The sequence below is a fragment of the Oncorhynchus mykiss genome, chromosome 14, assembly GCF_013265735.2.
Source record: "Oncorhynchus mykiss isolate Arlee chromosome 14, USDA_OmykA_1.1, whole genome shotgun sequence".
NCBI lineage: Eukaryota > Metazoa > Chordata > Actinopteri > Salmoniformes > Salmonidae > Oncorhynchus > Oncorhynchus mykiss.
The window spans coordinates 7650882-7886933 of NC_048578.1; the positions used below are offsets into that span (position 1 = coordinate 7650882).

The window sequence follows — 236052 nt, forward strand, 5'->3', positions numbered from 1 at the left end:
AATCCCTCACTCCGTTTTCAGGGTTGTCAGTTCTTTTTTTTTTGCAGTGAGATGAAGGGTTGGAGTCACTCAGGGCCTTTTTTTAAACATTCCTTCTCTCAAAACCAGTCCTAGTTTTCATCATAATGTTGTGTGGGACTAAATTGGCTCCTATTTATCTTTGTGGATGGCATATAAGTAGATCACAGTCGTGTAGAAGAGAGACCAGAGACCCCTGTTAGTATAGCAGTCTATTGCTAGTAGTGCTCGAGGTCTGTTAGTTCTGCCACAATGCATATCCATATTCATTAACTGGAGCGATTCACTACTCTACAGACCAAACGCTGCTGGCTACTCTTTCCCCCCTTCCCCTCGCTTGTATGTTTGTTTGTGTTACTGAGAGAGTTGAAATAACACAAAATGCAGAAATTAAGAAGGCTAGGACCCCTTTGTGAATTCTCTGGGGAGAGTTGAGATGCTATTCCCACGCGTGCAGACCAGGATGTCTGTGATTCTATATGTTTGTCTGGTGTTGTTCTGGAACACAGGGTGTGCTGGGTCAGTGCAGCTGAAGTTTGTCTTGACAGTGTACCTGTGATCGGAGGAGGGTTCAGGGGAATCATCTCATCTCATTGACGTAGACACCAAGAGAGAGAAAAGGTTTGTGTGTGTGTGTGTGTGTGTGTGTGTGTGTGTGTGTGTGTGTGTGTGTGTGTGTGTGTGCGTGTGTGTGTTTGTGTGTGTGTGTGTGTGTGTGTGTGTGAGAGAGAGAGAGAGAACTCTGACAGTCCATTGTCAGACGGAAGGAACCCCGCCCATCCTGCCTTCCTGGTCCCCCACTGTTTCCACCCTCCACCTCTGTACAATGAGATTATCATAAGACTGTTGCCATGGAGACATGGCCCCTATTTGTGGTAACCATAGAAACCTCCTATTCTGCAGAGAGAGAGATCGAGAGAGAGGGGAGAGTGAGAGAGAGGGTTGTTTTGGCAGGCGGCATTAACATGTGAACCCTTGAACTCTCTTCACCGCCAGCTCCCTCCCTTCTCCAAGATGCAGAATGGAAGAGGGAGTGAAAGAGACAGAGGCAGAGAGATAAAATGAGAGAGGAGGGTGAGAGATGAGCAACAAACATTATTGCATGCAGCTCAAAAACTCCGATGAGAGGCAGCAGAGAAAAGAGACGTGAAAAGAGACAAGAGCTCTCAGATCTTTCAAAGCTTCCTGCTAGATAAACGGCCATTAATCACTCAGCTATAAATGTGCTGGAGGAACACTTAAGTGCTCCAAACCCCATAATTAACACTGTGGAAATCAGGGAACCAAGTCAATGGATCACAGTCTAATTGGAATATTTTTAGAATTCTAAATTAGCACTTTAGATCGTTAGTCCATGGTCTAGACCAAAAGTTGGTCCACATTGGGGTGGCAAAGGTTTGATGGTATTAAAATGGTTCCCCACAAGCCCCTGATCAAATGTACTATATATAATGTATGGTAACGTCTCTCCAAAAAAAGTATATTTCTATATTTTTCACACCATTATATGTCTTGCTGTATGAGATATACAGTACCAGTCAAAATTTCGGACGCACCAACTCATTCAAAGGTTTTTCTTTATTTTTACTATTTTCTACATTGTAGAATAGTAGTGAAGACATCACAACTATGAAATAACACATATGGAATCATGTAGTAACCAAAAAAGTGTTGAACAAATCTAAATCTATTTTATATTTGAGATTCTTCAAAGTAGCCACCCTTTGCCATGATGACAGCTTTGCACACTCTTGGCATTCTCTCAACCAGCTTCATGAGGTAGTCACCTGGAATGCATTTCAATTAACAGGTGTGCCTTGTTAAAAGTTCATTTGTAGAATTTCTTTCATTCTTAATGCGTTTGAGAAAATCAGTTGTGTTGTGACCAGGTACGGTAAGTATACAGAAGATAGCCCTATTTGGTAAAAGACCAAGTCCATATTATGGCAAGAATATCTCAAAGAAGCAAAGAATAAGTACCTCATTGCTTTAACGGTACCGCAGATTGCAGCCCAAATAAATACCTCACAGAGTTCAAGTAACAGACACATCTCAACATCAACTGTTCAGAGGAGACTGCGTATATCTGGTCTTCATGGTCAAATTGCTGCAAAGAAACTACTACAAAAAGACACCAATAAGAAGAAGAGACTTGCTTGGGCCAAGCAATTGACATTAGACCAGTGGAAATCTGTCCTTTGTTCTGATGAGTCCAAATGTGCGATTTTTGGTTACAACTGCCGTGTCTTTGTGAGAAGCAGAGTAGGTGAACCAATTATCTCCGCATGTGTGGTTCCTACCATGAAGCATGGAGGAGGAGGTGTGATGGTGTGGGGGTGCTTTGCTTGTGACACTGTCAGTGATTTATTTGGAATTCAAGGCACACTTAGCCAGCATGGCTACCATAGCATTCTGCAGTGATACGCCATCCCATCTGTTTTGCGCTTGATGGGACTATCATTTGTTTTTCAACAGGACAGTGACCCAACACACTTCCAGACTGTGTAAGGGCTATTTTACCAAGAAGGAGAGTGATTGAGTGTTGCATCAGATGACCTGGACCCACAATCAACTGATCTCAACCCAATTTAGTTGGTTTGGGAAGAGTTGGACCGCAGAGTGAAGGAAAAGCAACCAAGTGCTCAGCATATGTGGGAAATTCTTCAAGACTGTTGGAAAAGCATTCCAGGTGAAGTTGGTTGAGAGAATTTCAAGAATGTGCAACGCTGTCTTCAAGGCAAAGGGAGGCTACTTTGAAGATTCTAAAATATATTTTGATTTGTTTAACACTTTTTTGGTTACTACTAGAGGTCGACCGATTAATCGAAATGGCCGATTAATTAGGGCCGATTTCAAGTTTTCATAACAATCGGAAATTGGTATTATTTTTTTTATACCTTAATTTAACTAGGCAAGTCAGTTAAGAACACGTTCTTATTTTCAATGGCGGCCTGGGAACGGTGGGTTAACTGCCTTGTTCAGGGGCAGAAGGACAGATTTTCACTTTGTCAGCTCAGGGGATTCAATCTTGCAACCTTACAGTTAGCTAGTCCAACGCTCTAACCACCTGCCTCTCATTGCACTCCATGAGGAGCCTGCCTGTTACACGAATGCAGTAGAAGCCAAGGTACGTTGCTAGATAGCATTAAACTTATCTTATAAAAAACAATAAATCAATCATAATCACTAGTTATAACTACACATGGTTGATGATATTACTAGTTTATCTAGCGTTTCCTGCGTTGCATATAATCGATGCAACGCTGGGGGATGATTTAACAAAACCGCATTTGCGAAAAAAGCACAATCGTTGGATGACTGTACCTAACCATAAACACCAATGCCTTTCTTAAAATCCATACACAGACATATATATTTTTAAACCTGCATATTTAGCTAAAATAAATCCAGTTTAGCAGGCAATATTAACCAGGTGAAATTGTGTTATTTCTCTTGCGTTCATTGCACGCAGAGTCAGGGTATATGCAACAGTTTGGGCAGCCTGGCTCATTGCGAACTAATTTGCCAGAATTGTATGTAATTATGACATAGCATTGAAGGTTGTGCAATGTAACAGGAATATTTAGACTGATGGATTCCACCCGTTAGATAAAATACAGAACGGTTCCGTATTTCACTGAAATAATAAACGTTTTATTTTCAAAATGATAGTTTCCGGATGCGACCATATTAACCACCAAAGGCTCGTATTTCTGTGTGTTATTATGTTAGAATTTAGTCTATGATTTGATAGAGCAGTCTGACTGAGCGATGGTAGGCAGCAGCAGGCTCGTAAGCATTCATTCAAACAGCACTTTCTGCATTTTGCCAGCAACTCTTCGCAAGCACAGTGCTGTTTATGACTTCAAGCCTATCAGTCTAATGGCTGGTGTAACCGATGTGAAATGGCTAGCTAGTTAGCTGGGTGTGCGCTAACAGTGTTTCAAACGTCACTCACTCTGAGACTTGGAGTAGTTATTCCCCTTGCTCTGCAAGGGCCGCGGCTTTTGTGGAGCGATAGGTAATGCTGCTTCGAGTGTTGCTGTTGTAGATGTGTTCCTGGTTCGATCCCAGGTAGGGGCGAGGAGAGGGACAGAAGCTATACTGTTACACTGGCAATACTATAGTGCCTATAAGAACATCCAATAGTCAAAGGTATATGAAATACAAATGGTATAGAGAGAAATAGTCCTATAAATACTATATTAACTACAACCTAAAACCTCTTACCTTGGAATATTGAAGACTCATGTTAAAAGGAACCACCAGCTTTCATATGTTCTCATGTTCTGAGCAAGGAACTTAAACGTTTTCTTTTTTACATGGCACATATTGCACTTTTACTTCTCCAAATTGATTTTTATTGATGTATTGTATTAAGTTCAAATAAGTGTTAATTCAGTATTGTTGTGATTGTCATTATTACAAATATATATTTTTTAATCGTCCGATTAATCGGTATCGGCTTATTTGGTCCTCCAATAATCGGTATCGGCGTTGAAAAATCATAATCGGCCGACCTTGTAGTTACTACATGATTCCATAGGTGTTATTTCATAATTTTGATGTCTTCACTATTATTCTACAATGTAGAAAATAGTAAAAATAAAGAAAAACCCTTGAATATGTAGGTGTGTCCAAACTCTTGACTGGTAGTGTATATGTCCACAGGCTGATAAAGGAATGTTGAGACATGTTGGAATGTTCACAGGTTGATAAAGGAATGTTGAGACATGTTGGAATGTTCACAGGCTGATAAAGGAATGTTGAGACATGTTGGAATGTTCACAGGTTGATAAAGGAATGTTGAGACATGTTGGAATGTTCACAGGCTGATAAAGGAATGTTGAGACATGTTGGAATGTTCACAGGTTGATAAAGGAATGTTTAGACATGTTGGAATGTTCACAGGCTGATAAAGGAATGTTGAGACATGTTGGAATGTTCACAGGTTGATAAAGGAATGTTTAGACATGTTGGAATGTTCACAGGCTGATAAAGGAATGTTGAGACATGTTGGAATGTTCACAGGCTGATAAAGTAATGTTGAGACAAGTTGGAATGTTCACAGGCTGATAAAGTAATATTGAGGCATGTTGGAATGTTCACAGGCTGATAAAGGAATGTTGAGACAAGTTGGAATGTTCACAGGCTGATAAAGTAATGTTGAGACAAGTTGGAATGTTCACAGGCTGATAAAGTAATGTTGAGACAAGTTGGAATGTTCACAGGCTGATAAAGTAATGTTGAGACATGTTGGAATGTTCACATGCCCATTGAAAGTATCAAACAACAGTGGAACATTATTTTGAGTGGATCTCATCTTAAAACCTATGCTACAGTGCATTCGGAAAGTATTCAGACCCCTTGACTTTTTTCACATTTTGTTACGTTACAGCCTCATTCAAAAATGTATTACATTTCCGACCCCCCCCCCCCCCCCCCCCCTCATCAATCTACACACAGTACCCCATAATGAAGAAGCAAAATCAAGATTTTAGTATAAAAAATATAAACTGAAATATTAAATTTACATAATTATTCAGACCCTTTACTCAGTACTTTGTTGAAGCACCTTTGGCAGCGATTGCAGCCTTGAGTATTCTTGTGTATGACGCTACAAACTTGACACACCTGTATTTGGGGAGTTTTTCCCATTCTTCTCTGCAGATCCTCTCAAGCTCTGTCACGTTGGATGGGGAGCGTTGCTGCACAGCTATTTTCAGGTCTCTCCAGAGATGTATGATCAGGATCAACTTCGGGCTCTGGCTGGGCCACTCAAGGACATTCAGAGACTTGTTTCGAAGCCACTCCTGCGTTGTGGTGGCTGTGTGCTTAGGGTTGTTTTCCTGTTTGAAGGTGAACCTTCGCCCCAGTCTTAGGTGCTGAGAGCTCTGGAGCAGGTTTTCATCAAGGATCTATCTGTACTTTACTCCGTTCATCTTTCCCTCGATCCTGACTAGTTCCCCTGTCCCTGCTGATGAAAAACATCCCCACAGCATAATCCTGCCACCACCATGCTTCACCGTAAGGTTGGTGTCAGGTTTCCTCCAGGTGTGACGCTTGGATTCAGGCCAAAGAGTTCAATCTTGGTGTCATCAGACCAGAGAATCTTGTTTCTCATGGTCTGAGAGTCCTTTTGGTGCCTTTTGGCCAACTCTAAGCAGGCTGTCATGTGCCTTTTACTGAGGAGTGGCTTCTGTTTGGCCACTATACCATAAATGCCTGATTGGTAGAGTGCTGCAGAAATGGTTGTCCTTCTGGAAGGTTCTCCCATCTCCACAGAGGAACTCTGGAGCTCTGTCAGAGTGACCATCGGGATCTTGTTCACCTCCCTGACCAAGGCCCTTCTTCCCGGATTGCTCAGTTTGGCCGGGTGGACAGCTCTAGGAAGAGTCTTGGTGGTTCCAAACTTTTTCCATTTAAGAATGATGGAGGCCACTGTGTTCTTGGGGACCTTCAATGCTGCAGAAATGTTTTGGTACCCTTCCCCGGATATGCACCTCAACACAGTCCTGTCTCGGAGCTCTATAGACAATGCCTTCGCCTTCATGGCATGGTTTTTGCTCTGAAATGCACTGACTGTTTGGACCTTATATAGACAGGTGTGTGCCTTCCCAAATCAAGTTCAATCAATTGAATTTACCACAGACTCCAGTCAAGTTGTAGAAACATCTCAAGGATTCCAATGGAAACAGGACGGCACCTAAGCTCAATTATGAGTTTCATTGCAAAGGGTCTGACTACTTACATAAATAAGGTATTTCAGTTTTTTATTTGTAATAAATTTGCTAAAATTTCAACAACAAAAAAAGTGTTGCTTTGTCTTTATGGGGAACTGTGTGTAGACTGATGAGCAAAAACATTTATTTAATCCATTTTAGAATAAGGCTGTAACGTGACAAAATGTTGAAAAAGTCCAGGGGTCTGAATACTTTCCGAATGCACTGTATGCCATACTTTGTTCATCATTTTCTGTTGTCCTCATTGTACCACACATTTGAAGCCTTTATTGGTCTTATAACACCAACTATTTATTGTCTTGTCTTTACTATCATTAAATTGAAGACTTAGTTTTTATCAAAGGTTCTCTGTAATTAGTATTACACGATCAAACTGATTAATCATGTAACTGTAATTAACTAGGAAGTCGGGGCACCAAGGAAAATATTCATGTTACAAAAGTTATCATTTCCTAAAATAACTTTTCAGATATTTTCATATCTGATCCATAGTCTTCTGATTAATTAATTATTTACTTTACCTCACGTTAGTCTCATTCTAAATGTCGTAAATGGTTGGTTATCTGCACGAACCCAGTCTTCACTATGAGTCATCCATACATCAATTGTCTTAAATCCTTTATTTATTACTAACTAAGTAATTCACAGAAATATATAAACAAAACAACAAAGTAAATATGGTTACAAGAAATGATACGAGAATGTGCCCTAGTGGGCTAAACCGGCATGGCGGCTTGTTAGACAAAAGGGGAAGTGGGGGTCGACTAAGAACTCACTAGAGAGTTAACAATTGAAATGCTAATCCTTTACACATGAACGCTCACTCATTCGGGAACAAATGCAATCAATATATATATATTTACACTCAGTGTGTCGTCTTGATCGCTGTTGAAAAGTTTGTTTCTTTTGTAGAATTGTCCGTCTGTCTCTCTCTCTGTCGTGGTTATAATGGTTAGTTCAGAGTGACATTCATTCATGTTGTGTGAATGAATGTTGAATGGATGTTTCGGCGGTTGTCGTTCTTTGCGTTCAATGATACCGAATTCATAGCTGCAGACTAGTAATTAATGTCAAAGACTTGTTCTTATTCTGTCGGCATCGATAGTCTAAGAGTTTAACCACGTGGTATGGTTAAAATATTCAGCAATGGTCTGCAACCTTTGTACTCCCGTGATTGAGAGAAACATGGTCTAGTGAGAATTTCTCAAAATTGGGGTTTTATTCAGAATTGCAGAAAAGGGGCTGTCCCAGGATGCCTGGCCCTAACTGGGCTCATGGGCGGTCCTCTGATTTAGTTCAACTCGAAAGGGAATTGGAGTTTCCTTCATTAAACAGTCCACAATTACATTACACAATTTTACAAACAGTATCATACTCACTCATTCATCTTATGCAACAATTAGATGTAAACCTCATATCTGAGGCTATTATATAAACAGCGTTATGGTAATGTGGCCACACCGTCTCCCATGAGCTTCCCCAAGTTGTGACAAACGGACCAGTTCGTAGCTGGATTCTTCACCGATCTTTTATACCTTCTCCGGTAGGTAAACGTTGTTCGGACCTCAAGTTCTGTGAGGTGGAAGAAATTCCTTTGTTCTCTATGAAACTTCACTCTCTCTCTATACTGTCCTCTCCTCAGGAATTTACGACCTCTCTCTGACCACAGCAGCCTAGTTGAAGGAGGCAAGGGGGAGGCTTGGAGAAGGGGATGGGCTTGCTGTACCCAAAGAGGGCAACGTCATGACATTATTCAGTTATGAATTGCGGCCAACTTGATGTCTGCTGGGACTGATTATAGGCAAAATGGGTCTCCTTGTTCTGTGTGAAATTATAATATATACACAGGGCTCCTCTAAGGACCTGATAAAGATGTATATCACTGTGGTATTACAGTAGTACAGCAGTATTGTTTAAATGCTTTTCTTGTGATTTAACTTAAACTTTTCCACTGTGCTCTATAAACCATTTACCAAATCCTAGGTGTCTCTTTGGTGGACCAAAATGTGTTCACTATATGCACTGATCTCTATGGTCAAATTATTTGACCTCTTTGTATTTAGTCAATCAACAATTAATTCAAGTATAATTGATTCAACGTTTGATATAAAAGCAGGTGTTCTTCAGGACAAACTGTGACTGTGGCAGTCACAGAGGACAATAGGAGGAGCCAGGTCACTCAGCCAGTCTCTCTCATCTCCTTTGGGACTGAGCCTTTCTGACTGGGTGCCACAGCAGAGACAGGTGTGTGTGTGTGTGTGTGTGTGTGTGTGTGTGTGTGTGTGTGTGTGTGTGTGTGTGTGTGTGTGTGTGTGTGTGTGTGTGTGTGTGTGTGTGTGTGTGTGTGTGTGTGTGTGTGTGTGTGTGTGTGTGTGAGAATGCCTGCCTATTCTCCACAGACTGATGCAGACCAATGTCTGCTCTTTTTCTCTCACTCTCTCTCTTCAACTTGAAGAGAAACACTCTAGCCGTGTCTCTCACCCCTCCCCCCTCTCTCACTCTCCCTAGCAACAAGGTCCAACAGCAAATATACACTGTAAAAATTTACCCACAGACTTCGTACATATTTCAAAAGAAAATCAACGATTTTTACTTAAAATAATATGTTTCTGGTTTTACTTCCATTTTTGAATATAGTACTTCATGTAAATGTGTTGGAAAAGACTGGCATTTGCAAATAAAAATCCAAGGGAACATTTCAACGGGCGCAATCCTTTTTTTGTAACTTGGAATGTAGTTTGAATCTCTCTACACATTATTGTCGACGAAATGTCAAAAATATTTGTGGAAAACGTTAAATAACATTATTCAAGTACGAAAAGCCTTTAGCCAGTTATATTGCCAGAGTACGTTACATATTTGCACGTTGATAAGCGAACTAGTTAACGGCCGTGATGTCTGTATTAGTTAGCTAGTGGTGGGCAGGCTACTAGCTAGTAAGCTAGCAGTACATTTACTCGCCTCGGGGCTGTTTTTAACATTTTGCCATTTTTGTGTAACTTTTATATTAACCGAAATAGCTATGTAACATATTAGCTACCTAGCTTCTCAAACAAAAAACATCTTCTGCAAACATTACAGTAGAACTGAACACATGGTGCTCCTGCAATTTAATGTTTGCCTGCAAGGCAAGCTACCCAGGCAGAGACGGGTAACTACACCTAGTTATCTAGCAACACCTGTCCTTGCAGAAACCTTCTTGCTGTGCTCGTGTTCGCAACACGTTCAAAGGCAGCACTGAAAACATTGACCTTGTGCAGTCAATATCTATCTAATCTATATAATAATCTAGTCAATATCTAACAGCCAAACTAGCTGAATGAAATAACTGGGCTGGCTAGTAAGATAGATAACAAGCAGCTCTTCCAAGTCAGCTTGGATTGCTATGTTTTTTTTTTTTTTTGTAGTTAGCTTGCTATCTAAAGCTGAAGTCATTCGATTTTTAATTTTCCTGACATTGTTATAGATTTTAATACAACTCTTCTTTATGTATAGGTATTCAGACGTTCCTGAGTACCGGACAGACCATATTTTCCAGAATACATTGGAAAGGTACGTCAGTATATTCAAATGTCTGTGTGTTTTCATTGTAACTCACATAAGTGCTTGTAGGGCCCCATGATTTCTGCAATGCAAATGCAATGCGAATCCAGAAATTTAAACAGAATACACGGTACCCCTCGGACAGGACACACAGGATATTTTTATTACAGTACCCCAACATTAGTGTGAATAATAGGTATTAGATGTATCCTGTATTTTTAAATCAACTAAATGGATTGAACACGTTAGGCAACAAAAAGTTAACACGGAATTCTGGAAAATAAAACAGCATTTGGGACAAATAGAACAAGGATTTCATAGGGTCCTATTAGTGTTTTACTCAATGTGTTGTCGCCCAGGCAGGTATAGACAATGTGTGTCTTCCTTATTTTAGAATGAGATAGTTTATGGGGGCAGCAGGTAACCTAGTGGTTAGAGTGCTGTGCCGGTAACCGAAAGGTTGCTGGATCGAATCCCCGAGCTGACAAGGTCAAAATCTGTCGTTCTGCCCCTGAACAAGGAAGTTAACCCATTGTTCCTCTGTAGGCTGTCACTGTAAATAACAATTTGTTCTTAACTGACTTGCCTAGTTAAATAAAAGTTACACAAGTAATAATATATGTTTGTGCTGATGTATACACACAAACAAAATGAATGGATTATATCTTAATTCCGTAGGGATCAGGCGGCACATGCAATGTAAGAGCTGCAGTTTTGCTGCTTTCAAGTACAAATACGTGACAACCACAACATTGTGAGTGTCAAAATGGCAAAGACCTTCTAATATCGAAGACAAGATGTCATTCAGGCCCTTCCTGTGAGGACTTCAAAGAAAGATGGTCAGCCCCTTTTAAGCCCAACCAGGTACAAAATATAGCTGAACGAAAATAGTAAATGTAGGTCCATTTTTTAAATATTCATTTAAATATGTTCTGTTACCTTGACCTAATATTCTAATCTACAATTATACATGCAGTAAAGATTAGTCTGAACATTCTCACTCTGCACATGCCTTGGGAGGAGTTTCCCAACAGCATTCTGTCTCTCAGATCATCTGTTGTCCTTATCTGTTCAGAAGATGTTTTCTCTCTCTCTCTCTCTCTCTCTCTGATTAAGGAATGGTTCAGAAGAATTGCAACTGTTGCTCTGGAACACCTTCACAATAGTATATAGGTTATGCTGTATGTATTTAGTTGCCAGTATAAAATGCAAATATTTGTATAACATCACATTACAGTGCGACACCATCCAGGAAAGAAGAGACAGTGTGATCCGTGCCCTGATCATATACCTCGGCGAGAGGGTTGAAGACCTTATTACAGAACACAAGGTAAAGGTTTTTATTTTTGTATCCTTATTTATCTCTAAATGAGGTATCTTCCTTTGTTTCCCTCTCTTCCTCAAGTGGCACAGTTAACGTAATAGCCTTGCCTGTTATTTCTTAATTGTTTCACTCAGGATGCTAACGACACCGTGATCCGAGAGGACCTCGTTCAGCATGTGATGAAGGTGTTCACTGTGAAGGATCTGCACCAGAATATAGGGCATGGGATCTGCATCGAAGGAGCAGAGGTCCTGGCTGGTATTTGTGGTGTTACACAGTCACGTACCTTGTATATGGGCCTCATCAATGACTTGAATCTAAGGTACCCCAAAGAACTTAAATATACCTTTGAGGTGTTCCAAAAAGTATTCTTGGAACTTGGTGATCTCAGGACCTTCCCACGGGTCCAAGCTCTAAAGATGAAGTTACTTGTTTTCAGAGATGTCTAAAGATATCTATGAGAACTCTCAAAGGGCCACTCACCAACTGTGGTCTAAACCCTACTCAGTAAGCTGAAAGGCTAGTTGCTAGGTGGTATAAGAGACATTGTAAATTCCTGTTTAAAAAACAGCTTTGTTTTAAAACGTACTCCATATGCACTTGTGGATTTCTGAGATGATTTGTAGTCAGGTGCAAGATATCTGGATGTAACTTTAGGAGGCAAGGTGGAGTTATACCCAGAATGCTTATACCAGTCAAAATAATATTGAATGAGGTTGTATTTGAGCTAAAGTTCATATTGTGCTTTGTGTAAAGTCTATTAAGATAAATCCTTCATTTACGTTTCTGTTAAAACATCGCTATGTTGTTAAGGGGCACACAGAACACCAGAGAATACTAGCCAAACTCTACAATGATATCACCTAAACGTTATGCAGTTGTGAAGATCTGAACATATTCGTAGTCAGGTGCAAGCTTTCTGGATGTAACTTTACCTAAGGAGGCAAGGTGGATTTATACGCAGAATGATTAAAGATGACAAAGTAATGAGCTCTCCACAAATGCTTAAGGAGTAGGGTATACGAGGCAATTGATGTTTGAAGAAAACCTTTATTCAAAATGAAGGTGTTGAAGTTTGAAGTTGAACACTGTTGTTTCTTTTTGCATATTCCCTTGTATAGAAATACCGTTTTTAGTCAATTTTCCCAAGTCTATTGAGGTAACTATTTGCCTCAGCTTTTTAAGTATATTTGTGAGTGTATATTTGAGTAGTAAGATTAAATACATTTTACGAACCTGAGTACCATAAGTAACTGAGCAAAATCATTTGTCGAAAAGACATAGAATATCAATTACGATACGGACTAAATTCAGCGAATTAACCTTACAATGTTAGTTCTGTAACTGATTACATTAAGTATATCAAACTTATAACATTAGTTCTGGGACTTGAAGGACTTAAGCAGGTCAAACTAAAAAAAAAATGTTCTGAATGTGATAAAATTAAGTTGAATGAAAGGAATTATTGAGATCCTGTTAGTTGTTTGCACTTAATTTATTTGAGTTTGTGATGCACTAAAAGCGAAGTATATTATACTTAAATGATCCTCCTTTTTGGATTTACTTAAAAGGCTGATGCACATAGTTACCAAAAAAATGTTCAAGTAAAAGGGGCACAATATTTTTTACAGTGTACTGATTGCAACTGTGCTGTTAATGCAAAGAGGGAGAAGGTGTGTGTGTGTGTGTATGTGTGTGTGTGTGTGTGTGTGTGAGAGAGAATGCCTGTTTCCAAGCAAGCTCCAAGGCGACAACGTCAGTCTCATTTTATGAAAGAAAATTTTTATTTAGTGATTTATAAACAAAACACATTACCACTGTATCCATTTAGGTCAAATAAAAAAAAACAGAAAGAAATTAAATGTCACTACTTCACCGTCACAGTAGATGAGCAGGTGTACAAAAAAGGTTTCACAACAGATCTGCACTGATCAGTAGGCCAGGACAGCGCCACCATTGTTCACCATCATACGCTGATAAAAGAATGACAGCGTGAACGCTCACTAAACACAAGCATACACTACATATACAATTTTTACATAGGAATTGTCTTCTTTTTTCGTGTTTATTTTTTTCGTTTTTTTCTGTTGAAAGGGAAGAGATAGCTCATCACAGGATCATACATATTTCAGTTACAATATTACAGCGTTAGTTAGATCATCATGTCAAAGCCGGACACAAAACGTTTTTTTTTTGTTGTTGTTGCTTGTTCTCAAAAACGAAAATCTTATTTCCATAAAACAAAATTAACAGAGTTGAGATCAAGGGCATCACACAACAGCATTTACAAATATCGAAAAGGTTTAGTTAACGTCATACAACACCACTGTCTTGTGGAGTGCGGAGGGTGTAATATGTAGAAGATGCATGACAGAGACGGTACATACACATATCTCCTGTGGGAGTCAAAGTAAAATTATAATACGAAACAATAAAATCATAGCCATCTATTTCTATATATATATATATATTGTATCTCTATATTGTTTGAGTTTCCTTTGAGACGAACATGCAGCAGCCGCTTTAGTGGAGTGACGTCATATTGAGCCGCAAAACCTGGAGGGGGGGGTGGCGTTGCAACAACATACAGGCAGGGGAACGGGGAACCAATCGAAGCAGGGGTGATTACAAAACCTCCTGAGAGGGGATTGATGGGATAGAGCTGTGGGGTGGGAATCCTTAGATGCCCTTATTTATTCATTAATAATGTAATAATTAGCAGTATACACTGCATTTATTAATGCACAGGCCACATATATAAAAAGCAAGTCTAACTCTACATTTATTGTGTACATAAAAGCCAATGGATGACCTACTGTTTTGATTCACCAATCATAATCAATCAATTTTGAGATAAACGTGTACCCAGGAACATGGAGGATAAGCCTCGATCTCAGAACCATGTCCCAGACATCCACCCCATCCCTGTCCCCATCCCACCTCGTCCCCTCTCGCCAGTGACCACAAACAGGAATGAACAGTGTAGTATTCACAAGTTAAAAGAACTCAACCGTTTTGCACTTGGAGACAGCTGGCGTTATAGAACTCAGAATAATGGACACCCGGTCCCGACTGGGTTCTTCAGGCCTCTTCCACATTACTCCATGCTGTTCCCAGCACACCACAATGTTCAGCCTTCCCAGTTCACCCTGAAAGAACATGGGGCTAGAGGGGGAGTCCACGGCCAGAGAAAAGAGAAAGGCCGAGGGCAAGGGGGGTGGGACAAGCAGAAGCGCTGCAGATCAGTTAAAGCTAACTAAACAGAGTAGGAAATCGAGGGTCTTCTCCAAGAACAAATAGAAAGTGAAAAAGTTTCACAAATTCATCATCATCATCATGTGAAGAAGCAGTCTGTGGTTGGTGTAAGGGTGGGGATGAGAATCTGTGTGGGCAGGGGCAGGTAGTGGAAAGGGCGGGTTGGGGATGTGGAGGATGGGGGATCAGGTTGGATATCAGGTAAGTGATGGTTGCTACCAAACATTCAGAGCAGAAAGCCTCAGGCTTTTGCTGAGTGGCAGGGGGAGAGTAGAAGAGATCATCTTTAGCTAGAGACGCTCCTGCTATTCTACAAGGCTCCAACGGAGCTCAGATCAACAAGCTGGATCACAGGCCAACTCAACTGGACTCTTCTCTCTTTCGTTCTCAGGAGACTCTGAAGAGTGTTCCTCCTTTCTCTCCATCCCTCGTTCTATCTGTTTGCATTGGGCGAGAGAAGGATCTCGTCGTCCCAAAAGAGAGTAGTGAGCGAACCCATCAGGAGTAACTGCAGGGGATGCTGCTGTGCCAACCCTGAGAGAGTAGATCTACTGTACACATGTGTACTGCTTAGGAAAAAGCTTGCGTTCTGTATTAAACACAATGTTGTTTTGTTGGCTGCTCCTGTATTTTTTGTATTTTTTATTTTTGACCTCTCTCCAGTTCTCAGGTGTTCTCAGTGTCCGGGTTGTTACAGCGAGTGTGTGTCAGCGTGTTTTGTCATTGACAGCCATGTTTTCCTTGCCGTCACAGGGAACACTGACAGCAAGAGAGCGCGATAGGAAGCCGCGGCAGCAGTGCCGTGTTAGCCTTTAGCCTCAGCAACTCTCTCCCGTGCTATTTACAAGTGTGAGTGTCCAGCTCTTAAATCACCAACATTTAACTCGTCTTCTGTCGTGTAGTCTTCAGTTTACTTTCTTCTCGTCATTTCCTTTTTATTTTTTGCTCTCTTTCCGAGGCTGGCACAGAGCTGTTTTCTTCTGGCTGTTGGATTTTCTTTTCCTCTCAAAGAGAGAGAATTATACAACATGGTGGGAAGGGGTGAGACAGAGGTGCCAACGTATCCGTGGGTGGGAGGGTGAAAAGCAGAGGGTGAGGGGAGACAGTGGCTCTCGTCCCCTCGCTGAGAAGAGTAGGGAGGGAATCGTTTGGCTCAAGGTGTATAGGCTCCTGGGGGCATGGTGGAACATTTATCCATCTGTTTTTTTTCTTCTCATCAAGGCATGATTAATCAATTACCCCAGTAAGAGATTTTTGAGGCGACAGTAATCTACAATAATCTTGGTAAAGCCCGATTTTTACCAGAGAGATTTGGGCTATTATCTTTGTTGCAGGGGTGGGTATAGAGCAGACTGCAGCAGACTTTGTCTGCCTGTCTGTGTTACTGAGCCAGAGATTATGAAGTAGAATTGGGAATCTCTTTTCACCTGTGGTCTAAAATAATTGTATTTTTGTTTCCCGGTGGACTTTGGTTGGTACCTCTGTTTCAACAGCTCCCCTTCCTTCTCTTCCTCCTCCTCCTCCTCCTCCTCCTCCTCTACTCATCGTCATCCTTCCCCTTATCCTTCTTATCCTTCTTCTCCTTCTTCTTCTTCTTCTTCTTCTTGGCCTCCTCCTTCTTTCCGAAGCTGATGAAGTCGCTCTTGTCGTCCTCTCCTCCCTGCTGGCGGATAGAGATGATGGCGGGCGATCCAGGGATGATGAAGGCTTCGGGGGGGACCTCGCCGGGCTTCAGGTGCTGGGGGGGTCCACCGGGACCACCGGCGCCGTAACGGAAGTGCCAGCTGTTACTGTCCACTCCGGCTCCCATGGGTGGGGACACCTCTCCACCCTCAGCATCTAGAGACAGAGACAGAGAACCACGAAGGGTTATTAATGTTGTACTGGAATCATCTCTCTCACAACCATTGTCATCAATATTGTCTATATAGAGGGGTTGTAAGATGGTTGTAAACCACAATGTCATTGGTACAACTGTCAATGTTGTCATTGGTGTCATAGTCTTGGACACTTTCTTGAAAAGACTTGGAAACCTCTGCCGTGTCAGACTCTTCCCACATAGCATCCATTGGTGATGCCCCCATAGCACACAGTCAACACCATGCTGAAGCGTCACCCACAGGAGTTCTCTGATCACCCTGACTCCCATTGTGATGTCACTAATCGGTCACTAATCCACAGAAACAGCCATAACACCAGTCAAAAGGAAGGGGTGGCGACTCAGAATGCAAGCTTTCAAACGGTCCACTGATAAGCAGCACAGAATCAAAGTGTCCATTCTGTCGCCCCTCGCCACGGCTAGGGCCCCCGGTCGGCGCTGTGGGACAAGACATGAAGCGCTCCATCACACAGGGAGAGGCGGGGAAAGGTCAGGGAATAAAGACATGGCATTTAAACGGAAAGTCAACAAGCCGTTTACACGCTGAGCGTTAGTTCTGGGAGATGACTGCGCTTTCAACTTCCATCACAGATCGCCACTGAAGCGCTAAGAATAAAAAAGGTAAATGGAGATAGTGTCTGTTCAATAGAAGTGTTTACCTTATGTGTGTGTGTGTGTGTGCGTGTGCGTGTGTCTGAGTAAGTAGCCCAAACAACGGCGACCTAAACCATCTCAAACGCTCAGCATTTTAAGTGGTCTCCAGTTAGTTAAAGAGTCTGTACTCAGTACTTTGAGAAAGGCAGGTGTGAAACAACCTCGATAAACTGTCCGCTCTCCCTCAGTCTCTCGACACACATCAGGACTCACTGCAGCAGAGCAGAGTAGAGCGACACCTGGCTCAGCTCTCAGCTCTCCCCTCCCAACCCGACCCCATCAATCTGCCCAAGGAGAGAGAACGCATAAACAACACCCTTAAAGGGGTAGGGGCGCTCACATAAATAACTCCTCATTAAAGGGGATGGGGAAGGTGATGGCAGAGGTGCCCGGTCAGTCAAACAGCCTGCTCACTGTGACTCTGCGTTCAAAAGGCGTGTGTGGGTTGAAGAGCCGGAGTGCATGTAACAGAGCTCACACCCCACCCTGACAACCCAGGGATCCCGAGGGGACTGTTCTAACTACTCAGTCCCATTACACACACAAACCGACGCACATACACACTCCACCAGCAAAACACACCCCACACCACTTTGCCTCATTCCTCACAGCTATGACCTAGTTGCGATACTTCCTTCACATATTACACTTTTTATTTGTCTCTCTTGTTTTTGACTTCCCTCTAAAGGGGAGTTTAACAAAACAGAGTTCATCCAAGCAGAAGGAACAGTGTCTGGAAGAGGGAGGACTGGCCTCATATAACACCCAGGGTATGGAAGGCCATCTCCCCAGTCCCTGTCCTCAACAACCTTGCCTCTATTGGAGAGTTAGGAGGACAAGCTATGGTAGTACTTTCAGCTCAAATTCCCATTAACATAGTCCCATCTGTCAAGAAAAAGCTAAAGGCATCCTGAATACACAAACATATACAGGGGGGGAAAAACGAAAGGAAAAAAAAAAAACGTTTTTAAGTATGAAGCACCCCATGGGAAAGAGACCCATCATTTGGTACAGGGCAAGAGTTCAGTAAGTCGGTTGTGATCAGCCAGTACATGTCTCATTCAGCAGGTAGTGATTGAAGTGGCCAGGGGGAGCCATTGTTACACGGCTTCAAGGAACAAGAATAGCGGCACAAATGTAGTCTGCCTCAATAACAACCAAGCAGAGCTCAGAACGACAAGACGGAGCTAGATCACTGATCTATTCTAGCGCCACACTACTCCTCTCTTCTCCCGCTTCCTCTCTCAATTCAAAAGGAACCAAAATAGTTTTTTTGTTTGTTGCCAAAAACATTTCCTCTGGCAATTAGTGACCATTAAAAAACTGATAAAAACGATGGAATATGCAGATTTTTATGAAGCTCCCCACGCTTTCTCTCCCGTTCCCCTATCACCTCTTCTCCTCTCCTTCCTTCCCTTCCTTCCTCCGCCTCCGTTCCCTAACTGACTCCTCTCTCTTTTCCTCCCTCTCTATTTTTCTCCCCCCCCCCACCCTTTTTCCTTACCCGACTTTGCTCTCTCCTCTCCATCTCTCTCCCTCCCCTCTCTTTGCGGCCCTATTTCCCTCCCAGCCTCTCTCCTCCTACTCCCCCCTCTGTACTGGCCCGGGCTCTCTGCTGGAGCTGCTCAGAGTGATGGATTCTGGGAGTAAATCCAGGCTGGGCGTCAGGAGAGTGTGATGTCCCCTGCACTGCACACACTCCTAATCTCTCTTATGGAGTCAAACACTGCAGCAAGCCTTTCTGGATGATGGGACGCCGTCCTATTCCCCCTCTCATAGATACAGATGCTACGTCCCAATCCTTTACCCTTCTGCCCTAAAGTGTGCACTTATTCACTTCCCTTCGTGGACTTAAAAGGAAATGAGTGGTGTAAGAATATGGCCACATCTGTCTCTAGCCAATGCTAGAAGGTAGAGAATTGGGACGCAGGGGAAAGATTATAGCGAATATCCTCATTACCAGCGGCCATTTTGCCTACTCTGTAAGAGGGCACAGATTGGCCGATTGAAACAGACACAGAGTTCCAGCAGTCACATAGTCTTCCTTTTAACTTCCTATTCAAGCCAGGAGTGCTATCTGACCTCCGCTGATGTGACATCAGCGCCGTGAGATAGAGTCGGACACACGTACATTGACTTTTTAAAAACATTTTAGCCATTTATCAGACGCTCTTATCCACAGCACTTGCCGTTAGTGCATCCATCTTAAGATAGCTAGCTGAGACAACCACCCATCACAGGCCTAGTAAGTACACTTTCCCTCAATAAAGTAGCTATCAGCAAAGGGGGGAGTCAAATGGAAGTGTTGGTTCAGGATTTTTTATTTTCAGACAGAGGATGAGGATAAGAGGGAGAGAGGAGTAGGAGACAGATACAATCTTTCTCTCTCTCTCTCTCTCTGACATGGAGACAGTGGGAGAGTCTGTATCAATCTTGGGTTACTGCCCTTATCTGACTCCCAGCCAACATTGTGATCTGATTCTGCTCTTTAAAAGGGATAAATGATAAAAGAGAGGAGGAATGAGAGGGGAAAGGGAAAGACAGCAATCATAGAAAGTGGTAGGGTATTTACTCTAAAATGCATTTGCTCAGCTATGCTGTCCCTGGGTAATTTCCTGTCTAAAACAATGCAGGCAGATAAAGAGATACCCGTGCCCCTGATGCAAACATAAAGTCATAAACAGATAGGACCCCAGAGAGTGATGAGTCACTGCAGGGCCGGCTCCAGCCCTTTGGGGGCCCTAAGCTAGAGTTGATTTTAAAGTTAATTTTGCCATGGAGCGTAGAGAAAAGGTTGCAGGTTTATAACTCATTTTATGCAAGTTGTTTTTTAGTTGCCATGGGGCGGAGAGAAAAATGAGCAATTTTACAGCACGTTCCACACATTTTGCAATGACTTATGCCATGTTAAAATTATATCTGAGTGACAATGGCTAAAAAAAAAATCTATGGGGGGCCGTCAATGGAGGTCATGACCCCTGGGCAAATGCCCTTCATGTCCGGTCGGTAATACGGCCATGATTACTCAAGGTTTTGGTAGTTGGCAAGACTAATTTACCAATCGAAAAATGTTTAGTGAGTGACAGTTGAGTGACTGTCATTGAATGACAAAAGAAGAACTGCTGATGCACAACCAAAGTAAATGAAGACCGCAACTGAGTTCCACAAAGTGGGATTACAATTAATGTAATTGTCATTCTTTTTGTGAACAATCGACACAAAATACTCTGTAAATGTCAAAGTGAAAAGATAATAATATATATAGATTAATAAAAAAAATAATACAAGTAATAACTAAAATGTAGTCTTACATAAATATTCAGCTACTTTGAGAGCGATTACAGCTGTACGTCTTTCAGGGAGGTCTCTAAAGGTTTGGTTTGCACAACTGGATTGCACAATATTTTTCCCATTATTCTTTTCAAAAATCTTCAAGCTCTGTCATGATGTTGCGGATCGTGGCTAGATTCCAGTAAAAACTGTAACTTGGAACATTCACAGGAACATTCACTGTCTTTTTGGTAAGCAAATCCAGTATAGATTTGGCCTTGTGTTGTTGGTTGTGGTCCTCTCCCAGTCTCTGGTGTAAATCAAACTGAAGCAGGTTCTCCTCTAGGATTTTGCCTGTACTTAGCTCCTTCCCGTTTGTTTTTATCCTAAAAAACTCCACAGTATTTGCCGATGACAAGCATACCCATAACATGATGCATCCACAACTATGCTTGAAAATAAGAAGACAGTTACCTAGTGATGTGTTGTGTTGGATTTGCCCCAAACATAACGCTTTGCATTTAAGACAAAAAAGTGTTTTCATTTGCCGTGTTTTGTTGCAGTATTACTTTAGTTCCTTGCTGCAAACAAGATGCACGTTTGGGAATATTTGTGTTCTGTATATTTGTATTCTTCTTTTCATGCTGTCATTTAGAACATGATTGTGATCTACCACAATGTTGTTGCTCTATCCTCAGTTTTCTCCCATCACAGCCATTGAACTCTCTAGCTGTTTTAAAATCGCAAATGGCATCATGGTGACATCTCTGAGGAGTTTCATTCCTGTCCTGCAGTCCGGTTTAATGTGTCTGGGTGGTTGAATACAATAATTATTAACTTGACCATGATTAAAGAGATATTCATGGTCTGATTTGTTATTGTTAGCCATCTACCAAACACGGCCCTGCTTTATGAGACGTTGGAAAAGCTCTCTGTAGTAGTCTTTGTAGTTGAATGTGCGCTTGAAATGCAATGCTTGACTGAGGGGTCTTACAGATGTTGTATGGATGGGGGACAGAGGAAGGGTGAGTCATTCAAAAATCATGTCAACCACTAATATTTCACACAGAGTGAGTCCATGTAACTTATTATGTGATTTGTTAAGTCAAATTTGATCACAGAACTAATTTAGGCTTGCCTAAACATATGGGGCTGAATACTTTTGCAACGACTCTATTTTAGTTATTTAATTTGTATTAATCTGTTTCCTTCCACTTTGACATGACAGAGTATTTTGTATAGATTGTAAAAAAATTAAATACAAATAAAACCACTTTTTAACACACAAAAATGTGAATAAATCCAAGAGGGCTGAATAGTTTTGCAAGGCACTGTATACTGTATATTCTTATGCCCGCAGCCGACCCTGAGTCACTGTGATGGAAATCAGACAGATGCAGCAGGACCTGATAGGGCCGGGAAGAGGAGAGAAGCAGCATCACACCGGGTCAAAGACATTACAGCTGGGTAGAAGAGCCTTTTGATTGTCTGTGACATATCATGACCGAGTCAAAAGCCCCATGACTGAGTCCAGAGCCGGGCGGCCCTATACACTCACTACGCAAGTTGTGTAGGGCCCCGCAAATTACACAAGGGCCCCGCCTTCCCCTTGTGTCAAAGCAGGTGTCAATGTTTACAACTTCGATGAGAGGATGAAGCGGAACTATCCTTCTGGTCATGAAAAAGAGAGGAAAAACACCATGAGAGTGAATTGCGGGAACAGCAATCAGGTAAACTTGTGTTCTCTCCCCTCCGAGTTGATGTCAGCAAATAACAGTAACGTTAAGTTGATGTGCAAGCTTGCAGTGCATCTCTCTCTAGTCTGACTGTCTTGCTAACCTAGCTGGGCAGTGCATCTGTTGGTCTGTCTGTGCCTTGCTTGCTTGCCAGCCACTTCCAGGGCTGTGTTCTGTGACTTTTGCCTGACAAAAGTGAGAGTGAAATACAACTATTCATTACGTTTGATAAACGCCAACGGGCAACAGGGTTTATAAACTGCAGCTCGGAAAAGATAACAGCGTTGCGCGTGCACAAAATGAAACTCGCACTTTCCAGCAGCAACCTCTGTGGGGACCAGTCCAAACAACATATGGGCGTGATGACACACCTCAGACACACACAATTTTAAACAAGACAATGATTATCTAGTCTCTCAGTCAAGGTTTAGTTACAACTCTGGACTAATGCAAGATGGAAAGCAATGGATTGACTGTCACGTTCGGACCTTTGTTATTTTATTATGTCTTTGTTTTAGTATGGACAGGGCGTGAGTTGGGTGGGTTGTCTATGTTCCTTTTTCTATTGATTTGGGATTGCTGTGTTCGGCCTGGTATGGTTCTCAATCTGAGGCAGCTGTAATCGTTGTCCCTGATTGAGAATCATACTTAGGGAGCCTGGTTTCACTTTTGAGTTGTGGGTGTTTGTTTTCCGTGTCAGTGTTTGGTCCACACGGTACTGTTTCGGTTTAGTTATTTGACGTTGTCGTTTATTATTTTTGTTTCAGTGTTCACGTTTCTTATTAAAAACCAAGATGAACACTTACCACGCTGCGCATTGGTCCTCCGATATTTCCTACTACTCCTCCTCGTCAAAGGAGACAACCGTTACATTGACATTGACTATTGATTTATATATTACATTTAAAATGTTGATTAGCTGGGCATACTGGGCAATATGGATGTACATCTCTCAGTAAATAATAACCATCAGGTATTCAGCCAAGCCATAGTATAAATAATGTTTAAAATGTGAAAATGTATAATTTGGAAATCTGGGGGAGACCGTTTGAATGGGCCTGATGCAGCTGATGAAATTAATAATAGTATTGTTATCTATAATTTATAAGTGTTATGCTTAAGTTTGTCAGTAGAGGAGATGCTGGATCATCAGCCAGTACAAGCACAGACTCAGTTGATCCACATCCAGCCTCAGCCAGTACTAACACAGACCCAGTACAGCCGGGCTTCAGCAAATACTAACACAGACCCAGTACTGGCAGCTTCAGCAAGTACTAACACAGACCCAGGTGAAGTACAGGCAGCCTCAGCCAGTATTAGCACAACCAGAGGTGTACAGCCAGTATCAGATACAAGCAGCTAAGACCCTAATAGAACAGTTGCTGCTCCACCAAATGACCCAGCAGATTGGCCCCCAGTCTTAACAGACTGTATGAGGACTGAGTTGGTGCACAGAGGTCCATTCAAACCAGGACTGGATTGTTCTGAGCTGGCTTTCACACTCAATCAAAAACAAGGCTGTGTATTGTTTTTGCTGTGAGCTCTTTTCTACAAAAGACTACAAAACAATAAAGGAAGGCGTGAATGAGTGGTCAAATATCAACGCCATTCTGAAATCCTACGAGGGTAGTCCTGAGCACACCAACGATATGACTAAGTGGAGAGAACTTGATCTGCGCCTAAGTCGGGGACAGACTCTTGACCAGATTAAAAAATGACAATTTGTGGAGGCCGAAAGAAAGAGATGGCGGGATGTCCTTACACGTTTCATAGGTATCACCCAGTCCCTGGCTGAAAGAAACCTAGCATGCTGTCCGTTCATCAGACAAACTCTTCCAACCAGATAATAAAAACTTCCTAAAAGAGGTTGTATCACTGGAAGAATTTGACCCCCTTCTCAGAAAAACTAAAGATGGAGCGACACATGCTCATTACCTTGGGAAGCGCACACAGAATGAGCTGATACAGATTGTGAGCGGCAAGACTCTGGAAGCAATAGTGACTCAAGTAAGAGACTCAAAGTACTTTTCCATTATCTTGGACTGTACACCTGACATTAGTCACCAGGAGCCAATGTCCATTATTCTGAAAAGCGTGGTTTTAAAGGGAAAGCCAGAGCTCAAGGAGCACTTACTCTGCTTCGTGAATGTTGAGGTTACAACAGATTTGAATCTGTCCACCACTGTTATCTTAGATAAAGCTGAACGAGCTGAAGATTTCATATGAAGATTGCAGAGGGCAAGCTTATGATAATGGGGCCAACATGAAGGTTAAGCACCAAGGAGTACAAGCCAGACTGCTCCAAAAAAAATCCCAGAGCCTGCTCGTCCCATGCGGAGCACACACTCTAAACCTTGTCATTGCAGATGCTGCCAAATCTTTAAAAGCTGCAGTTGAGTTTTTTGGGCGTGTGCAAAAGCTCTTCACCATCTTTTCAGATGGCACACAAAGACGGGGTGTTTTAAAGAAACACGTGAACATAACCGTGAAGTCATGGAGTGACACAAGATGGGAGAGTAGGCTCCAAACTGTTCATGCAATCAGGTATCAGGCTTCTGAGGTTCGGGAGGCATTACTGGAAGCCAGACAGATGATCAACGATCCTGTGGCCAAAGTGGAGGCACAAGCACTTGCAGAGGAAGTTGGGTCCCACTGCTTCTTGGTTTGCTGTGTCGTATGGTGTGAGATACTGACAATGACAAACGAGGTGAACATGCTCCTCCAATCCGCCTCAATGCAGTTGGATATCGCAATGAATTTAACCTCAAATGCAAAGGCCTCCCTCACTACATACGGGGAAACTGGATTCTCTGAGGCCCAGACAACAGCCAAAAAGCATTTGTGAAGAAATTAATGTGGAGGCTGTTCTGAAAGAGAGGAGACTGAGAATCAGCAAGAAGCATTTCAGCTATAAGACTCCCAATGAACCAGTGACTGATGCACTGAAAAACCTTGAAGTCGACTCTGCTGTGACGTCCATGGACGAGAGATTTGAAACACTCAACCGGTCGAAAACCAAATATGGAGTGCTGCTGAACTTCAGTGCTGCCTCTCAGATGTCCAGTGAATCTTTAAAGGTTCACTGTATGGAAGTTGAAAACACTCAAACCTTCAGAGACGACTGTGACACCAGTGGAATGGATCTGGCACACGAGATTCAGAATGTACCTGATCTGCCATCAGGTAAGATGACTGCCTTTGAGCTGCTCTCCTTTCTCTGTGAGAAACACCCGGAGGAACTCTATATCCTAACCTTTTGGACGGCCCTAAGAATTGCAGTCACCCTACCAGCAACAGTAGCATCGGCAGGGGAGGAGCTTTTCAAAATGAAAGCTCCTCAAAAGCTACCTGAGGTCTTCCATGTCACAGGGACGTGTGTGAAGGGTCTGGCCATCATGAGCATGTATCATGACGTGGGGGAAACACAAGTCCTATGATGACATCATTGGTGGCTTTGACTCAAGAAAGTGCAGAAGAGGAATGTTTTGATGGTAAGATTTTAATTCAAACATTCAAATGTTTACGCACTTAGTAACATTTAAGATTGCACGGCAGAAGTGCATTTGTGTAAATGACTGCTTAACTTCTTAACTAACCATGTGACATACTTTCTCAATTTCTTCCAGACAGTCCAGATAGACTGGTGCCCATGCTGATGCTGAAAATGCCCAGGCTGTAGAGGGAACCACAGTTAAACACACAGCTGTATAGGTTTTATTGGACTATTTTAAGACATATAGCTGCAGCCATAGCCCATAGGCTTATGTTTACATTGTACAGACAAAGCTAATTGTATAATATTGTGAGAACTGGACTAATTACCAGGCAGCAGAGCCAAAGCTCAGTGTTATATTTTATTATTTCTACATTTTATATTTTCTACAATTTCTTATTTATGTTCATGTTAATATTCACTATTCTGTTCTGTATAGGTCTACTTATTCTTAGAGAGACGGATGGAGCAAACTGTTTTAAAGGAGGGAGGGGCACTGGGTGTCAGGTGTGACTATGTGCCAATGGCAAATGGTTTACATGGCTCACGGGCCCCTTAGCAGAATTTTGCTTAGGGCCCCAGGGAGGTCAGGACCGGCTCTGACTGGGTCTGACTGCATGTCAAAATCCTGGTCAGAATGAATCGCTCCCACCTCTTCTTCTTAAACTTTCTAAATCCATTAATGCTTCCTTGTCTATATATTTCGATGCACACTGCTTTATGCCCTCAAGACAACAAGTGGGAACCCCCACTTTTCCTCCTCTTTGTTTTAATTGAGCCATGACAATCAAACAGGAACAGCAAATCTGTCTGTGCTCCAATCATCTTTTTCCCCTCCCTCCCAGCATCTCTCCATCCCTCTCTGACCTTCTTTCTCTACTCCCCTTTCGTTCCCTCTACCCATTCCACTCTCCCTTCTCCCCCCCCTTCACTCCCTCTCTTCCTCTCTCTCACCTATCAGGATGGCAACAAAGGCACCTGCCACGACCAGCACAGAACCACACACAACCATAACCTCTAAATCAAATCCCTTGATTGGTGTACACTTTTTCTCCATTCCTAGCAAGCACAGCTGATTAATCAAATTACATTCTAAACTGATGATCATGAGTAGGTGATTATTGGAGTCAGGCGTGTTAGCTGGGGCAAAAATGTGACACCAATCAGGCCCTCGAGGACTGGAATTTCCTTGTTCTAGATGGTAGCGGGTGAATAGTCCCGTGGTTCGGGTGGCTGAGGTCCTTAATGATCTTCTTGGCCTTCCTGTGAAACCGAGTGCTGTAGATGTCCAGGAGGGCAGACAGTGTGCCCCCAGTGATTGCGTTGGCCTGACCACACCACCCTCTAGAGAGCCCTGCGGTTGCGGACGGTGCAATTGCCGTACCAGGCGGTGCTACTACTCGACAGGATGCTCTCAATGGTGCATCTGCAGAAGTTTGTGAGGGTCTTAGTGGCCAAGCATTTGCACCTTCTTCACAATGCTGTCTGTGTGGGTGGACCATTTTAGGTTGTCAGTGATGTGCACGCAGAGGAACTTGAAGCTTTTGACCCTCTCCACTGTGGCCCTGTCAATGTTGATCGGGGCGTGCTCCCTCTGCTGTCTCCTGAAGTCCACAATTAGCCAATCGTTATGTTGATGTCAAGAGAGAGGTTATTTTCCTGGCACCACTCCACCAGGTCTCTCACCTCCTCCCTGTAGGATATATCGTCGTTGTTGGCAATCAGGCCTACCACTGTTGTGTTGTCAGCAAACTTGATGATTGAGTTGGAGACTCAGGCAGTCATTGGTGAACAGGGAGTACAGGAGGGGCCTAAGCACTGTCTGATTTGTCAATGGCTGTTGCATTGGAAAAATCTCTCTCTCTCTTACTTGCCTCCCTTACTCACCCTTCCTCCAGCTCGAAGTCTCTCATTTCTTCTGACCTTTCATCTAATCTAGCGTGAAACCTGGTCCAGCAAATACCCGTCCCCTTCCAGTGATTGATAGAGCGTTAATTATGCCCATCACTGTTATGGCAACGTTATTATGATTGGAAATTAAACAGCTTGTCAATCACTGATCATTAAGAGGCACATTAGTGTTGTGAAGGATTCATTTTACACTGGGATGACCACAGCATAACACCCTCTCTGTATATGTGTATCTCTCTCTGCTGTGTTTCTACATTTCTGAGTCTCTTCCTCTTCCTCTCTGTCTTTACCAAAGATCAGAATCGTAGCCCGACACACTCCAAGTATTTCAGAACTCTTACGTAATCGTTCTCTCAGAAACAAATATCCAAAGCAATACACTCCTCTAATGTAGCCTAACTCTCTGTCTCTCTTTCTCCGTCTGTCCGTCTCTCTCCATCTGTCTGTCTGTCTCTCTCTCTCCGTCTCTCTCTCCGTCTGTCCGTCTCTCTCCATCTGTCTGTCTGTCTCTCTCTCTCCGTCTCTCTCTCCATCTGTCTGTCTCTCTGTCTGACTGTCTCTCTCAGTCGGTCTGTCTGTCTCTCTGACTGTCTCTCTCCGTCTCTCTCTCCGTCTCTCTCTCTGTCTGTCTGTCTCTCTGACTCTCTCTCTCCGTCTCTCTCTCTGTCTGTCTGTCTCTCTGTCTGACTGTCTCTCTCAGTCGGTCTGTCTGTCTCTCTGACTGTCTCTCTCCGTCTGTCTCTCTCTCTCTCTCTCTCTCTCCATCTCTCTCGCCGTCTGTCTGTCTCTCCGTCTGACTGTCTGTCTCTCTCTGAATGTCTCTCTCCGACTGTCTCCCTCTCTCTCTGTCTGTCTCTCCGTCTGTTTGTCTCTCCATCTGTCTGTCTCTCCGTCTCTCTCTCCGTCTCTCTCTCCGTCTCTCTCTCCGTCTCTCTCTCCGTCTCTCTGCTGACCAAGGTTTTCACAGTGACTTAAATCATCCAGGAGCTCCACGATCCATCGGCCGCTTGAGCAGAAGCGCAGTGGAGCGCAGTGCAGGCTGACATAATGAAGGAAGGAGGAGGAGGAGAGAGGACGAGGAGGAGGAGAGAGAAGAAGAGGAGAGAGAGGAAGTACAGGGATGCGGGTATGAAATGCGATCCACCCAGAAAGGTAGAAAAACTGCTACTAAAAATCCTGAAGATAATGGGTTGTTGTGATAGCAAATCAAATTATTTGTATTGGTCACATTCACATATGTAGCAGATTGTTATTGCGGGTGTAGTGAAACGCAATGGTCCCAGCTCTCGTGGCTGGGACCACACCCTTCTTTATCAAAACACCTGCGCTCCGTGTGTGTGTGCATACGTGTACATGCGTGAGTGTGTGTGTGAGTGTGTATTATGAGGACTGAAACCCTAAGCGATACTGCTGTCTCTTCAAAACCTAATTGTTATTCATGCATCTGTATTTTTCTGCCTGTGCCTGGGTAGTGACAGGAGTATATGTGTGTCTGCATGAATCACCATATATTCCCCTGACTGATAACGGCAACATGAAGGAGCAAGTGTACTTGTGTGTATAAAAATAAACTATGGCGACTGGTTGTGTGTGTTGTTTTTTTTTTAAACGAGAAATTACAGTATCTGTTGGTGACAGTGATTGTGTGTTTCTCTTCACCGTGTGTATGTGCGTATGTGTGCGCACCTTGAAGTGTGATGCCCAGACGGATCATGTGACAGATGGTGGAGACAAGCTCTCCCAAGAGACCGTCCTCAACAGCCTCACAAAGAGGTGCCACTGCCAACTCTCTCTCTGTGTGTGTGTGTGTGTGTGTGTCTCATCTAAATGAGAGCAGTGCTTCTAATGAGGATGATATAGTCATTAATAGTGACATGACTGTTAGCAGACTATTAGAAACAGATTTATTCTAAGTGAAGCAGAGAGAGCGAGAGAGAGAGAGAGAGAGAGAGAGAAAGGGTGAGAAAGAGAGTGGGAGTGAGATAGAGAGAAAAAGAGTAAGAGAGAGAGAGGGGGGGGCAGGAGAGAGGGAGGGTGAGAAAATGAGGGTGAGAGAGGACAAAAGAAACAGAGGCAGAAAATGAAATGGTCAGAAATTAAACAAAAAAGGAGGACAGACAGAGATAGACAGAAGTCAGCTAAGATCGGAAGGAAGGAGGTGGAGGAGAGGAGGAATAAAAGGAAGAGGGGAGGCATTTTTGGATGAGCAGAGAGGAACAACTTGGTCTAGGCTTCCCCTCCTGAGTTGGCTCTCCGCCCCAGGCAGGTTCCAGAGAGTTCTATCCAGCAGACCTACTCACATAACAATACTACCACCACAGATTCTCTGCTTGAGCAGCTGAACGCAGAAACCTCAACTCTCCATCTCTGCATTCAACTAATGAGAATTATACGCCTCCACCCTCCCCTAGTCTAACCCAACAACGTGTTGTGGTCACAGGATGGACCACCTGCCGTGGAGCTTATTTCCGGAGGAGGGCAGGGCACACCCTTTTCTCTCCTTCTTTCACCCTTCCTCCCCCTCTCTTGCCCTTTCTACCTCTTCTCCCTCATCTGCTGTCCTCCGTTTTGCCTCGTCAGGTGCAAGCTGCTGTTGACTCCTGTCCGCCCTCATCAAATCAGGCTTGTGTGTGTGTGTGTGAGTGTGTGTGTGTGTGTGTGTGTGTGTGTCCCTGTCATCAAATAGAGCAGTGATGCATAAAGACCTGACCTGCAATAAACCTGCCTCCACCTCTGCAGTACAGCACGGCCCTGTGTATGTAGGTCAGTCTCCCTCTCTAACTCTCTCCTTCCCTCTCTCCTTCCCTCTCTCCTTGTTTCCCCTCGCCATGCCCTCCTCAGACCATTTCTAGCTAACACAACCTCTTCCTCCTTTCTATCCAACGCTTGTTTTTTATTTGACCAGCAGCCACCTCGCTATTTCTCTCTATTCACCTGCGTTGCTTCAACCTCACAGCCCACTCAGGTCCACATCTCCATCTCTCTCTCTCTCTCTCCCTCCGTAACGCTCTTCTTACACCCTCTCTCTGCTCTCTTCATCTCTTTGCTCTCTTCATCTCTCTCTCTCGCTCTCTCTCGACACTCAGTTCAGGGCTATGAATGGTTGCCGTGGAAACTGCATCCTCGAGTGAAGCGGTAGGACTTGGGCGTCACAGCGACAGTGCTGAGATGGAGAATAATGCTGTGAGCTTTCTCTCTCCCTCATTTTCTCTCGCTCTCCGAGTCAACCACTCTCCCCTAGCAACACACTCTCCCCTAGCAACAGCAGCCCTCCATCCCTCTCTCCCTCCCCCTCTCCCTCTCTCCCCTTTTCACTCTCTGCCTCTGTCTCTTTTTTCCAACTCATTGTCACACTTTCCCCCCTACCTCCCAGTCCCCCCCATCCCTCTCTTCCCTCTCTCCCTCTCTTCCCTCTCACTGCTCTCCATTTCTCCTCTCCTTCCTTTCGCTCTCTGGCTCTGCATTTCTCCCTCTCCTTCTCTTTTCTTCCCTCTACCAATTTCTCCCCAGGGGATTGTTCAGATCCAGCACAGCCCTCTGTGAATCCCTGTGCGTGCCCCTGCTTTAGAAACATAGCCGTGAAATGGCGGGGTGGATGGAAGCAGAGAGGAGAGGAGAGAGTGATAGAGTTAGGCAGCATGCAGAATCCTGATTTCATTAATGTGAGTCTGTTAATCTGGGCGTAGGCTGGACTCCATCTGTCATACCAGGAGCTGCACACAAAGCAGGGAGCGAACACACACACACACACACACACACACACACACACACATACACACATACACACACACACTCTTTCTCATACATAAAAATACATACACAAACTCCTAAACAGACACACATATCCGCAGTAAACTACCCTGATGGAAACACTGGGGAAGGAACAGGGGCGTAGTCTCCAGCTGTGGCTCTTTGTCTCACAACGAACAGAAAGCAAATAGACTCTGTCAGACGACACACACAACCCCACCCTGCAGTTGTAACAATCGACACAACACCTATCCTCTCTCACGCTGCAACAATGCATTAAAGTGACTTCAGGTCCTAAACCTGCAGAAAGCCGACAGGCAACGACTGACGCGCTGATCATTAGACCAGGAGATGACTCATTCAATGAGTGCCATCATACCGGCTGACTGGACAGATCCAGCTGTGTCCCTGTCTACATCTTCACCGTTACAACCTCCTGACATTTTTTCAAATCTGCTCAATTGAATCATTCTACATCCTAAAATTTGCCATTAGACTTTTTTTGGACTCCACCCCCATTATTCCAAACCCCCAACGTTCCTGCCCAGACGGCACTGCTTCATTTAGCATCCAACTCCCCCCCCATTAAAAATCCATCCAACCCCTTACTCTGTCGATCCCAGTATACACCCTCCCCATCCTGTCACCCCTTTCCACAACCCCTTAGCCAACTCCAGCCAACCCGACCCATGAAGACTAGCATCTCCACCCATTCGGTTTCCCTCCACTCACCACCTCCCTGCTCAAGGCTGCAACTCCTCAGTCTGGGCAAGAAATCGATTGCTAAGCGGGAAAGGCAGAGTGTGTGTGTGAGAGAGAGCGAGAGAGAGAGAGAGAGAGAGAGAGAGAGAGAGAGAGAGAGAGAGAGACAGAGAGAGAGACAAAGAGAGAGAGAGAGAGAGAGAGAGAGAAGACTGTGTGTGTGGGCAGTTAGTCAGGCTGTCTATAATGGACAGAGAGCCGGGTCATTCTCTGCATACCTTAGTTACAACAAATCACCTTTCTATCTACTCAGTAAATTGCACTGTCATCCTTCTCTTCCTGTGTCCATCCATCTCTCTCCCACTCCTTTCTATCTCTCTGTATCCTCCACAATGTCTTCACGTTCCACTCCTCTCTCATTACTCGCCCCTCATTCAATCTCTACTTCCCCCTCACTCCCTCCCTCCCTCCCCCCTCCCTGGACCCTGCTACATAACACATTCCTGCTGAGTTCCTCTCCACCCAAACACGTCTGTTCTGGAAGGTACTGACCTTGAGTCAGATGTTAATGCTTCTTGTGCGGTTATAATGAGTATGCTAATGAGGTAGAGAGCATCCAAGAGCAGCCAAGAGCAGGAAGCTACGGACCGTTTCATCATCCGAGAAGTACAAAAGTGACAAGAACAGTCACCAGGGTTACGAGACGTGGGGGGCGAATGTGATTTTTGTAAAAAAAAAAGGCAAGTTTACATTGCATCACATTGGGGTGTGTATGGGAGAGCGAAAGAGCGAGATAGAGAGGAAGAATGTAATCAGAGTAGTATTCATAGTTAATATGGGTCTGTGTTGATGTCTCAGTCTCAGCTCTCTAAGCCTCTGTAGACAACCTCTCTCTCTCTCTCTCTCTCTCTCTCTCTCTCTCTCTCTCTCTCTCTCTCTCTCTCTCTCTCTCTCTCTCTCTCTCTCTCTCTCTCTCTCTCTCTCTCTCTCTCTCTCTCTCTCTCTCTCTCTCTCTCTCTCTCTCTCTCTCTCTCTCTCTCTCTCTCTCTCTCTCTCTCTCTCTCTCTCTCTCTCTCTCTCTCTCTCTCTCTCTCTCTCTCTCTCTCTCTCTCTCTCTCTCTCTCTCTCTCTCTCACACAGATACCAATCTCCACCCACAGAACAGTGTCATTTCATGTCTGAGTGGATAAGGGCAGTGAGCAGGAGTCAGGGCGATGGAGAACCTGGTCTCTCCCTTTGGTTATGTCGTAGTTGGTCTGGATAACACTGTGCCAGTCAAAGTCGGAGGTAGTCTGAGTTAGTCTGCGTTGGCCTAAACTGGTCTGGATTGTCCTTGGGTGGGTCTGGCTTAGCTAGTCTGGGTTGGTTTTTGATAGTCTTGAGTTGTTCTGCATTGGCCTGGGTTTCTCAGGGTCTTAGTCTGATTGTATTCTGCTTTGGTCTGGTCTGGTCAGGGTCAGAGCGGTTCAGTGTGTGGTGTAGTGGCCTGGCTCTTACCTCCGGCGGCGCTAGACACGGTCGGCCAGTTCTGGACCAGAACCCCCTGCGCTCCCTGCATCACCGACGACTCCTCCATGTGCACTGAGCTGGAACACAACACACACACTCTGAGGTTACACACTGGAGAAACATCCCAACGCACACATTTTCAGAGGTTACAGAGTCTAGAGAAATATAACACACACACACACACACACACACACACACACACACACACACACACACACAGTCTGATGGTACAGTATATATTGAGAGAGTTTTCTCTCATAAATACACACACAAACACACCCTTTCACTCTCAAACACATCACACACACGTTGTTTTCTGGGTGAACTCCATTATTTCCTCTATCACAGGGCCATAGGCAGCAGCAGCTATAAGCTTCTGTGGACCCAGTCGTCTCTCGCTCCACAAGTTTCCTATAATACAGAGCGTTACTAAATTAAGCCATGGTAGGAAACCACAGTGTGTGTGTATGTGTGTGTGTGTGTGTGTGTGTGTGTGTGTGTGTACACAGTCAGTAGCAGGGGTCTCAGGAGGGGGGTCAGACCAATTCCATCTCAGGAACTCAAATGGGCCCTTGGATTAGGATTAAACAGTAGTCACCCTGCATATTCACACCGCTCCTTGGATTAGGGATTACAGATGGGTGCTCTAACATTTTCCCAACCACCCCAGGGATTTCAGCAACCCTCCTAACTAAAATGTATTGAGCTCTGGGGTGTTAAATCAGCGACAGGCTGCTGCCAAAATACAGCAAATAAACAGAACCTTAAACGCATGCACGCACGCACGCACGCACACACACACACACACACACACACACACACACACACACACACGCCATAAATGTAAGGTATGAGATTCCACTAAATCTTAATGTCCTCTATTCAAACTATGGTTAAATGTTTTAATCATGAAAAGGGTTCAGGTCCGTTTCATGTCGCTTTTGAAATAATCTGCATGTTCCACTATCATTTATCCAATAAGGGCAGCACCTTTTACCATAGTGAGATGCAGAGCAGGGTTTTAATTGAGGATTAGAAAAACACTCTCTATCTAGACTTTCTCTTTATTGTGTTAGCAGATGTTACATCAAATCAAATGTATTCTTAATGTCCTTTTTTACACCGGCAGAAACCCAGCCTAAAACCCAGGAAAGCGAGCAATGCAGATGTAGAAGCACAGTGGCTTGGGAAAGCTCCCTAGAAAGGCAGAAACCTAGGAAGAAACCTTAAGAGGAACCAGGGGCGACTGAAACCCGCAGGCAGAGCTAACAATGCGCAGAGCGCTGTGTGTGTGCGCGCGTGTACATGCTAAATGCAAACAGTCTCCCGATATCAACCCGTCAATGTGGTTTTAAGGAGGTGCTCTCCCTCTTTCAATCCTCCTGCATTGCTACTATTCCATGCTTAATCCCTCTCTTCTCTCCTTCCCTTTGACCCTGCCTGGAAAACTGGGTCTCGCAAAGTTTAGTCTCACAGAGGTCAGATGAGAAGAGAACCATTCCCCCACTTCAGCTGGAGTCCCTTTGTCTGTATCTCTCTCCTCGCTGTATTTCTCTCTCTGGCCCACACACACATACTTGAAAGTGCCCAATATGCGATTGAACACTCGATCCTATACCACAATATACTGCAAAATGTCAAAGGTGGAACACAAGGACATTTTCTCCATAGGGTAAAAGTGAAGCTCTTGAAATAAATGATAGTTGAACATTTAAGAGAGACAGGAGGAAGGGAAAGCGTGTGGGAGGAGGCAGCAGTATTGCCACCATTTTAGTTGCACTTCTTCTCCAGGCTCTTCACACACTGTCTGGCCGTCCGCGTGCACACGTGTGCATGTGCGTGTATGTGTGCGGGTGTATGTGTGAGCGTGTTCACCCCCAAGGTCAGGCAATCACAGCTCAGTCCCTATCCTCTCCTCGCTCTTCTGCCATCTGATTCACCCTCTGTCCCCCTCACCCATTCTCTCTTTATTCATTTCTCCCTTCCCCCTCTCCCTCCCTTTCTTTCTTTGCAATTTTTCACGCCTCCGTCATCTCTATTCCATCAGCTGTATTGAAATGTGTGTGTGTTGTGTGTGTGTAAAGGTCCTCCTGTCTTTTTGTAGTGGTATAAGGAGATGAATAGAGATTTGGCAGGGTGGCCATTTTAAGTGCTGTGTAGAGCTGGAGTCATCCAGATTCACTGATCAATTATTAATGGGGAACACTGGATCGAAAGCATGTTCCTACAGCTAATGCCTGTATCTGTTTCTCTCTTGTTGTCAGTGACGTGTAGTCATGGATGCCAAGGGAAGCCAGGCTTCCCCCCAAAAATGACCAAGAAAAAAAAAGAAACAAAATAATGTATCTTTCTTCTCTTTGTGTTTCATAATTTTCCTTCAATTCACAAGAGGTTGAATGTATCTCACCGGAGAAAGCAAAACAGCGCCACTCTCTCTCTGTATGTGTAGGCCATCTCTGTGATGCTGTCTGTTCACAAACAGTACGACATTGTTGCCGCCTGTAGCACTGAATGCAGGGAAGCCAGCGAGCATTTGGCCTCCCTTGATATATATATATTTTTTAAAATAATAGCCAATCATCGCTGAGCTAAACTGAGCTAGTGTCAAGGGAAGACCGTTTTGATTTGGCTTCTTTCTCATCACATCACATCAAGAGAAATCCGTAATTGACAGAAACAACTTGAATTGTTACGTCTTGTTGTGTTGCTGTCCTCCGGTGGCTAGCTAGCTAGCTAAAATGGTCCTGTTCTGAATTTAGCAATGGATGGATAGGGATTTGGACATGTGGTTTTACTTAATTTCCCCTGCTAGCCAATGATTATAACGGTGATTTTGATCCAACCATATATTCATATTGTGCCCCTGGACTGAGAGGATGGAAGTTCAATATGTAGCTAGATGTAGAAGGCTAATGTTAACTAGCTAACGTTGCCCATGAAAGGAAGTTAGGCTAGCGAGCAAGCATTTTAGCCAGGTAGCCTAGGACAAACAAAAAAAAAAGCTTGTACTATATGATAAAGTGATAGACCGTTTAGTCAACATGAAAGAGGAGGGTGTAGGGTGAGCCAACATGTTTTTTCTACTTGCACACACACACGCACACACACACAAATCAGATCCAAGGACAGCCACATCATATTTATCTTACGTTGATTGGACTACATTGGTTTCTTTATTTGTCACTGTATTAGACCAAGCATAGGTGATTTGATGATGAAACGTTGAAGATGAAATGGGGCTGGAATAGTGGAGGCATCTCCTGTTTTCTTTGTGACTTGCGGTAACTCTCTGTGGTTCTAAAATCAATAGTTGTTTAGTGGTCTGAAAATGTCAGAAACATTACCTTGCTTGACCATGCTGTAGGTCATGTAACTGATAGTTACATGCAATATGTTTTCTGGACTTCACAGGACAGAGGTTGTACTCTGGCTTTGTAACGAAATAAAGGTGTGGTTAAATTGATTCTGCCAATGGGGCTTCTTATTGTCTCAGCCTTTAGGCCTATATACATCATGATGTCAAGGCTTATGAACTAACAGGTTATAGAGCAAACAATGCAATTATCACAACACATAGGTTGTAATATGGCTTTTTCCCCCTGGTTTGGCTTCCCCGGTGATTTTACACACGCACCGCTTTTGCTCATTGTCCCACTTTCTCCTTGTGTCCATGTAAATGTCTCTTTGTCTTTCTGAAAGACAATCAGCCTGCTTGTCTGTCTGTCTGGCTGATGGTTAGTTCATCCCATCACTTCTCAGTCCCCCCCTGCTGCTCCCCCATGGACTTTCCCAAACGGACTCTTACCCTGTCCCCACAGTTGTAAATGTGCATAGAATTATTATCTTTATTATGTCTCATTCACTTAAAACAACTGTATCTTCCTTTTTTATTTAACCTGCTCTGTTGGAGCCGAGAGCATAAGATTATCACTGTACCCTGCAAATACCATGTAATTATCTATCTATCTATAGTTTCTCCCATTCTTCTCTGCAGATCCTTTCAAACTTTGTCAGGTTGGATGGGGAGCGTCGCTGCACAGCTATTTTACGCTCTCCAGAGATGTTTGATCGGGTTCAAGTCCGGGCTCTGGCTGGGCCACTCAAGGACATTCTGAGACTTGTCCTGAAGCCACTCCTGCGTTGGCTTGGCTATGTGCTTAGGGGCATTGTCCTGTTGTAAGGTGAACCTTCACCCCAGTCTGAAGTGCTGAGCGCTCTGGAGCAGGTTTTCATCAATAATCTCTCTGTACTTTGCTCTGTTCATCTTTCTCTCGATCCTGAATAGTCTCCCAGTCCATGACACTGAAAAACATCCCACAGCATGATGCTGCCACCACCATGCTTCACTGTAGGGATGGTGTCAGGTTTCCTCCAGACACTTGGCATTCTGGCCAAAGATTTTCAATCTTGGTTTCATCAGACCAGAGAATCTTGTTTCTCATGGTCTGAGAGTCCTTTAGGTGCCTTTTGGAAAACTCCAAGCAGGTTTCTCATGTGCCTTTTACTGAGGAGTGGCTTCTATCTGGCCACACTACCACAAAGGCCTGATTGGTGGAGTGCTGTAGAGATGGTTATCCTTCTGGAAGGTTCTCCAATCTCCACAGAGGAACTCTGGAGCTCTGTCAGAGTGACCATTGGGTTCTTGGTCACTTCCCTGACCAAGGTCCTTCTCTCCCGATTGCTCAATTTGGCCGACCGGCCAGCTCTAGGAAGAGTCCTGGTGGTTACAAACTTCTTCCATTTGTTGCAGAAATGTTTTGGTATCCTTTCCCAAATCCCAAATCTGTGCCTCGACATAATCCTGTCTCAGAGCTCTGCAGACAATTCCTTCGACCTCATGGCTTGGTTTTAGCTCTGAAATGCACTGTCAACTGTGGGACCATATACAGACAGCCGCCCCTCACAAACACTCACTTTCCAAATCATGTCCAATCAACTGAATTTACCACTGGTTCTCCAAGTTGTAGAAAGATCTCAAGGATGATCAATGGAAACAGGATGCACCTGACCTCAATTTCAAGTCTCATAGCAAAGTGTCTGAATACTTATGTAAATAAGGTATTTCTATTTTTTTATTTACATTTTTAACATTTTAAAGTTTCGTGGTATCCAATTGTTAGTAGTTACTATCTTGTCTCACCGCTACAACTCCCGTACGGGCTCGGGAGAGACGAAGGTCGAAAGCCATGCGTCCTCCGAAACACAACCCAACCAAGCCGCACTGCGCATCCAACCCGGAAGCCAGCCGCACCAATGTGTCGGAGGAAACACCGTGCACCTGGCGACCTGGTTAGCGCGCACTGCGCCCGGCCCTCCACAGGAGTCGCCAGTGCGCGACGAGACAAGGATATCCCTACTGGCCAAACCCTCCCTAACCCAGACGACGCTGGGCCAATTGTGCGTTGCCCCACGGACCTCCTGGTCGCGGCCGGCTGCGACAGAGCCTGGGCTCGAACCCAGAGTCTCTGGTAGCACAGCTAGCACTGCAATGCAGTGCCCTAGACCACTGCGCCACCCGGGAAGCCCATGTTTTTTTTATTTTTAATAAAATTGGCAAACATTTCTCTCTCTCTCTTTGCCTGTCATTATTACAACCAGTGCAGTAAAAATGAACCCATAGACACGCTAGCCTCTAGCTTAGCGGGGTTCATAATTACAGAGAGATATATTTAGGGCTGTAAAACTAACTAGGTCAAAATCATTACTCAAGTGCATTGCTGTTTGGGGTATACACTCAAAATGTCTCAAAATGTTTCAAACAAACTGTAATCTCAGTAGAGTATAAATAGATCAGTCAACAGCTCAGATTTAGGGAGGGAGGGGAAGAGAGAGGAGGAGGGATGGATAAAGGGCTCCATGCTAAAGTGACAAGAGCGATTTAATGTATTAGAATGATTTGCTCAAGCACATTAACTCTCATTAAACCCTGCTGTAATTATGAGGGAATCTGTGTAACACCAATGACACTCAGATGTTAAACTTGTATTAAACTTGTATTAATCTGACACACACACACACACACGAGACAGACACAATAAACAATAAATGATAAGCCATAAAACAATGACAAATACACACACTGACCCTGATGAACCATGTCTCTGGACAGACAGACAGACAGACGTTGTATACAGGGAGCTGTGAAAGCGTTGTCCATTCTGTCATCTCTCATGTCCCTCATCACTGCCGCAGTGCTGTCTGTCATGGCCGGAGGGATAGACCTCTATGTGTGTGTGTGTGTGTGTGTGTGTGTGTGTGTGTGTGTGTGTGTGTGTGTGTGTGTGTGTGTGTGTGTGTGTGTGTATATATATGTGTGAGTGTTTGTGAGGGGCGGTGGCAGATGACCTACTTCTGTTTTTCCCCGATGGAGGGACTGGTCCGCCAGTCATCCTCAGTTCATGAGATCGGAACTGCAGCAGAGCAGTGTGTGTGTGTGTGTGTGTGTGTGTGTGTGTGTGTGTGTGTGTGTGTGTACTATGAGATTACCTGGCCGCAGTGCAGTGCATTTGGTGATGTGGTTCGCCTGGCTACCCCTGGCTCATTAAGGCTGGCTCTGCTCGTTAACTTAGCCCCTCCCTCTCATTAGCATGCTCCTCGTTTGGGTCAAGCCCAGACAATCCCAGGGCAGCTAGTGGCCCAATGGCTCATGGGTAATGTGATCCCTGTGTTGTGTTGCGCATTCCCAATGCCATATTTCTGCCTAACTGCCCTCCCCTCCATCTCTCTCTCCATCCCCCCTCTGTCCCTCTCTCTCTCCATCCCTCCGTCTGTCCCCTCAGTCTCTCACTGACCCCCTGATTACCCCTCGCTCTCTATCTACTACTGTCTAACAACCAAGCTAATAGAATACTGCAGAACAGATGCTATATAAATAGGATAATATTTGGTTTAATAGTAATGTATTTTGGTATTTTGGTATTTTATTAGGATCCCCATTAGCTGTTGCAAAAGCAGCAGGTACTCTTCCTGGGGTCCTCACAAAACATGAAATAACATCAAAGACAGAACTACATACATATATATTTTTACAGGCACACGTAGCCTACATATCAATGAATACAAACAAACTATCTGGTCAAATAGGGGAGAGGCTTTGTGCCGCGAGGTGTTGCTTTATCTTAGTTTTGAAACCAGGTTTTCTGTTTATTTGAGCAATACGAGATGGAAGGAAGTTCCATGCAATAAGGGCTCTATATAATACTGTACGCTTTCTTGAATTTGTTCTGGTTTTGGGGACTGTGAAAAGACCCCTGGTGGCATGTCTGGTGGGATAAGTGTGTGTCTGATCTGTGTGCAAATTGACTATACAAACAATTTGGGATTTTCAACACATTAATGTTTCTTATAAAAAGAAGAAGTGACAGAGTCAGTCTCTCCTCAACTCCTAGCTATTTATATCAGCCCTCTGATTACAATGAAGAGCCAAACGTGTCGCTCTGTTCTGGGCCGGCTGCAGCTTAACTAGGTCTTTCCTTGCAGCACTGGACCACACGACTGGACAACAATCAAGATTAGACAAAACTAGAGCCTGCGGAACTTGCTTTTTTTTTGGAGTGTGGCTGACTCCGAAGGAAATTCTTCTGCTATAGTGTTTGGCATCCATTTGAATTAAACAAGCAGCAATGTGAGTAGTACGTATAATGGAGGGGAATGGGTAAAGTAAACATAGGATTTATGAGGGTTTAAAAGGAATGGAATGCTGGTGAATTGTGAATCTTGGAGTAACATTCTAATGGACAGTGACCACCTTTTGAGGTATGGTAAAAGGTGATATGTGCTTACCTCTGCATCCCAGCCCTAAGTGAAGCAGAGTAACGCCAGTCTGAATTGGGCACCTTGGGCTGCAAAAGAGACAGAGAGAGAAATGGATTGGAGTCTTAGGTACTGAAAGAGATCACACAGGAAAAACCCAATATCTTCTCATGAATAAGTCATGGCGTGAACTAGAAGTACATGCACACACATATATGCACAAACACTCATCATGAAGGCAACAGCTTGCCTCTGCCTGTGGAGAGAAATGAGTGACGAGTTACGCTGGACCTCCCCTGCTCCCCTCCCTCTTCCCCTCTTCCCCTCTTCCCTGTCCTCTGTGAGAGTGACGACTTTGAGAGATATGCCTGTTCAGTGCCCAGACCAGGCCGGACCCCCGACCCTGCCTCTCTGCCACAGTCCCTCAGGCCACCCCCTTCCTGGGTCAAACAACTCAGCTTCAGGGGATACGCTCCGTAACAATGGCGACCCGACGGAATTCTAACATCACTGTTTTTGTCTAAGGGCTCCATCAGAGCTGTCCACCTCTCCACCCTTCCTCTTTCTCCCTCGCTTTCTATCACTCTTTCGCTCAGAATGTCCTTCTTACTATTTTAATATTTGATTTATTTGTATTTTTTGTATTAGGAGTGGTTTAAGGATCTGGAAAAAATGCTGGCCCCAATCTACCGCCCTCATTCATCTCAGTGCTCTCCTGTCTCTATCTCCTCCATTTTATATCCAGCTGTCGCTCCGTCTCTTTCATTTTATTCTCCTTTCCCCCTCTGATCAAAACCTTGTGTGTCACTGTCACAGTATCAGCCTGAGCTGGTCCGACAGGCCTCACCATGGTAACCACATGGATCCCCCCCACCCCATCTCTCCTCATCTCCTTCTGTTTCAGGTCACAGGTGGAGGAGGAGAGGTGAGGCGAGGGGGAGGCGATATCAGCTTTACCCCCTGAGGCCTGCACCTGGACAGAGAATAAATGTGACATCCCCATCACAACAGAGCCGTGAGAGAGGCGTGTGAAACGGCCATAACCTCTGTCTGCAGGCTCTGTCACTAGTGACATCATCAGGTGAACTCGGAATACCAGCCAACACTTGGGGATGTATCCAAGTGGATAACATGCTTTTAAAAAAGTCTTACTGTAAAAAGTGAATGGAAATGTATTTGTGTCACATAGTGAAACCATATGATATGAGACTCATTGTAATGTTCTGAAAAAGAGACGATCACAGTATGGGCCTGGGATCAGATTACCCATTCCTAACCTTAACCATTACGGGGCAACAACACCAAAAAAACACATCTGATCCTAGATCAGTGGTAGGAACAAGCTCTACCTTCTTCCCAGTGGTGACCCATTTCCTGTGCTGTCCACAGGACAGATGTTAACTTCCTGGAGATGGGGGGAAAAAAAATTGGCCGTAGTCTCTCAACGCAGCACATTCATCACCCTGAAATCCAATATGTGGCCCAAATGAGGAAAAACCTGGTGTTCCTCCAGGAGTCAGACATTCCATCACATCAACTACATCCACAGGGAAACAGATGGCTCAACGCGCCACAGCAACACAAGAACACACTCATCAGCACTGCAGCAGGGACACAGTATAAAAATTTGTGTTGAAGTTGCGTCAAATCCATAAAGAAGTACACCTTATGGAGCAGTGACAAACTCTAAAGCTAAAATAGACTTTGTTGGCGTAAACAAGGATGGAATTAGGCTTCACACCTGAACAGCCTACACATTTTAACACTCCAAAGCCTTTAACACTCCACACTCCAACTCTCATAAACAAGAGAGACTTAAACACTCCACACTCCAACTCTCATAAACAAGAGGGACTTAAACACTCCACACTGTAACTCTCATAAACAAGAGAGACTTAAACACTCCACACTCCAACTCTCATAAACAAGAGGGACTTAAACACTCCACACTGTAACTCTCATAAACAAGAGAGACTTAAACACTCCACACTCCAACTCTCATAAACAAGAGGGACTTAAACACTCCACACTGTAACTCTCATAAACAAGAGGGACTTAAACACTCCACACTCCAACTCTCATAAACAAGAGAGACTTAACACTCCACACTGTAACTCTCATAAACAAGAGAGACTTAAAAACTCCACACTGTAACTCTCATAAACAAGAGGGACTTAAACACTCCACACTCCAACTCTCATAAACAAGAGAGACTTAACACTCCACACTGTAACTCTCATAAACAAGAGAGACTTAAACACTCCACACTCCAACTCTCATAAACAAGAGGGACTTAAACACTCCACACTCCAACTCTCATAAACAAGAGGGACTTAAACACTCCACACTGTAACTCTCATAAACAAGAGAGACTTAACACTCCACACTGTAACTCTCATAAACAAGAGAGACTTAACACTCCACACTGTAACTCTCATAAACAAGAGAGACTTAACACTCCACAGTGTAACTCTCATAAACAAGAGAGACTTAACACTCCACAGTGTAACGCTCATAAACAAGAGAGACAGACTTCATCCCAAAAAATAGGGTAGTTTCCATAGAAATAAAAAACGCCATCACTAAGCAGTTGCCCTGGAGTACCTGTTTGGGGGAGTGGTCTGGCCGTCCTTACGGTGTGTGTGTGTGTGTGTGTGTGTGTACATTAGAACAGACTCCCACTAACACCGTAGGTTAGAGAGGAGCATCTGGACCCTAAAACACGTCTGCAGTCTGATGCAGCCCTACACACAGACAGGCTCTGAGTCTATCAGCAATACACACAGGACGTAGCGCGATGACGGAGAGTTGATATTGTGAATTTGAATTTGGTTTCTGTATCTGAGAGAGAGAGAGAGAGAGAGAGAGAGAGAGAAATCAAGACAGAATGTTTTTATCCCTATGGGTTTCTTGTGCACTCCCTTCCTCCCTGCCTCGCTGCGTGAACACAAATGAGGGACTTAATAAGGCCCTGGTTTTTTTCTTTCTTTCTCTCTCTGCCTCTGAGTGGACACCCCTCGCATGGATACAGCGCTCGCACCTCCACCATGGAACGCCTTGGTCCAATCACCTTGCTTTCCCCGTCCTCGTGGAACCCGATCAATCCCACCGTGGTATCAGGAAACACATCGCCGACAGTTAATTACCTTAATTATTAGGGAAACCACCAGGGAGAGAGGAGCAATTACCTGAACATTGTTTTATTTCACCCTTTTCATCCTCTTTCACTCCCCGACCTCATTATTTCACCCTTTTTCAACCCCTTTTACTCCCCCTACCTCATTTCTTCTTCATTCATTTTTATTGTGCATAATTTCAGCCAGTCGTTTTGAAAATAGAGCTCATGAGCAAATAAACGATCCCCGAAAATGTTTAGCAATTGTGCAAAACGTATTCCATTTTGTATATGCTACGTCCTGAATTTGTTTCTTGCGAAATAACAATGCTTAAATTCTTGCGATTCGTATGATATGTCACGAATTCCAATTCGTAAATTAAGCTACACATGTGTATTAAAGTGCACAAGATCCCAATCCATCTCTTTGAAGGCTTAAATGTTGTCTTAATTTAAAATGAGCCCTGTCGACAACGTACATATTTCTTTTGTCATAATTGTCCCTTTCTCTACTGTGTTTTTCTACGACAACCATGCAGTCAGAACAGTTTCCTATGGCAACAGTCACCAGATTCCACTATACACGTGGAATGAACCACTCCATTAATGATGTAAAGCCACCAGACACATAGCTACGAATAGTTTGATTCTGTTTTCCACTGCTTCTCAAACGATGCCAAGTGAATGAGAAAACTCAGTGACCTAAAGATGGGAACATTAATCCAGAGCAGAGTCTGTCTACCTCCCTCAAATTCCATTGCTAACCCACTAAACCAAACTCAGGGTTTGCCCTGAGCGTGACTGACCCGTGGGGATTGTAATGGAGTAAGACCCATGACTATTTACGTTGGAGAGAGCAACACTAATGCCCAGACTATCTCTCTGTTCAGAGAGACCACACCAGACTAGTCTTTGCCCATTGAACCAGAACTAGAGGACCAATCAGATTGGCCTAGTGCGACCTCACCCAGTCAATCACAATAACCCTTTACACACTAAACCTAACATTCCAATCGAGTTTACAAAAGTCTATTCAACTGTACAGACATGTTCTAGAATAAAGCGATCAAAGCAATCCCACCGTCCGTTTCGAAAACCATCGAACACATATCATTTCCAAAACAATATCATCGCAAATAACCATGATATGTTGCAGGTGTCTCTCGAGTGTCGTACTACTGCCACAGGTTGTAGCAGTACGGCACACAACAGAGAGAAGAAGGTGGAGTGAGCTATGGAGAGAGAGATGTTTTCCCTGAATACGAGTATTTCTGTAACAGCTCCCTAAACGACCACGGATGAGCGAGGCGCATAAACATCTGATAGCTGCCGTTTGTTTCTGATGATTCAGGCTCTCTAAAGAGGCTCTGAGCACCACACACACACACACACACACACACAACACACACAACACACACACACACAACACACACACAACACACAACACACACACACAACACGGAGACAAGAGCGTATCCACCCACCAACACAAACATGCACACAAGCACACAGCTCCCACAAAGAAGCTCTGAGCTTGCCTGCACCCTGCACAGCTAAAATCTAAACACATTCACAAAGTGCTCGAGAAATTAGAGAACATATTTTCCGACACTGCATGCATGTACGTAGTGTACAGACAGAGCTCACAACAGAGCATTACACAGCAAAAACACCTTTACTACTGCAACACAATGCAATCAGTTCAGGTAACCCAGGTAACCCAGGTTACCCAAGTAACCTTTTGACAAAAATAAACAAAGGATAAAAAAAAAGAACTGGGAGGGGCACTGTGATTTTCAGGTGTTCGATTCTCAAGGCCTGTGACACAAGAGCGTATAAATGATTTAGGTGATTTCAAACTTGACCATATCTGCACAAAATATATATTAAAAAAGAGCATATTAAGAGTTTACTATTGCATAAACACAACAAAAAAAGATGAAAACTCCTCTACACCCCTCCCTGCATGAAAATTGTAAATGCCAAACACTGTTCCACAAAACACTGCCTAGGGGAAAACCCAAATAATACATCTCCCCAAAAAAAACAACGCATGAAGCGGCTTTCCAGTCAGTTGGGATGTGTTGTTGGGATCAGATGACAGGACACACAGAGACACGCACACACCTGTATGGCAGTTGCGTCTGGCATGCTGAGCCTGCGCACAAACATCTGGCTCTGTCCACTCTGGCTGGTGACGTATCCCCCGGAGCCCCAGGTGCCACTGTGGGGCCGGCCTGTGTTATAGAACATAAAGGTGTCGCTCCCCGACGTGGCCGTCATACATGTCTTATAGCAGTACGTTTTGGTCATGGAGCCGTTCCCCCGCACCTCAATGTAGTGAGGCTCCACTTTCAGGTCTCTCCGCAGAGCAACGTTGTTGTTGGGTTGACCCTGACCCCCTCCTCCACCTCCCCCACCACCTCCACCTCGACCCAATGACCCTCCACCTCCGCCGGCCGAGGTGCCCCCCTCGGGGACTCTCTTCTGGGACACACAGCATGGGGAGCAGGAACCGGGCTGGGTGCAGTAGGCGTGGCAGCGGACGATGGCCAGCACCACAATGGTGACCAGGAACACAAAGGTGGTGGCGCTCAGGGCCACGATCAGGTAGAGGGTCACGTTGGAGAACAGTAGTGGGCTGTGAGGCCTGATGATACGTTTGGGGTCGGGGGTCAGCTTGGGCGGCAGCTCCATGACGTGCACGTTGATGGTGGCGGTGGAGGAGAGCGGCGGGAGGCCATGGTCGCGGACCAGCACGGTGAGTAGGAAGGAGGTGGAGTTGTCCTCGCTGATGCGCCGCGTGGTGCGGATCTCCCCTGTGTGCTCGTGAACTTTAAACAGGTCCAGCTCGGAGGTGATCTGCTCCAGGGCGTACACCAGCCAGGCGTTCTGACCAGCGTCCCCGTCCCACGCCACCACCTTGGTCACCAGAGCCCCCGCCTCCGCATTCTTCATCAGCGTCTCAGTGGTCCGCGTCCCATTGGCTGGAGGATGGACTATCCTGGGGGAGTGGTCGTTCTGGTCCATGATGTAAACATAGACGGTTGCCACGCGGCTGAGGGGCGGCACGCCACCATCCTGGGCTTTCACCTGGAAGTGGAACTCTCTGAGCTTCTCAAAGTCGAAGGCTCGCAGGGCATAGGCCTCGCCCGTGTCGGGTTTGATGCTGACGTAGCTCGCCACGGGGATGCCGTGGTTGTTGTCATTGAGGACGGTGTAGGTGATGCGAGCGTTCTCCCCGGCGTCAGCGTCCAGAGCCTTCACCACGCACATTGAGGCCCCGGGCGCGTTGTTCTCCGTCATGTACACCGTGTAGGACGTCTGCTCGAAGCGAGGAGGGTTGTCATTGACATCCGCCACGTCAACTTTAATGGTCATGTGTGCGGAGAGGGCCGGGGTCCCTCCGTCAATGGCGGTTACCGTGACATTGTAGGTGGAGATGGCTTCCCGGTCTAGGAAGGCGGAGGTGACCAAGGTGTAGTGGTTCCGGAAGGACTTGATCTTAAAGGGGAGGCCAGGTTGGATCTCCAGGGTCACCTGTTTGTTCTGTGCGGAGTCCCGGTCATTAACGCTGATCAAGGCCACCACCGTGTCTGCCCGAGCGTCCTCACGGACTGGACTGGACAGAGAGGACAGCACGATCTCTGGGATATTGTCATTCACATCCAAAACCTCTACAACCACTTTACAGTGGACGGCCACTGCAGAAGGGCCCCTGTCCATAGCTTGTATGTACATCTCATAGGAGTTAGTCTCCTCATAGTCTATGTTGTTCTTCACTCGGATCTCTCCTGTATCTGTATCCATGGAGAACATTTGTCTCACCCTCTCTGGGGTGTAACTGCTGAAAGAGTAAAACACCTCCCCGTTTGTGCCTTCATCCGGGTCTGTGGCGTTTAACTTTATCACCAGAGCACCCTTGGGCGAGTTCTCCAACAGTTTCACTTTGTACACGGAGTTGTCGAACGCGGGCACATTGTCGTTGGAATCTAGGACATGAACGTTGATTTTGGCTGTGCCCGTTCGCGCAGGGGTGCCTCCGTCGACAGCAGTCAGTATGAACTGATGAGACGGTGTATGCTCGCGGTCAAATGGCTTTTTGAGCACGAGCTCGATTTGCTTGCTGTTTGCCACGGGCTTGTTGGAGTCCAGCGCGAGGTGCTCGTTGTTGCTGAGCCGATAGAGCCGAACCGAATTTGAGCCATCGTCTGCATCCTGCGCGCCTTCGATGGGGAACCGGGACCCCGTTATAGCGGACTCCGAGATCTCCAGCTGGTACTCGTCCCGGGGGAACTGTGGCGAGTTGTCATTCGCATCCAGAATCTCCACCTCCACGTTGTGCACCTCGAGCGGGTTCTCAACCACCACCTCTAGGTTGAGGGAACATGTGCCGCTGAATTCACACAGCGTCTCTCGGTCGATGCGGTCACTCACCGACAGCTTGCCGTTTTTATGATTTATGTTGAAATATCTCCTTGCGCTGTCCGATGTGATTCGGATGCGTCGGGAAGAGAGCTTTCGCAGGTCCAGACCCAAATCTCGAACAATGTCTCCGACCACAGCCCCATTCTCCAGCTCCTCCGGAATGGTGTATCGTATTTGTGCATTTGTAAGGCCACTGAGTAGAAAAATTACCAAATAAAAAGTAAAAGGCACATTCTGCGTTATGCTGCAACAGCATCGCGCCGCCACAGCCATCGCAAGCAGGCAGGATCCGCAGACGGATTAGAGAAAGCTTTCCGCCTTTTTAGCTTGCCGTGCGTCCCCACCCGCCACATTAAAAACTGGGGAAGAGTCCGTGCGTTACCCCCTACTATGTGCAGGACGACCAAAGCATCCTCTCCTGTACATGTGCTTGCTTAAAAGGACGTTTTTCCGTTACATCCATGTTTTCCTTTGTCTGTTTGGTTACTGCTTTTTTTCTCTCTTCTCTCTCCTCCGCGCGGCTGACTCTTGTTTCCCTCTCACGGGTGCTGCCTATCGCTTTCTCCCTCTCTCTATCTCTCCTCTCTCTCCTTCCCCCTCCCTCTCTCTGTGCGATGGTGTCTGTGGGCAGCGGGGGAGGGGCGAGTCTTGCTCTCAAACGGTGCTGGCTACATTTCAGCACCTCCGATTGAAAACAGCGTCAAATAAAAATAAAAATGCCATTCACACCTCGGGAATACGAATACTGATATGTATCATTATTTTCAACAGTCGATCGTTTTTGACATTTCTTAAGAGAATGTATTTGAGCAGACTAGTAGTTTTTTTTATCCGAGGGAGAGCGAGCGAGTGCCACCGCCCTTTTCATTGTGTGCTGGGATACATTGACGATCTCTTTTCTCAGTACGCCCAAGCGATTACTTCTCTCTCTTCATTGATCCAAACGAGCAATTACGCCAAAGCTCGAAGAAAAATCGATGAAATAGAAATAAAATGAGTAACGGATATTTAATCGAATAAAATAAGCTACGGAAATAAGGTTAATGAACCCCTTAATTAAAATATATAAATATAACTTTTTCATTGTATTTGTTCAGCAATTATCATCATACAATGTATCGTTTAACTGTAAGTATAAGCACAGCAGCTTTGGAAACATTTACGCTACATCCTCCCAGTAAAGAGGGGATCTGTCCTTGAAATGCGTCGATGGATTCAACAGGGCAGTGCAAATCGAGTTAGGGCTGAGCATTAAAAGATGGAGTTATCAACACACACTCTCAGGGAAAAAAAAGTGTTATTTTTGGTTCTACATAGGTTACCTATAACGTTTCGGTTCCCTGGATGAGATTAAAGAACATGTCAGATTCCTAAAAAAGGTGCTACATACAATACATATATAAAAGTATGTGGACACCCCTTCAAATTAGTGGATTCGGCAATTTTAGCCACACCCCTTGCTGACAGGTGTAAAAAAAAAAATGAGCACACCGTCATGCAATCTCCATAGACAAACATTGGCAGTAGAATGGCCTTACTGAAGAGCTCAGTGACTTTCAACATGGCACAGTCTTAGGATGCCACCGTTACAACAAGTCAGTTTGTCAAATATCTGCCCTGCTAGAGCTGCCCTGGTCAACTGTAGGTGCTGTTATTGTGAAGTGGAAACATCCAGGAGCAACAACAGCTCTGCCGCAAAGTGGTAGGTCACACAAGCTCACAGAACGGGACCGTTGAGTGCTGAAACGCATGGCGCGTAAACATCATCTGTCCTCAGTTGCGTCACTTACCACCGAATTTCAAACTGCCTCTGGAAGCAACATTAGCACAATAACTGTTTGTCGGGAGATCCATGAAATGGATTTCCATGGCCAAGCAACGCACACAAGCCTAAGATCACCATGCCAAGCGTCGTCTGGAGTGGTGTAAAGCTTGCCACCATTGGACTCTGGAGCAGTGGAAACGCGTTCTCTGGAGTGATGAATCACACATCACCATCTGGCAGTCTGACGGACGAATCTGGGTTTGGCGGATGCCAGGAGAACGCTACCTGCCCCAATGCATAGTGCCAACTGTAAAGTTTGGTGGAGGAGGAATAATGGTCTGGGGCTGTTTTTCATGATTTGGGCCAGGCCTCTTAGTTCCAGTGAAGGGAAATCTTAAAGCTACAGCATACAATGACATTCGAGACGATTTTGTGCTTCCAAGTTTGTGGCAGCAGTTTGGGGAAAAGCCTTTCCTGTTTTAGCATGACAAAGGCCCAGCGCACAAAGCGAGGTCCATACAGAAATGGTTTGTCGAGATTGGTGTCAAAGAATTTGCCTGGCCTGCACTGAGCCCTGACCTCAACCCCATTAAACACCTTTGGGATGAATTGGAACGTCTAATCGCCCAACATCATAGCCCGACCTCACTAATGCTCTTGTGGCTGAATGGAAAAAAGTCCCTGCAGCAATGTTCCAACATCTGGTGAAAAGCTTTCCCAGAAGAGTGGAGGATGTTATAGCAGCAAATGCCCATGATTTTGCATTGAGATGTTTAATGCGCAGGTGTCCACATATGTTTGATCATCTAGTGCATTCAGTGCATTCGGAAAGTATTCAGGCCCCTTGGATTTTTACTCAATTTGTTATGTTATGTCCTTATTCTAAAATGGATTTAATAAACAATTTTGACAAAATGCAAAACAGGTTTTTAGAGTTTCATAGCAAATGTATTCAAAAGAGAAAAACAGATAAACTGATTTACACAAGTACTCAAACCCTTTGCTATGAGAATCCATATTGAGCTCAGGTGCATCCTGTTTCCATTGATCATCCTTGAGATGTTTCTACAACTTGATTGTAGTTCACCTGTGGTCAATTAAATTGATTGGACATGATTTGTAAAGGCACACACCTGTTTATATAAGGTTCCACAGTTGACAGTTCATGTCAGAGCAAAAACCAAGCCATGAGGTCAAAGGAATTGTACATAGAGCTCCGACACAGGATTGTGTCGAGGCACAGATCTAAACATTCTGCAGCATTGAACATCCCCAAGAACAGTGGCCTCCATCATTCTTAAATGGAAGAAGTTTGTAACCACCAAGACTCTTCCTAAGAGAGCAATTGAGGGACAAGGGCCTTGGTCAGGGAGGTGACCAAGAACCCGATGGTAACTCTGACAAAGTTCCAGAGATGGGAGAATCTTCCAGAAGGACAACCATCCACCATGCAGCACTCCCCAATCAGGCATTTATGGTGGAGTGGCCAGATGGAAGCCACTCCTCAGTAAAAGGCACATGGCAGTACGCTTGGAATTTGCCAAAAGGCACCTAAAGGATTCTCAGACAATGAGAAACAAGAATCTCTGGTCTGATGACACCAAGATTGAACTCTTTGGCCTGAATGCCAAGCGTAACATCTGGAGGAAACCAGGCACCATCCCTACTGTGAAGCATGGTGGAGGCAGCATCATGCTGTGGGGGTGTTTTTCAGCGGCAGGGACTGGGAGACTAGTCAGGATCGAGGCAAAGATGAATGGAGCAAAGTACAGAGAGATCCTTGATGAAAACCTGCTCCAGAGCACCCAGGACCTCAGACTGGGGTGAAGGCACACCATCCAACCTTACAGAGCTTGAGAGGATCTGCAGAGAAGAATAGGAGAAACTCCCCAAATATAGGTGTGCCAAGCTTGTAGCGTCATACCCAAGAAGACTCGAGGCTGTAATTGCTGCCAAAGGTGTTTCAACAAAGTACTGAGTAAAGGCTCTGAATACGTATGTAAATGTGATATTTCTTGTTTTTGTGTTGTCATTATTGGGTATTGTGTGTAGATTGATGAGGGGAAAAAACAATATAATCAATTTTGGAATAAGGCTGTAACTTAACTAAATGTAGAAAAAGTCAAGGGGTCTGAATACTTTATGAATGCAATGTATACCCAGTGAAGGCAATGATCCTTGAGGGTTATATCCTTATAGCCTACCCCAAAGTATAATGGGGATTTTAGAAAACAACAGCTAACACAAGATAACCCAGTCACATCAAACTCTGAACTGACAGGTATTCCGTTTTCATTTGTTTCAGCTGTTTTGCATTGACTTTTATATCCATATTAATGATGCTGCTGCTGCATGATTTCGCCTGGTCAGAAAAATGTCTAGTTGACGTCCGACATCCTTACCTCTCTATGGCAGCGGAAAGATCGAATTCCTGTTTTGCAACATCGTTGCTGAGGTCTGAGTGGCAAACATACCTGTGCTGTTGCAAACTAAATGTTAGCTAGAAACAACAGGAAATAATGTGCTTAATAAAAGCATGCACTCGTAGGTAAAAAAAAAAAACTAATTTTTTTAAATATATAACCTTCTGGTCAATTCAAAATTTGACAGTCCTGCATGACGACGCTTGAGGACGGTGTTTGAACCAACTTGCAAGTAGCCCAACGTTACCAATTTTCAATGAATTAAGGTAAGCAAAGTTGATTATTTTATTCAAATATATGAAGCCAGAGTCATATGATAAACTATAGGCTAGATAAATAAAGTTTAAACATTATATCAAAAGGATTCTACATACAACATTTAGGGGTTCCATATATGAAGCAAGCGATTGAACCCCTTTTGGTTCTATGAGGAACCTTTTATTCTAAGAGTGCAGAGACAATAGAACGAGCAAAACAACACAGAACTGAATAAATAAAAGCTGTATCCTAACTAAGAATGCGTTATAGGATTTTGCTCAATGCCTTTTCGCCTTCGTTCTCCTCTACTCTATTTGAACTCGTTCAGCAGCTCTCAAAGCAAAGTGAGCCGTGTCCAGCGCTCTGTCGCTGTCCACGAGCCCTAGAGCTGAAAGACAATTCAGACGTCATTGGCTGCTCGCGATCTCCTCTCACTTATTGCCGGGAGAGTGACAGCTGGGTTGATCATACAGTATATTAAAATTACAGGGGTACTTGGCTGCCGCTCCAGTTTCACATCATATTCCTCGCAGTACACAGGATCCCCCCAGCCCCCACCCCCCAATATGTCGTCATATGAAGCATGTTCACTTCGGGTGAGCGGGCGAAACGAACCAGGTCATCAACAAGATGCTCGAGACTTGCCTCTCCGCCAATCTGTCAAAACAAGCTAGCTAACATGTCCTCTCCTGTCAGACCCAAATAGCTGAAATAGTATAGAGCGCGTGCAAATTGCAGATGTAGAAAGCGTGGGCACGAATAATTTAGACGAATTTCCATCACTTGACTAGTTACTCTGCATTTCCTTTCGACAGTCTCACCTTCCCCAAACACCTAGCTAAGATATATCCTATTACAAATAAACTAATTTAATCTTCCACCTGGCGTAAAAGACCAAAATAATTTTGCTGTTTTTCACAAAACCCTATTCTAGAATCCATCTGAGTGCTGGGAACGATTTCACACACAAATAGACTAACTCCTGTCCGTTTTAGAGATAGCTTTGGGGGCAGTTTACAACAAGCAATAGTAATTTAATAGCCTGGCAGGCATGAATATACACACACTACCGTGGTTCCTGGCGACTTGTTACACTTTCTTTAAAAGTGGACCTCAAGTTTATAGACGATCGTGACGTATGTTAATTTATTAAAAATCATGCGCCACCGCCGCTTCTAAATGACCACACTGGAGAAATTGTCTGGCTATATTAGACGACATTGTAGTAAGTGTAGAATGCATATAATTCCACAGCCATTGGTAGGCCGACATCTACGGTTGCGTTAGGGTTAAACTGGTTCCTAATTTAAATTCGACTCAATATCTCAAACACCTCAAACATCTGGCCATGGGCCCGAGGTGGCTCACTGCGCAAGTCTGACCGCAGGTGGTCTGGTAGTGGAGTAAAATGCCCACATCTTCCCGCTCAGACTTTCCTCCTAATTAGTACAGTCTGAACCCATGTACCCCTATTAGAATCCAATTTAAAATCAGATTCAATTCAATTAAGAGGGGCCTCTTACTCCTAACGCAATCAGTACGACAAAGTGAGGGGGAGGATGTCTCGACACTGCCTAATTTATTTTCTATACCAAAGGCACACAGCCGTTCATAATGAATTGAATCCCGGCTCTCGTCTCATCTTCGATCCTTTTACCTCTTGAAGAGCTCTCAAAAGTTGGATAACACTCAGACAGGCACCAGTTTGCTAGACAATCGGCTTTTATAACAGTCCAATTGACTGAGCCATACATTGAGTGCAGTGCCATTCAAAGCACCACTGGGACATACACCCCATTGCGACCTAAACGCAGGGGAGGCTCCACTGGGTGGCAAATCCTCAACCTGGTCTCAGAGCATTTCATATTATTCTGTATGTAAATCCGAGACACTCCATTTAGTACAATATGCTACGTTTTGGCATGTATTCATTTGTGGCTGTCCATCACCTATTTCACATGATATGTTACGATGAGAAAAAAACGAAGAAACCGCACGCTGCTCTGCTATAATCACTGCCCTTTATTAAGCTTTACATATCGGCCTCAAGGCCTATGATACGTTACAACCTACAACTCATATTATATGTTCTGAATTTGCAAAGCGTACAATATTATACGGATTTGCAAAAACTTCCGTATGTTGCGAATTTGGAAAACGTATGACGAATTCTAGCTAGGTGGCTAATGTTAGCTAGCTGGCTAATGTTAGCTAGGCTAGGGGTTAGGGATACGTTTAGGAGTTAGGTTAAAGGTAATGGTTAGGGTTAAGGGAATGGTTAGCTAACATTCTAAGTAGTTGCAAAGTAGCTAAAAACTACTAAGTGGTTGAAAAGTTGCTAATTAGTGAAAATGTTCAAGTTTCCGTGATCAGATTCGAACTCCCAACCTTTGGCTTGCGAGTCTGTCTTATGTAACCATACCAAACACAACATATCATACTAATTTGATTCAGAGGGGTTGGGTTAAATGCGGAAAACACATTTCAGTTGAAGGCATTCAGTTGTACAACTGACTAGATATCCGCTTTTCCCCCTTTAATTTGATGTCCCGGATTTACATTTACTATGTTACGTCTAGTCTATGACACCAGGCTGATATGCCAGGTGTGCTCTTGTGATCTGAGGAAGGGGGAGAAGGGGGGGGGGGGGGGGGGGGGGGATGTAATAATCTAATATTTAGCAGTTCAAATCAAAAAATGCATTCTGATTGGGCACCTAGTCATGCAATGTCATAAGGTAACACCTTCATTACCTTGTTTAGGAAGCTCATTGGATCCCACTCAGGGCGGGGTCAAATTATGCAGACATCTACACCTAATAATAAGCTAGCTAGTATCCAGTAGCTTCAGTATCACAACAAGCACCTGCACATCCGTTACCCCAGCCACTAGCAACTGACGAGCTGTTGCATCGAACCAAACATGAACCAGTGGAAGCAGAGTGTATTGTTGTTCGCACATTCTTACAAAGTGAAATCACAACCACAGGCAGCAACAACAAATGGAGCTCACTCAGTGTTCTTCAAAGATACGGCGGGCCATTGTCAGCACGTCGACTGTGCTGTTGGCACGGAAACATGGATTTAAAATACTCCTACAGGCACGTCACCCTGGAGCCAGCCTGATTAACATTTGGGACATCTACAGCAATGTGCGAAAATCCCTGCTCCACCCTGAAGAACGTATTCAGTAAACACAGACACAGCATGTTACATCAGATCAACAAAAAGCCTTTGCTTGTCCAGCTGGCATTTGAGAAGGACCTGACAAGTACATTTCGCCAGGAAAGGAAAATGGAATCAGAAATGTCACAAGGTTCAAAACAGCATGGAGGAGGCTGCAAGACTTCCCTGGCCATCGTGCCAGAATTATTCATTCAATGGTTTTCCGTCATTTAATTAAGACCACTGGTTATTTGGCATATATTTTTATGTAATGTATAGTTTAGGCCTTTGCTTTTTACTTCAAAGTATATTTTAGATTTATCTGTGATTCTTAATGTCATTGCTTGCTTTTACGGGTCCAATTGATATATACTGTATATACAGCGCCTTCGGAAAGTTTTCAGACCCCTTGACTTTTTCCACATTGTGTTACGTTACAGCCTTATTCTGAAATGGATTAAATTGTTTTTATCCCCTCATAAATCTACACCGAATACCGCATAATAGGTTTTTAGAATGTTTGCTAATTTATTCAAAATAACAAACAGAACTAGTACATTTACATAAGTATTCAGACCCTTTACTCAGTACTTCGTTGAAACCCCTTTGGCAGCGATTACAGCAGCCTCGAGTCTTCTTCTCTGCAGATCCTACTTTCAGGTCTCTTCAGAGATGTTCGATCGGGTTCAAGTCCGGGCTCTGGCTGGGCCTTTCAAGGACATTCAGAGACTTGTCCCGAAGCAACTCCTGCGTTGTCTTGGCTGTGTGCTTAGGGTCGTTGTCCTGTTGGAAGGTGAACCTTCGCCCCAGTCTGAGGTCCTGAGCGCTCTGGAGCTGGTTTTCATCAAGGATCTCTCTGTACTTTGCTCTGTTCATCTTTGCCTTGATCCTGACTAGTCTCCCAGTCCATGCCGCTGAAAAACATCCCCAAAGCATGATGCTGCCACCACCATGCTTCACAGTAGGGAGAATGCCAGGATTCCTCCAAGCGTAACGCTTGGCATTCAGGCCAAATAGTTCAATCTTTCATCAGACCAGAGAATCTTGTTTCTCATGGTCTGAGAGCCTTTAGGTTCCTTTTGGCAAACTCCAAGCAGGGGCTGTCATGTGCCGTTTACTGAGGAGTGGCTTCCGTCTGGCCACTCCACCATAAAGGCCTGATTGGTTGAGTGCTGCAGAGATGGTTGTCCTTCTGGGAGGTTCTCCCATCTCCACAGAGGAACTGTAGAGGTCTGTCAGAGGGACCATTGGGTTCTTGTTCACCTCCCTGACCAAGGCCCTTTTCCCCCAATTGCTCAGTTTGGCCAGGCTTGGTGGTTACAAACTTCTTTCATTTAAGAATGATGGAGGCCACTGTGTTCTTTGGGACCTTCAATGCTGCAGACATGTTTTGGTACCCTTCCAAATCTGTGCCTCGACACCGACAGGTGCTCTAAGGACAATTCCTTCGACCTCATGGCCTGGTTTTTGCTCTGACATGCTCTGAAAACTGTGGGACCTTATATAGACAGGTGTGTGCCTTTCCAAATCATGTCCAATCAATTAAATGCACCACAGGTGGACTCCAAGTTGTAGAAACATCTCAAGGACGATCAATGGAAACAGGATGAACCTGAGCTCAATTTTGAGTCTCATAGCAAAGGGTCTAAATAATTATGTACATTTGTTTTTAATTTTTAATACATTTTCAAAAAAAATCTAAAAACCTGTTTTCACTTTGTCATTATGGGGTATTGTATGTAGAGTGATGAGTATATATATATTTTTAATCAATTTTAGAATAAGACTGTAATGTAACAAAATGTGGAAAAAGTCAAGAGGTTTGAATACTTTCAGAAGGCACTCTATACAGGTTTGCGTTATTTGATGGGTATAGGGACAATGACCAATGTAACTTATTAGTTGTGCTCCAAGGTGAGCCTTTGTGCGGGGTGCGGTGCTCCTGTTGTCTGGCTGTCCACTCCAGTGGTGCTGAAATTGGCAGTGCATTTAGGGGTATGCTTTAATCGCGCTGACTGCCTGCTGTCCATGGTCCTGAGTCGACGGTTACGGAGTGTGCTGTTTTAACCTCCCTTGGGTAGGGGGCAGTATTTTCACGTCCGGATGAACGCTTGCTCAAAGTAAACTGCCTGTTACTCAGGCCCAGAAGCTAGGATATGCATATAATTGGTAGATTTGGATAGAAAACACTCTAAAGTTTCTAAAACTGTTAAGATTATGCCTGTGAGTACATCAGAACTGATATGGCAGGCGAACCGCGAGGACAAACCATCCCAACAAAAATAAAAATTCAGCCTACCACTGTTTTCAATGGCTGTCACTTTTATTATAAGGCGAAATCCTCCCAAATTGCAGTTCCTAGGGCTTCCACTAGATGTCAACAGTCTTTAGAAAGATTTTCATGCTGGTTTTTGGAAAAATGATCCAGAAATTGTAGTTTTCTAGCTGTCTCCCATTTTGGCTGTAGTGTTTTCAAGCGCGTGGAAGAGAGTGCATTCTTTGGTATTTTTCTCCGGGAAAGACAATAACGATTCTCCGTCTTATATTTTATTGTTTATTTACGTATTAGGGTACCTAAGGTTTGATTATAAACGTTGTTTGACTTGTTTGGAAAAGTTTATTAGTAACGTTTGTGATTCATTTTGTATGCATTTTGATGGAGGGAAACTGGGTGGATTATTGAATGAAGTGTGCCAGTTAAACTGAGTTTTTATGGATATAAAGAAGGACATTATCGAACATAAAGTCCATTTGTGATGTATCTGGGACCTTTTGGGGTGCCAACAGAAGAAGATCATCAAAGGTAAGGCATTTATTATATCTCTATTTCTGAATTTCGTGGAGCACCTGCCTGGTTGAAATATGTTTTTCATGCTTTTGTATGCGGGGCGCTGTCCTCAGATAATCGCATGGTTTGCTTTCGCCGTAAAGCCTCTTTGAAATCTGACACAATGGCTAGATTAACAAGAAGTTAAGCTTTATTTTGATGTATTATACTTGTGATTTTATGAAAAATAAATATTTATGATTCTGTAGTTTGAATTTCGCGCTCTGCAATTTCACCGGACGTCCCACCTGGCCATAATGAGCGCACCTTGGGCTACCATTCTTTCTGGGGCTTCTCTTCAACATAGCTTGCTTTCTTGTGTGCAAAATGACAGTGCATATGGTTGCATTTCAGATAGGCCTCCATTTTTGTAAATGTTGTATGTTGCAGTAGTTGGACCAATACCTTGTCTAGTTTACATTGTCTAGTTTTAACATTCACTCTGTTGTGATTCATTAAATTACACATTAGTTGTGTGATAGGTTACTATGACACAACTAATGTTAGCCTACTAGCCTACTTTTTCGCTCCCTCCCTGCTCTTTTGCTATAGTGTGTGTGTGTGTGTGTGTGTGTGTGTGTGTTGCTCTCAGGAATGAGCATTTCATCTTGTTCGCGGCAGATTCAAATTGACTATAGAATATGCACTTATTTTGATTTAGTTTTTAGCTTTTCTGAAACTCTCCCACACAGAAAACATTGAGCACCTGGAGAGGTGGTGGCTTGGTTACGGTCATTGCAGAGTGCCACAAATTCAACAGAAATGTAGCCTTTACTTCTAGTTATTGAAGTTTAAGCTACGAAGCCTGTAAGAATCTTCGACAGTGTCGAGCGGATCTGTGCGTGTTGGTAGGAGCAAATTGCGCCGATTGCTCACGCGTAGGGCCTCGTTTCAGATACATTTTTGTACATTTGAAAAGTAGTAAAACCAATCTACTGTACCTTGTGTTATCAGGGCTCTAAAGCAGTACTTGTTGTATGGATTTAAAATGACCCCTCAGACATGTCATCCTGGAGCCAGGCTTGCCTAAACAGTAATGTTATTGAATGCTGATCTCATCCTATTGATTTATTTAATCAAAAAGGGAAACTACTAGCATAGCCTGGAGCTCATTTACTTTTAAAAAATGACTCAAACTAAATGTAGTTTTCATCAATTACAAAATTGGCTCAGCCAGTGGTCATTCATTGGTGTATATGTCTATCTCTGGGTAAATCCCACAGTAAACATAGTCGGAGTTATAGGCCTATATCAGTATGGTAGACTGAGCATCAAGTTGTTGTTCTGTGTTTATTTGGGACTGTGTGACCTCAGAGAGCACTAGTGCCAGTCTGATTCACCCAGGCACGCAACACGCCCACACAACCCTCCCCTCTCCTGGTGCGGCTCCAGCTCTCCTCCACTGAACCCTCTGCCCACGGCAATGACATGCGCTGGCAGCCCGCAAGACGAGCGCTGAGCAGTGAGTCACTCCGATGCTACAAGTAGATGGATAGATAGCTGAGCGACTCTTCTTCACACTCCAAGCGAGGCTGAGGGGGTGGCGAACTGGGGAGCTGGAGAGATGCAACGGAAGAGAACAGAGATGGAGGTGCAACGGGACTTGAGTTAGGTTTGATGGACCGAGAGGGAAGTTTTTTCATTGGACAGAGTTTGAAATGTTATTTTCTATTTTACACATCCGCTCTCCTTTCTTTTTTTCCAATGACCAATTTAACTGAGCTGTGGAGATGACACAGCGGGGCTCTCGTGTCGGTCCGTACTCGTGAGTCTCAGAAGCATGCGAGCTGCAGCGCTACCCCTGACATTCAGAAGATTCTCCCAGCGAGGCGCCCAAGCTCCATGTTTACGGCAATTTGAGACAGCGATGAAAAGAGGCAACCGTTATCTCGTCAATTACACACACCGCGGGATTTACATCTGACCTTTTCCACCTCGCTCTGTTGTCTGCCTCTCTCTCTATCGTGTTCTGCTCTTCTCTCATTCTCTGTCTATTGGGCTGATGGTACATGGGCAGGTAACTGACATCTCTCTCACTGTACCTGTTAGAATCCACCCATCTGTTCCGCCGTTAATTGCACGCCACAGATCTGTGCATTATTTCATTTGCACTCAAGGGGCTCGAGATTAAGTATCTAAATTCCTCCTCTGCTAGACAAACAGATGTCTGTCTCGCCAGAACAAACACAGTACATGTCCCAATTCTCTTCAATGGCTCCCTCTCTCTGCTCTTGTCCTTTCACCACTGACTGAAGGGTGAAATCATCTATTCTGCCTCTCTGTCTCCCTCTATCCCATCTCTCTCCTCACCAACCACTACTGTCTCTTTCCTCTCTTCCTGCAATCCTCCCCTACTCGTCTCACTCTCATCACCCCCTCTCTTACCCTCTACCAACTGCCTCATACTCTCCCCTCTCAGTGCCTCTATCCTTCTTCTCTCCTGTTTCACCTCTCCACCCACCCTCCCTCCCTCCTTCCTTCCTCTCTGGTCCAGCTGTGCTGTGTGTCTGTGACATCCGTTGCTCCAGCTGGGAGAGCTGTGGCCCAGGGCCACCAGAATGTCTGAAGTGGAAACACGGGAGCTAATGTCTCTGCTGCTGCTGCCTCTCCCTCTCCACTGTCATGTCCTCTCTTAAAACCACCCCAGAAAGAGAAGGAGAGCGGGACAGAGAGAGGGAGGGGAGAGACGAGAAACAGAGGGGGACTGACAGGAGGAGTGATGGAGCAGTGACTGGGAGAGTGAAAAAGGTGCAGAGCTCTGAGGGCACTTCCTGTGCCCTCTTTTTGGAGCTAGACGAGACATAATATTAATAACCCTCTCCATCCATTATGCAAGATGGCGGACATATTAATAACAGGCTCTCCAGTAACACTCTCTCTATTGAGACACATGAATTGTCCCGGTTTAAAAGCCATTCGTCCAGCCCCCCTCAGCATCTGTTATGCCATGTGGAAGCCCTCTGTTTCTGAGTCAGATGTCCCAGCTGGAGGAGAGCTCGTCAAAGAGATGGGTCATGGACAGTACTGGGTGAATCAAGCCTCAGTCGCTCTGTCACACACACACATGCACACACACAAAGGGACTGGGACCAGCACTGACTCTAGCCCTGGGCGAAGAGACTGAATGAGCATCTGGGCTCTGAGAGTGTCTCGTCTCTTTGTTATCGTCAGCTGCTGTCTCGTCTGGTGTTCTCAGGGCAAGGAGTGATGACCTCATACATGCCCCCCACCCCCTCCCCCGCGCCACACAAGATGGAGTCAGAGCTTTGAACCACCTACTGTTCATCGTGAAGAGACACAAAAATTATGTGTAGTTACACTGTGCCTCTACGTAACTACAGGATTTAGACCTCTTATACAGAACTACTGCATGGCACAAATCTTGCCACCATATTACACTGCTAAAATAGGGTACAGCACACAAAACGGCCACCTGGTTTTCTAGGACTCTTGCATTTAGGAAATCCATTCAAAATAATCATGAAAATACAAAAAAGTTCTCTCTCTCGCTTTTTTTCTCTGTCTGTCTCTCGTTCTCTCAACAAATGAAAATGCCTGCAGGCTGTTGTGTAGGAGGACAGCAATCACAGCGTCTGTGTTGCCAGGAGAAAAGGCCATAGTGATGAAAAATCTGCATCTAACAGGCAGGAAATGACAAAACATCTATTTCCTCAGAGAGAATGATATATGTAGGCTAAAAGGAGGAGAGGCTGACAAACCACGAAAGGAAACACACTGATCATCACCATTATCACAAATGATACTTTACTCTTATTTTTCCTAATGTGAAGAGAACAAATCCTGACCATTTAGGCGAAGAGAGAGCCCATTGCATCAGGCTGCACCACTTATTGGAGGGATGTGATAAATGATGGAGATTCATCCATTTCAATTGCTAACTACAATATCTGCCATATTGTGTGGAACAGGAGGGTTGAGAGATTTGTTTTTCTGGAACTAAGCGTTTTAAGATTTGTGCCACAGAGCGAGAGAGAGAGAAAAAAAATCTAAGGGGCGGTGTTCCGTCTCAGTGCCAAGAGCACTGCAGTTTGCAGCCAGGACAGGATGAGAGAGGGAGAAACAGTAATACTGGGACCTCTATTGGTGTAAGAGGATACTGCAAGGACAGACTCAGCATGGTCTCCACAATGTGTGTGTGTGTGTGTGTGTGTGTCTCTCAATCCGCAGCTCTCCTCCTTTCCTCTCCTCCCGCGTCTGACAGTGTGGCTGTGAAGGACAGTGCCAGGCCCCCTCCAGAGGAGAGAGAAGGAAACTAAAAGATGCTGACGAGAGAATCTGTTTCCAATGACAACACCCTCAGCCTGCAATACATGTCTGCAACAAGGCATTACAAATCACACAAGCCAGATCTCACAGATCAGATCCACAGACGATGCAATCTCAACCATACTGCACACTGCCTTAACCCATCTGGACAAGAGGAATACCTATGTGAGAATGCTGTTCATCGACTACAGCTCGGCATTCAACACCATAGTACCCTCCAAGCTCGTCATCAAGCTCGAGACCCTGGGTCTCGACCCCGCCCTGTGCAACTGGGTACTGGACTTCCTGACGGGCCGCCCCCAGGTGGTGAGGGTAGGCAACAACATCTCCACCCCGCTGATCCTCAACACTGGGGCCCCACAAGGGTGCGTTCTGAGCCCTCTCCTGTACTCCCTGTTCACCCACGACTGCGTTGCCACGCACGCCTCCAACTCAATCATCAAGTTTGCGGACGACACAACAGTGGTAGCCTTGATTACCAACAACGACGAGACGGCCTACAGGGAGGAGGTGAGGGCCCTCGGAGTGTGGTGTCAGGAAAATAACCTCACACTTAACGTCAACAAAACTAAGGAGATGATTGTGGACTTCAGGAAACAGCAGAGGGAACACCCCCCTATCCACATCGATGGAACAGTAGTGGAGAGGGTAGCAAGTTTTAAGTTCCTCGGCATACACATCACAGACAAACTCAATTGGTCCACTCACACAGACAGCATCGTGAAGAAGGCGCAGCAGCGCCTCTTCAACCTCAGGAGGCTGAAGAAATTCGGCTTGTCACCAAAAGCACTCACAAACTTCTACAGATGCACAATCGAGAGCATCCTGGCGGGCTGTATCACCGCCTGGTACGGCAACTGCTCCGCCCACAACCGTAAGGCTCTCCAGAGGGTAGTGAGGTCTGCACAACGCATCACCGGGGGCAAACTACCTGCCCTCCAGGACACCTACACCACCCGATGTTACAGGAAGGCCATAAAGATCATCAAGGACATCAACCACCCGAGCCACTGCCTGTTCACCCCGCTATCATCCAGAAGGCGAGGTCAGTACAGGTGCATCAAAGCTGGGACCGAGAGACTGAAAAACAGCTTCTATCTCAAGGCCATCAGACTGTTAAACAGCCACCACTAACATTGAGTGGCTGCTGCCAACACACTGACACTGACACTGACTCAACTCCAGCCACTTTAATAATGGGAATTGATGGGAAATGATGTAAATATATCACTAGCCACTTTAAACAATGCTACCTTATATAATGTTACTTACCCTACATTATTCATCTCATATGCATACGTATATACTGTACTCTATATCATCGACTGCATCTTATGTAATACATTATCACTAGCCACTTTAACTATGCCACTTTGTTTACATACTCACCTCATGTATATACTGTACTCGATACCATCTACTGTATCCTGCCTATGCTGCTCTGTACCATCACTCATTCATATATCCTTATGTACATATTCTTTATCCCCTTGCACTGTGTATAAGACAGTAGTTTTGGTATTGTTAGTTAGATTACTTGTTGGTTATTACTGCATTGTCGGAACTAGAAGCACAAGCATTTCGCTACACTCGCATTAACATCTGCTAACCATGTGTATGTGACAAATAAAATTTGATTTGATTTGATTTAGATTGATCAGAGCACTCTGTGGTAAACGTGATCAACCACACCCGTAAGCACAAAAAAACAGATATAACTAACAGATAACACATCTGGTATTTCTGTCAGGTAGCCCAGCGGTTAAGAGCATTGGGCCAATAAACGCAAGGTCGCTGGTTTGAATCCCCAAGCGGGCAAGGTGGGAAAATCTGCAATCCTGCCTTTGAGCAAGGCAGTTAACCCCCCGGCAACAACTGCTCCCAGTGCGCCGGTGACGTGGATGTTGATTAAGGCATCCCCCAGCACCTCTCTTATTCACCGGTTTCTAGTTAAATGCGGAAGACACATATCGGTTGATTGCATTCAGTTGTGCAACTGAAGGGTATACCCCTTTCCCTGTTAATGAATCCAGAACCGAACCATGTTATCGTAAAGACCTTCCAGCAGACAGAGATCAAAGGCTACCGTGCGGCAAAACTCTTAACTGCATTTTGTTTCACGTCCGATTAATAACATGCTGACACTCTAGCGGCATCAGCGCTAACTTTGTAAAACCAATGTATTATGAAAGACCGCACACCTTTCTACCGAGAATCTCCATCTAAAGACTCATAGATCGAAGGGCCTGTTTGAAAGGGGTGCGCAGGTTTACCCCTGCGTGTTTAACTGGTTCATAACATGCTTTAGAACCTATTCAATCTCAGATATAACATCTTGGTTTCAGTAGAGATGATGACCCCTTCCCATGTATGTAGGATGAGGTGGAGAGGCTGTTCTGCCTGCGTTTGGTTGTGCCTTCCCAAGTGTACCTCCCTTTCAGCATAAAGGGTTGGATGGAGAGACTGTGCTGGGTGCGTTTGGTTATGCCTTCCCCAGTGTATCTTCCTTTCTGTGTAATGGGCATGACAGTACGAAAGTGGAAATAAATCTCTCCTCCGGGGTCCTGGAGGGGTTAAACAGGGTGTGGGCTGTCCCCGTTCTGCCTGAACATAAAATTAAACAGATTCATGTTGTGGTAAACAAAGCTATCTGAGACAGCAGGCAGGCGCCCGATCCCTCTATCCCTCCACTCAGGACCCCTGGCTTAGTAGCCACACTGGATGGACGGGGGTGGATGGATATGGAAGAACCCTGTGGTTCTGAACATGACAAAGCTAATCTATAGACTGCAACAACAGCCTAATGCCATAGTGTGTGTGTGTGTGTGTGTGTGTGTGTGTGTGTTCAGTCTTTATCTGTGACCAATTCTCAGCCCCTTGTATTTCCACTTAACTGCAAGACACATGTAGTTGTTTAATTTGTTTTCGTCTGCCTCATCCAGGCTCTCTCCTTCTCTCCCTTTCACATGATTTCACATTCACACTCGCTGTTCTAATCTGTCACCTTTTTGCTGTCTTCATCTCCCTCCCTCTTTCTCTCAATCCATTATTCTCTCTGTATTCTCACACCTTTCTCCCTCACTCTGCCTTTCCACTCTCTCTTTTAACATCTTTGTGGGGTGGATTGGGGTGGATTTACATTTGCAGTTCTCACTCTCTCTCTGAGAAACAGACTGGTGCACGTCAGCAATGAGGATCATCTCCATGGCAACCTCCATGGCAACCTCAGCTGAGCTCCCTTCCCCTTGCCAAGAGCCACACCCAGGAGGGAGGAAACCAGGAAGTGACGTGTTCACACCCGAGTGTCCATGCGTGCATGTCTGTGTGCTAAACAAAGGACGCTGGAACAAAGCCAGGACATAGAGCAGGTGTCTCAAGGTGCCGCATTGTTATTAGCCCAATCATGTCAACCATGATGCAACCAAAATCTGAACCAGAGAGCTGGGGGTAAGGGTGTTTTTTTGGGTAACAATAGTTGACCCCATCTGGATGGTTACTGAACCGAAATGACTTACAGTAGGTGAATGAATGCCCCCTGCTGTAGAAATACAATCCAGTAAAATTGTGAAGCACTTAGCTGGCTACCTCACCAGGGATAATGTACTTAGATAATCAATAATGTAATTCTTTTTGCAACACTGGGGCCAGCAGAGCAGAGGGAGAGGCTTTTAGCCAACACACACTTAACACACAGCCAATGTAATAAACACGTTATTGAATAACACACACTCAGCTAAATACAGGACTACACACACTGCTGCTCCCACAAAGAAATTCATACACCAAGTGCAATATTGTTTAATACACCAACATGAATCTGTTGATATTAGGAAATTACACACACTCAAATAAACACACGTACACAGAGAACACACAGACAAACACCCACCCACACACAGACATGGTGGTGACCTGAGAGCTGGAGGGATAAGCCCTGTGACCTCATTCCCCTAACCCTTTGTCCCGCCTCCCTGATTTAGCTGTGATTGACAGCTGAGTTGCTGCCGGTAACGTCAGCCCCGCCCAGCCCAGGCTGCAGCTCGCCGAGACGCCAAGGCTCTGAGAGATCCTTTCTGCTGCAGAGCAGAGCGGAAAATTACCACAGCCTCTCTCTCACACACACACACACACACATACACACACACACCCACCCACCCACCCACAGAGCTGCAGCCTACAGAGCGCATTCTGAACCACTCGAATGCAAAGAGACAGCCTCAGGCATTGTTACTGGAGCCACACCGGGCCAAACGCAGCACAGAGAGAGAGAGTGTGGCGACATAGAGAATATATTTTGTGCGACTCTCAGACACCTAGTAAGCACATACTGACTCGCATTGAGCTCAGAGGGCACTGCAATCTTCCAGACACACACTGACCCACTTACACATGCATTGCAATATTCAGAACCCCCTGTGTGATCATAGAGAGCCCCCCAAAGCAGACCACATAGATAAGACCACATTCTGAACCAACCAAAGGATCATACAGTGGCTCTGAGCTGGTATTTTATTTAGTTGTTTTTACTGACCGACCACTCACACGAAAAATAGGTCAGTGTATTATGAAAGAGTATTAAAGAACGTATTATCAAAGAAAAGTACACCATAGAGCTTTATGCGATACAGAGACCAAGGGGGACAGAGCTACATTGAGGCCTAGACTATACAATATTTACAAAGCCCACTTGAATGCCACTGGTTACAAACAGCACCACTTTAAATGGCCAAAAGAATGCTCAATCCGCATGAGCAGATAGCGTTTGCTGTTGATAGACACAGTCTGTGTAGTCCAACAAAAAGGGGCCGAGCAGCTTACACGCTGAGCGGATCGAGCCGCCCTGACACACTTAGCGCATGTTAATGAAAATGGGAAGAATCCTGTTTACAGCATGCTCAGGCTGATAGCATGCGTGTCTGGGGAGACCTGCTGCTAATTCACCATTACTCCTCTCAGCTGCTACCCCGCACACACACAGACACACACACACATGAAAACAAGGTTGGTGGACTGAAGGAGGGAGGGTAGACGGAAGGAGGGTGGGAGAGGGTGATAGGGAGACAAAGAGATAGATAGGAATTGATATCGAGCGGAACACTGAGGCTGAGAAAATGGAAGGAAAATGTTGTATAGAGAGCGAAATAAGGGGAGAGAGAATCAGAGGGATGGAACAAGGCCTGTGGGCTGAGGGGAAAGGTAGGACGGGGAGGGGCAAAGAGGGCATTGAAGGGTGGGAAAGCAAGAGAAACAGTGAGACTGGAGGAAAGAGAAATTATGAATTAGAAAAGGGAACATAGACCGAGAAAGACAGGCAGGGATAGTGGCTGAGGGAAAGGGGCAGAGGGTTTGAGGGAAATCGATTAAAGGTTGGGAATGCAATAGGAGCAGAGAGACCATGAGATTGAGAGAAATGCACAGTGAGTCAGGGAAATGTACAAAGCAACAGCAGGCGTGAGAAACAGAGGGGATAGATAAAAAAGGATAAGGGAGAGAATGAAAGAGAAGGATTACTCATGCACTCCGATGTGAAAGAAAAGGTTGTTACAGCGGTAATCCTCCAAGCTGAGGGAACAGCAGAATAAAAGGCACGAGAGTGAGAGAGAGGCCTATCCTGTCATCCACACACCTCCTGGGGACTCAAAAAGATAGGCAGGCCCCTGCTTGTGCCAAGCCAGCTCACTCACACACAGGAACACAGACTCCTCCATTTACACTCAATTTAAATGACTGTCTGTTTGCTTCAATTTATATTTCACTGAAACTCGGTGGTGGTTTGTAAAAGATTCAACAACATGCAATCACCATCAATGAATCGATCTTGTGGATGCAAGAGAGAGAGAGAGACTACGGACTTAGAATAATGCGCTAAATAGTAATATTCTAAACATGGGGGTAAGTGTTGACATTATATAAATAGAAAATGGAAATAAAACTACATCCTATGAAAGAAAGTATTGGTTGTTGCACAATCATGAAGAAAAAAAACAGAATCCATCAAAGAAACAACAACAGCTGACGTTCTGATTCTGCTGCCATTAAAAAGCTCACAATTTGCCTTTTTTCAATTAGGCTGCAACTCTATCATCCGTTGAAACAACACATTTTTGGATCATTGAATCAAATACAAAAGTAACTCGGAACACATTTCCACAGCGTCATAGAGAGGCATTCGAACGTCACAGATGTTAACTAGTTCAGCACCATGGACGGCAACACTCACTCTATCAAGACATGAGGCTACACGCTCATTGAAAATAAGCAAAGGTGACAACTCTAGAGTTAAGGGTTGTTTTCTAAAGTAAGAGAAACTTTGAAAACAAGAAGTTTAAAGGAGCAATAACGGTATAATTCAATAGAATAAAATGCCCGTTCATGTATAGCCTAGATCTTACCTTCTCTTTGTTGGGTAATGTCTGAGTCCTGTCAAACGTGTCATTTCCATTAATACTGATCAGTTCTGCATCTGCAGGTGGATACGGCGCGGGGAAAACCACTACGTCACTCTTCAGTGTGTCTGAGCTGAAACACACGTCATACTGCTGAGTAGATTTAGAGTAAGACCAGCTCCCGTCAGGGTGTGTGGTGATCATTGGGGCGCTGTACCTTTTGAAACTGTCGTCTGTCCGTAAGCATTTTACAGCTATTAAACTGATCAGGCTCAGTAAAAATATCACTGACACCGAGGCAATGGCGATCAGCAAATACAGGTTTAAATCAGAGAAGCTCTCCTCCTTTCTTGGTACATTTCTGTATTGAGTCTGGATTTCACCTGTACTTTCAACCACCACTATATCAATAGACACAGTCGCTGACAGTGAGGGTTCTCCGTTATCAGAAACCAACACGACCAACGGGTGAGTTTTCAGGTCATTGTCACTCATTCGCCTCTTAGTCCTTAGTTCCCCGGTGCTGGTTCCGATTCGGAAGAGGTTGGTTCCCTTGGGCTCAGAGATGTGATAAGAAAGCAGCGCATTGTAACCAGAGTCGGAGTCTACAGCCCTGATCTTGGCCACAAAGTAGCCCGCTTCAGCAGAATAGGGAATGTTCTCCGTGTTAACGGAGCCGTGCTCAGAATAGGGCGCGAGAATCCCAGGACTGTTGTCATTCTCATCCAGAATAAAAACGTTCACAGTCACGTTGCTGCTGAGAGGAGGAACACCAGAGTCTGTGGCCTGAACTTTAAACTGGAAAGTTTTCGTCTCTTCATAGTTAAAAGTCTGCAGGCTGACTATATCTCCTGTATCTGAGTTTATATTTACAGAAGATGATACGAAAACACGTGTATCTAATGAAGAATAAGTTACTTTTGCATTTTCATCTGAGTCTGGGTCAAAAGCAGACGTCGTACAAATGACGTCTCCTACCTTACTGTTTTCTTTCACATAAACATTAATCACGGGGTCTGAGAAGCGAGGAGCGTTATCATTCACATCAGAAACGTGTACAGTAATAACGCTGGTGCTGGAGAGAGGCGGGATCCCTTCATCCGTAGCTGCGATGGTGACATTATACTCAGAAACACCCTCTCTGTCAAGAGGCCCATCTACTACTAAAGAATAATGATTATTATAAGAGCTCTTTATCGTAAATGGTACGGAGTCTAATATTTTAACCTGTACAGCGCCATTTTTGCCTGCGTCATTGTCAATTATTGTTATCAGGCCAACCATTGTCCCTAATGACGCATCCTCTCTTACAACGTCAACTAAAGACGTGACAGATATCTCTGGTGGATTGTCATTCACGTCGGTAATTTCAACCAGCACTTTACAGTGAGATGCTCTTGGCTTGTGGGCTTTGTCTTTTGCTTGGACACGGATTTCAAAAGCGTTGTTGGTCTCGTGATCAACCACGCCTTTCACGGTGATTTCTCCAGTAACTGAATTAATTGCGAATGCATCAATGCTATTGTCATTGTTTTGGTTGATAAAACTATACACTATTTCTCCGTTTAGCCCCTCGTCTGAATCTTTCGCTTGAACCATAATCACGGAGCTACCTGGAGGCTTATTCTCAGAAATACGAGCTTTGTAGAGGGGCTTTGAGAAAATAGGAATATTGTCGTTAACATCCTCTACATTTATTATAATTAGTGATGTCCCAGATCGTGGAGGTTTTCCTCCATCTACAGCGGTCAGTGTGAGCTGGATCACAGGCTGTTTCTCTCGGTCTAAAGCTTTCTGCAGCACTAACTCAGCAGACACACTCTGCTCTCCGCCGTTCTGTACATCCAGGGAAAAGTGTTCATTCGGGCTCAGCTTGTAGCTCTTTACCGAGTTAGCTCCTATGTCTGCGTCGTAGGCGCTGTCCAAAGGAAATCGCTCACCTGGAAATGCAGACTCCGATACATTCAAATAGGTTTTAGGAGACCTAAACGATGGCGAGTTATCATTTATATCCAAAACATTCACCTCAAGGCGGTACAGGTTCAATGGCGAATTCACAATGGCTTCTAGCGTTAAGGAACACTTCGTGCTCCGAGTACAGAGCTCGTCTCTGTCTATTCTCTCCCTCACGGACAAAATTCCAGTCTTTGTATTTACATCGAAATATCTCTTATTGAGTCCCGAAATCTCAAACCCACGATATTGAAGGTCCTGCACGTTAAGATGCAAATCCTTCGCGAAATGTCCGACAACAGTGCCCGGGTTAGATTCCTCCGATATGGAATAGACAATCTGTGCTGATGCGATACTCCAAAGATGGGACAACGGCAGAAGGTAGTACATCCACGGATGAAAAATAAACGCTTGGTGAGTCATTGTGACAGTATTCTGCTTACTAAACCTCCAGCTACCAAAAGCAACTGTCGTCCGCATAGCTGCGTAATTTCTTGAAATCCAAAACAGACCCAGACGAGATCCACGATGTTCTGCTGCTCGGGCAAACAAAGCGTTTTTTTCGACACCGAACAATGCCCCTGTAAAGGGAGGAGCCTCAAACAACGAGCGAGGATTTACACTGTGTGAGCAGATAGCGACACCGCGTGGATATCGACAGAGAAAACGGAACAACTCGGCTATAGATTTCTGTGGAAGTGAAGACAAAAATCAGCAATCCCCCAAAACACATAAAGTGACCATACAAGCTACGGATCATGACCATAATATATGTTAATATCCGATGATATTGGTGAGTTCTACAGTATTTTAAATGTGAGGAGGTAAAAACTACTCAATTTCAGTCGGCCTAGTTAACATAGACACCAGAACGCAAATGTTCAGCCATTTCATCAGACAAACTTCTCGCAAACGGACGTGATGCGTTTCAGCACCATGGAGAGCGAGACCGCTCTCGCTTTAACCATCCAGGCAAATAGCAAGCAAATGTTACAACTGGTACAAATGTTACAACTGGTACAACTTGTAACACAATGTTACAACTTCAGAACGTAAAATAAAACCGATCATTCAAACGAGTAACAAAACAACGTCATTATAACCAGCATAAGCAAAACAATGCAGAATACTTGGTAGGCCTAAACAAAGGGAGAAAAACAGATTTAAGTTTTAACTGACCTATAACTCTTACCTTGTCTTTGTTGGGTAATGTTTGAGTCCTGTCAAACGTGTCATTTCCATTAATACTGATCAGTTCTGCATCTGCAGGTGGATACGGTGCGGGAAAAACCACCACGTCACTCTTCAGTGTGTCTGAGCTGAAACACACGTCATACTGCTGAGTAGATTTCGAGTAAGACCAGCTCCCGTCGGGGTGTGTGGTGATCATTGGGGCGCTGTGCATGCTCAAACTGTCGTCATTCATGAAGCATTTTACAGCTATTAAACTGATGAGGCTCAGTAAAAATATCACTGACACGGAGGCAATGGCGATGAGCAGATACAGGTTTAAATCAGAGACACTCTCCTCTGTTCTCGGCACATTTCTGAATTGAGTCTGAATTTCAATGGTACTTTCAACCACCACTACATCAATAGACACAGTCGCTGACAGTGAGGGTTCTCCATGATCAGAAACCAACACCACCAACGGGTGAGCTTTCAGGTCATTGTCACTCATTCGCCTCTTAGTCCTTAGCTCCCCTGTGCTGGTTCCGATTCGGAAGAGGTTGGTTCCCTTGGGCTCAGAGATGTGATAAGAAAGCAGCGCATTGTAGCCAGAGTCGGAGTCTACAGCCCTGATCTTGGCCACAAAGTAGCCCGCTTCAGCAGAATAGGGAATGTTCTCAGAGTTAACGGAGCCGTGATCAGAATAGGGCGCGAGAATCCCAGGACTGTTGTCATTCTCATCCAGAATAAAAACGTTCACAGTCACGTTGCTGCTGAGAGGTGGAACACCAGAGTCTGTGGCCTGAACTTTAAACTGGAAAGTTTGTATCTCCTCATAGTTACAAGACTGCAAGCTGACCATATCTCCGGTATCCGAGTTGATATTTACAAATGATGATATTGAAACACTTTTATCTAATAATGAATACGTCACTTTTGCATTTTCATCTGAATCTGGATCAAAAGCAGACATCGTATGAATGACGTCACCTACCGGACGGTTCTCTTTAACATAAACATTAATAATTGGTTCTGAGAAGCGAGGAGCGTTGTCATTGACATCAGAAACGCGCACAGTAATAACGCTGGTGCTGGAGAGAGGCGGGGTCCCTTCGTCCGTAGCGATGATGGTGACATTATACTGAGAAACACTCTCTCTGTCAAGAGGCCCATCTACAACTAAGGAATAATAGTTTTTATAGTTCGACTTTAATTTAAAAGGAACAGCCTCAACAAGATTACAGTTAGTTAGGCCATTTTTCCCTCCGTCTTTATCTATCACTGTCACCAAGGCGACTACCGTGCCTATTTCACTATCCTCTTTCACTGGGCTCATTAATGATGTCACTGATATTTCAGGAGCATTGTCATTAACATCAACAACCTCAACTAATACTTTACAATAACCACTGCGAGGTGAGGAGCCTTGGTCAGTTGCTTGTACACGTATTTCATATGCTGCGTTTTTCTCCTGATCCAAATGTCCTTTGACAGTCATTTCACCTGTATCTGAATTCAGGGCAAACATATCAGCAGGATTCAGATTCCCACGCTCAATGAATGAATACACAAGTTTACTGTTTAGTCCTTCGTCTAAATCAGTAGCACTGAGTTTTAAGACTGTAGTCCCAAAAGGTATATTCTCAGGCACACTGACCTTATACAGCGGCTTGCTAAATGAGGGTGAATTATCATTAGAATCTATGACATTTACAACAATAGGCAGCGTTCCGGATTGTGGAGGTTTTCCTCCATCTACAGCGGTCAGTGTGATCCGGATAACGGGCTGTTTCTCTCGGTCTAAAGCTTTCTGCAGGACTAACTCAGCAGACACACTCTGCTCTCCACCGTTCTGTACATCCAGGGAGAAGTGTTCATTTGGGCTCAGCTTGTAGCTCTTCACCGAGTTACTGCCCGTATCTGCGTCATTCGCTATTGGCAGTGGGTATCGCTCACCGGGGTATGAAGATTCAGATATGTTAAAAGTAGCAACCTTTTTAATGAATGACGGAGAATTGTCATTGATGTCTAAAATATTCACCTCGATGCGGTGGAGAAGCATAGGATGGCTCAATATGGCCTCCATATTTAGAGAGCACTTTACCGTACTCGGACAGAGCTCCTCTCTGTCTATTCTCTCGTTAACTAACAGTAATCCTGTTTTCAGATTCGCATCAAAATACCTCTTACTATGTCCCGATACAATCCTTAGACCCCTTGACTCCAGTTCGTGTACATTAATGTTTAAATCCTTAGCGAGATTCCCCACAAACGTGCCTTTGTCCACCTCCTCTGAAACGGAGTAAGAGATCTGCGCTGCAGACCAGTCAAATAAACAAAGCAACGCGACGCACTGAATCCAAACGCTTTCTCTTTGTCTTCGACAACCCATGGTTGCTTTTTCAAAATGAATTAATCCAACAGAATATATTCACATTTCCACGAAACCTAAAAACCGGTAAAATGTTTTTAAAAATCCACCCAGCCCATTCCGTCTCACCACCATTCGAGTGTTTCACATCACAAAGCTCTCGAGACTGGTGACTCTATTCTCTTTTTCTTTCAGAGAGGAGGAGTCATGGAATATCAGTGACTTCATTTACTTCTGTGGTCTATAGTGACACCGTGTGCCACTTGCATTTCACTTGTTGTTGGAATACTGTGATGACCTCAAGTCGACAATATCACACTGGACATTTACTCACCGAAAGGCCCACGTGTTAAAAAGGACAAATGTGCTGTCACATGCAAAACACAGCGAACGTAGCTACATGCAAGTAAAGTAACCTCACATAAAGAAATACATCTTCACATGGTCGTGTTCTGATAACAACGACAGAAGCTAAAGCAATCAAAGAGGAGTAGCGCGGACTAAAACTCAAGGCAATTGACACGGAAAGCTCAAGGGTCTACCATTCTATTTGACCTTTATTGAACTAGTCAAGTCAGTTAAGAAGAAATTCTTACTTTCAATCACGGCCTAGAAACAGTGGGTTAACTGCCTTGTTGAGGGGCAGAACGAAAGAGTTTTACCTTGTTAGCTCGGGGATTCGATCTTTCAACCTTTTGGTTATTAATTAGTCCAACGCTCTAACCACTAGGCTACCTAATGCTCTCGAGACTGCAAATACACAATACTCATGAACAAATGTCCACGTTGCATCTATTCCATTACACCAGTGAAAGGTAGCAATAATGCGTTACACACTAATCATTCGATATTAAACTGATTATGGCAGTCGGGAGATTATGCAATCGTCATGTAAAGACGTATCTTAATGAGTGCAATGTCAAAATCGGAAGTAAGCATGCGCCGATTAATACACCTGGTTTCCTGAGCGATCTTTCGATTTATTAGGACAGGTAAACACCTGAATTGGCGTTCCAGCTGTGTGTTTGATCTGCGCATGTGCTAGCACCAGCTGAGCGAGCCTCCCAATTTATCTAGAGTGAAGTGAGTTCAGACCAACTGAATGTACGCTTCTTAGAGGTAGTTTTAACATACCAACTTTATGTCTGAACTCAGAATCAAATAGGCTTCCCAAAAATAACATGTTAGCTGTGGTATAACGTTTATTTTGATTGACGATTTTCTGCACGTATCAGAGTGCCACCAGCTGGCCTAATTTCAAATGTGTTCACGGAAGCAAGATTATTAGGGAAATCGTTATTCTTGCAAAGCATATAAACGTTTTTATCAAACTAATATATTAATCTGACTATACACAATAATAGCATTATTATGTGCATGTAAACGCATTCAATGTTAAATGAACACTGCCCCTAATCAGAGCACAAACGGTTTCAGTGCCATGGACTGTGCTAGGAGTTCCCCACTTGCTGAACATAGACCTTTGAAAGGGAAAGCCACGGTAGACATGGCTCAAGAACTCACCTTGAGGGTGACAAAGTCATAATCAATTGTGTAGCCTAATATCAATGTAGCCTCATTTTTATTTTTGCTCAACCTTTATTTTCTAGGCAAGTCAGTTGAGAACAAATTCTTATTTACAATGACGGCCTACTCCGACCAAACCCTAAACTTGACGACGCTTGGCTAATTGTGTGCCGCCCTATGGTACTCCCAATCACGTCCGGTCGTGATACAGCTTAAAATCGAACAAGGGTCTGTAGTGACGCCTCTAGCACTAAGATGCAGTGCCTTAGACCGGTGCGCCACTCGGGAGATATAAGCTGTATGTGAATACGTTACTTCCTATTTACTCACAATATCCTATACACACATTACACTTTGCTGGGGACTGACACATTTACACATTTGAGAAGTGCAACATTTCTGTAGCCTATAGCATCATAGAAAGCCAATCACAAGTCACAAAGCATTGCAGGCTTGGCACGTATCTTTAGCTTCGAAGTTTAGAGCGCCTTCAGAACCATGGACAGCAACGCCCACTTCATGAACCACACGCGCAGTAAAAAAACAATGCCAATGTGAAAACTTTGGAGAGGATGGCTGTTTTCAAAGTAAGAGCGACTTTGAAAACAATATTATTTGACTGCGAGTTCAAAGGAGTAAAACATATATAATTCAATATGAAATGTAAAGGCCGGTTTATGTAGAGAGCTTACCTTCTCTTTGTTGGGTAATGTCTGAGTCCTGTCAAACGTGTCATTTCCATTAATACTGATCAGTTCTGCATCTGCAGGTGGATACGGTGCGGGGAAAACCACTACGTCACTCTTCAGTGTGTCTGAACTGAAACACACGTCATACTGCTGAGTAGATTTAGAGTAAGACCAGCTCCCGTCAGGGTGTGTGGTGATCATTGGGGCGCTGTACCTTCTGAAACTGTCGTCTGTCCTGTGGCATTTTACAGCTATTAAACTGATCAGGCTCAATAAAAATATCACTGATACCGAGGCAATGGCGATCAGCAAATACAGGTTTAAATCAGAGAAGCTCTCCTCCGTTCTCGGTACATTTTTTAATTGAGTCTGGATTTCACCTGTACTTTCAACCACCACTATATCAATAGACACAGTCGCTGACAGTGAGGGTTCTCCATGATCAGAAACCAACACGACCAACGGGTGGGTTTTCAGGTCATTGTCACTCATTCGCCTCTTAGTCCTTAGTTCCCCGGTGCTGGTTCCGATTCGGAAGAGGTTGGTTCCCTTGGGCTCAGAGATGTGATAAGAAAGCAGCGCATTGTAGCCAGAGTCGGAGTCTACAGCCCTGATCTTGGCCACAAAGTAGCCCGCTTCAGCAGAATAGGGAATGTTCTCAGTGTTAACGGAGCCGTGATCAGAATAGGGCGCGAGAATCCCAGGACTGTTGTCATTCTCATCCAGAATAAAAACGTTCACAGTCACGTTGCTGCTGAGAGGAGGAACACCAGAGTCTGAGGCCTGAACTTTAAACTGGAAAGTTTTTATCTCCTCGTAGTTAAAAGACTGCATGCTGACTATATCTCCTGTATCTGAGTTTATATTTACAGCTGATGATATTGAAACACTTTTATCTAATAATGAATATGTCACTTTTGCATTTTCATCTGAATCTGGATCAAAAGCAGACGTCGTATAAATGACGTCACCTCCCGGACTGTTCTCTTTCACATAAACATTAATAATTGGTTCTGAGAAGCGAGGAGCGTTGTCATTCACATCAGAAACGTCTACAGTAATAACGCTGGTGCTGGAGAGAGGCGGGGTCCCGTCATCCGTAGCTGTGATGGTGACATTGTACTGAGCAGTGCTCTCCCTATCAAGAGGCCCGTCTACCACTAAAGAAAAATCGTTTTTGTAGTTCGACTTTAGTTTGAAAGGGACAGAGCCTACAAGTTTACAGTTGGTGAGGCCATTTTGACCTCCATCTTTATCATTTACTGTAACCAAGGCGACCACAGACATTAACTGAGCATCCTCTCTCACTGGGCTCATAAGTGACGTCACTGATATTTCAGGGGTATTGTCATTGACATCAATAACTTCCACTAACACTTTACCATGGGCACTGCGAGGAGAGTGCCCACGATCTGACACCTGCACACGAATTTCGTATGCAGCGTTTTCCTCATAATCTAACTTCCCCTTAACTTTAATTTCACCTGTGTCTGAATTTATGGAAAATATATCGGCAGGGTTAAAATGTCCCCGTTCAATGAAAGAATAAACAAGATCACCATTTACCCCCTCATCTAAATCAGTGGCGGTGATTGTTAATATAGATGACGCAAAGGCAACGTTTTCAGAAACACATGCCTTGTAAAGGGATTGGCTAAATACTGGCGTATTGTCATTTACATCCATTACGTTAACAATAATCTGTAACATTCCGGATCTTGGAGGATTTCCACCATCTAGAGCGGTCAGGGTGAGCTGGATCACAGGCTGTTTCTCTCGGTCTAACGCTTTCTGCAGCACTAACTCAGCAGACACACTCTGCTCTCCACCGTTCTGTACATCCAGGGAGAAGTGTTCATTCGGGCTCAGCTTGTAGCTCTTTACCGAGTTACTGCCCGTGTCTGCGTCATTAGCTACCGGTAGAAGGAATCTCTCACCAGGATATGAGGATTCTGAAATATTTAATAATTTCACGGTTTCACGAAAAGATGGTGCATTGTCATTTATGTCAAAGATATTCACCTCTATACGGTGGAGCTGCGTAGGATGGCTCAATATGGCCTGTATGTTTAGCGAACACTTTAGAGTATTCGGACAAAGCTCCTCTCTGTCTAGCCTCTCCTGAACATATAGAATTCCTGTTTTCAAATTCGCCTCGAAATACCTCTTAGGCCTACCGTGTCCCGATACAATCCTTAGACCCCTCGACTCCAGTTCGTGTACATTAAGGTTTAAATCCTTAGCGAGATTCCCCACAAACGTGCCTTTGTCCACCTCCTCTGAAACGGAGTAAGAGATCTGCGCTGCAGACCAGTCAAATAAACAAAGCAACGCGACGCACTGAATCCAAACGATTTCTCTTTGTCGTTGACTACCCATCGCTGCGTGTATTTTTTTTTTATCCCAGTAGAAAAGTCACATATCCATTAATTTCCCAAAAGCCTATTGGAGAGATCCTGTACACAGCCAAGTCCTCTCCATCTCACCACCGTTCGAGATTTTCTGATCGCACAGCTCTCGGGAGTGGTGACGCTTTTCTCTTTCTTATTAAGAGAGGAGGAGTCATAGAATATCAGCGACGACATTCATTTCTGTGGTCTATAGCGACACCGTGTGTTACTGTTATACATTGCCTGTATTACTCATGTAAAATAAGATCGTATAGTACATATTTCACTTACGTTAGAATACTGAGAATACTCGTGTTGGACATTTACTACCCGAAATGCCTAGCTATGTATTTAAAAGGACAAACGTTCTGATCAATGCAAAACACAGGAAAGTAGCTAAAGAAAATTAAACCACATATAGTAAAATACATGTTCACACAGTAATGTTCTGATAACAATGACAGAAGTCATACTAAAGACTCACACGGGATATTGCTATGCTAAGCTCAAGTGGTTAACATCGTGACGCTCTCAAGACTGCAAAGAAACACTCCTCAAACGTGAATTCCCAAATTGAATCTCTTCCATTACACCAGTGACAAGTTTTACCTAAAAAAAACAGTGTCCCAATCATCAGAGATCAAAAAATGGTTTGAACCCCATGGACAGCATTCGGTAAGATTTTACCGCTTACTGAACATAGATAGACATTTGGAAACAAATATAGGTCTACGCGGTTGAAATTGACAAATATACGATAGTATACACCTTTAGGCGTTCAATGTCGATGATAATTATGTAGCCTATATCATCAATATGCAATATGATGCATACTTACATTTTCCATATGTTCCACCTTGTTTTCTCTCAATACTCTACGTATACAAATGCTAGGGTGAGAAAATTGCACAAATTCGTGAAGATTAAACACTATTGAGAAGTGTCATTGTCATGTACTGTCATGTTGTCTTGTCTCTGTCCTTTCCCTTCACCCTGTCTCCCTCTGCTGGTCGTGTCAGGTTACCTTTTCTCCCCCGCTTTCCCCCAGCTGTCCCTTGTCTCCTCTAACTACCCATTCACCCCGTTCCCCACCTGTTCCCTTTTTCCCTCTGATTAGGTCCCTATATCTCTCTCTGTTTCTGCTCCTGTCCTTGTCGGATTCTTGTTTGTTTGTTTGTGTCATTCATGCCTGAACCAGACCATCGTCGTGTTCCTGTAACCTTGTCCTGTCCTGTCGGAATCTGCCTGTCCGTCTGAGCCTACGTTTTGTTTTGTAATTAAAGATACTCTGTTTTGTTAATTCGCTTTTGGGTCCTCATTCACGCACCGTAACAGAAGAATCCGACCAAGAATGGACCCAGCGACTTCGGATCCTCTCCACTCAGCCGTCGAGATCCAGGGAGCGATGCTAGGCAGACACGAGCAGGAATTGTCTGCTGCTCGACATGCCGTTGAGACCCTGGCCACCCAAGTCTCCAACCTCACAGAACAGGTTCACCATCTCCGCCTCGATCCACCGGCCACTTCCCCGGAGCCCAGAATCAATAACCCGCCGTGTTACTCTGGGGAGCCCACTGAATGCCGCTCGTTCCTCACCCAGTGTGATATTGTGTTTTCTCTCCAGCCCAACACTTACGCCAGGAGCACTGCTCGTGTCGCCTACGTCATATCTCTCCTTACTGGACGGGCTCGTGAGTGGGGCACGGCAATCTGGGAGGCAAGGGCTGAGTGTACTAACCAGTATCAGGACTTTAAGGAGGAGATGATACGGGTTTTTGATCGATCTGTTTTTGGGGAGGAGGCTTCCAGGGCCCTGTCTTCCCTATGTCAAGGCAATCGATCCATAACAGACTACTCTATTGAGTTTCGCACTCTTGCTGCCTCCAGTGGCTGGAACGAGCCGGCTTTGCTCGCTCGTCTTCTGGAGGGTCTCCGCGCAGAGGTAAAGGATGAGATTCTCTCCCGGGAGGTTCCTTCCAGCGTGGATTCCTTGATTGAACTCGCTATTCGCATTGAGCGACGGGTTGATCTTCGTCACCGAGCTCGTGGAAAGGAGCTCGCGTTCTCCGTTGCCCCCCTCTCCGCATCACTACCATCTTCCTCTGCCGGCTCGGGAGCTGAGCCTATGCAGCTGGGAGGTATCCGCATCTCGACTAAGGAGAGGGAACGGAGAATCACCAACCGCCTCTGTCTCTATTGCGGTTCTGCTGGTCATTTTGTCACTTCATGTCCAGTAAAAGCCAGAGCTCATCAGTAAGCGGAGGGCTACTGGTGAGCGCTACTACTCCTGTCTCTCCTTCAAGATCCTGCACTACCTTGTCGGTCCATCTACGCTGGACCGGTTCGTCAGCTTCCTGCAGTGCCTTAATAGACTCTGGGGCGGAGGGCTGTTTTATGGACGAGACCTGGGCTCGGGAACATGACATTCCTCTCAGACAGTTAAGGGAGTCCACGGCCTTGTTCGCCCTGGATGGTAGTCCTCTCCCCAGGATTCAGCGTGAGACGCTACCTTTAACCCTCACTGTTTCTGGTAATCATAGCGAAACCATTTCTTTTTTGATTTTTCGTTCACCTTTTACACCTGTTGTTTTGGGCCATCCCTGGCTAGTTTGTCATAATCCTTCCATTAATTGGTCTAGTAATTCTATCCTCTCCTGGAACGTCTCTTGTCATGTGAAATGTTTAATGTCTGCTATCCCTCCTGTTTCCTCTGTTTCTTCTTCACAGGAGGAGCCTGGTGATTTGACAGGGGTGCCGGAGGAATATCACGATCTGCGCACGGTGTTCAGTCGGTCCAGGGCCACCTCTCTTCCTCCACACCGGTCGTATGATTGTAGTATTGATCTCCTTCCGGGAACCACTCCCCCCCGGGGTAGACTATACTCTCTGTCGGCTCCCGAACGTAAGGCTCTCGAGGATTATTTGTCTGTAGCTCTTGACGCCGGTACCATAGTCCCCTCCTCCTCTCCCGCCGGAGCGGGGTTTTTTTTTTGTCAAGAAGAAGGACGGGTCTCTGCGCCCCTGCATAGATTATCGAGGGCTGAATGACATAACAGTTAAGAATCGTTATCCGCTTCCTCTTATGTCTTCAGCCTTCGAGATCCTGCAGGGAGCCAGGTTTTTCACTAAGTTGGACCTTCGTAACGCTTACCATCTCGTGCGCATCAGGGAGGGGGACGAGTGGAAGACGGCGTTTAACACTCCGTTAGGGCACTTTGAATACCGGGTTCTTCCTTTCGGCCTCGCTAACGCTCCAGCTGTCTTTCAGGCATTAGTCAATGATGTCCTGAGAGACATGCTGAACATCTTTGTTTTCGTTTACCTTGACGATATCCTGATTTTTTCACCGTCACTCCAGATTCATCTTCAGCACGTTCGACGTGTCCTCCAGCGCCTTTTAGAGAATTGTCTTTTTGTGAAGGCTGAGAAGTGCACTTTTCATGCCTCCTCCGTCACATTTCTCGGTTCTGTTATTTCCGCTGAAGGCATTAAGATGGATCCCGCTAAGGTCCAAGCTGTCATTGATTGGCCCGCTCCTAAGTCACGCGTCGAGCTGCAGCGCTTTCTCGGCTTCGCGAACTTCTATCGTCGTTTCATCCGAAATTTCGGTCAGGTGGCAGCTCCTCTCACAGCCCTTACTTCTGTCAAGACGTGCTTTAAGTGGTCCGTTTCCGCCCAGGGAGCTTTTGATCTCCTCAAGAATCGTTTTACATCCGCTCCTATCCTTGTTACACCTGACGTCTCTAGACAGTTCGTTGTCGAGGTTGACGCGTCAGAGGTGGGCGTGGGAGCCATTCTTTCTCAGCGCTCCCTCTCTGACGACAAGGTCCACCCATGCGCGTATTTTTCTCATCGCCTGTCCCCGTCGGAACGTAACTATGATGTGGGAAACCGCGAACTGCTCGCCATCCGGTTAGCCCTAGGCGAATGGCGACAGTGGTTGGAGGGGGCGACCGTTCCTTTTGTCGTTTGGACTGACCATAGGAACCTTGAGTACATCCGTTCTGCCAAACGACTTAATGCGCGTCAGGCGCGTTGGGCGCTGTTTTTCGCTCGTTTCGAGTTCGTGATTTCTTATCGTCCGGGCTCTAAGAACACCAAGCCTGATGCTTTATCTCGTCTCTTCAGTTCTTCAGTAGCCTCCACTGACCCCGAGGGGATTCTCCCTGAGGGGCGTGTTGTCGGGTTGACTGTCTGGGGAATTGAGAGGCAGGTAAAGCAAGCGCTCACTCACACTCCGTCGCCGCGCGCTTGTCCTAGGAACCTTCTTTTCGTTCCCGTTCCTACTCGTCTGGCCGTTCTTCAGTGGGCTCACTCTGCCAAGTTAGCCGGCCACCCTGGCGTTCGGGGTACGCTTGCTTCCATTCGCCAGCGTTTTTGGTGGCCCACCCGGGAGCATGACACGCGTCGTTTCGTGGCTGCTTGTTCGGTCTGCGCGCAGACTAAGTCCGGTAACTCCCCTCCTGCCGGCCGTCTCAGGCCGCTTCCCATTCCCTCTCGACCGTGGTCTCACATCGCCTTAGATTTTGTCACCGGACTGCCTTCGTCAGCGGGGAAGACTGTTATTCTTACGGTTGTCGATAGGTTCTCTAAGGCGGCTCATTTCATTCCCCTTGCTAAGCTTCCTTCTGCTAAAGAGACGGCACAAATCATCATCGAGAATGTTTTCAGAATTCATGGCCTTCCGTCAGACGTCGTTTCGGACAGAGGTCCGCAATTCACGTCTCAATTTTGGAGGGAGTTTTGCCGTTTGATTGGGGCTTCCGTCAGTCTCTCTTCCGGCTTTCACCCCCAGTCTAACGGTCAAGCAGAACGGGCCAATCAGACTATTGGTCGCATCTTACGCAGTCTTTCTTTTCGCAACCCTGCGTCTTGGTCAGAACAGCTCCCCTGGGCAGAATACGCCCACAACTCGCTTCCTTCGTCTGCAACCGGGCTATCTCCTTTTCAGAGTAGCCTCGGGTACCAGCCTCCGCTGTTCTCATCTCAGTTCGCCGAGTCCAGCGTCCCCTCCGCTCAGGCTTTTGTCCAACGTTGCGAGCGCACCTGGAGGAGGGTCAGGTCTGCACTTTGCCGTTATAGGACGCAGACTGTGAGGGCTGCTAATAAGCGTAGAACTAAGAGTCCTAGATATTGTCGCGGTCAGAGAGTTTGGCTCTCCACTCAGAACCTTCCCCTTAAGACGGCGTCTCGCAAGTTGACCCCGCGGTTCATTGGTCCGTTCCGTATTTCTCGGGTCATTAATCCTGTCGCAGTTCGACTTCTTCTTCCGCGATACCTTCGTCGCGTCCACCCGGTCTTCCATGTCTCTTGTGTTAAGCCCGTTCTTCGCGCCCCCGCTCGTCTTCCCCCCCCCCCCCCCCCATCCTTGTCGAGGGCGCACCCATCTACAGGGTCCGCAGGATTTTGGACATGCGTCCTCGGGGCCGTGGTCACCAGTACCTTGTTGATTGGGAGGGGTACGGTCCGGAGGAGAGGAGTTGGGTTCCCTCTCGGGACGTGCTGGACCGTGCGCTGATCGAGGATTTCCTCCGTTGCCGCCAGGTTTCCTCCTCGAGTGCGCCAGGAGGCGCTCGGTGAGTGGGGGGGTACTGTCATGTACTGTCATGTTGTCTTGTCTCTGTCCTTTCCCTTCACCCTGTCTCCCTCTGCTGGTCGTGTCAGGTTACCTTTTCTCCCCCGCTTTCCCCCAGCTGTCCCTTGTCTCCTCTAACTACCCATTCACCCCGTTCCCCACCTGTTCCCTTTTTCCCTCTGATTAGGTCCCTATATCTCTCTCTGTTTCTGCTCCTGTCCTTGTCGGATTCTTGTTTGTTTGTTTGTGTCATTCATGCCTGAACCAGACCATCGTCGTGTTCCTGTAACCTTGTCCTGTCCTGTCGGAATCTGCCTGTCCGTCTGAGCCTACGTTTTGTTTTGTAATTAAAGATACTCTGTTTTGTTAATTCGCTTTTGGGTCCTCATTCACGCACCGTAACAGTCATGGGCAGCCATTCATTCATACGTCAGAGAGCATTCAACGCTTCGCGCGAATCTTAATTTCAGAAGATTAGCACACCTTTAGAACCAGGGACAGCAAATCTCGCTTTATGAAGCCAGGAGGCCAAAGGCATAGTGCGAAACAAATCAAATGTGATAACTCTGAAGTGGAAGGCTCTTTTCAAGCTAAGAGGGACCTTGAAAACAGTTATCTTTAACTATGGGGAGTTCAAAGGAGTAATTTATGAAGCAATATTTCAATAGACAAATAGGCTCGTTTATGTAGAGATCTTACCTTCTCTTTGTTGGGTAATGTCTGAGTCCTGTCAAACGTGTCATTTCCATTAATACTGATCAGTTCTGCATCTGCAGGTGGATACGGCGCGGGGAAAACCACTACGTCACTCTTCAGTGTGTCGGAACTGAAACACACGTCATACTGCTGAGTAGATTTAGAGTAAGACCAGCTCCCGTCAGGGTGTGTGGTGATCATTGGGGCGCTGTACCTTCTGAAACTGTCGTCTGTCTTGTGGCATTTTACAGCTATTAAAATTATGAGGCTCAATAAAAATATGAATGACACCGAGGAAGTGGCGATCAGCAAATACAGGTTTAAATCAGAGAAGCTCTCCTCCTTTCTCGGCACGTTTTTGAAATGAGTCTGGATTTCACCTGTACTTTCAACCACCACTACATCAATAGACACAGTCGCTGACAGTGATGGTTCTCCACTATCAGAAACCAACACCACCAACGGGTGAGCTTTCAGGTCATTGTCACTCATTCGCCTCTTAGTCCTTAGCTCCCCTGTGCTGGTTCCGATTCGGAAGAGGTTGGTTCCCTTGGGCTCAGAGATGTGATAAGAAAGCAGCGCATTGTAGCCAGAGTCGGAGTCTACAGCCCTGATCTTGGCCACAAAGTAGCCCGCTTCAGCAGAATAAGGAATGTTCTCAGAGTTAACTGAGCCGTGATCAGAATAGGGCGCTAGAATCCCAGGACTGTTGTCATTCTCATCCAGAATAAAAACGTTCACAGTCACGTTGCTGCTGAGAGGAGGAACACCAGAGTCTGTGGCCTGAACTTTAAACTGGAAAGTTTGTATCTCCTCATAGTTAAAAGACTGCAAGCTGACCATATCTCCGGTATCTGAATTTACATTTACAGATGATGATATTGAAACACTTGTGTCTAATAATGAATAAGTCATCTTTGCATTTCCATCTGAATCTGGATCAAAAGCAGACATCGTATAAATGACGTCACCTACCGGACTGTTCTCTTTGACATAAACATGAATCACGGGTTCTGAGAAGCGAGGAGCATTGTCATTCACATCAGCAACGTGTACAGTAATAACGCTGGTGCTGGAGAGAGGCGGGGTCCCTCCATCCGTAACTGTGACAGTGACATTGTACTGAGAAACACTCTCTCTGTCAAGAGGCCCATCTACCACTAACGAATAATAGTTTTTATAGTTCGACTTTAGTTTAAAAGGAACAGAGCCAACAAGTTTACAGTTAGTGAGGCCGTTTTTCCCTCCATCTTTATCTATCACAGTTACCAAGGCGACCACTGTCCCCATTTCACTATCCTCTTTCACTGGGCTCATAAGTGACGTCACCGAGACTTCAGGGGCATTGTCGTTGACATCAATAACTTCTACCAACACTTTAGAATAACCACTGCGGGGTGAGGGACCTTGGTCAGTTGCTTGCACCCGGATTTCATACGCAGCATTTGCCTCATGATCCAAATTCGCCTTTACAGTCATTTCCCCAGTGTCTGGATTTAGGGCAAACATATCAGCAGGATTCAGATTCCCACGCTCAACGAATGAATACACAAGTTCACTATGTAGTCCTTCGTCTAAATCAGTAGCACTAAGTGTTAAGACTGTAGTCCCAAAAGGTATATTCTCAGGCACACTGACCTTATACAGCGGCTTGCTAAATGAGGGTGAATTATCATTAGAATCTATGACATTTACAACAATAGGCAGCGTTCCGGATTGTGGAGGTTTTCCTCCATCTACAGCGGTCAGTGTGAGCTGGATCACAGGCTGTTTCTCTCGGTCTAAAGCTTTCTGCAGCACCAACTCAGCAGACACACTCTGGTCTCCGCCGTTCTGTACATCCAGGGAGAAGTGTTCATTCGGGCTCAGCTTGTAGCTCTTCACCGAGTTACTGCCCGTATCTGCGTCATTCGCTATTGGCAGTGGGTATCGCTCGCCGGGGTATGAAGATTCAGTTATGTTAAAAGTAGCAACCTTTTTAATGAATGACGGAGAATTGTCATTGATGTCTAATATATTCACCTCGATGCGATGGAGAAACATAGGATGGCTCAATATGGCCTCCATATTTAGAGAGCACTTTACCGTACTCGGACAAAGCTCCTCTCTGTCTATTCTCTCGTTAACGAACAGTACTCCTGTTTTCAGATTCGCATCAAAATACCGCTTACTATGTCCCGATACAATCCTTAGACCCCTTGACTCCAGGTCCTGTACATTAAGGTTTAAATCCTTGGCGAGATTCCCCACAAACGTGCCTTTGTCCACCTCCTCTGAAACGGAGTAAGAGATCTGCGCTGCAGACCAGTCAAATAAACAAAGCAACGCGACGCAATGAATCCAAACGCTTTCTCTTTGTCTTTGACAACCCATCGCTGTTTGTACAAAGTAAATGAATCCAATAGAAAATATTCACATATCAATGAAACCTAAAAAATAAAAATAAATCAGTTAGAGAGATTCTGTACACAACCCCGCCCTCTCAGTCTCACCACCATTCGAGTGTCTCTTGACAAAGGCGCTCGGACTAGTGACTCTATTCTCTTTTTCATTCAGAGAGGAGGAGTCATAGAATATCAAATTCTGTGGTCTATAGCGACATCGTGTGTTGTTTATAGCCTATATTACTCATGTAATATAAGAGTGTATATTATTTGACTAGTTAGAATACGGAGGTAAACTCCAGTGGACTGTCTCGTGTTGGACATCCGCTACACGAAATGCCTATGTCTTTAAAGGACAAGCGTTCTGTTCAATGCAAAACACGGGAAGGTAGTTCACGAAAGGTCAACCCAATATAATGAAACAAATTCTCAGATGGTCATGTTCAGATCACATTGACAGAAGCTAGAACAATCAAGGAGTAAAGGACCGAAGGGATATCGACATACAAAGCTCAAGGGGTTAACAGTGTGATGCGCTATAGACTGCAAAGTGAGAAAAACGTTGCATCCATTCCATTACACCAGTAACAAGCATTCATCTAAAGAGAACACTGCTCCCATTAGCGGAGAGCAAAAACGGTTTCAGCACCATGGAAAGCACGCGGTAGGCTTTCACCGCTTACTGAAAATAGTCTGTTGGAAACAAATGCGGTTGACATGGATACACAATAGGCATATGTACCTTTAGGCTGATAATGTCAATAGCGGTTGTGTAGCCTATATCATCAATCTCAAAAATGATGCATCTGTATATTTCCCATACGTTGAATACGTTCCTGTCTTTTTTCTCACTCTACCCTACATACTTACGACTTTGCTGGGGTTAGGCACATTTGAACGCTCAGCTCTGAAGTTTAGCGCACTTTCAGAACCATGGACAGCAACACTCCCTTTATGAAGCCAGGAGGCCATTCACACAGTGAAAAACAAAGCCAAGATAAAAACTCTTGAGTGGATGGATGTTTTCAACGTAATAGCAACTTTGAAAGCAATATTCTTTGACTGAGAGTTCAGAGGAGTATACAAAGATGCTTCTACATAAGATGTATAGGTTAGTTTATGTAGAAATCTCACCTTGTCTTTGTTGGGTAATGTTTGAGTCCTGTTCAACGTGTCATTTCCATTAATACTGATCAGTTCTGCATCTGCAGGTGGATACGGCGCAGGGAAAACCACTACGTCACTCTTCAGTGTGTCGGAACTGAAACACACGTCATACTGCTGAGTAGATTTAGAGTAAGACCAGCTCCCGTCAGGGTGTGTGGTGATCATTGGGGCGCTGTACCTTCTGAAACTGTCGTCTGTCCTGTAGCATTCTACAGCAATTAAACTAATGACGCTCAATAAAAATATCACTGACACCGAGGCAATGGCGATCAGCAAATACAGGTTTAAATCGGAAAAGCTCTCGTCCTTTCTTGGTACGTTTGTGAATTGAGTCTGGATTTCAATGGTACTTTCAACCACCACTACATCAATAGACACAGTCGCTGACAGTGAGGGTTCTCCGTTATCAGAAACCATCACGACCAATGGGTGTGTTTTCAGGTCACTGTCACTCATTCGCCTCTTAGTCCTTAGTTCCCCGGTGCTGGTTCCGATTCGGAAGAGGTTGGTTCCCTTGGGCTCAGAGATGTGATAAGAAAGCAGCGCATTGTAGCCAGAGTCGGAGTCTACAGCCCTGATCTTGGCCACAAAGTAGCCTGCTTCAGCAGAATAGGGAATGTTCTCAGAGTTAACGGAGCCGTGATCAGAATAGGGCGCGAGAATCCCAGGACTGTTGTCATTCTCATCCAGAATAAAAACGTTCACAGTCACGTTGCTGCTGAGAGGAGGAACACCGGAGTCTGAGGCCTGAACTTTAAACTGGAAAGTTTTTATCTCCTCGTAGTTAAAAGACTGTAGACTGACTATATCTCCTGTATCTGAGTTTATATTTACAGATGATGATATTGAAACACTTTTATCTAATAATGAATACGTCATCTTTGCATATTTATCTGAATCAGGATCAAAAGCAGACATCATATAAATGACGTCGCCTATCGGACTGTTCTCTTTAACATAAACGTTAATCACGGGTTCTGAGAAGCGAGGAGCGTTGTCATTCACATCAGAAACGTGTACAGTAATAACGCTGGTGCTGGAGAGAGGCGGAGTCCCTTCATCCGTAGCTACGATGGTGACATTGTACTGAGTAGCACTCTCTCTGTCAAGAGGCCCATCAACCACTAATGAATAATCGTTTTTATAATTCAATTTCAATTTAAAGGGCACTGGACCAACAAGTTTACTGTTAGTGAGGCCATTTTTACCACCATCTTTATCTGTGACTGTCACCAAGGCGACCACTGTCCCTATCTCAGCATCCTCTTTCACGGGGCTCGCGAGTGACGTCACATAAATTTCTGGGAAATTGTCATTCAAATCAATAACTTCCACTAACAGTTTCCCGTGTGCACTACGGGGTGATGAGCCTTGGTCTGTCGCCTGCACACGAATTTCATATGCAGGACTTTCCTCGTAATCCACATTTCCCTTAACTGTGATTTCTCCAGTGTCTGAATTTATATCAAACATATCAGAGGGGTTCACATTACCACGTTTGATAAAGGAATATACAACTTTACCGTTGACTCCCTCATCTACATCTGTGGCATTTAGCTGAATCACCTTAGTTCCGAACGGAACATTTTCTTTAACGCGAACCTTGTACAGCGGCTGACTGAACGTGGGTGAATTATCATTGGCATCAATTACGTTCACTACTATCAACAATGTCCCAGATCGTGGAGGTTTTCCTCCATCTACAGCGGTCAGTGTGAGCTGGATCACAGGCTGTTTCTCTCGGTCTAAAGCTTTCTGCAGCACTAACTCAGCAGACACACTCTGCTCTCCGCCGTTCTGTACATCCAGGGAGAAGTGTTCATTCGGGCTCAGCTTGTAGCTCTTTACCGAGTTACTGCCGGTATCTGAATCGATTGCTATCGGTAAAAGATATCGCTCGTCTGTGGATGATGATTCAGAAATGTTGAATGAATATAATTTTTCAAGGAAAGATGGTGCATTGTCATTAACGTCTAAAATATTCACCTCAATGCGGTGGAGCTGCGTAGGATGGCTCAATATGGCCTGTATGTTTACCGAACACTTTATCACATTCGAACAAAGCTCCTCTCGGTCTATCCTCTCGTTAATGTACAGAACCCCTGTTTTTAAATTGGCATCGAAATACCGCTTACTCTGTCCCGATACAATCCTTAAACCCCTTGACTCCAGGTCCTGTACATTAAGGTTTAAATCCTTAGCGAGATTCCCCACAAACGTGCCTTTGTCCACCTCCTCTGAAACGGAGTAAGAGATCTGCGCTGCAGACCAGCCAAATAAACAAAGCAACGCGACGCACTGAATCCAAACACTTTCTCTTTGTCTTCGACGATCCATCGCTGCTTGTACGAAACGTATTATCCCAGAAATAGAAGTGACATGTCCATTGAAACCACAAAAATCCGTAAAGTAAGAGATCCACACGACCCAGCCCTCTTCCTCTCACCACCATTAGAGTGTTTCTCTTGACAAAGCGCTTCGGACACGTGACGGTGGGGTTTTTTTTTGTCAGAGAGGAGGAGTCATATAATATAAGTGACCACTCTCCCATTCCTGGTCTATAGCGACACCATGTGTTACTTGTTTGATTTAATTCAACATTTTATACCACATCATTAACTTACTGTGATAGTAGCAAGCAAATAGCAAACATGACTGTGTACGTATCATGTGGCCAATGTTGTATCAACTATGAATCAACCACATGTTAGAGTCCAGTTTGAATACAGGTGCTCAGGTTGGGACGCGAAAAACGGCAAACACTGGGGAACAATTAACATGAGTATCAATAGTCATTTAACGTCGTGGTGATAAAGGTAAAGGTTAGTAATGAGGACAGCTGTCGAAGAGTCAAAAAAACAAATACAGGAGGCCCTATTGATCGCCCATATCGAAAACTGCCAGATTGAATGTTCCTGGGGAAGACAAAGCAGAGAGCTAAAAAAAAAATACATTTCAAACCAACTTTCTACATCACTTGAAAATGTCCATTCCACTTTCAACGATTAAAATTATCGACCCGAAAAGGCCTCTGCCCCTCGAAACCAAATAACGCTAACTGTTTCAACACTACGGAGAGCGTCTGTGTTTTCAAAGCAACGTTCTTTTGCACATTTCTTCTCAATTTATTCCCAGAAATATTCTTATACGATACCAAAATCTCAATTTTCCATGCAAACATTTGTATGACAACTCTGAAACCGTTTGATAAATGTCTGTCATTATCCCAAAAACTGCAATAACAAAGCTGGAGTTTAAAAGACATTTACACATTCGTGACGGATATTACTCTTACCTTGTCTTTGTTGGGTAACGTTTGAGTGCTGTTAAACGTGTCATTTCCATTAATACTGATCAGTTCTGCATCTGCAGGTGGATACGGTGTCGGGAAAACCACTACGTCACTCTTCAGTGTGTCTGAGCTGAAACACACGTCATACTGCTGAGTAGATTTAGAGTAAGACCAGCTCCCGTCGGGGTGTGTGGTGATCATTGGGGCGCTGTACCTTCTGAAACTGTCGTCTGTCCTGTGGCATTTTACAGCTATTAAACTGATCAGGCTCAATAAAAATATCACTGACACCGAGGCAGTGGCGATCAGCAAATACAGGTTTAAATCAGAGAAGCTCTCCTCCGTTCTCGGTACATTTTTGAATTGAGTCTGGATTTCACCTGTACTTTCAACCACCACTACATCAATAGACACAGTCGCTGACAGTGAGGGTTCTCCATGATCAGAAACCAACACGACCAACGGGTGGGTTTTCAGGTCATTGTCACTCATTCGCCTCTTAGTCCTTAGTTCCCCGGTGCTGGTTCCGATTCGGAAGAGGTTGGTTCCCTTGGGCTCAGAGATGTGATAAGAAAGCAGCGCATTGTAACCAGAGTCGGAGTCTACTGCCCTGATCTTGGCCACAAAGTAGCCCGCTTCAGCAGAATAGGGAATGTTCTCACTGTTAACGGAACCGTGATCAGAATAGGGCGCGAGAATCCCAGGACTGTTGTCATTCTCATCCAGAATAAAAACGTTCACAGTCACGTTGCTGCTGAGAGGAGGAACACCAGAGTCTGTGGCCTGAACTTTAAACTGGAAAGTTTTTATCTCCTCGTAGTTAAAAGACTGCAGACTGACTATATATCCTGCATCTGAGTTTATATTTACAGATGATGATATTGGAACACTTTTATCTAATAATGAATACGTAATCTTTGCATTTTCATCTGAATCAGGATCAAAAGCAGACATCGTATAAATGACGTCACCTACCGGACTGTTCTCTTTAACATAAACATTAATAATTGGTTCTGAGAAGCGAGGAGCGTTATCATTCACATCAGAAACGTCTACAGTAATAACTCTGGTGCTGGAGAGAGGCGGGGTCCCTTCATCCTTAGCTGTGATGGTGACATTATACTGAGTAGCACTCTCCCTGTCCAGATGCCCGTCTACCACTAGCGAATAATCGTTTTTGTGGTTCGACATCAGTTTGAAAGGAACAGACCCAAAAACTTTACTGTTACTGAAGCCATTTTTACCTCCATCTTTATCTGTAACTGTCACCAAGGCAACCACGGTCCCTATATCAGCATCCTCTTTTACTGGGTTCATTAATGACGTCACAGATATTTCGGGAGCATTGTCATTGATATCAATAACTTCAACCAACACTTTAGAATAACCACTGCGTGCCGAGGGGCCTTGGTCCGTCGCTTGCACACGTAACTCATGTGCTGCATTTCCCTCGTGATCTAAATTCGCCTTTACAGTAATCTCACCACTTTGTGAGTCTATGGAGAACATGTCTGCATAGTTCACATTTCCACGCTTCATAAAGCTATATAAAATGTCAGCGTTTGGACCCTCGTCTAAATCTGTAGCCTCTAACTTCAATAGTTGTGTCCCTAACGATACATTTTCATTAACACGGACCTTGTAGAGTGATTTGCTAAATGTTGGCGAGTTATCATTGACATCTATTACGTGAACAATGACTTGTGACGTCCCAGATCTGGGAGGTTTTCCTCCATCTACAGCGGTCAGTGTGAGCTGAATAACGGGCTGTTTCTCTCGGTCTAAAGCTTTCTGCAGCACTAACTCAGCAGACACACTCTGCTCTCCGCCGTTCTGTACATCCAGGGAAAAGTGTTCATTCGGGCTCAGCTTGTAGCTCTTTACCGAGTTACTGCCGGTATCTGCGTCATTCGCTATCGGTAGAGGGTATCTCTCACCGGGTGAAGAAGATTCTGAAATGTTAAATGTATGATACCGTTCAAGGAATGACGGTGCATTGTCATTTACGTCAATAATATTTACTTCAATGCGATGAAGAAACACAGGATGGCTCAATATGGCCTGTATATTTAGAGAGCACTTTACCGTATTCGGACAAAGCTCTTCTCTGTCTATTCTCTGGTTAACGAACAGTACTCCTGTTTTCAGATTAGCCTCGAAATACCTCTTACTCTGCCCGGAAACAATCTTTAGACCCCTCGACTCAATTTCCTGTATATTGAGGTTTAAATCCTTAGCGAGATTCCCCACAAACGTGCCTTTGTCCACCTCCTCTGAAACGGAGTAAGAGATCTGCGCTGCAGACCAGTCAAATAAACAAAGCAACGCGACGCACTGAATCCAAATGCCTTCTCTTTGTCTTCGACAACCCATCGCTGCGTGTACAAAACAAATTAATCCATAAGTCAAAATCGCATATCCATTAAAACCACAAAACGATCCGTTATATGTATATCAGAGATCCAATACAGCCCACCCGTCTCCGTCTAATGGTGTTTCTCTTCACAAAGCTTTCGGGACTGGTGACACTTTTCTTTTTTCATTCTGAAAGGAGGAGTCTTAGTTTGTCAATGATGTATCTTCCGTTCGTGGTCTATAGTGACACCGTGTGTTGCTTTTATACATTACTCGTTTAAAATGAAGAGTTTTCTCTGATGTGTTAGAATAGGCCTACAGATATAACTTCAAATAATCAAACTCGTGTTCGTAATTCACTCAGCGAAAGGTGCATGTATGTAAAAGAACGAACGTTTTTGCTCAAATGAAACGCACAGGGAAAGGAGCCAAAAAGTCTAGCCACGTTGAACAATAAACTATGTGTTGATTATATTCTGATATCGATGGCAGAAGCTATAAAAATCTAGGACGAGTAGCAGAGCATTGATACGGATAGCTCAAGGATTATCGACATTGTAATGCTGTCAAGGACGCAAAGACAACTCTGAAAAGCGAAATACCACGGTTTGCAGACTTTCAATTTAACCAGTGACAATTATCGGTCTAAAAACATCACTGGACATTGTAAGCACAAAGCACAAACGATTTCAGCCCCATATACAGCAGCCAAAACTATTTCACCGCTTGGTGAACATAGTCATTTGGAAACAAGTATTCACGGTAGCCTATAAATCGTTGATACATTATGCATCCGTAGGCTGAAAGTGGGGACACGTTATATCAATCTGAAACCTGCCATGGTGTAAGCATATCTGCATATTTCCCAATGCCACATATCTCTGTCTGTTTTCGCACTACACAAAACACATTTAAACTGGAAGTGCAGACACATGTAAACATCTGCGGAGGAGAGTTCCTCTTACCTTCTCTTTGCTGGGTAATGTTTGAGTCCTGTCAAACGTGTCATTTCCATTAATACTGATCAGTTCTGCATCTGCAGGTGGATACGGCGCGGGGAAAACCACTACGTCACTCTTCAGTGTGTCTGAACTGAAACACACGTCATACTGCTGAGTAGATTTAGAGTAAGACCAGCTCCCGTCAGGGTGTGTGGTGATCATTGGGGCGCTGTACCTTCTGAAACTGTCGTCTGTCCTGTGGCATTTTACAGCTATTAAACTGATCAGGCTCAATAAAAATATCACTGACACCGAGGCAATGGCGATCAGCAAATACAGGTTTAAATCAGAGAAGCTCTCCTCCTTTCTTGGTATGTTTCTGGATTCAGTCTGGATTTCACCTGTACTTTCAACCACCACTACATCAATAGACACAGTCGCTGACAGTGAGGGTTCTCCGTTATCAGAAACCAACACGACCAACGGGTGAGTTTTCAGATCATTGTCACTCATTCGCCTCTTAGTCCTTAGCTCCCCGGTGCTGGTTCCGATTCGGAAGAGGTTGGTTCCCTTGGGCTCAGAGATGTGATAAGAAAGCAGCGCATTGTAGCCAGAGTCGGAGTCTACAGCCCTGATCTTGGCCACAAAGTAGCCCGCTTCAGCAGAATAGGGAATGTTCTCAGAGTTAACGGAGCCGTGATCAGAATAGGGCGCGAGAATCACAGGACTGTTGTCATTCTCATCCAGAATAAAAACGTTCACAGTCACGTTGCTGCTGAGAGGTGGAACACCAGAGTCTGTGGCCTGAACTTTAAACTGGAAGGTTTTTATCTCTTCATAGTTAAACGACTGCAGGCTGACTAGAACTCCTGTATCTGAGTTTATATTTACAGATGATGATATTGAAACACTTTTATCTAATAATGAATACGTCACTTTTGCATTTTCATCTGAATCTGGATCAAAAGCAGATATTGTTTTAATGACGTCACCTACCGGACTGTTCTCTTTGACATAGACATTAATAACGGGTTCTGAGAAGCGAGGAGCGTTGTCATTCACATCAGAAACCTGTACAGTAACAACGCTGGTGCTGGAGAGAGGCGGGGTCCCGTCATCCGTAGCTGTGATGGTGACATTATACTGAGCAGCCCTCTCTCTGTCAAGAGGCCCGTCGACCACTAACGAATAATAGTTCTTGTAGTTCGACTTTAGTTTAAAATGAACAGACCCTACAAGTTCACAGTTAGTGAGGCCATTTTGACCTCCATCGTTATCAGTTACTGTCACCAAGGCGACCACTGTCCCCATCTCGGCATCCTCTTTCACTGGACTCATGAGTGACGTCACTAAGATTTCTGGGGCATTGTCATTGACATCAATAACATCAACTAACACTTTACCATGTGCACTGCGAGGTGAATGCCCTCGGTCCATCGCCTGAACTCGAATTTCAAATGCAGGACTATCTTCATGATCCAAATTTCCTTTGACTGTAATTTCACCCGTGTCTGAATTGATGGCGAACATGTTTGAGGGGTCCAGATTTCCACGTTTTAAGAAAGAATACACTATCTCACCATTTACGCTCTCGTCTAAATCTGTTGCAGTGAGAGTTAATATATTTGTCCCAAAAGGGGCATTTTCATGAACACGAACTTTATAAAGCGGCTTAGAAAATACTGGAGAATTGTCATTAACATCAATTACGTTCACTACTATCAGCAATGTCCCAGATCGTGGAAGTTTTCCACCATCTACAGCGGTCAGTGTGAGCTGGATCACGGGCTGTTTCTCTCGGTCTAACGCTTTCTGCAGTACTAACTCAGCAGACACACTCTGCTCTCCACCGCTCTGTACATCCAGGGAGAAGTGTTCATTCGGGCTCAGCTTGTAGCTCTTTACCGAGTTAGCTCCTATGTCTGCGTCATTTGCTATTGGTAGCATATATCGCTCGCCCGGCGTTGAAGACTCAGAGATGTTAAATGTGTGGGATTTTTCAACAAAAGATGGTGTGTTATCATTAATATCTAAAATATTAACCTCAATTCGATGCAGAAGCACAGGATGGCTTAATATGGCTTCCATATTCAAAGAGCACTTCATCGTATTCGGACAAAGCTCCTCTCGGTCTATTCTCTCGTTAACGTAAAGAATCCCTGTTTTTAAATCCGCCTCAAAATACATCTTACTATTTCCGGAAACAATCCTTAGACCCCTGGACTCCAGTTCGTGTACATTAAGGTTCAAATCCTTAGCGAGATTCCCCACAAACGTGCCTTTGTCCACCTCCTCTGAAACGGAGTAAGAGATCTGCGCTGCAGACCAGTCTAATAAACAAAGCAACGCGACGCACTGAATCCAAAAGCTTTCCCTTTGTCTTCGACGATCCATCGCTGCATGTATAAAAACAACTGAATCCAATAAGTAAGGGTCATGTATCCATCAAAACCCGAAGTATTCCGTTAAATGTCGGACATTCTGTACACAGCTCAGCCCTCTCCGTCTCATCACCACGACCGTTTCTCTTCACAACGCCCCTCCGACAGTGACGCTATTCTGTATTTTCCTTCAGAGGAGGAGTATAAAAACACATTTGACTTCGCTGCTTTCCGTGGTCTATAGTGACACCCTGTGTTACGTGTTCGATTTCATGTCATTTTATATAATACATAGTTGACCTATTGTGATAGTAGTGAGCAAAGTAGCAAAGATCACTGTGTATAACCAGCGACCAATGTCGTCTCAAATCTGAATCAACTACATGATAGAGTCAACCACACCGTAGAGTTGAACTCGAATACACTTCATGACAAGTGCAAAATATGAAATGTTAAAGATGGGAACATTTAAAATGAGTTATTATTATAGTCAGTTAGAAATAGTGGTAATACAGTTTAGATACAAGGACAACTGTCGTTATTTGATCGCCCATAGAAACTGATAGATAGAATGTTAACGGGGGAGACAATTCTAGGCAGAGAGGCAGAGAGATGAAACATTTGAAATAAAAATCAACTCTCTACCACTTGAATGAATCCATTCCACTTTCAACGATGATGAGCATTGATTCGAAAAGGCCTCTGCCCCTCGAAACCAAAGAACACTAACCGTTTCAGCACCACGGACAGCGTCTGTACTTTCACAGCGATGTGATTTTCCACATTGTTTTATTTAAAAAAATATATTTAACCTTTATTTAACTAGGCAAGCTAGTTAATAAGAATTATTATTTACAATGACAATCTACCCTGCCAAACCCTAATCCGGACGACGTTGGGGCAATTGTGCGCCGCCCTATGGGACTCCCAATCACGGCCGGTTGTGATACAGCCTTGAAATATTGTTCCCGCAATGTATGTCAATATATATTCTCACAAGATATCAAAAACAAAATTGACCATGCAAACACGTGGAGGCCTATAACTCTGAAGCCATGATACAACTACATTTGACAAATGTCTGTAATTTTGCCAAAAACTGCTATAACAAACTGTGCTGGGGGTTTAAAACATTGTCACATTCGTGAAGCATATTAATCTTACCTTGTCTTTGTTGGGTAATGTTTGAGTCTTGTTAAATGTGTAATTTCCATTAATACTGATCAGTTCTTCATCTGGATACGGCGCAGGAAAAACCACTACGTCACTCTTCAGTGTGTCTGAGTTGAAACACACGTCATACTGCTGAGTAGATTTAGAGTAAGACCAGCTCCCGTCAGGGTGTGTGGTGATCATAGGGGCGCTGTACCTTTTGAAACTGTCGTCTGTCCTGTGGCATTTTACAGCTGTTAAACTGATGAGGCTCAGTAAAAATATCACTGACACCGAGGCAATGGCGATCAGCAAATACAGGTTTAAATCAGATAAGCTCTCCTCCTTTCTTGGTACGTTTCTGGATTGAGTCTGGATTTCACCTGTACTTTCAACCACCACTATATCAATAGACACAGTCGCTGACAGTGAGGGTTCTCCATTATCAGAAACCAACACGACCAACGGGTGGGTTTTCAAGTCATTGTCACTCATTCTCCTCTTAGTCCTTAGTTCCCCGGTGCTGGTTCCGATTCGGAAGAGGTTGGTTCCCTTGGGCTCAGAGATGTGATAAGAAAGCAGCGCATTGTAACCAGAGTCGGAGTCTACAGCCCTGATCTTGGCCACAAAGTAGCCCGCTTCAGCAGAATAGGGAATGTTCTCAGTGTTAACGGAGCCGTGATCAGAATAGGGCGCGAGAATCCCAGGACTGTTGTCATTCTCATCCAGAATAAAAACGTTCACAGTCACGTTGCTACTGAGAGGAGGAACACCAGAGTCTGTGGCCTGAACTTTAAAACTGAATGTTTGTATCTCCTCATAGTTAAAAGACTGCAGGCTGACTATATCTCCTGTTTCTGTGTTTATATTGACCATTGTAGACAGCGGTAGTGAGTTGCTGTTAATCTCTAATGAGTAGGTCACATGACTATTTTCACTGGCGTCAGCATCAACTGCAGACACTGTTTTAATTACATCTCCTATCGGACTGTTTTCTTTCACATAAACGTTAATCACGGGGTCTGAGAAGCGAGGAGCATTGTCATTCACATCAGCAACGTGTACAGTAATAACGCTGGTGCTGGAGAGAGGCGGGGTCCCTTCATCCGTAGCTGTGATGGTGACATTATAATGAGAAGCGGTCTCTCTATCAAGAGGCCCATCTACAACTAACGAATAATAGTTTTTATAGTTTGTCTCCAATTTAAAGGGGACTTTATTCTCAACTTCACAATGTACAACCCCGTTTTTGCCACCATCTTTATCTAGGACTGACACGAGAGAAATGGCAGTGCCAACCTTAGCGTTCTCCTTCAATCTGTCTAAGAGTGACGTAACAGTGATCTCAGGGGCATTGTCGTTGAGGTCCACCACTTCTACCAATACTTTACAGTGTGCTGCCATCGGGGGCTGGCCTCTGTCGCTTGCCTCTACCCGGATCTCGAACGCCTTTCTTTCCTCAAAGTCAATATTGCTTTTTACTGTTATAACGCCAGAGTTGGGGTCGATATCGAATATATCTAGAATACGGTCTTGATCTTTATTCCTAAGAGAGTAGACAATCTCACTATTTGTACCTTCATCAGCATCAGTCGCGTTCACAGTGAATACCGTTGTTCCTATGAGCACATTCTCGGAAATTTGAGTCTTATACAAAGAGCTAGTAAATACCGGAAGGTTATCATTAATATCTAAAACATTAACAATAATCTGTGACGTACCAGACCTCTGTGGATTTCCTCCATCTACAGCGGTCAGTGTGAGCTTTATCACAGGCTGTTTCTCTCGATCTAAAGCTTTCTGCAGCACTAACTCAGCAGACACACTACCTCCTCCATTGTGTATGTCAAGAGAGAAGTATTCATTAGGACTAAGCTTGTATGTGCTTACAGCATTCTTACCAACATCCAAATCAGAAGCCTCTGATAAAGTGAATTTAACTCCAGGTAAAGTGTTCTCAGCTACGTTTATAGTTTGTGATTTCGCACTAAACGACGGAGCGTTATCATTAACATCTACAATATTCAGCTCTAAACGGTAAAGCTTCAACGGATTGTTGATAACCGCCTCTACGATGACTGTACATTTCAGATCCTCTGCACAAAGCTCCTCTCTGTCTATTCTTTCATTCACATAGAGAACACCAGTCTTTAGATTTACCTCGAAATACTTTCGCTTGGACCCGGTGACAATCTGAAACATACGCGACTCCAAATCCTGGACATTGAGGTTTAAATCCTTAGCGATATTTCCCACGGAAGTCCCCGGGTTTACCTCCTCTGAGACGGAGAAGGAGAGCTGCCCAGACACCGCTTCCCAGTAACACTCGAGGAGCACAATAACAAAATACGTCACAATAGATATCCTTCTATTCAGTAAAGACATAATTCCATCGAAAGTGAGCTGATCATAGACCCGAAGAGACAATCAAAGCATCGAAAAATATACGTAACAAATTCAGCTTATTTTTTACACTTATGTGTACTCCGCTTCGACCAGTCTCCCTCTCGTCCTGCATCTCTTTGTAACAAAGCCCCGAGAAATCACTTCTCCCTCTGAAACTGGGAGGGGCCTCGAGACCAAATATAATATCTCAATGCCACGGTCAACAGTGACGCCAAGTGGTAAATGTACGAGCTTCAGAAAATCACATAAAATTACATGACACTCAGACAGACACAAGCTAAGCATGATGACTATACAATTCTGAACAAAAATATAAACGCAACATGCAACAATTTCAAAGATGTTACTGATTTACAGTTCATATCAGGAAATCAGTCAATTGAAATAAATTCATTAAGACCTAATCTATGGATTTCACATGACAGGGGTGCAGCCTGCAGCCATGGAGAGCATAGGCCCACTCACTTCGCAGCCAAGCCCACACACTGGGGAGCTAGGCCCAGCCAAAAAACCTCCTCAACCCCCACCACCACACACAACCCAGACGACCCTGCAAGTGAAGAAGCCAGAAGTGGAGGTCCTGTGAGGGCGTGGATACATGCAGTTATATGGTTGTGAGGCCGGTTGGACCTACTGCCAAATTCTCTAAAGTGACATTGAAGGCAGCTTATGGTAGAGAAATTAACATTTAATTCTCTGAAGACAGATGTGGTGGACATTCCTGTTTTCAGCATACCAATTGCAAGTTCCCTCACAACTTAAGATGTATGTGGCATTGTGCTGTGTGACAAAATTGCACATTTTAAAGTGGCCGTTTGTTGTCCCCAGCACAAGGTGCACCTATGTAATGATAATGCCGTTTAATCAGCTTCTTGTAATGCCACACGTGTCAGGTGGATCGATTATCTTGACAATGGAGAAATGCTTACTAACAAGGATGTAAACAAATTTGTGCACAACATTTTTGAGAAATAAGATTTTTGTGCATATGGAACATTACTGGGATCTTTTGTTTCAGCTCATGAAACATGAGACCAACACTTTACCTGTTGCGTTTATATTTTTGTTCAGTGCATATCTGTGCTCTTGTGTAAGTTTTGTTTACTATAGCAATGTCTGCTAAACATACAAAAGCAAGCAAAAACCTCCTTTGGCTAAGAAACCTGGCAAAAGAGGACAGGACAAAAACGGGTGGGTTTCAGCACCATGGACAGCGGACACATGATCCTCTAGATAGGGAGCGGATAGTGAACATTTTTGCAACTTGTTGAAGCAGTAAGATCTCAATTATTTAACTGATTATTCAAAAACGCTATCATAGATATACAATGGGAAGCACGCCAAAGCATACACATGTTTGGCAAAGGGATGGATGGAAACTGATTTCTGTGTGAAATAAAACTAAAAACGAAAATGTATTTCTTAAAGAGCAAACGACAACACCATCAAAATACCTTAAAAAGCACAACAAAGCAGAGTAAATGCTCAGTAAATGACAGGAGAACAGAATATTTATGTGCTAATTGAAAACATGATGTCTTACCTTGTCTTTGTTGGGTAATGTCTGAGTCCTGTCAAACGTGTCATTTCCATTAATACTGATCAGTTCTGCATCTGCAGGTGGATACGGTGCGGGAAAAACCACAACGTCACTCTTCATTGTGTCTGAGCTGAAACACACGTCATACTGCTGAGTAGATTTAGAGTAAGACCAGCTCCCGTCGGGGTGTGTGGTGATCATTGGGGCGCTGTACCTTTTGAAACTGTCGTCTGTCCGTAAGCATTTTACAGCTATTAAACTGATGAGGCTCAGTAAAAATATCACTGACACCGAAGCAATGGCGATCAGCAAATACAAGTTTAAATCAGAGAAGCTCTCGTCCTTTCTTGGTACGTTTCTGTATTGAGTCTGGATTTCACCTGTACTTTCAACCACCACTACATCAATAGACACAGTCGCTGACAGTGAGGGTTCTCCGTTATCAGAAACCAATACGACCAACGGGTGTGTTTTCAAGTCATTGTCACTCATTCTCCTCTTAGTCCTTAGTTCCCCGGTGCTGGTTCCGATTCGGAAGAGGTTGGTTCCCTTGGGCTCAGAGATGTGATAAGAAAGCAGCGCATTGTAACCAGAGTCGGAGTCTACTGCCCTTATCTTGGCCACAAAGTAGCCCGCTTCAGTAGAATAGGGAATGTTCTCAGTGTTAACGGAGCCGTGCTCAGAATAGGGCGCGAGAATCCCAGGACTGTTGTCATTCTCATCCAGAATAAAAACGTTCACAGTCACGTTGCTGCTGAGAGGAGGAACACCAGAGTCTGTGGCCTGAACTTTAAACTGGAAAGTTTTTATCTCCTCATAGTTAAAAGACTGCAGGCTGACTATATCTCCAGTGACTGAGTTTATATTGACCATTGTAGACAGCTGCACTGAGTTGCTGTTACTCTCTAAAAATGAGTAGGTCACATGACTATTTTCATTGACGTCAGCATCAACTGCAGACACCGTTTTAATTACATCTCCTACCGGACTGTTCTCTTTAACATAAACATTAATCACGGGTTCTGAGAAGCGAGGAGCGTTGTCATTCACATCAGAAACGTGCACAGTAATAACGCTGGTGCTGAAGAGAGGCGGGGTCCCATCATCCGTAGCTGTGATGGTGACATTGTACTGAGAAGCCCTCTCTCTGTCAAGATGCCCATCGACCACTAAAGAGTAATAATTTTTATAGTTCATCTCTAATTTAAAGGGGACTTTATTCTTAACCTCGCAATGTACCAACCCATTTTTGCCACCATCTTTATCGAGGACTGACACGAGTGCAACTGCAGTGCCAACCTTAGCGTCCTCTTTCACTGTGTCTATGAGTGACGTCACAGTGATCTCAGGGGCATTGTCGTTGAGGTCCACCACTTCTACCAATATTTTACAATGAGATGCCATCGGGGGCTGCCCTCTGTCACTCGCCTGGGCACGGATCTCAAATGCAGTATGTTCTTCATAGTCAATATTACCTTTAACTGTAATTGTCCCCGTTTTTGGCTCAATATCGAACATCTGGAGGATATGATCCTTCTCATTTTTGCTGATAGAATAAACAAGGTGACTATTCGTACCCTCATCAAAGTCTGTCGCATTTAAAGTTATGACAGTCGTTCCTATTGGTGCATTTTCAATCATACGTGTCTTGTACAAAGACGTGGTGAAAACTGGAGCGTTATCATTTATATCCAGAACATGAACTATTACTTCCAATGTACCTGACCTTGCTGGATTTCCACCATCTAAAGCGGTCAGTGTGAGCTGGATCACAGGCTGTTTCTCTCGGTCTAAAGCTTTCTGCAATACTAACTCAGCAGACACACTCTCACCCCCTTTGTGCACCGCTAAGGAAAAATGCTGGCTAGGGCCCAGTTTGTATGTATTGAGAGCATTCTTTCCAACATCTACATCAGATGCGTCTAACAACGGAAATCGTACCCCTGGAAAAGTGTTTTCAGCAATGTCTATAGTTTGTGATTTCGCTCGGAAAGATGGAGCATTATCATTAACATCTAAAATATTAATTTCTACACGGTAGAGTTTCAACGGATTGTTGATAACGGCCTCTACACTGACTGTACATTTAGGAGCATTTGCACAGAGCTCCTCCCTGTCGATTCTCTCATTCACATAGAGAACACCAGTCTTTAGATTTACCTCGAAATACTTTCTCTTGGACCCAGTGATAATCTGAAACATACGCGACTCCAAATCCTGGACATTGAGGTTTAGATCCTTTGCGATATTTCCCACGGAAGTCCCCGGGTTTACCTCCTCTGAGACGGAGTAGGAGAGCTGCCCGGACACCGCTTCCCAGTAACACTCCAGCAGCACAAGCACTAAATACGTCACAAAAGATCTCCTTCTATTCGGTAAAGACATATTTCCATCGAAGGTGAGCTAAGCATAGATCCAAAGATACGAATATTTGTCAAACAATCAAAGCTTCGCGAAATATGTTTCCAATCCAGAATTTTTACACGGTAAACATTGATGTTGCCTCCGAACAGTCTCGGTCTCTTTCTCTCACTCACCCTGCGTCTCTTTGTAACAAAGCCCCGAGAAATGTTCTCACCCTCTGAAACTGGGAGGGGCCTCGAGACACCAAAAACAATATCTCATTGCCACGGTCAACAGTGACGCCAAGTGGGGCATTTACGCAACAATGTATGAGCTTAGATTATCAAATTACATTACATTTCAGAAAACCCTGACACAAGCCAAGGCTGGTGATCATAATATCTCATTACAAGTGTAAGTTAATATGAGTAGCTCTAATAAATGTACTAAGCGCAATCACCTCATTAGCTCAAACACCAAGCAAAATACCATTATCCGTTTCAGCACCATGGACAGCACACGGACGTTTATATTTACATCGGGTAAAGAACACACCATTTTTACAACTTACATAGGCAGTTAAACGTACATTAAAGAGCAAACGACAACACCATCAAAATACCTTAAAAAGCACAACAAAGCAGAGTAAATGCTCAGTAAATGACAGGAGAACAGAATAATTATGTGCTAATTGAAAACATGATGTCTTACCTTGTCTTTGCTGGGTAATGTTTGAGTCCTGTTAAACGTGTCATTTCCATTAATACTGATCAGTTCTGCATCTGCAGGTGGATACGGTGCGGGGAAAACCACTACGTCACTCTTCAGTGTGTCTGAGCTGAAACACACGTCATACTGCTGAGTAGATTTAGAGTAAGACCAGCTCCCGTCAGGGTGTGTGGTGATCATTGGGGCGCTGTACCTTTTGAAACTGTCGTCTGTCCTGAAGCATTTTACAGCTATTAAACTGATCAGGCTCAATAAAAATACCACTGATACCGAGGCAATGGCGATCAGCAAATACAGGTTTAAATCAGAGAAGCTCTCCTCCTTTCTCGGTACGTTTCTGTATTGAGTCTGGATTTCACCTGTACTTTCAACCACCACTACATCAATAGACACAGTCGCTGACAGTGAGGGTTCTCCATTATCAGAAACCAACACGACCAACGGGTGAGTTTTCAGGTCATTGTCACTCATTCTCCTCTTAGTCCTTAGTTCCCCGGTGCTGGTTCCGATTCGGAAGAGGTTGGTTCCCTTGGGCTCAGAGATGTGATAAGAAAGCAGCGCATTGTAACCAGAGTCGGAGTCTACAGCCCTGATCTTGGCCACAAAGTAGCCCGCTTCAGCAGAATAGGGAATGTTCTCAGAGTTAACGGAGCCGTGATTAGAATAGGGCGCGAGAATCCCAGGACTGTTGTCATTCTCATCCAGAATAAAAACGTTCACAGTCACGTTGCTGCTGAGAGGAGGAACACCAGAGTCTGTGGCCTGAACTTTAAACTGGAAAGTTTTTATCTCCTCGTAGTTAAAAGACTGCAGGCTGACTATATCTCCATTAACTGAGTTTATATTGACCATTGTAGACAGCAGCACTGAGTTATTTTTACTCTCTAAGAATGAGTAGGTCACATGACTATTTTCATTGACGTCAGCATCAACTGCAGACACGGTTTTAATTACATCTCCTACCGGACTGTTCTCTTTAACATAAACATTAATCACGGGTTCTGAGAAGCGAGGAGCATTGTCATTCACATCAGCAACGTGTACAGTAATAACGCTGGTGCTGGAGAGAGGCGGGGTCCCTTCATCCGTAGCTGCGATGGTAACATTGTAATGAGACGCGCTCTCTCTGTCTAGAGGACCATTTACTACTAATGAAAAATAGTTTTTATAGTTGGTCTCCAATTTAAAAGGGACTTTATTCTTAACCTCACAATGTACCAACCCATTTTTGCCCCCGTCTTTGTCGAGGACTGACACGAGAGCAATTGCCGTGCCCACCTTAGCGTCCTCTTTTACTGTGTCTAAGAGTGACGTTACTGATATCTCAGGGGCATTATCGTTTATGTCTAGTACTTCAATCAACAATTTGGAGTGAGATGTCATCGGAGAGTTGGCCCCATCATTTGCTTGAAGACGGATTTCAAAAGCTTTGTTTTCTTCAAAATCTATTTGTCTTTTGTTTGTAACAGTCCCAGTTTTTGTGTCTACTACAAAAATATCAGCAAAGTTGCCTTTTCCAAACTCGCTAAATGAAAAAAACACTTCACCATTTGGTCCTGCATCTAAATCAGTAGCATTCAGTGTTATTATAGAGTTTCCAATCGGTACGTTTTCATAAACACTGGCTTTGTACAGCGATTTACTGAAAACAGGTGGGTTGTCGTTTATGTCTAACACATTAACTATAACAGCCATACTACCAGACTTCGGTGGATTTCCGCCATCTACAGCGGTCAGTGTGAGCTGGATCACAGGCTGTTTCTCTCGGTCTAAAGCTTTCTGCAGCACTAACTCAGCAGACACACTCTCTCCTCCTTTGTGTGTAGCTAGAGAAAAATATTCATTGTGACTAAGCTTGTATGTACTAACGGTATTCTTACCAACATCCGCATCATGAGAGGATTTTAGGGGGAATTTAGCACCGGTTAGTGTGTTTTCTGTTATATTGATATGTTGGGACCTCGTAGGAAAAGACGGGGAATTATCATTAACATCTATAATATTTATTTCTATTCGATAAAGCTTCAACGGATTGCTGATAACAGCCTCTACACGGACTGTACATGTTAGATCCTCCGCACAGAGCTCCTCTCTGTCGATTCTCTCATTCACATAGAGAACACCAGTCTTTAGATTTACCTCGAAATACTTTCTCTTGGACCCGGTGACAATCTGAAACATACGCGACTCCAACTCCAGGACATTAAGGTTTAGATCCTTGGCGATATTTCCCACGGAAGTCCCCGGGGTTACCTCCTCTGAGACGGAGTAGGAGAGCTGCCCGGACACCGCTTCCCAGTAACACTCCAGCAGCACAAGCACCAAATACGTCACAATAGAGCTCCTTCTATTCGGTAAAGACATAATTCCATCGAATGTGAGCCGAGCATAGATCAAAAGAGATGAGTATCCTTCAATCAATCAAAGCATAAAACAATACATTAATCAAATCTAATTTCTACACGGTAAACACCATGTCGCCTCCGACAGCAGTATCTCTCTCGTTCTTCCTCTCTTTGTAACAAAGCCCCGATAAATCTCCTCACCCTCTGATGCTGGGAGGAGCCTAGAGACTCACATATAAAATCTCAAAGCCACGGTCAATAGTGACGCCACGTGGCACCGGAACGAATTTACAATAATTATTCAGAAAATCACATTATTCTACGACACAAAGGCAAAACCTGTGCATTTGAACAATAATATATCCGATAACTTAATTTAAGTTCTGCACTACATGTCAGGGTCTACAAAATACAGGCCTACAAAACGACAAAAAAGCTATTCGCTCAAGTAAACAACCAATGTTTGAGCACGATGGCTTTCAGCACCATGGACAGAGCACCAAAGTTTGAATTTACAGCGGGTAAAAACCAAGCCGTATTTAAAACTTGTAAAGTAATTAAGAAGTCCGTTATTTCACTGAACATTCAGATGAGACGGTGAAGTAAATGTCAACGTCATCAAAACATTGAGAAGCATGAAACAAGGAAAACATGTTCAGTAAAGAATAGAAAAGTATTACTATGTTTAGAAAAAAACGGTATTTCTTACCTTCTCTTTGTTGGGTAATGTCTGATTCCTGTTAAACGTTTCGTTGCCGTTAATACTGATAAGTTCTGCATCTGCAGGTGGATACGGTGCGGGGAAAACCACTACGTCACTCTTCAGTGTGTCTGAGTTGAAACACACGTCATACTGCTGAGTAGATTTGGAGTAAGACCAGCTCCCGTCAGGGTGTGTGGTGATCATTGGGGCGCTGTACCTTTTGAAACTGTCGTCTGTCCTGTGGCATTTTACAGCTATTAAACTGATCAGGCTCAATAAAAATATCACTGACACCGAGGCAATGGCGATCAGCAAATACAGGTTTAAATCAGAGAAGCTCTCCTCCTTTCTTGGTACGTTTCTGTATTGAGTCTGGATTTCACCTGTACTTTCAACCACCACTACATCAATAGACACAGTCGCTGACAGTGAGGGTTCTCCGTTATCAGAAACCAACACGACCAACGGGTGAGTTTTCAGGTCATTGTCACTCATTCGCCTCTTAGTCCTTAGTTCCCCGGTGCTGGTTCCGATTCGGAAGAGGTTGGTTCCCTTGGGCTCAGAGATGTGATAAGAAAGCAGCGCATTGTAGCCAGAGTCGGAGTCTACAGCCCTGATCTTGGCCACAAAGTAGCCCGCTTCAGCAGAATAGGGAATGTTCTCACTGTTAACGGAGCCGTGATCAGAATAGGGCGCGAGAATCCCAGGACTGTTGTCATTCTCATCCAGAATAAAAACGTTCACAGTCACGTTGCTGCTGAGAGGAGGAACACCAGAGTCTGAGGCCTGAACTTTAAAATTGAAAGTTTTTATCTCCTCGTAGTTAAAAGACTGCAGGCTGACTATATCTCCGGTATCTGAATTTATATTGACCATTGTAGACAGCGGTAGTGAGTTGTTGTTCATCTCTAAGAATGAGTAGGTCACATGACTATTTTCACTGACGTCAGCATCAACTGCAGACACTGTTTTGATTAGCTCGCCTATCGGACTGTTCTCTTTAACATAAACGTTAATCACGGGGTCTGAGAAGCGAGGAGCATTGTCATTCACATCAGCAACGTGTACAGTAATAACGTTGGTGCTGGAGAGAGGCGGGGTCCCTTCATCCGTAGCTGTGATGGTGACATTATACTGAGAAGCGGTCTCTCTATCAAGAGGCCCATCTACAACTAACGAATAATAGTTTTTATAGTTGGTCTCCAATTTAAAAGGGACCTTATTCTTAACCTCACAACGGACAACTCCATTTTTTCCACCATCTTTATCGAGGACTGACACGAGAGCAATTGCAGTGCCAACCTTGGCGTCCTCCTTCACTGTGTCTAAGAGTGACGTCACAGTGATCTCAGGGGCATTGTCGTTGAGGTCCACCACTTCCACCAACACTTTACAGTGCGCTGCCATCGGGGGCTGGCCTCTGTCACTCGCCTGGGCACGGATCTCAAACGCAGGTATTTCCTCGAAGTCAATATTCCCTTTAACTGTAATGATACCTGTTTTAGAGTCTATTTGAAATATATCTAAGAAATGGTCCTGTTCCTTGCTCCTAAGAGAGTACACAATTTCACTATTTGTACCTTCATCGACATCGGTGGCATTTAAGGTGATGATCGTTGTGCCAAGGGGCACATTTTCCAAAATTCGGGTCTTGTATAATGAATTACTAAAAACTGGAGCGTTATCATTGTTATCCAAAACATGAACAATAATCTGTGACGTACCAGACTTCGGAGGGTTTCCTCCATCGACAGCGGTCAGTGTGAGCTTTATCACAGGCTGTTTCTCTCGGTCTAAAGCTTTCTGCAGCACTAACTCAGCAGACACACTACCTCCCCCTTTGTGTGTATCAAGCGAGAAGTATTCATTCGGACTAAGCTTGTATGTGCTTACAGCATTCTTACCCACATCAGCATCAGAGGCCTCCGACAGAGCGAATCTAAGTCCAGGTAATGTGCTCTCAGCAATGTCTAATGTTTGAGAATGTATTCTAAAAGACGGATCATTATCATTAACGTCTAAAATGTTAATTTCTAGACGGTAAAGCATCAACGGATTGTTTATAACGGCCTCTACGCTGACTGTACATTTCGAAGACTTCGCACAGAGCTCCTCTCTGTCTATTCTCTCATTCACATAGAGAACACCAGTCTTTAGATTTACCTCGAAATACTTTCTCTTGGACCCGGTGATAATCTGAAACATTCGCGACTCCAACTCCAGGACATTGAGGTTTAGATCCTTAGCGATATTTCCCACGGAAGTCCCCGGGTTTACCTCCTCTGAGACGGAGTAGGAGAGCTGCCCGGACACCGCTTCCCAGTAACACTCCAGCAGCACAAGCACTAAATACGTCACAATAGAGCTCCTTCTATTCGACAAAGACATCATTTTATCGGACGTGAGCCGAGCATAGATCCAAACAAACGATTATGCGTCAATTAATCCAAGCATCGAAAAAGAATGTTTAAAATCCAGCTGAATATTTTTACGGTAAACGCTGATGTGGCTTCCGACCACTCCGTTTCTCTCTCGTCCTGGGTCTCTTTGTAACAAAGCCCTGAAAAGTCTTCCCACCCTCTGAATCTGGGAGGGGCCTCGAGACTCGAATATAATATCTTAATGCCATGGTCAATAGTGACGCCAGGTGGTGAATGCACAAGCATACACCAACTCCGATTATCACAATGACACCCATCCAAACACAATATAAGCATGACGACGACACATTTATGTGCTATTTCATATGAAAATGTCTGCTAAAATGTCTGCTAATTATAGCAAAAAAACGTATTCACAACACAACTTCAAATAACTGGCAAAATCACGCAGCCGAAGACTTTGATGATTTTCAGCACCATGGACAGCACCCGTGTGCTTCACTTCACAGCACGAGAACAGTAAAACATTTGAACTTTTACAGGCAGCAAGATCTCTATTATTTCATTGAACATTCAAATGAGAAAGAAAGGTCAACGTCATACAAAGACATTAAGAAGTACAAAAAAGACAGAAAGAAAGTATAATTGAAGGATATGAGACTAATTGATTTCTGGGTTAAGTGAAAACTATGTTCCTTACCTCGTCCTTGTTGGGTAATGTTTGAGTCCTGTTAAACGTGTCATTTCCATTAATACTGATCAGTTCTGCATCTGCAGGCGGAAATGGTGGGGGAAAAACCACTACGTCACTCTTCAGTGTGTCTGAGCTGAAACACACGTCATACTGCTGAGTAGATTTAGAGTAGGACCAGCTCCCGTCAGGGTGTGTGGTGATCATTGGGGCGCTGTACCTTTTAAAACTGTCCTCTGTCCGTAAGCATTTTACAGCTATTAAACTGAACAGGCTCAATAAAAATATCACTGACACCGAGGCAATGGCGATCAGCAAATACAAGTTTAAATCAGAGAAGCTCTCCTCCTTTCTTGATACGTTTCTGGATTCAGTCTGGATTTCACCTGTACTTTCAACCACCACTACATCAATAGATACAGTCGCTGACAGTGAGGGTTCTCCATTATCAGAAACCAACACGACCAACGGGTGAGTTTTCAGGTCATTGTCACTCATTCGCCTCTTAGTCCTTAGTTCCCCGGTGCTGGTTCCGATTCGGAAGAGGTTGGTTCCTTTGGGCTCAGAGATGTGATAAGAAAGCAGCGCATTGTAGCCAGAGTCTGAGTCTACAGCCCTGATCTTGGCCACAAAGTAGCCCGCTTCAGCAGAATAGGGAATGTTCTCAGTGTTAACGGAGCCGTGATCAGAATAGGGCGCGAGAATCCCAGGACTGTTGTCATTCTCATCCAAAATAAAAACGTTCACAGTCACGTTGCTGCTGAGAGGAGGAACACCAGAGTCTGAGGCCTGAACTTTAAACTGAAAAGTTTTTATCTCCTCATAGTTAAAAGACTGCAGACTGACTATATCTCCTGTCACTGAGTTTATATTGACCATTGTCGACAGCGGTACTGAGCTGCTTTTACTCTCTAAGAATGAGTAGGTCACATGACTATTTTCATTGACGTCAGCATCAACTGCAGACACTGTTGTGATTATCCCACCTACCGGACTGTTCTCTTTCACATAAACATTAATCACGGGTTCTGAGAAGCGAGGAGCGTTGTCATTCACGTCATAAAGGTTAACAGTAATAACACGGGTGCTGGAGAGAGGCGGGGTCCCTTCATCCGTAGCTGTGATGGTGACATTATAATGAGAATCACTCTCTCTGTCAAGAGGCCCATCTACAACTAACGAATAATAGTTGTTATAGTTTGTCTCCAATTTAAAAGGGACCTTATTCTTAACCTCACAACGGACAACTCCATTTTTTCCACCATCTTTATCGAGGACTGACACGAGAGCAATTGCAGTGCCAACCTTGGCGTCCTCCTTCACTGTGTCTAAGAGTGACGTCACAGTGATCTCAGGGGCATTGTCGTTGAGGTCCACCACTTCTACCAACACTTTACAGTGTGCTGCCATCGGGGGCTGCCCTCTGTCACTCGCCTGGGCACGGATCTCAAAGGCAGGGTGTTCCTCAAAATCTATATTGCCTTTAATTGTTAAAGTCCCTGTATTTGGGTCAAGATGGAAAACATCTAGTACATGGTCCTGATCTTCTTTGTTCAGAGTATATACAATGTCACTGTTCGTTCCTTCATCTGGGTCTGTCGCGTTAAGAGTTAATAATGTTGTCCCAAGCGGCACATTTTCCAAAATTCGAGTCTTATACAACGATTTTGTAAACACCGGGGTGTTGTCATTATTATCCAGCACATTAATTATTATGTCTGAAGTACCAGACTTCGGAGGATTTCCTCCATCTACAGCGGTCAGTGTGAGCTGGATCACAGGCTGTTTCTCTCGGTCTAAAGCTTTCTGCAGCACTAACTCAGCAGACACACTATCTCCTTTATGCACCACTAAGGAAAAATATTCATTAGAACTAAGCTTGTATGTATTGATACCGTTCTTCCCCACATCAGCATCGTAGGCCGATAGTATGGGGAATCTAACCCCAGACAATGCGTTCTCTGCAATGTCTTTACTTTGTGATTTAGCACTGAAAGATGGGGCATTATCATTAACATCTAAAATGTTAATTTCTATACGGTAGAGTTTCAACGGATTGTTGATAATAGCTTCTACACTGACAGTACATTTCGGAGCCTTCGCACAGAGCTCTTCTCTGTCTATTCTCTCATTCACATAGAGAACACCAGTTTTTAGATTTACCTCGAAATACTTTCCCTTGGACCCGGTGACAATCTGAAACATACGCGACTCCAAATCCAGGATATTGAGGTTTAGATCCTTAGCGATATTTCCCACGGAAGTCCCCGGGTTTACCTCCTCTGAGACGGAGTAGGAGAGCTGCCCGGACACCGCTTCCCAGTAACACTCGAGCAGCACAAGCACTAAATACGTCACAACATATCTCCTATTCGGTAAAGACATAATTCCATCGAACGTGCGCCAAGCATAGATCCAAAGATACGAATATCTGTCAAACAATCAAAGGTTCGAGAAATATGTTTCCAATCCAGAATTTGTACACGGTAAACACTGATGTGGCTTCCGACCAGTCTCTGTCTCTCTCTCTCTCATCCTGCGTCTCTTTGTAACAAAGCCCCGAGAAATGTCCTCACCCTGTGAAACGGGGAGGGGCCTCAAGACACAAAATACAATATCTCAATGCCACAGTCAACAGTGACGCCACGTGGGGAATGTATGAGCTTACACTAACTCCGTTTTTATTTTTTTGCCTACACGCCATGACACACAAACACTAAATCTGAATGAAGAACATAATATCTGAGCACATGTAGGCCATGTTCTTCTTCATATGAAAAGTTGTAAATGGAGTAAAGGCAAAAAAAAGCGCACCCACGACATTAATTCAAACAACTGGCAAAAACAGGAAGTGAAAGACCGTAATATGTTTCAGCACCTTGGACAGAGCACGTATGTTTTTCTTGACAGCGAGCGAAAAGCAAGGAGTTTATTTCAACTTGTGAAGGCAGTAAGATGTTCTCTATTTCATACAAATAATTTCAATGAGACAGCGAATCAAATGACTGCATCATCCAAACACAATGAGAAGCACATCAAAGCAAATGTGTATTTTAAGGATAGGAGAAAAACACATTTCTGGTACAACTGAAAACGTAATTTCTTACCTTCTCTTTGTTGGGAAATGTTTGAGTCCTGTCAAACGTGTCATTTCCATTAATACTGATCAGTTCTGCATCTGCAGGTGGATACGGTGCGGGAAAAACCACTACGTCACTCTTCAGTGTGTCTGAGCTGAAACACACGTCATACTGCTGAGTAGATTTAGAGTAAGACCAGCTCCCGTCAGGGTGTGTGGTGATCATTGGGGCGCTGTACCTTTTGAAACTGTCGTCTGTCCTGTGGCATTTTACAGCTATTAAACTGATGAGGCTCAATAAAAATATCACTGACACCGAGGCAATGGCGATCAGCAAATACAAGTTTACATCAGAGACGCTCTCCTCCTTTCTTGGTACATTTCTGTATTGAGTCTGGATTTCACCTGTACTTTCAACCACCACTACATCAATAGACACAGTCGCTGACAGTGAGGGTTCTCCATTATCAGAAACCAACACCACCAACGGGTGAGCTTTCAGGTCATTGTCACTCATTCGCCTCTTAGTCCTTAGCTCCCCTGTGCTGGTTCCGATTCGGAAGAGGTTGGTTCCCTTGGGCTCAGAGATGTGATAAGAAAGCAGCGCATTGTAACCAGAGTCGGAGTCTACAGCCCTGATCTTGGCCACAAAGTAGCCCGCTTCAGCAGAATAGGGAATGTTCTCAGAGTTAACGGAGCCGTGATCAGAATAGGGCGCGAGAATCCCAGGACTGTTGTCATTCTCATCCAGAATAAAGACGTTCACAGTCACGTTGCTGTTGAGCGGGGGAACACCAGAGTCTGTGGCCTGAACTTTAAACTGGAAAGTTTGTATCTCCTCATAGTTAAAAGACTGCAGGCTGACTATATCTCCTGTATCTGAGTTTATATTGACCATTGTAGACAGCTGCACTGAGTTGCTGTTACTCTCTAAGAATGAGTAGGTCACATGGGCATTTTCATTGACGTCAACATCAACTGCAGACACTGTTGTGATTATCTCTCCTATTTGACTGTTCTCTTTCACATAAACATTAATCACGTCTTCTGAGAAGCGAGGAGCATTGTCATTCACATCAGAAACGTGCACAGTAATAACGCTGGTGCTGAAGAGAGGCGGGGTCCCATCATCCGTAGCTATTATGTTGACATTGTAATGAGAATCACTCTCTCTGTCAAGATGCCCATCGACCACTAAAGAATAATAATTTTTATAGTTTGTTTCTAACTTAAAAGGGACCTCGTTCTCAACCGTACAATGCACCACTCCGTTTTTGCCACCATCTTTATCGAGAATAGACACGAGAGCAATGGCAGTGCCCTTCTTCGCATCCTCCTTCACTGTGTGTAAGAGTGACGTCACAGTGATCTCAGGGGCATTGTCGTTGAGGTCCACCACATCTACCAGTATTTTACAATGAGATGCCATCGGGGGCTGGCCTCTGTCACTCGCCTGGGCACGGATCTCAAAGGCAGGGTGTTCCTCAAAATCAATTTCGCCTTGAACTGTTATTGTCCCTGTATTTGGGTCAATGTAGAAAACATCTAAAACATGGTCCTGATCTTTTTTGCTCAGAGAATATATTATCTCGCTGTTCGTTCCTTCATCGGCGTCTGTCGCGTTAAGAGTTAATAATGTTGTCCCAATCGGCACATTTTCCAAAATTAGAGTCTTATACAACGATTTTGTAAACACCGGTGTGTTGTCATTAATATCCAGCACATTAATTATTATGTCTGAAGTACAAGACTTCGGAGGATTTCCCCCATCTACAGCGGTCAGGGTGAGCTGGATCACAGGCTGTTTCTCTCGGTCTAAAGCTTTCTGCAGCACTAACTCAGCAGACACACTACCTCCTCCTTTATGAACCGCTAAGGAAAAATGTTCATTAGAACTAAGCTTGTATGTATTGATACCGTTCTTCCCCACATCAGCATCGTAGGCCGATAGTATGGGGAATTTAACCCCAGGCAATACGTTCTCTGCAATGTCTATACTTTGTGATTTAGCAGTGAAAGTCGGTGCATTATCATTAACATCTAAAATATGAATTTCTACACGGTAGAGCTTCAACGGATTGCTGATAACGGCCTCTATACTGACTATACATTTCGGAACCTTCGCACAGAGCTCCTCTCTATTTATTCTCTCATTCACATAGATAACACCAGTCTTTAGATTTACCGCGAAATACTTTCTCTTGGATCCGGTGACAATCTGAAACATACGAGACTCCAGATCCGGGACATTGAGGTTTAGATCCTTAGCGATATTTCCCACGGAAGTCCCCGGGTTTACCTCCTCTGAGACGGAGTAGGAGAGCTGCCCGGACACCGCTTCCCAGTAACACTCCAGCAGCACAAGCACTAAATACGTCACAATAGAGCTCCTTCTATTTGGTAAAGACATATTTCCATCGAAGGTGTGCCAAGCATAGATCCAAAGAGATGAAATTATGTTTAAAAAAAAAACAAGGTTTTGAATAAGGTATTTGTCAAATCCGACTACATTTGTAGACGGTATAAACAGACTGATCTATTCTCCGACTAGTCTCTCTCACGCCCTGTGTCTCTTTGTAACAAAGCCACAAAATATCTCCTCACCCTCTGAAACCGGGAGGGACCAAGATAGGTGAACATTTCTCACACTAACGGTCAACAGTGACGACAAGTGGTGAAAAAGGCAACATTCAAGTGCCTTCAAAACCCAGCGGATAGAGTGTATAATGCAAGTTCCAGAAAGCACGAATCCAATAATCAAATCTGAACAAATAACAACCATGAACGTGAATATCTGGAAGTGAAGTGTATTTTTTCAGGCGATATTGAATAGCTTACAGCACCAGTAGCCCATACAGTTGCCATGACGCCCTATTGGCAGACTAAGTAGAGCTCCTATCAATACATTATGTACACATTTTGTTATTTTGAAGTGTTGTTTTTAATCAGCTGTTTTGTTTTTGATAACATTGAGTCTTTATTGAATATATATATATATATATATATATATATATATATATATATATATATATACAGTACCAGTCAAAAGTTTGAACACACCAATTCATTCAAGAGTTTTTCTTTATTTTTACATTGTAGAATAATAGTGAAGAGATCAAAACTATGAAATAACACATGTGGAGTCATGTAGTAACCAAAAAAGTGTTAAATAAATCAAAATGTATTTTATATCTGAGATTCTTCAAAGTAGCCACTTGATGACAGCTTTGCACACTCTTGGCATTCTCTCAACCAGCTTCATGAGATAGACACTTGCATTTCACCGGCATTTCAATTAACTTCTTGAGTGTAGGGGGCAGGATTTTCATTTTTGGCTAAAAAACGTACCCATTTGAAACTGCCTATTTCTCAGGCCCAGAAACTAGAATATGCATATAATTGTCAGATTAGGATATAAAACACTCTAAAGTTTCCAAAACTGTCAAAACATTGTCTTTGAGTATAACAGAACTGATATTGCTGGCGAAAACCTGAGGAAAATCAAACCAGGAAGTGCTGTTTTTCCTGAAAGCTCTCTGTTCCATTGGATGCCTTGCCTCCATTTAAAGGGATATCAAACAGATTCCTTTTCCTATGGATTCCTCAAGGTGTCAACAGTTTTTAGACATAGTTTCAGGCTTTTATTTTGAAAAATGAGCGAGAAAGATAACATCGCGTCAGTGGATAGCTGGGTGTTCGCAGAGTTTTGCTTGCGCAACTGAGTGGGGCAGCCATTGTCTCTGCTGCAGAGGATACGTTCATTAGAGATAACTGCACCTCAGATTGCAGCCCAAATAACTGCTTCACAGAGTTCAAGTAACAGACACATCTCATCATTAACTGTATAGAGGAGACTGTGTTAATCATGCCTTCATGATTGAATTGCTGTAAAGAAACCACTACAAAAGGACACCAATAAGTAAAATATACTTTTTTTGTGGCAAGAAACACAAGCAATGGATATTAGAAAGGTGGAAATCTGTCCTTTGGTCTGATGAGTCCAAATTTGAGATTTTTGCACCGTGTCTTTGTGAGATGCAGAGTAGGTGAACGAATGATCTCCGCATGTTTGGTTCCCACCGTGAAGCATGGAGGAGGAGGTGTGGTGGCGTGGGGGTGCTTTTCTGGTGACACTGTCAGTGATTTATTTAGAATTCAAGGCACATTTGGCTACCAGTATGGCTACCACAGCATTCTGCAGCAATATGCCAGCCCATCTGGTTTTCACTTAGTGGGACAATAATTTGTTTTTCAACAGGACAATGACCCAAAACACACCTCCAGACTGTGTAAGGGCTATTTGACCAAGGAGAGTGATAGAGTGCTGCATTAGATGACCTGGCCTCCACAATCACCCAACCTCAACCCAACTGAGACAGTTTGGGATGAGTTGGACCGTGGAGCGAAGGAAAAGCAGCCAACAAGTGATCAGCATATGTGGCAACTCCTTCAAGACTGTTGGAAAAGCATTCCTCATGAAGCTGGTTGAGAGAATGCCAAGAGTGTGCAAAGCTGTCATCAAGACAAAGGGTGGCTACTTTGAAGAATCTCAAATATAAAATATATTTTGATTTGTCTAACACTTTTTTGGTTACTACATGACTCCATATGTGTTATTTCATCGTTTTGAGTTCTTCACTATTATTCTACAATATAGAAAATAGTAAAAATAAAGAAAAACCCTGGAATGAGATGGTGTGTCCAAACATTTGACAGGCACAGTATATTTTCACCCACAGATTGATTGGCAGGTCAACTCTTTTTGGCTTGGCTGCGGCTACTGTTTTTGTTTGAATGATGCATCTGGACACAGTACCAGCATTTTTTGGTTCACCTGGCTGCTAGCTCCTCCTCTTTTGAGAACATTATTTGACCAGTCGCTTGGCTTGAGAGGAATGGGAGATGTAGTGGAAGAATGCAGTGCTGAAGCAGAGGGCTCATAGTGAGGAGGACTGGCTACTATTCTGAACTGTATGTGGTGAGCTCTCTGATGCCTAGAGCTGCTGAGGCATCACCCAAGTGGGTGCCAGACATTGTGAAGGAGAAGGCCAGTGGCTACACAACTCAGGCTGGTTCCCAGAGTAGCACTCTACATGATTGTCACCAGACAATCAATCTACATCAACCATATCCCTGATCACCTTCCTCTGATCAAGCCATGAACTGTCTCTCTCCATCTTTGGAGGATACATGCCCTCAAAGACTTGACCTCTATCGGTTGACCTAGCTAGCTTTTGCTAGGCTACTCATAATGTGTATTTATTCTTATTTTTATTTGTTTTACCTTTGAAGCACTTTGAGAACTTTTTCTGTTATGAAAAGCACTATAGAAGTGTAATAAATAGTCATACTACTACTACTAATAATAATAATAATTAAAAACTCAGCCAAGCTGCATGGAAAAACAAAAGTCAGGATGTGTGAGTGTGTGTGCATATGACACACACACATTGACCCCTGACCCAAACACACTGAACTTACATACTACTCTATCTAACAAACAGAAACACAGCTAAAAACCTATGGGCCCGATTCCGACCGGAGTTAAGCGTGTGTAAATGGAACATAACTCCCTCTTTACGCACTTTTCACTCTCCGCATATTCTAACCTTGAACTTAGATTAGATTAGTGTGATGTTCACCCACTATTCGTTTTGGGTGGAGATGGAATAAATGAAGGCGTGGCGGAGGTGTGTCTACAGCTACACCGTCTTCTGACCTTGACTTCATTCCCTCATAATTCCACCACCTTTACACGTGAGGAAACCATGCGTAAGGTCAAGCGAACCTGCCGGTTCCAAGTAGAAAAAGCGCCTACTTGATTTCTTCCGGGGAAAAAAAATATCGCCATTCTCCACACACTGTAATGTACAACTTGAATAAGAGCTATTGATAAGAGCTTGGAAAATAAGTAATCCGTTTGGATAAAGGAATTGTAGACATAAATGATGCTTGTTTTACTCGCAAATGACTTAATTATAGGCTGCCCTGAACTTTTCTGTTTCCTATTTCTATCACGTTAAATATTAGCCACTATCAGTGTCGACCTTCAGTAGGCCTAATAACAGCAAGTATTACACTGCCACTTTACTGTCAGTTCTCTTCAGTTGGTATGGCCTACATTATCATTCCATTGAATCACATTGCTTCGTTGACCTTCCTTTGCTTCCTCTAAACGCCGTCACAGCCATGGGGTTGTTGCTGAGCTTCATTAGTAACAGTTCGATAACATAGAACAAAATACATGTAGGCTAATTAAATTACTATGGGGCGGAGCGCAGAATAAGCCCTAACAGTTTGAACCATACGTATGGCGCAATACATGGCTGTGTCATCATATAGTTCCATGTTTAGTGCAGATAATAAAGGAGGGTATAGACTACTATTGTACACTATTATCCCTATTATATATTCTATGTACACTAATCTTGCAACATTACCATGGGTTAAAGAATTGAATGTGGCAATTTTCAGAGTGAATCAAAATGGCTAAGATAAATGTACTGAAACCACGACTGAATGTTGGCCAGCAAGTGGGAGGGTTTCCGCCATTTTAATTACACTCCTTCAGCACGCACAAGGGAACCACACCTGCAACGCCTGTTACACTCCCTCATAAGGTATATCTGAATACCAACTACTGAGATGGACGTAGGACAGTCAGAATCGACTACTTACACACAGCTGAACTACACTCTCCAACAAATGGAATTTAACGCAGAAGAGGTGCTTTCATATCCGCACTTTCAGACGCACAGCGGGGCGACCAATAGTTGGCCCTAAAAAAATTATAATGAGTACTTTGTAGCACCTCACCAGGGAAAAGGGATTTCATACAGATGTAGGATCTTACTGTGATCGCCATGTTGCAGGATAACTTTCCTGTTGCGGCTGGGTTAATTTCCTGCCGTGGCAAACTGGCGCAAATTTAGGATCTTACATCTGTATTCAAATCTATGCCGTGCTTAGTGACCTATCGACATTAAAGCCCTCTCTTGTGCTTTTTATCCCAACAAAAATAGGATAAATGAATGGAAATAATATAGCATTGCTTTTCAAGAAATCACTAATAACTAATGATGTTTTCGATCCACACACTACAGTAAACTAAGTGCTAGCTGACCCATGTTCGGCCACAAATAGATGGCATTGGAGGCTTATATCCATCTCTGGCATTGACCCCTCCTGAGTGGAGTGTAGCATCAGGCCTTAAAAAGAGCATGCTCAGTAGGGTTGTGCCGTGGGAGATTGATTACTCCTCTGAGGTATGAAATATGCTGATGTCACAGACCAACCACATCACTTCCTCTCCCAGTGCTGGCTACTGCTGGGCTGGGTTGGTAGAGGATCCGCAGAGGGGTCAATGAAGTAATTAGCATTAGAGACACGAATGCACACACACACACGCAAACTGTGGTTTGCGCACGCACGCACGCACACACACACACACACATATGATACTCTGTGATACTCTGTTCATTGATGCAGGGCCGGTTGTGCTCCCCTCTCCTACAGATTTCTGGGTATTTTGGTAGATTTTTCTGGTGTTACCCTGCATCTCCACGGAGACAGCGGTTATGAGCTTACGGACGTTGGGCTGTTTGTAATCCCAGGATTAGGCCCTGTGTGCCTCCTGTTCCATTTCCATTCAGTGGGAAACATGATCTGAAATATTAATAATCATCAGATTCTGAGTCATAATCGTCTTCCCCCTATGCCCAATAACAATAATAGCTTTGCAGGTCTCTGACCAGAGGATTTCTAGGTCACAATAGGAGTGATGAGAGCAAAAACATAACAGTGTAGGGTTATATGCACAGGAATGAATACTATTTGCACGTACCTATGCACTCTCTCTTACACAAACACACACACACACACACAACAGACACACCACCTGCTCTCCTAGACAGCGCAGAATCCACCGATTTGGGTCAAAGGTTATGGGTCAAAGTCTACTGACCATCCTGTTGAACCCTGACCCACTCTGGCTGAGCTAAAGACAAAAATCACTACACTATCCAACAAACACACAGCTAAAACCAAACTGAACTGCTTACACACAGCAGAACTACACTCTCTAACAAACACACAGCTAAAACCAAACTGAACTGCTTACACACAGCAGAACTACACTCTCTAACAAACACACAGCTAAAACCAAACTGAACTGCTTACACACAGCAGAACAACACTCTCTAACAAACACACAGCTAAAACCAAACTGAACTGCTTACACACAGCAGAACTACACTCTCTAACAAACACACAGCTAAAACCAAACTGAACTGCTTACACACGGCAGAACTACACTCTCTAACAAACACACAGCTAAAACCAAACTGAACTGCTTACACACAGCGGAACTACACTCTCACAAATACACAGCTAAAACCAAACTGAACTGCTTACACACGGCAGAACTACACTCTCTAACAAACACACAGCTAAAACCAAACTGAACTGCTTACACACGGCAGAACTACACTCTCTAACAAACACACAGCTAAAACCAAACTGAACTGCTTACACACAGCAGAACTACACTCTCTAACAAACACACAGCTAAAACCAAACTGAACTGCTTACACACGGCAGAACTACACTCTCTAACAAACACACAGCTAAAACCAAACTGAACTGCTTACACACAGCGGAACTACACTCTCTCACAAACACACAGCTAAAACCAAACTGAACTGCTTACACACAGCTGAACTGCACTCTAACAAATGAAACTCAAAGAAGAAGAGCTGCTCTCATATCCCACTTTCAGATGCACAGAGGGAACAAACAATAGCATGTCCTGAAAGCCAATAATGAGCACGTATTATGAAGTTCTAGTGGTTTACCAGGGAAAACGGGTTTTATATTCATATCTACACAGCACTTAGAGATCTATCTGTCTGTCTTGTAGTTTAAACACCATTCCAGCAAAATGATGCTAAATGGCAAGCTGCACACACTATCATTGCTCTTGAAGAAGTGACAAATGTAACTAATGATGTTTCGATTAACCCACTATGGTAAACGAAATGCTAGCTGACCCATATCCAGTCATATCCACCGATAGATGGCCTTGGAGGCCCGTATCCATCTCTGCCATTGAGCCACCCTGAGTGCAGTGTCAGGTCCTCAACAGAGCATGCTCAGTAGGGTTGTGCCATGTGAGATTGATTGCTCCTCCGAGGTGTGAAATATGCTGATGTCACAGACCAACCACATCACTTCCTCTCCCAGTGCTGGCTACTGCTGGGCTGGGCCGGTTAGAGTATCCGCAAAGGGGTCAATGAAGTAATTAGCAATAAAGACACACACACACACACACACACACACACACACACTATTAAAAACTGAGGCGTGCACACAAGCAAAAACACAAACACTCCTAAACTAATACGACAGAGTTTCTAAACCCAGAGGCGCAACATCGCAAGACTTCTGGGAAAAGCTTGCGAAACAGACCAAACAGACCAGGCCGGGGTTTGGGATTTGAGAAGTCAATGAGAGAAACAAAAAAAGACTTCCTTAGTCACTCATTTTCTCTAAATCTAAAGGCACAACCTAGATTCGGGTCAATGTCTGAAGTAGCTGAACGTGTTGTTACTCCAACCTCGTGAAAGTAATAAACTGACACGTTTAAATTGTCATCCAGAACAACCTTATATCGAAGGAGTGCTTTTTGATTTGACGGCCTGCACATACGCAGTTTGGCACTTATGTGTTTCTAAGCATGAGCTTAGCTAGCCAACGTCGCCATGACATCATCTACAAGTCTGACCGGGGATTTCCACTGGAGAAGCAGTTTTAGCCTATTTTCATACTCTACTGTCTTTGCTAATACACACATACATGGGTACAAGAAACCAATGACATTGAAACTCTGCTTCATGGAATCACCCAAACTATTAATCACATTTCATTCCTAATTCCTCATTACACTTCCTTTGATGAGATCTCACATTTGCGGAGGGTATGATAATTGAATGCGCTTCTACATTATTAATAACTAGTAAACAGTTGGTAAATGAAGAGACATAATGTTTGCGTTCCAGAATGTAGACAAGTGGTGCATGTCGAATCTAGTGGTTAACTCTGCCTCTTTCTGTCTCTCTATCTTATTAACCAGGAGGGGGCAGAGAGAGATAAAGCTAGAGGGTCGGTATGAGGGGAGGTTTGGGGGGGGGAGTTAATGAGTGTGTGCCTGTGCATCTTGACATTGGGGCGTGTCTGGGAGGAGAAGGGGGATGAGTAGCCTATTAATGTTGATTTTCTTTTGTGAACAAAAAACCCTCTGTTTCATACTGCTGAGTGTATGGGCGTGCACTTCTCTTCCTTTGGATGTTTGTGCTTGAGTGTGTATGGTGGTGTGTGCATTTGTGTGTGATAGAGTGTGTCTGTAAGCACATAAAGGTGGGATGGGGGAGGGTTGTAAGCAGAACACACTCACAGGCGAGTTCCCCCCCTCCCCCTCTCTTCCGCTCTCCTTCTGCACAGCTCTCTGGTCTCCATGGCAACCACATCTCACCATGAGGGGGCACACACACTCAAATACACACGCACATACGCACGTACACGTACGCACACACACACACACACACACACACACACACACACACACACACACACACACACACACACACACACACACACACACACACACACACACACACACACACACACACACACACACACACACACACACACGGCTGAAGGCTTATTTTCAGGGCAGAGAAGAGGATGAATGAAAATACAATTCCTTCTGGATCTCCTCCTTTTTACACAGCTCTCCTTTTCAGAGTGATCTGCTATCTGCTTCTGTTCATATTCACACTGCCCTGTCATCTCTGAGCACAAAGCATACTCGCCACGACGTCACACCCGAACAAGAACAATCACACATACACACTCAAAGATACCGCATACAAAATACTGCACACACACACACACACACACACACACACACACACACACACACACACACACACACACACACACCACACACCACACACACACACACTCACGCACACACACACACACACACACACACACACACACACACACACACACAGCTGCAGCTGGCCTGCTCATGCATAGGTAATGTAGCTCCGCAGCAGCATATTCGCTGTGGCAGCAGAAGCTAGCAGCTCCCTTCACCACCCCAACACCCCATCAGAGAGGCTGACCTGCTCACTCCGCCTGCCCAGCCCCCTGCACCCTCACTGAGCCAAGGCCCCAGAGACGCCCCACCATACAGTAACCATATCCCTTTATGAGGACAGATACTGATACAGACACACAATACTTTGTCTGTTTATTTCTCTCCAGGTTATCACAGTATGTAGCAACAGCATCTACATGATATATAAATACAGCCAGGTCCAAATTTATTGGCACCCTTAAAAAAATAAGACTCAGAAAATACGGAGCTATACTTTACACAAAAAAAAAATAGAAATTATATTATTTTATACTAATAGAATTGCTCTGAGAAATATATTTTGTTTAATGAAAAATATTTTTTTTCTTTCGAAAAGATAAGATAAATTCATGCCACCCCTGTTTTCAATAACTTTCAATCCCTCACCTTGCGTGGATAATGTCACTGTACAATGTTTTCTGAGATTGGAGAACACATTGGGTGGGATCTTAGACCATTCATAGATACAGAATCTTTCCAGATCCTTGATATCTTTCATCTGCACTTATGGACTGCCCTCTTCAATTCAAACCACAGGTTTTCAAAGGGGTTCTTGTCCAGAGACAGATGGCCATAGCAAAATGTAGATTTTTTTTTAGTCAATTAACAATTTCTTTGTGCATTTTGATATGTGCTTGGGGTTACTTTCTTACTGAAAAATCCACTTGCAGCCAAGTTTCAGCCTCCTGGCAGAGGCAACCAGGTATTCTGGCTAAAATGTCCTGGTACTGGGTGAAGTTCATGATGCCTTAGGAAGGGCCCCAGAAACAGTGGAAGCAAAATAGACCCATAACATCAAAGCTCCACCACTATATTTTACAGTAAGTATGGGAGCTCTATTTTATGTCGTCCAACAAATCGAGAGCTTGGGACTTGGTTTGATCTGATTTCCTACTTTGAATAATACTTTTAAGATAAATTGGGCTAAACATTTCTTAAAGAATCCAACTTCAATTTGGAATTTCATCCTTCCTTATATCTTCTCCCGTTTTGGTGGCCTCAATTTCCTGCAAAATGATCTGCGTTTCATAGACAAGTATTCTTAGCGTTGTCGTTAATATATAAACATAATTTTTCCCCGCATAGGTATTTCATTTGGAACAATAAGGACATTTTGTATAGAAACAAGTCTTTATTTTTTAAGAACTGTCACGACTTCCGCCTTGGTCGGTCCCTCTCCTTGTACGGGCGGCGTTCGGCGGTAGACGTCACCGGTCCTCTAGCCGTCGCAGGTCCACCTTTCATTTTCCATTTGTTTTGTCTTTGAAATTCCCAGCCACGCATGAATCGACGAGCGCCTTATGCTGGAAATGCGGGGAAAGCTCAGGAAAAGGGACATGCAAAAACAGGTGTGGGATTCTGTAAAGGAGCGAGTAACTGTCTGCAGGGAAGTCAGGCGCAGGAGAGCAGAAATGGGTAGCAAACGGAGCCCTTTAATGAGGCGAACAAAACACGGTACTCAGAAAACTAAACACACACACGGGTTACAATAACCCGGCGCTAACCAGCCTGGAGTACACATACATTTACAGTACATATCACAATTCCACCCACAGACATGGGGGGAAACAGGGGGTGATATGCAAGACGAGTAATGAGGGAATGCAAACCAGGTGCGCGGGAAAACAAGACAAACAAAAGGAACATGAAAGGTGGATCGGCGATGGCTAGAAGACCGGTGACGTCGACAGCCGAACGTCGCCCGAACAACGGAGAGGGACCGACCTCAGCGGAAGTCGTGACAGAACTGGTTCAATAATCATATCCTACTGGTGAGTCAACTTTTTAATGCAGAAGGATTGTTACTCAATTATGAGTAAATGTTTTATCTCGTTACAATGTCCCTGTAACACCTAGAGAGTTCGCCATAGTCTTTGATGCTATTCCATTATGAACTCTCATGTTATTTAGAGGTGTAGCAAGACCTCACCTTCTTGACCTACCCTCCTTAATCCAGTTGACTCTCCAATAGGGAAAATAGGTTTCTCTTTGCTCCATCAGGACAAATCGAATCAAAATGTATTTGTCACATACACATGGTTAGCAGATGTTAATGCGAGTGTAGCGAAAAGCTGTACGTGCTTTATTTCAAAGGGATATTGTATCCATTCCTTATGTCACAATTTACTGGAATACATTGGTCGCTAATATCTATTGGGAAAAAGTCTGGCTATTACCACACAAATACCTGCTTGTTAACAAGGTCAAAGAGGTCTCTTTCAGAATGATCCATAAGTATGACCCTGCGAATCATTACAGGAAGAAACTCAAAAAAGACATGAACATTGACTGTACTTTTTGTGATGAGCATCCAGAAACAGTTTCACGTTTATTTTGGCATTTGTCTGCATGTAAAACAATTATGGAAAGATATTCACAGTTTTATCATTGTTCATATTCTTGATGACTTTTGTTTGTTTATGGGAGAATGGGCTGCTCGGTTTCCTTAACTACAACAAAGATAAAGAAGAACAATTTCACCTCATAAATCTAATCGTTCTGAAAAGGCAACATTTCACATTCATAAATGTAAATTCAGTCATAAAAAAAACCCTCTTCCGTGTTTTCTATAAGGAATTCGAGCAGTACATTATGACCGTTCAACATTCTTCTAATAAGAAAGCTGTTAAAACAACCAATACATGTGTGTTTCTTTTAAGGTCTTTGTATAATCTGTCATTTGTTGTACCCCCCTAGCATATGTTATCATTGTCTATCTGTATACTTCTTGTATGTATACAGATTATTCAACATGTAAAAAAAAATAAGACGATTGAAAAAAAAAAATGGGTTCCATCTGCAAAAAGCTGCTTGTGAGGTCATTGACTTTGAAGTTCTGAACCCTCATTGGTTTGAATGGTGTCACCATGAACAACATGAATTGGGGTATTTAGAGTACTATATAGCTAGAGAACAATGAACAGAACAAGGCTATGTCAATAAGTCAAGTTTGACAAAAATGCAGATTTAACCTTACTAGTCCCAAGCTCTCAAAAAATGCAAACTTCTGGAGTTCGCTAAACCGCATTGGCACTTGGTGGATTGGAACCAGTTCTATGGTCAGATAACATGAAAATAGAGCTCTTTGGCCACGCACACTAGTGGTAGGTTTGGCTTTGGAAAAAGGAAGCATATGTCGAAAACAACCGCATTCCTACTGTAAAATATGGTGGTGTTTTTAGATGTTATGGAGCTATTTTGTTTCCACTGTAGGGCTGGGAATTTGTTTTGATCATGGAAATTAACGTGCTGAAAGTGCTGAAAACATGTTGGCTCAGTTTTTAAAAAGAAGATGGAGAACAAGCTATAGGATGAAAAATACCGGGCGTTTTGGCTCAGGTGCAGCCGACTAGCACTGGCTAAAGCTACCCAGCAAAATAAAAGCATTGCTTTTTATTTATTTTTGTACAGATCGATACTTGGAGTCAACACATCACTACAATATTCTCCAAAATAATATTGCGATATGTAACTGTTTCGATTTCTTCCCCCATCACTATTCCACTGGTCCTAGGGTCCATGTTAAAGTCAACAGCATCATGAACTTTTCCCAGAACCGGGATATTTTAGCCCAAAACCTGGATGCCTCTGCCAGGAGGCTGAAACTTGGCTGCAAGTGGATCTTCCAGCAAGACAAAGAACCAAGCACACATCAAAATCCACAAAGATATGGTTCATTTACCACAAAATCAACATTTTGCTATGGCCATCTTAGTCTCCGGACTTGAACCCCATTGAAAACCTGCGGGTTGAATTGAAGAACACAGTCCATAAGTGCAGGTGAAGAATATCAAGGATCTGGAGGAAGGATCTCGGATCCCTCCCAATGTGTTCAACTCATAAAACATTCTTGAAAATGTCTCAGTGCTGTTATCCTTTCAAGGTGAAGTACTGAAAGGTATTGAAAACCAATATTTTTGATACCTATCTTTTTTAAAGAAACAATTATTACTTCTTTTTTTTCTCTGACCAATTGTATTAGTACAAAATAATATTTTCACATTTTTTTGGACCATTAATATAGCTCATTATTTGTATTATGTATTTTATACAGTATTTTTTCCTCACCTTTATGAAAGGTGCCAAAAATGTTGGCCCTGACTGTAAATGCTGCCTTGCTGTCTTTAGTACTATGCCTCGGTTATGGACAGTATTTTTTCTAACAGAAGAAATAGCCTTTCTGTACCAGATAGTGACCCATCTTCCCCAGCTCTATTCCTTCTCTATGTATCCCATGCCTGCTGTAAGAGCAGAGCAGCAGAGATACAGCGTTCTGTGGGCTTCTGTAACAGAGCGACTATGCAGAACCGTGTTATAACAATGCTATTAGCAGAACCCCACCCCACTGCAGCATCACGCTAATGACGACGATACAGTGATACAGTGGCAAGGGTTGAGAGAGGGGGCAGGAAGGGAGGGAGAGAGAGAGAGGGAGTCGAGTGAGAGAATGGGACAGAAAGGGGGAGGGAGAAGTACAGTAGAAGGAGAGAGGGGAAGGGACGCAATGGAGAGAGAATGAGAGAGGCGAAGGGGCGCAAGGATGAGAGAATGAGAGAGGGGAAGGGGCACAAGGGAGAGAGAATGAGAGAGGGGAAGGGGCGCAAGGGTGAGAGAATGAGAGAGGGGAAGGGGCGCAAGGGTGAGAGAATGAGAGAGGGGAAGGGGTGCATGGGTGAGAGAATGAGAGGGGGGAAGGGGAGCAAGGGAGAGAGAATGAGAGAGGGGAAGGGGCGCAAGGGTGAGAGAATGAGAAGGAAGGGGCGCAAGGGTGAAAGAATGAGAGACAGGAAGGGGCGCAAGGGTGAAAGAATGAGAGGGAAGGGGCGCAAGGGTGAAAGAATGAGAGGGAAGGGGCGCAAGGGTGAAAGAATGAGAGAGGGGAAGGGGCGCAAGGGTGAGAGAATGAGAGGGAAGGGGCGCAAAGGTGAGAGAATGAGAGAGGGGAAGGGGCGCAAGGGTGAGAGAATGAGAGGGAAGGGGCGCAAGGGTGAAAGAATGAGAGAGGGGAAGGGGCGCAAGGGTGAGAGAATGAGAGAGGGGAAGGGGCGCAAGGGAGAGAGAATGAGAGAGGGGAAGGGGCGCAAGGGTGAGAGAATGAGAGAGGGGAAGGGGCGCAAGGGTGAGAGAATGAGAGAGGGGAAGGGGCGCAAGGGTGAGAGAATGAGAAAGGGGAAGGGGCGCAAGGGTGAGAGAATGAGAGAGGGGAAGGGGCGCAAGGGTGAGAGAATGAGAAAGGGGAAGGGGCGCAAGGGTGAAAGAATGAGTTAGGTGGAGAGAAAACAACAGAGGGAGAAAGGGGGAAGAGAGCAGAAATGGGGAGAGGAAGGGAGAGGAAGAGGGGATGGAGAAATGTGAACAGTGAGAAATGAGTAAGGATGTACAGTACACTTCCTGTATGAGGGGAAGTCATGCAGACTAAACCAATAACTCTTGTAATATTGCAGGGCCAATTGCCTGTTCCTATAATATATTTTTCATACCCACGAATTATTCACAGAGATAGATTGGAGGAGTTCTTAAACCTCACGCACACACTCACCACACGCCCGTGTGCAAACACACACACACGATAGCATAACTACACACATTTATCCACTCTGAGAGATGAATTGCTCCCAGTATTTAATCCAACTAGCATTTAATAATTTATTTCCAAATCTGCTCTGCTCTCCCCTCGTTTCTGGAGTAAGTAGGACAGGGATGGGACCAGAGGCACAGGAAGAGGAACAAGAGAAAAACCAGGACATGGCGCTCACACAAACACCCCGCTGATATAGCTGCAGACAGGTAACCAAAGTCAACACTCACTAACATGGAAACCAATGACACAATGCCCGCAATGCCTCAGAATCACATAATTAGCTTCTGCACTGTGACAGCAAAATAACTGGAATGAGAACTAGCATCATACCATGGCTGAAATTTCATTGGTGTCGATCTACGTATGTGAATTGGTGTCGATCTACGTTCATGGCTTATGTAAAATTGATAGAAAGACATGAAAGTAATATTATAGCTATCATATTCATATCACAATAACCGTGCAGAAGGAAACGTGACCTCTCGGGAAAAGACCAGGCACACTATCATTAGTAAAAAAAACGGACAACAGTGTGGTATTGTAGCTGCAGAGCTGAACCTAATTGGAATTCAGCATGCGTGCAAGTGTCTGGGTTACTAGTTTAGCTGCAGGGAGAAAAGTATGTGGAGGATTTGATACACAAACAAGCCAACATAATAACCCTCTCACAGGCAGGAGTGAGGCTGAGTGCTTGGACTAGATACGCGCTGACTTGGGAATGGGAAAGTGTGTGTGTTTGTGTGTGTGTGTGTGTGTGTGTGTGTGTGTGTGTGTGTGTGTGTGTCCGTCCCAGCTAGAAAATGTGGTTCCTTGGAAGTTGTGCGAACGTAAGTTTTTGGTTTCCCATTGGTTCTGGGAACAAAGCCACACGTTTCCTGACCGTTAAAACTGAGCATTTAGCCAGTTCTGGGAAGGTTCTTTTTTCTTTAGGTTGCAGGTAGTTTCTGAAAACCCTTCTCTATTGTTCGCTGAAAGTCTTCCTGGCAGGTTTTATTAATGTTTAGAACAGAAATTACAGGCCATTTGAAGATAATTAAATAACCTCCTGAGAACATGTTTCAATAACACTGCTAGCTTAGGGTAACTGTTTAGAACACTAAGCCCAGACAGGAAGTTCATTTGATTAGGCATTAATCATGCAAACTCATTTCCATTTCAGTGTTGTGTGGCAGATTTGAATCTACAGTCTTCTGCTCTCTATCCATGGAATTAGTCCACTGGCCCAGCAGGATGGAGCTGCCATGGCATGTTTTTTTAAAACTCATATACAAAGCTGTAAAGGTTTTTGTCCATTCAAATGGACCCCATTTCAAAGGAAACAACCACTCATTAAGATCAGGTGTGGCCAATTAGTGGACGCGGCCAACACACCTGAACACACTACACAGCATAGAGGATAGAGAGAGTTTTGTTAATGCTGAGAAGGGAATGTATATGCTTTAACTTAACACTTTGAACCCTGCGATTGATTTCTTAACCTTTGCGTGAGTTCCAAATATCTCTAACAGTCACCGCAGCGTGACAACTGAACGTTGTCAATAAGTGTTCTAGTCCCACCGGTCTGAGCGCACGCTGCAGGGGCCACTGTAGAGTTATTACACCTGTGTGTCAGTACGGGCTAAATCTTCTGAGAACATTACTTTAAATAGAACCATGAGAAAACCGCCAGAAAACACTATGCTGAAGTCCTGGAATTCCCACAGAAGAACGTTGTTTCTTAAGGTTCTCTGGACAAGTTGAGAGCATGACTTTAAATAGAACCACGGGGAAACCTGTAGGAAACGTTATGGGGAGGTTGCGTGCAAAATAAGCACAACCACGCTCTCACCAAGCTCCACGCAGCATGCGGTTCTCAGAACGTTATGTGTTAGCTGGGGTGTGTGCGCGTGTTGTGCGCGTGCTTGCGTGCATGTCTGTGTGAGTGTGTGTGTGTGTATGTGTGGCTAATATAAGTTGAGTTATTGCATAAAACGACTACATTTAATCCAACAAATGGATTGCTTTAGCAATATAAAGGCCAGGAAACCAACCATGCCATTTAAACCAAGGCTATGGTTGGCTGTTTGATTGGATATCCACACAATAGGTATCGGCAGTAATCACTCTGATAGGCTGTCCAAACCTCTACCACGCCTATAACAGGCTCTTTGATTGGCTCTCGGAGTGGCTGGGGACACAGGCGGTGTCCGATAGATGTATAGTCCCCTTGGGACCACCTCCAGCGGGGTAAGAGCTCCACAGTATAATAGATTCACCCCCCCCCCCCCTCCGGTGACGCACATGCTGCCTCTCTCCTATTCCCCGCAGCCCTCCCTCATTGCCCCATTCTGACGAGCACTACCATGCACCCAGGACGGGGACCCCACAAGGACGACCTATTACGTACACACAATGTCAGTGACACTATTGCCAGGGGCACACTGTTACACACTTATAGGGAGACGCTGAGAGAGACTGAGACAACATGTATAGCTACGTAACACATTGAGACACGTATATTCAGGGATTTTACTATACCGTTAGTTTTCTGGGTTGTGTGTGTGAGAGAGACTGGGGGCGACTTCGAGGATCCTGCCTTAATGTTTCACTTCTCATCTGTATCCAAAAGAGAAACACAACAAACATTTGTAGCGCACAAATATTATGATCCTCCAACCCCCATCTGTTAGGTTTGCAGGGAAAAATAGAAACATGCCCGTATGGCCAAGAACGCAGTCATGCTTAAACTTGGTGAAATTCACAAAGCATTTAATAAATGTTACACATGCACACATATGAGTATAAGTGAAGGAATATGGCCTGGGCCCCACTATCTATATCTAAATGAATAGAAACACAGAAACACATTGGCAATAGATATCAATAGAGCTCAGAGCGTGTGCGCGCGCACACACACACACACAGACACACACACACACACACACACTCACACACACACACACACTCACACACACACACACACACACACACACACAGATATTTAGTTCAGCCTTTGACCAGGAGAGGGAGATTTTTCCTTCAGTTCCTTTGTTCTCCCTGGATCCTGGCTCTCTACTAGAGATGAGATGAACTGATTCGCCACACATGACACAAACACTCCCACACACCCCCGCAAAACCACATATTGCTTGATAAATACATGCACCCGAATCACAGCCACTCAGACACACACCACATAAACAATAACCGTGGTTCAGTTATTAAATGTGTTTGGGATGCTGCCGTGCATATGTCTTTCTCCCCTGCGGAAATGAAAAAGGAAATCTCCCGCCGTGTAAGAAACGAGAGATAGAGTACACAGCTGTGTGCCTGCCTAATATCACCAAGCAAGCGCTCAGCTAGATACACATCAACACAATGACTCGCTGCAGACACAGAGCAAATCTGCATTTGCACAGCAATCGAAAGCCCTGGGCACACCGTGTTTCTCAAAGAGGCAACCCTAATCAACTACACTACGACATTGTCCCCCTCTCAATAGATAGATAGATATAGGAGAAGGCACTAAGGTCTAAATGTATTGTGTAATACCAGTCTCCTTCATATGGAACAGGATATATTCAAGCAGTGTTCACTACTGAGTGTGCAGTGCAGTGAGTTCAGTGCAGGTGGCCCCTTGGTGCAAGAGGCCTCAACGCACGTATTTAAATAAGACTGAATAATGCAGTGGAACTCTGGTCCGCAGAGTGAGACACTTTGGAAGCAGTTTGAAAGAGTTCCTCAGCCTGCTCCCCTTTCCAGAACTCATCCGTTCGCAAAGCCTCCGTTTTCTCTGTAGTTCTTAGAAAACATGAAGCATCATCTTCCACTTTCAACATCAAAACATAGTCACCTAAATGCATCATCAACAAGCAAATGAAAAAAAAAGGACATGCTTCCCACTTCAGATGAACCGAGTTAAGTGTGTGTGTGTGTGTTACCCTTTCATTGGTAGCCCTGTGTGGAGGTTACATGTCCACCATTTATTACAGCTCCTTAGAGGTACTAAAAACCCTGTTAACCCGTGCCGTTTTCTCTAGTTATTCCTGCCATTTGCAATCTACTGTATCATTCGCGTAGACTGTAAAGGCGGGGGGGGACGAAGAGTAGGAGGGGAGTACATAACGAGAGAAAGAGTGACAGCGCTGTAAAAAAAAAGTTTAAAATTTGGAAAAATCCCTCAAAAACAGAAAAATATAGGGAGAAAGAGAAGACTAGTAAAAGACGGTGAGAGGAGGAGAGGAGTAGAGGAGGAAGGCGGGCGGCAGTCACCGGCTCCTGAGACTGAGAATGACTGGCGTCTCTGCTTGTTCTCGCTCCTCTGCTTTTATACATCCACTGCGACATGAAGATCATTCCCTATAATCGCATTGCGCAAGCACCAAAGTGGAATCGTCACTTAGACACGGTTTTAACGGCCGCCCTAATCCTGGAAAACTGGGAACACTGACAGCGCGGGCAGAATGGAGGTATTCACGAAACGGGATTTGGAGGAATTTGGGAGCGTTGTGCGTTTGTAGCAAGAGCTAGACAAGGTCAGATGAAGGACACATGGGGCCACAGACACTTTGCTTCAGAACTATGGAATTATGTTAGAGGGGACTGGAAAGTGAATGGGGATTAGATAGTTGGGTGTAAACAGGAGATTAACAAAGCAACTGCAGGACCACGCTACTCTCTCCTACAATCACAACCAGCCAAGAAGGGAAACAGAATTACATCACATGTTATGTTTGGGTGCTTTTTTTTTGGTCTTTGTGTGATTGTTTGGAAATAATATTTTCTTTTGACACACAACTCCTATTAGAGTCCAACTTTGGTCTCGTTATCCAGTGTGATGCATTGTGGATAATATGGTGTCTGGCCTACTTTATCAGAGTAGCTGATCTAGTGTGATGACGCATGGGGATCTCTGAACCATCAACCCTCCATCATTACTAGCTATGACACGCTGCTGAAATCTAAACCATCCATCCCGGTCTCATCAGAATGCTTTATGAAACATGGAGCATGACTGATAGGATAGCCTGCAGACTGGCGCTGAGAGGGTTCAGTGTACCTCACATGTACGTGACCCTACAGACGCACGCACACGCATGTACACAGGCATACATGCGCACACACACACACGCGCGCGCGCACGCACACACACACACACACACACACACACACACACACACACACACACACACACACACAATGCAAGCATGACACGCACACACTCAGGTCCAAAGTTTTTGGCACCCTCGATTAAGATGAGCGGGAAAAAAGACTGTCAAAAATAAATTATTCAAATACTGAGCTATATAGGTGTCAAAAAAAACGGAAATGATATTATTTTATATTAATACAATTGCTCAGAGAAAGAGATTTTGTGAAACAAGTCATATTTTTTTCTCAAAAAGATAGGGCTCAAATGTATTGCCACCCCTTTTTCAATCCCTTTCAATACCTCTCCTGAGGATAATGACACAGAGACTTTTACTAAAACATTTAATGAGATTGATGAACACATTGGGTGGGATCTTAGACCATTCCTCCATAAAGAATATTTCCAGATCCTTGATATCCTTCGTCTGCACTTATGGACAGCCCTCCTCAAATCACAACAAGATGCTGTTCAGAGATAGATGGGAGGGGGTGAATGGAGCTGACGGGCGGGACTAAAAACAACAAGAGAACTAATGTCAAATCTACTGTGTCCGTAAATATATATATATACTGTAGTTTCAGAACTTTTGTGAAACAACACAGTAAAAAACATATGGCAAAAAAACTAAACGGGATGGTCTTCAGAGATAGATGGGAGGGTTGAGGGTAGCTGAGGGGTGGGATTAAAAACAAAACTGGATGGTCTTCAGAGATAGATGGGAGGGTTGAGGGTAGCTGAGGGGTGGGATTAAAAACAAAACGGGATGGTCTTCAGAGATAGATGGGAGGGGTTGAGGGTAGCTGAGGGGTGAGATTAATAACAAAACTGGATGGTCTTCAGAGATAGATGGGAGGGTTGAGGGTAGCTGAGGGGTGGGATTAAAAACAAAGCGGGATGGTCTTCAGAGATAGATGGGAGGGGTTGAGGGTAGCTGAGGGGTGGGATTAAAAACAAAACGGGATGGTCTTCAGAGATAGATGGGAGGGGTTGAGGGTAGCTGAGGGGTGGGATTAATAACAAAACTGGATGGTCTTCAGAGGTAGATGGGAGGGTTGAGGGTAGCTGAGGGGTGGGATTAAAAACAAAACGGGATGGTCTTCAGAGATAGATGGGATGGGTTGAGGGTAGCTGAGGGGTGGGATTAATAACAAAACTGGATGGTCTTCAGAGATAGATGGGAGGGTTGAGGGTAGCTGAGGGGTGGGATTAATAACAAAACGGGATGGTCTTCAGAGATAGATGGGAGGGTTGAGGGTAGCTGAGGAGTGGGATTAATAACAAAACGGGATGGTCTTCAGAGATAGATGGGAGGGTTGAGGGTAGCTGAGGGGTGGGATTAATAACAAAACGGGATGGTCTTCAGAGATAGATGGGAGGGGTTGAGGGTAGCTGAGGGGTGGGATTAATAACAAAACGGGATGGTCTTCAGAGATAGATGGGAGGGGTTGAGGGTAGCTGAGGGGTGGGATTAATAACAAAACGGGATGGTCTTCAGAGATAGATGGGAGGGGTTGAGGGTAGCTGAGGGGTGGGATTAATAACATAACGGGATGGTCTTCAGAGATAGATGGGAGGGTGTAGGGTAGCTGAGGGGTGGGATTAATAACAAAACGGTATGGTCTTCAGAGATAGATGGGAGGGTTGAGGGTAGCTGAGGGGTGGGATTAATAACAAAACGGGATGGTCTTCAGAGATAGATGGGAGGGTTGAGGGTAGCTAAGGGGTGGGATTAATAACAAAACGGGATGGTCTTCAGAGATAGATGGGAGGGTTGAGGGTAGCTGAGGGGTGGGATTAATAACAAAACGGGATGGTCTTCAGAGATAGATGGGAGGGTTGAGGGTAGCTGAGGGGTGAGATTCAAAACAAAAGCTGGAAGTAGAAGCCTAAGTGTTGTTGTCCATTAGTTTACTCTAATTAGGTGAGGGTGGTAGGGTTAGGGGAAAATAATGAAGGAAAATAGATTTTAAATAAATCTATCTATATATACACTACCGTTTCAACGTCAACAGTGAAGAGGCGACTCCGGGATGCTGGCCTTCTAGGCAGAGTTGCAAAGAAAAAGCCATATCTCAGACTGGCCAATAAAAAGAAAAGATTAAGATGGGCAAAGGAACACAGACACTGGACAGAGGAACTCTGCCTAAAAGGCCAGCGTCCCGGAGTCGCCTCTTCACTGTTGACGTTGAGACTGGTGTTTTGCGGGTACTATTTAATGAAGCTGACATTTGAGGACTTTTGAGGCGTCTGTTTCTCAAACTAGACACTCTAATGTACTTGACCTCTTGCTCAGTTGAGCATGGGGCCTCCCACTCCTCTTTCTATTCTGGTTAGAGACAGTTTTGCGCTGTTCTGTAAGGGAGTAACACACACCGAGACACCAGACCAGCTCGCTAGCAGAGAGACAAGCTAGCTGCAAACAGGTCAGTGTGGGACAAATGGGTGGACCACCTTCCCCTCTTTTACAACTCTGGGCCCAATGTTACTGTTAATGAGCAGCTTATGCCATTTAGGGGCCGCTGCATCTTCAGGCAGTACATACCGTCTAAACCGGCAAAATATGGAATCAAGATCTGGGCTGCCTGTGATGCTGCTTCATCATATGTTTGGAACTTGCAGGTGTATACGGGGAAGCCAGATGGAGGAGCCCCTGAGAAGAACCAAGGGATGTGAGTTGTCCTGGAAGTGACACAGGGACTCTGTGGCCACAACATCACGTGCAATAACTTTTTTACTTCACACAAGCTGGGAGAGGAGCTCCACAATTTAGACAATTTAGACAAGCTGGGACAGGAGCTCCTCAATTTAGACAATTTAGACAAGCTGGGACAGGAGCTCCTCAATTTAGACAAGCTGGGACAGGAGCTCCTCAATTTAGACGATTTAGACAAGCTGGGACAGGAGCTCCTCAATTTAGACAAGCTGGTGACTGGCTACAATGGCAAAAAAAGAACCCTACGCTGGCCACTTGTGATATTCTTCAACATCTTGGACATCTCTGTGGACAACGTCTTTGTCATCTGGATGGCGTTGAACCCCGATTGGAACAGAGGGAAGCTCCAGAGGAGATGGCTCTTTCTCTTGGAGCTGGGTAAGGAATTGGTAAGACCTCAAAACCAGAGGAGGCAACATATCCCAAGCACCCCAGCTTTTGCAGCCATCGTAAGGATGATTCAGGAGGAGGATGCTGGTTCCCCATCCGCCCGGCCCACATAACCTACAACTCCAATACCAGAAGTGTGAGTGATGTTTTTGCATGTCTGTGTGTCTGACTCTCTTACCTTGCTTGGCCTGCTGCAACTATATACGTGAGTGAGTGAGTGAGTGAGTGAGTGAGTGAGTGAGTGAGTGAGTGAGTGAGTGAGTGAGTGAGTGAGTGAGTGAGTGAGATGCTAATAAAATTTCTGAACTAAGTGTTATCATCATTCTAGAAGAAGCGCTGCAATGTGTGTGGACCCAAGAAGGACAGGAAGACACAGATGCATCAAGTGCAAGAAATACATTTGCAACCCACAGACAGTGAAACTGTCCCTCATGTTGTATGTAGACCGGCCTTAATTTGAATTTGTGTTCAGTGTGTCCTTCCAATTTGTTCTGTTCAAAGCAATCAACATTACTAGTGGTGAAAACTTTGTTTCATTTATATTTGTTCAAGATAAACATGATTTATTCCACCCATGTCTTGATTCTAATTGATTTCTGTTTACAAAAATCACATTTAATTTGTTTTAAATTGCATAGCGCTTTAAATGATAAATGTGATCTACATTAGCAGAGGTAAATGGCAAATATTAACCATGTATTGCTTGTAATTGAAATAAGTCAACATATATTAATTAAGTAATTTTACGTAAATTGTTATGGCTGTATTGTTTTAAAAAAACAAATAATGTTGTGGGTCCATCAGACCTGCAAAAATTGGTTGAAAACCCAAAACATGAACACCACACAAGGGTTAACAAGGGCCCCGGGACCAGTGGAAGCAAAATAGCCCCATAACATCAAAGATCCAGCACCATATTCTACAGTAACTATGGTATGGGGTTCTGTTCTACATATGCCTCTTTCTTTCGAAGCAAAGCCCACCACTGATATCCGTGGCCAAAGAGCTCTATTTTCCTCAACGATCTGGAAAGATTCTGTATGGAGGCATGGTCTAGGATCCCTTCTCCAATCTCATCATTTTAGAAAAAGGCTCCGTGCCTTTATCCTCGCAAGGTGAGGTATTAAAAAGTATTGAAAACAGGGGTGTCTCACATAAAGTATTGTCTAAAAACCTACCCAGAATCACATAGTCAAAAACCACATACTGTCACAAACAATCAACTACTACTCAGTTAGAACTTTGTCAGAATGACACAAAGAGTGCAGAAAACTCACCGCACAGATACAGTACAAGATTTCAGCATCAGTGCCTAAAAAGCAACTAAGACAAACTGTGAAACGGGAGCCCTTTCCCTCTCATTGTTCCTGTCACAGCCACACACACAGGTGAGAGGGACTGGCACACTGAAATATGCAGCACTGCTGACAGCCCCAGTTACCCAAAGAGAGAACAGAGGTTGGAGTGAGGAGAGGACAGAGGAACAGAGAGAGAGAGTAGAGAGGAGAGGACAGTCCCCACAGACAGACAGACAGACAGACAGACAGACAGACAGACAGACAGACAATGCACTCTTAGAAAAAAAAGGTCTAGAGCCTAAAGGGGTTGTTCGGCTGACCCCATAGGAGAACCATTTGAAGAAACTTTCTTGGTTCCAACTAAAACCATTTTAGTCCCAGGTAGAACCCTTTTTAGTTCCATGTAGAACCTTTTCCCCAGAGGGTTCTACAAGGAACCCAAAAGAGTTATCTTATTGAGACAGCCGAAGAACCCTTTTGGAACCCTTTTTTATCAAGAGTGTGGGGTGAAGACTGTCCCTATAGACAAAGAGACAGACTGACTGAGACTACAAAGAGGAAAGGAAAGGAGAGAGGAAAGAAAAGGAAGGGAAGGGAAAGGAAAGGAAAGGAAAGGATAGGAGAGGAAAGGAGAGGAAAGAAAGAAAAGAAAATTAAAGGAAAACGGAGAGGAATGCAGATAGCAGAAGAATAAGAGGTGGGGGGAAATTATAAAACATTTATGAAGTAATAAAAAAACAGATAGAATATAGGGGAGGAGCCATCCAATACAGCAAGAACAGGAAGACAGAGAAAGAGGAAAGTTTCAGACATTTTACATCCGACTGCACTCACACTAAGAGACAGAAGGGGGCACAAGAGAGAGAGAACGAACAAGGGAGAAATTGGCTGTGTGGGAGGAGGTCGAGATAGCAAGATCCGCTGTGTGTGAAAAAGAAGGCAAAATGGAGAGAGAGAGGGAGAGAGAGAGAGGGAGTGAAAGAAAGAAAGATGGAAAAAAGAAGGACAGAGGAAGAGGGAACCAGAAAGACAAGCTAAGAAACGAGTGATGGAGAGGGGAGGGAGATGGAGAGGGGAGGGGGAAAGATGGAGGGAGAGAGTGAGAGATTGAGGTAGAAGGGGTAGAGAGCTGTCTCAGCCATTCAGTCTAATAGTGTAATACTCATCCACAACACTCACATCCCACTGTTTAATTCATACAGGACAGCCCAGTAAATAAGATGGCGGGAAATATAAGAGAGGAGAGTACTGACTGACAGGAGCAGAGGCAGGGGAAGCTGTAACCTGCACGCACACAAAGACACACACATGTAGACACACATACTATACACTAAAGAAGAGTGGATAAATATGTTTGACAGGCAAAGCCTGAGCAGGTCTGCCTCCCTGTGCAGGAGATGGTTGTCTCATTGACTTTAAGCTATTATAATACCATTATTCACCAAAATTCCCAAATCTCAAAAAAATCTCCTCTATGGCAGATGGTCTCCCTAAAAAAAAAAAAAAAGACGGACAGACAGACAGACAAATAAAAAGCTATAAAATGCTCAAAATGTGTCAAAGAAAGATTTCCAGCAAGGCTGGTACCCTTAAAAGGATACAGTTAGATAAAAGAAGCAAACACAGGAATGTCTTCCTCCCATTAACCTGTGAATATAGCGTTCTGCATTGCAATTATCTGTACAGGCAATTGGAGTAGAGAGAGAATGGCGGTGAGTCATCGGAGACCTGGCCCATTCTCGCATATCAGAGAGTGCTGGTTTTAGAAATTCACATGTCATGCTGTCATGCATAACCCCAGCCTGAAACACCTATTTGTGTCTGTGTGTGTGTGTGTGTGTGTGTGTGTGTGTGTGTGTGTGTGTGTGTGTGTGTGTGTGTGTGTGTGTGTGTGTGTGTGTGTGTGTGTGTGTGCGTGTGGAGGGAGTTTAGACCTGTGTACAGTATATGTGTGTAGCCTATGTGTGGGTGAACATACAGGACGTTGGTCCACATGGGACATTTTACACACAACTGAATGCGCTCATAACAGGCCCAGCATTACCCAGGTTATGGGGCAAATGGCACCAGGGGAGTCAGAACCCTGCAGATGGGGACACTGCTCTCTGCTCTCTCCAACAGCCATAAAAACACTCTCAATTCAATCTTCCATACATGAATAAAGTAAACATTGGATGGATTCATCAGTGAAGTTTGCAGCAACTGTGGCCACATTCAATTGTAGGCTTCCAACATCTACTCAGCCTGCATTGCGAGTGCATGATTACACTGTGTGGGGTCATGAAGCTTAGGAGGGCGGAGTTCAAGATAATTAAACATGTTGCAATGTTGGACAACCATTTTCAGGTTCTTGAAAGAGAGACCACGGTAATATTGCAACAAATACAATCACTTTCCTTTTCTTCAACCATCATTCTGCAAGTGGACATTCAACAAAGTGTGTTTACGTTGTATAACTCTGTACTGTGTGGCTCTTCTGGCTCAGTGACTTGGATGCAACCTCCAAGTGACCTCAAGCCAGCTCATGCCAGACCCAGGATCAGCAGCTGCGGTTTGGGCTAAGAGTAAAGAATACTGTAATTTTAGCTAAGAGTAAAGATTACTGTAATATTAGCTAAGAGTATAGACTACTGCAATATGAGCCAAGAAAAGACGGCTGTAATATTAGCTAAGAGTAAAGAATACAGTAATATTAGATAAGAGTAACGACGCCTGTAATATTAGCTAAGAGCACAGCTAAGAGTACGAATGCTGTAATAATCGCTAATCTTAAAGACTACTCTAATATTAGGTAAGAGAAATGACTACTGCAATATTAGATAAGAGTTCATACTACTGTAAGATTAGCTAAGAGTAAAGACTGATGTAATATCAGCTAAGAGGAATGACTGATGTAATATCAGCTAAGAGGAATGACTGATGTAATATCAGCTAAGAGGAATGACTACTGAAATATTAGCTAAAAGTATAGACTACTGTAATACTAGCTAAGTGTAACGACTACTGCAATATTAGGTAAGAGTAACGACTACTGTGATATTCGCTAAGAGAAATGACTACTGTAATATTAGGTAAGAGTAACGACTACTGTAATATTAGCTAAAAGTATAGACTACTGCAAAATTAGCCAAGTAAAGACGGCTGTAATATTAGCTAAGAGTAAAGAATACAGTAATATTAGATAAGAGTAACGACTAATGTAATATTAGCTAGAAGTATAGACAACTGTAATAGTAGATAAGCGTAACGACTACTGTAATATTAGCTAAGAGTAAAGAATACTGTAATATTAGATAAGAGTAACAACTGATGTAACATTAGCTAAAAGTAACGACTACTGTAATCTTAGCTAAGAGTAATGAAGACTGTAATGTTACCTAAAGGTACACCTAAGAGTAACGACTACTGTGATATTCGCTAAGAGTATAGACTACTGTAATATTAGCTAAGAGTAACGAGTACTGTAATAATAGCAAAGAGTAAAGACTAATGTGATTTTAGCTATGAGGAACGACTACTGTAATATTAGCAAATAGTTTATACAACTGTAATTTTAGCTGAGAGTATAGACAACTGTAATATAAGCAAAGAGTATATTCTACTGAAACATTAGATAAGAGTAAAGACTGCTGTAATATTAGCTAAGAGTAACAACTACTGTCATATACTAGCAAAGAGTAAAGACTACTGTAATATTAGCTAAGAGTAACTAGTACTGTAATAATAGCAAAGAGTAAAGGCTAATGTGATTTTAGCTATGAGGAACGACTACTGTAATATTAGCAAATAGTTTATACAACTGTAATTTTATCTGAGAGTATAGACAACTGTAATATAAGCTAAGAGTATATTCTACTGAAACATTAGATAAGAGTAAAGACTGCTGTAATATTAGCTAAGAGTAACAACTACTGTAGTATTAGCCAAGAGTAATACATAATGTAATATTAGCAAAGAGTAACGATTACTGTAATATTAGCTAAGAGTAAAGACTACTGTAATATTAGCTAAGAGTAATGACTACTGTAATAATAGCAAAGAGTAAAGACATCTGTGATTTTAGCTAAGAGTAACGACTACTGTAAAATTAGCTAAGAGTTTATACAACTGTAAAATTGGCTAAGAGTAAAGACTGCTGTAATATTAACTAAGAGTAAACACAAATTGTAATTTTAGCTAAGAGTATTGAACACTGTAACAATTACTGAGAGTAAAGATTACTGTAATATAAGCTAAGAGTAAAGACTACTGTAATATTAGCTAAGAGTAAAGACTACTGTAATATTAGCTTAGAGTAAAGACATCTGTGATTTTAGCTAAGAGTAACGACTACTGTAATAATAGAACAGAGTAAAGACTACTGTAATATTAGCTAAGAATAAATACTACTGTAACATTTGGTAAGAGTAATGACTACTGCAATGTTAGCTTAGAGAATATACTACTGTAATATTAGCTAAAAGTATAGACTACTGTAATCCTTGCTAAGAGTAATAAAGACTGTAAGAGTACAGCTAAGAGTAATGACTACTGTAATATTAGCTTAGAGAATTTACTACTGTAATATTAGCTAAAAGTATACACTACTGTAATCCTTGCTAAGAGTAATAAAGACTGTAAGAGTACAGCTAAGAGTAATGACTACGGTAGTATTAGCTAATAGCAAAGAATGCTGTCATGTGAGCTAAGAATTAGAACTACTGTAATATTAGCTAAGTGTATAGACTACTGTAATATTTGCTAAACGTAACGACTACTGTAATATTAGCTAAGAGTATATACAACTGTAATATTAGCTAAGAGTAAAGACTGCTGTAATATTAGCTAAGCGTAACGAATATTGTAATTCTAGCTAAGAGTATATACTACTGTAATATTAGGTAAGAGTAACGGCTACTGTAATATTAGCTAAGAGTATATTCTACTGTAATATTAGCTAAGAATAAAGACTGCTGTAATATTTGCTAAGACAAACGACTACTGTAATAATAGTAGAGCAAGGACATCTGTGATTTTAGCTAAGAGTAATGACTACAGTAATATTAGCTAAGAGTTTATACAACTGTAAAATTGGCTAAGAGTAAAGACTGTTGTAATATTAGCTAAGAGTAACGAATATTGTAATTTTAGCTAAGAGTAAAGACCACTGTAACAATTACTGAGAGCAAAGAATACTCTAATATTAGCTAAGAGTAAAGACTACGGTAATATTAGCTAAGAGTAAAGACTACTGTAATATTAGCTAAGAGCAGACTACAGTAATAGTAGAACAGAGTAAAGACTACTGTGATTTTAACTAAGAGTAACGACTTCTGTAGTATTAGCTAAGAGTAATAAATACTGTAATATTAGCTTAGAGTAAAGACTAATGTAATATTAGCTAAGAGTAAAGACTAATGTAATATTAGCGAAGAGTAACGACTACTGTAATAATAGATCAGATTAAAGACTACTGTGATTTTTGCCAAGAGGAACGACTGACTACCTTAATATTAGCTAAGATAATATTTTACTGTCAAATTAGCTAAGTAAAAACTGATGTAATATTAGAAAAACGTAAAGAATAATAATAATAATATTAGCTAAGAGTAACGAATATTGTAATTTTCGCTAAGAGTATAGACAACTGTAACAATTCCTGAGAGTAAAGACTGCTGTAATATTAGCTAAGAGTATAGACCACCATAATTATTACTGAGAGTAAAGACTACTGAAATATTAGCTAAGTGTAACGAGTACTGTAATATTAGCTACTAGTAAAGACTGCTGTAATATTAGCAATGATTAATGACTACTGTAGTATTAGCTAAGAGTAAAAACTACTGTAATAATAGCAAGGATTAAAGACTTCTGTTATTATAGCTAAGAGAAACGACTACTGTAATATTAGATAAGAGTTTATACAACTTCAATATTAGCTGAGAGTATAGACAACTGTAATATTTGCTAAGCGTGAAGACTGCTGTAATATTAGCTAAGAGTAACAGATAATGTAATGTTAGCTAAGAATATAGACCACTGTAACAATTACTGAGAGTAAAGACTACTGTAATATTAGCTTAGAGTAAAGACTGCTGTAATATTAGCTAAGAGTAAAGACTACTGTAATATTAGCTAAGAGTAAATACTACTGTAAAATTTGGTAAGAGTAATGACTACTGCAATGTTAGCTTAGAGAATATACTACTGTAATATTAGCTAAAAGTATACACTACTGTAATCCTTGCTGAGAGTAATAAAAACTGTAAGAGTACAGCTAAGAGTAATGACTTCTGCAATATTAGAAAATAGTATGGACAACCGTAATATTAGCTAAGAGTAACGACTACTGTAATTGTAGCTAATAGTATAGAACACTGCAACATTAGCTGAGAGTAAAGACCAATGTAATAATACCTAAGAGTAAAGACTACTGCAATATTAGCTAAAAGTATAGACTACTGTAATATTAGCTACGAGTAAAAACTGCTGTAATATTAGCTAAGAGTACTGACTACTGTACTATTAGCTAAGAGTTTATACAACTTCAATATTAGTTGAGAATATAGACAACTGTAATATTTACTAAGCATAAACACTGCTGTAATATTAGCTAAGAATAACGAATATTGTAATGTTAGCTAAGAATATAGACCACTATAACAATTACTGAGAGTAAAGACTACTGTAATATTAGCTAAGAGTAACGAGTACTGTAATAATAGCAAAGAGTAAAGACTAATGTGATTTTAGCTATGAGGAACGACTACTGTAATATTAGCAAATAGTTTATACAACTGTAATTTTAGCTGAGAGTATAGACAACTGTAATATAAGCTAAGAGTATATTCTACTGAAACATTAGATATGAGTAAAGACTGCTGTAGTATTAGCTAAGAGTAATAAATCATGTAATATTAGCAAAGAGTAACGACTACTGTAATATTAGCTAAAAGTAAAGACTACAGTAATATTAGCTAAGAGTAATGACTACTGTAATAATAGCAAAGAGTAAAGACATCTGTGATTTTAGCTAAGAGTAACGACTACTGTAAAATTAGCTAAGAGTATATACAACTGTAAAATTGGCTAAGAGTAAAGACTGCTGTAATATTAGCTAAGAGTAAACGAAAATTGTAATTTTAGCTAAGAGTATTGAACAGAGAAAAGATTACTGTAATATAAGCTAAGAGTAATATTAGCAATGATTAATGACTACTGTAGTATTAGCTAAGAGTAAAAACTACAGTAATAATGGCAAGGATTAAAGACTTCTGTTATTATAGCTAAGAGAAATGACTACTGTATTATTAGATAAGAGTTTATACAACTTCAATATTAGCTGAGAGTATAGACAACTGTAATATTTGCTAAGCGTAAAGACTGCTGTAATATTAGCTAAGAGTAACGGATATTGTAATGTTAGCTAAGAATATAGACCACTAACAATTACTGAGAGTAAAGACTACTGTAATATTACCTAAGAGTAAAGATTGCTGTAATATTAGCTTAGAGTAAAGACTACTGTAATATTAGCTAAGAGTAAATACTAATGTAAAATTTGGTAAGAGTAATGACTACTGCAATGTTAGCTTAGAGAATATACTACTGTAATATTAGCTAAAAGTATAGACTACTGTAATCCTTGCTAAGAGTAATAAAGACTAAGAGTACAGCTAAGAGTAACAACTACTGTAATATTAGCTTAGAGAATATACAACTGTAATATTAGCTAAAAGTATACACTACTGTAATCCTTGCTAAGAGTAATAAAGACTGTAAGAGTACAGCTAAGAGTAATGACTACGGTAGTATTAGCTAATAGCAAAGAATGCCGTCATGTGAGCTAAGAATTAGAACTACTGTAATATTAGCTAAGTGTATAGACTACTGTAATATTAGCTAAAGGTAACGACTACTGTAATATTAGCTAAGAGTAATTACTACTGTAATATTAGCTAACAGTAAAGACTACTGTAATATTAGCTAAGAGTATAGACTACTGTAATATTAGCTAAGAGTAAAGACTACTGTAAAAGTAGCTAATAGTAACGACAACTGTAATATTGACTAAGAGTATAGACTACTGTAATATTAACTAAGAGTAAAGGCTGCTACTGCAAATCTGCGCTCACATTCCAGTCCCATATGAGCTCAAAATAGACAGCTCCCTCTCCGGCCACTAGGCCACCAGTCTGCTCGTCATGGTGCACACCTGTCGCCATTGTAACGCGTAATTGCGCATTATGACACTCACCTGGACTCCATCACCTCCTTGATTACCTGCCCTATATTTGTCACTCCATTTGGTTCCTTCCCCAGTCATCATTGTATCTGTATCTGTATCATGTCGGTGTTTGTTTCATGTATTTATTAAATGTATTCACTCCCTGAACTTGCTTCCCGACTCTCAGCGCACATCGTTACACATTGCTCCCTTGGTATAGGAACAGTTGTGGAATACATACTCTAGAGATCTGAATATTATTATACAGTACTAATATAGGTACGGTACTATATACACAAGCATTTGTATATTTACAGTGCATTTGGAAAGTATTCAGACCCCTTCACTTTTTCCAGATTTTGTGACGTTAGTCTTATTCTAAAATGTATTAAATTAATGTTTTTCCTCATCAATCTACCTACACACAATAACCCATAATGACAAAGCAAAAATACGTTTTTACGAATTTTAGCAAATGTATAAAAGATTTAAAACAGAAATACCTTATTTACATTAATACATTCACATTCAATACATTAATACATTCACATTCACATTCATACATGCAGCATTACTATTCTTGTAGACAAATAGAGGGAACATACGAGTCCTGAGGAGCCTCCTCTGACCCTGACCCTGATTCTTGATTCCGCTGCAGTGGAGAGACAGGCAGGCATGACTGTGGCAGGGCAAACATACAGAACCCACACACATTACCATGCACCCAAACCACTGAGACTTAATGAAACCAGAGGTTATATCAGAGAGAAGAGTGGAGGAGAGACGGTCAGTGGAGTGGATGAAAGGAGAAACAGACACAATGCTGATGAATAAGAGAGATGAGAGCAAGGGAGATTGTGAGAGAGATAATGATGGAGTGAGAAAATAGGTAAAAAAGAGAGACAGACAGGGTGAGAGGCAGAGAGATATATAGAGAGAGAGTGGCAGAGGGAGACTAAGAGTGAAGGCTTTTAGAGTAGACTAACCTCTGGGTGTTGGCTAACTGCTAACTGTAGAGAGATAACAGGGTCAGGGGTCACATGACCGATACACAAATAGAACTGACATGACCTTCACAGCGGAACCAAACAGAACTGATATTACCCTTCACAGTGGAACCTACCAGGGTCGACCCACTTAGAACCAGAACTAACTGGACCGGACCTACCCACCCTGAACTAAAGCAACTTGGTATAAAAAAAATGTATAACTGCTCCTTGGGCATAATGTAATTACTGAGATAATAAACAGACTCCTTTATTGATACTTAGCTTGAATGCTTTTCCTTGTTGAGTCAGTGTAAATTCCATGTCAATGCATGTCCTCACATGTTGAGTCATATAAAGCTACAGCTCTATTCTCTCTGTGATTACAACAATGAAGGACTCTGTAGTCAATACTAGTCGCCCATCTCTGCCATGGCACAACTTCTACATGTGCATTCCTTGCTGTTTGGGGTTTTAGGCTGGGTTTCTGTACAGCACTTTGTGACATTAACTGATGTATAAAGGGCTCTATAAATACATTTGATTGATGATTGATTGTATACTGTGTGTTTACAGTAGAGAAGAACACACACACACAAACACAGTGGGTCTGTGGGCCAACACCTCAGCTCTGCCGCAGTGTCCAACGAGGCCTGCTGACGTCAACACTAATACAGCCTGCTAGTTCATAGACACCCACATCACCTGGATAGGACCACAAAGTGCTGAATCTCACAGTACTCAGCCAGGGTGTGCTCAGGACTCACTGTTTTCTAGGCCTGGCCTAACTCCAGTCCAGGCACACTCACAGCACCATTGCCAAACTGAACGCAAAGTCTTCACAATAGCACCACAGCCACACTGAAATAAGTCTTATGTTATTAATAACTGTGGTGAATAAACTTTGTTGAATAATACGTTGTGTGATTACCAATGAGCTCAACAGACTGTGACAGAGAAAGAGAGGGGGAAGAGAGAAAATAATACAGAGAAAAGAGAATGATGCCACAGCAGATGAGATAAGTATCTTGCAGAGACACGTCGTGCAGAATTCACTGATACGTGAGAAGTACAGTGGAATAAGCAGTCCTGATTCCAGTACTGGGCAGCTCCACTGTGTAACCAGATTCACTCAAACCTCTCCCCTCCTCTCCTGTCCTTATCTGCCCAGAAGGATCAGGGGGAAGGCTAGGGAGAGTCAATATTTCTGGGTGCTGAATGTGTGTTCATTTGGCATGAGGGGCGGTTGCATAACTAACCCTCTGTCTCTGTGTGTGTGTGGGGCAGTGGGTTGTCTCAGAGGCACTGTCATTAGTTTGATAGTCATTCTGCGCAGCACCAAAGGAACCTGAATAGCTGAGGGAGTGACGTTGATGAGCCTGTGTCATCTGTGCGTGTGTGTGTGTCCCTGTGGATGCATGGTGTGAGTGCTTGTCTATAAATTGGATTACCTTAACCATTTTAAATGAATTTGTGTGTGTGTGTGTGTGTGTGTGTGTGTGTGTGTGTGTGTGTGTGTGTGTGTGTGTGTCTGTGTGTGTGTCTGTGTGTGTGTGTGTGTGTGTGTGTGAACAACATAGGATGGGTGCGCTTTTGCGGTACACTGCTCTGGGTGGCTGTGTGTGTAAATGAGATTACCATCACAGCTTTGACCTGGATGTGAGTGACACTGAGTCCTAACAAAGAAACGGTGAACAAAATGTGTGCCTTACTGACACACAACAGCTTCCAGCACATACAGAACAACATCCCCATCCACAACCACAACCCCACAGGCATGGCAGAGAGAGATGAGGAGGGAGAGGGAAGGGAGCGGGGATATGGGGGAAGGGAGAGAGAGAGAGAGAGAGAGAGAGAGAGAGAGAGAGAGAGAGAGAGAGAGAGAGAGAGAGAGAGAGAGAGAGAGAGAGAGGGAGGGGCAGGAGGATGGAGGGAGAGAAACAGCACATGGGGATGGAGGTGTAGGAAGAGATGTTTAGAAAGACGATAGAGAGAGTGGTAGTGAGAGAGGAGAGAGGTGGAGAAGGAAGACGTTGAGACAGGGGGGAGAAGGGAACTTGACAGAAATGGGGAGCAGGAACAATGAGCGGGGTAAGGGATGAGGGGAAATTGGAGTGAATGGGAGAGTACAGAAAAGAGAGGAGGGAGCAAATGGGCAGCCAGGTCACCTGTGATACAAGTCAGTATTTGACATCCATCCATGTCTGAGGACGTCAGGAGAATATGTGGAAACCGGCCACTGTTAACTTCAAGTAGGTTTCAGTTTTGCCAGGGCGTTGTGGACAGGGATGGGAGATAGGTGTAAGCATCTGCCATCTAATTCGGAAGGTTGCAAGTTCGAATCCAGCGATCGAGAGTTAACCCTAACCTTAAAAATTCAGAGTTAACACCTAAACTTAAACACTTTGAAATGTGACGTTTGCAACAACTTCTACATGTAATGTTTGAGAAACATGGATGAACGTCTAATTCTGACATGAGTCTGTGGGAGCTAGTTGCAAATGGGATAGGCCACGGTCTGAAAACCAAAGAAAATTGTAGAAGGAACAGAGAAAGAGGGACAGAGAGAAAGTACAAGTGAGGGGTTGAGCGAGAGAAAAGGGAATGGAAACAGAAGGGAGCTTCGGGAGAAGGTAGTGTGTGTGCAGCCATCTAAAATAAGGCCAATTCTCTGCCTGCTGAATTGAGGTACAATACCGCTTAAAAGCTTTAGCGGCTGGCTGTAATACTCCTCCCTGCTTCTGCTACACTCTCTCCCTATGACACAGACCACACTCTCACAGGGAGAACACTCTCACACAATTAACCAAGACAACCGACACACTGACACACCACAAAGGTGCATTACAGTGTGAGCATTCTTGATCTTAGACACTCGGCATACTAACACAATTACAGACTAAGCAAGCACACACAAAGAGACACTGAGGCAAAGCTATACCACGGCTCCAAAAATACAATGTATGAATGAAGTACTGTGCACATTGTACTAGGATGAAGTAGGCTACACGCTCAGACACATCAACCAACATACTGTTGTGAATTTAGCAAGGTTGTTTGCATGTTTCACAATCACAACCTTCTGTTCCAAAAGGGAATGTGCCAACCACAGTCCCAATAGATTAACTTACACGTCATGATAGACACCAATAGCTACACCACACACACTATGGATGGAGGGAGCAAATGTGGCCCAGTGAAACCATGTATATTCACAACAACAAAAAAACATGTGACCCGTTGAAGTCATGACAGCACTTGTTGGCTAAATGAGACACACACTCCCATCTGCTGTCCTAGCATGGCTTGGCACTGCCACTGTGTATGCACTGACACACACACACACACACACACACAGGCTAATCACCAAACTGGGCATTAGGCATTGGACATTGAACAGAAACACTGAAGGGGATATCATCACCGTTTACAAATGGGAAGGCTGCTATCAAATCTTCATGGAGCATTCTCATTATTGCTACTGTCCATTTCACACACCACTGACCCACCCATTTCAGGCTTTTGAGTACTGATATCTCACTGTCTTTCTCCGTCTTCTGCATTGTTTCACATTCCTCTCAATCATTCTATATGAGTATTAGTGCCACTGAATAGTAATGATCTATTGTACTGCACTGCCATCTTGGTTCCAATTACACTCACTCTTATTACTAGCCTATGGAATTATCGAAGTATGAAATCTGAAGTGACCTAGTTGAGTAAAAATAGAAAATTGCCATAATGCAATATATTTAATAATGTGTTGATCTATTTTCACATGTACTGTTGCTTTTCTGTTGACACCATCTGTTGACCAAATATTACAATGAGGAATTCGCTAACATAATCCGTGTTTCAATCAAAACTAAACCCATTTTCATTAAATACTGTGAGATGGTAGAAGAGGAACCATACAAAAGACACGACGTCCCCTCCCCCTCACATCCTTCTCCCTTTCCCTCACCCCTGTTGCTGAGACCACTGCACTGCACGGGAGACTCTCCAACATGCGGTGGAAAACCAGCGAATACAGAGAGGTAATTCTGCCAGTGCGTTGCTAGGGAAACAGCATCATCGCCTAAAATCTGCCTCATTCAGCCACACTCATAGCGGATGAAACACAAGCTATCTGTTAGCCAATAACATGAGGCCGTTTGTGAAAATCAAAACAAGGGCACCGGAGCTAACCTTTATTACGTCAACCGCGCAGCCGCAGCATTAGAACACAAACGGAGGGGGAACTGGAAAGGAACATGTAAATAATGAATGGCAGTTCCCTAGCGAAGCCAAGCAGCGCACTTTCACACCACCCGACTGGCTAGGCGACGGGTGTCAGCGTGTGCAAGAGACAGGCAACTCTTTCTCTCTCAGCCACACGCGGCTCGCATAATCAACCACTAGTTACCATGGTGCACAGGCCTTCAGACACAGGCATGCAAGCAAACACCACTTTCTCTTATTAGGCTACATGCTCTAACCTGCATTTGTCAAAGAGGTAGGCATACACATGAACAATGAACATAAGACAACGCATCTTCTGTTTAGTTGACATCCTTAAAGGGCACGGGTAGAATGTTAGAAACGAGAACAATTTGACTGGCTGAAATGTAGTCCTATGTGACAGTGTCGTGGCTTTAAGGTTGCATTCAATCGCCAATAGACTGTCTTTCTGATGGGGTGTAGCTCCAAATAAGGATTATGAAAAGTCTCTAACTGCTGAAATTGATTCCTTCACGGACACAACACAAGCCCAACAGGGAAACACGGTAACAAGGCCCTGTAAATACAAGGCTGAAGTTGCCCCTAAGATCAGCGTTGCATTTGACTTCCTAATGGTTAAGATATGGATGGTTTAGGATTAGCTGGTTCTACACAGTAAATTTATCTGAGTAAAACTGGTCCCAGTCTAAATAGAGTAAAACTTACTCGTTGCAGAGTTATTTCTACAAACTGTAATTTACTCTATTTAGCTTTATGGAAACAACTCTGCCAATTCACTGAATATATGCAATTGAATATTATCAGTCAAGAGTAGCATTTGTACAACTAAACGTCAATAAGTCAGAAGTCAGTATTTAACAAAGCACTTTATTCTTAAATGTAAGACATTTGCAATACATACATCAAAATACTGATGATAATAAAATAAAATTGTGGACTGAAATGAAATGTTGGCCTCTGTTCACTTTAATACATGTACATAGAAAAGCTCAATATTGCAATTCAATACATCTAACAATGACATGGAGGATTTTGTGAAACTAGCATCTCAGATATCAAAAACACTGATGATCAAATAAAATTGTGGCCTCTGTAAAATTACATGTTGGCATCTGTCCCTCCTTTAAAAGTAAATCAAAAAGCCAATATTGCAATACAATACATCTTGGTTTTAAAGAGCTTACTGTGCAGTTTTTAGAGTCACGGGAAACAGTATGAGACAATAAACAAAGTTGAATCACCACAACTGTAAGACATCTGTATATCAAATGCTTTGTGACAGAAAAGCTCCTTAACATCCACTACATAAGGTCCCTCTGTTGCACACCAACTCTATCTGCATTAAAATGCTCATGAAGACATTTATAGGGCAAAAGTAACCAACAGTAATCACTCATCTTTAACAACAATATGGTGGATTTTCTGAAAAACTGTCATCTCACAATTAACTTTAAGACAAACAACTAAACTACACATATTTCCATGGTGTTTGGTCCATTTAACATTTAAAACCGTGGTGTCAATTGGTACCCGAAGAGTCTCAGCCATCTTACAGCCCCAGTCCACGACATTTAAAGATAACATTTTACCTGGACTAATCATGACTCTGTTGGTGTCAAATGTCTACCAACTGTATGCTGTTTGACTTGTGTTCTTTTTGCCAATGTTTGTTACATTTAAGCTTTTTAATTTTATTTTAAAGGAATTATGCTTTGCTTCATTTTCATTTTGCGCATGCACCAGCTATGTAAAATTGGTCAAATTTCAAGCATACATGTGGGGTAATGCACCATAAAATTATGCTTCGGTAGCAGCCTCTTTTTTGGAAACAATTGCTTGAATAACCTGTGGTGTTCTGCGATTAAACGTTTCAAAAAAATTGTAACACCCTTTGATATCATTGGAGATATCACTGAAGCAACAGCAACAGTAAATACCAGTGTAGATCATTCGGACAAACTAAGTCTCCAAGTAAACACCAGGACTGGATAGCATTTAACCCCAAGTCATTAGAGTCCTCTCCTAACTTCACTGCAGGAGGTTTGTTGTTTTGCTCCATGTAACCACAGTTAAAGCTCTTTATTCTCCTGTCTATTTCATTTGATGTTGTGTACTTGTCTATCAAGTGCAGTACTAGCAGTTTCATTTCATATTGTGCCACTCCCTCCAAGATATCATGGATAATATCGAGAGAGAAGATGTCACGTGTATTGAAGTACGGCAAGGAGTTTAGAACGCAAGAACGTTTAACACCCATCACATAGGGAAGACTGGGATTTGTCGCCTTTTTTTGGGCAGTGTTCTGCATGAAGTGCTCGAGTTCGCATAACTATCTTGGGTGAATCTTCATCAAATTCAGTCTGAAAGTCGTCTGTCTCAGCAAGACAAAAGCGACATCAATATCTGGCAATGAATGATTCGACAAAACAAAATAAACAGTGAAGACCAAGGTTGTCACCTGTGACTTGGACAATAGTTCCATACACTGGTTGATCATACAAGGGAACCATAATTCCATCCCTCTCAAGTATTTTAATATCCTGCACAATTGGATCAAGTATTTTAGAAAAGCCATGTTTTAATGTCTTGGGCATGAAATAAAGCAACCAAATTACTATTAAGCAGAAATGATTTGAACTTTGGAGAAAAATTACATAAGTTGAAATAGATTGCTCCTAATTTATTTTGTTTTCCCTGTTTTGATCCAAGAGGATTTACAGTTTCAAAACCATCACAGAGAAGCTGTATCTGAATTGCTTCTGTTTTGAAAATAGAGCATGGCTCTTGGAACAGATCTCCATCACATAAGTCATAAAGTTCTCTTGAACTGGAATCAGGCTGCATCATCTCCTTTATATTTGGGTGTTTGTAAATAAACGAATGTTTTCAAAATTGGGATGTAAACAAATATATCAATGACAATCATTTGATCGTAGCCTCCCGTAGTCCGATTGCATTGTGTATCAGATCTTGTACCAAGAACGTATTCACTGGGTCTACCCTTCCCCACTTTTCTGTAAAATACTGCCTTCTCTTACTTTCAGAATTTAATACACCAAAGGGATTTTACATTTTTTCAAAACACTGATCAATTTTACACTCAATGTCACTTTTAATAGGCTCCTGTATAGACAGACTTCTTCCCAGATCCTTTAGCTTGAATATGAATATCATCAACTATCTCTTCATTGGAAATTACCAAAGAGCTAATGGTTGTTTCACCTACACTTGCCACTTTAAGTTCAGCTATGGTTGCAGCGCAGCTGTCTACAAGACTCTTATTGGCAAGGACTGAGTCAGAAGGGGAACTTGATGGCAGGTCATCAAAATGACTTACTGCTACATATTCAGGAGCCTTCACCGTGATCAGAACAAGGTTCATGTGCTTTATAAAGATCCTTTCTAAACCCAGAAAAAGTGCCATAAACTTGTGAACTACCAGCCTGACCGCATTTAAGACCAAGTGTCTTTCCTTGACAAAGTCTGTGGACCAACTTCAAGTGTTTTGTCAAGGAATTGGCATTTGCCTGTGGGCTTTTGCAAGCAAAACACAACATTTTAGATGAATGATATGAAAACATTTGTGTGAAAGGAAAAAGGTTATTTCCCATGCTGCGTTTTAACCCTTTGCAACTTCAAAACTTTTAGTAACTCAATGCAGCATCCGAGCCCTCAACTCTGCAACCCTAGGATTAACCTTGGTGGTATCAACATCAATTTCATAAATTGTGGTTTGCAAAAGTTGTACACATTTACCAGATCCTGATTGTACAAGGTACCAAAGACAAACATGAGCTTTGAAAAGCTCATCAAAACAGGCAATAGAGTCTGGTGACTTACAAGGTATTACATGTTTGTCAATCACAATGAGTACTTGTGAATCCCACTCCTCTGGGAACCCACAGCAAGCAGATAGGGTTGAAGGCTTTCCATGACGGTCTCCAGATGCCCCTTAGTGTGCTATTAAAATGAGTCACGGTTCGCAAACAGTTTGTGAAAATGTAAATTACAGCTACACATGATCTTACCATGACTTGTCCATAATCTTAAAAGTAGTTATTAGGATTAGGAATGGGGACAGAACAGTCAACTGTAATGACACCGTGATAAACTTCAATGTGTTCACTGGTGTGTCTGGTTGAGATTTTTCCTGGTCTCTTGCAGCCATGAGGTGACGGTGGCAGAAGGTGGACAAGGACCAAAATGGAGGACATGTCACTGTCCCATCCTGAAAGTACACATTTTCACTGAAAGTTACATCATCCCATTTGCTTTCAAAAACAATGCTCCCTTCCATTAGTATAATCATTTATTCCAGCATACCATTCAGCATTTTGAACCAGGTCGCCTGTCTGTGTGAGGCCACTGCTTTGGTCAATGACTTTCTCCTTGTAGAGAGTAGGCCACTTCTCCAGGAACTTTGCAGAGGTTGCATCACCAAACATCAGACTAAAATCTTGCTCAATCCGCAGACAAGATGGAACAAGTCAAGACAGAACAGTAAACATTATGGTGTGGCACTATCGTCATGTAATATATCACAGTCCTAATCAGACTGTCGTAGAACAGAAAACAATTGTCCTGACAGTTTTAAGGCAAGGCAGTCGAAGATCCACATACCATTGCTGCTATGTCTTGGAATCTTGGAAACGCTGTGAATATTTCAGAGGACTTCACTGGCTCATGAACCATATTTTGACAATAGGCGAACATCTTCTCCTTTACAATTGTTTCATCAGCTGTATGCTTCAGCTGTATGTTAGACTCCTTCAGAGAGGAAAACTGTCCATCAGCTTTTGGACCACCTGTAACATGGTGAAACGTTTACAGATTACTGGGTTTGTCTGCTCTATACAAGTATACAATATTGTGTCATAAGATGTAAAAAAACAAGGCTCGGAAACTCTGCAAAGATGGCCATGCATGCAGTTATGTCACCAGATGAAAAGTAGGATTTATTTGACTCAGAAACAGAATTAATACTAAGAAATACTAAAAGAGTAAGAGACTAAGAAACCCTTGCTTATACAGATGTTCAGATACAATTATTCTCTGGTCATGTGTCATGAATGAGACTAACTACAATCACTTACACGTCAGTGACTGATGCATGGTCTTCTGTCGTCCCTCTGATGCTTCCCTTTGCACAAATTTCAGTCTCCATGCTAGATATCCACTCCCATCTTCTGCACTGTAATAATGCTCCTAAAGTGAAGTATAATTCAGTTTGAGGGAGCAGGTTAAAATCTCTTCATATTCATCCTTAAAACTACAGATGTGCCCATAGATGAAGATCAACAGGTCTGACCCTCGCAGTGCAGAACATAACTGGGCTTTTATACCACCAGAGTTGAGCTTAGGAGAGATGGCAGAGATGGTGGGCATACAGACATGTTAACAGATCTATAGTTTAAATAAAAACATCACCCAACAGTAAAACAATGTAAATATTGCCATTCTGGAAAAATTGTAAGGTTTAAGAGTCCCAGAGAGTTAAAAAAGGTTAGACTTTGTTTTTAATGTACTTACATAACCAAATTTGCTCCTAGGATCAGCCAGGTATGGGAACAAAGCAATGATGCCCTTTGCGTAGTCCTCTAACACGCCTTGAAGGACTTGTCCTAGACACACACACTTTACTGTTTGAGATCCAAACAAAAGTATTGTGTAAATCACAACTCTGCTAAAAATTGTGTTAGGTGGTAAGGTATGTAATGAGTATATGACATATACCCATGTTCACTTGTCATTTGAGCAACTAATATCTTGGTCATATCGCGTCTTCTGCTATCTGTTAGGCTTTTTGTCCGAGCACACTCATTCATGATCCTCTCTCCTCCAGGTTTGTTGTTCAGAATGTCTTCAATCATCTAAGTCGGAGTAATTTCAAAAAGGAACACATTAACACTTTTAAAACAGCAATGAAATAGCAAGTTTAATAAAACACACCATGATCACGCTCTCACAACTTTCATTGATGTCATTTATCACTCAATCTTCAAGTTTGGCATTTGTTTAAACTGGTCATTTGCAGTACTTACATGAGATAGACGATTATCCTCAGCTGTCTTTCTTGTAGCAGGACTCTGCTGCAATATAATGGTGTCATCGGAGTCCCCCCCATTGTATCCACTGTATTTTGATAAGGAGCTGCTTGCAGAAGAGCTCAACGAATCTAGCAATCATGTTAACATTTAACTGGTGTGATTAACACTGTAATTATAACACAATTTAGGTGGAAACATACATTATTATGATTAGACGACTTTTGTTAATGACAAGCGGAATGCAAAAACGTAACATTTTGAATTGATTAGGCCCACTACTGTTCTAAACGGGGTGGGAGAGGTGAGCACAGAAACAAAGACATTTTAAAATATCAAAATGAGAAAAGAAATCAGCAGAGAAATCTGCTTGTCTCACATATTCAGAACATGTGTTAGGCTAGCTAGGAGTGTATGGATGAATGTGAAGCACTAAGCTAATAAGCAACTACCCATCAGGATTTGGGTCTTGCGGTAAACAAATCTCCAGCACACCAAGGTCTTGCTTCTTTAGAAGAAACTCAAACACCTCCTCATCAACTTCAGTCTCCGATTCATCATAGACTTTTAAGTCCAAGGTTGGAATGTCAAATTTATTGGCAACTGTGATGACAAAATATAGTTGCACAACCTTATTGATTAAATATGTTGTGTATTTTTTTGAGAAAAAACAGAACAGAAGACAGAAATCAAGAGGTCATCTTTACGTGAACATCGTAACCCCAAAACTGACTTCATGCGCCTTTCCTCGTCTTTCCACGTCAATTCCAATTATATGCCATCTACAGCCACGTACTGAATTATTATAACAGCAGTCTGAGTACTATTGCAATACGCCACAGATAGCTATCAACACATATTGTGGCAGCATACAAATGTTAGTATCACTTATTCTTTAAAACCATTAATGACAGGCAAAGACAATGAGCGCGGCTACAGATGAGCATAATTAGACAACTCCCAAAACATAAATCAATCTTTGACTGATCTGTGATTTGGGGAGGTGCTTGTTTGCTTTGTATTCATTATCAGCAAGGAAATTGGCAATCAATTTGACAGTAAATATAAAGTAAGTATATTTAAAGTGTAAGTATGTTGTTCCATTGGATATTGTGTGAAATGTGAAACTTTTCACTCACCTCAATCCAAAAAGGATTTGATGGTCAGTTGCAACTCATAACAAATGTACTTCTGACAATCCCTGTACTTCACTCGTACAGCCTGCATCCTTGATGACAAGAAAACAGGTTAATTTAAATTGCATTAAGACAAATATGCACAAATTACAAGAGAGCAGTGCTCTGTTTAGAGTAAAACATGTGTTGCATCGACCTGCCTGACGCTAAATACTGTCTACTAACTACTAACAGCTTTCTTTTCAGAGTGAAACGCACGTGTCTTACCGACCAAACAGCAGCTAAAAATTGTCTAACTCTAGAGTTCAGAGTAAAACGCGGGTGTTGCACGGACCAAACTGAGCTAAAACTGTCCATCAGCTCTGTTCAGAGTAAAATGCAGGTGTCACACCGACCAAACTGCAGCTAAAAACTGTCTAATCGCTCTAAACTTGAGTGAAACACACATGTAACACAGACCAACTGTCGCTAAATGTCAGAGCAGTGCTCTGTTTAGAGTAAATCACGTGTTGCATCGACCTGCATGACGCTAAATACTGTCTAATAACAACTAACAGCTCGCTTTTCAGAGTAAAACACATGTTGCACCGACTAACCTGCTGGCCGATACTTCGTCAGTAAAGTCCGCTAGCTACAGATAATAGCTAATACCGCTCTGTTGAAAATGTAAAACAGGTGATGCACCGATCCACTGGGCGTACATACTGTCCATAAACCACTAAAAGTGGTGTAACTTAATGTTGCTGTAGATAGCTATCTAATTATCTCTAGCTAGATGCCCACATTAGTATCTTACTACGCAAATAGTGCGGCAACAGAGAGCCTACACTACAATGCTAGCTAGCTAGCTATAATGATGCTCAACAGTTTGAATTTGCACACAAAGTTAACCAGTAACAGTGAACTTACCTGGAACTCTGATTAAGTTCAGAAGTGAAGAAATGCTGTGGTTCAGTGAATGACTACGGATGTTCGGCGGATCCACGCCCTCCATCGGTCCACTCTTTCCTTTCACGAGACACTTGCAAATGGACAAATGGCGGGAAATCTAAATTTAACCAACATTAGTGGGCGTGGTCATGCGGTTTTACTCCAATAGAATTTCATCTTTATTTTAGCTCCCAGTCCAGCTGCTGCTGGTAATAACTCGACTCTAACATGATTTCATTTTCACTACTTGAGAGGAAAATCACTTTACCTCCAGAAAAAACACTCCAGTTTTTACTGTGTAGATCTGCAGTGAGGGCCAGGCTCCTACTGGAGCTGTACCTCTGGTTCACTAATCTACGAATCACATATACAGTATTTCATGCTAACTTGTTTGTATGCTTGATAGATTGGATAATCAATACATTGCCAAGCTCAGGCTGACCCTCCTGAATGAGCAGATTGTAGCGACCATGTCATCTTTGCCGCTCCAGAGGCGAGTTCAACAAGGCTTATGTTTGCAGCGAACTTGTTGCCAGAGTAACATCGATGATTTGAATTAATATTCTAAAATGTTACCCTGAAACATCAAACAGCTACTTTTTGTAAGGATTTTACACTGAAAATGACTAAGCTATTCCTACTAAAAAATATTAGAAAGTCCACATAGCCACATTATTATTTTTAGCAGCAGTTTAGACCCGAACAGACACTTATGTTCGCCACACAATATCTCCAAAGACTGTTCGCTAACCTTAACAAAACAAATGAAATATGTTCGCCAACGTGTGCGAACTATTTCCGTTGTTGAATGCAGCTCCAGTGTAAGTGACGTCTAACCAGAGAATCAACCCACCATACGACCAATAGAAAAGGTATTGATAGTTATTTGATTGGTTGAATCAGATGTGTCAACTGGACCTATTCCATCTTCAGTATTTTCACATTTCAGCACCATGTAATCTCATGTAAGGGTATGACTGTCATGTCCCAATAACGTAACAGGCCTATCTCTATCCACTCAACTACACAAGTCATGTAAGAAGTTCAACTAATTGAGGCATACACAACAGTACAAAAAAGGCAACATTAAGACCCTCATATACTCAGTGTTGAACTCCCTTAGCCCAATACACATCTTACCTCTCCAGAAGCGCTTCTGTGTTCAGGTAGCACTAGAGTATTCCCATTGCTGCCCGGGACTATTGTAGAACCTATACTCATTCTGGGTCCAACTAACATGTACCGTTTGTCTCCAGATCTGTACTGGATGCTGTGGCACAGTGTCCCGTCGTAATTCACATCTTGTAAATACTTGGAGGAATAGTCTGTGGGTTTGGAGCACTGCATTGCAATCAACACGATGATACTGATGAGAAAAAGCGTTGAAACTGACCCCAAAGTAATGATCAAATAAAATGTAACGCTGTTCTCCTCCTCGTCTTTTACTGAACTTTTAACATCAGAAGCTGCAAACGCCTCTTTGGGCTCCACAACGTTGATAATCACAGTAGCTGTTGCTGACAGTGAAACGTTCCCATTGTCTTTTACCAGTATGACCAGTTTATGCTCAGCCTCGTCTGTCTCTGTGAATGACCGAAGTGTCCTTATCTGTCCCGTATAGCGGTCCAAAGCAAAGAGACTGTGGTCAGTAACTTCCTGCAGTGAAAATAATAACCAGCCGTTATATCCTATATCAGCGTCATAGGCTCTCACTTTAGTCACCAAATGGCCTGCGTTCACATTGCGGGGAATCTCCTCCACACCTTCAGCAGAACCGTTAGCGCTGACTGGATACAAGATCACTGGAGGGTTGTCGTTCTGATCCAGAATGAACACGTTCACTGTGACGTTGCTGCTTAGTAACGGAGTTCCAGAGTCTGTAGCTACAACTTGGAATTGGAATGTTTTGAGGGTTTCAAAGTCAAAGCTTTTTAGCGCCAAAATGTTTCCATTTTCTGAATTAATGTTGAGAAAAGATCCCCATTTAATCTCGTCACCACCGTCTCTCAGAATATGATATGAAATAAACGCGTTTTCATTTATGTCAAGATCTGACGCACTCACCGAAAATACTGAGGCACCTGGGTCGTTATTTTCAGTGACATAGAAAGTATAGGGACTCAGTGAAAACTCTGGACAGTTATCATTCACATCTGATACAACAACCCTTACAGTTTTTACAGATGACATGGACGGCTGGCCTGCGTCTGTAGCAAATATTGTTAGATCGTATTCAGATTGTTTCTCTCTATCCAGTGGGGACTTGGTTATTACAGAGTACATGTTATCTTGTAAAGACGGCATTAGTTTGAAAGGTATATCTTCCAATACAGAACATGTAACTTTCCCATTGAGACCAGAGTCCAAATCATTAACACTGATTAGTGCTACAGTCGTTCCGGGCTTGGAATCTTCGGGGATTGCCTTAGAAAATAATGTCACCTCTATCTCAGGTGCATTATCGTTGAAGTCAACTATTTTAATTTTTACACTCTTGTCCGTTGTCAGGGGAACGGGTCCTTGATCTGATGCCTGTATATCAATCAGATAACTATCTTTTTCCTCAAAGTCTATTTGTCCTGTCACAGTTATTTCACCGGTTACGGTGTCTAAATTAAAGAGTTTCCTTAACCTGCTGTTGACGTCGTTGCCAAATGAATAAATTATATCCCCGTTCAGACCACTGTCTAAATCGGTGGCATTTACCCGTATCACCATTGTTCCCAAAGGAGCGTTTTCAGTTAACCTTACAGTATATTCATCTTTAGTGAACACCGGGGTATTGTCGTTAACATCCAATACATCAACAGATATTGCAAGAGTTCCAGATCTAGGAGGTTTTCCACCGTCAATGGCAGTGAGGAGGAGTTTGTGGCTCCTTACTGCTTCTCTGTCTAGTGGTTTATGTAAAACCAGAAACGGCATTTTGCCATCCTCACCTCGGTCTTTAACTTCTAAACGAAAATGGTCATTGTGACTCAGTTTATATTGTTGAACGGAGAATGGATCTCTATCTGGGTCGCGCGCAGCTTGTAGCTGAAATCTCGCCCCCGGTGACGCTGACTCAAAAATCTCTAAACGTTTCTCTTTCTCCGCAAAGCTGGGAGAATGGTCGTTAACGTCTACCACCTCTACAGCAACATAATGGATCTCCAGCGGGTTTTCTAGAACGGTTTTCAGGTTGATTAAACACACGCTGCTCCTTTCACACACCTCCTCTCGGTCTATTTTTCGGTTCATATACAAGATGCCGTCATTCTGGTTTACCTGGAAAAGGGGGTCGGTCGAGCCAGACACGATTCGAAATCTCCTATCCTTCAAGGTGCTCAGTTCTATTCCCAAATCCTTAGCTACATTCCCCACGACAGTTCCTTCCGTAAGCTCTTCAGAGATGGAGTATCTTATCTGAGCAGAAGCTCCGCTCCAAAAGAGAACCAAAGCAACCATGAACGCGACCCACTGGCATCGCTCCTGCAATGCCCCGCGTCCTCTTTGTTCCATGTTTTATGGTTTAAAAAAATCCCGAGCACTTCCACTATGCCTCTAATGGTAAACTAATCTTATCCATCGCAGTCCCAAATATGATCACAGCTCGTTAACTTACAGTATGTTGGCGATGAAAGGTTTTAAATTACAATGTATCCTCGATGCTCACGGCTGAATTCTGCTACTGACGAAATAGCAAACCAGCTCTAAAGGGCGGACTCAAAAGTATGGCCAATAGATTTTTTTCATAAGCACTATTTTACTTGCGCACTGACACCATGCGTTTCCACCTCACATTGCAGGATTTCGTAGGGTAATTATACCCTTTACGAACCATTACTACCCCAATACCGAGTGCTATTTCGAAACAGAAACGTGCAAAAAATACAACAATATTAAAAACCATTGTTCTGGTTAGGCAAAGATGAGACATGAATGGAAAAGATCTTTATGAGAAGTCAGGGTGTGTGTGTTGACGTTTAGAAAATGCTGCTAATATAGCCTTAGTGAATCTATAAATGATCGTTAACCATTCCAGGAGAATTTTGCCAAAACGAAGATGCAGAATGAACTCTGCAATGTTTCAGCACCATGGACAGCGAAACCACAAAGTGCAGTGACTTCAGAAGAGAAAAAAACGTAGGACAGGACCCTCTTGAAGTAAAACGAATATTGCTAATACACCCATTATTGTCATAACACAGACAAGTGCATGTTCTGTTGTCACCTACAATACTGGCAATCATATTTGACACTCCATAAGCTATACGCATACATTCAACCCCTTAGGCACAGATCCTGTAAGCATCAGGAATATCACTTAGAAAATACCGAAAACCAAATAGTTGCTACTCATGGCAAAGTGGTCAACATCTTACCTCTCCAGAAGCTCTTCTGTGTTCGGGTATCACTAGAGTATTTCCATTGCTGCCCGGGACTATTGTAGAACCTATACTCATTCTGGGTCCAACTAACATGTACCGTTTGTCTCCGGATCTGTACTGGATGCTGTGGCACAGTGTCCCGTCGTAATTTGTATCTTGTAAATACTTGGGCGAATAGTCTGTGGTTTTGGAGCACTGCATTGCAATCAATATGATGATACTGATGAGAAAAAGCGTTGAAACTGACCCCAAAGTAACGATCAAATAAAATGTAACGCTGTTCTCCTCCTCGTCTTTTACTGAACTTTTAACATCAGAAGCTGCAAACGCCTCTTTGGGCTCCACAACGTTGATAATCACAGTAGCTGTTGCTGACAGTGAAACGTTCCCATTGTCTTTTACCAGTATGACCAGTTTATGCTCAGCCTCGTCTGTCTCTGTGAATGACCGAAGTGTCCTTATCTGTCCCGTATAGCGGTCCAAAGCAAAGAGACTGTGGTCAGTAACTTCCTGCAGTGAAAATAATAACCAGCCGTTATATCCTATATCAGCGTCATAGGCTCTCACTTTAGTCACCAAATGGCCTGCGTTCACATTGCGGGGAATCTCCTCCACACCTTCAGCGGAACCGTTAGGGCTGACTGGATACAAGATCACTGGAGCGTTGTCGTTCTGATCCAGAATGAACACGTTCACTGTGACGTTAGTGCTTAGGGACGGAGTTCCAGAGTCTGTAGCTACAACTTGGAATTGGAATGTTTTTAACCTTTCAAAGTCAAAGCTTTTTAGAGCCAAAATGTTCCCATTTTCCAAGTTTATGTTTAGAAAAGATGCCCATTTGTTCTCCTCGACACTGTCTCTCGGAATATGATATGAAATCAGAGCGTTTTCATTTATGTCACGATCTGAGGCACTCACTGAAAATACTGAGCCTCCTGGGTCGTTATTCTCAGTGACATAGAAAGTATAAGGACTCAGTGAAAATTCTGGACTGTTATCATTTACATCTGATACAACAATAATAATAGTCTTTACAGATGACAAGGAAGGCTGGCCTTCGTCTTTGGCAACTATTGTAAAATCGTATTGAGATACTTCCTCTCTATCCAGCGGTGACTTGGTGACTACAGAGTACATGTTGTCCTGTAAAGACGGCATTAGTTTGAAAGGGACGTCCTCACGTATAGAACAGATAACTTTCCCATTGAGACCAGAGTCTAAATCATTAACACTTATAAGAGCGACAGTGGTTCCGGATCTGGAATATTCGGGGATTGGCTTAGAAAAGGATGTCACCTCTATTTCAGGTGCATTATCGTTGAGGTCAACAATTTTTATTTTTACGCTTTTGTAAGTTGTCAAGGGAACGGCTCCCCTGTCTGAGGCCTGTATATCAATTTCATAGCGATCTTTAACCTCAAAGTCTATCAGTCCTTTCACAATTACTTCACCAGTATTAGTGTCAACATCAAATAGATTACGTAAGTTACTATTTACATTATTACCAAAAGAGTAAATAACCTCACCGTTCAAATCATCATCTATATCCGTAGCGTTTACTTGTACAACTGTCGTGCCAACAGGGGCATTTTCATTCAACATTACAGAGTATGACTCTTCGTTGAAAACTGGCATATTATCATTTACATCTAAAACGTCGACAATTATGTTGATAGTACCAGATCTAGGAGGTATACCTCCATCAATAGCTGTGAGCAGAAATCTATGGGTCCTCGTTGATTCTTTATCTAGCGGTTTCTGTAGATTTAGAATAGGAATTTTACCATCTTCATCTCTGTCCATAACCTCTAAACGGAAATGATCATTGTGGCTGAGTTTATACTGTTGAACAGAATATATTCCACCGTCTGGGTCGCGCGCTGTTTGTAGCTGAAATCGTGCTCCCGGCAATGCGGACTCAGATATCTCTAACCGTTTCTCTTTATCTGGAAAGCTGGGAGAATGGTCGTTAACGTCTAACACCTCCACCGCGACATAATGAATCTCCAGCGGGTTTTCTAGAACGGTTTTAAGGTTGATCAAACACACGCTGCTTCGTTCACACACCTCCTCTCTGTCTATTTTTCGGTTCACGTACAAGATGCCGTCATTCTGGTTTACCTGGAAAAGGGGCTCGGTCGAACCAGACACGATTCGAAATCCCCTTTCCGTTAAGGTGCTTAGCTCTATACCTAGATCCTTAGCTATATTCCCAACGACAGTTCCTTCCTTAAGCTCTTCAGAGATGGAGTATTTTATTTGAGCTGAAGCCCCGCTCCAAAAGAAAATCAAAGCAACTAATAAGACGACCCACTGCCGTCCCCCCAGACATGCCCCGCATCCTCTCTGTTCCATGTTTTCAAGTTAAATAACAATAATCCACAGCACTTCCGCTATTCCTTCATGGTGACAGTTGCCTATCCATTATATAAACAATTATTACCAAAGCTCATTATCCAATAGTGTTTTCAGAATATACAATTGACATGTTATTCTCCCCACGAAGCTCACGACTGCGTTCCTCCTCCAGCGACGGAATAAGCTACGAAACCAGCACGGGGCGGACTCAAAAGCATGACGAGATTATTTATTTTAGTAGCGTTTTTCTAGTTGGGTACTGACACCATGCGATTCTACCTCAAATTACACTATTCTTGAAGCTTACTAATGGAATCTTGACTAGATAAATAAACGTGACTGCAAAAGTTGTACTGTCTAAAATTCAGCATACATATAACAAACCATTGTCTTCAGGCGACCATAGAGCAAAATGTTGCCTACTCACGTATGCAACAACAGCGAAACAAGGAAATACGAATGAAGAAGAAGAAAAAGAAAATATCCACGTAAACGAGCATGTATTATATTATATATGTTATTACTTTTTGGCAAACTTTTACCAGTCAACAGCACGTTGAACTAAACATTGTTTCATCACCACAAACATGGGCAGCGACCATCAGAGCAATGGCTCTATCATCGAAACTGGGAGATCATGTTGCAGCAAACAAATCTCTTGCTCAGTAAAAAAAAGTACTTCACACATTACCACATAACCCTTTTTGGTCGATGAAATATCAGCCTGGGAGGCATTCAAAGAAAATTGCATTTTAAAATGCGAGGTCATTTTCAACTTCTTACCTCTCCAGAAGCTCTCCTCTGGTGGTTGGGTAGCACTAGAGTGTTTCCATTGCTGCCAGGGACAATAGTAGAACCTATACTCATTCTGGGTCGAACTAACATGTACCGATTGTCTCCGGATCTGTACTGGATGCTGTGGCACAGTGTCCCGTCGTTATTCGTATCTTGTAAATACTTGGAGGAATAGTCTGTGGTTTTGGAGCACTGCATTATAATCAACACGAGGATGCTGATGAGAAAAAGCGTTGAAACTGACCCCAAAGTAATGATCAAATAAAATGTAACGCTGTTCTCCTCCTCGTCTTTTACTGAACTTTTCACATCAGAAGCTGCAAACGCCTCTTTGGGCTCCACAACCTTGATAATCACAGTAGCTGTTGCTGACAGTGAAACGTTCCCATTGTCTTTTACCAGTATGACCAGTTTATGCTCAGCCTCGTCTGTCTCTGTGAATGACCGAAGTGTCCGTATCTGTCCCGTATAGCGGTCCAAAGCAAAGAGACTGTGGTCAGTAACTTCCTGCAGTGAAAATAATAACCATCCGTTGTATCCTATATCAGCGTCATAGGCTCTTACTTTAGTCACCAAATGGCCTGCGTTCCCATTGCGGGGAATCTCCTGCACACCTTCAGCAGAACCGTTAGGGCTGACTGGATACAAGATCACTGGAGCGTTGTCGTTCTGATCCACAATGAACACATTCACTGTGACGTTTCTGCTTTGTGATGGAGTTCCAGAGTCTGTAGCTACAACTTGGAATTGGAAAGTTTTTAAAGTTTCAAAGTCAAAGCTTTTTAGCGCCAATATATTCCCATTTTCAGAATTAATACTAAGAAAAGATGCCCATTTGTTCTGCTCACCACTGTCTCTCAGAATATTATATGAAATATGTGCGTTTTCATTTATGTCAAGATCTGAGGCACTCACCGAAAATACTGAGCCTCCTGGGTCGTTATTTTCAGTGACATAAACAATATAGGGACTCAGTGAAAACTCTGGACTGTTATCATTCACATCTGATACAACAACGCTGATAGTCTTTATAGATGACAAGGAAGGCTGGCCTTCGTCTTTGGCAACTATTGTTAGATCATATTCAGATTGTTTCTCTCTGTCCAGTCGGGACTTGGTGATTACAGAGAACATGTTATCTTGTAAAGACGGCATTAGTTTGAAAGGTAAATCTTCAAGTACTGAGCAAATAACTTTCCCATTGAGACCAGAGTCCAAATCATTAACACTGATTAGTGCGACTGTGGTTCCGGGTTTAGAGTCCTCGGGTATTGCATTCGAAAAGGATGTCACCTCAATCTCAGGCGCATTGTCGTTGACGTCAACAATCTTTACTATGACGCTTTTGTCGGTTGTGAGGGGAGCAAGTCCTAGGTCTGATGCTTGTATATCAATCTCATATATATTATTTTCCTCATAATCTATCACACTTTTGACTGTTATTTCACCAGTAATCGAATCCAAAATAAAAAGCTCCCGTACCTTTCTATCTACTTCATTACCAAATGAATATCTAACTTCACCGTTGGCACCTTCGTCTAAATCGGTTGCGTTTACCTGAATGACAGTTGCCCCGACAGGAACATTTTCACTAAGCCTTACAGAGTACACGTCTTTAGTAAAAATGGGGGAATTGTCATTAACATCCAATACCTCAATCTTTATTTCGCTGGTGCCAGACCTCACTGGTTTTCCTCCATCCAAGGCTGCAAATAATAACACATGGTTCTTAGTAACTTCCCTGTCTAACTGCTTCAGTAAAATTAAAAACGGTATTTTACGGTCTTCACCTCTATCTTTAACTTCTATACGAAAATGGTCATTGTCACTGAGTTTATATTGTTGAACGGAGAATTGGCCACTGTCTGAGTCGCGCGCTGCTTGTAACTGAAATCGCGCTCCCGGTAATGCAGATTCTGAAATCTCTAACCGTTTCTCTTTCTCTGAAAAGCTGGGAGAATGGTCGTTAACATCTAACACCTCCACCGCGACATAATGGATCTCCAGCGGGTTTTCTAGAACGGTTTTCAGGTTGATTAAACACACGCTGCTCCGTTCACACACCTCCTCTCTGTCTATTTTTCGATTCACATACAAGATGCCATTATTCTGATTTAACTGGAAAATGGGCTCGGTCGAGCCAGACACGATTCGAAATCCCCTTTCTTTCAACGTGCTCAGTTCTATTCCCAAATCCTTAGCTATATTCCCCACTACAGTTCCTTCCTTAAGCTCTTCAGAGATGGAGTATCTTATCTGAGCAGAAGCTCCGCTCCAAAAGAGAACCAAAGCAACCACGTAGGTGACCCACTGCCGTCGCTCCAGCCATGCCCAGCATCCTCTTTGTTCCATGTTTTCAAGATAAATAGCAAAAATCCACAGCACTTCCACTATTCCTTCATTGGTGACTGTTGGCTATCCATTACATCCAGAATATGATTAATACTCATTATTCGATAGTGGTTTAATAATGTCAATGTTATATCTTATTCGCTTCACGATGATGCACAACTGTATTTCTCCAGCGACTGAATAAAAGCTACCAAACCAGCAAAAGGGCGGACTCACAAGTATGACGAGAGGAACTCTACCAGGAGCGTTATTCTAGTTGGGTGCTGACACCATGCGATTCAACCTCACATTACACTGTAATTCAATCGTATTACGGCTATTTGGACGTATCGGAGGAAACGTTAGGTTACAGCATAACTTGTGTGAATATAGAAAGTCAGGATACACGTAATCTCATTCCCAGAACCCTCCGAGGAAATGCGTAAAAGCCTGGGGACGAGGTTGGGCTAGACATCACAAACCATTATGGAAAACGCCTGTTTATGAGAACATAAAACAACACTCAAGTATGCAACGAGTGTCCAATAGGACATAGTGTTGAGAAAGATTTATACAATGAAAGAGGCCAACCTTCACCTGGCAAACAGCGCGTTGAACTTCACAGCGTTTCAGCACCACTGTCATTGACAGCGACCAGGCCCGAGAGCAGTGGATGCGAATGAACTGCCAAGGTACTTCCATGAACGAAGTTGAGGCATAGTGTTATACATCCAATAACCCTCTGACTACTTGATAGGCCTACACTATGCAATTATAATCAAGACAATTTACAAGCTCGGGAACACTATGAGAAAATGGTCGGTAATTATGGAAACGTATTTAATGTCTTACCTCTCCAGAAGCTCTTCTGTGTTCGGGTAACACTAGAGTATTTCCATTGCTGCCCGGGGCTATGGTAGAACCTATACTCATTCTGGGTCCAACTAACATGTACCGATTGTCTCCGGATCTGTACTGGATGCTGTGGCATAGTGTCCCGTCGTAATTCGCATCTTGTACATACGTGGAGGAATAGTCTGTGGTTTTGGAGCACTGCATTACAATCAACACGATGATGCTAATGAGAAAAAGCGTTGAAACTGACCCCAGAGTAATGGTCAAATAAAATGTAACGCTGTTCTCCTCCTCGTCTTTTACTGAACTTTTAACATCAGAAGCTGCAAACGCCTCTTTGGGCTCCACAACCTTGATAATCACAGTAGCTGTTGCTGACAGTGAAACGTTCCCATTGTCTTTTACAAGTATGGCCAGTTTATGCTCAGCCTCGTCTGTCTCTGTGAATGACCGAAGTGTCCGTATCTGTCCCGTATAGCGGTCCAAAGCAAAGAGACTGTGGTCAGTAACTTCCTGCAGTGAAAATAATAACCATCCGTTGTATCCTATATCAGCGTCATAGGCTCTCACTTTAGTCACCAAATGGCCTGCCTTCACATTGCGGGGAATCTCTTCCACACCTTCAGCGGAACCGTTAGTGCTGACTGGATACAAGATCACTGGAGCGTTGTCGTTCTGATCCAGAATGTACACGTTTATTGTGACGCTGCTGTTTTGTGACGGAGTTCCAGAGTCTGTAGCTACAACTTGGAAATTGAATGTTTTTAAAGTTTCAAAGTCAAAGCTTTTTAGCGCCAAAATGTTCCCAGTTTCAGAATTAATATTAAGAAATGATGCCCAATTGTTCCCCTCACCACTGTCTCTCAGAATATGATATGAAATAAGAGCATTTTCATTTATGTCATGATCTAAGGCACTCACGGAAAATAGTGAGGCGCCTGGGTAGTTATTTTCACTGACATAGAAATTATAGGGACTCAGTGAAAACTCTGGACTGTTATCATTCACATCTGACACAACAACGCTGACAGTCTTTATAGATGACAAGGAAGGCTGTCCTGCGTCTTTGGCAACTATTGTGACGTCATAATGAGCCTGTTTCTCTCTATCCAGCGGTGACTTGGTGACTACAGAGTACATGTTGTCCTGTAAAGACGGCATTAGTTTGAAAGGGACGTCCTCAGTTATAGAACAGATCACTTTGCCATTGAGACCAGAGTCTAAATCATTAACACTAATTAGAGCTACAGTGGTTCCGGGTCTAGAATCCTCAGCGATTGCGTTAGAAAACGATGTAATTTCGATCTCAGGCGCGTTGTCGTTGACGTCAATTATCTTTACTAATACACTTTTCTCTGTTGTCAGGGGAACGGGTCCTTGATCTGATGCCTGTATATCAATCAGATAGCTATCTTTTTCCTCAAAATTGATTGGTCCTTTAACAGTTATTTCACCCGTTAAGGTGTCTAAATCAAAAAGTTTATTCAGCTTGCTCTTCACATTGCCAAATGAGTAAATTATATCCCCGTTTACACCACCATCTAGATCGGTGGCGTTTACCTGAATAACCGTTGTGCCTAAGGGAGAGTTTTCATTTAACATGACAGAGTACACATCTTTAGTGAACACCGGGGTGTTGTCATTAACATCCAATACATCTACAGTTATTTCAATTGTTCCAGATCTCGGTGGTTTTCCACCATCAATAGCAGTGAGGAGTAATTTATGGCTTCTTACTGCTTCTCTATCTAGTGGCTTCTGTAAAACCAAAAACGGCATTTTGCCATCTTCACCTCGGTCTTTCACCTCAACACGGAAATGGTCATTGTGACTAAGTTTATATTGTTGAATGGAGAATGGACCTCCATCAGGGTCATGCGCAGCTAGTAGCTGAAATCTCGCCCCCGGTAACACGGACTCTGAAATATCTAACCGTTTCTCTTTCTCTGGAAAGCTGGGAGAATGGTCGTTCACATCTAACACCTCCACCGCGATATAATGGATCTCCAGCGGGTTCTCTAGAACGGTTTTCAGGTTGATCAAACAAACGCTTCTCCGTTCGCACACCTCCTCTCGGTCTATTTGTCGATTTACATACAAGATGCCGTCATTCCTGTTTACCTGGAAAAGGGGCTCGGTGGAGCCAGAAACGATTCGAAATCCCCTATCCTTCAAGGTGTTTAGATCTATTCCCAAATCCTTAGCTACATTCCCCACGACAGTTCCTTCCTTGAGCTCTTCTGAGGTGGAGTATCTTATTTGAGCAGAAGCCCCGCTCCAAAAGAGAACCAAAGCAACCATGATGGCGACCCACTGCCGTTGCTCCAGCCATGCCCCGCATCCTCTTTGTTCCATGTTCTCTAGATAAATAACAATAATCCACAACACTTTCACTATTCCTCCATTGGTTACCCTTGTCTATCCATTATATTAGCCGAATACCAAAACTATAAAGCTAACACTAGTTTTATTCATGTACATTTCAGGTCTTATTCTGTCCACGATGCTGGACGACTGTAACCTCCAGCGACTGAATAAACTACCAAACCAGCAAAGGGGAGGGTTCAAACTATGACGAGAAGATATCTACCAGGGATATTACTCTAGGTGGTTACTGACACCATGTGATTCCACTTCAAATTACACTATCGTTTAAAACTTTAAATTGTATTTATCCTATATTGAACGCTATCTTGACACAATACATACGAGAGAAAACGTTACTCCAACGTCGTATGGCTATGGGAAACATGGATACACTTGAAATCAAATCATAATGGTATTTACAATAACTAACTAATTATTCAAGAATGCAACAAGTCTCCACAAGTATATACGATCGAGAAAGATTCATACAGAGTAAGATGAAGGCTTTTGGGTGATGCGTTAACTTTACGTGAGATTATGACTTCATCGCTTTATGGCAAATATACTGTACAATGCACAACGTTTTAGCACCACTACCATGGACAGCGACCATCACGAAGAGGCTGTGAATTAGTTCAGGTGGGAGATAAGGTTATTGCATACAACCCTCTAACTAAAAAACAACATTCTTGACACACTCACAGGATCATTTTGGTCAATTAAGTATTGGCCTGAAATGTTCATGTTAATGTCATTGGTCAATGCTTGGCACAATACATTTGTGGGATACGTTTTTTTTCTTCCATTTCTTACCTCTCCAGAAGCTCTCCTCCTATGGTCAGGTAGAACTAGAGTATTCCCATTGCTACCCGGGACAATAGTAGAACCTATACTCATTCTGGGTCCAACTAACATGTACCGATTGTCTCCGGATCTGTACTGGATGCTGTGGCACAGTGTCCCGTCGTAATTCGCATCTTGTAAATGCTTGGAGGAATAGTCTGTGGGTTTGGAGCACTGCATTACAATCAACACGATGATACTGATGAGAAAAAGTGTTGAAACTGACCCCAAAGTAATGATCAAATAAAATGTAACGCTGTTCTCCTCCTCGTCTTTTACTGAACTTTTAACATCAGAAGCTGCAAACGCCTCTTTGGGCTCCACAACCTTGATAATCACAGTAGCTGTTGCTGACAGTGAAACGTTCCCATTGTCTTTTACCAGTATGACCAGTTTATGCTCAGCCTCGTCTGTCTCTGTGAATGACCGAAGTGTCCGTATCTGTCCTGTATAGCGGTCCAAAGCAAAGAGACTGTGGTCAGTAACTTCCTGCAGTGAAAATAATAACCAGCCGTTATATCCGATATCAGCGTCATAGGTTCTCACTTTAGTCACCAAATGGCCTGCGTTCACATTACGGGGAATCTCCTCCACACCTTCAGCAGAACCGTTAGCGCTGACTGGATACAAGATCACTGGAGCGTTGTCGTTCTGATCCAGAATGAACACGTTTATTGTGACGTTGCTGCATTGTGACGGAGTTCCAGAGTCTGTAGCTACAACTTGGAATTGGAATGTTTTTAAAGTTTCAAAGTCAAAACTTTTTAGCGCCAGTATGTTCCCATTTTCAGAATTTATGTTTAGAAAAGACGCCCATTTGTTCTCGTCGCCACTGTCTCTCAGAATATGATATGAAATAAGAGCGTTTTCATTTATGTCAGGATCTGACGCACTCACGGAAAATATTGAGGCACCTGGGTCGTTATTCTCAGTGACATAAACAGTATAGGGACTCAGTGAAAACTCTGGACTGTTATCATTCACATCTGACACAACAACGCTGATAGTCTTTACAGATGACAAGGACGGTTCCCCTGCGTCTTTGGCTACTATTGTTAGATCATATTCAGACTGTTTCTCCCTATCTAGTGGTGACTTGGTGACTACAGAGTACATGTTGTCCTGTAATGACGGCGTTAGAGTGAACGGGACGCCCTCACTTATAGAACACATAACTTTTCCATTGAGACCAGAGTCCAAGTCATTTACACTGATTAGCGCGACTGTGGTTCCGGGTCTAGAATCTTCGGGGATTGCGTTAGAAAATGATGTCACCTCTATCTCAGGTGCGTTGTCGTTCAGGTCAACAATATTTACAATGACACTTTTGTCCGTTTTAAAAGGAGCAGGTCCCTTATCAGATGCCTGAATATCAATGTCATAGCTGTCTTCTATCTCAAAATCGATCCCTCCTTTTACAGTTATTTCACCGGTGTTGATATTCACATCGAAAAGCTCACGTAATTTCCTATTCACATTATTACCGAAGGAGTAAACTATCTCACCATTTGAACCTTCGTCTAAATCCGTAGCATTTACCTGTACAACGTTTGAGCCAATTGGAGAATTTTCGTTCAGTTTTGCAGTGTATGACTCTTTAGTGAAAACAGGCATATTATCATTTACATCTAAAACGTCCACAATTATTTCTATAGTCCCAGACCTTGGAGGTTTTCCGCCATCAATGGCAGTAAGTAGTAATTTATAGCTCCCTGTAGTCTCTCTATCTAGCGGCTTCAGTAGATTCAAAACAGGAGTTTTCGCATCCTTGCCTCGGTCCTTAACTTCCAGACGAAAATGCTCATTATGACTGAGTTTATATTGTTGAACAGAGTATTGCCCGCTATCTGGATCGAGTGCAGCTTGTAGCTGAAATCTCACGCCTGGTAACACGGACTCTGAAATCTCTAATCGTTTCTCTGTGTCGGGAAATCTGGGAGAATGGTCGTTCACATCTAACACCTCCACCGAGACATAATGGATCTCCAGCGGGTTCTCTAGAACGGTTTTCAGGTTGATCATACACACATTGCTCCGTTCGCATACCTCCTCTCGGTCTATTTTTCGATTCACATACAAGATGCCAGTATTCTGATTTACCTGGAAAAGGGGCTCGGTCGAGCCAGACACGATTCGAAATCCCCTATCCTTCAAGGTGCTCAGATCTATTCCCAAATCCTTAGCTACATTCCCCACTACAGTTCCTTCCTTAAGCTCTTCAGCGATGGAGTATCTTATCTGAGCAGAAGCTCCGCTCCAAAAGAGAACCAAAGCAACCATGAAGGCGACCCCGCATCCTCTTTGTTCCATGTTTTCTATAAACAATAATCCACACCACTTCCGTTAATCCTCTATTGATAAGACATTTCTATCATTACATTCCGAGTAGGATCACTGCTCATTATCCAATAGTGTTTTAAGAATGTCAATTTTAGATATTATTCTCTCCTCGATGCTGCATGACTGCTCCTCGCAGAGCGATTGAACAAGCAACGAAACCAGCAAGGGGGAGGACTGAAAAGCATGAAGACAATCATATCTGTAAGGAGCATTTTTGTAGTTGGGTACTGACACCATGCGACTCTACCTCACATTGCACTATCGTTCAAGTGTATTCATGTTTCCATTTCAATATTGAATGTTGTCTTGACACATAACACATATCAGAGAATAGGTCACTGCAACAGATGCATGGATAAATAAAATCAGGATAACCATGACAAACCATATCTTCAGAAGAGCAACTAAAACGTTCCTCATGAATGCAACAAGTGTCCCACAAGGAATAAGGAAGATTATTTTTTTTAAAAAGAGGATAGCTACTTCACTTGTGTTTGTATGTTATACCTTTTTGGCAAAAATATGCAAGGGCAAAAGGGTGTTGAACAGCAAAACATTTCAGCACCACTATCGTGGAAAGCGACCAGCTGGGAGTGGCAGGCTAATGCGCTGGTATATGAGCCCGCTACTTCTGGTGTGAGATCATATGACAGCCAACACATCTCTTACTGACAAAAACATAATTGACAAATTCACACTACCATTTAGGTAAATTAAAACAATTACCTGAAATACTTCCAAAAGCAATGAGAAAAGTCCAAATAATGTTAGAACTCACGCATATCCCACTCGTTGAATCCACCCACGTACAGTGCCTTGCGAAAGTATTCGGCCCCCTTGAACTTTGCGACCTTTTGCCACATTTCAGGCTTCAAACATAAAGATATAAAACTGTATTTTTTTGTGTGAAGAATCAACAACAAGTGGGACACAATCATGAAGTGGAACGACATTTATTGGATATTTCAAACTTTTTTAACAAATCAAAAACTGAAAAATTGGCCGTGCAAAATTATTCAGCCCCTTTACTTTCAGTGCAGCAAACTCTCTCCAGAAGTTCAGTGAGGATCTCTGAATGATCCAATGTTGACCTAAATGACTAATGATGATAAATACAATCCACCTGTGTGTAATCAAGTCTCCGTATAAATGCACCTGCACTGTGATAGTCTCAGAGGTCCGTTAAAAGCGCAGAGAGCATCATGAAGAACAAGGAACACACCAGGCAGGTCCGAGATACTGTTGTGAAGAAGTTTAAAGCCGGATTTGGATACAAAAATATTTCCCAAGCTTTAAACATCCCAAGGAGCACTGTGCAAGCGATAATATTGAAATGGAAGGAGTATCAGACCACTGCAAATCTACCAAGACCTGGCCGTCCCTCTAAACTTTCAGCTCATACAAGGAGAAGACTGATCAGAGATGCAGCCAAGAGGCCCATGATCACTCTGGATGAACTGCAGAGATCTACAGCTGAGGTGGGAGACTCTGTCCATAGGACAACAATCAGTCGTATATTGCACAAATCTGGCCTTTATGGAAGAGTGGCAAGAAGAAAGCCATTTCTTAAAGATATCCATAAAAAGTGTCGTTTAAAGTTTGCCACAAGCCACCTGGGAGACACACCAAACATGTGGAAGAAGGTGCTCTGGTCAGATGAAACCAAAATTAAACTTTTTGGCCACAATGCAAAACGTTATGTTTGGCGTAAAAGCAACACCCTGAACACACCATCCCCACTGTCAAACATGGTGGTGGCAGCATCATGGTTTGGGCCTGCTTTTCTTCAGCAGGGACAGGGAAGATGGTTAAAATTGATGGGAAGATGGATGGAGCCAAATACAGGACCATTCTGGAAGAAAACCTGATGGAGTCTGCAAAAGACCTGAGACTGGGACGGAGATTTGTCTTCCAAAAAGACAATGATCCAAAACATAAAGCAAAATCTACAATGGAATGGTTCAAAAATAAACATATCCAGGTGTTAGAATGGCCAAGTCAAAGTCCAGACCTGAATCCAATCGAGAATCTGTGGAAAGAACTGAAAACTGCTGTTCACAAATGCTCTCCATCCAACCTCACTGAGCTCGAGCTGTTTTGCAAGGAGGAATGGGAAAAAATGTCAGTCTCTCGATGTGCAAAACTGATAGAGACATACCCCAAGCGACTTACAGCTGTAATCGCAGCAAAAGGTGGCGCTACAAAGTATTAACTTAAGGGGGCTGAATAATTTTGCACGCCCAATTTTTCAGTTTTTGATTTGTTAAAAAAGTTTGAAATATCCAATAAATGTCGTTCCACTTCATGATTGTGTCCCACTTGTTGTTGATTCTTCACACAAAAAATACAGTTTTATATCTTTATGTTTGAAGCCTGAAATGTGGCAAAAGGTCGCAAAGTTCAAGGGGGCCGAATACTTTCGCAAGGCACTGTATATTCAATGGCATTACGTTGAACCAAAGTGGAATAGAATTTGAATTAACGTCCCTGCCCAGTAGGATGTAACGGGGGTCAGCGTGCTGCTAACAAATTAGTTTCCTCTACCTTTCGACTGCTCATACTGTGCTCGAACCAGTGGTCCTCTGCTTCGCAACACACGTGACAAATCTTATTAACAACGTTCCAACGGGTTACTGTACCAATTGGATGGCTCTGTAAGGAACATTTCAAGCTAGCTGTGGAGTGAGCTTACGGTACGTGCTTAACTCTGTAACACATACTGTACACTATCAGCACAAGACCACGTGAATTGTCAACACTGGGTAGAGGAGAATTAAGAATGAAATGTTAGTTTTCAACTTCTTACCTCTCCAGAAGCTCTTCTCCTGTGTTCAGGTAGAACTAGAGTATTCCCATTGCTGCCCGGGACTATTGTAGAACCTATACTCATTCTGGGTCCAACTAGCATGTACCGTTTGTCTCCGGATCTGTACTGGATGCTGTGGCACAGTGTCCCGTCGTTATTCACATCTTGTAAATACTTGGAGGAATAGTCTGTGGCTTTGGAGCACTGCATTACAATCAACACGATGATGCTGATGAGAAAAAGTGTTGAAACTGACCCCAAAGTAATGATCAAATAAAATGTAACGCTGTTCTCCTCCTCGTCTTTTACTGAACTTTTAACATCAGAAGCTGCAAACGCCTCTTTGGGCTCCACAACCTTGATAATCACAGTAGCTGTTGCTGACAGTGAAACGTTCCCATTGTCTTTTACCAGTATGACCAGTTTATGCTCAGCCTCGTCTGTCTCTGTGAATGACCGAAGTGTCCTTATCTGTCCCGTATAGCGGTCCAAAGCAAAGAGACTGTGGTCAGTAACCTCCTGCAGTGAAAATAATAACCATCCGTTATATCCTATATCAGCGTCATAGGCTCTCACTTTAGTCACCAAATGGCCTGCGTTCACATTGCGGGGAATCTCCTCCACACCTTCAGCAGAACCGTTAGCGCTGACTGGATTCAAGATCACTGGAGCGTTGTCGTTCTGATCCAGAATGAACACGTTCACTGTGACGTTGGTGCTTAGTAACGGAGTTCCAGAGTCTGTAGCTACAACTTGGAAATGGAATGTTTTTAAAGTTTCAAAGTCAAAACTTTTTAGCGCCAAAATGTTCCCATTTTCCGAATTCATGTTGAGAAAGGACGCCCATTTGTTTTCCTCGCCACCATCTCTCAATACATGATATGAAACAAGTGCGTTTTCATTCATGTCAGGATCTGACGCACTCACGGAAAATACTGAGGCGCCGGGGATGTTATTCTCAGTGACATAGAAAGCATAGGGACTCAGTGAAAACTCTGGACTGTTATCATTCACATCTGACACAACAACGCTGATAGTCTTTATAGATGACAAGGACGGTTCCCCTGCGTCTTTGGCTACTATTGTTAGATCATATTCAGTCTCTTTCTCCCTATCTAGTGGTGACTTGGTGACTACAGAATACATGTTATCTTGTAAAGAGGGAATTAGTATGAAAGGTACATCTTCAATTAGCGAGCAAAGAACTTTGCCATTGAGACCAGAGTCCAAATCATTAACACTGATCAGTGCTACAGTAGTTCCGGGTTTGGAATCCTCGGGGATTGCGTTAGAGAAAGATGTCACTTCAATCTCCGGTGCATTGTCATTAACGTCAATTACATTGATAATAATAGTTTTGTCAGTTGTCAAAGGAGCTGTCCCCTTGTCTGATGCCTGAATATCAATCTCAAAGCTGTTATTTTCCTCGAAATTAATAACACCCTTTACAATTATTTCCCCGGTAATGCAGTCTAAATCAAAACGTTTCCGTACTCTACCGCCCACGTCGTTGGCGAAAGAATACATTATTTCGCCATTTGAACCTTCGTCCAAATCAGTCGCGTTCATCTGTATGACTGTTGTGCCTAAAGGGGCATTTTCATTCAGCGTTACAGAGTATACCTCCTTAGTAAAGACAGGGGTGTTATCGTTTATGTCTAATACATCTACAGTTATTCTCATGTCTCCAGATCTAGGAGGTTTACCTCCATCAATAGCCGTGAGCAATAATCTATGGCTCCGTATGGCCTCTCTATCTAACGCCTTCTGTAAAATCAAAGTAGGGGTTTTGCGGTCCTCACCTCGATCTTTAACTTCCAAACGAAAATGATCATTGGGGCTGAGTTTATACTGCTGAATAGAATACATGCCTCCATCTCGATCATGAGCAGCATTAAGCTGAAATCGAGCCCCAGGTACCGCAGATTCTGAAATATCTAACCGTTTCTCTTTCTCGGGAAAGATGGGAGAATGGTCGTTAACATCTAACACCTCCACAGCAACATAATGGATCTCCAGCGGGTTCTCTAGAACGGTTTTCAGGTTGATTAAACACACGCTGCTCCGTTCGCACACCTCCTCTCTGTCTATTTTTCGGTTCACATACAAGATGCCATCATTCTGGTTTACCTGGAAAAGGGGATCAGTCGAGCCAGATACGATTCGAAATCCCCTTTCCTTCAATGTGCTTAGCTCTATACCCCAATCCTTAGCTATATTCCCAACGACAGTTCCTTCCTTAAGCTCTTCAGAGATGGAGTATCTTATCTGTGCAGAACCTCCGCTCCAAAAGAGAACCAAAGCAACCATGAACACAACCCATTGCCGTCCCTCCAGCCATGCCCCGCATCCTCTTTGTTCCATGTTTTCAAGATAAATAACAATAATCCACAGCACTTCCACTATTCCTTCATGGTGACAGTTGTCTATCCATTATATTCGGATAGGACCAAAGCTCGTTATCAAGAGTGTTTTCAGAATATATCATTGAAATCTTATTCTCCCTACGAAGCTCACGACTGTGTTCATCCAGCGACTGAATAAGATACGAAACGAACAAGGGGGCGGCCTCAAAAGTATGTCTACCCGGAGCGTTATTCTAGTTGTGTACTGACACCATGCGATTCTATCTCAGAGTGCACTTTCGTTCAAGCTTATTCATGGTATATAGTAAAAATACAAATCGCATAAAACCTTACTGAAAAAGTTGTGTGGATTAAGAAAGTCGGAATGCAGAGGTCGACAAACCATGATGCATAGCCTGGGACACCATTTACTGGAGTGTGTAACAAGCGTCCCACCCCGACTGAAGTAAATATTGAGATATATTTATAGAAATGAAGAGCATATCTACTTGACATGCATGTAGGTGTATATGTCATCACTTTTTTGCAGACCTTCACCAGACACACATCGCGTTGAAATCAACAGCATTTCAGCACTATTGTAGTGGACTATGACCAGTGGTTTGTACCGATTTACAAGTTCTCTCTCTGAAAAATTTAATTCATTTCATCTGAATTGTCATTAGGTTCCATGACTTTGTCCACACAGGGCATCTGAACACACAAAATACATTTTGGATGATTTTTATAACATTTTGGGTGTTTTCTTTAACTTTTGTAAACCTGTGGTGTTCCCGGGAAAAATTACATTAGAATGTAATGGGTGAGACTACAATTAGTGTATAAAATTGAGTTCAGGCACATGCCCATTCATCAGATGGACACACTTCCTCTCCCAGACCCCCACATGCATGTGTGTTTGAGCAGACACACACACACACACACACACACACACACACACACACCTCACTCCCCTTCTTGTCTTCCATGGCAACCCCCACGGGAACCTTTCCCCAATAGAATCTTTCCCCCACGGGAACCACACCCGTTGGCATTCTCACAAACAATCGCAACATTGTTTCAATAATATATAGAACTTTTAATATATAGAACAGAACTTATAATATATAGAACTTTTCTCGCAGTTCTGGTATATAAAGCTTTTTTGAGGCCTTTCTCACAATTCATTCTGTGGCAGCACAATGACCAAATGATATACTGTATGTGAGGCTCTTGATCATATCCTTGATCATGACACTGGTGAGGAGGAGAGAGACCTTGTTAAACTTTGACACGAAGTAGTCTGTGATAAATAGTACAATATGTTTCATCTGAGTATTTGTTATAGTCAAAATAATCCATACATTATTTTATTTTTTTTACTAAAAAATGAGTTGTATGAACTCAGGTCAAAGAGGCCTACAGGCCATAAATCGCAAAAAGAAGTTGAAACCTTGTAATGTTCACAAGAACTTAAATTGATAAAAAGATCGAACACAACATTAGGTAATAGTATATGTATTATTATGGATTTGTAATCATCAATAATGGGGCGGTCATTTTGGCCCGGGTACACAGACTTAATTAACATGAAACGAACACAACTGGAGGGTTAAGCTATTGCTGCAAATGAGCCGGCTAGCAACTTTCATGAGTGATGTTGTGAAATCATGTTTCATCTAATATGCTAACCCACAACCATAAACACTACTGGTCAAAACACCTACTCATTCAAGGGTTTTTATTTATTTAGACTATTTTCTACATTGTAGAACAATAGTGAAGACATCAAAACTATTAAATAACATAAATGGAATCATGTAGTAACCAAAAAAGTGTTAAACAAATCAAAATATATTTTACATTTTAGATTCTTCAAAGTAGTCACCCTCTGCCTTGATGACAGCTTTGCACACTCTTGGCATTCTCTCAATCAGCTTCACCTGGAATGCTTTTAAAACAGTCTTGAAGGAGTTCCCACATATGCTAGAACGGCCTCCATATTAGCGCCCATACAGAACTTTATTCTTAAAATGTTGGTGATGTAACAATGACCCGCTGTAAACATGCAAAACAATGCAGCGAATTTAACAGATTTTTTTAAAATTAGCATTTGGGATAACGTGTATCCAAGTTTTTACTGTGTTATAGTGTCAACAAATTGCGTATCTGCTTTCAGTAGACATCTCCATAGGTTTTGAAAACTATCAGAAATAAAAAGCACAGCGCGGAAGTGTCAATTATCACTTAGCAACGTTAATCAATGTTGTAAAGAGGTCAATTGAACTCGACCAAAACAATGGAATTGCCACGGATGTCACACCCTGATCTGTTTCACCTGTCTTGTGCTTGTCTCCACCTCCCACCAGGAGTCTCCCATTTGTTCCCATTATCGTCTGTCTTTTTATACCAGTGGTTTCTGTTTGTCTGGTGCCAGTTGGTCTTGCCTCGTCAAGCCTACCTGCATGTTTTTCCGTACTCCTGTTTTTCTAGTCCCCGTTTTCTTGTCCTCCCGGTTCCGACCTTTTCTGCCTGCCCTGCCCTTGAGCTTGCCTGCCGTCCTGTACCCATCTGACTCTGACCTAGTTTACAAACTTCTGCCTGTCCTCAACCTGCCTCTTGCCGGCCCCTTGTCTATTAATAAATATCAGAGACTCTAACCATCTTTCTCCTGCGTCTGCATTTGTGTCTCGTCCTGTGTTGTTATAATGGAAACGTTTGGGGAATTGCCATGGTCACCAACTTATACAAACAGTAGTTAGCATTTAGCAGTCACTTCTTCTAAACCTGAAAAGGGACAACTTATAAATGTTGTGCAGTGAAAACAGCCAAATATATCCATATCAGACTTAAGTAACCACATTGTGGGCCTGTTACAACACATCAATCATGATGGATTTGAGGAATATCTACTTTGTTAGATCAGATTTGTTGAATGTGTGCCAATCTCGTCAATGGAAAGGTCTGCATTCCATAGACTCCTTTACCGCATCTATGGAGGAGAAAGTGGCGCTCTCGGAACGTTCAATCGTATTGGCCTAACTCTCTCTATATAGGGCTCTAGGACAACCCTCTTAATCGACAACATAACATTTGCAGGCCACTATCAGCCTGAAAACATCATCCTGGCACGTTTTTACAAAAAGGTCAACTGTCAGGGCAGCTGAAGTTGTTCTCAATACATTGCAGTCAATGGGAAAAGATGAATGTCCCAGGGTTTATGTTTTTCTCAGTACATTGCAGTCAATGGGAAAATATGAGTGTCCCAGGGTTGATGTTTTTCTCAGTACATTGCAGTCAATGGGAAAATATGAGTGTCCCAGGGTTGATGTTTTTCTCAGTACATTGCAGTCAATGGGAAAATATGAGTGTCCCAGGGTTGATGTTTTTCTCAGTACATTGCAGTCAATAGGAAAAGATGAGTGTCTCAGTACATTGCAGTCAATGGGAAAAGATGTGTCACAAGGTTGACATTTTTCTGAGTACATTTCCGTCAATTGGAAAAGATGAGTGTCCCAGGATTTATGTTTTTCTCTTTATATTGCCGTCAGTTGGAAAAGACGAGTGTCCAGGGTTTATGTGTTTCTCAATTCATTGCAGTCAATGGGAAAAGATGAGTCTCACAGAGTTGACATTCAATAGAAAAAGATGCCACAGTTGACATTTATGCTAATACATTGCAGTCAATGGGAAAAGATGAGTGTCACAGGCTTGACGTTTATGTCAACACATAGCAGTCAATGGGAAAAGATAAGCCTCAACCAATTTAATCGTATGTGTCACGACTTCCGCCGAGGTCGGTCCCTCTACTTGTTCGGGCGGTGTTCGGCGGTCGACGTCACCGGTCTTCTAGCCATCGTTGAACCATCTTTCTTTTTCCATTGCTTTTGTCTTCATTTTCTACACACCTGGTTTTCATTATCCAATTACATGTTCATGTATTTAACCCTCTGTTTCCCCCATGTTTGTTGTGCCTGATTATTTCTATGTTCAGTTCGGTTCATGATGGCTGTTTTTTCGATGGGTGCTGTGTTCACCCGTGCGTAATATTTACCGTTGGTTATTGGTCAAGTGTATTTGTTTACCTTGTGCCTTTGTTTTATTGAGTAAAGTACATTGCTCACTCATTTTGCTCTCCTGCGCCTGACTTCATGCACCAGCTACACTCACCTTCTGACAGTATGTCAATAAGACATAAGAAAGTGACTTAATTCGGCGTGAAGGTTATGAAGGGTTAAAAAGGGTTTAATCTTCCCAAATTGTACATATTTGTGACCGGGGGACTGTCATGACCCAACATATGAAATTTCAAGTCTATCGATCCAAAATCATTTTTTTACCTCAATTGTACACAATGATCTTGCAGTTGAGATGTAATGAGATAAACATCAATCCTGTGAACCTCATTATTTACATTGACTGCAACGTATTGAGAAAAACATTTACCTTTTTATTAAAAAACGTTCCAGGATGACGTGTTCCTGTGATATCATGTTGCCATAAAAATATATATATATGTTTATTTTACCAGGTAAGTTGACTGAGAACACATTATCATTGGCAGCAACGGTAAAGGCCATATTGGAAATTTAGCCGCCACACCGGGGTTAGTACTCTTACGATAAGAGCCATGGGCTCTTTAGTGACCACAATGAGTCATTTGACACATATATACACTATGAAATAATAACATATACAATTTCCAAGCTCAGGGAGAGCACCATCAAACGGTTAATATTTAGAATCGTATTTAACTTCTTACCTCTCCAGAAGCTCTCCTCCTGTGTTCGGGTATCACTAGAGTATTCCCATTGCTGCCCGGGACTATTGTAGAACCTATGCTCATTCTGGGTCCAACTAACATGTACCGTTTGTCTCCGGATCTGTACTGAATGCTGTGGCACAGTGTCCCGTCGTTATTCACATCTTGTAAATACTTGGAGGAATAGTCTGTGGGTTTGGAGCACTGCATTACAATCAACACGATGATGCTGATGAGAAAAAGTGTTGAAACTGACCCCAAAGTAATGGTCAAATAAAATGTAACGCTGTTCTCCTCTTCGTATTTTACTGAACTTTTAACATCAGAAGCTGCAAACGCCTCTTTGGGCTCCACAACGTTGATAATCACAGTAGCTGTTGCTGACAGTGAAACGTTCCCGTTGTCTTTTACCAGTATGACCAGTTTATGCTCAGCCTCGTCTGTCTCTGTGAATGACCGAAGTGTCCTTATCTGTCCCGTATAGCGGTCCAAAGCAAAGAGACTGTGGTCAGTAACTTCCTGCAGTGAAAATAATAACCATCCGTTATATCCTATATCAGCGTCATAGGCTCTCACTTTAGTCACCAAATGGCCTGCGTTCACATTGCGGGGAATCTCCTCCACACCTTCAGCAGAACCGTTAGCGCTGACTGGATACAAGATCACTGGAGCGTTGTCGTTCTGATCCAGAATGAACACGTTGACTGTGACGTTGCTGCATTGTGACGGAGTTCCAGAGTCTGTAGCTACAACTTGGAATTGAAATGTTTTTAAAGTTTCAAAGTCAAAGCTTTTTAACGCCAGTATATTCCCATTTTCATGATTTATGTTTAGAAAAGATACCAATTTGTTCATTTCGCCACCGTCTCTGATAATATGATATGAAATAAGAGCGTTTTCATTTATGTCACGATCTGAGGCAGTCACTGAAAATACTGAGCCTCCTGGGTCGTTATTCTCCGTGACATAGAAAGTGTAGGGACTCAGTGAAAACTCTGGACTGTTATCATTCACATCTGATACAACAACGCGGATAGTCTTTATAGATGACAAGGACGGTTCCCCTGCGTCTTTGGCTACTATTGTTAGATCATATTCAGACTGTTTCTCCCTATCTAGTGGTGACTTGGTGACTACAGAGTACATGTTGTCCTGTAATGACGGCGTTAGAGTGAACGGGACGCCCTCACTTATAGAAGACAGAACTTTGCCATTGAGACCAGAGTCCAGGTCATTAACATTGATTAGTGCTACAGTAGTTCCGGGTCTAGAATTCTCGGGGATTGCGTTAGCAAATGATGTCACCTCTATCTCAGGTGCATTGTCATTAACGTCAACTATTTTGATTATAACACTTTTTTCAGTTGTCAATGCAGCTGTCCCCTTGTCTGATGCCTGAATATCAATTTCATATATTTTATTTTCTTCATAATCTATAACTCCTGTTACAATTATTTCACCAGTTTTCGGGTCTAAATCGAAACGTTTCCGGACCTTCCCTTGCACGTCATTGGCAAAATAATAGGTCACTTCACCATTAGAACCCTCGTCCAAATCAGTGGCATTAACCTGTATCACGGTGGTGCCTAAAGGAGCGTTTTCATTCAGCAATACTGAGTATAGCTCCTTTGTAAAGACTGGGGCGTTATCGTTAACATCTGATACGTCTACAGTTATTCTAATTTCTCCAGACCTAGGAGGTTTCCCACCGTCAAGGGCTGTGAGAATTAGCTTATGGCTTTTTAAAGCCTCCCTATCCAGTGTTTTTTGTAAAACCAAAATAGGTGTTTTGCGGTCATCACCTCTATCTTTAACTTCCAAACGGAAATGATCATTCTGACTGAGTTTATATTGTTGAACTGAATATTGGCCACTGTCTGGGTCGTCTGCAGCGTGCAGCTGAAATCGCGTCCCCTGCAACGCAGATTCTGACATCTCTAACCGTTTCTCTTTCTCTGGAAAGCTGGGAGAATGGTCGTTAACATCTAACACCTCCACCGCGACATAATGAATCTCCAGCGGGTTCTCTAGAACGGTTTTCAAATTGATTAAACACACATTGCTGCGTTCGCACACCTCCTCTCTGTCTATTTTTCGGTTCACATACAATATGCCGTCATTCTGGTTTACCTGGAAAAGGGACTCGGTCGAGCCAGACACGATTCGAAATCCCCTATCTTTCAAGGCGCTCAGATCAATTCCCAAATCCTTAACTATGTCCCCTACGACAGTTCCTTCCTTAAGCTCTTCAGAGATGGAGTATCTTATCTGAGCTGAAGCCCCGCTCCAAAAGAGAACCAAAGCAACCATGAACACAACCCATTGCCGTCCCTCCAGCCATGCCCCGCATCCTCTTTGTTCCATGTTTTCAAGATAAATAACAATAATCCACAGCACTTCCACTATTCCTTCACTGGTGACAATTGGCTATTCATTATATAAACAAACATGACAAAAGCTCATTATCCAATAGTGTTTTCAGAATATATAATTGAAATCTTATTCTCCCCACGAAGCTCATGACTGTGTTCATCCAGCGACTGAATAAGATACGAAACCAACAAGGGGGCGGACTCAAAAGTGTGACGAGAGGATGTCTACCCGGAGCGGTATTCTAGTTGTGTACTGACACCATGTGATTATACCTCACATTACACTATAGTTTAAATGTATTAATAGTATTTTGTCACAGTAAATATTGAACAGAAAATCTTACTCAAGAAGTTGTGTGGATTAAGAAAGTAAGGATACGATTACCTGGGATCTGCGTACCATGATGCATAGCCAGGGACACCGTTTACTGACGTATTCAACAAGTGTCCCACCCAGACAGAAATAAAGATTGAGAAATATTTGTATGAATAAAGAGGATAGCTACTTGACGTGCATGTACACCACAATCACATGTTGGCAAACATTCACCAAACAAACAGCGCATTGTAATAAATAGCCGTTCAGCACCACAGCCGCGGACAGCGACAAGTACTGCAAGCGTGTGGCTGAGAATGAGCTGGAAAGCTACTTCGATTAGCGATTTTATGAGATCATGTTTCATCCAATAGGCTAACCCTTTTACTAGACAACATCATTTCTGACACATGTATACACTATAAAATTATTATATAGGAAGATTCCAAGCTCAAGCAAAATATATGCAAACGGTTAGTATTTAGAAAAATATTTAACTTCTTACCTCTCCAGAAGCTCTCCTCCTGTGTTCGGGTAACACTAGAGTATTTCCATTGCTGCCCGGGACAATAGTAGAACCTATACTCATTCTGGGTCCAACTAACATGTACCGATTGTCTCCGGATCTGTACTGGATGCTGTGGCACAGTGTCCCGTCGTTATTCACATCTTGCAAATACTTGGAGGAATAGTCTGTGGCTTTGGAGCACTGCATTATAATCAACACGATGATACTGATGAGAAAAAGTGTTGAAACTGACCCCAAAGTAATGATCAAATAAAATGTAACGCTATTCTCCTCTTCGTATTTTACTGAACTTTTAACATCAGAAGCAGCAAACGCCTCTTTGGGCTCCACAACCTTGATAATAACAGTAGCTGTTGCTGAGAGTGAAACGTTCCCATTGTCTTTTACAAGTATGACCAGTTTATGATCAGCCTCGTCTGTCTCTGTGAATGACCGAAGTGTCCTTATCTGTCCTGTATAGCGGTCCAAAGCAAAGAGACTGTGGTCAGTTACTTCCTGCAGTGAAAATAATAACCAGCCGTTATATCCTATATCAGCGTCATAGGCTCTCACTTTAGTCACCAAATGGCCTGCGTTCACATTGCGGGGAATCTCCTCCACACCTTCAGCAGAACCGTTAGCGCTGACTGGATACAAGATCACTGGAGCGTTGTCGTTCTGATCGAGAATGAACACGTTCACTGTGACGTTGCTGCTTAGTAACGGAGTTCCAGAGTCTGTAGCTACAACTTGGAATTTGAATGTTTTGGTAGCTTCAAAGTCAAAGCTTTTTAGCGCGTAAATGTTACCATCAGAATTAATATTTAGGTAGGATACAATAGGAGTGTCACCATCGCCTTTCCAAATGTGATAAGACACACGAGCGTTGTCATCCTGATCTCTATCTGATGTACTCAATGAAAACAACGACTCACCTGGAGCATTGTTTTCTGGTACATAGAAAGTATATGGACTCTGGGAAAAGACCGGACTGTTGTCGTTGATGTCTGAGATCTGGACCGTGACAGCTTTGTGGGAAGACAATGATGGGTCTCCTTTATCCGTAGCAGTTATAGTCACTGTATACATAGGCTCCGACTCTCTGTCCAATCCACTTTTAGTAATCAAAGTATACATATTTTTCTGAAAAGACGGTTTTAATTCGAAAGGGATGTTGTCCGAGAGTGTACATATAACCAAGCCGTTTTCACCAGAGTCCATGTCAGACACACTGATTAGAGCTACAGCTGTACCGGGTCGTGCGTCCTCTGGGACTTGACCTGACAGAGACGTAACGTCCATCTCAGGTGCGTTGTCATTTACATCTTTCACGTTGATAACGACACTGCAGTGACCTGTCAATGTGACTTGGCCCTTGTCAGATGCCTGCACGTCAATTTCGTAAACGCTCTGCTCTTCAAAGTCTACTAACCCCTTGATTGTAATTTCCCCTGTAACCGCATCTATCTCGAAATAATCGAACGCTTTGTTTTTAAGACTGTTATCAAATGTGTATATAACCTGTCCGTTTGCGCCATCATCTAGATCCGTGGCGTGCAGCCTCAAAACAGAGGTACCCAAGGGAGTATTTTCATCTAAAGTTACCGTATACACCTGTCGTTCAAAGACTGGTGCATTGTCATTGACGTCAATGACAGTTATTGTAATATTAACTGTGCCAGATCTCACTGGCTTACCTCCATCAAACGCAGTCAAAACTAACATCATTTCAAGCTTCTGCTCTCGGTCTAGCGGCTTTTTCAAAATCAAGAAAGGGATTTTATCCTCTCCACGAGTTTTAACATCTAAGTCGAAGTGATCGTTAGGACTGAGAGTGTACTTGCGGAGACTATTCACTCCAACATCAGGGTCACGCGCAGCGTCCAGAGGAAAGCGCGTTCCCTGCGATACAAGATTCTCTGCTATTTCCAAGAGCTTTACCTTTTCTGGGAAATTAGGAGAATGATCATTTATGTCTGTAATTTCTACCTCAACATAATGTATTTCCATTGGATTTTCTGCTATGGTTTTTAGATTGAGTAAACACACAATGCTTTTCTCACACAGCTCCTCCCTGTCAATGTTTCTGTCCACATACAACACTCCATTGTCTTGGTTTATCTGCAAAAAACCTTCCTTAGAGCCCGATACAATTCGAAACCTTCGTTCCGTCAGTTTATCCACACTGAACCCCAAATCCTTTGCTACGTCTCCCACATAAGTACCTTCTTTCGACTCCTCCGCGATAGAATAGCGTATTTGACAATAAGCTCCACGGCAAAAGCACAACGAAAATACAAACAACAGCATCGCCCGGAGAGGCGCCGCTCTTCTCTGTCCGTCTACCATTTTGACAAGTCCTGCTATTCTGGAACCATTATAGTCCGCTTTATCCAGAAAAAAAATCAAGATGACAAGGTTATCCACAAAACATATCCAAGCAACCTTTCATGTGGCGGGTATTCTCCCTTCCAGAAAGCCAGTGCCCGTTTCACTAGACTCATGTGATTTTAAATGTGCCAACACGACAAAGAGAGGGAGGGATTTAAACAAAGTACCTGTTTCTAACACTGAAGAGCAGCGACACCATGCGCGCAACATCACCACGCGCAAGTACTCAAACTAAAACATAAACATGTGACATGTCAAACAGCACTTTGAGCTGTATGGTGTTTCAGCACCACTGTTATGGACAGCGATCACTTACAAGATCAGTGATAAGCCGCTGATTTCAATGAGATACCCTATGAGAGGAGTAGGGTTGTTAATGCACTAAGGTAAAGTTGGTTTAATATTCACACATTCGGACGTTCAACAGACGTTCAACAGACATTCATCAGACATTCGTGAAAAGCCATTTAAAAATGTAAAATCAATAACTAATTCACTGTTTGACACAGAAACATCAAACTAGATATGATTTATTCTATAAATGGCTAGCATACTTTTACAATCGTTTTTTTTAGGAAAAATTCCAGTTTTGATTTTATATAAATAAATAACATCTATAAGATGCCGTTTAAAGCTGTATAAATCAAAACGGTTTCGCTGATTATGACAGAAACATCAAACTATGTATGATTTATTCTATAAATATCTAGAAGAGTTGTGCAACCTTTGTATTGAGCAGAAATCCCAGTTTTGACTTGATAGAAACGCATAAAATCTCAAATATTGCATTTAAAGATGAAGAAATCAAGAACTAACTGAGTGATTGTCACAGAAAAAAGTTAAAATATGCATTTATTTGCAATAACTTCAAAAGAAATGTTCATTTGAAGTGCAATTTGTTCTATGGAGTTAGACCATGTTTATAATCTTAAAGTGTATGCCAAATCAATGTTTGCATTTTTAGTGCAACAGTTCCACATTTTAAAGGCACAACAGTCATTTCTTTATACCTCTCTTATTTAACAGCAAAGAGGCCCCTTCCAATCATTTTCTATTTTGGCTTTGTTCAAGTCCTTCTTTGTCATCCCCAGACAAGCTGATTGGTACCATCTCTGGCCCACAGAGCATTCTATCTGCAGTATTAAAAATATAAAACAGTGTTATGTTAATTTACATGTAAATTACAGTTCTGGAATACCCAAATTCTGTTACATGCTTTTGCAATGAGAAACATTATCAAATTGAATTGGATTTTTGTACAATTGCTAAATTGACTTTAAATGATATGCATTTGACCACAACCCTGATAGAAGCACACATAACTGGTGATACTCATCCAAATTCTTACTCAAAACAAAGGTTGTAAAAGTATGCTAGACATTTATATAATACATCATACCTAGTTTAATGTCTTTGTGACAAACAGTGAATTAGTTATTGATTTATACCGCTTTTAATGGCACATTTTAGATTTTATGTATCTCCATCAACTCAAAATTGAATATTTGATTAAAAACAAAGGATGTAAATGCTAGACATGTATGTTTCTGTGACAATCAATGAATTAGTTATTGATTTTTACCATGGCTTTTGGCGAATGTCTATTGAATGTCTGATGAATGTTTGTTGAATAACTGTTGAATGTCCGAATGTGTGAATATAAAACCAACTTTACCTCGGTTGTTAATGCCACCTGTGAGAGGAGTAGGGTTGTTAGTGCCACAACCATACTCCGCCCGAAAGAATATATTAGACCTTCTCAAATAAAATGCAGTTCAGACGGAATTTACAAACCGAACAGGACAATAAACTATGCAAGTGCTATGCAGTTACAAAACGTATAGTTCTTACCTCTCCAGAAGCTCTGCTAATGCGTTCGCGCAGCACTAGAGGGTTCCCATTGCTGCCCGGGACAGTAGTATAATCTTTAATCCAACAAAAAATCCACAGTACGCCTCTACAGTATTATCAACGACTCTTACCCATTACATTCCAAAATATGATCACTGCTCATTATTCTAAAAAACAACACAATTTTAGCTGCATTCAATTGTGTTCTAAATCTCTCCTCATAGCTCGCGACCTTTGTCTGCTAGATGCGAAATTACAAACCAACCAAGCGGGGGAATCAAAGGTGTGACGTGGAGATTTCTTTCAATAGTATAATTCTAGTTAAAGCACTGACACCGTGCGATTCTACCACACATTGTATGGTGGTGCACAGCACATTGGCTATTCCAGCACCCGTAACAGTTTAGGCACAAACATACAGAGACAAACAATCATTCATTTAAATTGTGTGTAGGGGTATGTGAATAGAGGCTAATAGAGGCTCGTAGTATCTACCAGCAACTGATAGAGAATTACAAAAATGTAAAAATAAAGCAAATTGCATAGATTCAATGTTATATTTTCTTTTGAAGAGCCGCAATGCAACAGCGTTTCTGCACCACGCAAATGGACAGCGACACATCACGAGTGCATTACTCTGCATTGCAGAAACACACAACTCTAAGGCGATGCAACTTTGAGATCACACTTTAATTGATTTAGGATGCCCCACACATCATATTCTGTAACAAATTGGTGGTATTAAAAGGACACGTAGAGAACGACAAAAAACGAATGCAACACAATTCCCTTCAAACTGTCGTGGATAACAGAACGAAAACGAATACACCTGAACAAACCCCTAAATAGCAAAGCAAGTTCCAAAATACCCACGTTCATGTGCTTGTATTGAGACAATGAAGGTATGCACTGTACAGTACAGGCTACATAGTTTATGAGGACCATACACGATGTGTAACTTGAATAATAACTTGGTAATCTCCTCACCTCTCCAGAAGCTCTCATCATGTGTTCGGGAAGAACTAGAGTATTCCCATTGCTGCCCGGGACAATAGTAGAACCTATACTCATTCTGGGTCCAACTAACATGTACCGTTTGTCTCCGGATCTGTACTGAATGCTGTGGCACAGTGTCCCGTCGTAATTCACATCTTGTAAATGCTTGGAGGAATAGTCTGTGGGTTTGGAGCACTGCATTACAATCAACACGATGATACTGATGAGAAAAAGTGCTGAAACTGACCCCAAAGTAATGATCAAATAAAATGTAACGCTGTTCTCCTCCTCGTCTTTTACTGAACTTTTAACATCAGAAGCTGCAAAAGCCTCTTTGGGCTCCACAACCTTGATAATCACAGTAGCTGTTGCTGACAGTGAAACGTTCCCATTGTCTTTTACCAGTATGACCAGTTTATGTTCAGCCTCGTCTGTCTCTGTGAATGACCGAAGTGTCCTTATCTGTCCTGTATAGCGGTCCAAAGCAAAGAGACTGTGGTCAGTAACTTCTTGCAGCGAAAATAATAACCATCCGTTATATCCTATATCAGCGTCATAGGCTCTCACTTTAGTCACCAAATGGCCTGCGTTCACATTGCGGGGAATCTCCTCCACACCTTCAGCGGAACTGTTACCGCTGACTGGATACAATATCACTGGAACGTTGTCGTTCTGATCCAGAATGAACACGTTTATTGTGACGTTGCTGCTTTGTGACGGAGTTCCAGAGTCTGTAGCTACAACTTGAAAATTGAATGTTTTTAAAGTTTCAAAGTCAAAGCTTTTTAGCGCCAATATGTTCCCATTTTCAGAATTAATATTAAGAAAATATGCCCATTTGTTCTCATCGTCGATGCCTCTTGGAATATGATATGAAATCAGTGCGTTTTCATTTATGTCGCGATCTGAGGCACTCACTGAAAATACTGAGCCTCCTGGGTCGTTATTCTCAAGGACATAGAAAGTATAGGGGCTCAGTGAAAACTCTGGACTGTTATCATTCACATCTGATACAACAACGCTGATAGTCGTTACAGATGACAAGAAAGGCTGGCCTGAGTCTTTAGCTAAAATTATAACGTCATAATGAGCCTGTTTCTCTCTATCCAGCTGTGACTTGGTGACGACAGAATATATGTTATCCTGTAAAGACGGCATTAGTTTAAAAGGGACGTCCTCGTCATTTATAGAGCAGATCACTTTCCCATTGAGACCAGAGTCCATATCATTAACACTGATTACTGCGACAGTAGTTCCGGGTTTACAATCCTCGGGAATGGCGCTGGAAAAGGACGTCACCTCTATCTCGGGTTCATTGTCGTTAACGTCAATTATCTTTATGATCACACTTTTGTCTGTTGTTAGTGGAGCAGCTCCTTGATCGGACGCTTGTATGTCGATCTCATAGCTATCTTGTATCTCAAAATCGATTTGCCCTCGAACCGTTATTTGACCCGTTTTGGCATCTAAATCAAAAATCTTCTGTATGTTGCTGTTTACGTCATTACCGAATAAGTATATTACATGTCCGTTGACACCGTCATCTAAATCAGTGGCGTTCACCTGAATAACTGTTGTGCCTAAGGGAGAGTTTTCATTCAACATGACAGAGTACACATCTTTAGTGAATAGAGGTGTGTTGTCATTAACATCCAATACATCTACAGTTATTTCAATTGTTCCAGATCTCGGGGGATTTCCACCATCAATGGCAGTGAGGAGTAATTTATGGCTTCTTACGGCTTCTCTATCTAGTTGCTTTTGTAAAATCAAAAACGGCATCTTACCATCTTTACCTCGGTCTCTGACCTCAACACGGAAATGTTCACTGTGGCTGAATTTATATTGTTGAACAGAGAATTGGCCACCATCCCAGTCGCGCGCAGCTGGGAGCTGAAATCGCGCTCCCGGTAATGCAGATTCTGAAATCTCTAAACGTTTTTCTTTCTCTGGAAAACTGGGAGAATGGTCGTTAACGTCTACCACCTCTACAGCAACATAATGGATCTCCAGCGGGTTCTCTAGAACGGTTTTCAGGTTTATTAAACACACGCTGCTCCGTTCACACACCTCCTCTCGGTCTATTTTTCGATTCACATACAAGATGCCGTCATGCCTGTTTACCTGGAAAAGGGGCTCGGTGGAGCCAGAAACTATTCGAAATCCCCTTTCAGTCAAGGTACTCAGATCTATTCCCAAATCCTTAGCTATATTCCCCACGACAGTTCCTTCCTTAAGCTCTTCAGAGATGGAGTATTTTATCTGAGCTGAAGCCCCGCTCCAAAAGAAAATCAAAGCAACTAATAAGACGACCCACTGCCGTCCCTCCAGCCATGCCCCGCATCCTCTTTGTTCCATGTTTTCAAGATCAATAACAATAATCCACAGCACTTCCACTATTCCTTCACTGGTGACAGTTGTCTATCCAATACATAAACAAATATGTCCAAAGCTCATTATCCAATAGTGTTTTCAGAATGCAAACTTGAGGTTTTATTCTTCTCATTAAGATCACGACTGTGCTCCTCCAGCGACTGAATAAGATACGAAACCAACAAGGGGGCGGACTCAAAAGTGTGACGAGAGGATGTCTACCCGGAGCATTATTCTAGTTGTGTACTGACACCATGTGATTATACCTCACATTACACTATAGTTTAAATGTATTAGTAGTATTTTGTCACAGTAAATATCGAACAGAAAATCTTACTCAAGAAGTTGTGTGGATTAAGAAAGTAAGGATACGGTTACCTGGGATCTGCGTACCATGATGCATAGCCAGGGACACCGTTTACTGACGTATTCAACAAGTGTCCCACCCAGACAGGAATAAAGATTGAGAAATATTTGTTTAAATAAAGAGGATAGCTACTTGAGGTGCATGTATACCACAATCACATGTTGGCAAAACTTCCCCAGACAACACCACAGCCGTGGACAGCGATAAGCACTGAAAGCATGTGGTTGCGAAAGAGCCGGCAAACTACTTCGATGAAGCGATGTTATGAGATCCTGTTTCATCCAATATACTTACCCTTTAACTAAACAACATTTTATCTGACACATTTATACACCATTAAATAATATTATAGGCAGATTCCAATGTCAGGGACAGCACCAGCAAACTATTAGTAAATAGAAACGTATTTAACTTCTTACCTCTCCAGAAGCCCTTCTCCTGTGTTCAGGTAACACTAGAGTATTCCCATTGCTGCCCGGGACTATTGTAGAACCTATACTCATTCTGGGTCCAACTAGCATGTACCGATTGTCTCCAGATCTGTACTGGATGCTGTGGCACAGTGTCCCGTCGTAATTCACATCTTGTAAATACTTGGAGGAATAGTCTGTGGCTTTGGAGCACTGCATTACAATCAACACGATGATACTGATGAGAAAAAGCATTATAACTGACCCCAAACTTATGATCAAATAAAATGTAATGCTGTTCTCCTCCTCGTATTTTACTGCGCTTTTAACATCAGAAGCAGCAAACGCCTCTTTGGGCTCCACAGCGTTAATATTCACAGTAGCTGTTGCTGAGAGTGAAACGTTCCCGTTGTCTTTTACCAGTATGACCAGTTTATGCTCAGTCTCTTCTGTATCTGTGAATGACCGAAGTGTCCTTATCTGTCCTGTATAGCGGTCCAAAGCAAAGAGACTGTGGTCAGTAACTTCCTGCAGTGAAAATAATAACCAGCCGTTATATCCTATATCAGCGTCATAGGCTCTCACTTTAGTCACCAAATGGCCTGCGTTCACATTGCGGGGAATCTCCTCCACACCTTCAGCGGAACCGTTAGTGCTGACTGGATACAAGATCACTGGAGCGTTGTCGTTCTGATCGAGAATGAACACGTTCACTGTGACGTTACTGCTTAGTGACGGAGTTCCAGAGTCTGTAGCTACAACTTGAAATTGGAATGTTTTGGTAGCTTCAAAGTCAAAGCTTTTTAGCGCGTAAATGTTACCATCAGAATTAATATTTAGGTAGGATACAATAGGAGTGTCACCATCGCCTTTCCAAATGTGATAAGACACACGAGCGTTGTCATCCTGATCTCTATCTGATGTACTCAATGAAAACAACGACTCGCCTGGAGCATTGTTTTCTGGTACATAGAAAGTATATGGACTCTTGGAAAAGACCGGACTGTTGTCGTTGACGTCTGAGATCTGGACCGTGACAGTTTTGTGGGAAGACAATGATGGGTCTCCTTTATCCGTAGCAGTTATAGTCACTGTATACATAGGCTCCGACTCTCTGTCCAATCCACTTTTAGTAATCAAAGTATACATATTTTTCTGAAAAGACGGTTTTAATTCGAAAGGGATGTTGTCCGAGAGTGTACATATAACCAAGCCGTTTTCACCAGAGTCCATGTCAGACACACTGATTAGAGCTACAGCTGTACCGGGTCGTGCGTCCTCTGGGACTTGACCTGACAGAGACGTAACGTCCATCTCAGGTGCGTTGTCATTTACATCTTTCACGTTGATAACGACACTGCAGTGACCTGTCAATGTGACTTGGCCCTTGTCAGATGCCTGCACGTCAATTTCGTAAACGCTCTGCTCTTCAAAGTCTACTAACCCCTTGATTGTAATTTCCCCTGTAACCGCATCTATCTCGAAATAATCGAACGCTTTGTTTTTAAGACTGTTATCAAATGTGTATATAACCTGTCCGTTTGCGCCATCATCTAGATCCGTGGCGTGCAGCCTCAAAACAGAGGTACCCAAGGGAGCATTTTCATCTAATGTTAATGTATACACCTGTCGGTCGTAAACGGGAACATTATCATTCATATCGATAACTTTTACGGTTATATTGACAGAGCCAGATCTTTCTGGTTTACCCCCATCAAACGCAGTCAAGGTTAACAATATTTCAGACATCTGTTCTCGGTCTAGCGGCTTTTTCAATATCAAAAAGGGGATTTTATCCTCGCCGCGAGTTTTAACTTCTAATTCAAAGTTCTCGTTTGTACTGAGAGTGTACTTACGGAGACTGTTCGCTCCAACATCAGGGTCACGCGCAGCGTCCAGAGGAAAGCGCGTCCCCTGGAGCATAACGCTCTCGGATATTTCCAAATGTTTCACCTTTTCCGGGAATTTGGGAGAATGATCATTAATATCTGTAATTTCTACCTCAACATAGTGTATTTCCAACGGATTCTCGGCCACGGTTTTTAGGTTTATCAAGCACACAATGCTTTTCTCACACAGCTCCTCCCTGTCGATGGTTCTGTCCACATACAACACTCCATTGTCTTGGTTTATCTGCAAAAAACCTTCCTTGGAGCCCGATACAATCCGAATCCTTCGTTCCGTCAGTTTATCCACACTGAACCCCAAATCCTTTGCTACGTCTCCCACATAAGTACCTTCTTTCGACTCCTCCGCGATAGAATAGCGTATTTGACAATAAGCTCCACGGCAAAAGCACAACGAAAATACAAACAACAGCATCGCCCGGAGAGGCGCCGCTCTTCTCTGTCCGTCTACCATTTTGAAAACTTATGTTATTTTGGAGCATTTACATTCCGTTTATCCAGAAAAATCAAGGTGACAAGATTATCCACCAAACATATCCAAGCAACCTTTCATGTGGTGGGTATTGTCCCTTCCAGAAAGCCAGTGCCCGTTTCACTAGACTCATATGATTTGCAATGAGCCAACAGGACAAAGAGAGGGAGGGATAGAAACCAAATGCATGTTTCTAACACTGAAGAGCGGCGACACCGTGTGCACAACATTTGCAACAACTCAAACAGCACGTTGAACTGTGCAGTGTTTCAGCACCACTGTCGTGGACAGCGATCACTTACAAAAGCAGTGATGCGCTAACCCTATGAGAAACACTCCTAGAGTACGGTTCTTAATGCCACATCCATACTCCGACCGAAGCAACATATTAGACAGACCAAAATAGAATGCAATTCATTCGGAACATACAAACAGACGAGCTATGCAGTTACAAAACTATAGTTCTTACCTCTCCAGAAGCTCTGCTCACGTGTTCGGGTAGAACTAGAGTATTTCCATTGCTGCCCGGGACAATAGTAGAACCTATACTCATTCTGGGTCCAACTAACATGTACCGTTTGTCTCCGGATCTGTACTGGATGCTGTGGCACAGTGTCCCGTCGTAATTCACATCTTGTAAATACTTGGAGGAATAGTCTGTGGCTTTGGAGCACTGCATTACAATCAACACGATGATGCTGATGAGAAAAAGCGTTGAAACTGACCCCAAAGTAATGATCAAATAAAATGTAACGCTGTTCTCCTCCTCGTCTTTTACTGAACTTTTAACATCAGAAGCTGCAAAAGCCTCTTTGGGCTCCACAACCTTGATAATCACAGTAGATGTTGCTGAGAGTGAAACGTTCCCGTTGTCTTTTACCAGTATGACCAGTTTATGCTCAGTCTCGTCTGTCTCTGTGAATGACCGAAGTGTCCTTATCTGTCCTGTATAGCGGTCCAAAGCAAAGAGACTGTGGTCAGTAACTTCCTGCAGTGAAAATAATAACCAGCCGTTATATCCTATATCAGCGTCATAGGCTCTCACTTTAGTCACCAAATGGCCTGCGTTCACATTGCGGGGAATCTCCTCTACACCTTCAGCGGAACCGTTAGTGCTGACTGGATACAAGATCACTGGAGCGTTGTCGTTCTGATCCAGAATGAACACGTTGACTGTGACGTTAGTGCTTAGTGACGGAGTTCCAGAGTCTGTAGCTACAACTTGAAAATTGAATGTTTTAAGTGTTTCAAAGTCAAAGCTTGTTAGCGCGGAAATATCTCCATTGTCAGAATTGATATTCAGAAAAGATGCCATATCAATCTGTGTCCCTTCTCTAACTATGTGATATGAAATCGCAGCATTTTCATTCAAGTCTTTATCAGAAGCGCTTACATAGAATATGGACGCACCAGGGACGTTATTTTCCGCTAAGTACAGCTCAATATGTTTTGGGGAGAATTCTGGGCTGTTATCGTTCACATCTGATATCTGGACGCTCAGAGTTTTGAATGTGGACAGAGGAGGATGACCACAGTCAGTGGCTGTTATTGTGATGTCATAATGGGACACGAGTTCTCGATCTAAGCGCCCCTTTGTGACGATAGAATACACATTCTCCTGAAATGAAGGTTTTAATTCAAATGGTATTTCTTCAGATATACTAGCAATAACTTTACCATTAATACCGGAATCTTTATCTGTTACACTGATGAGAGAAATAACAGTTCCTGGTTTAGCATCTTCAGACACCGTGTTCGAGAGGGAAGTCACATCTATGTCTGGTTGGTTATCATTAGCATCTCCTATTTTAATAATAACTCTACAATCAACACTTGTTGGAGGTTGTCCCTTATCAGACGCCTGTACATTTAACCTGTAAACCTCGTTTTCTTCAAAATCCACCTGGCCTTTGACTTGAATTTCACCAGTTACATGATCTAATTCAAAGATTTCATGTATTTTACGCTTTAAAGTTCTGCCTAGTGTGTATTCCACTACTCCATTTTGGCCATCGTCAGCATCTGTGGCGTTTACTCTGATGACAATAGTTCCATTTAGAGCGTTTTCAGGCAATGTTACAGAATATTCGTCTTGAGTGCAGATGGGACGGTTGTCATTTACATCAAGAACTCTAACAGTGATATTCAAGGTGCCTGACTTAGGTGGATTCCCTCCGTCTAGCGCTGCAAGTAATAGCATATGTTTGGTGTTTTGCTCTCTATCCAATGGCTTCTGCAAAATTAAAAATGGTATTTTGTCACCTTCCCCACTATCAATTAACTGTAATTCAAAATGTGCATTTTGACCTAACTTGTACGAATGAACAGAATTGAGTCCAACGTCTACGTCTCGCGCAGTCTGGAGTTCGAATCGCGCACCTGGAAATGTATTTTCCGGCATTTCTAGATGCTGATCTTTTTCAGGGAATACAGGAGAGTGATCATTTATATCCGTTATTTCTACGCTGACGTAGTGTATTTCAAGCGGATTTTCAACTACGAATTTGAGGTTTATCAAGCAAGCATTATTGCCATCACAGAGTACCTCTCTGTCGATATTTTTATGAACATACAAGACGCCATTGTTCTGATTTACGTGGAAAAGAGCGTCCTTAGATCCAGAAACAATACGAAACCGTCTCTCCACCAAAGTACTGACGTCAAGACCCAAATCCTTAGCAACATTTCCAACAACGGATCCCTCTTTCACCTCCTCTGGAATAGAGTACCTTATCTGTGCTGAAACCTTCTCTCCCAAGCAGAGCAGCAAAGAGAAATTCAGAACAACCCAGCAGTACTCCCATCTGCGCCTTTGTCCTCCGTCTCCCATTGTAAAAAGAACCAAACACGATCCCCAAATGTACAATCCTTATGATCGGACGGTCAACTCGTTATGATCCATACTCAAACACATTCTTCAGCAAGAAAACAATACAGAATCATCTCTGTTCAGCATAGCACGTCTTGTTCTGATGTCCGCACCACTCTCACTGTATGCGTAGAACAAACCAGCCCAGGGATGGGCAAGGCCTATTCTACAAAATACCACAACGTCAGTCTCCTTGTGTTACACTGACACCCTGCGTACCTAGGTTCTGGTTACCACATCTACGTGAAGATTTATTAACTGTTAAGAGATTCCATGTGAAGATATGCAAAAACACTGCCACTTATACTTGTAGTACCAGCTAAACAATGTGAAAGGATGAATGGGAAAAAACAATGGTATTGCCTCGCTAAGACCGAAGTGTATAGGGCAAAAAGAACAAACATATTTAGGCAACCGTAGTGGATGACTTCACCAACGTAAAACCCCCCGACTAGAATTCAGCACAACTACAGTGGACAGCTATTTCTTCCCCGGATATTTTCAAATAACCTTCCCCATTACGCACGGACAAAACATTCCAATAAACATGAGAGCCATTTCAACAAATGACTCATCTTTACTGATATAAGGTAGGACAGAACAAAAAAAACAGACAATATATAATACTTGTGAAAGCTTGAAAGAGCAACTCTTAAAACAGCTCTTACCTCTCCAGAAGCTCTCCTCCTATGGTCAGGTAGCACTAGAGTATTTCCATTGCTGCCCGGGACAATAGTAGAACCTATACTCATTCTGGGTCCAACTAACATGTACCGATTGTCTCCGGATCTGTACTGGATGCTGTGACACAGTGTCCCGTCGTTATTCACATCTTGTAAATACTTGGAGGAATAGTCTGTGGGTTTGGAGCACTGCATTACAATCAACACGATGATACTGATGAGAAAAAGCGTTGAAACTGACCCCAAAGTAATGATCAAATAAAATGTAACGCTGTTCTCCTCGTCGTCTTTTACTGAACTTTTAACATCAGAAGCTACAAAACCCTCTTTGGGCTCCACAACCTTGATAATCACAGTAGCTGTTGCTGACAGTGAAACGTTCCCATTGTCTTTTACCAGTATGACCAGTTTATGCTCAGCCTCGTCTGTCTCTGTGAATGACCGAAGTGTCCTTATCTGTCCCGTATAGCGGTCCAAAGCAAAGAGACTGTGGTCAGTAACTTCCTGCAGTGAAAATAATAACCAGCCGTTATATCCTATATCAGCGTCATAGGCTCTCACTTTAGTCACCAAATGGCCTGCGTTCACATTGCGGGGAATCTCCTCCACACCTTCAGCGGAACCGTTAGTGCTGACTGGATACAAGATCACTGGAGCGTTGTCGTTCTGATCCAGAATGTACACGTTGACTGTGACGTTACTGCTTAGCGGCGGAGTTCCAGAGTCTGTAGCTGCAACTTGAAATTGGAAAGTTTTGAGAATTTCAAAGTCAAAGCTTTTTAGAGCTGAAATATGTCCGTTTTCAGAATTGATGTTCAGAAAAGAAGCCATATCATTTTGTGTCCTTTCACCTCTAACAATGTGATATGAAATCACAGCATTTTCATTCAAGTCTTTATCAGACGCGTTTACAGAGAATATCGATGCACCAGGGACGTTATTTTCCACTAAGTACAGCTGAAGAGGGGTTTGGGAGAATTCTGGACTGTTGTCGTTCACATCTGATATCTGTACACTCAGAGTTTTGAATGTGGACAGAGGAGGCTGACCAAAATCAGTAGCTGTTATAGTGACGTCATAATGAGAAAAAAGTTCTCGATTTAAACGCCCCTTTGTGACAAAGGAATAGACATTCTCCTTAAATGACGGTTTTAATTCAAAAGGGATATTCTCCGATATTTTCAGTAGGACTTTACCGTTGTTACCAGAGTCTTTATCCGTTAAACTAATTAGAGATATGACCGTTCCAGGCTTCGAATCCTCAGATATCATGCTAGACAATGACGTCACCCCTATTTCTGGTTTATTATCATTTACATCCGTTATCGTGATGACAACTCTACAGTCAACTGATAATGGGGGTTGTCCTTTATCAGAGGCTTGCACCGTTAGTTTGTAAAACTCATTCTCTTCAAAGTCTACTGGACCTATGGCACGAATTTCACCAGTAAGACTGTTCAAATGAAACGTGTCATGAACTTTGCGCTTAATGTTTCGACCAAGTGCATATTCAATTTCGCCATTTTGTCCCTCATCTGTATCAGTGGCGTTTATGGTTAATACAGGTATTCCAATGGGTGCATTTTCCTGGATTGTTACAGTGTAAAGATCTTTCCCACAAATGGGACGATTGTCGTTTGTATCAAGAATAGTTACTGTGACGTTTATGGTACCTGATCTTGGGGGGTTGCCTCCATCTATAGCTGTCAAAATGAACCAAAGCATTGCATTTTGTTCTCTGTCAATGGCCTTCCTTATGATTAAAAATGGAACTTTGTCTTCGTCCCCATTATCAATTAACTCCAATTCAAAATGATCATTACTACTTAACTTGTAAATGCGCACAGAATTCAAACCTACATCTGCATCACGTGCAGTCTGGAGTTCAAAGCGTGTCCCAGGAAGGGTATTTTCTGCTATGTCTAAATGTAGATATCTCTCAGCAAAACTAGGCGAGTGGTCATTTACATCCGTTATTTCTATACCCACATAATGGACTTCTAAGGGGTTTTCAACAACGACTTTTAAGTCTATCGAACACACGCCATTGCCATCACAGAGCTCCTCTCGATCGATATTCTTACAAACGTACAAGACGCCATTGTTCTGATTTGCCTGGAAAAGAGCTTCATCAGATTCAGAAACAATACGAAACCGTCTCTCTACCAAAGTACTGACGTCAAGACCCAAATCCTTAGCAACATTTCCAACAACGGATCCCTCTTTCACCTCCTCTGGAATAGAGTACCTTATCTGTGCTGAAACCTTCTCTCCGAAGCACAGCAGAAGAGAGAAACGCACAGCAACCCACCAGTACTCCCATCTGCGCCTTTGTCTTCCATCTCCCATCGTTAGACAGAAAAGTAAGCACAATCCTCAATGAAAAGATACAATCCTAATGATCAGATGACCAACTCATAATAACCCATAACGAAATTAAATGTTTCAGCACAGAATAATAATAAAATTATTCTCTGACTATCATAGCACGTCCTGTTCTGATGTCCGCACAGCTCTCTCTGCATTTGGGGACAAAACAACCCAGAGAGGGGCAAGGCCTAATATACAAAACACCAGACAGTCAGTCATTCTCCTTGTGTGACACCGACACCATGCGGACCGAGCTACTTCCTTCCACGAGTGCACAAGACTCTAGAATGATTGTACATTACAGTATTAGCATCAGCAAAAGTACCTGCACGATATCATTGACACTCGTGGAGAAAAGGTTGAGAGAGAGTAAAGGGACCTGGAACAAGACTAATATGTTCATGGGAAGCATGAATGTAGACGACTGAGAAAGTAGATACAACGCTATTCAAATCAAACAATGCGCTTGTAATTAAACAGCGCCAGGGTGGACAGCTACCGCATCAGAGTTCAGTTCTAAATTATGCACAGAAATGTCGTACAACAACAGAATCACGTACAACAATGAGTTTTATTGGGACCTGGTTTTGGCAAGTCACACATTAAAAAAAGAGATCAGAATATCTAAACAATAAAACATTTATAATGTTAAACAAGAGCATATCTGCCAACGACACAAATAGGATGTTAAGCACCGATTCAGCACCATCGGGGTGGACAGCAACTCCATCGTCAGTCATAAAGTCTTTAATTTAAGCACTGGAGACATTCAAATCACAATCTATATTCGTTCAAAATTAAATGCATAGAAACCGCTCTTACCTCTCCAGAAGCTCTTCTGTGTTCGGGTATCACTAGAGTATTCCCATTGCTGCCCGGGACTATTGTAGAACCTATACTCATTCTGGGTCCAACTAACATGTACCGTTTGTCTCCGGATCTGTACTGGATGCTGTGGCACAGTGTCCCGTCGTAATTCACATCTTGTAAATACTTGGAGGAATAGTCTGTCGCTTTGGAGCACTGCATTACAATCAACACGATGATGCTGATGAGAAAAAGTGTTGAAACTGACCCCAAAGTAATGATCAAATAAAATGTAACGCTGTTCTCCTCCTCGTCTTTTACTGAACTTTTAACATCAGAAGCTGCAAAAGCCTCTTTGGGCTCCACAACCTTGATAATCACAGTAGATGTTGCTGACAGTGAAACGTTCCCGTTGTCTTTTACCAGTATAACCAGTTTATGCTCAGCTTCGTCTGTCTCTGTGAATGACCGAAGTGTCCTTATCTGTCCTGTATAGCGGTCCAAAGCAAAGAGACTGTGGTCAGTAACTTCCTGCAGTGAAAATAATAACCAGCCGTTGTATCCTATATCAGCGTCATAGGCTCTCACTTTAGTCACCAAATGGCCTGCGTTCACATTGCGGGGAATCTCCTCCACACCTTCAGCGGAACCGTTAGTGCTGACTGGATACAAGATCACTGGAGCGTTGTCGTTCTGATCCAGAATGAACACGTTGACTGTGACGTTAGTGCTTAGTGACGGAGTTCCAGAGTCTGTAGCTACAACTTGGAATTGGAAAGCTTTCAGAGTTTCAAAGTCAAATATTTTCAGTGCGGAGATATGGCCATTATCAGAATTTATATTCAGGAAAGATGCCATATCATTCTGCGTCCCTTCTCCTCTAACTATGTGATATGAAATCGCAGCGTTTTCATTCAAGTCTTTATCACAAGCGCTTACAGAGAATATGGACGCACCAGGGGCGTTATTTTCCACTAAGTACAGCTCAAGGGGGTTTTGGGAGAATTCTGGGCTGTTATCGTTCACATCTGATATCTGGACGCTCAGAGTTTTGAATGTGGACAGAGGAGGCTGACCACAGTCAGTGGCAGTTATTGTGATGTCATAATGGGACACGAGTTCTCTGTCTAAACGTCCCTTTGTGACTATAGAAAACACATTGTCCTTAAATGAAGGTTTTAATTCAAATGGCACGTTGTCTGTTATTGTAGATATGACATTACCATTAATCCCAGAATCTTTATCTGTCACACTAACTAGAGAAATAACAGTTCCTGGTTTTGAATCTTCAGCTATTGTATTGGAGAGGGATGTTACATCAATCTCTGGTTTATTATCGTTCACATCTACTACCTTTATAATAACTCTACAGTCAACAGTCAGAGGGGGCTGGCCTTTATCAGACGCCTGTACATTTAATCGGTAAACCTCATTTTCCTCAAAGTCAACTTCACCTTTCACTTTAATCTCACCAGTAATGCTGTCCAACTGGAAAATGTCATACACTTTACGTTTCACTGCTCTTCCCAGAGAGTATTCTATCGCTCCATTTAAACCGGCATCAGCATCAGACGCATTAACAGTGGTAACAATTGTGCCAATTGGGGAGTTCTCCTTTAAAGAAACTGAATATATGTCTTGATTAAAAACAGGTCGATTATCATTGGTGTCTAGAACTATGACAGTTATATTAAGTAAACCTGACTTCGGTGGATTACCTCCATCGACTGCAGTCAACAATAATTCATGCGTGCGATTTTGCTCTCTGTCAAGTGGCTTACTTAAAACTAAAAACAGAAGTTTATCCTCCTCCCCATTGTCTTTCACTTCTAAATCAAAATGATCATTCTGGCTCAACCTGTACACACGGACAGCATTGCTTTCAATGTCTAAGTCACGCGCTGTCTGGAGTTCAAAGCGTGCCCCCATGAGGGTGTTCTCCGCTATTTGCAAATGTACGTCTTTTTCAGCAAAACTGGGCGAGTGGTCATTAACATCCGTTATTTCTACCCCGATGTAGTGAATTTCTAGAGGATTTTCAACAACGATTTTCAGGTCCATCAAGCAAGCGCCATTGCCACCACAGAGCTCCTCTCTGTCCATATTTTTATGAACATACAAGACGCCATTGTTCTGATTTACCTGGAAAAGAGCGTCCTTAGATCCAGAAACAATGCGAAACCGTCTCTCCGCCAAAGTACTGACGTCAAGACCCAAATCCTTAGCAACATTTCCAACAACGGATCCCTCTTTCACCTCCTCTGGAATAGAGTACCTTATCTGTGCTGAAACCTTCTCTCCGAAGCACAGCAGAAGAGAGAAACGCAGAGCAACCCACCAGTACTCCCATCTGCGCCTTTGTCCTCTGTCTCCCATCGTTAAACACACAACAAAACACGATCCTCAACGAAAGAAATACAATCCTACCGCTCAGATTACAAACTCGAAATGATCCATACCGATACCTCAGCACCAAAAACGAACACAGTAATTATCTGTCCAGCAGAACAAGTCCTGCTCGTATGTTCGCACTGCTATCGTCTGTGTGGAACAAAACAGCGCAGAGAGGGGCAGGGCCTGACCTATAAAAACAGTATCCTAGTACTACACCGACACCATGTGGTTCGGTATTCGGTTTTCCATGACCATATGAACTTGTAGTTATTGTCTGTTTTCCAGTTGCCATGACTACGCAGAAGCAATGAAGGGATGAGAACATGTAAAAATAGGAGAGAGAGAGATGGACTTGTAGACTTAAGCGAAGATAAATACAGCAAATGAGCTGGTGATCGAGCAACACCGAAGTGGACAGCGACCGCTTCAACAACCTCACTTCTATTAAGCACCTTAAAGACATTCCAACGAACCAGAAACAAATATACAATCGAATGACCAAAAATATACTTTCGTACAGGATATTTCAAATGTTGAAATTCTTAGAAACCGCTCTTACCTCTCCAGAAGCTCTCCTTCTGTGTTCGGGTAACACTAGAGTATTCCCATTGCTGCCCGGGACTATTGTAGAACCTATACTCATTCTGGGTCCAACTAACATGTACCGTTTGTCTCCGGATCTGTACTGGATGCTGTGGCACAGTGTCCCGTCGTAATTCACATCTTGTAAATACTTGGAGGAATAGTCTGTGGGTTTGGAGCACTGCATTGCAATCAACACGATGATACTGATGAGAAAAAGTGTTGAAACTGACCCCAAAGTAATGATCAAATAAAATGTAACGCTGTTCTCCTCGTCGTCTTTTACTGAACTTTTAACATCAGAAGCTGCAAAAGCCTCTTTGGGCTCCACAACCTTGATAATCACAGTAGCTGTTGCTGAGAGTGAATCGTTCCCATTGTCTTTTACCAGTATGTCCAGTTTATGCTCAGCCTCGTCTGTTTCTGTGAATGACCGAAGTGTCCTTATCTGTCCTGTATAGCGGTCCAAAGCAAAGAGGCTGTGGTCAGTAACTTCCTGCAGTGAAAATAATAACCAGCCGTTATATCCTATATCAGCGTCATAGGCTCTCACTTTAGTCACCAAATGGCCTGCGTTCACATTGCGGGGAATCTCCTCCACACCTTCAGCAGAACCGTTAGCGCTGACTGGATACAAGATCACTGGAGCGTTGTCGTTCTGATCCAGAATGAAAACGTTTATTGTGACGTTTCTGCTTAGAGGCGGAGTCCCAGAGTCTGTAGCTACAACTTGGAATTGGAACGTTTTGAGGGTTTCGAAATTAAAACTTTTGAGCGCGGAAATATGTCCATTATCCGAATTGATGTTGAGGAAAGATGCCATATCATTCAGTGTTCCTTCACCTCTAACTATGTGATATGAAATCGCAGCATTTTCATTTAAGTCTTCATCAGTGGCGCTTACAGAGAATATCGATGCACCAGGAGCGTTATTTTCCACTAAGTACAGCTCAAGGGGGTTTTGGGAGAATTCTGGACTGTTGTCGTTCACATCTGATATCTGGACGCTCAGAGTTTTGAATGTAGACAGAGGAGGCTGACCACAGTCAGTGGCAGTTATTGTGATGTCATAAACAGACACTAGCTCTCGATCTAAACGGTGTTTGGTCACTAAGGAATACATATTATCTTCATATGACGGTTTTAACTCAAACGGTACATTGTTGGAGATGCTACACAAAACTTTACCATTAATACCTGAGTCTTTATCTGTCACACTAATGAGCGAAATAACTGTTCCGGGTTTTGAATCTTCTGAAACGACATTGGACAGTGATGTCACCTCTACTTCTGGTTGGTTATCATTAACATCAATTATCTTTATAATTGCTCTGCATTCCACAGTTAAGGGAGGTTGTCCTTTGTCTGAAGCCTGTACATCTAGTTTATAAACTTCTGTGTCCTCGAAGTCCACCTCACCTTTGACTTTAATTTCTCCAGTTAGGCTATCCAGTTCAAAAATATCATATACTTTACGCTTTAGGTTTCTGCCTAAAGTATACTCCAACTCACCGTTTGAACCCTCATCTAGATCAGTGGCATTTACCCTAACAACCACAGTACCAAGTGCGGCATTTTCCCGTAGTCTCGCTGAATAGGTGTCTTGACTACAAACAGGACGGTTATCATTCGAATCAAGCACATTAATAGTGACGTTGACCGTCCCTGATCTTTGTGGACTACCTCCATCAACTGCAGTAACAAGTAATCTGTGTTTGGTTTTGAGCTCCCTATCCAAAGCTTTTTTCAAGACTAAGAAAGGTATTTTGTCTTCATCGTCTCTAATCTCAATTTCAAAATGATCGCTCTGACTTAATTTATACAAACGGACAGAGTTTAACGCTATATCTGGATCCCGTGCAGCCTGGATTTGGAATCGCGTCCCTAGCATGGTCTGTTCCGCTATTTCCAAATACTGCTCATTTCCAGGAAAAATAGGAGAGTTATCATTGACGTCGGTGATTTCTACACCTACATAATGAATTTCTAAAGGGTTTTCAACAACCATTTTCAGGTTTATCAAACATGCAATATTGCCATCACAGAGCTCCTCTCTGTCGATTTTGTTATGAACATACAAAACGCCATTGTTCTGATTTACCTGGAAAAGAGCGTCCTTAGATCCAGAAACAATACGAAACCGTCTCTCCACCAAAGTACTGACGTCAAGACCCAAATCCTTTGCAACATTTCCAACAACAGATCCCTCTTTCACCTCCTCTGGAATAGAGTACCTTATCTGTGCTGAAACCTTCTCCCCCAAACACAACAGAAGAGAGAAACGCACAGCAACCCACCAGTACTCCCATCTGCGCCTTTGTCTTCCATCTCCCATCGTTAGACAGAAAAGTAAGCACAATCCTCAATGAAAAAGCACAATCCTAATGATCAGATGACCAACTCATGATGATCCATAACGGAATGCAATGTTTCAGCACAGAAAAAGAATACAATTATTATCTGACTATCATAGCACGTTCTGTTCTGATGTCCGCACAGCTCTCTATGCATTTGGGAACAATACAACCCAGAGAGGGGCAGGGCCTAATATACAAAACACTAGACAGTCAGTCATTCTCCTTGTGTGACACCGACACCATGCGGACCGAACTACTCCTTACCACGAGTACACAAGGCTCTAGAATGATTGTACATTACTGTATTAGCATCAGCAAAAGTACCAGCGCAATATTATAGTTACAGGCGTGGGATGAGGAAAGGTTGTGGGGGACTACATGGAAAGGGATTAGGAATAAATGGATTGGATGACTACATATGTAACAGACAGATATAGTAAATACCTCGATTGCAAGGAAAAGCAATTAACTTTGTAAATCAGCACCACAAGAGTGGACAGCAACCGCATGAACGAGTTCATTTCTCCATTACGCACAGAAAATCAGTTTGTAGACAGGTGAATTACACTAATGAGTCTTCTTTGGGCCTGGTCTATCACTATCCACCTATTTGAGAGAGGTCATCATAACTCATGCATATATAACCCAAAAACAAAGCAAGACATTAAGCACGAATTCAGCACAACCAGGGTCGACAGCAACCGCTTCATCATCAGTCACACATTTCATTACGCACGATAAATTCTTAAAAATATCCACCAATATGCTTTCAAAATGTAATGCTTAGAAACAGCTCTTACCTCTCCAGAAGCTCTCCTCCTGTGTTCAGGTAACACTAGAGTATTCCCATTGCTGCCCGGGACTATTGTAGAACCTATACTCATTCTGGGTCCAACTAACATGTACCGTTTGTCTCCGGATCTGTACTGGATGCTGTGGCACAGTGTCCCGTCGTAATTCACATCTTGTAAATACTTGGAGGAATAGTCTGTGGGTTTTGAGCACTGCATTACAATCAATACGATGATGCTGACGAGAAAAAGTGCTGAAACTGACCCCAAAGTAATGATCAAATAAAATGTAACGCTGTTCTCCTCCTCGTCTTTTACTGAACGTTTAACATCAGAAGCTGCAAAAGCCTCTTTGGGCTCCACAACTTTGATAATCACAGTAGCTGTTGCTGACAGTGAAACGTTCCCGTTGTCTTTTACCAGTATGACCAGTTTATGCTCAGCTTCGTCTGTCTCTGTGAATGACCGAAGTGTCCTTATCTGTCCTGTATAGCGGTCCAAAGCAAAGAGACTGTGGTCAGTAACTTCCTGCAGTGAAAATAATAACCATCCGTTATATCCTATATCAGCGTCATAGGCTCTCACTTTAGTCACCAAATGGCCTGCGTTCACATTGCGGGGAATCTCTTCCACACCTTCAGCAGAACCGTTAGCGCTGACTGGATTCAAGATCACTGGAGCGTTGTCGTTCTGATCCAGAATGAACACGTTCACTGTGACGTTGTTGCTTAGTAACGGAGTTCCAGAGTCTGTAGCTACAACTTGGAATTTGAACTTTTTGAGGATTTCGAAGTCAAAGCTTTTCAGCGCGGAAATATGACCATTATCAGGATTTATATTCAGAAAAGATGCCATATCATTCTGCGTCCCTTCTCCTCTAACTATGTGATATGAAATCGCAGCGTTTTCATTCAAGTCTTTATCACAAGCGCTTACAGAGAATATGGACGCACCAGGGGCGTTATTTTCCACTAAGTACAACTCAAGGGGGTTTTGGGAGAATTTTGGACTGTTATCGTTCACATCTGATATCTGGACGCTCAGAGTTTTGAATGTGGACAGAGGAGGCTGACCACAGTCAATGGCAGTTATTGTGATGTCATAATGGGACACGAATTCTCTGTCTAAACGTCCCTTTGTGACTATAGAATACACGTTATCCTTATATGAGGGTTTTAATTCAAATGGCACGTTTTCAGTTATACTGGAAATAACTTTTCCGTTAATACCAGAGTCTTGATCTGTCACACTGATGAGAGATATAACAGTTCCAGGTTTAGAATCTTCAGACACGGTATTAGAGAGTGATGTAACCTCTATTTGTGGTCTGTTGTCGTTCACGTCTTGTATCTTTACAATAACTCTGCAATCAGTTGTCAGTGGAGGCTGGCCCTTATCAGAAGCCTGTACATTTAGACTGTACATCTCATTTTCTTCAAAATCTACCGGGCCTTTCACCTTAATTGCGCCAGTAATCCTATCCAATAGGAAAATATCATGTACTCTCCGCTTTAAATTTCTACCGAGAGTATATTCCACCACGCCATTTGACCCATGGTCTGCATCGGTTGCATTCACTCTAACTACAAACCTACCGATATTAGCATTTTCTTGAAATGTAACTGAATAGACGTCCTGACTACATACAGGCTGATTATCATTTGCGTCAAGAACTGTGACAGTGATGTTTAGAGTACCTGTTCCAGGTGGATTCCCCCCATCCAATGCTGTCAATAGTAATGAATGTTTGGTCTCCTGTTCCCTGTCCAATGCTTTCTGTAAAATTAAAAACGGGATTGTATCCCCTTCCCCACTATCTCTCAGTTCTAAATCGAAATGTTCATTTGGATTTAACTTATAGGAACGTATAGAATTAATTCCGGAGTCGAAATCACGCGCAGGCTGGAGTTCAAATCGAGCTCCTGCAGGTTTATTTTCAGCTATCTCTATGTGTAGATTTTTCTCAGAGAAACTTGGCGAGTGGTCATTTACGTCCGTTATCTCTAAACCTACATAGTGGACTTCAAGCGGGTTTTCAACAACGATTTTCAGGTCTATCGCGCAAGCTACCTTGCCGTTGCAAATCGCTTCTCTGTCGATATTCTTGTGAACATACAATACGCCATTGTTCTGATTTACCTGGAAAAGAGCGTCCTTAGATCCAGAAACAATGCGAAACCGTCTCTCCACCAAAGTACTGATGTCGAGACCCAAATCCTTTGCAACATTTCCAACAACGGATCCCTCTTTCACCTCCTCTGGAATAGAGTACCTTATCTGTGCTGAAACCTTCTCCCCCAAACACAACAGAAGAGTGAAACGCACAGCAACCCACCAGTACTCCCATCTGCGCCTTTGTCCTCCTCCTCCCATCGTTAGACAGAAAAGTAAGCACAATCCTCAATGATAAAATACAATCCTAATGATCAGATGACCAACTCGTTCTCATCCATGTGAAGTTCAATGCGTCAGCACCGAAATAAAATACGATTATCCCTAACATACACGTCTTGTTCTGACGTCTGCACCACTCTCTCTGTATGTGTGGAACAAAACAGACCAGAGAAGGGAAGGGCCTAATCTACAAAGCACCAGTAACCTTGTGTTACACTGACACCATGTGGTCCGGGATTCTGGTATCGACAACAACTAGATAGGCACCGAGAGAGTTGTTATCAACTTACGTTTTGCATCCAAACCAACAAAAACACCAACTCCAGTAAATAATCTTTAAGAAGGTCTAGTATGAAGATGAAGGTGCGTAGATGTGAGCAGAAGAGATAGAGACTGGATTGAAGAACTACAGCAGAAGAACATGTAATAAACCTGAGGTACAGTAGTTAGCCTAGCAGTATAATGCTCTCCCCATATAAACTAATCGGTGCTGAACTACTAAACTGGTAGTTCAGCACCATGGCCAGCATCCGCTGCTGCAAAGAGGTTGCGTTAGCCACGGACAAAACATGCCAATACATATATTTTGAGGTGCAATGGTTTAGAGACAGCTCTTACCTCTCCAGAAGCTCTCCTCCTGTGTTCGGGTAACACTAGAGTATTTCCATTGCTACCCGGGACAATAGTAGAACCTATACTCATTCTGGGTCCAACTAACATGTACCGATTGTCTCCGGATCTGTACTGGATGCTGTGGCACAGTGTCCCGTCGTAATTCACATCTTGTAAATACTTGGAGGAATAGTCTGTGGTTTTGGAGCACTGCATTATAATCAACACGAGGATGCTGATGAGAAAAAGCGTTGAAACTGACCCCAAAGTAATGATCAAATAAAATGTAACGCTGTTCTCCTCGTCGTCTTTTACTGAACTTTTAACATCAGAAGCTGCAAAAGCCTCTTTGGGCTCCACAACCTTGATAATCACAGTAGCTGTTGCTGACAGTGAAACGTTCCCATTGTCTTTTACCAGTATGACCAGTTTATGCTCAGCCTCGTCTGTCTCTGTGAATGACCGAAGTGTCCGTATCTGTCCTGTATAGCGGTCCAAAGCAAAGAGACTGTGGTCAGTAACTTCCTGCAGTGAAAATAATAACCAGCCGTTATATCCTATATCAGCGTCATAGGCTCTCACTTTAGTCACCAAATGGCCTGCGTTCACATTGCGGGGAATCTCCTCCACACCTTCAGCGGAACCGTTAGTGCTGACTGGATACAAGATCACTGGAGCGTTGTCGTTCTGATCCAGAATGAACACGTTGACTGTGACGTTCGTGCTTTGTGACGGAGTTCCAGAGTCTGTAGCTACAACTTGGAATTTGAATGTTTTTAAAGTTTCAAAGTCAAAGCTTTTGAGCGCGGAAATATGTCCATTATCAGAATTGATATTTAAAAAAGAAGCCATATAATTCTGCGTCCCTTCTCCTCTAACTATGTGATATGAAATCGCAGCGTTTTCATTCAAGTCTTTATCACAAGCGCTTACAGAGAATATCGATGCACCAGGGGCGTTATTTTCCACTAAGTACAGCTCAAGGGGGTTTTGGGAGAATTCTGGGCTGTTATCATTTACATCTGATATCTGGACGCTCAGAGTTTTGAATGTGGACAGAGGAGGCTGACCACAGTCAGTGGCAGTTATTGTGATGTCATAATGGGACACGAGTTCACGATCCAAACGTTGTCTGGTCACTAAAGAATACATATTATCTTGGTATGAGGGCTTTAATTCGAAAGGTACATCGTCTGAAAGACTGCATACAATTTTACAATTAATACCAGAGTCTTTATCTGTCACACTAATTAGAGAAATAATAGTTCCTGGTTTTGAATCTTCTGACAACATACTAGAGAGGGATGTCACCTCTATTTCGGGTTTATTGTCGTTTAAATCGAGTATCTTTATAATGACTCTACAATCCGTACTCATTGGGGGCTGCCCTTTATCAGTGGCATGGACGTCTAGTTTATATGTGTCAATGTCCTCGAAGTCAACGTAACCTTTAACACGAATTGCACCTGTAGCTTTATCTAAACTAAATACATCATATATCTTGGGAAGAAGTTCACTACCAAATAAATATTCGACGTCACCATTGGAACCGTCGTCCAAATCTGTTGCCTTAAGGTTGAGTACAATAGTTCCGGGTTGGACATTTTCAGGCAATGTGACCGAGTATACCTCATGACTAAATACAGGATTGTTGTCATTCGAATCGAGAACAGTGATAGTGACATTAAGAGTCCCTGACCTCTGTGGACTTCCACCATCGACTGCAGTTAAAACTAGTCTATGTTCAGATTGTTTCTCTCTATCCAAGGGTTTTTGTAAAACTAAGAAGGGAATTTTATCTTCTCCTCTTTCTCTTATTTGCAAATCAAAATGTTCATTGTGACTCAATTTATAGACACGTACTGCATTAACGCCAACATCAGGATCACGCGCGGCTGGTAACTGGAGTCGCTTGCCAGAAAGGGTAGATTCCGAAATATCAACTAGTTTGTCTTTCTCTTGAAAATTGGGCGAGTTATCATTAACATCCGTGATTTCTATTCCGGCGTAATGTATTTCCAACGGATTTTCAACAACCATTTTCAGGTTTATCAAACATGCAATATTGCCATCACAGAGCTCCTCTCTGTCGATATTCTTATGAACATACAAGACTCCATTGTTCTGATTTACCTGGAAAATATCTTCTTTAGTTCCAGAAACGATACGAAACCGTCTCTCCACCAAAGTACTCACGTCGAGACCCAAATCCTTAGCAACATTTCCAACAACGGATCCCTCTTTCACCTCCTCTGGAATAGAGTACCTTATCTGTGCTGAAACCTTCTCTCCGAAGCACAGCAGAAGAGAGAAACGCAGAACAACCCACCAGTACTCCCATCTGCGCCTTTGTCCTCCATATTCCATCGTTAAATAGAAAAAAATAAGCACGATCAATAATGAAAGAATGCAATCCTGAGGATCAGATGGACAACTCGTAATGATCCATACAGCATCTAATGTTTAGGCAGCGAATAATAATAAAACATCTGATTATCACAGCACGTCTTGTTCCAATCTCCGCAATACTCTCTCTGTATGTGTGGAACAAAACAGACCAGAGATGGGGACTAGTCTACAAAGTACCAGACATTCTCCTTGTGTTACACTGACACCACGTGGTCCGGGATTCTGGTAATCACAACAACTACATAACCCCCGAGAGTTGTTATCATTGTTTACGTTTTGGATCCAAATCCCCCACAAAATAACATTCCAGCACAAATTAACCATTAAAGAACGAGTAAAGGTGAAGATGGAAGATGGATAGATATGGGAGGTGGAGGAAGAAACGGAATTGAAGGAGTACACAGCAAAAGAACAGAGGAACCGCCCTTGCTGTCTCTGCCTGGCCGGTTCCCCTCTTTCCACTGGGATTCTATGCCTCTAACCCTATTACAGGTGCTGAGTCGATGGCTTACTGGTGCTCTTTCATGCCGTCCCTAGGAGGGGTGCGTCACTTGAGTGGGTTGAGTCACTGACGTGATCTTCCTGCCTGGGTTGGCGCCCCCCCTTGGGTTGTGCCGTGGCGGAGATCTTTGTGGGCTATACTCGGCCTTGTCTCAGGATGGTAAGTTGGTGGTTGAAGATATGCCTCTAGTGGTGTGGGGACTATCTGGAGTATTTCTCCTGTCTTATCCGGTGTCCTGTGTGAATTTAAGTATGCTCTCTCTAATTCTTTATTTCTCTCTCTCTGTGGACCATGTCTCAGGACTACCTGGCATAATGACTCCTTGCTGTCCCCAGTCCACCTAGCCGTGCTGCTGCTCCAGTTTCAACTGTTCAGCCTGCGGCTATGGAATCCTGATCTGTTCACCGGACGTGCTACCTGTCCCAGACCTGCAGTTTTCAACTCTCTAGAGACAGCAGGAGTGGTAGAGATACTCTTAATGATCAGCTATGAAAAGCCAACTTACATTTACTCCTGAGGTGCTGACTTGCTGCAACCTCGACAACTACTGTGATTATTATTATTTGACCATGCTGGTCATTTATGAACATTTGAACATCTTGGCCATGTTCTGTTATAATCTCCACCCGGCCACCCCTCATAGCCTGGTTCCTCTCTAGCTGTCGTCCTAGGTTTTGGCCTTTCTAGGGAGCTTTTCTTAGCCACTGTGCTTCTACACCTGCATTGCTTGCTGTTTGGGGTTTTAGGCTGGGTTTCTGTACAGCACTTTGAGATATCAGCTGATGTATAAAGGGCTATATGAATACATTTGATTTGAAATACATTTGATTTGATAATAAACCCGAGGTAGTAGCGTAGCAGGCTAAGAAGCGAGTTTATGATAATTCAGCACCATGGACAGGGATTGACACATTGACACAGCTGGTTTGCACACTCTTACAAATTCCCTCAAAACATGTCTCTTTATCTGATTTAACAGGCAGAAAATGATAGAGACAGCTCTTACCTCTCCAGAAGCTCTCCTCCTGTGTTCGGGTATCACTAGAGTATTTCCATTGCTGCCCGGGACTATGGTAGAACCTATACTCATTCTGGGTCCAACTAACATGTACCGTTTGTCTCCGGATCTGTACTGGATGCTGTGGCACAGTGTCCCATCGTAATTCGTATCTTGCAAATACTTGGAGGAATTGTCTGTGGGTTTGGAGCACTGCATTACAATCAACACGATGATACTGATGAGAAAAAGCGTTGAAACTGACCCCAAAGTAACGATCAAATAAAATGTAACGCTGTTCTCCTCCTCGTCTTTTACTGAACTTTTAACATCAGAAGCTGCAAAAGCCTCTTTGGGCTCCACAACCTTGATAATCACAGTAGCTGTTGCTGACAGTGAAACGTTCCCATTGTCTTTTACCAGTATGACCAGTTTATGCTCAGCCTCGTCTGTTTCTGTGAATGACCGAAGTGTCCTTATCTGTCCTGTATAGCGGTCCAAAGCAAAGAGGCTGTGGTCAGTAACTTCCTGCAGTGAAAATAATAACCATCCGTTATATCCTATATCAGCGTCATAGGCTCTCACTTTAGTCACCAAATGGCCTGCCTTCACATTGCGGGGAATCTCCTCCACACCTTCAGCGGAACCGTTAGTTCTGAATGGATACAAGATCACTGGAGCGTTGTCGTTCTGATCCAGAATGAACACGTTGACTGTGACGTTCGTGCTTTGTGACGGAGTTCCAGAGTCTGTAGCTACAACTTGGAATTGGAACGTTTTGAGGGATTCAAAATCAAAGCTTTTTAGCGCGGAAATATGTCCATTATCCGAATTGATGTTCAGAAAAGATGCCATATCATTATGTGTTCCTTCTCCTCTAACAATGTGATATGAAATCACAGAATTTTCATTCAAGTCTTTATCAGTGGCGCTTACAGAGAATATCGATGCACCAGGGGCGTTATTTTCCACTAAGTACAGCTCAATATGTTTTGGGGAGAATTCTGGGCTGTTATCGTTCACATCTGATATCTGTACACTCAGAGTTTTGAATGTGGACAGAGGAGGCTGACCACAGTCAGTAGCTGTTATTGTGATGTCATAATGGGACACGAGTTCTCTGTCTAAACGTTGTTTGGTCACTAAAGAATACATATTATCTTGGTATGAGGGTTTTAACTCAAACGGGACAGTATCTGACAGACTACACAACACCTTTCCATTTATACCAGAGTCATTATCTGTAACACTAATAAGATAAACAACAGTTCCAGGTTTTGCATCTTCCCGAACTAAATTAGAGAGGGATGTCACCTCTATATCTGGTTTGTTGTCATTTACATCTGTTATCTTAATGATAACTCTACAACTCACAGTCATGGGAGGCTGTCCTTTATCCGAAGCCTGCACGTCAAGTCTATAAACTTCTGTCGATTCAAAGTCGACCTCTCCTTTGACTCGAATTTCTCCAGTGACACCGTCTAAATTAAACACCTCGTAAACTTTACGATTAAGATCTCTGCCAAGACTATATTCAACATCACCATTGACAGCCTCGTCCAAGTCAATAGCTTTTACTTGTATCACAACAGTGTTGATAGATACATTTTCCTCCAGCGTTACAGTGTAAACCTCCTGACTAAATACAGGTCGGTTGTCGTTAATGTCTAGCACTGTGACCGTCAAATTAAGATTGGTTGATCTCGGCGGATTCCCTCCATCGATTGCTGTCAGTAATAATCTGTGCTCACATTTCTGCTCTCTATCCAGTGTTTTCTGTAGAACTAAAAAGGGTACCTTTTCATCTCCTCTATCTCTAACTTCCAATTCAAAATTAGCGTTTTGACTTAATTTGTACAAGCGAATGGAATTAATTCCAGAGTCAAGATCACGCGCAGCTGGCAGTTGGAAATGCGATCCAGCGTGTGTGCTCTCCGAAATGTCCAGCCCTTTTGCTATCTCTGGGAAACTGGGAGAATTGTCATTCACATCTGTAATTTCTACACCAACGTAATGGATTTCTAGAGGGTTTTCAACAACCATTTTCAGGTCAATCAAGCAGGCGCTATTACCATCACAGAGCTCCTCTCTGTCGATAATCTTATGAACATACAAGACGCCATTGTTCTGATTTACCTGGAAAAGAGCGTCCTTAGATGCAGAAACAATACGAAACCGTCTCTCTACCAAAGTACTGACGTCAAGACCCAAATCCTTAGCAACATTTCCAACAACAGATCCCTCTTTCACCTCCTCTGGAATAGAGTACCTTATCTGTGCTGAAACCTTCTCCCCCAAACACAGCAGAAGAGAGAAACGCACAGCAACCCACCAGTACTCCCATCTGCGCCTTTGTCCTCCTCCTCCCATGGTTAGACAGAAAGTTCAGCAAAATCCTCAATGACAAAAAAATATATATCTTAATTATCAGATGACCAACTCATGATAATCCGTAACGAATCCAACGTTTCAGCACTGTAAAGGAATACAACTATTCTCTGACGATCACATCACGTCTTGTTCTGATGTCCGCAATACTCTCTCTGAATGTGTGGAACAAAACAGACCAGAGAGGGGGCCTAGTCTACAAAGTACCAGACATTCTCCTTGTGTTACACTGACACCCTGTGGTCCGGGATTCTGGAAATCACAAACACTGCAAACGCTCCGAGGGAGCGATACTCGTTGTTTACGTGTTGCATCAAACCCAATAAATATACCAATTACAATCCAAATCCACCATCATATAAGAACGAATAAAGGTGAAGATGGATAGATATGGGAGGTAGAGGAAGAAACTGAATTGAAGAGTTACACCGCAAAATAACAGATAATAAACCCGAGGTAGTAGCCTAGCATGCTAATCAGTGAGTTTGTGGTAATTCGGCGAAGTGGACAGCGACCAACACAGCGAGTTTGCACACTCGGACATTATGCGGAGACAAAACAACAAGAAACAAATTCATCCAAAACATTTCTCTTTATCCGACTTAATAGGCTGTAAAGAATAGAGAGAGAGTTCTTACCTCTCCAGAAGCTCTGTGTGCTGAGGGAACCACTAGAGTGTTTCCATTGCTGCCCGGGACAATAGTAGAACCTATACTCATTCTGGGTCCAACTAACATGTATCGATTGTCTCCGGATCTGTACTGGATGCTGTGGCACAGTGTCCCGTCGTAATTCACATCTTGTAAATACTTGGAGGAATAGTCTGTGGTTTTGGAGCACTGCATTACAATCAACACGATGATACTGATGAGAAAAAGCGTTGAAACTGACCCCAAAGTAACGATCAAATAAAATGTAACGCTGTTCTCCTCCTCGTCATCTTTTACTGAACTTTTAACATCAGAAGCTGCAAAAGCCTCTTTGGGCTCCACAACCTTGATAATCACAGTAGCTGTTGCTGACAGTGAAACGTTCCCGTTGTCTTTTACCAGTATGACCAGTTTATGCTCAGCCTCGTCTGTCTCTGTGAATGACCGAAGTGTCCTTATCTGTCCTGTATAGCGGTCCAAAGCAAAGAGACTGTGGTCAGTAACTTCCTGCAGTGAAAATAATAACCAGCCGTTATATCCTATATCAGCGTCATAGGCTCTCACTTTAGTCACCAAATGGCCTGCGTTCACATTACGGGGAATCTCCTCCACACCTTCAGCAGAACCGTTAGGGCTGACTGGATACAAGATCACTGGAGCGTTGTCGTTCTGATCCAGAATGAACACGTTGACTGTGACGTTGCTGCTTAGAGACGGAGTTCCAGAGTCTTTGGCAATGATGCAGAACTGGAACGTTTTGAGGGTTTCAAAGTCAAAGCTCTTTAGTGCGTAAATGGTACCGTTGCCCTCGTTTATGTTCAGGAAGGATGTCACGCGTTGTCCAGTGTTCCCACGGTCCAGAGAATATACAATTTCTGCATTTTCACCATCATCAACATCAGACGCACTTACTGAGAAAATGGGCATACCGGGCTTATTGTTTTCAACGACATAAAATGTATATGGGTTTTCAGTGAATAGCGGACTATTATCGTTAACATCCACTACCTCCACTTGAATGACTTTAGTTGACACCAGAGGAGGGATTCCTAAGTCTTTAGCCGTGATTGTAATATCATACCGAGGCACCGACTCTTTATCAAGGTAATCATTGGTGACTAACGAAAAGAAATTTCCATCAAGAGAAGGCTTCAGAACGAACGGTAAATCCTCCGGTAAAGAACAGACTACCTGTCCGTTTACACCGGAGTCCAGGTCGTTCATCCCCATCAGAGCCACCACGGTTCCGGGAGTTGCGTCCTCTGGTATCCGGCTAGACAGAGAGGTGACGTCAATCTCAGGCCTGTTGTCGTTCACGTCTTCCACTCTGACGAGCACGTTGCAGTGCGTGGAGAGAGATACTGCTCCCTTGTCCGAGGCCAATATCTTCATCTCATACACCTGCTTCTCCTCGAAATCAAGGCCTCCCTTCACTTTTAGCTCCCCTGTTTTGCTGTCCAACTCAAATGGCTCAGCAGCCATACCTCTGAATTTACTTCGCAATGAATACTCCACCTCGCCATTCACGCCTTCATCCGAATCAGAGGCATTAACTCGCAATAGAAATGTACCTTTAGGTACGTTTTCTTTTACTGTTACGGTATATTTCTGCTTATCACACACAGGAGTATTGTCGTTTACATCAGACACAGTCACTGTAACATTAAGAGTTCCTGATTTTGGTGGCTTGCCTCCATCTAAGGCCGTTAACGTCAAATCATATCGGGCTATGTGTTCCCTATCCAAAGGGCTTTTTAAAATCAAAAACGGAATTTTGCCATCCTCGCCAAAGTCCTCAATTTCTACTCGAAAATATTGATTCTGGCTTAATTTATACGATTGCAAAGAATATACGCCAGTATCTGGGTCGTGAGCTCCTTCCAACTGGAGTCGGGCTCCAGTGGTAGCAGACTCTAGTATCTCTAAGTTATAGGTTTCATCTGGAAAGGTAGGGGAGTTATCATTTACATCCATTATCTCGACTGTGACTTGGTGCATTTCTAGCGGATTCTCTATCACCGCTTTCAAGTTGATGAAACACGGCGCGGATTTTACGCACAGTTCCTCTCGGTCTACTCTGTGGTGCACTAGCAATGCGCCATCTCTCTGGTTTACCTGGAAGAGGTCCTGCTTTGTTCCAGACACGATACGAAGATTCCGGTCCGCCAGTCTCGACGTGTCGAATCCCAGGTCGTTAGCTATATTCCCAACTGCCGTTCCGACTTTTAATTCCTCTTGAATGGAGTATCGTATCTGCGCTGAGATTCCATTCAAATGAGTAAAAATAAGAGCAAAATTACAAAATGCCCATCCGCTTAGCCACCGTCTTTTTCGGTTTTGCATCGCCATTGTTTGGCTGAAAAACTATTGGCCTAACGCAGAACTGACAAGATCTTAAATAATACAAATGATTTCCGTTTCATAGGATCCCACTATAACTGTTTGTTATTTCCATCGTTTAGCCATTTAATAGCACTATTTAACATCCGTCTTAAAGCTGCTGTGTCTTGGCAGCTACTGAATACCTCACCCCTTCAAGAACCGTGTTATCACGCGCCTCTATAACGCGCTCATGATGTAAAAGCGCCACCATGCGTCTGAGCACGGTGTGGTTCTGAATGTTCAATCACCTGTAGGCCAACATACTCTTCATCTATTCCAACACAACCACAGGTGCTCTTAGAGGGGAATTGTAATCTAAAAGCAATTAGGGAAAATTATAACCACAAATGGTTAGCCTACTAAGTGGCAAATACAGTGGGGCAAAAAAGTATTTAATCAGACACCAATTGTGCAAGTTCTCCCACTTAAAAAGATGAGAGAGGCCTGTAATTTTCATCATAGGTACACTTCAACTATGACAGACAAAATGAGAGAAAAAATCCAGAAAATCACACTGTAGGATTTTTAATTAATTAATTTGCAAATTATGGTGGAAAATACGTATTGGTCAATAACAAAAGTTTATCTCAATAATTTGTTATATACCCTTTGTTGGCAATGACAGAGGTCTAACGTTTTCTGTAAGTCTTCACAAGGTTTTCACACACTGTTGCTGGTATTTTGGCCCATTCCTCCATGCAGATCTCCTTTAGAGCAGTGATGTTTTGGGGCTGTTGCTGGGCAACACGGACTTTCAACTCCCTCCAAAGATGTTCTATGGGGTTGAGATCTGGAGACTGGCTAGGCCACCCCAGGACCTTGAAATGCTTCTTCCGAAGCCACACCTTCGTTGCCCGGGCGGTGTGTTTGGGATCATTGTCATGCTGAAAGACCAAGCCACGTTTCATCTTCAATGCCCTTGCTGATGGAAGGAGGTTTTCACTCAAAATCTCACGATACATGGCCCCATTCATTCTTTCCTTTACACGGATCAGTCGTCCTGGTCCCTTTGCAGAAAAACAGCCCCAAAGCATGATGTTTCCATCCCCATGCTTCACAGTAGGTATGGTGTTTTTTGGATGCAACTCAGCATTCTTTGTCCTCCAAACACGACGAGTTGAGTATTTACCAAAAAGTTATATTTTGGTTTCATCTGACCATATGACATTCTCCCAATCTTCTTCTGGATCATCCAAATGCTCTCTAGCAAACTTCAGATGGGCATGGATATGTACTGGCTTAAGCAGGGGGACACGTCTGGCACTGCAGGATTTGAGTCCCTGGCGGCGTAGTGTGTTACTGATGGTAGGCTTTGTTACTTTGGTCCCAGCTCTCTGCAGGTCATTCACTAGGTCCCCCCGTGTGGTTCTGTGATTTTTGCTCACGGTTCTTGTGATCATTTTGACCCCACGGAGTGAGATCTTGCGTGGAGCCCCAGATCGAAGGAGATTATCATATATATCATATATTATCATATATATATTATGTCTTGCATGTCTTCCATTTCCTAATAATTGCTCCCACAGTTGATTTCTTCAAACCAAGCTGCTTACCTATTGCAGATTCAGTCTTCCCAGCCTGGTGCAGGTCTACAATTTTGTTTCTGGTGTCCTTTGACAGCTCTTTGGTCTTGGCCATAGTGGAGTTTGGAGTGTGACTGTTTGAGGTTGAGGTGTCTTTTATACTGATAACAAGTTCAAACAGGTGCCATTTATACAGGTAACGAGTGGAGGACAGAGGAGCCTCTTAAAGAAGAAGTTACAGGTCTGTGAGAGCCAGAAATCTTGCTTGTTTGTAGGTGACCAAATACTTTTTTTCCACCATAATTTGCAAATAAATTCATAAAAAATCCTACAATGTGATTTTCTGGATTTTTTTTCTCATTTTGTCTGTCATAGTTTAAGTTTACCTATGATGAAAATTACAGGCCTCTCTCATATTTTTAAGTGGGAGAACTTGCACAATTGGTGGCTGACTAAATACTTTTTTTGCCCCACTGTAAGTCATTATTACAATACACCAACGAGTATCGGCTGACTCCTTCATCACTGTGTCTGATATCATGATGCATGTCGTGGATATCATGATGCATGTCGTGGATATCATGATGCATGTCGTGGATCGCATGCCCTGGCTTGGAAGTACTTTAGAATTGAATCGAACAAGCTTTCGATTACTGATCAACCTAATTGTACCACTTCTTACAATATACATTATTTATTTTATACTTTGAGTAGGGGGTAGCCTCTTTATACCACGACTTTAAGAAGTCAATCACTGCTCTTAAAATTCAAATAATAACCAAAATAACATCTAAATGTCATATGATAAGAAATATAGTCAGTAAGTCACAATGTTACAATCTTTGTAATGCCACTTAACTTCCCTAGGTTTGTGTTGTGTTGTTCTAGACAGGGCTATTAGCGCCACCTGTCATGTTCCGCTTTTGCAAGGGTAAACAGCGACACCCTATGGCTGAGAGTGGTAGGTTCAGTAGAGCCAATTGACTGTGTATTCTTGCCCGTCACATGTGTGATAGTATAGTAACTGGCTGCATGGCTGAACCCTAAATGCTGACGAGACCATAGCAGTCTGAACAACCCAAATTCACGCACAGAATGACCCCGACACCCCCCCCACACACACACACACACCCACACACACACACACACACACACACAAACACACACACACACACTGGTGTCTGCATTTCTCTCGCTCCTCTATTCTCTATTCTCTATTTTGTCCCTCGCTCTCCAACACTGCCATTTCGAAGAGTACTGCAATGACGTGTGTATTCTGCTATTTTGAAACGGCCAGTTAACGATTGTATACTTATTTTCAACAACACTGCTGAATTTAAATGTTAAATCACTGCACTGAAAGCTCTGCAGATGATATATGCGTTACCAGGATGCTGCATCGCGAGCTGAGGCTTGTCACGATATCAAATTACAGGCTGCTTCAAAGCACACCACCAGCCCCTGCAGCTCGTTGCCCTGGCAACTGAGCTCCGAGAGGCAGGTCGCTGTCCTTGGTGCTGAAAGAAAGCAAGCCCGGTGGGAGAAAGAAAAAAGGGAGAGGGATGAAAGGGCAATGCCTGCGGTAGACAATGACATATACGGGTATGTTTTCTCTTTCACGCTTCTCCTCATTTATGTTACAAGGTTTGCGTAAAATATTCCTCAATTGTCCACTCACTCTCTTATATCCCCCCTCCTCTCCGCTTAGATTTAGCACATTAAGAGACATACTGCCGTCGCCTGGATACAGGGAGAATGAATCCCGCTATTGTTTGGCCAAGGGAAGATAAATATGTGCTTGTGTAACTCAATGCAAGGTTTCAGCACAGTATAAGCCTAGATGTTTGATGGCCTTGCTATTCATGTATGAAACTAAAACCATACACAACCTTCCCAAGCTACCAAAGACTTACCATAAACCCCCAAAACGCACCATTCTGGGACCTGTGGTTCTATCCTGCACTATCCCACCTTCACTTCCCCCTCTGTCACTCGATCCCTGCCCTAAGCATCAAACCCTCCCCTGTATGTGAAGGCTCATATGTGGCAATCAGGAGGTAGATACAGAGGCAGTGTGGATGGAGGCACCGTGGGCCTGCTGTGCGAGGATGTCACAGATGATAGAACACAAGGATATTGACTAGTGTTTGGTGTGCTTAAAGAGGCTTTAAATTACAATGCATGTAAAGTATGTGGACACCTACTCGTTCCAAAATCATGGACATTAATATGGAGTTGGTCCCCCCTTTGCTGTAATAACAGTCTCCACTCTTCTGGGAAGGCTTTCCACTGTATGTGGGAACATTGCTGCGGGGAATTGCATTATGGACGACGGTTACTGATGTTGGGCGATTAGACCTGGCTCACAGTCGGCGTTCAAATTCATCCCAAAAGTGTTTGATGGGGTTGAGGTCAGAGTTCTGTGCAGGCCAGTCAAGGTATTCCACACCAATCTCGACAAACCATTTCTGTATGGACCTCACTTTGTGCACAATGGCATTGTCATGCTGAAACAGGAAAGGGTTGCCACAAAGTTGGAAGCACAGAATCGTCTAGAATATCATTGTATACTGTGGCGTTAAGATTTCCCTTCACAGCAACTAAGGGGCCTAGCCTGAACCATGAACAACAGCCTCGGACTATTATTCCTCCTCCACCAAACTTTACAGTTGGCACTATGCATTCAGGAAGGTAGCGTTCTCCTGGTATACGCCAAACCCAGATTCGGCGAGCTTCACACCACTCCAGCCGAAGCTTGGTGCCACGTTGAAAGTGACTGAGCTCTTCAGTAAGGCACTGTTAATGTTTGTCTATGGAGATTGCTTAGCTGTGTGCTCGATTTTATACACCTGCCAGCAATGAGCGTGGTTGAAATTGCGAATCCACTCATTTGAAATATTATTTAGTAAATTTAGTGTATGAAGGGTTTCCGTCTAGTTTGGTTGAGTAAGAGGAGAACCACACAGGCTCAAGTAGAGTGAGGAGAGACGCTCAAAGTGAGGTATTCTGCAATTAGCCTGTGATCTTTGCTGCTGGCTGTGTGTTCTTAGCGTGTTAGTGGCTCACAGCAACACAGCAGCAGTGTAGCGGTATTTAGGCAGCATAGGCAGGGTGGGAGTATCCATCAGGGTCAGGAGGAGGGAGACGGAACACTGTGGAATACAGCCCTAAGTGGCAACCTTCTCAAGCCATTCACACCGCACCAGTTAACACCAACTCAAGCCACGCATTCACACCGCACAGTTAACACCAACTCAAGCCACTCATTCACACCCCACCAGTTAACACCAACTCAAGCCACTCATTCACACCCCACCAGTTAACACCAACTCAAGCCACTCATTCACACCCCACCAGTTAACACCAACTCAAGCCACTCATTCACACCCCACCAGTTAACACCAACTCAAGCCACTCATTCACACCCCACCAGTTAACTCCAACTCAAGCCACTCATTCACACCCCACCAGTTAACTCCAACTCAAGCCACTCATTCACACCCCACCAGTTAACTCCAACTCAAGCCACTCATTCACACCCCACCAGTTAACTCCAACTCAAGCCACTCATTCACACCGCACCAGTGTATCACCAACTCAAAAGCATCTCCTTTCATAGCTTTTATTCACACTTCACAAGCAGTACATCCAGACACAGATAAAAGCTTTATCAGGACATTTTGTAGAAACATCACATTTCTTTTGTTTTTAAAAAAGGAATAGAAAAGAAGCTAAGTGTCTCACGCGCTGTCGAGTCTGTCCTGTAGGTCGCGCATGACCTCATCTCTCAGTAGGAATGATCTCATCTCACAGCCATCCCTGTCCACCCAAACACACACACACACACCTAGACTCGCCAACACCTAGACACACATGCAACTAGACACACAAGCAAATGCACTCAAACCAAAAGTAGAAACCCGTGCATGTTCTCCCCAGCAGTGGGAGAACATAAACCAGGTCACGAGATGACTCTCGTCACTCAAGACTCTCTATAACCCAGAAAACAGAGACGTTTCTGTCAATCACATAACCACACGCCCTTTGACCTTAGAGAGACATCCTGTTTGCTGACACAGAGGAATGAGTTGTATTCACACCAATCAAGTGCACATGGGAAACCCAAGACACAGTACTGTGACACCATGCCGTTGGCCAAAAACACAGCACAGGAACACAAGCTTAAGTGTAATTGGCTCTGCCAGAGTTCAGGCTAATACAGTTCAGTTTGCTGTAAATATCCTCTGTGAATAAAGCTTTCTCATGATGTTTCCCTTCACGTTATCTGTAAGCCCTTTGCACTCATCCTGTCTTAGTGTGTGAACATGCGGTCACTATTGCAGCACAATGATGCAATTATAGCTTATTATACAGGCCTTCCACATGACAAGATCACGACTTCATACCACTGATAACGTTACGCTTCTCCTGTAGAGCGTAAAGATACAGGTTACGGGGTTCCCGTAGTTTCCTTTTGCTTGCTTGTTTTTCCCACACGTAGAACAGGAATTACAACGCACAGAGATGCTCACAGCTGGAGCACTCACAGTACAATTAGCTTTCCTCAAGGCGGGCCCCAGATGTGATGTTTTAATTAAGTCAGAAACAGAAACAGAGACCATGGCCTCAGCAGCCAGGGGAGACCAGATTGGCTAGCATGCTACCGTCGCTACGCTAACTGGGCATTAAGAGTCATTAGATTCAACAGAATCAGGTTGATACTCTTACTCACCAGCCTGTCGGCCGCGGCTAAATCACACGGGTGTCTGTGAAAACACAAACACGGAATACAGACACACACACATGCACACGCGCTCACATGCGCGCGCACACACACACACACCGACCTATATCGGTGGCACCTCTAAGACTAAAAAGAAGGAAACAGCTCTGTCCTATGCTGTCTGAGAAAGGAAGGT

The 236052-nt window shown here is 43.1% G+C and overlaps 11 protein-coding genes and 1 long non-coding RNA gene across 37 annotated transcripts; all 12 read right to left on the reverse strand.

The window, feature by feature from the left end:
* Positions 1-13388: 13388 nt before the first annotated feature.
* On the reverse strand, positions 13389-226729 carry LOC110488691 (protocadherin alpha-C2). 23 transcript variants are annotated; one of them, XM_036942812.1, is made up of 5 exons: positions 224200-226729; positions 135751-135828; positions 41570-41628; positions 33776-33864; positions 13389-16722 (listed from the first exon to the last, which is right to left on the reverse strand). In XM_036942812.1, the coding sequence occupies exons 1-5, from the start codon at positions 226558-226560 to the stop codon at positions 16421-16423; spliced, it is 2889 nt and encodes a 962-aa protein (XP_036798707.1). In that variant the 5' UTR covers positions 226561-226729; the 3' UTR covers positions 13389-16420. The 23 variants fall into 23 exon arrangements, with proteins under 23 accessions (XP_036798707.1, XP_036798709.1, XP_036798703.1 ...); XM_036942814.1 differs by lacking the exon at positions 224200-226729 and adding an exon at positions 202054-204533; XM_036942808.1 differs by lacking the exon at positions 224200-226729 and adding an exon at positions 198886-201402.
* Positions 77510-80398, reverse strand: LOC110488693 (protocadherin alpha-13-like). Its single transcript, XM_021561007.2, has one exon. The coding sequence runs from the start codon at positions 80279-80281 to the stop codon at positions 77825-77827; it is 2457 nt and encodes an 818-aa protein (XP_021416682.2). The 5' UTR covers positions 80282-80398; the 3' UTR covers positions 77510-77824.
* Positions 86501-90057, reverse strand: LOC110488694 (protocadherin alpha-3-like). Its single transcript, XM_021561008.2, has one exon. The coding sequence runs from the start codon at positions 88934-88936 to the stop codon at positions 86501-86503; it is 2436 nt and encodes an 811-aa protein (XP_021416683.2). The 5' UTR covers positions 88937-90057.
* Positions 103796-106936, reverse strand: LOC110487714 (protocadherin alpha-4-like). The gene is made up of 2 exons (XM_036943571.1): positions 104185-106936; positions 103796-103804 (listed from the first exon to the last, which is right to left on the reverse strand). The coding sequence occupies exons 1-2, from the start codon at positions 106564-106566 to the stop codon at positions 103796-103798; spliced, it is 2391 nt and encodes a 796-aa protein (XP_036799466.1). The 5' UTR covers positions 106567-106936.
* On the reverse strand, positions 157026-165420 carry LOC110488696. Of its 4 annotated transcripts, none has more exons than XR_005035908.1 (9): positions 164268-165420; positions 163362-163450; positions 162220-162353; positions 161912-162048; positions 161708-161799; positions 161272-161383; positions 160799-160983; positions 160502-160634; positions 157026-160406 (listed from the first exon to the last, which is right to left on the reverse strand). It is a non-coding gene; the product is annotated as an uncharacterized LOC110488696 (long non-coding RNA). The 4 variants fall into 4 exon arrangements; XR_005035909.1 differs by having other exon boundaries at positions 161708-161817; XR_005035907.1 differs by having other exon boundaries at positions 161708-162048; positions 163362-163443.
* LOC118938736 (protocadherin alpha-7-like) lies at positions 174983-177630 on the reverse strand. The gene has a single exon (XM_036943574.1). It carries the CDS (start codon positions 177350-177352, stop codon positions 174983-174985), a length of 2370 nt encoding a protein of 789 aa, XP_036799469.1. The 5' UTR covers positions 177353-177630.
* Positions 204872-207688, reverse strand: LOC118938738 (protocadherin alpha-8-like). The gene has a single exon (XM_036943575.1). It carries the CDS (start codon positions 207251-207253, stop codon positions 204872-204874), a length of 2382 nt encoding a protein of 793 aa, XP_036799470.1. The 5' UTR covers positions 207254-207688.
* Positions 207315-210483, reverse strand: LOC118938739 (protocadherin alpha-3-like). Its single transcript, XM_036943576.1, has 2 exons — positions 207961-210483; positions 207315-207338 (listed from the first exon to the last, which is right to left on the reverse strand). The coding sequence occupies exons 1-2, from the start codon at positions 210322-210324 to the stop codon at positions 207315-207317; spliced, it is 2388 nt and encodes a 795-aa protein (XP_036799471.1). The 5' UTR covers positions 210325-210483.
* LOC118938740 (protocadherin alpha-3-like) lies at positions 210961-213684 on the reverse strand. The gene is made up of 2 exons (XM_036943577.1): positions 211168-213684; positions 210961-210969 (listed from the first exon to the last, which is right to left on the reverse strand). The coding sequence occupies exons 1-2, from the start codon at positions 213526-213528 to the stop codon at positions 210961-210963; spliced, it is 2370 nt and encodes a 789-aa protein (XP_036799472.1). The 5' UTR covers positions 213529-213684.
* On the reverse strand, positions 214073-216626 carry LOC118938741 (protocadherin alpha-3-like). Its single transcript, XM_036943578.1, has one exon. The coding sequence runs from the start codon at positions 216461-216463 to the stop codon at positions 214073-214075; it is 2391 nt and encodes a 796-aa protein (XP_036799473.1). The 5' UTR covers positions 216464-216626.
* LOC118938743 (protocadherin alpha-7-like) lies at positions 220017-222857 on the reverse strand. Its single transcript, XM_036943583.1, has 2 exons — positions 220289-222857; positions 220017-220076 (listed from the first exon to the last, which is right to left on the reverse strand). Exons 1-2 carry the CDS (start codon positions 222647-222649, stop codon positions 220017-220019), a joined length of 2421 nt encoding a protein of 806 aa, XP_036799478.1. The 5' UTR covers positions 222650-222857.
* A 451-nt stretch (positions 226730-227180) lies between the features above and the next one.
* LOC110487717 (protocadherin gamma-A5-like) lies at positions 227181-229724 on the reverse strand. Its single transcript, XM_021559630.2, has one exon. It carries the CDS (start codon positions 229575-229577, stop codon positions 227181-227183), a length of 2397 nt encoding a protein of 798 aa, XP_021415305.2. The 5' UTR covers positions 229578-229724.
* Between the last annotated feature and the right edge of the window lie 6328 nt (positions 229725-236052).

Coding starts and splice junctions, on each gene's coding strand:
- LOC110488693 (XM_021561007.2), bottom strand. CDS start 80,281: ATGGGTAGTCAACGACAAAGAGAAATCGTTTGGATTCAGTGCGTCGCG.
- LOC118938739 (XM_036943576.1), bottom strand. CDS start 210,324: ATGGGAGATGGAAGACAAAGGCGCAGATGGGAGTACTGGTGGGTTGCT. Junction 207,339..207,960: donor GGAGGAGAGCTTCTGGAGAG/GTAAGAGCTGTT, acceptor TTCTTGCTGAAG/AATGTGTTTGAGTATGGATC.
- LOC118938741 (XM_036943578.1), bottom strand. CDS start 216,463: ATGGGAGATGGAAGACAAAGGCGCAGATGGGAGTACTGGTGGGTTGCT.
- LOC118938738 (XM_036943575.1), bottom strand. CDS start 207,253: ATGGGAGACGGAGGACAAAGGCGCAGATGGGAGTACTGCTGGGTTGTT.
- LOC118938736 (XM_036943574.1), bottom strand. CDS start 177,352: ATGGAACAAAGAGGATGCGGGGCATGGCTGGAGCAACGGCAGTGGGTC.
- LOC110487717 (XM_021559630.2), bottom strand. CDS start 229,577: ATGGCGATGCAAAACCGAAAAAGACGGTGGCTAAGCGGATGGGCATTT.
- LOC110487714 (XM_036943571.1), bottom strand. CDS start 106,566: ATGTCTTTACCGAATAGAAGGAGATCTTTTGTGACGTATTTAGTGCTT.
- LOC118938740 (XM_036943577.1), bottom strand. CDS start 213,528: ATGGGAGACAGAGGACAAAGGCGCAGATGGGAGTACTGGTGGGTTGCT.
- LOC118938743 (XM_036943583.1), bottom strand. CDS start 222,649: ATGGAATATGGAGGACAAAGGCGCAGATGGGAGTACTGGTGGGTTGTT. Junction 220,077..220,288: donor GGAGGAGAGCTTCTGGAGAG/GTAAGAGCTGTC, acceptor CTTCTGCTGTAG/TTCTTCAATCCAGTCTCTAT.
- LOC110488694 (XM_021561008.2), bottom strand. CDS start 88,936: ATGGGTTGTCAAAGACAAAGAGAAAGCGTTTGGATTCATTGCGTCGCG.
- LOC110488691 (XM_021561005.2), bottom strand. CDS start 49,355: ATGGCTGTGGCGGCGCGATGCTGTTGCAGCATAACGCAGAATGTGCCT. Junction 41,629..46,781: donor CAGACGCAACTGCCATACAG/GTGTGTGCGTGT, acceptor TCTCTTTTGCAG/CCCAAGGTGCCCAATTCAGA. Junction 16,723..33,775: donor CGTGTCTAGCGCCGCCGGAG/GTAAGAGCCAGG, acceptor CTCTGTCTCTAG/ATGCTGAGGGTGGAGAGGTG.